This window comes from Ambystoma mexicanum, chromosome 6q, assembly GCF_040938575.1.
Source record: "Ambystoma mexicanum isolate Mex_15411 chromosome 6q, UKY_AmexF1_1, whole genome shotgun sequence".
In the NCBI taxonomy this organism is placed as follows: domain Eukaryota; kingdom Metazoa; phylum Chordata; class Amphibia; order Caudata; family Ambystomatidae; genus Ambystoma; species Ambystoma mexicanum.
In genome coordinates, this window is record NC_090937.1 from 1,219,328,530 (window position 1) to 1,219,616,887 (window position 288,358).

A 288,358-nucleotide genomic window follows, 5' to 3' on the forward strand; every position below is an offset into this window, starting at 1 on the left:
TGAGCATTTTACTGCATGGAAGTCTTTTTGTCATTGATTTGGGGTGAAAACTGGCATACGCAAGTACATTATTTACATCTGTAGGTTTATGATATGAGGTTATAGTTACCTTGTTTCCTGTAATTGTTAACTCAACATCGAAAAAATTTAATATGGGTTCTCCATTTTCCAAAGTGAATTTGATGTGAGAGTGCACTGAGTTTAAATGATAAAAAAAATTATCTTAGGTCTTGTCTATTCCCCCTCCAAATGCCAAAAATGTCACTAATGTAACACTTCCAAATGATGAGTTTGTCTGACCACTGAGAATTATCTAGAACAAACCTCCTTTCAAACCAATACATGAAAATGTTAGCACATGCTGGTGTCAACGCTGACCCCATAGATGTACCTGATGCCTCGGCAAAAAAAGTTTCTTGATATCGAAAATAATTATTGAACAAAATGATGGTAATAAGTTCAACGATGAATAATTTATAAACTCGAATATTGTCTGAATTTAGGAGCATCCATTCTATAGCTTTAATACCTTAATTGTGAGGAATCAATGTATATAGGCTGCTGACATCCAGTGAGAACAGGATGTAATCCTAATAAAGATTGTCAATGGTACCAATATTCTTGAGAAAATCTGTTGTGTCCCGTAGATAAATTGGTATTTTTTGTACTAAAGGTTGTAAAGATTCTGTCCACGTAAATTGCCAGTGAATCAAAGACCCTGTCAGTGCCTGCCACTACCGGTTATAAAGGTGGGGCTGTTCTATGTTTGGGTATTTTCGGAAGGCCATAAAAGACTGCAGTGACTGGAAATCCATTGATTAGAAATCTATGTGTCTGTTCGCTGATCCAGTCATTCTCCAAGGCTTTACCTAAAAAAGTTTGTATCAATCCCTTGATTTCTAGGATCGGATCATGATCTAGTCTGATGTATGTTGATTCATCCCTTAACAGTTGTGAGCAGCATTCATGATAGTATGCAGAATCCATTACAACAATGGCTCCCCCTTTGTCAGCTGGTTTCATTGTGAGCTGTTTGTCCCTGGCCAGTCTCTCAATATGTGATAGTTGGGTGTTTTGATGTTACAAGGTGTTTTCTTCTAATGGTTGATATTTTAAAATGTCATCATCACCCTCTTTCGTCGAAACAGATGGTCACGTGGCAACCTTAAGATGCGTGTAGTGCTTCGATGAGTGCTATAAGCTCTGCTGCTTGAATGTGTCTTTTCACATTCAAGTAGTGGGTAGTCTTTTCATTACTAATGTCTCATATTCACCTCCCTCGAGCCACAGTACTGCCGAGGCCCGTATGTCTTTGTCCTGTCTCTTGATCAAGTGTCGCTGACTGGACAACAAAAAGTTCCTCCCCCTCCTCCAATGGGCTATCCTTTGCTTTGGGGGTGTCATCCTCCTCCCCTTCATATGTGGCACAGTCGTGTATTTGCAAGTCTTTGTTTGTGCACACTTCTGTTAGGAACGTTACAGGGTTCTCTGTTTTGTCAACCCACAGTACTAGGCCCAGTGGGAATATACAGTAGTTTGATAGCAATCGATACAACAAAGAGAATCCTTTTGGATTGATAGACTGGAATCATTGTCACCTCGAGGAATGAACGATGAGTTCGATCTTAACTGTTTTCTATAATTGTATCTGTTTTTACAACACATTGAACTTACCTGTGTTTTAGACATGTCACTCTTGAGAATGTAAACACCTGGGAACACAGTATCCACCCATTATTATAAACCACACACAAAAACATAATTTGACCCCTGACTACCTCATGTAACGCACCGCACTATATTTTATTTACTTCACCAATCAGAATAGAGGGCATCGCGGTTCTATTAGGATCATTTGTGCAATCCAGCGTGTTTATGCAATCGAGTTACCATACACCAGCATTAACACTGCCTTTAATTGCCCACTCTAGTATGGCCACTTCATGCACCCGCCATCCGCCATTTTGAGATTTACATCACCATGACAACATTACATATATACACGCAGACGCAAGCAGAGCCTTCTTGCTACCCGCAGTCGGAGGTTACTTCGCTCGAGCGAGCTACACACTCACAAGGTAAGCGCTCTGCTTTCACATAGACAGGCACGTATTAGAAGCTACCACGATTGATCGTGACTAAATGCAGCATACTATTTCATTTCACAGCGTTCTGAGAAGGAACGTTTGAACGGCATGTACTGAAGCCACCCGTTTCAGGTCAGTGATAACATGAAAATGTCCTGCCTTATCCCCCAGAATACTTGACCAGAAGACAATTAGTAATAGATCTAATGTAAACCTTGACAGAAGTGCAATTTGAATGTCGGATGATAATAGTCTTTTAAAGAACGCATTAATGCAATGTAATGTTTACAAATCACTGAAAATGTTCTCTTCTCTTCTCTCTGTCTACATGTACGTGTTTGTCAATTGTGGGTACCCTGTTCTCCTGAATGCATATACATTTGATGTTTTTCAAAATATTCTAACAGAAAGATTTTTTTGTATGCTCGTGTACATTTAACCTGGCTCTGAGGAAGGAATGTTACCATTCCGAAATGCATTAGCCCTAGGTTATTTTTATTTTTCTTTGCCATTGTATCAGCATAAAACGAATTGGTGAAGTTTAACCATTCGTTAACTAAATGAGAAATCGAATTGAATTGCAATTTGCAGAATAAAAGCACTTCGAAGCAACTTTATCAAAGATGGATTTACTGTCATTTATATTCTAAAAATAAATGTTCTAACCCTATTGGGGGAATTTAGGTGTGCAGCCCACACCGAAGGCTAATTAGCCTAGGTCCTTTCTCTTTCAGCACGTAACGAGTGTCCCACACGGTGGCACGGTATAATGGGCTGCACACTTTGAAGTAAAATCTAAAGGCATACTCAACAGATACTAATCTATTCAAAATCAAAAGAAACAAGCTGTGCACCCTCTTCCATTCTTCAATTCGATTTTTTTAAATGTCACCATCACCCTCTTTCGTCCAAACAGATGGTCACGTGGCAACCTTAAGATGCGTGTAGTGCTTCGATGAGTGCTATAAGCTCTGCTGCTTGAATGTGTCTTTTCACATTCAAGTAGTGGGTAGTCTTTTCATTACTAATGTCTCATATTCACCTCCCTCGAACCACAGTACTGCCGTGCCCGTATGTCTTTGTCCTGTCTCTTGATCAAGTGTCGCTGACTGGACAACAAAAAGTTCCTCCCCCTCCTCCAATGGGCTATCCTTTGCTTTGGGGGTGTCATCCTCCTCCCTTTCATATGTGGCACAGTCGTGTATTTGCAAGTCTTTGTTTGTGCACACTTCTGTTAGGAAAGTTACAGGGTTCTCTGTTTTGTCAACCCACAGTACTAGGCCCAGAGGGAATATACAGTAGTTTGATAGCAATCGATATTGCCCCAACCTGTAACTCTTGCAAAACAAGATGACTACAGGAACCACAATTCATAGGGCACAACAGCCTAACCAGCTCATGCAGCAGTTCAACCCAGCACTATGCAATGTGTCACTGCCAGACACTGATGGCAGGTACATTGCAAACCATGTGGATCAATTGTGGAAGCAATGAACACACCACAAACATTCCCAAGAACAACCAGTAGCCCAGCAGGGCACTACTTGACAGCACACCACAGGCCCAATACATACAGTATTCACGTTTGATGTCCTATCACAGGACATGTCTTGTACAACTTATTTCTCTAATGACAATGCACATATACCGACTTAGTATTTCACACATCATTGAATTACTGGCAATGAATACCATGTTGCACAAATGCAACATAACTGCATCAAGAGAGCATCCTAAAACAAGACATGCAGCAAGATACACATCATCAATGCATTGTGACTGACCACCACACCACCACGCTTACTCTTTCCTTTACATCACCACTCAACTAGAACACAGAGATACTATGGCACCATTCGGTATATCTGTTCTCATACCAACATCCGCCGCTTACTCCACATCATTCTATGTAAACACTGCTGGTTTCACATCCCCAGCCAGGCATTCTCCTCAGGCCTAACGCAGCCACATCCATTCTGGATAAATCCTGCCAGAACGAACACATTCTCCAGATCTTTCAACCACCACACCTACCGCTAAGAAGCAGCTATTACACGAATACTGCACAAGCTGCACACATACCCGGTGCTCAAACGCACCTTTTGACTCTCCCTACTCTCTCTACTGATCTGAACTTCGGTTCCCAAGGGCGTTCAACCTACCAGCACCTTCAGACCATATCAATGGTATATAAGGTGCTATATAAGTGCAAAATAACATAACATAACATAACATATGTGTCCTATGCTCTTGCATGAGTGCAAGGAATTGCCATCTGGCAAGGGTGCACAGCCCTGGTACTATTTATTTTTATTAGTGCATATAATATTGCGGGGGATTTCTTCTCCAAAGGGCTCCCCTTTGTTGCAACTCCATGTCTAAAGCATATTCACTTGTGCCCTGCTGCATCAGTAACCTGATCTACAGCACCTGCTCTGATTGTGGTGCAGAGCAGGTTCAAATGCCACAGGATGCCCACTCGACTGCCTCAGCGACCGCAAAGTCACTGCAGCTCAGGGGCGACATATAAGATAAGGGCCTTGTACCCGAACTACGATGTTCATGAGTACACCATGATGGTAGCATCCTATGCCTGAGTTTAGGCATAGTGCATGGCAATACTGATAATCTTGGCTGCTACATCCCAATTGATATTACACATGTGTCATGTGAGTCAGCTCTGCTGTTGAAGGGAATGTGTATTCAGGGCCAATACTGCCACACAGCAGAACAGAAACCCAGAGAACCCAGCAACTTGTTGACTCTCTTTCTGAGGGCTGGTAACCCCCTCCCCCAGAGACAGCCACACAGCAGACAACTCTCCTGGGCACAGGTATCACCGACGGAGCACAGCCATGCAGGAGTAGTAGCCTCACACCAGTGAGCTGCATTTTGAAAGGTCTTTGTTGTCAGCAGGAGGGAAGGGGGTGAGAGTAGAACAGGCAAGAGTGCTCTGGACACTAGAAGACGCCTTCCACCATCTTGTTTCTCACTGTCTCTCTTTACCTTTCCTGTCTCCTATATGTAGACCAATCATCTGAGACTTGTTCATTTAAAAGGAGTAGTGCATCCCTTTGCCAGAATTCCCTCAGTTTCTCAAGGATCCTTTAAGGCCAAACAGAAGTTCTGAACATTCTCAACTGGACTTACTTTGGGGCAGTTGCACTGTCCAAAGCCCTCTGCTAGAAGGTGAAGAATTAGCCATACAAGATAGAAGGAAGATCTGTCCCCTATCCACACCCAGGGAACATCAGGAGTGACCAGTGTTGTGGATCAGCACAAACATTCTGAAATGGATCTTCAGTGCCAGAAGAGTACACACTGAACTGTAGCAGCCTGTTCTCAAGTATTTTGTGAATGCCTCACAGCGATCGGAGGGCCAGACCAGACAAAGTTCCCTGTTCTCTTGCGCATAACTGGTCATTCTGTTTTCCCCGCATTTTAAACAATAGGCAAGGCACCAGTGTTTGCGTTCTTCCCACCAGCAAAACTATTGCACTGCATCTAAACCAGCTTATCATTGCATTATGTCCTAGTGAAACACGCCACTTGCTAGGCCCAAAGAGGCTGCTCAGTGCCAGAACCTGAACTGAATATCTGGAGGGTCACTTGCCAACTTTAACCTGGGGTTATAACCATGGCTCGGCCCTGCAAGCCCGAGGATCAACACTTCAACGACCTTCGCCTGCTAGACCCACTTTGTTTGCTCAATGCCAGAACCCAAACTGAATCTCTGGAAAGTCATTTGCAAACTCTAACTAGGGGTTACAAACACAGCTCACCCCTGCTAGCATGAGGATGACCACTTCAACGACCTTTGCTCCCCAAATCCAACCTATGCAGAGTCACTCGCTGACCTCTCCCAGCGGCTAACGCCCTACTTGACATGGCCAACTGCAAAGTGTTCTTGTGACCGCCCCGACTTGCATTATGCAACCACTGCCGTTCTACTGCAACGAGGTCCCGTACTCAACTCTACTCAATGCCTGCTTGTTGCCAGAGCCTTCTCAATCCTACATTGCCAACTGAGCCTGATCAGCTCACATCAATGTTTAAAACCAGGTCAGGTGCGTCAGCCCACCAGGGACGTCATTTAGGGGTTGCCAGGGGTCACAACTGCAACCCTTGGGGTCACCCTTGCTACCCCTGTGGTCTCCCCTGCAACTCCTAAAAAAAAAAGCTAAATGTATTTTTTTGTTACATTTTTAAAAAAAAATATTGTGGCTCATGGACTGTGGCCAGCGGCATGTGGCTCTTTGTTTCTGGAGTGGCTGGTTTTTTGATAGCTATAGTCGCTAAGATAGCTCAGTGGGTTGAGCACTGGCTCCTGCAATGTGTTTGTGTGATCTGCAGGTTTGACTCCCAGCAAAGATCAACTCAGCCTTTCATCCTGCTGAGGTTGATAAATGACTACCAACACAGGTTGGATAATATTGTATGTATATTTGTTCTATGTGAAGCACTTAAACGTAAGTGTTATATAATAACACATCATTATTGTTTGGCCTTGGATGTCTGCTTGCATTCACAGTGATTTGTTAATATACACACTGATATTAACGATACATATGGTGATCCATTCTTATATGAAATGTATATCACTTTACATTGATAACATAACCATATTTTTCGTAGCGTACTCAGAAACAATGCTATGTGATTCTACTTCCTGTTTTGTGGAGGGGTGAAAAGTCGTGTTCCATCGCATCCCGTGATGTCACTTCAGGGTGGGGTTAAATGGCATCACTTCTGAGGGTCATGTGATGTCATTTCTGCTACCCCAGGCATTTTGGTGAAATGACGTCCCTGCAGCCCACCAAGGACTGAATCCTGGTACTGTGACACTGGACTGCCCCACGGTTCACTTGAGCCCTAGAGAATGATTTGGTCAAGATTGCTCCTGTTTTTAACCCCATATCCTTTTTATGGTAGTAACTTACCTACTACCCTGAAGTGCTCCTTTCTCCAGTTCTTCCCATCTTCTCTGTTCTTTTGTTTGGGGTGGGCTTACTATAGTAATCTCTTCGGTCTGCTTGCAGATGGTGTGTTTTATTAAAGTGTTTATATATTTATAGAACCTTGATTGGACATTACCTTTATGTTGGACTGTGATGGACTGTGATACTATGTTGTTTGGGTCACTATTGGTTCACCTTTACACCTCTCTTAACAGTGTAGCCTGCCCGTGGCATGCGTTACTACAAAAGGCGAAGAAGCTATATCTCTTTTTTTGCTTGTATGATGGTGTCATGTTTTGGTTTAAGTAGGCCCCATCTCCCACGGCTGATGACACCACTGCATAATCCACATACATGACAGGAGTTGGCCTTTAATGATGCACACATCGGATGTACATTTCAAAGAAGGTAGCAGGCGCTCCTCTCCAGAAAGAACATGACATGATAACCTGTTCTGAGATGAGAGTTTGCAGCACACACTTTTTGCTCACTGTATCTTTCACAGATGGGAAATATCCATTTGCATATCAGTCTTTGTCCCGCCCACATGGGCAGTCCAGCACCGAAATGCTATGACAATTCCTATCTGAACAAGAGTACCAAAAGCAACCCCATACACGTGTTTCAGCCTTGTTGGGCCTCATCAGTGAGGTGAAGCTTTGTCTCACTGAGCACAGTGAGCAGGGAGTCCATGTCTGGTTGCCCCCAGTTAACTCAGGGTCACCAACCCCAAGTTCCTTGCAAACATTTCAAAGAAGGTAGCAGGCGCTCCTCTTCAGAAAGAACATGGCATGACAACCTGTTCTGAGATGAGAGTTTGCAGCACACGCTTTTTGCTCACTGTACCTTTCACAGATGGGAAATATCCATTCGCATATCAGTCATTGTCCCGCCCACATGGGCAGTCCAGCACCGAAATGCTATGGCAATTCCTCTCTGAACAAGAGTACCAAAAGCAACCCCATACACATGTTTCAGCCTTGTTGGGCCTCATCAGTGAGGTGAAGCTTTGTCTCTCCGAGCACAGTGAGCAGGGAGTCCAAGTCTGGTTGCCCCCAGGTAACTCAGGGTGACCAACCCAAAGTTCCTTGCAAACATTTCAAAGAAGGTAGCAGCCGCTCCTCTCCAGAAAGAACATGGCAGGATAACCTGGAGAGTTTGCAGCACATGCTTTTTGCTCACTGTACCTTTCACAGATGGGAAATATCCATTTGCATATCTGTCATTGTCCCGCCCACATGGGCAGTCCAGCACCAAAATGCTATGGCAATTCCTCTCTGAACAAGAGTACCAAAAGATGTACTGGCCAGGGGAGTTGGCACAGATATTGGTTGCTTTTGCCATGCTGCTCAACATCTGACTCAAAGCAAATATTCTCCTGCCCCCTGATCTTTGCATGCCACCCCCAGCAGAAAATGTTGCAGTGTTGCTGCACATTGAACATGAGGAATCCAGAAATTGACGTCTTTTGTGGCATGGACTAATAGAAAATTTGTCCTACACACAATACTTTTAATATACAGCACATTTTAGTAGATCCACACATTTTGACCAAATCACATTAACGCGAAAAGTATTGTCCTCACAATTCTTCTAGTGAACATATTTTGTAATTATTAACTGTGGAAAGCACCCGTCCCCAAGAGCCCTTGTCACTGACCTCCACAATCCCCAACAGCACTTGCCACCCACCTCCCTTGTACCCAGAGAACCAGTGTCATGTTTTTTCATGTCACGTTTGTGGCCTCTTGCCCTTGCCATCCTACATGGGAACTGTATGGGCTAGTTTGCACAATGAGTGCTGCCTTGGGATCCCAGGCAATGACTCATCTGTGGGGATGATGGAGGTGGAAATCTTAGGTTCCTGGCCCTTGCATCCATGGATTCTGCAAACACCAACATGCTCTCTGTTTGCTCCTTCATCCTCTACCCCACTGATGTGATGGCTGCAGTCATCATGGAAAGCTGATGGCAATGGTGGTCCAAAGACCTGGCAATCCTCCTTGATAAACCCTGGACACTGGCCCTGATGGCCTGTTGGTGCTGCAATTGCAGCTTCACAATGTTCTCAATAGTGACTTGGTACTGCTCCATGGCATCCAGCCTCGCCCAGATTGCAGCCAGTGAGTGCTGTGGCACACACTGTGGACTTTGTAGCGGGCCAGGGCTGAATCAGGGCAAACTCAAGCTTGTGTCATTCTCCTCTTCTTCTGGAGTGTCATCAGTCCCCAGTGTCTGGCTCAGGCAGGTGCTAGTAAGGGATGTCTGCCAGAGGTGTCTAGGGGGTGTCAGAGGGCAGAAGGGTGGGTGCAAGTGTCTCCTTTGGGGATCTTCACAGGGGTCAGCTGTGGTGTGGCAGTCACAGCTGCCGAAGGCGCTGCACCTGCAGCAGCATGGTCAGTACCTCCTGGGCCATCTGCAGAACTGGTGGAGGGGCCACTGGGCACACATTGTACAGCTGACTTGGGGCTGGAGTCATGGTGCCTGTCTCCTTCTCTTCCTCCTGCTTCTCCGAGGGTGGTCTGTGTAGGGATGGAGATAGATGTGCTGACAGCGATGGACATCTCCTGGGCAGTGGAGTCCCTTCTCTTCTGCCTGAGTTGACTGTGGACCTGTTGGGTAGAAATGACATGCTGGCAATCATCATAAATACTAGTATGTGGGCTAGCGAGACACTCATACAACATGTAGTATGGCCATCCAACACACATTATGTGTGATGGGCAGGGTTGATCAGGCCAATGAGTACAGCTAATGTAAGATGGGAGTAGTATCTGATAAAGGTGTACACAGAACATGCATTGGCAAATTGCATGTTGGCCTGCCAATAAGGCTTGTTTTTGTGGTGGTACAGGGGGTTCACTTTGCAACATGGACTTTCACAGCATACATGGGTGCTTCCATGGTTTCACATGCACATGCCCCCTATGGTATATGTGCAATAAAACAGTATACCACCTTCCCTGGCACATGCATGGTATGATATGATGTGTCATTAATAACACGCCTGTACATAAGTGTTTCGAGGCCCGCCAAGTGTTTCTAGGAGTACCTTTGTACAGATTGCCATGTCGTTGCCCATTCCCCTGACCATTGTGCTCATCTATGCTGAAGGTTGCCTGCTTTTGGCCAGTGCATTCACATGAAAGTGGGAACAATAGGACTCTCTGGCATACCCTTGGCTGCTTGCTACGACCTCAGCACTGCCGATCCACTCTGTGCCTTCCCTGTAGAGGAGTGAGCTGGCCTTTTCCTCTCATGGAGGCAGGGTGAGGGGTTTCATGATGCCACCTCCTGTAGCAGATGTCTCTTGCCTGTGCCTGGTGATGATGGCTTTCAGGTCGTTCTACCTCTTGCGGCAGTCTTCACTGTCCCATAGGGCAATGGCCACTGCCACGACCTTGTCACGTATGGTCACCCAAATGGCAACCTTCCTCTGGCCAGAAGTTCTCTGTTTTCTGCTTTCATACAGCTCATCTGCATGTGTGATAACCTCACCAAACAGCACCGGCAGTTCACTCTCACTAAATGTGTGCTTCTGCAGTCTCATCTCAGGCACCTTCACTTTATCCTTTTTCATGGACCATGTTCCTACCAGCTACCAGCTCTTGTGTCTGGTTATGACCAGGGAATGGAAGATTAGGGTAGATTGAATTATTAAAGATGGCCACCGGAAGGCTTCCCGTTGTGGCAATGTTATTTCTGCAGGTGGTAATTCCCCAGGCGGTAATTCCACTGGCAGAATTAGAGTTGAATGTGGTAGCAGTAATGATAATTCTGCCATTCTGCCAACTAATTTCCGCCAGTTATTCCTCTGGACGGAATTACCGTTACCACCAACGGTAATACAGTGGTCATTCTGTCAGACACTATGGCGGTAACAGTAATTCTGGATTTACCAACAAACTACCACCAAACTCGTAATGAGAGCCAAAGTCCTTGGAAACGCTATATGATTCCTTTAATGATTAAGCATTCACTTGCAAAGCCGTATTGCAAATGTAGGTTATTTTGCAAATGTTCTGTTATGTACAGTGGGAGACACATTTTATTTTGTTTGATATTAAATATTATATTTTCTTTCATTTGTATTTTGATTGTCCTTCTATCAATTGTTGGATGTTATGTAAGCTGCATTCTTTTGTACCACACTGCACATTGATGCCTTTGCTAAGTGTGAGTTTTAAAATATTCAGTATAATCAACTCAATCAACGCAAATACCATTGTGCGATTTTCAATTCCTCTGGAACATGGGATGCATTGTTTGGCACAATGCTGCTGGCAGGTGTTAGCCATTGTGAAGAGGCATATGGTAGTGCAGATTAGTGCCAGCCTAACGCTGTCTCCTGCAAGAGCGATAGCACATAATATGTTTGTAAGACTGTCCAGCGAAACTCATCATTGCTTCACTAAGTCTTTGGCAAGAGTCCAGAATCCCGCAGGAGGACGCCATGTCACCCAAACAGATGGAAGTGAATATTGGCAGGCAAGAGGCAATAGCTATCTGTCAAGTTTTGATGTCAAGAACATCATTTGCAAACTACACTGCTCGGGCCCCCCCACTTTTTCCAGTTGAGCATCTACATTGATGAAATAATAACCACCTGATGAGTAAAATACAGTTCTTGCATTAAGAATAATGTTCACTTGTTGAAACGTGTAAGACAAATGATGGAGATTGTTTTCATATATGGTAGACGAATTGTGATGTGTTAAGACCCTAAAAATATATTATTGACTGGCAGTGCATTGTCAGACAGTGGATTGCCTAGAAATAAATGCACTTTTCAAAAAGTAAAGTGTTCATGTTGTAACAAGATTGCTGTTATTATTGTGCAGTCATTTTTAGAGATATCTATCTCATTTTCGAACACAAAATTAAAACAATAATGCAAATATTTCCTTTTACAGCGCACTATGGTGTAGATGTACTGATGAAAGTAGAGGTTATACAGTGATAAAATAACATAATAGATGTTTTTAATGTGCAAAAAAAAAAGGTAAATTAATGTCTTCCACTACAGCATACACATGGATTTGATCTGGCGCGATGAATGTGCACATGAACGCGTTTGAGAATAACATGTGCAATTGTATGTACACATTTTTTATTGAGACACATTTGTAAACATTATCCCTAGCATATCTTTCATCATGTGTGTCATTAGTTCGGAAACATAGAGCATCTTGCAATATGGGACGCTCGTGTATGAGATTTTGAAAGGAGATTGTTTATATTTATCGTTAGGTTACACACTTCAATTTCACACTTAGTTCTTACAACTTAATTGTATTCTTGCGCGCAAGAAACGTTAAGGATAGTGGTCAATGGGAAACAATGTTAGGGGTATATCTTCAAGGGTATGTAAAATGAATTACAAATAATAAACAAAAAGGGAACTGTGTACTTCTTCTGGATGATCTCTTCGTTCACAAACATTCCTCTCTGCCAAACAGTCAGACCCCAGGAGATGAAGGTAACTGTGAAAGTATTGAAATCAATGCAAAATAAAATGTCAGTGTATGTATTCTCTCAGAAATTAAGCATAACAGAAATGTTTTAATGAGGTGACAGCCAATGTCCTTTGGATTGATAGATGTGAAGTTTTTGCTCTCAGAGGATACATAGCAGATTTCAAAATAGGTACTACCGACTAGTAATTAGCCTTTATAAAGATGCATACTGTGGAGAACATTGTTTAGCATAAGTAAGGACCCTTGTAAAAATACATTTGACTACACACAATTGCCTATGCTTCTCTGCACAATTAAAAGGGAAAGACTTGGCAAAGTGCACTGCACCCCTGTAAGACCAAAAGTATCTAAACCGCTACTGTGCTCCCTATGTTTCGCCCTTTTTCGTTGTCCTTAATTTTCCCGTACAATCTCTAATCCTGGACCTTGATCAGAATAAAATCCCAATAACCAGTGTTATACCATGCGAGTAACTCACTACACTAAGCATGATACCCCGTCCCTTCTTAGTAGAAGCATGTGTGATGTTTGTATATGTGTGTGTGTGGCATAAACAATGATACATCTGCCCTAGATTAGTCCAGGCCTCCAATACCGTGTCCGGGTCTGCTCTGGTTGGATGGGGACTTACCGGGTCATTCTGACCCTGAAGGAACCGGTAAGTCCCCATTCAACCAGACATTCCCCATTCCCATTTGAGCCCCCGTAGGGCTCAATGGGAATGTGGAAGGCGGTAATTCTGGGCCTGCTAATAGCAGGCCCATAATTAGCGCCCTGGTCCCTTAGCGGGACCCGTAAAGAACGTGTGGTCCGACCACACGTCCTTTGTGGTTCCCGCTAAGGGACCTCGGAATTGGGCGGTAAGGGATTACCAGCACCGGTCTCCTTACCGGTGCCCGGTATCCCTTACCGCCCAACTCATAATGACCCCCCATGAGGGTGAAGGGTAATCATGGAACTCACTCCTCAGCCTCAATCCGACTCGCAGGTTCACCAAGCTGGTGCTGCAGGACGATGCTGTGGCCACAATAGCCTCACAAGCCCTCTCCCTCCAGTGCCTGACCACCATTAATGTACTAGGACAAGAACTGCCCTAGTAACAAAAACATATTTTCAATGCGTTTTTTGCACGAGGGCAAAGTTTTTCCTAATGATAATGGTAATATTGATAATGATGTGCTATTTATTTTTGCCAACGCGCTTTACGTAGAAAATGTTTACGTGCAATATCACTCACCTAAGTTCGACCTGGGCTGATTTGACCCTGCCAGGATTTAAACCTGCGACCTGCAAATCACACAGATATCACAGCAGCCAGCACCCAACTATCTTACCTACGGGCTATAATGCATAATAAAGAATCCATTCTGTATCATCAATAGGGCAAACCTTTCCAAGGGTATGTCATTGTTTGTTGCATGTATATCTTGGTGGCATAGGGCCTGTAGATATGTTCCTATTTTCAAAGCTGCATCCTTCCTTCACTGTATCTGGCATGCCCACCTCACACCCCTGGCCACCTAACGTACTAATGTGCATCTCATGCCTCCTGCCACTGAACCAATTTGATCCCTCCCTCACTGCCTCCAAGCTCCAAAACATTCTCTTTCCAGTTCTCCTCAATCTCCTTCTGACAGCTATGTCCCTCTATCTAGTCAGTGGCACCAGATCAACAATGTATCATTGTCCGTTGGTGGCCTTCACCCCCTTATCATTCCTACCCATCCCTATCATCCACTCCATTTCCAAACACTGCTTAGTCGACTTATCTCTTTCCAAATCCATCAATGCTAATTTAATCTATCATCATTGCGGTAAGCACAACAAAATGGGCTACATTAAACAGGAATGATTGTCATTGATGACGCTTCATATAAATTGCCTGGCGCTCATTGACTTCCTGAAAAGGACAATATTAGACAGACATAATGATACTTCACTTGAGAAGGGAGACGAGAGTGGACTACCACCTCCAATCATGCCCCACATGGAGCTTACGCCCATACACACCAGGAACTGCACTGGTTACCTGGCCACCCTCTGTTCTCGGACCCAGAGCCCCTTCCCCGCCAGTTGCACACTTGCACTGCCTTCCTGGCAGCCCCCGCACTTGGGGACTATTTCTGTATCCCTACAGTCCCACTACCAGCACTGGACACCTGATGTCTGCACTTAGTCTTGTACTCGCCACCTGCTTGCCATACTTTTACTTATTGTTATTTATTCTATTATCCCATGTACTGCACTGTCCCCTCCCCCTTACCCCTGCACTTACCCACTTCCCCCTTCCAATGCACTTGCACGATCTGAATGACACCTGGCCTAGTAGGATCGTTGTCTGTCTTCCCTCTGTTCCCCCTCCCTTGCCTTGTCACGCCTTGAAACACTTGTGTATGGGCGCTCTATAAGTGCCATGTCATATCATATCATATCATTGAAAGGGACTCCTCTGTACAGGTTGAAACAGCTGGGAGTACTACACCAGCATCTAGAAAAGATACCCCAGACAACAGCAGGTCTTCAGTGTTAGATAAAACAGCTCAGCATGACAATACTGCCCTTCAGATCCAGGGAGAGGCAATTACAAACTCACTCAAAATTGCCCTTTTTAATACATGATCTTTGCTAAAAGACATTCACGACTACATTGACCATAGCAGAACTGACATCTTATGCGTGACTGAGACTTGGCTCCAATAGACCAGTGGGCCCTGCATTTCCATGGCCTTACCCCAAGGCTATACATGTTATGGTGCAGATCATAAAGAGGGGCAGGGTGGAGGAGTGGCTATAGCTAGATCCAAAAAAGGTATTTTTCCAGCAATCTGTTCTTCCACTGACTGCAAGATTTTGCATCTCAAAATGATCCACCCAATCACCATTGTGTGTACATAGTATTGTTTATCCCCCTCCCGCAACAAGCCATATTTCAATTATCAAATATTAGGACTAATTAACAACTTTAGTGCTTCAAATTCATCCATTCTCCTCCTGGGTGATTACAATCGATGGAGGGGAGACATTGGTGATATGGAGGCAATACTACTAGAGTTAGCTCTGGCAGACGGTGGCCAGGAAATGATAAATAATGACTCCACAATAGGGGATTCACACATTCTTGACTGGGTAATTACCAGAAACCTTAAAACTAAAGATCTTGACACCATACCATGCATTTGGTCAGATAATTCTATGGCCAATTTCTCTCTCCAACTCCTGAATCCAATCACTAGACCTATAAATGCAATGAAAATCGTCTGAAAAATGCAAAACTATTCACCCCATTCTTGACACAGTTTGTTAACACCTCCTTCAGAGACCAACAGGTTCCAACAGATATCAAGAAAGTCTCCAGTATGCCTTTTCCTAAGAAAATGTACTTGGATCATACTGACCCCAGCATCCTCAGGCATTTAACTAATAGACAATTTCTATTAAAAGCTCTAGATATGGCTGCCACCTTACAACTACAAGCCTTTATAGAGAACAATAACAATCCACACAGCAGGCAATTGGGTTTACGTCCTACTTATAGCACGGAGACAGCATTAGTTGACGTTCAAACCCATATGTTTGATATTGTTGACAGTGCAAAAACGAGGATGCTGATCCTGTTGGATCTGTCGGTGGCATTCGATCTTATTGATCAAGAATGCCTCCTAGAACAGCTACAGAAGCAGGGAAACTGCTTGGATAAGGTATTCAATTGGGTTAAGCCCTTTCTATCTAATAGTGAATCTAACAAACAATGGGAATTAGCCACAACATCGGCTTCTTCTATCAAATTTGGTCTCCCTCAAGGAGCGTCTATATTGCCACTTCTTTTTAATTTTTATATGCGCTCGCTTTGCACCCTAGTGGAAAAACTAGGGGTCTTCTTTACCAACTACGCCAATGATACGCAGCTGGTCATCGAGTTTAGCAGAGCTTATCAACAAGACTCTTTAACATTAAATAACATATACAATGCCATTGAAAGTTGAATGTAATTAAAATAGCTCTGCTTAAATGGTAATAAAACTGAGCTTATGATATTTGGCTCACCCCAAGCATGCGCTAAATTGGACCCTGAATATGGCCATTTCATGTTGCAAGGCAACAAGATTCCGATCCAACCAAAATTAAAGACCTTAGGGGTAGTACTAGAGGCCTCCCTGAATTCAGATGCACAGGTACAATATAAATATATGAAATTAAATAAATAAATATAAGTACAAATATATATGAAAAACTTGCAATTATCATCTGAGGCTCTTCAGGATCATACAAGCTTTTATCAATGAAAAGAATTCTGAGACCATTGCCCGAGCGACGATTATGTCGAAAGTTAGACTACTGTAATATATTGCTGTGCGGAGTATATATGTCTAATCTCAGGACATGTCCGACCATCCAAAATGACACCATCCGCATCGCCATGTCCATCCCCAGGAGAGCTCATATCACCGACGCAAGGAGAGAGGTGCATTGGTTACCTGTGAAGCAACGCATTGAGTTCAAAATAGGTTTAACAATTCACCACTATCTGGATTACCTTAAAGAAATGATCATGCCCTATAAGCCAGCCAGAGAATTTAGATCTTCCAATCTATCATTATTACAGGGTATACGAATTAACCAAACAAGAGGTTTAGGTAGATAATTATGGGCACTGGCCCCATCCTTTTGGAATTCCTTGCCAACAGCCATCAGAGAGACTTCCAGTCTGAGCCTCTTCTGGAAAGCACTTAAAACACACGTTTTTAGTTACCTGAGCAGGATGCTTTAGGATGCACCCACTCCCAGCTTGGGTATATTAGTATTGCCCTTTTATGGGCCTCATTAGGAGTGTGCCGGTCCAGTAACAATGGTGCCAGTAAGCCTACCGGCACCGTTGTTACCGACCGGCACACTCCGAGTCTGTGGGCGGCTGCCGTCGTGCCCATCAGGTCTGACCTGGCAGGCAGAATGGCAGTTGCACGCAGCCTTTCACTGAAGCACTGGCATCATTATTAACGGTGCTGGTGCTTCCGCCATCCCAATTCCCTTTGAGTCATATGGGACTCAAGTGGGAATGGGGATTAACGATTTTCTGGCGCCTAACTTCCAGGAACACCAGGTTCATAATCCTGCAGTGTTTCCGTGAGGCCAGTCGGTGGAAAAATTCACAGGTCCAGCGGCAGCCTGACAGTTTTTCCGGAACGGCTACCGCCGCACTTGTTATCAGGCCATTTGTCTTGTTTATATGTCTGTTTTTCCTTGTGCTTGTGTAAGCGCCCCCATGCGTGTGGGCTGTAGGTGTTGTAGAATTAAATAAATACACAAATAAATACAAATACAAATCTCAGCCTTTTCCCCTCACATTTACATCATTCTTGGTCTGTGAAATGCCAAATAACCTCCATTCTCACAGATTACCTTGCCCTTCACCACCCAAAAATCTAATTGATGGCTATCGCTGTGACTTGGATCTGCCATTATGACAATGCCACTACTGGCAGCCCTTCACAAAGATGTTGCACCTTTCTCCCACTAGCCACATCTCTCCACAAAAGGTGATGGTGTTGATCTCATGATCAGGAAATATACACCATCTCCACCCCTTGTCTCCCAAATGCCTGTCCCTCCTCTGTTGAACATAACTCTTTTGAACTCCTGCCTCCTATCTTCTCATTATCTTCCTCAACAACTTCCCACCAGGTGCCATCAATCACGTCCTCTGATATGGATGTCTAACTTAAAAAAAAGAAACTCACAGCCAATGTCCCATCCATTGTAATGGGTGACCTCAACCTCTACAAAATTACTAAAGCTCACCAGAAACACCTTGACTCTATTCAGCCTGACTACTCTCTAGTTACCCTACACAACCATTCCACTCATATGCAAAGGCAACACTCTTGACTTCATTTGACTTTCTTCCACCCTGGTCTGCTTTGCTCTCACACCCTACTTAAAATGCTCAGAGCCAATGTCCCATCAATCATAATGGGTATACTGAGCATCCACAAGATGACTAACGAACACCATATTCCACCTGAATACCCTCACTCTGACCACTCTATAGTCAACGTATGCAACCATCACATTTCACCAAGTGTAATTCCCGTGACCTCCTTTTCTAACATTTAGCCTGGTCTCCCTTGCTCTCAAAATTGACCCCTCACCTTGCATCACCAACATCACCATCTCTATTTCCTCCATATTCTCTCATTCCCTCCCACACTTATCACCAAGCATATATTTAAGCATGACTCCATTATCGCCTACCCCAAGTTAGTCAAACTCAATTTATCTCTCTAACACTTGCTCAATCTATTGCTCTTCCTTCAATCTCTATCCACTATTATCACCAATACATGGATTATTTCTTCATCCCTTCTTTGCCACTTCCCAATATTTGCTCTTTCAGCTATCTACTTAATGAAAAATAACATTCAGTATTTCATATGGCACTGGGGCATAGATCATTCCCCCACTATCCTCAATGCCTACACGCATTCCCTTGTAACCTTGACGTTGTCATAGCCGCCGAACACTTTCCTCTGCTCACCCCCTCTCAAACTGTCCTTAATCTTCCAATGCAAGAACTGCTTTATTTCCTGTGGATTTTGCATTGATGCTGTTCCCTATTGCTTTGCATTATAAATGAATAACATACGGGGCACCCTGACCACTATTTTTCCCACACGCTCCTTATTTTCTCCTCTCATCTTACTCACAAACTCAGTCCAAATTCTCCAGAGCTCTTCCCGTGAACTTCTCTGCATCCTTCTCCCTACCATTCTGTTCTGTTTAGAAATAGACCCCATTTGTAACACTAACTCTTAAAGATCTCACCCCCTTTACCTCTGCCCATCTATCCATCCTATCACCTTTATCTCTCATTATGTCTCTCACTTGTAGTCTTTCCTCATTACAGCCACAGTCAAACAATTTCTCAATGTACCTACTGCTGACACAAAAAAATTATACAGAACTGTCTCTATCCTTTCACACAATTCAAACATTATTGTAAAGGTTGTCTTTGACCAACACGTTTATTATATCAGGCTCAACTAACTTGCTCACCTCTCCAATCTAGATTCTAGACCAAACACTTTACACTGCCTTCACCCACATTGCAAATAAAATCCTCTCACTACTACCCACCACTGTCACCTCTACCTTATCCTCATTCTCAATGACCTTTCCACTGCCTTTCACACTGTAGATCAACCATTCATCATATAAATCCTCTCTGTGAGAGTGTGATGCAAGTGTTTCAGCTTGCAACTTTGTTACTGTGCAGTGTACCACAGAATATGCTCAGAACCAGTCTGTTTACCCTTTCTTTTGCAGAAGGAGGAACCTTGCTTTTAAACATCTCCCCCTAAAGCGGAGTGTAGCCGGATTGTGACGTGAGTGTTTCAGCTTGCAACTTTGTTACTGTGGCAGCATATGTCAGCAAATGCTCCGAACCAGTCTTTTTATCATGAGAAACATTGCCATTAAACATCTCCCCCTAAAGCGTAGCAGCAGTGAGATGCACATGTTTCAATGTTCCAATGGTACCATGGAACCGAGGTACCTTGTGCAGTAGAACACTCACTCCGGTATTGTATTAATCTCCAGTGGGTAATATTGTGTGAAGTATCATAAGCCTGCTCTTTCTGTGGATACTTTCGCCAATGAATGGTCGTATGCTGCGGTCCAATAAATAGACTTTTTGTTCATTTTGTATTCCACCGGAGTTGCAGTTGAACTTAACACTGCGGTCGGCGTAGTTTGTGTGATCTGCGCGGATGGAGTTTGGTCGGATCATCTTATTTCATGCTGGCTTACATATACTAACAACACTATTGCCCTCAAAGTTCTGAACAACTCCCAATTGGTGGTGAGTGTCTTTTTTTTCCACAGAGCTCTGAGCTCTGTTGTATTGCTATCTTTGGATATGCTTTCTACAGCATCATTATTGTGACTGCCTGGCTTGACTGGTTGGACTTTGTCTTTGGACTTTGGTCTCTGGCCAACTTAACTCTCTCTTTCGCGCAACTCCTGATTCCACAATCGACATTAATGATTATTTTATATTCATATATTTTGGAATTAGACTTTATTTAAACTGAGCGACTGTGGGCATGGTTTGCCTTTGAGCTCTGTTTTAATCTATGTTATTTGCAGACATAATTTCTCGTAATTAATGTATTGCTATTTAAATTGCTAACTTTGACGGATTCATTGCAGACAGAACTCCTATTTTTAACCGCCATTGCTAGTTTCATTGTTTTAGTCTTATGCTGACTGTGTGTTTGCTTGACATTGAAAAATGTACTATTGTTAGATGTAGTTATTTGAAGCTTGTGACTTTTATATTAATATGACTTTACATAACAAACAAAAAGATACGGGCTAAAGGAGTGATACCATGAGACTGGGTAAAAGGATAAATTGAAAAATGTCTCAAGAATTACAAAGGTCAAACAGGTTGATAGGAGGATAAAGAAGATTACTAATTTAGTTCGTCCTATTATGGGTGTGTTTAGCCCTAAAACCCCTCTAATAAGTACAACTACTGAACACATTAAAATTAATGTGCCTAGCCTTACTCCCAGTAAAGTAACCCTTTGTGATACTATACACTCATTCACCATTGACAATAATGGATCACTCAACCTGTGTAATAATCTTAAAAGGAATTCATTGGGCCAATTTCACACTGATATGGAGTTTATTAAGCCCTCTTATGTATCTGTATCCCCAAATTTAATTGGTTTAATTACTGACACAGAAGACATGGATTGTGAAACAGGACATATCTGTAAAGAACGATTTGGGTAAAATGGCCAATCTTCATTCTATGTTACACACTATGGGATCGATTCATGGAAATAATGTGCACCGAAAATTCCGGCGCAGAGGTGCCAAAACATGCGAATCGCAGTAAAAGTGCGAACATCGCAGTGCAAGTGCGAAAATCGCAGGGAAACCAGCGCACATCGATTCATGGAAGTCCGTGCATGAGAAAAACATTGGATGTGCGCTAAAAATGTGTGCTGCGCACGCCGGCGCACAGGTCATACAACAGCATGCGCCACGGCCACTGCAACATCGCACATAGCGCGGCGCACATCACAAAAGTAGGCGGAACACGGGGCGTAACACTCGGAATGGGGAACAACGCGTGAAAATATGGGCGTCACGGGGGAAGTACAGGAGGCAAGTGCGCGGAACGCCCACATGCTCGCCTACAACCCGTATTCATGGAATCGAATAGGGCAAACCAGTGCACGGTCAAAGAGGCGCACAGGGCCAAACAAGTACGCCACAAGAAAGCAGGCGGTAGCGCCCCTGCGACTGAAAAAAATGTGCACCAAAATGTGCGCTAACAATAAGCAGCCATATACAGTCATGGTGAATGGGCCATACAGTGGCCCTCTAGGACAAATGAGGTGCAAAGGGGTACCGACAAACACGGACACCCGCTGTGTGAAAAATAGTGTGTGCGTGTGTTCCTGGGTGTGCGGGAAGTTCCACACGCGATTGTCCTGGGTACGTGTACTTCGGGGTGCGTGGGAAGTTCCACACGCGATTAGCCTGGGTACGTGTTCTACGGGGTGCGCGGGAAGTTCCACATGCGATTCGCCTGGGTACGTGTACTTCGGGGTGCCCGGGAAGTTCCACACACGATTGGCCTGGGTATGTGTATTCAGAGGTGCGCGGGAAGATTCACACGCGATTTCAGCAGGGTACGTGTATTTCGGTGGTGCCGGGGAATGCTACACGTGATTTGGCCATGTGGGTCCTCCCAGGTGTTCCCTCTACACCCTCCACGGCCCCTGCAGGCAGCACACACCACAGGGACTACCCTGCACCCCTGCTCATGTCCCACAGGAAACCCATCCACCATGGCCATGCCCACCAGCCAACCCACATGTCACCTTGCACTACTGATCACCAACACATGTCTCCCAGCATCCCCACCCCCCAGCAGTGCAGGGGCACCCTCCACCAGGCCCCCAAACATGTCCAACTCATGTCCGCCTGCACCCCCACCCCCCAGCCACCAGTGGCAGCCTCCACTAGGCCCTCACCGATGTCTACCACCACACCCCAGCAGTGTAGGGGCAGCCTCCACCAGGCCCCCACTCATGTCTCCCACCACCCCCACCCCCCAGCAGTGCAGGGGCACCCTCCACCAGGCCCCCACTCATGTCCCCCTGCACCCCCACCCCCCAGCAGTGCAGGGGCAGCCTCCACCAGGCCCCCACCCATGTCTCCCATCACCCCCACCCCCCAGCCACCATGGGCACCCTCCACCAGGCCCCCACTCATGTCTCCCAACACCCCCACCCCCAGCCACCAGGGTCAGCCTCCACCAGGCCCCCACTCATGTCTCCCACCACCCCCACCCCCCAGCCACCAGGGGCACCCTCCACCAGGCCCCCACACACGTCCCCCTGCACCCCCCCCTGCCACCAGGGGCAGCCTCCACCAGGCCCCCACTCATGTCCAACTCATGTCTCCCTGCACCCCCACCCCCCAGCCACCAGGGTCAGCCTCCACCAGGCCCCTACTCATGTCTCCCACCACCTCCACCCCCCAGCCACCATGGGCACCCTCCACCAGGCCCCCACTCATGTCCAACTCATGTCTCCCTGCACCCCCACCCCCAGCCACCAGGGTCAGCCTCCACCGGGCCCCCACTCATGTCTCCCACCACCCCCACCCCCCGGCCACCAGGGGCCGCCTCCACCAGGCCCCCACTCATGTCCCCTATCACCCCCACCCCCCAGCAGTGCAGGGGCAGCCTCCACCAGGCCCCCACACATGTCTACCACCACCCCCACCCCCAGTCACCAGGGGCACCCTCCACCAGGCCCCCACTCATGTCCCCCTGCACCCCCACCTCCCAGCCACCAGGGGCAGCCTCCACCAGGCCCCCACTCATGTCTCCCTGCACCCCCACCCCCCAGCCACCAGGGGCAGCCTCCACCAGGCCCCCACCCATGTCTCCCATCACCCCCACGCCCCAGCCACCATGGGCACCCTCCACCAGGCCCCCACTCATGTCTCCCACCACCCCCACCCCCCAGCCACCAGGGACAGCCTCCACCAGGCCCCCACTCATGTCTCCCACCAGCCCCACCCCCCAGCCGCCAGGGGCACCCTCCACCAGGCCCCCACTCATGTCCCCCTGCACCCCCACCCCCCAGCAGTGCAGGGGCAGCCTCCACCAGGCCCCCACACATGTCCCTCTGCACCCCCACCCCCCAGCCACCAGGGGCAGCCTCCACCAGGCCCCCACTCATGTCCAACTCATGTCTCACTGCACCCCCACTCCCCAGCCACCAGGGTCAGCCTCCACCAGGCCCCCACTCATGTCTCCCACCACCCTCAACCCCCAGCTACCAGGGTCAGCCTCCACCAGGCCCCCACTCATGTCTCCCACCACCCCCACCCCCAAGCCACCATGGGCACCCTCCACCAGGCCCCCACTCATGTCCAACTCATGTCTCCCTGCACCCCCACCCCCCAGCCACCAGGGTCAGCCTCCACCAGGCCCCCACTCATGTCTCCCACCACCCCCAGCCCCCACCACCAGGGCCACCCTCCACCAGGCCCCCACTCATGTCCCCCTGCACCCCCACCCGCCAGTGGTGCAGGTGCAGCCTCCACCAGGCCCCCACACATGTCCCCCTGCACCCCCATCCCCCAGCAGTGCAGGGGCAGCCTCCACCAGGCCCCCACTCATGTCCAACTCATGTCTCCCTGCACCCCCACCCCCAGCCACCAGGGGCAGCCTCCACCAGGCCCCCACTCATGTCCAACTCATGTCTCCCTGCACCCCCATCCCCCAGCCACCAGGGGCAGCCTCCACCAGGCCCCCACTAGTGTCTCCCACCACCCCCACCCCCCAGCCACCAGGGGCACCCTCCACCAGGCCCCCACTCATGTCCCCCTGCACCCACACCCCCCAGCAGTGCAGGGGTAGCCTCCACCAGGCCCCCACTCATGTCTCCCACCACCCCACCCCCCAGCCACCAGGGGCAGCCTCCACCAGACCCCCCACTCATGTCTCCCATCACCCCCACCCCCCAGCCACCAGGGGCAGCCTCCACCAGGCCCCCACCCATGTCTCCCTGCACCCCCACCCCCCAGCCACCAGGGGCAGCCTCCACCAGGCCCCCACTCATGTCTCCCTGCACCCCCACCCCCCAGCCACCAGGGGCAGCCTCCACCAGGCCCCCACTCATGTCTCCCACCACCCCACCCCCCAGCCACCAGGGGCAGCCTCCACCAGACCCCCCACTCATGTCTCCCATCACCCCCACCCCCCAGCCACCAGGGGCAGCCTCCACCAGGCCCCCACCCATGTCTCCCTGCACCCCCACCCCCCAGCCACCAGGGGCAGCCTCCACCAGGCCCCCACTCATGTCTCCCTGCACCCCCACCCCCAGCCACCAGGGGCAGCCTCCACCAGGCCCCCACACATGTCCCCCTGCACCCCCACCCCCCAGCCGTGCGATTTGCCTGGGTACGTGTACTTCGGGGTTCCCGGGAAGTACCACACGCGATTAGCCTGGGTACGTGTACTATGGGGTGCGCGGGAAGTTCCACACGCGATTAGCCTGGGTTCGTGTACTACGGGGTGCGTGGGAAGTTCCACACGCGATTGGCTTGGGTACGTGTACTTCGGGGTGCGTGGGAAGTTCCACACGCGATTGGCCTGGGTACGTGTACTACGGGGTGCACGGGAAGTTCCACACGCAACTGGGCCTGTGAGAGTGGGGTATATGTATTCCAGGGGTGGGCGGGAATATTTACTCACGACCGGGCCTGGGAGAGCATGCTACGTGTATTCCTGAGGTGGGCGGGAAGATTCACACGTTCGCCTACGACGTGCTGAAAAATAAATGGTCCAATCCTGAAACACGTACACCAGCATGAAGCAGGCGTACGTCGACCCACGCAGCATAAAAGTGCGCGCAAACAACAAACAAGCTCAGACGTCAGGATGAATATACCGTTCCTAGCAGCAGTGGCCGTGGGAGGAGGAGGAGGATAGTGAAGGCCCGAATTTTCACTCCCAGAACCAGCCTTTTTGGGATGCCTGATGACCAGGTGTATGGGAGGTACAGGTTTCCACCACACATAATACTGGACCTGGTCAGTGAGTGGGAGGATGACCACACATCACCCACCCTGTGCTCCCAAGCACTCAGCCCCCTGGAGAAGGTCCTCAATGTACTGCACTTCTTGGCCACAGGATCATTTCAGCGGACAAGTGCCATAGTGGGTGGGGTGTCACAGGCCACGCAGTCATGCTGCCTACACCAGGTCTTGAGCATCATCACTGCACGCCCATCAGTCTGTAGGCACATATACCTGCCCAGGACACCTGCAGAAAAGCAGGCTGCCACCCACGATTTCTACGGTGTGGCACAATTCCCAAAAGTGCTAGGTGCCATTGACTGCACCCATGTGGCACTACGTCCCCCCAGGGCATCTGAGCACATCTATAGGAACCACAAGCACTGGCATTCCATCAACGTGCAGGTAGTATGCAATGCCAAGGGAATCATCACCTCAGTATATGCCAACTATCCAGGGTCCACCCACGACAGCTTCATTTACCGAATGTCTACCCTAAGCCGGGACCTAGAAGCAGGGCGGCATGGTGATACATGGCTGCTTGGTGAGTATGAATGCTACTGCACATGCATGCATGTCCGATGCAGAGTTATGTCATTACCCCACTAATGATACCCATCACCTCCTCACCAGGGGACAGTGCCTACCCTCTGAGCACCCACATGATGACGCCAATTCGAAATCCCATGACGCCTCCAGAGGTAAGATACAACACAGCCCATATTGCAACCCGGGGCATAGTGGAGCGCACATTCGGAGTGCTCAAGTCACGCTTTCGCTCCCTTGACCGTTCTGGCGGGCAGCTGTTATATGCGCCCCCGTAGTGTGCAGGATCATAGTGGCAGAGTGTGTCCTGCACAATGTTGCGACACGCCGGGCGGCTGTGGACATGGAGGTGCCCCCAACCACATGCACGCCCGCTGCGCATGGGGGGGAGAGGGCACGGGGTGAGGAAGCCCGTACGCAGCTGGTGGCTAATTACTTCACATAGAAATGACACCCCAGTGGAGTGCACACAGCCCTGGCACATACCATCTGATAAGCAATGATGACTCGACCTGATAATTAAGACGAACAAAGGGACAGTCAACTGACAGAACCATAGCAGCCTGAGATTGTTCATGTGGAATGGTCACAATGTGTGCATCCCTACCTACACAAACACCACCAATGCAGTGTCATCAAAAGACACTTCCATGCTGCAGAAATGAATACCCGCTCGCAAAATACTACATGAAAACAGTGCCATGTCACCCAACCCCTCCCCGGAATGGCCACACAACACACCATGGCATGTCATGCAATGTGAGAGCAAACAAAATAATCCCCACAACATGCCCCAAGTGTCACCAGCTGCAGTGTCCCTAATGGAAACATGGCCACACATGAAATGCTCACAGTAATGCAGGACCTACAACACACATTACCAAATACTTACCAAGAATACCAATCACCTACACAACCTCCAACCTACCTTAAACATGACATTACAGACTTAAAAATTTGCTAGCCTCACTACCTGATGATGCCAGCCCTCCGAACACTTCCAAGTATACAGTGTTAGCGCTACGCAAGAGTGTAGGTGCACTGCTTACAACATGGACTCCAGTTCCAAGGTGGACCGCATTGTGAAGACATGAGGAATGGACCTGCAAATTAGGAGGATGAGATGGATGCAGAGGCACATATCAATACATCATGCAGTGTACAATAAAACCACAATGTACACTATGAATGTATACACAGTATTGACTACAGACTGCCCACACATCGAATGGGAGTCCAATGTCACCATGTACGTCAATGTCACTTGGGCACACCCTTTGCAAGCCCATGGAAACGGGAAGCAGGAGGGGTGTGTGTCACAAAAACGAAAGCATCTGAACCAAATTCATGACAAGCCTGCATGTGCCCAGCCACAATGCAGCGTATTCCCACGGGAGCCACACAAGGCAACACACTGTCCTCCCAAAAAATAAATAAATAAATAAATACATAACCAAAAATGGCCATTAATGGGCCCAGGGGAGTGGGGGAGGCCACCCAGGAGGTCTGAGGACAGGATGCACACCAAAACTCACCTGTGTGGATCTTGCGAAAAAAAACACCTCCATGGGCATCTGGCCTACACGGCTACCCTATTGTGGGAGTATCACTGCTGTCGCTCTCCTCACCCTCTGCAGCTGCATCAGGAGGTGGTGGCACTATGGGAGGCAACCCACGCAAAGCCCTAGTCTGTTCCTCCATGGCTGCAAGCATGCGGGTGTGGTAGGTCTCGTTCTGGAGGATAAGTGTGAGGAGGTCCCCATGCAACAACTCACGATATGCCCGGACCTCCGCCCTAGTTGCCTGCATCTCAGCTGAGTGCGTACATGTGAGACGCTCGAGCTGCTGTTCTGTCCTTCTGTTTGTTGAAGCCTCAAGCTCAACAAGAGTCGTCCTGAGGTGAAGGAGTTCCACCCTCAGGGCTTCCCTGTGGCCCTGGGACTCTATGGAAATGGCTTCCTGCAGAGTCGCCAGTGCCGCCCGCCTGTCCCTGTCGGACGCCAACATGTCCTCCCTGTGTGACTGGCAGATGGAGTCGGTTGCCTGCTGTAGTCGCTCAATCAGCCTTTCGGGGGGGACAATGGAAGTGGCCACCCTATCCATGGCCTGAGCCTTCATCTCTGATGATGCTGCCTGTTGGGTTGCCATACCGTATATGGATTGCTCCCATGCGGTATTGCCAGGTGGCTGACGGCCACCACGTCGGCGGGCACCACACCAGTCTGGGGCAAGGCGAACTGCGCCTTGCTGTGCCGGCACTGCCTGAGGCTGCAGGACTGCATTCCCCCTCTGATCTGCTGGCCCAGGAACAGGATCAGATGTCGTAGAGTGTGACCCTGCATCCGTAACCACCAAAGGCGTACCTGCCAACACTGACATCCCCATTGAGGGTTCTAACCCTGGTGCAGGTGGGTCGGACAGAACAGAATCCCTCCCAGGAACACTCACCTGCGACGGCACATAGGTCTCATCATCCGAATCGACACCTGAATACAGCTCGGGGGAGGTGCAGCCAGAGACACCCCTTGAGAGCACGACCTGCAGCAGTTGTGGGTTCTCACCCAACACCACACCACGTCCCTCACTGGTGGTCGGTCGGCCCTCAGACCCCTCCTGGGTGTGCACCATCTCCACAACTCCAGCAGTATAAAGTGCGTCATCCCCTGCAAAGACATAAAAGAAAACAAATGGAAACAGGCATTAGCACTATGGCACACAATTAGGGCTGAGAGGCATCATAAACAGTACTTGATTGACACATGTCCCACATGATTAAAACCCTCCCATGCATGCACCGTCACTGCGTGTGAAGGGGAGGCAGATGGCACACATTGATGACACCAAGATGGAAGATGAACACATTTGCTGCATGCTGCTTAGAAGTGGCATCACACATTTGCCAGTGATTGGCAGGTCAAATACACATGCCATCACACAGGTGGCATGTACCCTAGCCATGAAGTGAAGAGGGTGAGGAGGTCACCAATTGTTCATTCAGTCCAGTTTGCTAATGAAATTGATTTTTTCATTGAAATGGGTCAAATGTTTAACCTGCAGCTGCCAGTCCAAAATGTTCCTATAGCACAAGGACATGTCTAAACAAATCATGTCCAGGAAACTAAGCCAGTCCACTGTACCATAGCCATGTCAGACATGTGACAATAGGACTGAGAAATCCAGAGTAACAGTGGTGGTATGCAAACAATCTGCCTGAATAAACAGAGGTAAATAAGCAACAATGTTGTGGCAAGATGACACTCCAAGGGCAACTGGCGTGGTGTTGGGCTGGATGTCTAATGTTGGCAGAAGGGATGCTGCTATACCCAAATTCTGGTGCGCAGAATGTATAGGAAGAGGCACATGGGTGACCCAAACCACTCAGGCACACACACCCTCACCTGGCACCCAAACAGAAGCCCTCCCACACACACCATGCACATGGATGACACACACAATCATGTGCACTCACCGGACCATGCCTCGTAATCTGCCAGTTCTCCCACGCCTTGGAACTGTTCCTCCGTGACGTAGATCCCAGCAACCTGCTCATGTGGAGTGAGTTCTATGTCGTCTGCTGGAGACCCACCTCCAGTCACTAGAGTTGCGGCATGACTTGAGGCCAGCTTATTCTTTGCCCTGCGCTTCAGGTCATTCCAGCGCATGTAGCATTCAGTAGCTGTGCGCCTCACGATTCCAAGGGCACTTATGATGTCCGCAATGGTCTGCCAGTGTGCCTGACGTTGTGCAGGTGTGGTCTTGGATCCTGCAAAAATCACCATTTCGCGGTCATGTGCCCACAATACTCTACAAGTGCATTCAGTTCGGCCTCATTGAAGCTGGGCTTCCTTGACGGGCCGGACTGTGTAGCCGTGTCTGGGGCATCAGCCTCTAATGGACGAGCACTCTTCCTCTTCCGCTTGGAAGCGGAGTGTCCTACGCCGCTCTGGACACTAGGGGCAGGAGCCCCGGTGGACTCTGTACTAGGAGTATGGGATTGCACACTCAGCATGGGAGTTGGTGCAGGCATTAGCTCAAGTGTGATGGTGTCAGGGGGAATGTCAGCATGATGGACTTGGACCGACACTGTCCTGGCTGGGTGTGTGAGAGGTGGGGTGGATGGAGCCGCAGCTGCCCCTGCAGCCTCCCCAGCCTGCTTACGCGGGGCAGCAGATGACCTAGCTGCCTCTGATCCACGTGGCCTGATGACACCAACGTTCACCGGTGCCTAGACCTGCTGACCTGGAAGTCAGCCATGGAGTCACCCTGTGCCAGGTCTGGTTCCACAGTGGGCTGGTCCAACAAGTGCTGAGCATGGATGGTGTCAGCCACGTTAACCTCAACCGGGGGGGGCATGGGTGTCCCTGACTGCTCCTCCACACATGGGGGGCTAGGGGCACCCTGCAAGTCACGGCCACGTCCCCTACCGGATCCACCACGGCCACCACTTGGGGCTCGGCCACCTTTGCCACCCTTACGGCTTGTTCGCCTCCCAGCCATGTCACTGATGTTATTGTGCAAATGGGAGTCGATGTGAACTATTGTCCAGGGCAATTGGGGGTCAAAGGGGTTGGGTACCAGATGGTAATCGTCCCCTAGTGCTCTAGCAAGGCTGTATGTCACCCCTGGGGAAAGATGACGGGAAGTAAGGTGCACGCAACCCCTCCTAGACCACGTGCGTGGGAAAATAAACCTGCACTACGCTGTGGCACCCAGAAACACAAGAATGAACGTATGCGTGTCACACGCAGCCTAGAATGACCTCTGAAGGGGTACGCGACACACGGGGCAAGCACAGATGTTAAATACGTGCGCGACTCAACGTCTGCCAGGAACAACAAAAGCGTGAAAAATATGCACGTGTGCGCGTTGGCAACACCCACACCAAAAGAAGAATTGTACGCTGTCTGAGGAGACAGGACAACACTAGAAGGGAACGCTGTTTGAGGAAACAGGCCCAGGAAAAAGAGGAAAAGAGAAAAAGCTGTCAGAGGTAACAGGGAGTACGAACTGGAAACACCGTGAAGTAAATCGCGTGTGAACCGACAAGAAGTACAGATTTCACCCACTCGCTCTCCACGAAAAGCACGTACAAGGAAATGGCGTTCTACACGTACTTTTATACACACATCACAGACGTGCATACGCGATGAGGCTATTTCCACCAATTACGCACTTTGACTCTCGGACGTGTATCTCTTTTTTTTTACACACGCCATTCTCTACGGCCATGCGCGTGATGTCACAGCTGCGCATGGTGGCCTTTGGGCCAATGAAATCGCATATGCGAGCACACGTGGAGAAAATGCACGTCTGAGTGTCATCGCGTGTAATCGGAGGGAAGTGAGCGTACACGCGATTGTCCTGGGTACGTGTATTTCTGGGGTGCGCAGGAAGTTTCACACACGATTGGTGGAAATCCACATGTGCTCTGTCATCACGTGTAATGAGGGAAACACCCGCGCGCGTCACAGACGCGCTTACGCGCTAAGGGCCTTTGGTCCAATGAAATCGCATATGCGTGCTGACGTGTATAAGCGATAAGGGCCTTTCCTCGATTTACACGCAGACGTGCAGGATTTTCACGTGCAAAATCACTCCGTATCAAGCTGGCCACGCGTAAGCACACGGAAGACCACGCTCCTGCCCACAAGGCCGAATTACTGCCCCCCAGAACCCCAAGCACGCTCCCACCTGCCATCTGCTGCTGCCTGACTGCCTGCTGCCCACGTGCCCTGCCATTTGCTGCCTGCACATCAGCCAGGGGTGCTGTTGCTGTGACCACCCCTGCTGGAACCGAAGACTCCCGACTGGGATTCCATCGCTCCACAGCCCAGCCCCAGGACCCAGTTGCCCACCCACTCCTGCCTCTGGGGTTGTCATGTCCGCATTGCAACATCTGGCACCACTGACAACCCGCGGCCAGAGAGGCAGAGGGGCACCAGCTTCAGTGCCAGGGAAGTTGGTGTCCTGGTGGAGCAAGTCCTGGGCAGTATGATGCCCTCTACGGAAGTGTGCGGGCTGACAAGGAAGGACGGACTCGGATCTGGACGGACATTGTGACTGCCATCAACGCGGAGGGGGTGGCAGTCTGCGACTTCCAACATGTCAAGAAGTGCTGGGAGGACATTAGGTCCAGGACCCTGAACAAGGCCCAGCGCCTCTTGAAGGCAGCGGATGCTAAGGGGCGCCGGGGCCACTTGTCGGAAGATCAGATGAGGGTCCTGGAACGCATATCCCCAGCGCTACACATCCAGGTCCTTGAGAGGCACACCCGTCTGGAGTCGAGCGGTAAGTGTACATGCATCATGATTGTAAGCTGTGCGTGTGGTGATGTGCCAGTAGTGTGTCGGTTGCACACATGTTTGTATGGGGCCGAGTATGGGTGGGGGTGTACAGGGCCGTGCAGCTAACACATGCGAGGCTGTCATGTGTGAGACATGGATGGTGCTTGTGTGTGTAGGCTTGCATGCGAAATGCAGTTGCGTGGGCACACATGTTTGGATGAATGTGTATGTAAGTGGGCATGGTCGTGATGTCACGCATGTATATTGTTTTCAGCTGCATGTATCAGCACTGTGTACATGTGCATGTGTGTGTATTTGACAAGGGTGCAACAGTGATGCAACATGGATGCATGTGACAGCGGGATGTGGAAGCCTGATTGGCAGATGTGACATGGATGCCCATCGGAACACTGGAACAGTTGGTTGAGGTGTACACATGCATGCAAGTGTGGTGGTGTGCGTGCATGTGTAGTACACTCCCTGTGTTGCATGTGATGTCTGGCTCACCTTTGCCTGCTCATGCTGTTGTATGTGTATGGATGGTGCTGGCAGTTGCGATGTGGCTTTGGTATGGCTCATGTGTGCAAGTTGAAATGACATGTGTGTTGCCGATTGTGATGCCATGTCTGAGGTTTGCCAATGCCCTCATGTGCAACTGTCATGTGTGTATGTGTCCATTGTACAGTGCCATGATGTCTGTGTTTCATTTCTCCCTGTCTGCAGCGTCAACTGATGAAGAGGGCGGAGAAGGTGCTGTGGAGCACAGCGGCGGGGATCGCACTGCCAACCGGAGACGCAAGGCCCGGCTCCCCTCCCAGGTTGTGATCTCGTCGGGGAGTGAGGAGTCCGGTGCCGCGTCCCAGGCCGCAGCTGCCGGGGGGTGGTCCAAGAGGCGGAGGTCGGAGTTGGACTCCTCGGCAGCAGAAGGGGCAGCTGGGACCCCACAGGGCCCAACGGGGGAAGATGGCACGGAGTCGTCCAGGTTGGTGGGGGGTTTGGTGGAGGAGGAGGCCATGCAAGCACCAGAGACGGGGTCTGGAGGTGGGGATTCCACTGGTGCTAGTGGTGCAGTGCAGGACCAGGGACAGGAGGCAGCACAGGTCGCTACGGAGGTGCCTGTGTGCAATCCTGTTACTGATCCTGTCACTGCATCATCTTGCACCAGCAGGGATGCCTATGTCCAGACCCGTTTTCAGGCAGGGGATGAGCTCACGACAACTGGCCTTCCTCTGCCTGCGGACGTGGCTATCCGGGTCCGGGTTGAGCCTGTCCTGACTGGTGTGGCGTTGCGTCAACAGGCCATGCGAGGTGACCTGCAGTCTTTTCATGAGGAGACTGCACGTCATCTCGAATGGCTCGTTGACCGCGTCGGCCTACTGGGACAGGTCACCCAGGCCGGATTCCTCCGTTTGATGGGGCTTGCTCAGACCCCCTCCTCAACTGATCCCCTATGCGCCAGTCGTCCTCCGTGCCATCTTCCCACCCATCAGTCACCTGGGTGCCCTGTGGAGCTGCCTCTGACGGTGCGGCCAAGCTGGTGGAGGAGGCATCCCTGCCACAGTCGGGAGTCGGACGTCCAGCAGGGGTGGCCACATCAACGACTGCACCCCAGCCAGCGGACGATGTGCAGGCAGCAGGGGGCAGTGCACGGGCAGAGGCGCAGCAGCAGCAGCAACGTGGTGGGAGCCATGATAGCTTGGGACCTTCGACATCGGAGGGGCAGGCATCGGCCGGAGGGCAGGAGGACCCAGGACGGGAAGTGTCTTCCATGTGGCAGCGGTTGGGCCACGCCATAGATGCGGAGCGGCAGCTGGCAGAAGAGGCACGGCTCACGATCGTCAGTGCGGAGAACTCCATGCGGAGGGCCCTGAGGCGTGCCGAGTGCCTCGAGGCAATCCGCAGGGAGTTTGGGGGGAACATGTGGACGGCCCTGCGGACCCTCGGGCCATGGAGGAGGAGCGCCTCCGGGACATTGAGCAGGAGTTCGATGATGCCCTGGCCTGGAACATCCCGAAGTGAGCCGTCGGACTAGCCTGCTGCCCTTGTAAATAGTTCTTTAGTTAGTGTTAGGTTTCCTTTGGTTTAGCATTTTTTTGGGACCTTTTGGACAATGACCCACATTTTTGTATATAGTTTATTTTTTTAGGTAGTGTTATTAGGTAAGTTTAATTTCTTCGGTTGGGATCATGGACCCTGGATTGTTTATCTGTATATAGTTGACTTTTGGATTTTCATTTTTTTTTATGATTTCCCCATGGAGCAATGGCTTTCGATTTTAATTTTCCATTGGATTAACTTTTGTGGACTGTGACTTTGGACACCTTTCGTGTGCATTATGATTTGTGGTTTTGCATTATTTCACGTACCTGCTGGTTTATTTTTTAAAAAATGTCAATTATTGTTTCTTAATTTTTGATTCAATTTATGTTGCGCTTAATACATATTTTTTCTTCAAACTTCAATGTGTAGTATCATCTCATTGGTTTCATGATATAGGTTTTGACATTCACTGACACCCATTGGGTGTATGTGAGGGACATGTGTTCATTTGCAAACTTGCAATTGTGGTTCTAGCATGTTTTTGCCATTTCTAAGTGGGTGGATGCAATACTCGGGTGGGTGTTTGGCATTTGGAGGCTGACCATAAGGGCCAGTGATCTAGATTGTGGTGACATGTTGGCTGGGGGACATGAGTGGGGGCCTGGTGGAGGCTGCCCCTGCACTGCTGGGGGGTGGGGGTGATAGGGGACATGAGTGGGGGACTGGTGGAGGCTGACCCTGGTGGCTCGGGGGTGGGGGTGGTGGAAGACATGAGTGGGGGCCTGGTGGAGGCTGCCCCTGCACTGCTGGGGGGTGGGGGTGATGGGAGACATGAGTGGGGCCCTGTTGGAGGCTGCCCCTGCACTGCTGGGGGGTGGGGGCGATAGGGGACATGAGTGGGGCCTGGTGGAGGCTGCCCCTGCACTGCTGGGGGGTGGGGTGGTGGGAGACATGAGTGGGGGCCTGGTGGAGGCTGCCCCTGCACTGCTGGGGGGTGGGGGTGATGGGAGACATGAGTGGGGGCCTGGTAGAGGCTGCCCCTGCACTGCTGGGGGGTGGGGGTGATAGGGGACATGAGTGGGGGCCTGGTGGAGGCTGCCCCTGCACTGCTGGGGGGTGGGGTGATGGGAGACATGAGTGGGGGCCTGGTGGAGGCTCCCCCTGGTGGCTGGGGGGAGGGTGTGGTGGGAGACATGAGTGGGGGCCTGGTGGACGCTGCCCCTGGTGGCTTGGGGGTGGGGGTGCAGGGGGACATGTGTGGGGGCCTGGTGGAGGGTGCCCCTGCACTGCTGGGGGGTGGAGTGGTGGTAGACATGTGTGGGGGCCTGGTGGAGGCTGCCCCTGGTGGCTGGGGGGTGGGGGTGGTGGTAGACATGTGTGGGGGACTGGTGGAGGATGCCCCTGGTGGCTGGGGGGTGGGGGTGATGGGAGACATGAGTGGGGGCCTGGTGGAGGCTGCCCCTGGTGGCTGGGGGGTGGGGGTGGTGGGAGACATGAGTGGGGGCCTGGTGGAGGCTGCCCCTGCACTGGTGGGGGGTGGGGGTGATGGGAGACATGAGTGGGGGCCTGGTGGAGGCTGCCCCTGGTGGCTGGGGGGTGGGGGTGCAGGGAGACATGAGTGTGGGCCTGGTGGAGGCTGCCCCTGCACTGCCGGTGGGTGGGGGTGATAGGGGACATGAGTGGGGGCCTGGTGGAGGCTGCCCCTGGTGGCTGGGGGATGGGGGTGGTGGGAGACATGAGTGGGGGCCTGGTGGAGGCTGCCCCTGCACTGCTGGGGGGTGGGGGATGATGGGAGACATGAGTGGGGGCCTGGTAGAGGCTGCCCCTGCACTGCTGGGGGGTGGGGGTGATAGGAGACATGAGTGGGGGCCTGGTGGAGGCTGCCCCTGCACTGCTGGGGGGTGGGGGTGGTGGGAGACATGAGTGGTGGGCTGGTGGAGGCGGCCCCTGCACTGCTGGGGGGTGGGGGTAATGGGAGACATGAGTGGGGGCCTGGTGGAGGCTTCCCCTGGTGGCTGGGGGTTGGGGGTGGTGGGAGACATGAGTGGGGGCCTGGTGGAGGCTGCCCCTGGTGGCTGGGGGGTGGTGGTGCAGGGGGACATGTGTGGGGGCCTGGTGGAGGGTGCCCCTGCACTGCTGGGGGGTGGTGTGGTGGTAGACATGTGTGGGGGCCTGGTGAAGGCTGCCCCTGGTGGCTGGGGGGTGTGGGTGGTGGTAGACATGTGTGGGGGCCTGGTGGAGGCTGCCCCTGGTGGCTGGGGGGTGGGGGTGATGGGAGACATGAGTGGGGGCCTGGTGGAGGCTTCCCCTGGTGGCTGGGGGTTGGGGGTGGTGGGAGACATGAGTGGGGGCCTGGTGGAGGCTGCCCCTGCACTTCTGGGGGGTGGGGGTGATGGGAGACATGAGTGGGGGCCTGGTGGAGGCTGCCCTTGCACTGCTGGGGGTGGGGGTGATAGGGGACATGAGTGGGGGCCTGGTGGAGGCTGCCCCTACACTGCTGGGGCGTGGGGGTGGTGGGAGACATGAGTGTGGGCCTGGTGGAGGCTGCCCCTGCACTGCCGGGGGGTGGGGGTGATAGGGGACATGAGCGGGGGCCTGGTGGAGGCTGCCCCTGGTGGCTGGGGGGTGGGGGTTGTGGGAGACATGAGTGGGGGCCTGGTGGAGGCTGTCTCTGCACTGCTGGGGGGTGGGGGCGATGGGAGACATGAGTGGGGGCCTGGTGGAGGCTGCCCCTGGTGGCTGGGGGGTGGGGGTGCAGGGAGACATGAGTTGGACATGAGTGGGGGCCTGGTGGAGGCTGCCCCTGGTGGCTGGGGGGTGGGGGTGGTGGGAGACATGAGTGGGGGCCTGGTGGAGGCTGCCCCTGGTGGCTGGGGGGTGGGGGTGGTGGGAGACATGGATGGGGGCCTGGTGGAGGCTGCCCCTGGTGGCTGAGGGGTGGGGGTGAAGGGAGACATGAGTGGGGGCCTGGTGGAGGCTGCCCCTGCACTGCTGGAGGGTGGGGTGGTGGGAGACATGAGTGGGGGCCTGGTGAAGGCTGCCCCTGGTGGCTGGGGGGTGGGAGTGCAGGGGGACATGTGTGGGGGCCTGGTGGAGGGTGCCCCTGCACTGCTGGGGGATGGGGGTGGTGGTAGACATGTGTGGGGGCCTGGTGGAGGCTGCCCCTGGTGGCTGGGGGTGGGGGTGATGGGAGACATCAGTGGGGGCCTGGTGGAGGCTGCCCCTGGTGGCTGGGGGGTGGGGGTGGTGGGAGACATGAGTGGGGGCCTGGTGGAGGCTGTCCCTGCACTGCTTGGGGGTGGGGGTTATGGGAGACATGAGTGGGGGCCTGGTGGAGGCTGCCCCTGCACTGCTGGGGGGTGGGGGTGATAGGGTACATGAGTGGGGGCCTGGTGGAGGCTGCCCCTGCACTGCTGGGGGGTGGGGGTGGTGGGAGACATGAGTGGGGGCCTGGTGGAGGTTGCCCCTGGTGGCTGGGGGGTGGGGGTGCAGCGAGACATGAGTGGGGGCCTGGTGGAGGCTGCCCCTGGTGGCTGGGGGGTGGGGGTGCAGGGAGACATGAATGGGGGCCTGGTGGAGGCTGCCCCTGGTGGCTGGGGGGTGGGGGTGCAGGGAGACATGAGTGGGGGCCTGGTGGAGGCTGCCCTTGGTGGCTGCGGGGTGGAGGTGGTGGGAGACATGAGTGGGGGCCTGGTGCAGGCTGCCCCTGCACTGCTGGGGCTGGGGGTGATGGGAGACATGAGTGGGGGCCTGGTGGAGGCTGCCCCTGCACTGCTGGGGGCTGGGGGTGATGGGAGACATGGGTGGGGGCCTGGTGGAGGCTGCCCCTGGTGGCTGGGGGTGCAGGGGGACATGCGTTGGTGGGCAGTAGTGCAAGGTGACATGTGGGTTGGCTGGGGGGCATGGCCATGGTGAATGGGTGCCTGCAGGACATGTGCAGGGTAGGCCCCTGTGGTGTGGGCCACCTGCAGGGGCCGTGAAGGGTGTAGAGGGAACACCTGTGAGGACCCACACGTGCAATTCACGTGTGGCGCTCCCCGCGCACCCCTGTAATACACGTACCCTGATGGAATCGCATGTGATACTTCCTGCGCACCCCTGAAATACACGTACCCTGCTGCTTTTGCGTGTGATGCTTCCCGCGCACCCCTGGAATACACGTACCCTGATCGAATCGCGTGTGATACTTCCCGCGCACCCCTGAAATACACGTACCCTGCTGCTTTTGCGTGTGATACTTCCTGCGCACCCCTGAAATACATGTACCCTGCTGCTTTTGCGTGTGATACTTCCCATGCACCCCTGGAATACACGTACCCTGCTGCTTTTGCGTGTGATAATTCCCCCACACCCCTGGAATACACGTACCCTGATGGAATTGCGTGTGATACTTCCCGTGCTCCCCTGAGATACACGTACCCTGCTGCTTTTGCGTGTGATACTTCCTGCGCACCCCTGAAATACACGTACCTTGCTGCTTGTTAGGCGGAAACCTGTGCAGTTCCCTCTGGGACCACTGCAAAAGATTTAGGACTACAGGTGTTTGGCAGTAAACCCACTTGGTAGCTGTCTGTACCACACAGATTCAATTGGTAGCTGTGGCTGAGCAGTCAGACTTCCCTCAATAAGAGTTAGGCAGTATGTGGAGTATACAACATAGGGCAATTCTTCACAGTAAGACAAGCAAACACGCAACAAGGCTTCAGTGTAAATATATAAAGGTATTTATTTATAACGACACATCTATAGAAAACACTGTCACTATTACGGCAAACACTTCAATTACAATTACTCTACGAAGAAAAAGATCAATCCCCCTAACAATAGTTCGACAAGTCTAGGTTTACCAGCATTACTTATTTGCAGACAGAGGTGTATGCTTCAATCTAGATGGCACTCTAGTATTCGTTAGGACGGGAGAGAAAAATAAGCAGGTTACGAAATCAACATGGTTCCAATACTTAACGGACAAATGCAAGGCAAGAAGATAAGAACCACGGTAGATCATAAAGTTCAGAGGCCAGGCCTACTCGGAGAGAGGCAAGGCGATATGTCCCAAAAAGTATATTAGTGGAAATGCGTTCGAGTCTTTGCATCAAATTGTTATCGGCAGATTGGACCAGTTCAGAACAACAAGCTAGAGAAAGCTTGGAGGCGACCCTAAGGAGAGGCGAGGATTAAGACACCTCACTCTATCCGGCAACAAGGGAAGCCAGGCGGACACAGTACCTTGATTGTGGAGAGACAGCTCCGGCGGGGGCAGTTGTTCCTGGTGGTGGGTGCACGTCCGGTCTTTGCCAAGAGAAGAGATGATCTCGTTGTCGAAGGAAAGTTGAAGATCGTTGCACCACCAGGGAAGAGACCAGCCGCGGAGTGCTCCGTCACAAGGTACCACCTTTTGGTCGCGGTACAGGGGTAGTGGCTATCCGGTTGCCGAGGTGCTCTGCACGGGCAATTCGATCACTGCGTCCTGAGGCGAAGAAAAAGCAAAAGGGGACTGGTTGTTCCCACCAGTCAGGGGAAGATACTCTCTGGCAGGGAGATCTCCTCTGTCGTCGGGAAGTGGTGAGTCGGTTCAGCAGGGCTCCACCGGAGGTGTCGTCATTGCAGGTTGGCTCAGCTTTACCCTCGTCGCATTCTTAGGTCCTGTGGCGACTTCTGAAGATCCAGTCCCAAAAGCCCTGCTTTTATGCAGAAAACCCCCATTCATTCAGCATAGCTGTCAATCATCACACGCTAGGTGGTGAGCGGGGAGGCTCACCACTTGGGCCAATCACACCAAAGTGCGACTGGAGTTGGCAAGGCAACTCGGTCCAGGGTGCCTAAACCCGCTCCCACACCCATGTGGTAACCCAGACAGAATGGCACCACTTTGGAGGGTCTCTGTACAGAAGCCCGCCAAAAGTGGAACAAAGGGCTCGACCTTTGGTTTAGGAGTCACAGAGACGAACACAGACGCCATTTTAAAAAGCCGAGTTCTGGCAGAAAATACCATCCGATAGACCTATTTAAGATAAGTAGACCGGAGGTATGTTAGAGATTAACGAGAAACAGTATCAATATCCAACAATGGGAAGAATCCCATAGGGTTATATTCGGGGTCGAATATAACAAGTAGTTTCCACTGCCACCAGCCAAAACTCGACGAGGGGGGACGAGACAGTGCCCCCTCGAATAACAGACCTAGGAGTAATCGAATTACCCCTACTAGTACGTCCACAATATAATGGTTTGTACTAGTTCTGTTAGTAAATTTAGGTCTAGTAAAGCCAATGGTGACTTTACATGCCCGGGGAGACAGTAGTCAGTCCCTGAGTATGGAGTCCATGATGGAGGTCCGCTAGGACGCCCCAGTGTTACGGCACGGAGGGTGCGGTGTAACACACATAGGCCCTCATTACGACCCTGGCGGATTTTTTCCGCCATCGGCAGACTTTTCCGCCATGGCGCAAAGTCCCTTTACGCCATGGCGGATGGCGGACTTACCGCCCCATTCCGAGGTCGGCGGGGCGGTAAGTCCCCATTGACCCATTTACCCTTCCCCATTCCCATTTCGGCCCCATAGGGTATAATGGGAGTGGGGAAGGAGTTAATTACGCCACCGTAAATTACGGTGGCGTAATTAACACCAAGGTCCCAGAGCGCCATGGATTTTTCCGCCCGCAAAAAGCGGGCGGAAAAATGACCATGGCGCTCCGGGAACTCGTAGTTGGCGGTAAGGGGTCGGCGCAGCTAACGCTGGCGCAGACCCCTTAGCGCCAGGGTCGTAATGAGGGCCATAGAAAAACATATGAGAACCTATGGAGTAAAAGACTCCATAGCCCATAGAACACATGGACATTCAAAGGAATTACACACATTCATGTCCAAGAGTGGGAGAAAAAGAGTCTCACTCTTGGCAGGATGAAATAAACAAACTTCAGAAATCCAGCAAAGCTGCTGGGGGACTCACTAGGTTAGGAAATTCAGCCTAAACAGAGAATTTTCCCTAACACTGCTTTTGCGTGTGTTACTTCCCACGTACCCCTGATGCACACGTACACAGGACAATCGCGTGTGGAACTTCCCGCGAACCACTGAAATACACGTTCCCCGCTTGGTGTTTGATGTTTGCCAGCCCTGTGAACTGGTCCAGAGTTAGCGCAGCCCTTTGCGATTATTTGGGGATTTTGAAGGCTTTTCCTTGCGCGAGGGCGTTCTTGGGGGCGTAACTGGCGCTGCTGCAGGGTCGCTGGGCCACGCTGTGCCACGGCTGGTTTTGGATGCGAAAATCCATGAATACGCTGTGCGCGGAAATCGATTTTAGCACACGCGGCTGGCGCAGACATTCGCACGGGCACGCTGTGCGCCAGCCGCGTGTGACACTTTTGTGCGAAATTCCATGAATTACCCTGTGAGTCGGCCAAAATTGGTGCTCTGTCTGAATTATGTACTAGCCTGGTTGAAAATTAAAAAGATCTTAAATTATTAGTCACCAGATTGATTGATGGCAGAGGTGCCATTGGTTTTTACGTACCTCTAACCCTGCTCAGTGTAGCCCTCTTGATAACCATAACAAAGATCACAAATCCATGTAGCATTGTTTCCACAGACTAATGGACCGAAGGTCCAGATGGATAACAACCAGTCTGATACCTTGAATAGAAGGGTAGGGGACACAATGGAACATGTGGTTGTTTATGCTACAAATGAACCTGATGCCAAATACATTTTGTGTCAAGAAATTGAGATGATAGAAAACACTACGGTCCAAAAACCCAAGATTAATAAAGGCAACAAACTTAACCAAAGTGGACTGCAATCACATCGATCCTTCTTAGCCCCTTTACAAAGAATGCTATTTAGCATGAAAGAACAATCAATAGTCGAGGATGAAGATATAGCTGACACCCATTTTACTCAAGTCCTCAAATACTATAATTTCACATATTCTGTGTCCGGTAGATCGGCACAACCACTGCAGGAAACAATGAATGATTCCTTTATGATGAAAGTGGCCAGGGTAGATCTTCAACTACCCTTGAAGCCTGTAGAGACTTTGTCACTGACTATCTTGAATCCTACAGAATATAGTATTGATAATTCATCCTTTCCCATCATAAAAAATGATTATGATGTATGGAATAAATTGAACTCCTTTGTAAAATTGGAAGAAATTAATCCCAGTAAAGACAGTCCATTCTTAAATAGAACTATACTTTTAGCGCTATGGAACTTGATTCCCTGTCTTTCCATGCTACAAAATTAGGATGTGCACAGATTGGAATTACCCAAATGGGGGAGTCCAACTAACTGTGTACTACTATAATTTTCCTCTCCAGCAGTTACAGCTTTATTGTATTCATGCTCTTAAAAAAGCCCTTGCTGGATCCTTTGGTCCCAGCTGACTACTTTCGGCCTATATCCCTACTAACTGCCCTTATGAAGCTTTTGGAAGTGTTAGTTACACCTCTCCTGTCCTCTTTTCTTGAGTCATCTAACTGCCTTGACCCAGCTCAGTCTGGCTTTCAGCCTGGTAGAGGCACAGACAGTGTCTGTCTCTATACAGGATGACTTGACCAGGCTCGCTGATTCGGGTGGTGTCGGAGCCCTGATACTATTAGACCTGTCAGCGGCCTTCAACGCGGTCGATCGCTGATTTCCTGCCTGGCGCAAGTAGGTATATCTGGCAAAGTTATTGAGTGGTTCTTTTCTTTTTTAAAGAACAGATCCCAATCCCTTCTCCTGGCCCCCCTATCTCTTTAAATCCTCAGATCTTACCTGTGGTGTCCCTCAGAGCTCTGCTCTGCCACCCATTCTATTTAATATATACATCTGGGCCTTAGTCTGTCTCATCTGCTCCCTCGGCGTCAGGTGTTACTCATATGCCGACGACACTCACATCCTGATCTGGCTCGATCTGGACCGGACAGAGGTGGCGACATGCCTTCAAAGATGCCTGTTGGCGGTGGGGGAATGGATGGGCTTTAACTGGCTAAAGTTGGACGGGGACAAAACAGAGGTGCTGGTGGTGGCATCTGCCCCGGAATCCTCTCTTTAAATCTCATCCTTCTGGCCTTCCTCTCTGGGCTCCCTTCCTGTTCCTGCAGTGAAGGTAAAAAATCTTGGAGTCACTATGACAGCCACTCTCTAATTGGAATCCCAGATATCTTCAGTCTGAAAAACTGGGTTTTTCCATCTGAAAATTCTTCTACAAATTCTACATTTTATACCTCCAGCATTGAGGCCACCGGTTGTGTCCGCAATGGTTGCTAGTCGATTGGATTATTGCAACTCTCTATATCTTGCACAGCCTAAGGGGCCGATCCTTCGATTACACCCCCTCTAGAATTTTGCTGCCCGGTTGGCGACAGGAGCACCTTTTGGTGTGTACATCTCTCCAGTCCTACGCCGCCTGCATTGGTTGCCAGTGTTACAATGCATTTAATTTAAATCATTCTGTATTGTACACCGGGCTCTCCATGGTATTGGAGCTGAATATCTGTGTTCCAAATTCTCTCACTACCTACTTAGATGTCCTCTGAGATCTGAGTCAGCCAATCTACCCTTTCATTGGTCCCTCCTTGGCGTCAGGCCTTTTCTGGGGCTGCAGCACAGTTATGGAAGAAGATCCATACTAAAATGAAAGAGATCCATGACCATTTGGCCTTCAGGAAGGCCCTGAAAACTCTGCTCCTCTACTAAACAGGATGGCCTACTATTGGTTATTCCTAGGGTTGTGCCCTTCTTTCTCTAGCGCCATGATGCCTTCGGGCGACCGTGCGCTTTACAAGTTATCTTAACATAACATAACATAACATGCTGAGATGTATTGCTAAAGTTAGGATATAATCTAATTACAATATATGATGATATATCTATTGGCCATAGTGCTCAATCGATAAATATGAAATTTAGTATTGGAAAATTGAAAGAAAAGAATGATATGAATAACAAAAATCTACTTAATGAAAATGGGCTTTCCTCTGGTACGAATTGACCCTGTATCAATTCCACCTCAATTAAAAGGTTATGTTGGAATACAAGAGGATACAACTCTTTTCTCAATAATCCAGAAGGTCGCTAGTAATGTTTTTATATTACAAGAGACTTGGGCAGTGAAGGATTTTATAATGGATGCTTTTGAAATTAATAATCGCCATGCAATTAAAGGGCCAAGAGGAAGACAAATGGGTGGACTAGCTATTGGAGCACAATCATTCCTATCAATTAGGCCTTACTGTTTGAAATATAATTCACAATATGTATTCAGCCTCATTCCGAGTAGGGCGGTAAGGGTTACTGGGCACCGGTAAGGAGACCGGTGCCGGTATCCCTTACCGCCCTACTACAAGGTCCCTTAGCGGGTCTCTCCAGTAACACCTGGTCTTACCATGCGTTATGGACAGGACCCGCAAAGGGACCAGGGTTCAAATAACGTGCTTGACATGCGCGAGCCCGTTATTTGCACCCTCCCCATTCCCATTGAGCTCTATGGGGGCTCAAATGGGAATGGGGAATGGTTTGGTGAATGGGGATTTACCGGTCCCAGCAAGGTCAGACTAGACCGGTAAGTCCCCATTGCACCAATCCAGACATGGTACCGTTATTGGCGGCAGTCATGGCACAAATAGCGACATGACTACCACCAAACTCGGAATGAGGGCCATTGTCTGTTGTTTTGATTTTTCCCCACTTGTAAAAGATGTAGGGCCTCATTACGCGTTAGGCGGTAGCCATGGCGCTATTGGCACCATGGCTACCCCCTTACTGCATTCCGGGTCCATGTTCCCAGAATAGGGACTTACCGGGTCATTCCGACCTTGGAGAACCCGGTAAATCCCCATTCCGGGAACCATTCCCCATTCCCATTTTTGCCCACATAGGGCTCAATGGGAATGGGGAAGTAGCTAATAATGGTACCGCAATTTGCGGTACCGTTATTAGCTCTGAAGTCCCTTACCGGGTCCTGTCCTTAACACCAGGTCAGACCTGGCGTTAAGGAAGGGACCCGCTAAGGGACCTCGTAGTAGGGCAGTAAGGGATTACCGGCACTGATGCCCTTACCGGTGCCGGTAATCCCTCGTGTAATGAGGCCCATAGTGATTATCAATGTACATTCACCACCCGGTGACAAAAATATTAATGAAATAGTATCAGCAATTGATATAAGAATACATACATGCCATTCAGATTTTCCAGATCACAACATTCTAATTGACTTAAATGTCCTCATTTTGTATAAATGTAATCTTGCCCAGAATGAAGTTTGTGACCCTTTGTTACACTTTGATTCGATATGGGCCATGAAAGACTGTGGGAGGAAACACAACATTTTTATATATGGGACATCCTATTTCTCAATCTCAAGGGAGGCATCTCTAATACAAGTGGTACTACTTGGACTAGTGAAACTAATGCCTCAACCTCGGATTATGTACATGTGGATCACGATGTATGCAGTCGATGTCAACCAATAATGATTTAATTTAGTACACTCAGTGACCATGCAGTATTGACGTGGTCACTCCCCACACTTTTGAGATTGCCCATTCCAATGAACCAGTCCATGTAAATTCTACAGGGAATAAGATTACATTGAGTAACAAAAACCTGGAGAAATGTAATCAGTTTATACTGGTTAAGGGCTCTCGGTTATTTTAATGGCTTCAGAATAATCATTGGAATTTTAATATGCTAAAGATGACATTAAAAACTCATCTCGGATTAAATCTGGTACAAGGAGCTGGTACAAATATACATCAGGGATGCTTTGATTGAGAAATTATGTTAACTAAGCAGCATTATCGAAGGCAATGCAGAGCTATTGATGAAGATATTTCACTTAATTATGACGCAAAGCAACAACTTAAAACCCTGGCATCAACTTGATATTAGAACTGGTTGAAAATGCATACATCATCTACTACAAATGCTAATTGGAGATACATTTTCAGACTATTGGATAAAAGGGATGAAAGAAGATTATAGTCTATGATTAGAGCCATTAGTCATTCCCTGACTAATATGAAAACTAATTCAATTAGTATGGAAGAGAGCTTTATTTCAGTGCTCTTGCTCCTTTAATGAAAATTGACCCTTGTAGATCTACTAGTTAGTTTCTTGAAGGCTTTGACATTGAAGATATTCTGATAGTGTTCACATTTTCTAGCCCCAAGACTGCCACCCAACTTCTCAGATATCTGGCCCATGATGCGAGTGTCAGTCGAGGCTTTCGCTGCCACCTTCACCCCCCCTCCTCCACCCTGGGCTGACTCACATCCTGACACAGGCCTGTCCCTGCTCTACTCCTTTATTTCTGCTACTCTCGATGCTCTTGCCCCTGTCATGAGGATCCGTTTGAAATCCAAAGCTATGTGCAATTCTTTGTATTAATCTGACCTTGCTACACTTAAACGTAAGTGTAGGGTGGTTGAGAGGAAATGGAGGGCTGCTTGTTCATCCTCCGACAAACTGGCCTGCAGCCTGCTCCAAAGGCAATACTGTTAGGGAGAATTCTCTGTTAAGGCTAATTTCCCAAACCTAGTGAGTCCCCCAGCAGCTTTGCTGGATTTTTGGCGTTTCTTTTTTTTCTCCTGCTAAGAGTGAGACTTTTTTTCTCCCACTCTTAGAATGATTTGAGATATCCTTTGACTTTGTGATGTGTTTTATGGGCTATGGGTTCTTTTACACCATAGGGTTTCATGTGGTTTTTGGTAAGTGTGTTACACAGCACCCTCAGTGCAGTAACACAGGGGTGTCATAGTGACCCGCAAGCGGTAAGGGTTAACGGTCACCGTTAATGGTACCGGTGACTGTTAACCCTTACCGCCTTACTACGAGGTCCCTTTGCGGGTTGGAGAATTTAACACCTGCTTTTTTCAGGCGTTAAAAACCAACCCGCAAAGGGACCAGGGAGCTAATTATGGTACCGCAATTTTCGGTGCCGTAATTAGCACCTTCCCCATTCCCATTATGCCCTACGGGGCAAAAATGGAAATGGGGAAGGGCAATGGGGGAAGGGGGAATTACCGCCCCACCAACCTTGGAATAGGGCGGAAATTCCCCTTTCCACCAAGGCGGTGCCAGTATTTTACCGGCATGGACCAAGGTGCTAACATCACCTTGGGGCCATAGACTCCATACCCTGGGACTGACTACTGTCTCCCAGGGCATGTAAAGTCACCATTGACTTTACTAGTCTTAAATTGGGAACAGAACCAGTACAAACCATCATATTGTGGAAGTACTGGTAGGGGAAATTAGATTGCCCCTGGGTCTGTTTTTCAAGGGGGCACTGTGCAGTCCCCCCTCGTCGAGTTTCTGGCTGGTGGCAGTGGTTAAGAATGTTTACTATGGGATTTTCCCATTCATTATAAACGCACCACTTTTTGGTGCAACGTTAAAGATACTGCTGGGTTATTAATTTAATATTTATTCCCCGGTTGGGTCTTTTCGCGAGGACTCGGTTTTAAAATCGCGTTTGTGTTCGCCCCTGTAACTCCAACCCAAGTGGAGCCCTTTGTTCCACTTTTTGGCAGGCTTCTACACAGAAGCCTCCAAAAGTGGTGCCACTCTGTGTGGGTATACAGGATGTGTGGGAGGGGTGTTTAGACACCCTGGACTGAGTTGCCTCAGCAACTCAAGTCGCAATCTTGTGTGATTGGCCCAGTAGTGAGCTGCCCGGCTCACCACTTAGCATGTTGGAGTGACAGCTAGGACTGATGAATGGGGGTTTTCTGCATAAAAATGGGCCTTTGGGGACTGGGACTTCAGACGTCGCCACAGGACCAAAGAATCCAAAGAGGGAGAAGCTGAGCCGACCTGCAATGATGACACCACCAGTGGAGTCCTGTTGAACCGACTCACCACTTCTTCCAACGACAGAGGAGATCTTCATCCCGAAGAGTCTTCTTCCTTTGACTGGTGGGGATAACCAGTTTGCCCGCCTTTTTGCCTTCCTGGATCATCTCATGGCCGCCTTGTCTGTGCCAAGCACCCCGGCAACCGTAATACCACGTTTTTCCACTACCGCAAATAAAAGGGTAGTACCTTTTAACCGGAGAACTCCGCGGCTGGTTTCTTCCCTTGGCAATGCAACAACCTTCAGCTTTCCTCCAAGTCGAGATCTTCTCTTCCTCTGCACGACGCCGTGACATGCATCCACTGCCAGGAACAACTGCCCCCGCTGGAGGTTTCTCTCCACTTTCAAGGTACTGTGTCCGCCTGGCCTCCATTTGGGGTGCGCAGGAAGTTCCACACGCGATTGGCCCTGTGCGAGCGTGTACGTGTATTACTGGGGTGCGCGGGAAGTTTCACACGCAATTTCAGCTGGGTACGTGTATTACTGGGATGCGCGGGAAGTTTCACACGCGATTTCAGCTGCGTAAGTGTATTACTGGGTTGCGCGGGAAGTTCTACATGCGATTGCCCCTGTGCGAGCGGGGTACGTGTATTACTGGGGTGCGCTGAAGTTTCACACGCAATTTCAGCTGGGTACGTGTATTACTGGGGTGTGCTGGAAGTTTCTCACATTTGATTTCAGCTGGGTTCGTGTATTACTGGGGTGCGCGGGAAGTTTCACACGCAATTTCAGCTGGGTACGTGTATTACTGGGGTGCGTGGGAAGTTCCACATGCGATTGGCCCTGTGCGAGCGGGGTACGTGTATTACTGGGGTGCGCGGGAAGTTTCACACACGATTTCAGCTGGGTACATGTATTACTGGGGTGCACGGGAAGTTTCACACGCGATTTCAGCTGGGTACGTGTATTACTGGGGTGCGTGGGAAGTTCCACACGCGATTGGCCCTGTGCGAGCGGGGTACATGTATTACTGGGGTGCGCGGGAAGTTTCACACGCGATTTCAGCAGGGTACGTGCATTACTGGGGTGCACAGGAAGTTTCACACGCGATTTCAGCTTGGTGTGTGTATTACTGGGGTGTACGGGAAGTTCCACACACGATTGGCCCTGTGTGAGTGGGATACGTGTATTACTGGGGTGTGCAGGAAGTTTCACACGCGATTGGCCCTGTGCGAGCGGGGTACGTGTATTACTGGGGTGCGCGGGAAGTTTCACATGCAATTTCAGCTGGGTACGTGTATTACTGGGGTGCGCAGGAAGTTCCACACGTGATTGGCCCTGTGCGAGTGGGGTATGTGTATTACTGTGGTGCGCAGGAAGTTTCACACGCAATTTCAGCTGGGTACATGTATTACTGGGGTGCGCGGGAAGTTTCACATGCGATTTCAGCTGGGTACGTGTATTACTGGGGTGCGCGGGAAGTTCCACACGTCATTGGCCCTGTGCGAGCGGGGTACGTGTATTACTGGGGTGCGCGGAAGTTTCACACGCGATTTCAGCTGGGTACGTGTATTACTGGGGTGCGCGTGAAGTTTCACACGTGATTTCAGCTGGGTACGTGTGTTACTGGGGTGCGCAGGAAGTTTCACACGCGATTTCAGCTGGGTACGTGTATTACTGGGGTGCGTGGGAAGTTCCACACGCGATTGGCCCTGCGCGAGCTGGATACGTGTATTACTGGGGTGTGCGGGAAGTTTCACACGCGATTTCAGCTGGGCACGTGTATTACTGGGGTGCGCGGGAAGTTTCACATGCGATTTCAGCTGGGTACGTGTATTACTGGGGTGCGCGGGAAGTTTCACATGCAATTTCAGCTGGGTACGTGTATTACTGGGGTGCGCAGGAAGTTTCACACGCGATTTCAGCTGGATACGTGTATTACTGGAGTGCGTGGGAAGTTCCACACGCGATTGGCCCTGTGCGAGCGGGGTATGTGTATTACTGGGGTGCGCGGGAAGTTTCACACACGATTTCAGCTGGATATGTGTATTACTGGGGTGTGCGGGAAGTTTCACACGCGATTTCAGCTGGGTACGTGTATTACTGGGGTGCGCAGGAAGTTTCACATGCGATTTCAGCTGGGTACGTGTATTACTGGGGTGCGTGGGAAGTTCCATACGCGATTGGCCCTGTGCGAGCGGGGTATGTGTATTACTGGGGTGCGCGGGAAGTTTCACACACGATTTCAGCTGGATATGTGTATTACTGGGGTGTGCGGGAAGTTTCACACGCGATTTCAGCTGGGTACGTGTATTACTGGGGTGCGCGGGAAGTTCCACACACGATTGGCCCTGTGCGAGCGGGGTACATGTATTACTGGGGTGCGCGGGAAGTTTCACACAGGATTTCAGCAGGGTACGTGTATTACTGGGGTGCGCGGGAAGTTTCACACGCAATTTCAGCTGGGTACGTGTATTACTGGGATGCGCGGGAAGTTTCACACGCGATTTCAGCTGGGTACGTGTATTACTGGGTTGCGCGGGAAGTTCCACATGCGATTGCCCCTGTGCGAGCGGGGTACGTGTATTACTGGGGTGCGCTGAAGTTTCACGCGCGATTTCAGCTGGGTACGTGTATTACTGGGGTGTGCGGGAAGTTTCACATGTGATTTCAGCTGGGTACGTGTATTACTGGGGTGCGCGGGAAGTTTCACACGCAATTTCAGCTGGGTACGTGTATTACTGGGGTGCGTGGGAAGTTCCACATGCGATTGGCCCTGTGCGAGCGGGGTACGTGTATTACTGGGGTGCGCAGAAAGTTTCACACGCAATTTCAGCTGGGCACGTGTATTACTGGGGTGCGCGGGAAGTTTCACACGCAATTTCAGCTGGGTACGTGTATTACTGGGGTGCGCGGGAAGTTCCACACGCGATTGGCCCTGTGCGAGCGGGGTACATGTATTACTGGGGTGCGCGGGAAGTTTCACACACGATTTCAGCAGGGTACGTGTATTACTTGGGGTGCACAGGAAGTTTCACACGCGATTTCAGCTGGGTATATGTATTACTGGGGTGCACGGGAAGTTCCACACACGATTGGCCCTGTGCAAGCGGGGTACGTGTATTACTGGGGTGCGCGGGAAGTTTCACATGCAATTTCAGCTGGGTACGTGTATTACTGGGGTGTGCAGGAAGTTTCACATGCGATTGGCCCTGTGCGAGCGGGGTACGTGTATTACTGGGGTGCGCGGGAAGTTTCACATGCAATTTCAGTGGGTACGTGTATTACTGGGGTGCGCAGGAAGTTCCACACGTGATTGGCCCTGTGCGAGCGGGGTACGTGTATTACTGGGGTGCGCGGGAAGTTTCACACGCAATTTCAGCTGGGTACGTGTATTACTGGGGTGCGCGGGAAGTTTCACATGCGATTTCAGCTGGGTACGTGTATTACTGGGGTGCGCGGGAAGTTCCACACGTGATTGGCCCTGTGCGAGCGGGGTACTTGTATTACTGGGGTGCGCGGAAGTTTCACACGTGATTTCAGCTGGGTACGTGTATTACTGGGGTGCGCGTGAAGTTTCACACGCTATTTCAGCTGGGTACGTGTATTACTGGGGTGCGCAGGAAGTTTCACACGCGATTTCAGCTGGATACGTGTATTACTGGAGTGCGTGGGAAGTTCCACACGCGATTGGCCCTGTGCGAGCGGGGTATGTGTATTACTGGGGTGCGCGGGAAGTTTCACACACGATTTCAGCTGGATACGTGTATTACTGGGGTGTGCGGGAAGTTTCACACGCGATTTCAGCTGGGTACGTGTATTACTGGGGTGCACGGGAAGTTCTACACGCGATTGGCCCTGTGCGAGCGGGGTACGTGTATTACTGGGGTGCACGGGAAGTTTCACACGCGATTTCAGCTGGGTACGTGTATTACTGGGGTGCGCAGGAAGTTTCACACGCGATTTCAGCTGGATACGTGTATTATTGGGGTGCGTGGGAAGTTCCACACGCGATTGGCCCTGTGCGAGCGGGTTATGTGTATTACTGGGGTGCGCGGGAAGTTTCACACACGATTTCAGCTGGATACGTGTATTACTGGGGTGTGCGGGAAGTTTCACACGCGATTTCAGCTGGGTACGTGTATTACTGGGGTGCACGGGAAGTTCCACACGCGATTGGCCCTGTGCGAGCGGGGTACGTGTATTACTGGGGTGCACGGGAAGTTTCACACGCAATTTCAGCTGGGTACGTGTATTACTGGGGTGTGCAGGAAGTTTCACACGCGATTGGCCCTGTGCGAGCGGGGTACGTGTATTACTGGGGTGCACGGGAAGTTTCACACGCGATTTCAGCTGGGTATGTGTATTACTGGGGTGCGCAGGAAGTTCCACACGCGATTGGCCCTGTGCGAGCGGGGTACGTGTATTACTGGGGTGCGCGGGAAGTTTCACACGCAATTTCAGCTGGGTATGTGTATTACTGGGGTGCAGGGGAGTCCCACACGTGATTAGACAGTGTGGGTCCTCCCAAGTGTTCCCTGTACACCCTCCACAGCCCCTGCAGGCAGTCCACACCACAGGGGACTACCCTGCATCCCTGGTCATGTCCCACAGGCAGCCCACCCAACATGGCCATGCCCCCCAGCAAAGTCTCCTTGCACTACTGAACACCAACTCATGTCCCCTTGTACCCCCACCCCCCAGCATTGCGAGGCACCTGCCAGCAGGCCCCCACTCATGTCCCACTCATGTCCCCCTGCACCCCCACCCTCCAGCATTGCGAGGCACCTGCCAGCAGGCCCCCACTCATGTCCCACTCATGTGCCCCTGCACCCCCACCCCCCAGCATTGCGAGGCACCTGCCAGCAGGCCCCCACTCATGTCCCACTCATGTCCCCCTGCATCCCCACCCCCCAGCATTATGAGGCACCTGCCAGCAGGCCCGCACTCATGTCCCACTCATGTCCCCCTGCACTCCCACCCCCCCAGCATTGCGAGGCACCTGCCAGCAGGCCCCCACTCATGTCCCACTCATGACCCCTGCACCCCCATCCCCCAGCATTGCGAGGCACCTGCCAGCAGGCCCCCACTCATGTCCCACTCATGTCCCCCTGCACCCCCACCCCCCAGCATTTTGGGGCACCAGCTAGCAGGCCCGAACACATGTCCCCCAGGAAACACGTCATCACAATCTAGATCCCTGGCCCTTATGGGCAGCCTCTACATGCCAAACACCCACCCAAGTATTGCATCCACCCACTCAGAATTCGCAATTACATGATACAACCCCAATGGCAAGTATGTAAATGAACACATGTCCCTCACATACACACAATGGGTGTAAGTGAATGTCAAAACCCATATCATGATATGCATGAAACCAGGATATGATACTACACATTGAAGTTTGATCAAAAAAATGTATTAAAAGCAACATAAATGGGAATTAAAAACAAAAAGCAGCATGTCCGTAAAATAATGAAAAACCACTAATCATAATCCAAAGGAAAGGTGTCCAAAGTCACAGTTCAAAAAAGTACATCCAAGGGAAAAACAAAATCAAAAACCATTGCTCCATGGGTAAATCAAAAAAAAAAACATAATCCAACTGTCAACTATATACAGATAAATAATCCAGGGTGCATGATCCCAACTGAAGAAATGAAACCTATCTAAAAATACTACCTAATAAAAAAACTATGTACAAAAATGTGGTCCATTGTCCAAAAGGTCCACAATCAAGAAAAAAGCAAAGGAAACCTAACACTACCTACATCATTATTTACAAGGGCAGCGGGCTAGTGCAATGGCTCACTGGATGCTGTCATGGGCCAGGGCATCATCAAACTCCTGATCAATGGCTTGGAGGCGGGCATGTTCCCTGGCCCGATGTCTCGCAGGGATAATGCAGTGTCCAGCTCCAACTCCTTGCGAAGACCCTTGAGGCACTCAGCCCGCCTCAGCGCCCTCTGCATGGAGTTCTCCGCCCTGACCATTGTGAGCCGTTCCTCCTCTGCCCGCTGCCACTCTGCACCTATCTGCTGGCCCAACCGCTCCCACAAGGAAGCCATTCCCATTCCAGGGTTCTCCTGCCCTCCGGCCGATGCCTGCACCCCTTATGTTGATGGCCCCGAGCCATGATGCCTCCCACGTCGAGCCTGACGCTGCCTCCGACGCAACTGCCTGTGCCAGCACGACGGCATCCAGGCTGATGGAATCCACCAACACCGTAGTGCACGTGCCCTGCCCGATGATGCCGTCACATCCTCCATCTGCTGGGGACCAGTTGCTGGTGTGTCCACCCCTGCAGGACCTCCGACTCTCGACTGTGGCGGGGATGGGATCCCCACCGAGTTGGCTGCATTGGTTGGGGCAGGTCCACAGGGGGCCCTGGTGGCATCTGGCTGGAAGACGGCATGGAGAACGACTGGCGCATAGACTCCACAGAGGAGGAGAGGGTCGCCAAAGTGCCCGACACATGTACGAGACCCCCGACCACGACCGCTCCCAACTTGGCCACGTTGGTACAGTGCTCTTCGTGATGACGTGCGTGCTCCCCCCGTGAAGCATGCACCTCATCACGAATGACACCTGTGCGCAACGCAACACCAATCAGGACCTTCTCCATACGGCCAGGGGTCCCCTCGTCCGCAGGTGGAGGGGAGTCAGATGACATGGACATCCCCCCTACCTGCGGACGGGCCTGGGATGGGGCATCCCTGCTGGTGCATGGTGGTGCAGTCACAGTGTCAGGGACAGTGACATGCACATGCACCTCCATGGCGACCTGTGCTGCCTCCTGCCCCTGGACAGCACCACTTGCACCAGCAGGGATGCCCCCACAAGGCCCCATGTGCGGCTCAGTAGCAGCCTCCTCCTCCTCTGTGGAAACCACCAACCTGGATGGCTTCATACCGACTTCCACCGTTGCAAGCCCCTGTGGGGGTTCACCCACCCCTTCCGCTGCAGCCGTGGGGGCATCCCCGCCGCTTTACTCCACAGCGCCGTCTCCGCCCTCTTCTTCACTTTGCGCTGTGTAGAGGGAGACATAGAACACAAGCATCAGGGTACTGTACAATGGTCCCCTAGACAGGAATCAATGGCAGATGAGTGGCACTGTCAAAGATCACTTCCATCATGTCCCCCCACAACACATGGGTCAGTGCATGCAAAACACATGCAGTAACAGGCATGGCACATGCTATGGACATAAGCAAACATTTCCAAGGGACTCTTGAAACATACAATGTTGTTTTTGAACTCACATGCATCATGGGTCATGCCTATCACATTCACACACTTCACCATACTTTCATCCATCTGGACTCGTACGCCCCAGACACAGTGGATGCAAGGATAGCTAGGCTGCATCAGTGGATCTGAACATTGACACAGACACGTGTCATGCATCCATGGCATTCACAAGTCACAGACACACAGGTCACAGGTCACAGGTCAGACACACAGACATGGACACCATACATGTACATGGCATCATCACCCATCCCTCACCCCCACCCATGTCCAGGAACAGAGACGCCGGGCCTTGTTGAGGGTCCTGGACCTGTAGTCCTCCCAGCGCTTCTTGACATGATGTAATAGTCAGACTGCCACCCCCTCCGCGTTGATGGCAGTCAAGATGTGCGTCCAGATCCTGTCCCGTCCATCCGTGTCGGCGCGTGATGATCCAAAGAGGGCATCATAATGCCCCAGGACATGCTCCACCAGGACACCAACTTTCTTCTGACTGAAGCTGGTGGCCCTCAGCCCCTCTGGCTGGGGGTCGCCAGTGGTCTCGGATGGTGTTTGCCCCGACATGGCGACCCCCGAGGCAGGCGTGGGTGGGCAACTGGGTCCTGGGGCTGGGCTGTGGAGCGATGGTATCCCAGTCAGGAGTCTTCTGTTCCAGCAGGGGTGGACACAGCAACTGGACCCCTGCAGATGGCTGATGTGCAGGCACCAAATGGCAGGGCACGGTGGCAGCAGGCAGGCAGGCAGGCAGGCAGGCAGGCAGGCAAGCAGCAGCAGATGGCTCATGGGAGGCTGCTCGGGGCTCTGGGGGGCAGTAATTCGGCCTTTTGGGCAGGAGCGTGGTCTTCTGTGTGCTTACGTGTGGCCAGCTTGATACAGAATGATTTGGCACGTGAAAATTCTGCACGTCAGCGTGTAATTCGAGGAAAGGCCCTTAGCGCGTAAGCGCGTCTGCACGCAAACGCGATTTCATTGGACCGAAGGACCTTCAAGCTCAAGCGCCTCTGTGACGTGACGCGCGCAGGCGTGCACGGGCATTTCAGCGCGCGTGAAAAACTGCACGTCCGCGTGGGAATGCGTGTAATCCGATGAAAGGGCCCATGCGCGTAAGTGACGTGACGCGCGCGGGCGTTTCCCTCAGCACGGGTTAAAGGTGAGCGAGGGCAGCAGTTCGCTGTATGTGCCTTTCGTGGAGACCGACGTGTGTTGCTGCTTCCTGTTGTTTCGCGCGCCATCACAACTTCACAGCTATCAAGGACGTATCTCTTCTTTTGGCGGGGGTATTGGCTACGCATGTTTTTCTGCATCGCGTTAGTCAGACGGTGAGTCGCACATGCTATTTTTCCCACTGTGGGTGCCCCTGTGTATCGCAGTCATTTTCAAGGTCATAGTAGGCTGTGTGTCCGACGAGTACGCGTTATTCGTGTTACTGGGTGCCACTGCGTACTGTGGGAGGTTGATTCCACGCACGTAGGCTGCAGGGTTGCGTGCACGGTTTTACTGCAGTTTTGGGGTGCCTGAGCGTTGCGTGACCCGTCACTACATCACCGGGGTCACATACAGACTTGCAGGTGCAGGGGGCTGTTAACATCTTGTCTCCCACCCCCTTAACCCCAATTGCCCAGTTCAATTGTGGTGTACACCTCCCATTGGCACTACTCCATCTGTGCCGGCACTACTACATCTGTGCCATGGTTGGGAGGACACCAAAGGTGAGGGGCGCCTCAGTTGGGCGTACTCCTCATGGTGGGCGTGGTCGGGGACGTGGCCGTGGTGACCAGGGAGTAGGGGGATTCCAGGGAATCCAGGGCGGACACAGAGGGGGAAGAGGCAGGGGTGCGCCACTTGAGCACAATGTTGTGCCATGTGTCGGTGCAGTCATGCCACCACCCCTTGTGGTTCCGGGGGATGCAGCTTCTGCATCTGGCACTGGCACCCGTGTGACCCGGCAGTCCGTTCCATCGACTGCCATGGGCCCAAGGGTAGTGGTAGCTGCAGGTGCACCTGTGGACACCACCACCCAGGCCCAGGGTCTGCCAGCGCAGGCTGCGTTGGCACTTGAGGAGCCCTTGGTAGATTTCCAACAGGCCAGCAGGGAAACCATAGGGGCAGGCAGGGCTGCTCAGACCAAGACACGTGTCCCTGGGGCAGTTATGTCATCTGCTGCCCCGAACAGCCGGGTGTTGGCAAGTGCAGGGGCAGATGCACCCAACAGCACCCCGGTTGTGAGTCTGCCAACCAAGACCGTTGCAGTCAATGACCCTGCCACAGAGGATGTTGCTGCGCAGGGTCCATTAGAGGGCACCCAGATGCCACTGACACAAGTCAGGCGGTCGTCCCTCCACCTGCCACTCCCTTGGCTCAATCCACCGAACCCACTGGCCATACTGGTCAGGGCGCCATTAGCCAGCCAGGGCCTGCGCCACAGTCCAAGAGGAGGAAGGTTGCACCTGCAGCACAGGCTGGGACCCCACACACAGCCACGACCTCCTGCATGGCGAGGAAGAAGCCTTTCTGCAAGCAGGAACTGGACTTCCTCGTGGACTACGTGCGGGGCCACAGCCGTGACATGCTAGTGGGTGCCAATGGTCAGGCTACGGCTGCCCACCGTGACACCCACTGGAAGCATGTTGCGAACATGTCAGTTCATTCGGCCATGAGATGCGCACAGCACAAGAGTGCAAAAAGCATTGGAATAACCTCAAACGCAGCACTAAGGCCAAGCGTGCCTCTAATTACAACTTGACTCTGGTGACTGGCAGTGGGCCTGCACCAGAGGAGGAAGAGCTCACTCTGCATGAGGCACTCGTTGCGGAGTTCATACCACCTGAATTGGTCGAAGGAGTGGGAGAGATGCTTGACTTTGATGCCCAGTCCAGTGCGTGTTGATGCGTGTTTGTTGAGGACGTGTGTGTTTCACTTGTGGGATGTGTTGTGCATGATTGCCAATACATGTGATGTGTACATGGTTCTGATGTGTAAGTAATGCAATGCTTCCATGATGCATGTCTGCTCTGCTGGATGGTGGACATGTGGAGCAGATGGGGACTGTCCGCATCACCACTATTGCACCCTACTGACATGCTGGTTACAAGTATGCCCCTCCGGTCCATGATCCAGCTCACTGGCCCTTCTGCATGTGGCGTGGGGTGACCTTCCTCTCAGCCCAGGCACAATGTCATTGCATGACTGACGTGCATGTCTCCTCTGCCTGCATGCGGGGACTCCATGTAGGCATGCCCCCTTGCCCCTCCTCCGCCACTCTGCACCCCAGTTCCACCTTTGCACTGGTCTGCTTCAATCTTGCCAATGTGTACTTTCCTGTTCATGCGTCCTGTGTAGATGCTAACTTCCAGCGTACAATCTGCCAGACATATGCCGTGTGGTACAGCCTTAGTACTTGATGCAGGGTATCTCACTTGTACTGTGCATAGGTCAGATGTCCCGCAGGGACATGAGTGCCCATCCATGCTCCAGGTGCATTGCACGCATGCCCCTATGTGTCCTTGACTGGATGATCACTGTAATACAAGTCCTGGGTGACATACATTGCATGGCATCTCATCAGCCTTCCCATGTCAACTGTGGGTCAGTACTGCGTTGCACACATGTTTAGGGTCTGACATCTGTGTGGCTCACAGGCCTCAGCCTGTTTAATGGCCAATGACTCTGTCCAACTGTTGTAGTGTCTTCTTCACACGTGGGCGGCCTCCAGAGTTTTCATCATGTGTCCTGCTTACTGTCCCATCATCATTTGCAGTGTTGTCACTTTAATCACATTAAGCTGTTGATGCCAGTCAACACTGCCTGTCAATACACAGGTCTATGGTCAGCCTTTTGATACCATGCTAGGCATCCCTGCTTTTGTACTTGGGTGGAGGGGTGCTTGGCTTGTAGATATGCTACACATTGAATGCACAGTGCACGTGATGCCTGAATTTGACCTTGCACTGCCTTCACATTTCCTGACACACACCATGGAGTCCTTGTAAATGTAGGTAGTGAGTGGCGTACACATTTTCTGCATAGACCCACTTCCATGGAAACTGCCACCTTTCAACAGATCTGATCACAGAAGCAATTAAAAGTTAACCCAGCATGCATGCCAGGTTATATGTTGTATGTCACATGTCTGCCTGATGTGTTTGTTGATGGTGTGTGTATGTGTTGTGTGCTTCTGACATGTGTAGTGACCTCTTTTCTCTCTATTTTTCAGGTGATGATGCAATGGAGGCTGAGGATGATGTTGTCATGCCAGACACAGGGTTGTTACCACTACATCAACCCGGCACAAGTGGGGGGTCGTGGGGTGGTATGCCACAAAAACCCCCAAGTGCTACAGTCCATCTTGTCTCTGGCTGCCTATGAGTCCAGCCTTGATGACGACTCTGACGTCCATGTCGAGTTGGATGACCATCACGTCCATGTGTCAGGGGTTAGTGATTCTGATGTGGACACTCCTCTGTCCGCAACACCTGCACTGAGGGATCAGACAGTCTTGGTTCCTCCGCCCGTGGTGGATCGGGACGCAGGGTCACCCTCCACACCAGTCACTGATGTGTCTGGGACATCACGTCGACGGGGGCATGTAGTCGTGCAGCCGCGGGCGGTGTCAACACAGCGAGAACACCCGGTCCTTGGGTCCCGCAGGGGTCAAGGCCATCAACGCAGACGCCGCGCGCAACCGCAGTATACTGAGTGGGAGCAAGACATGACTGCCAATTCAGAACGGCAGGGGGCAGCAATGGAGAACATCGCTGAGAGCATGGAGTGTGTGGCCCGATCTGTGCTCCCCCCTGCTAGGCAGCAGGTTGGCATGGTGGCCTCAGACAGGGCACGCCAGGCTGAAATGTCATCTCTGCGTCAAGCAATTGCTGCTCACGCAGAGGCGCACATGGATGCACTGAGGGAGGAGTATGCTTCCCTCAAATCCACTCTGGGTGTCCTTATGATGTCCCAGAGGCAGCGGGCAGAGGAGAGGTTTGCACAGCTTGAGCGTACCATCTCGGCTGAGCTACAGGCTTGCCGGGAGGTGCAGCGGTTGTCCAGCCAGGCCTTGCAGGAGGAACTCCGTGTTACACGTGCTACCTTGCAAGAGGAAGCACGTGTATCACGTGATGTTCTGAATGCAGACCTACGTCACATCGCCACACAGAACCAGGCTCACCCGTCCAGCAGACTTGCTGCCGATGAGGGGCAAGCTGCGGCTAGGCATGGCGAGGCTACTGTGCCACGTCCTCCTTTCCAGGATGAGCCAGACTCGGACGACCATCTATCTCCCACATAGGTCGGGCTGTGCAGGCATTGCACCCATGGAGGTTTTTTTTTTGGCTCAGCATCATCACATGTGGGTGTTGAGCAGCACCCTGTACCTCTCCCCTCCTGGGTGCCTCCCCACCCGGGTCGTGTGTGGCCATTTTTGATTTTTCTTTTAGTTTAGTTAGTTAAATTTCTGTTTGATAGTTAGTTTAATTAGGTAATGTAGGTTTTTCATAGTTAGTGTAATTAGTTAATATAGTTTAAAAATGCTTGTCTAGTGTGCTTTCATGTGACGGTGCAGTGCTTTCTGGCTTTTGAAGGCATCCACTGTCTGTTCCAGCTGGGCCCGTCAGGCTTATCTTTTGTATGTGTTTGCTGCTTGGGGTCCTTGACTCACATATGCCACTCCTGCCTCCCTTATCCATGGGCTCGCAAGGATGGTTCGGTGTGACAGCCTATTACACAAGGGCTTTGGACTGTCATATCTGTGGCATGTCTGGTGCTGTGTAACTTGTGTTGACACCCCTAGTGGGGATGATTGCAGTGTTATGGACCACTGTTCAGCTTTTGCTAGATGTGGTGTTTCATGATTAATGTGTACATTCATTGCTACGCATTGTGTAGTATGTTTCTTATCTTTATTGTACACATGCTTGTTGCAATTCATGCCGTAGATAGTGTGTTCCACACTTTGGATGTGAAAGACGGACTGATGGTGTGATTTCTGATGTAAGTCTCTGACATGGTCCAGTAATGAGATGCCTGAAGAGACACACACAGATGACTTTAAAGCATTAATCATGTGTTTCATGCCCTTTCTGCAGGGGGATGAGCCTCCAGACCACCTTTGCCAGCAGACATGGCCCATTGGACGTCTAAATTCTGGACACGTTTGTTGGTGCCCACATGCACATGTGTGCACAAGCAGAGGCACAGGGATTGCAGACCTACATCCTAGAACTGCTGACGTGTTCCAAGGAACTCCAGGCAAGGTGAGCAGCACAGTGGGGCCACAACACAGCAAAGCTTGCACCAGGCCAGTTGCACATGCAGGCTTAGTAACAGCACTGAGGGTGAGCTTGGACGAATATTGGTGTTGAAGCATACAATACAGCTTAGATGTGTTGGTGGACTGATGGCTGTTGATTGTAAGGTTGTCTGGGGCACCTGCAGGGGCAGTGGCACATACCCTCCAGTATAACAAGGTCCATTGAGGCACTTGTATCAACCATGCAGCCTTCCGAGACATGGAAAGGGGCAGCTCACAGGGACATACAGCAAGGGACATACTCGGGTGCAGTGCATTTCATTTCCATGTACATTTTGAAACATGCACTGCCTACTTTGTTTTGGTCATGGTGGAAAACAACTTGTTCTGAAGTCATGCCTTGCTATATGGGTCTGTCTGCTTAGCCAGGGAACATTGCATGTTGTGTGAATTGTGACACATTGGTGTTCCATTTGCCACGCACCCACCGGCGGGTGACTTACTGCGTTGACTGTGTATGACCCTTCACAGGGGTAATGTTACATATGGGTACGAAGCATCTACACCAGATCGTCTGTTTGTAGAGTAGTTTGTTGCTATGGGGCATATTTGGTGGTGTGTTTTTGTGTTATGGGCACGGACAGATTATTAACTGTGGCTCTCTTTGCAGCATTGAAGTGCTCCTGTAACCGGACCTGAGAGTGCGCAGGCAGGAGGCCAGCACTCAAAACCAGAGCTAAGTGTCTTGTTGTTTTTCTTTCAAACTGCTCTGCAGAGGCTTTCTGGGGGGTGCACTAATGCATGGATGAATGTGTAATTCAATTTGTTATGTTTTTTTTATCCTAATCACCCAAAGTCCTGTCCAATTTTAAACCCTGTACCCTCTACCCGGTGTTCCTGCTTCCCGTACCTATCCAACCAATGTTCCCTAACCCTCTTTACCCGCTGGGGTTGCGGATGCCTGTGTAAGCCCCAAACTTGCAGGCGCCAAAACCCTAGAGGGGGTGGTTGGTTTGTGCCACACCTAAGCCTGGACTACAGAAGGCCATGACAATGATGTCCAAGTGTGTTCGGATTGTGTATGTGTTCATGCAGGTAGTACATTTTCGTGCATTCCCTACTTTCATGTGTCATTCCTCCTCCCCTCTCCTGCCACTCATTCCAGTTATCCAGTGTGCCAACACCTGTCCCGACTGCATATCCCTGACCCTCCTTCCCCACCAGGGTCTCAGAGGCCTGTGTGAGTTTGACCTTGCAGGCACCCGGGCCACGGTGGGGGTGGTTGGTTCCTGCCACTCCTGCGCCTGTACACGGGACCTGTGACAGTACACATCCGTTCATGGTGCATCATTCTATGTTATGTACCACTCATGGTTCACATCCTGTAGTGACATTGTTTTACTGTACTACCTTGGTTGTTACATCATTAGGTAGTACTTGGCCTTTGTGAGGTACTGCTATGTCAAGTCATCTACTGGAGGTTGTTCTGGTTCATTTTTCTGGCTTGGATTTTGTGATTTTTCAAATGAGGGTGGACTCTGAGGGTGCAGGCACCTTTTTACACACAAGGTGGGAGATGGTGACGAAGGGGAAGGGTGATCCTGTGGCCAGGTGAAATTGAGGGTTGAAGGCTCCATGACCCAGGTGCAGTTGTTCAGTGGGTCATGCTCATTTGTGAGGGAGGGGGATATTGCCTGTTCATAATGCCTGTTCATGTGTTGTGTTTACCTTTCAGGTGTGAGGGGATAGTTGTGGTTTGACATGCTGGGGTGTACACATGGTGAATGTTCACATGTGATGTGTATAGGGCACTGATGGTCACTTCATTGCACATGTATATGTTGAGTGCATGTCCTTACTGACCCACACACTTGCACTATGATGCACTACATGTACAACCACCCTTGGATATCCACGTGTACAATCTGTTTGCCTTCTGTTGCCCACTGTGTCCCTGCAGCACATGTTCTGTGACCAATTATGGATCATGTACATGCCTAATTTGCTTTTTGATGTGGTTTGTCGCTTAGATGTGATGCTCAGGGTGTGCATCACACCAATAGCTGTTCACTGTGCTGTGCGCTGAGCAGTGTGTTGCAGGAGTTGGACACAGCACACAGAAGCTGCAGTGTTGATTTTGCAATGCACAATGTGCACGTAGACAGGCATTCATTGTTATGTTACGTCTACAACTTTTGTAATGCATTTGGGAATTACTTATATTGGGTGGGAGATTGTTGGTCAGTCATTTCATCTGATTCCATGTCAGGCATCATTGTCTGATGCCACTGTACATTTTTGACATGGCAATGTGTACCTTATTGGTACTGTGTTGGTGTATGGCTATTGCTTGCCATGTCATGTTGTGGTTTGGGAAGGTTTGAGTGACATAACAATGATGGCCATGGCCTGTTTTGCAGGTGTGTGTGATTCACACCATGCATGTCAGGGTCAGCCGCTTCTTGAAGCAACTAGCTGGGGGTAGTTCTCTCTCTGCGGCAGGGGCCTCCCTCTGGAACAGCCTTCCTGCCTCCCTGGAACTTGAGGAGAACCATCTCCGGTTCCGGAAGCACCTCAAGACCTTCCTCTTTGCTTCTGCTTTCTCTCTCCCTCTCCCTTGCTAGATTCTTCACTGAAACTGCACTGGATCTGCAACTGGGCCACTCTCACCGACCTCGGTCCCTGGCCCAGCCACTCTCCACTTGCACTGCCTCCCTGGCAACCCCTGCACTGCGGGACTGTCTCTCTATCCCTACAGCCCCCCCTTCCCAGCACTTGTCTGCACTTACCTTTGCAGTTGCCACCAGCTGGCCTATTTATTTGTTTTTTATTCTACTTACCCTGTACTGCACCCACCCTCCCCTTCTCCTTGCACTTTTCCCTTCCCCCTACCCCTGCACTTGCGCAATCTAAATGACACCTGGCCTAGTAGTATCGTTGTCTGTCTTCCCTTGCTCCCCCCTCCCTGCCTCGTCGCACCTTGAAACACTTGTGTATAGGCACGTTACAAATGCCATATCATGTCATATCATATGTCATATGTGTGCCTTTTGGTCACACAGGATAGCTTGTGTTTAAGTAGCTAGGGATGCAGACAATGTGGCACTTCCATGGCAACTATCTCAGGGTGGTAAGGTTGTGACAGTTGACTGTCTCTTTGTCATCATCGATTGTCACCTGGTATGTGCCAGGCCTGTGTGCACTCCACAGAGGTGGGAGTTTAGGTGAAAAATGTGGCCACAAGCTGGGTCCGGGTTTCCTCACCACGTGCCCTGTCCCCTCCCATGGGCAGTGCCTGTGCCTGTGGTTGGGGATGTGGGGGCACCACCATGTCCACCGGTACGCCCTGCCGTGTTGCAACATTGTGCAGGACACATGCTGCCACAATGATCCTGCACACTACTGGGGGTGCATAGAGTAGCTGCCCGCCAGAGCGGTCAAGGGAGTGAAAACGTGACTTGAGCACTCCGAATGTGCGCTCCCCTATGGCCCTGGTTGCAATATGGGCAGCGTTGTATCTTACCTGGGGTGGTGTGGTGGGGTTCCGGATTGGCGTCATCATGTAGTTGCTCAGAGGGTAGGCACTGTCCCCTGGGGAGGTGTAAATGGTTGTGATTATTGGGGTTTGTGTATTTGTGTGTGTGTGTGACATGCATGCATGTGCAAGGGCATTTGTACTCACCTAGGAGCCAGGTGTCGCCATGCTGCCCAGCTTCCAGGGCCCAGCTCAGGGCGGACATTGTGTATATGAAACTGTCATGGGTGGAGCCAGGGTAGTTTGCATAGACAGAGCTGATGATTCCCTTTGCATCGCATACCACCTGTACATTGATGGAATGCCAGTGCTTGCGGTTTCGGTAGATGTGCTCAGTGGCCCTAGGTGGACGTAGGGCCACATGGGTGCAATCTATGGCACCGAGCACTTTGGGGAAGTGTGCCACCTTGTAAAAATCCAAGACAACGGCCTGCCTTTCTGCGGGTGTTCTGGGCATGTTTATGTGCCTGCGGACTGAGGGGCGTGCTGTCATGATTGCCAGTACCTGGTGTAGGCAGCGACTGCGTGGCCTGTGAGACCCACCCCCACTATGGCAGTAGTCCGCTGAAATGACCCAGTGGCCAAAAAATGCAGGACATTGAGCCCCTTCTCCAAGGGGCTCAATGTTTGGGAGCAAAGGGTGGGGGATGTATGGTCATCTTCCCACTCCCTGACAAGGTCTAGGATGATATGGGGTGGAAACCTATACCTGCCGTAGACCTGGTCGTCAGGCATCCCAAAAAGGCTTGTCTGTGGTGCGAAAATGCATGCCCTGGCTATTCTCCTCCTCCTGCGGTGTCCCACGATCAGTGCTGCGACAAATGGGGCATTCATCGTAGCTGTATATACGTGTTTGTTGTTTGCGCGCACTTTTATACGGTGCGCGGGGACGCTTCCACCTTCCTTCGTGTGGCGGACGCATTGACGCCTGTGTGCGTCTTTTGCAGTGCGTGGGTTTCCCGTATTCGAATCCATGAATACGGGTTGATCGCGTGCGTGTGGGCGTTCCGTGTAGTTCCCTGCAGTACTTCCCCAGTTACGGCTTCTTTTTCACGCGTTATTCCCCATTCCGCGTGTTCCGCCCACTGTTCCGCCCACTTTGGTTGTGTGCGCCACGCTATGTGCGCTTTTGCAGTGCGCGAAGCGCACGCTGTGTGTGCCCGTGTGTGGCAGGATTTGGCACACGGACAGCGGGAAACACGCGCAGCATCTTCCTTGAATCGCACGCGTGCACGTGCGCTGGGTGTCTCACGCTTGCACCACCTTGCGCCTGCTTGCGCTGGGATTTTCGGCACACATTTGCTCCGTGAATCGACCCCCAAGTGGCCTAGGATGTTCATAAATAAACAAAATGGGGGTGTCCTGAGGATGCTATGCCTGTCCGTATTGTCCGTAGGCAAGTTGAAACTGTTCTAAGAACACAGGTGGTGTCCTGAAATGTTCATAAATAAACAAAATGGTGGTGTCCTGAGGACACTATACCTGTCCGTACTGTTCATAGGCAAGTTGAAAGTGTTCTAAGAACACATCAAGTGTCCTGGGATGTTCAAAAATAAACAAATTGAGGGTGTCGTGAGGACTCTATGCCTATCCGTATTGTTTGTAGGCAAGTTGAAATTGTTCTAAGAACACATCAAGTGTCCTGGGATGTTCGTAAATAAACAAAATGGGGCTGCCCTGAGGACACTATGCCTGTCCGTATTGTTCGTTGGCAAGTTGAAACTGTTCAAAGAAAACACGCGGTGTCCTGAAATGTTCATTAATAAACAAAATGGGAATGACCTAAGGATACTATACCTGTTCGTACTGTTCGTAGGTAAGTTGAACACTCATATTGTTTGCGGACATAAAAAGTGCCCATATGGCATAGTTAAAATGTTTGATTCTATGGGTGTGATCTATGGGTGTGATATGCTGCGGTGGTGGTGGCCAGGGCCTAGAGTGTTGGGTGCATGGCCGTAGGCCGTAGGCCATGCACCCAAGACTCTAGGCCCTGGCCACAACCACTGCAGCATATCACACCCATAGTGGCTTATAACTTTGGCACCCAAGACCAAATTTATAAGCAACAAAGTTATAAGCTAGTATGGGTGTGTTATGCTGTGGTGGTTGTGGGCAGGGCCTATAGTCTAGTGTCCATGGCCAAAGGCCATGCAACCAAGACCAAATTTATAAGCACCAAATGCATAAGCCACTATGGGAGTGATATGCTGTAGTGGTTGTGGCCAGGGCCTGGCGTTTGGGTGCATGGCCAAGACCAAATTTTTAATCACCAAAGTTATAAGCCACTATGGGAGTGATATGCTTTAGTGGTTGTGGCCAGGGCCTAGACTCTTGGGTGCATGGACAAGACCACATTTATAAGCACCAAAGTTATAAGCTACTATGGATGTGATATGCTGCAGTGGTTGTACTTATTACAATATACGTACTGTTTGGTTTAGTAACTGGAGTACATATATTCTTCGTCAATTTCTGTGATAAAAGAAAAGATCATGTTAGTATTGGTAGTTTGTATTGACTTATAACATTGAATAATAGACATGTTTTATTTATTTTGACCCTCATATTTAGTAGATTACAAAACAGTGTACTGTGCAATGTGCTCAAATTCTGTGTTTGCTGCTAAAATCATTGGGTCTGTGGGAAAAAATAAATCCATGTTGGATTAAAAAAAACTTTTTTTGTTATGTTACAGTCTATTTGTTTCTTTGTTTTTAGTGTTCACTTGTTGTTTCTGGCTAATGTTCTATCTATTGGTTTGTTGCGGATTTTTGAAGCAGTTAGATACCTGTTGGCATTTTCTATCTGTCTATTTTTTTGTTATAATGTAGTGGTATTGATTTATCTGTTTGGTTATTGCAAAATCTTGGGGCAGTTAGATACCAGTTGGCATATTCTGACTGTTTATTTTTTTATATAATTTAGTGGTATTCATTTATCTGTTTAGTTATTGCAAAATCTTAGGGCAGTAAGATACCAGTGATGTATTCTAACTGTCTATTTTCTGTTATAATGTAGTGGTATTGATTTATCTGTTTGGTTATTGCAAAATCTTGGGGCAGTTAGATACCATTTGACGTATTCTGTTTATTTTTTTATATAATTTAGTGGTATTCAATTATCTGTTTAGTTGCTGTAGAATCTTGGGGCAGTTAAATACTTGTTGGCATATTATAACAGTTTATAGTTTTTTAATTGAAGTTTTGTTAATGTTTAAGCACAGATTAGTTAATACATTTTGGTTTTAAGAAAATTAAATAAATGTTTGTAAGATTTGCTGGTAATCTCTGCTTTAGAATAATGGTACTATCATTACATTCAAACCATCCACATTTTTTATATATATGCAGTGTAGTGACCTGCATTGGTTGTGGCTCCTGTGTGGTAGATTATACCTATTGTTGTGAAGGTTTTCTTACCAAGTGATACTTGACCATGTGTGAATCCAGTCAGCTCGCAGCTATTTTTGGTACCATCTGCATTGTAACATAGAAGCATTAGTATTACGTATTTACTATGTGTTTGTATTAGTAAGGTAGAGCGATTATCCGAATTGCAGGTAGTACATAATCTACCATGGTTTGCATTTTGTACAAGTTGCTGAAATGGAACAGATTCACAATTAGGTATGGATGCATACATGAAGCGCTCATTGGGGGTTTGTGCCTGTGTCACATTGTTACAGAGAGTGCATGTATCTGGAAGATTTCATTTATAGGTATGTTTTTGTTTTCCAGTACTTGTAGTAAGTACATTAGAAATTCTTGGGGATCTTCCTGTCAGTTTATACTGAATTTCACCATTCCAGCACAGTAGTCCAATTCTTGTCTTATTCCATGAACACTATACGTGTTGTCAGGATTGTTTGTTGCGTTTCTATGAAGTACTAACATTTGCAAACACAATTGGTCTGTACTGTGTATGTAAATGTTGTCAACAATTTGTGGCAATTGAAATAGAATATTCATTGCTACATTTGCGTAGCAACTTACACCTGTTATATTTGAAAATGTAAATGGACCAGATAAGTCTGTGTCCAAGTCATGTTTTCGGAATGTGTTGTTTCTTTGAAGAAGTACCAGAGTTCCTTTGAGTAATAGGTTCTTCTTTGGTTGTGGTAATTGATGAAGTATTAGCTACTTTTACTCTCTTTGGAGGATTTGCAGTGACATCCTGTTGCTTTTCTGTTTGAATTAGTTTTCTTTTACAATGTTTTACTTTTTGTGGAACAGGATATGTTTTTAGATGGGGGAGTATAGTGAACAAAGTCTATTGTATTCTAAAATGCAAGGAATATCAGTGTTGACTTTACTTGCATCAAAGTTGATTAGAAATAGACCATCAAGTGTACGTAAGCGTGATAGTGCTACGTAGCTCATGCCTTCTTTGAAGACTATGTTACCAATATCTATCAATGCTTTGTCTAAGGTAAGACCTTGGCCCTCATTAGGACCCTGGCGCTAAGGGGTTTGCGCCAGCGTTAGCTGCGCCGACCCCTTACTGCCAACTACGAGTTCCCATAGCGCCATGGTCATTTTTCCGCCCGCTTTTTGCGGGCGTAAAAATCCATGGCGCTATGGGACCTCGGTGTTAATTACGCCACCGTAGTGTACGGTGGCGTAATTAACACCTTCCCCACTCCCATTGAGCCCTATGGGGCCGAAATGGGAATGGGGAAGGGTAAATGGGTCAATGGGGACTTACTGCCCCGCCGACCTCGGAATGGGGCGGTAAGTCCGCCATCCGCCATGGCGTAAAGGGACTTTGCGCCATGGCGGAAAAGTCCGCCGATGGCGGAAAAAATCCGCCAGGGTCGTAATGAGGGCCCTTGTGATTTATGAATGGTGACTGCATATGCAAGAGTTAGAGAAAATTGTTTTCTACGTACATACATATCTTGGAATAGAAAGAATCAAGCTGTTGAGCATCCTATCTTTTTTACTTCTGAAAGTTTGTCAAAGAGAATATTGACAAACTGAATGTTGTTGTCACGTGGGTATGTTTGAAAGCCAACAATTATACCCAGTGCTCCATGAACTAGTCCTTGATCCATGTCAAGGTTACGTTTAAGCATTACTCTACAATTTAAGGATAATTTTAATGTTTTTTTCCAACCCAGCTGTGTTGGAGATTGCATTTTCTAAACTATTTAGTCTTGTTGTGGCTTGCTCACACATGGGTAGTGTCATACCATGTACGTATAGTTTGTCGGTGGCGCTAATTTCAATTATTGGTTGCATTTCTTTATTTAACATTGTTTCATTGAATTTGAAACAGCTTGCAAGAGTTGGCATTAAGGCCATACAATTGACTTTTGTACATTAATTGTTCCATAACATCAGTAGCACATGCATTATCACCATAAAGCGCATGAATGTGCCGGGTTTTCAATATTGCTTGTGCTTCTTGAGATAGTATACCAACTCTAATACTCTTAAGATGTTGGCATAAGTGAGATCTGCAGATTGCTGCATGTTTTCTGTTAATTCTCTGTATTGGAAATGTTGCCACAGGTTTACATTTCCTATGCTGCCAACAGTTTTACGCCAGAGTTTGTGTCCTAACGTTTTAAAAATAGGTTCACCTTTCACTGGTGTCAATTGAAGAAGATCTCCGAAAACAAAAATGTGTTTTCCTCCAAAGGGCTCTTCATAGTTTGTTTTGAGTACTTCTTGTAATTTGAGGTGAATCAAAGCCATCATTAGGTTGGGGACCATGCATCTATTAGTAGCATTTTCATTTGTTTTAACACTCTGCGTAGTTCCATTGCAGCTTCTGTAGAAAGTTTGTAATAGTCTAATTTGTTTTGGTGTTCTACTGGCAGGAATAGTAATCGGGTTAAAGTGACACTGCCTATGTTGTAGGCAGCTAAACCTGTGGGGGCAGTGACAACAGCAGACAGTTTGTTGTTTGTCAATTGTTGAAGGAACTGGCTGATGATTTTGATTAAGAATGTTTTGCCTGAACCAGCTTCACCACTGACGTACAGTAGTATAGGTTTGTAATTTTGGCAGGTACATTCTTTATTTTCATGTTGTACACCATGTCCAATTTCTTTGGTTACTTCTTGAAAAATGCTACGCTGCTCATTGTTTAGTTTTGATTGTAGTATAGTTAAGTCTTCTTTATCTTCATACTGACACATGGTGTTTTCTACTTCTGTCATACCTAATTCTGCCTCATTTGCTATTAGTGGCTGTCCCAGTGGTTCTTGGCTTCCTGTTGCAGAAGGTTGACTACTGTCAGGAGTGTCGTTATCTAGTTGGGCCTGGAGTTCTTCTTTGTGTTGCTGTTCATTGTGCAACAATGTTTTGTAGTGTGTAAAGTTTACTTCGGTTATAGTGCTTTCATTTGCTTTGAAAGGATCTTCGTAGGAGTCATAGTTATCTAGTAATTCTTCTTCTTTTCTCCATGGTTTAAAGAGTTGTAGCAGGGACATGTAATATAGTTCTTTATGCTGAGGAGTCTTTAATGACAGATTGATATGATTAATTAAACTTGGTTTGGTTAGTTTTGCTAAACTGCCTTCACAATTTGTCACTCTGTATCTACATTTTTTTTCATTGGGTTTTATATTATTTTTGTATGTGAAGTTCTGGGCTATGTGGTATAGACACATGGTTTCCAAAGTGGTACTCCTGTTTGGGTAGTATGTGTCCAATAAATTGTTTTTTAAAATGTCCTGGCTGTTGGGATCATGTTTGGCTATTGTTTCTATATCTTTGTATGATTTTACAACTCTATTTCTAGATTTAGCTGGACCAAGACTTAGCCATACTATATTTTCAGATTTACCATACAGTGCAGTACCAGTTAAACAATCAGCTGCTTCATAGGATCCACATTCTCTATGGGACAGCATCTTTATGCCCAAGGTGTATAATTTTTGAGACACTGTTTTATCTGATGACAGGTCGTTCTAGAGGTGTTGCAGCTCTGTCTTTTCTGTTTTGGTTAAGTATGCTGTGACATATCGTACAACTGCAGTAGAATTGTCTGCAATGTACTGCACATCTATGTTTGCATTCCATAAGTGGGCAATGATTGCATTGTAATCATTGATATATTTTTCTTCTTCTTTTCTTTTTATGTAATATGTATTTTTAGGTGACTTACCTTTAACACTTTATCTAACTGAAGACATTAGATTGTTCACTTGACCTGTATGTGTAAATGGTCTAGGGAAACCAAATCAGCATTTGGTGTAGTATTTCCCTTTGTTTTTTTTATTTGCAACTTCAACATTTGCCACATTTGTGTCTTTGAAATTGTAAATTTTGTGCATGAAGATCACTATTTTTGGATTCCGATGGAATTTCACAAGTGACATATTTTTCGATAAATTGTAACGCAGTGGCGTCATTGTCTTGACAAAATTTAGGAGCATCTTTAATCCATAAAAGCATGTGGATATGTGGTGCTCTTCTGGCTTGGTATTATTTTCTCCAAAAGAAGTGTTGCACTTCTCCGAGGGGAGGAACAGTTTTATTACAAATAAACTGTAGCATAGCAATGAAGCGATGGTGAAAATATCTTGAAACATTAACAGGATCTAGAGAACTAAGTTCTCCAGGTGTTAGTATTTCTATGTTTGTTTTGTTTTTGTTTGATATGCGTAGGAAATCATGTAAATCTTCCCATGCATATTCAGCACAACTTAATGTAACAAACCAAGTGGGTGGGCCAAGGTTTCTTATCATACAACGTACATCTCCATGAAGTCGGAACCAGTACTCTTTAGTACCACGTATGTTTGCTAATAGATTTGTAATACTTGATTGTAAAACCTCATAATTTTCCTTGCACTTTTTGTAATAATAGTATAGCTGACATATTTTGGAAGTGGGTTCCTGATTTTAATGTGTGTGCAACTACGTAACATAGGGTTGCTAGTTCACTTTCAAAGAGTAGGTGAAATATGTATTCCACATTTTGTCTAGATCTGGGATCTTCAGAATATGTAACGAGCGGTATTCTGATGCTGTTATTTGAATAGGTCTATCATCGTACCTTCCTCCTTTGCCAGTAGGAAAGAGTAGAGGAAAAGCATGTGCTTCTATACTTTTTTCCCATATGCTGATTGGTGATCCTTTTCGTTTGTCGCATTTGTTATGTTTCTAGTGCATCATCTATGGTGTCATTAGACTGTAGTGGATGAATTGTATAGTGGTTTCCTTCAAGTTTCTGCAATATTCATTTCTTTTTAGTATTCATTATTGTCTTTTAGATATTGCAAGACAAGCATTGTATGTAAGTCTACCAGTTGTTGCCAAATTATTTTGTCTTTTGTAGGTACACCATTTACTAAGACAATTAAAGATTGCTCTATTGGACATGGCTATCCTAGAGTGTGTACATTTTCTTTCAGATCTAATGGTACATAAACTACTTTGCCACAAATGCCTTTCACCAATTCAGAGGCAGGTGATTTGCTGTTTTTGGTTGAAGGCATATTATTGCTTGAAAGGGGTGCACTGTTTGAATTATGATGCTCTCATATGAATTAAGTTGTTGTAGGGGTTTTGGTAGTGGAAATAATTCAAAATTATTTGCGATAGCATGTGAAGGAGTTTGGTTGTTGTCAAGTTTTATAGTGCAGTAACTGCAAAGTATTAAGGGGTCAGTTATTTCATATTTGTTTTCTGCTATAAGGTAGAGAGCTAATTCAAACCATTTAGAATCGTCATTGTCTTCTATTTTGTATGTTAGGTCTACAGTTTTTGTGTTATTTATATAAAAAGTTCTACAGCAACACACACACACACACATGGTTTGGTCCTATAGAAGATGTACTTTTAAATTTTAGTATTTCTTTTTTGTATGTGTGTAGTAGTAGTTTGCCATGCGTAGAATTGTTTCTAGTCTGTTGCAAAGCTATTGCATTTTGTAAGTGGATTTCACTTCCAAAATATTTTTTCTGGATATAGTCGATTTCTTCAAGTAGGTCTTTGGCTGTACCATGTAGAAGAATGTTATTTAAATTGGCTAGTGCTAAAGCAGGACTTTTAGCATAGTACAGTTTATAGACTAGATTTCTTATAGTTGAATGATGTGTTGATATCATTTTGATATGATGGAAGTTGGTTTTGCAAATATGTCTAGAAATGCAGGCTAATGTCCTTTTAGTCCTGTGTACTTTCACACTGGACAGGTATCCATATTTTGCAGTAGTTTCATTTTGATGTTGTCTTTGCCTTTCACATACTGATTGAGGAATTGGCGTAAAGACTTGAAAGATTTTTTTGGAATGTTACACATTGACGTGCATGGCCATTTGTATACCAGACATTCTGGTTCAGTCGAATGGAGAGGTAATTCTGAGTTTCCTGGGGATATTTTTGTAAGCAGTATTTCTTGTTCCATTATAGTATTATTAACTTTTTCATAACCTCGTCCACTGCTATGTATGGCAATTGTATTTGTTTGCTTTTGTTTGTGTGCTTCTTCATTAAAATATGGTTCTGTGCTTGTGGTGTGACTCCACTCACTTCCACCGATATTTAAGAAGTTATTTTTGTTGACATTTCGTTGATTAAAAAGTCTTTTTTGTAATTTAGTCATTAATTTTTTTAGTGGTTTCATTTTGTTTAATACTACAAAAAATAACTTTATTTTGAGAAGGATTGCACTGTCTATCAAAGCTTCTAAGTTTAATTTTCTACGGTAGGTTTTAAGGGTTGTGCATGATTTCTCTCCTGTTTTTATAAGATTTTGAAGGACTCTGTGGTGGAACATTTTTGCTAAATTCCTTTTTTTGGTTTGCTTACTTGGCACTATATCAAGATTTATAGGAGCAGTTCTAGCAGTAGTGGTAGGTGAATTCTTGTTAATCGTTTTCTGTTTCGTTTTACATTTTGATAGAGGAGGCAAAATGTCTGTACTTGAAGCTTGTTTTGTTTCGCTAAATGACTGTATTAGCTGTTTTGTTTGAACTTCTTGCACAAATTCTGCTAGAGATGGATGCTTATTTTGGACACTTCTATTTTCATTTGCTCTACTTTTGCGTTGCTTTCTACGGACTTGCTTTTTGGTAGGCATTCTTTGGGGACTGTTGAAGAAAAAAAAGAAGGTATGGGTTGGGCTGTTCTGCAATGTATGTTTTCTGTGTGCATGATTGTCTGAGTATGATGGTAAAGATGTATGTGATGGTGTGTGATTGTGCATTGGGCAACTACTACTAGTTGGAATGGGTATTCTTGAATTTGTGTGTTGCTATGCTGGGCTTCAGATGACAGTAGAAAGTAAGCTAGTGGTGAGGAGAAACACAAATAGTAAATCTAATGGTATAATGGTAAACAGTTCTTTGTTCTACAATACTAACATTCTAGGGGCTGAGTTATGTAATTTGTGCGCCGAAAAACAGGGATTTGTGTGCCATTCTGCCTGCAAATCCCTGTTTAACAAATGGTGATTTGTGGAAAGAATGGCGTACAATCTCTGTTTTTAAGCGCATAAATACCATGAATGAACCCCACAGTGTGCTTGAGTAACAGTAAAAATATTATGGTAGTATTTAACTTACTTTTTTGTGTGGAATTAGCAGGTTTCTTCTGAGTTGTTGTTTGTACTTCAGATTCTGCTGCTGCTTTTCAGGAGAGTGGTCTTCACTGCAATTGTAAAGGAAAGAAGTTACTAATTTTGTGTGTTCATAGCACTGATGTTAATTTAGACATTGATTGTTATGTTTTTGCTTGATATCTGAAAATAGTGTGTGCATGCAATTTCATTTGACTATGCACAGTCTTTATATTTTACTTTAAATAGGTTAGTTCAACATGCTTTGAAAATGTGTGTGTAAAAAGAAATTAAACAGCAGATAGGTTTGGAAGTGATAGTTGATTATAGCAGATGGGAAACTTGACAGTAACTTCATTTTATAGGTTATACAGGTTAAAAGACAGTTAATCTGTTTATATGCATTTATAAGAATTGTACATATACTATACAGAAAATATGAATACCTGTATTTTGTGTTCATGCATATGGATATTCATGTAGCTGCAAGTAGACATCTTGGAGACTTACAGTAGTTCTTGTAGTAGGTGCTTTCCAATGATATGACACTTGTACTCAGAGTGATTAACAGTACATTTGAAGTGCTGATCTATGATGATGGAGTTAGATGTAGAGGTATTGGATCTGATTGGTGGACGGTTGTGTGACTGTTTAGCTGTATCCAATCAGGGAATGGCACAGAGAGTGAAGTGGAAATGGTTACGATATGTCCGTGGACATGGCGGTACATACGGGGATGTTGGGGTGGGGAGGCATGCAAATGAGAATGAGCAGAGCAATGGATTGGTCAGTAAAGTTTAGTGGGTGTGTTTTGTCAGGAGAGAGTTTGCCAGAAAGTATTTTTCCTGAGAGAAGAACAGATAGCTATGGCTATGTGTTTCAGAAAACAGATTGTCTGGATTTTGGGAGACTCGTGAATACATTGGTTGAAGGTGCATGCAGAAATCTGTGGAGTAGCTGTAGATCTTGGATTCCCACATGTGGATGTGCTCTGGCATGGGGTGCGTGGAATGAAGTGGCTAGACTTGCTACCTCTCTGTGCTACTTTGGAGCATCATCCAGACATAATGATAATTAATTGTGGAGGGAATAGTTTAGGACATGTGTCTGGAATTTCTTTGCAATTTGCAATGAAAGAAGGACTTGGGAAGGTCATGGACATGTTTCCAAATTCTCAAGTAATTTTTTCTCGGATTGCGAAGAGACAAATGTGGCTGCGTTCTTCTTCATTTGGTCCACAAATGGAGAAAGCGGGGCGCAATATCAATAAGGCTGTTTGTGCCTTTCTAAGAGATGTTGGCATGTCCTCTTTTCACAATGAAAATATTATGTTTCGTAGCACATACATCTTTTGCAGAGATGGAGTCCATCTTATGCTGGCAATCAGATTTTTCTGAGAAATGTACAAAATGCATTGCAACCTTTTTTGGAATTACAGCCATCCTTTTTGCAGTAGGTGATGGCCATTTCAAGTTTTCAAACACAAACAAACAATACCAAAAGGATCTTTTCAGAGCCACCACTTCCAGAGAAAAGTGCAATGGTTATGATAGGGCAGCACCCCAAAATTTTAGATGTCCGTGAACTGTCCACGGACTTGTAAAAAATACACAGGGCCCTGTTCCATTTATTTGCCACTTCTGTTTTTAAACTGTGAAAGGCTGCTCTGAAAATAGCCTTTTTTTTGTTGTTTCATATTTTTTTTGTTTTTTTATACACGACACACTAGGAGAGGAGGGAAAGGAGGGAAAGGAGGGCAAGGGGGGACACCAACCACGGGGATAAGAAAGGGCGGGTGGAGAGAGGAAGATGTAGAGTGGGCCTTACTTAGGTAGTAGGCAGGTCTTCTCGTGCTCTGAGACCATAGTCTCGAAAGCACTACAAGCTCTCTCCCACCTGCAGAGTACTGTGTCACAGTACATACACACAACTGTGACCCTCAAAAGGTAAGGGTCATGAGCATTGCAAATGGCCTGTGAGGCAGCTGGAGGAATACGCTGTCCCACAGGAGTGTTCCTTGTGGTGACAGGATCGGAAACAGAGGATGTAGTAGAGGAGGTCGACCTAGTACGCTCCTCGCAAGGTACAAACTTGCGAATGGCCCCACTGTGGAATGAGCTTAGGTGTCGCTTCATAGTTGTCATACCAAAGCTGTACAAACCAAGCCTCCCATGACTGAGCATCATTTTGCACTCTTTGCAGGTGCTTTTGTCCGCATGCGCCTTGGGTACGTTACCAAGGTGCGTGCTAAATATATAGAATGCTAATTATATCAATGCATTGCTTAATGCACTAATTAGCTCATGATATTTATTCAAATGATCCTTCACACTTTTTGGTCAACATTATAAGAATCCCTCCTACAGACTTTTCATGAAAAGTAAATGCACATGTGATGGATGTCATCAGTGATGTCATCAATGACATGTGTGATGTCATCTTTGATGTCCTGGGTATTAGTGTTAGCAGTGCACGGTGGCGCAAGTTTTGGTTGCTTATTTTACCATAACTGCCGTATTTCAGGGGTTTTTCGTTTTTACTTTGAACCATAACGTCCCTTTAACACAGTTTTTTTACTGAATTTGATCTGTTTTTAGTAGCGCAACTTAACCATAACATCCCTTTTAACAACGTTTTTTCACTGAGTTTCATAGGTTTTTAGTAGCGCAACTTAACCATAACGTCCCTTTTAACAACGTTATTTCACTGAATTTCATAGGTTTTTAGTAGCGCAACTTAACCATAACATCCCTTTAAAAAAGTTTTTTTCCTGAATTTCAGGGGTTTTTAGTAGCGCAACTTAACCATAACGTCCCTTTAACAAAGTTTTTTTACGGAATTGTATAGTTTTTTAGTAGCACAACTTAACAATAATAACTTTGACTTTATGTACATGTAATAGGGAACATACTGAACCTTTTCTACTGAATTTGACGGTCCGCGGACATGTTCGGACAACAGTACCAGCACTTAAATCTCTGGGGGGGGGGTATGTGTAATTGTTATATCATAACATAGGAACATTTAACAAATTCACAAGCAGCACACATACAAAGTATATGTAGTAATACTTAAGAAATGTAACCCATATATGTAACACACTAACCATTCATTAAATACAGTTCTAAAATGGAATATACCAAAAGAAGATAAAGTGGCTTCCAACATAATTACCTCACAGACACTCCACAACTAACAGCAAGATTAGACGTATAGACTACTGATTACATATCTTACCAGAAATAGTAAGTGGACTTCATGTTACTCATATATTTATAAACGTTCTATATTAAACATATTACTTTTTTGTTTTCTCACAGAAATGTGTAGTACTCTGGACTGGCTCGAGGACCATTTCCCACGAGACGAAATATTAGAAGATAGTCCACCTAATGGTACACACTTTACTATATAAACCAATTAATAAATATTATTTTGTATACATTCAACAAATACATTTTTTTTTACAGACCCTACAAAAATTGCAACTTCCAAAGAAAAAGAAGCAGTGGATAACACTCTTGAACACATTACCCACAAAATGGACCAACTGATGGCAAATTTTACGGATTTAAAGAACTTTGTGGAAGATCACCTAAAACCACCAACAACATACCATTGTCCCACCTGTACTTGTCCCCCTTCACCATATCCCATTAATTTAACCCCAAACTCTCTCCATGGACCACAACGTTTTGATGAGATTTCCATCCCTTCTTCACCTGATCCCACTTATATTGAAAACCCTAATTCTCCTGTTTTTGTTTCCGTTTCTGCCCCACCTTCTCAGTCATAAATTGTTTATATATGTTAAATAAAGTTACTTTTTATATTGTGTTGTAATTACTTTCAGTTCTTTGTGGTAAAACCAATTTAGGTGTCCACGGACAGCGCAGTTGTTTGGAAATGTTCGTAAATAAACGTAAATGTAAGTGTCCTGAGGACACTATTTCTGTCCGTAATGTTCTCATGAAAGTTGAAAATGTTCTAAGAACACTCGTAGTGTCCTGAAATTTTCTTAAATAAACGAAAATGGAGGTGTCCTGAACAACACTATGCCTGTTTTTAGTGTTCGCTAGCAAGTTGAAACTGTTCTAAGAACACTTGTGGTGTCCTGAATTGTTCGTAAATAAACAAAAATGGAGGTCTGCTTGAGACGCTATGTCTGTCCGTATTGTGCACAAGTAAATAAAACTGTGCTAAGAGCAAACGGCTGTCCGTAACTGTTCGTTTTACGTGTGACGCACTTTTAATTAGTTCAGGACCTGAACACTGTCCGGAAAACATCAACACGCATGCGGAAAACAATGTCCGTACATTGGGTGTCCTGCGGACGGCTGCTACCTTAGCGAACATGCTCATGAAACAATCATGTGACCGCGCCCACGATGATCGCGTGTTCTGAATGCAGACACTGTTCGTGTCCCCGAACACTTTAAAAGTACATTTCCAAGTAATCCACAATATTTCTCATTACAAACTCAACATACCACAAATCCCACATACTAATCCTAAATTTTCACATAGTTTTTGTGACTTTTTGAACCTTTTTTGGTGTTCGATCTGTCTTGCGGACGGCGCGCATGGCCGCGAACCGCGAACCGCGTGCAAGCACCCCTATAAAAGACCACGCCCTAGAGCTCATTCTCATTGTGTTTCTGGCTATTCTACAGAGCACAGAGATTTTTGCTGCAACCTGCAGATTTCCATCTTCAACCTGATGGCTTCTGTGGCTCCACTGCTGCCACCTGGTGCTGTATCTGCCTCAGCACCACCCCACCCCCTCCACCAACTCCACCTTCCCAAGGGCCTGAAGAGGGGAACATGAGTGAGGATACAGAGGAGGAAGAAGAGGATGACGAGAATGAGGTAGAGGAAAACCCTACTACCCGCACTCGGCGTGATTCTTGGGTGTGGCGGTTGTTTACCGATCATGGGAATGGTCCTAAGGCTCATGCAAACCGTGTCATCTGCAATGAGTGCAAAATGGTACTCAGTCACGGGAGGCATGTTTCGTATAGCTTTGGGACTATGACCATGAAGCTACACCTGAACTCATTCCACACTCGGGCCATTCGCAAGGTTGTACCTTGCGAAGAGCGTAGTAGGTTGATTGCCTCTACTTCATCCCCCGTTTCTGATCCTGTCACCACAAGGAACACCTCTCTGGGACAGCGTCTTCCTCAAGCTGCCTCACAGGCCATACAGAATTCTGATGACCCTTACCTTTCGAGGGTCACAGTTGTATGCAACTGCAGGGGGGAGCGACTTCGCAGTGCTTTTGAGACTATCGTCTCAGAGCACAAGAAGACCTGCTCACTACCCAAATAAAACCCACTGTACATATTCCTCTCTCAGCTCACCCTTTCTTATCCCTGTGGTTGGTGTCCCCCCCTTTACCCTACTTTCCTCTCCTTTCCTAGTGTGTTGTGTGTTAAAACCCAAAAAAAATACAAAATAACAAAAATCAAAAAAGAAATAAGGCTCTTTTCAGAGCCGCCTTTCACAGTTAAAAAACAGAAGTAAAGATAAATAACACAGGGCCCTTTCTATTTCTTGAAAGTCCGCAGACAGTTCACGAACATAAAAAAAAATGGGATGCTACTCTATTGTAACCATTGCATTTTTCTCTGGGAGGAAGTGGTGGCTCTGAAAAAAGCCTTTGGGAGGTGTTTGTATGTCAAAAATCATAAATACTTAACACCTACTTCGAAATGCATGCTGCATTTCTAAAAAAGGTTGCAATGCATTTTGTACATTTCTCAGAAAAATCTGATTGCCAGCGTAGGTAAGATGGACACCACCTCTGCGAAAAATGTATGTACTACGAAACATAATATTTTCATTGTGAAAAGAGGACATGCCAAAATCTCTTAGGAAGGCACAAACAGCCTTATTGACATTACGCCTTGCTTTCTCCATTTGTGGACCACATGAGAAAGAACGAAGCAACATTTGTCTCTGCGCAATCCGTGAAAAAATTACTTTGGAGTTTGGAAACATGTCCATGATCTTCTGAAGTCCTTCTTTCATTGCAAATTGCAAACAAATTCCAGACACATGTCCTAAACTGTTCCCTCCACAATGAATTACAATTATGTCTGGATGTTCCTCTATCTTCAAAGTTGCACAGAGAGGTAGCAAGTCCAGCCACTTCATTCCACGGACTCCATGCCAGTGCACTTCCACATGTGCGAATCCAAGATCTATAGATACTCCACAGCTTTCTGCATGCACCTTCAACCAATGTATCCACGAGTCTCCCAAAATCCACACAATCTGTTTTTTAAAACACTCAGCCATAGGTATCTGTTCTTCTCTCAGCAAAAAGAATATCTGAGAAAACCTCTCCTAGCACAACACACTCACTAAACTTTACTGACCAATCCCTTGCTACATTCAATCTCATTTGCATGCCTCCCCACCCCAAATTCCCCAGATGTAATATGTGGTGTCCTAGAACTACCGCCATGTCCGCGAACATATCGTAACATAGACAGCCCTTCTACCATTTTCACTTCACCCTCTGTGCCATTCACTCATTGGATGTAGCTAAGAAATCGCATGACCATCCACCAATCAAATCCAAAACCTCTACATGTAACTGCATCATCAAAGATCAGCACTAAAAAAGTACAGTGAATCTCTCGGACTACAAGTCTCATACCATTGGCAAGCACGATCTACGAGAAATACCAGACAAGTCTCCAAGATTTCTACTTGCAGCTTCGTCCACATCCATATGCATGAACACAAACTACAGGTATGCATATTTTCTATACAGTACATGAAAACATTTTCTAACCGACTTTTACCTTGTATAATCTGTAAAATGAATCTACAATCATTTTTTCATTCTCCTAAATTGGACTGTGACTTACAAACCTTTATACCGTTTAATTTCTTCGTACACACACACACACACGCAAATAATGTTAAACTAACATTTTTTAAATAAAATATATAGACTACATATGATCAAACAAAATTACATGCACACTCTATCATCACATCTCAAAGAATAATATTTGTACAAACACATACTTGGTTTTAATTTTTTTAGTTTATATAATTACTTACATTTATATAGGACAAGCAGGATATGACATTGACTCCCTCTTACGTGGAAAAGCAGGCTATCACATGGACTCACTATTACGTGGAAAAGCTTAGTTGCAGGAATAGTGGTATACAGTGTTACATGATGATTTTCACAAGCCATAGTAAAGATATTTTCTTTCCTACAGTTAGTCATGGTTTTGAGGAAGGTGCTGACCATTTCAATTTAAAAAATCTATGTCTAAATTAAAAACGGTGCTATATACAAACCAAATTACTAATTTCTTTCTTTTACAATTGCAGTGAAGACCATTCCCCAGAAAAGAAACAGCCGAATTTGAAGTACAAAGAACAACTAAGAAGTAAACTGCTAATTTTAGAAAAAAAGTAAGTAGAATGTTACCATAATATTTTAATGATTACTCAAACACACTGTAAGGTTGATTCATGCTATTTCTGTGCCTAAAAATAGAGATTCTGCACCATTCTGTCCAAAAATCCCCCCGTCTTAAACAGTGAGTTACTCGCAGAATGGCCCACAACTTCCTATTTTTTGACACACAAATTACCCAACTCAGCCACTAGAATTTAGATGTTGTAGAACAAACAACTGTTTTAATTGTATAGCTTTAGATATACTATTTATACTTCTCCAAACCACTGGCTTACTTTTTTCTGTCATCTGAACCCCAGTTTAGTAACACATTAATTCAAGAATACCCATCCCTAGTAGTTGTACTTCCCAAAGCACAATCACACACCATTACATACATCTTTATCATCTTACTCAAACACTCATGCACACAACACACATGCATTCCAGAACACCCCAACCCATACCTTCTGTATTTTTTTCAACAGACCCTAAAGAATGCCTACCAAAAAGCAACTCTGTAGAAAGGAACGCAGAAGTAGAGAAAATGAAAAGAAAACTCTCCAACATAAACCTCCATCTATAGCAGAATTTGTAAAAAAAAGTTGAAACACAACAGCTAATACAGTCATGTAGTGAAACAGAAGAAGTTTTTAGTACAAAAACTTTGCATCCTCTATCATAAAGTAAAACAAACCAAAAAACAATTAACAGAAAATGAACTATCACTACAAATAACACTTCTTCTATAAATCTTGATGTAGTCCAAAGTAAGCATACCAAGAAAAGTATTTTAGCCAAAATGTTCCGTCACAAAGTCCTTCAAAATCTTATGAAAACAGGAGAGAAACCAGGTTCAACACTTCAAATCTATCGTAGAAAAGTAATCTTAGAAGCATTTATAGACAGTGCAATTCTTCTCAAAAGAAAGTTATTTATTTTCATGTTAAACAGAATAAAACGACTAACAAAACTAATAACTAAATTACAAAAAAGACTTCTCAATAAACGAAATGTCAACAGAAATAACTTCTTAAATATCTGTGGAGGTGAATGTAGTCACACTACAAGCACAGAACCATACTTTAATGAAGAAGCGTACAAACAAAAGCAAACAAATACAATTGCCATACATAGCAGTGGTCGAGCTTATGAAAAAGTTAATAATACCATAATGGAACAAGAAGTACTCCTTACAAAAATATGCCCTGAAAACGTAATTTACCCGTCCATTCAACTGAATCAGAACATCTAGTGTACAAATGGCCATGCACGTCAATGTGTAACATTCCCAAAAAAATGTTCAAGTCTTTACGCCAATTCCTCAATCAATATGTGAAAAGCAAAGACAAAATCAAAATTAAACTACTGCAAAATATGAATGCTTGACCAGTATGCAAGTACACAGGACTACAAGGACATTCATTGGCCTGCATTACAGGACCTACTTGCAAAACAACCTTCCATGATATCAAAAGGATATCAACACATCATGCAAGTATAAGAAATCTAGTTTATAAACTGTACTATGCTAAAAGTCCTGCTTTAGCACTAGCCAATTTAAATAAGATTCTTCTACATGGTACAGCAAAAGACCTACTAAAAGTAATCAACTATATCCAGACAAAATATTTTGGAAGTGAAACCCACTTACAAGATGAATTAGCTGTAAACCAACTTCGTAACAATTCTGCACATGGCAACCTTTCACTACACACATACAAAAAAGAAATACTACAATTTGAAAATACTTCAGCTTAAGTACCAAACCACGTGTGTGTATGTTGCCGCAGAACTTTTGATAAAAGTAACACAAAAACTATAGACATATCATACAAAATAGAAGACAATGAAGAATCTAAATGGTTTGAATTAGCTCTCTACCTTATAGCAGAAAACCAATACGAAATAAATGACCCCAGAATACTTTGCAGTTACTGCACTACAAAACTTGACAACAACCAAAGTCCTTCACGTGCTATCACAAATAAATTGGAATTATATCCACTACCAAAACCCCTTCAACAACTTACAGGGTAATTCATAGAATTTCGCAGAAAAGTGTCGCAAGCGGCTGGCGCAGAGTGTCCTCGTGCGATTGTCTGCGCCAGGCGCGTGCGCCAAAACCGATTTCCGCGCACAGTGTATTCATGGATTTTAGGCTGCCAAACCAGTCATGGCGCAGAGAACCGCAGCGACCCTGCAGCAGCGCCAGTAACGCCCCCAAGAATGCCCTCGCGCAAGGAAAAGCCATTAAAATCGCTAAATCATCGCAAAGGGCTTCGCTAACACTGGACCAGTTGATAGGGCTGCCAAACAAGGAACGCAAAGCGGGTAACGTGCATATCAGTGGTACGCGGGAAGTTTTACATGCGATTAGCCAGGGTACGTGTATGACAGGGGTACGCGTGAAGTTCTACACGCGATTAGCCAGGGTACGTGTATTACAGAGGTGCACAGGAATAATCACACGCGATTTGGCTGGGTACATGTATTACAGGGGTGCGCGGGAATTATCACACGCGATTTGGCTGGGTACGTGTATTACAGGGGTGCGCGGGAATAATCACACACAATTAGGCTGGGTGGTGCTCACAGGTGTACCCTGTACACCCTCCATGGCCCCTGCAGGCAGCCCACAAAACAGGGGACTACCCTGCACACCTGCTCATGTCTCCCACCACCCCCACCCCCCCAGCAGTGTGGGGCACCCTACACCAGGCCCCCACTCATGTCCAACTCATGTCTCCCACCACCCCCGCCCCCATCAGCCACCATGGGCAACCCCCACCAAGCCCCCACTCATGTCGCCCACCACACACACCCCCCAGCCACCATGGGCATCCCCCACCAGGCCCCCACTCATGTCCAACTCATGTCAGAAGACCACCCCCACCCTCCCAGCCACCATGGGCAGCCTCCACCAGGACCCACTCATGTCTCCCACCACCCCCACCCCCCCAGCAGTGTGGGGCACCCTCCACCAGGCCCCCACTCATGTCTCCCACCACCCCCACCCCCCAGCCACCATGGGCATCCCCCACCAGGCCCCCACTCATGTCTCCCACCACCCCCACCCCAGCAGTGCAGGGGCAGCACCACCAGGCCCCCACTCATGTCCAACTCATTTCTCCGACCACCCCCACCCACCCAGCCACCATGGGCAGCCTCCACCAGGCCCCCACTCATGTCTCCCACCACCCCCACATCCCCAGCAGTGTGGGGCACCCTCCACCAGGCCCCCACTCATGTCTCCCACCACCCCCACCCCCCAGCCACCATGGGCATCCCCCAACAGGCCCCCACTCATGTCTCCCACCACCCCCACCCCCCAGCAGTGCAGGGGCAGCACCACCAGGCCCCCACTCATGTCCAACTCATGTCTCCCACTACCCCCACCCCCCCAGCCACCATGGGCATCCCCCATCAGGCCCCAACTCATGTCTCCCAACACCCCCACCCCCCAGCCACCATGGGCATCCCCCACCAGGCCCCCACTCATGTCTCCCACCACCCCCACCCCCCAGCAGTGCAGGGGCAGCCTCCACCAGGCCCCCACCCATGTCTCCCACCACCCCCAAATACCCAGCCACCATGGGCAGCCCCCACCAGGCCCCCACTCATGTCTCCCACCACCCCCACCCCCAGCAGTGCAGGGGCAGGACCACCAGGCCCCCACTCATGTCCAACTCATGTCTCCCAACACCCCCACCCCCCCAGCCACCATGGGCTTCCCCCACCAGGCTCCCACTCATGTCTCCCACCACCCCCACCCCCAAGCCACCATGGGCATCCCCCACCAGGCCCCCGCTCATGTCTCCCACCACCTCCACCCCCCAGCAGTGCAGGGCCAGCACCACCAGGCCCCCACTCATGTCCAACTCATGTCTCCCACCACCCCCACCCCCCCAGCCACCATGGGCATCTGCCACCAGGCCCCCACTCATGTCTCCCACCACCCCCACCCCCCAGCCACCATGGACATCCCCCACCAGGCCCCCACTCATGTCTCCCACCACCCCAACCCCCCAGCCACCATGGGCAGCCTCCACCAGGCCCCCACTCATGTCTCCCACCACCCCCACCCCCCAGCAGTGCAGGGGCAGCACCACCAGGCCCCCACTAATGTCCAACCCATGTCAACCACCACCCCCACCCCCCAGCCACCATGGACATCCCCCACCAGGCCCCCACTCATGTCTCCCACCACCCCAACCCCCCAGCCACCATGGGCAGCCTCCACCAGGCCCCCACTCATGTCTCCCACCACCCCCACCCCCCAGCAGTGCAGGGGCAGCCTCCACCAGGCCCCCACCCATGTCTCCCACCACCCCAACCCCCCAGCCACCATGGGCAGCCTCCACCAGGCCCCCACTCATGTCTCCCACCACCCCCACCCCCCAGCAGTGCAGGGGCAGCACCACCAGGCCCCCACTAATGTCCAACCCATGTCGCCCACCACCCCCACCCCCCCAGCCACCATGGACATCCCCCACCAGGCCCCCACTCATGTCTCCCACTACCCCCACCCCCCAGACACCATGGGCATCCCCCACCAGGCCCCCACTCATGTCTCCCACCACCCCCACCCCCCAGCAGTGCAGGGCCAGCACCACCAGGCCCCCACTCATGTCCAACTCATGTCTCCCACCACCCCCACCCCCCCAGCCACCATGGGTATCCCCCACCAGGCCCCCACTCTGTCTCCCACCACCCCCACCCCCCAGCCACCATGGGCATGCCCCACCAGAACCCCACTCATGTCTCCCACCACCCCCACCCCCCAGCAATGCAGGGGCAGCCTCCACCAGGCCCCCACCCATGTCTCCCACCACCCCCATCCCCCAGCAGTGCAGGGGCAGCACCACCAGGCCCCCACTCATGTCTCCCACCACCCCCACCCCCCCAGCCACCATGGGCACCCTCCACCAGGCCCCCACTCATGTCTCCCACCACCCCCACCCCCAGCAGTGCAGGGCCAACACCACCAGGCCCCCACCCATGTCCAACTCATGTTTCCCACCACCCCCACCCCCCTACCACCATGGGCATCCCCCACCAGGCACCACTTATGTCTCCCACCACCCCCACCCCCCAGCAGTGCAGGGCCAGCACCACCAGCCCCCCACTCATGTCCAACTCATGTCTCCCACCACCCCCACCCCCCAGCCACCATGAGCAGCCACCACCAGGCCCCCACTCATGTCTCCCACCAACCCCACCCCCCCAGCAGTGTGGGGCACCCTCCACCAGGCCCCCACTCATGTCTCCCACCCCCCCACCCCCCCAGCAGTGTGGGGCACCCTCCACCAGGCCCCCACTCATGTCTCCCACCACCCCCACCCCCCAGCCACCATGGGCATCCCCCACCAGGCCCCCACTCATGTCTCCCACCACCCCCACCCCCCAACAATGCAGGGGCAGCACCACCAGGCCCCCACTCATGTCCAACTCATGTCTCCCACCACCCCCACACCACCAGCCACCATGGGCATCCCCCACCAGGCCCCCACTCATGTCTCCCACCACCTCCACCCACCGGCTACCATGGGCAGCCTGCACCAGGCCCCCACTCATGTCTCCCACCACCCCCACCCCCCAGCAGTGCAGGGCCAGCACCACCAGGCCCCCACTCATGTCCAACTCATGTCTCCCACCACCCCTACCCCCCAGCCACCATGGGCATCCCCCACCAGGCCCCCACTCATGTCTCCCACCACCCCCACCCCCCAGCCACCATGGGCATCCCCCATCAGGCCCCCACTCATGTCTCCCACCACCCCCACCCCCCAGCAGTGCAGGGGCAGCCTCCACCAGGCCCCCACCCATGTCTCCCACCACCCCCACCCCCCAGCAGTGCAGGGGCAGCACCACCAGGCCCCCACTCATGTCCAACTCATGTCTCCCACCACCCCCACCCCCCAGCCACCATGGGCACCCTCCACCAGGCCCCCACTCATGTCTCCCACCACCCCCACCCCCCAGCCACCATGGGCATCCCCCACCAGGCCCCCACTCATGTCTCCCACCACACCCACCCCCCCAGCAGTGCAGGGCCAGCACCACCAGGCCCCCACGCATGTCCAACTCATGTCTCACACCACCCCCACCCCCCAGCCACCATGGGTATCCCCCACCAGGTCCCCACTCATGTCTCCCACCACCCTCACCCCCCAGCAATGCAGGGGCAGCACCACCAGGCCCCCACTCATGTCCAACTCATGTCTCCCACCACCCCCACCCACCCAGACACCATGGGCATCCCCCACCAGGCCCCCACTCATGTCTCCCACCACCCCCACCCACCAGCCACCATGGGCAGCCTCCACCAGGCCCCCACTCATGTCTCCCACCACCCCACCCCCCAGCAGTGCAGGGCCAGCACCACCAGGCCCCCACTCATGTCCAACTCATGTCTCCCACCACCCCTACCCCCCAGCCACCATGGGCATCCCCCACCAGGCCCTCACTCATGTCTCCCACCACCCCCACCCCCCAGCCACCATGGGCATCCCCCACCAGGCCCCCACTCATGTCTCCCGCCACCCCCACCCCCAGGCAGTGCAGGGGCAGCCTCCACCAGGCCCCCACCCATGTCTCCCACCACCCCCACCCCCCAGTAGTGCAGGGGCAGCACCACCAGGCCCCCACTTATGTCCAACTCATGTCTCCCACCACCCCCACCCCCCCAGCCACCATGGGCACCCTCCACCAGGCCCCCACTCATGTCTCCCACCACCCCCACCCCCCAGCCACCATGGGCATCCCCCACCAGGCCCCCACTCATGTCTCCCACCACCCCACCCCCCAGCAGTGCAGGGCCAGCACCACCAGGCCCCCACTCATGTCCAACTCATGTCTCCCACCACTCCCACCCCCCCAGCCACCATGGGCAGCCACCACCAGGCCCCCACTCATGTCTCCCACCCCCCCACCCCCCAGCAGTGCAGGGGCAGCACCACCAGGCCCCCACTCATGTCTCCCACCATCCCCACCCCCCAGCCACCATGGGCAGCCCCCACCAGGCTCCCACCCATGTTCGTCTGCCCACAGGCCCTGATAATCCTCAATCATGGGCCTCATGGCCAGCCACCACAGCTCAAAGACACAACCAAGTATTACATGCACCCGTGATACTAATCCAATTGAAACAATGTAAATCAACACATGTGTCTCACACACACACAATGGTTGCAAGTGAACTTGAAAACCCATATCATGACATGCATGAAAACAATGAGATGAAACCACACATTGAAGAATGAAAAAATCCAAATAATGTATTAATAACAACAGTAATAGCAATCAAAATGAAACAAAATACACAAGTAAAAAAAATAACAAAATCAAGCTGGTTGTCCTTTTTCAAATTAAAATCAATAAATGATAATCCTAAAAAATTTCTTCCAAAGTTCAAGTCCATAAAAAGGAAATGAAGGGAAAAAAGAAAATGAAAACCATTGCTCCATGGAAAAAAATATCCATAGTATATCCAAATCCAAAGTCCAACTATGTACTGTAAGGATATTTGGCGTGTTACAGCACAGAGTACAGCACTACTGCACAGGTAGCAATTTTTTTATGCAGCACCACCACATGGGTGCGGTGCATTGCTATATGTGTTACCAGATTAACATGGACATATAAGTAAAGACAGGCTATTCAGTCAAAAACGATTTTAACATATAAGATGCAAATCTATTTTTACAGTTAAAAGCACACGTGCACATTCAAAAATGCACACTATTTTTCACCTGAAATGCCTATGGTGCAAGAGACACATTTGAAAATTAATAACTAACATTATTAATAACTAACCTGACTAATAAAACTGCATTTAACATAACCCACTAATAAAAAATGTGTCTCCACTGCAGAAATAGGCCTACTCTGAAAGTGAACTTTTAAACGCACATTCATTTTTTTTTTCTTTTTCTCTGCTGCTCTGTCCACATAACTACAGGTAGCCAAGGGCTCGAAGGAACAGGAAATCAGTTGGTTACAAATGGTTACTGTAAAAATGAGCCATGTGTAGTGAGGGAGGAGATGGCATGATTGATTTCTGATTGGAGCAGCGTCATAGCAAGTATCATGCTAGAGGCAGTGATGAGAGTTTTGCTGGGGGGTGTTTGAAGAGAGGGGGAGAACAGTCGGGATTTGGCAGAGCTGGGAGAAGGACCTGTTTTCCTGGCTGAAGCATTCCTGCTGCAAAAGCTGAGAATTCCAGGCAATAACCCCGGTTTGAGAATGAAAGACGCTTGTTTTCACCGGGGTTAATCTTCAAGGGAGCCAAATTCAGAAAGAGAACAGCTGAAGAAAACTCATGCTGAACAGATAAGGTAATTACAGAAGTGTGGGGGCTGAGTGTGTACGAGAATATTCAGTCAGTGTAGGAAAGGAGATTCCTGTGCTTTAATCACATGTTAATGTTGCAAATTGAGTTCTTGTCTCCGCCACTCTCTTTTCAGTGTATCACAGACAATGCTGTTACTGTGCTATTTTATTTATTTCTGTAAAGAGTGAGATCGTGTTTAAATGCAACTTTTATAATACACAAAAATATTTGAAAGCAGACGGGTGGTGTGTTTTATATTTACCAAAACAGTGCTGATGATGTGGGGAGATGTTTAGACAGTGCAATTGTCATTTTCAAGGTAGCTAAACATCAAATTTGGTTGCAGCCGTGTGCACAATGTAATTCAGTATGAGCAGGTATAACTAACTGTGTGTGTTGTAGTTTTTCGGAGGTCTATGAGTCGGCAAAAAGGGAGGCCCGGGACATAGTTCACTACCGTATATAAGATAGTGAAAATACCACATGATAGCTCGCTGCCGTAGATAAGACAGAGAGAAATTGCCCATGGTGGCACAATAAAAATGAAAATGTGGTGTTCCTGAAATGCAAGCCTGAGGTCTCTCTAGTGATTACACGAAAAATCTAAGCAAAAATAAGGGGTTCTGGATATTGGGGCCACAAATAAAACAAGGGAATTATGCTCACCAAAATACCACCAACCACGCATACCAAATACGCATGTCTGGGTGCTGAAATAATGCATGTCCACTGTATTATTGTTGTACATGGCCCAATCTGAATACAAGGAGTGATTGTTGCTAAGTTATTTTTCGGCGGTAAGAAAATACCGTCAGGCCCCAAATCTCCACAAAATACCCTACATATTTATGGTGCGTGGCAGGCCGGGAAAGTGATCATAGAGTACCTACTGGGCGTGGCAAGCGTGTCTCACACTGCCATTTGCACATTAAAGGGAACCCATTTTATAATAGCAGTGTGCCACTAAAAACGAATTTCAGAATGTCACAAAGGGAAACCACATTCTCAGATCTAGTGCAATATTTGGAGGCAAAGTTGTTTGCACATGGGAATTGGTCGTCGAATAGCACGTTAGAATGGCGTGAACGCATTCAGGGTGAGGTGCAAAAAGAAAAACTAGACAATATTTTTGCAGAGGGCAGCATAATTCATGTCTGCCTTACAAGATTATTGAATGCAGCCGATAAAAGTGCAGAGAAAGACTGTTTAATACGGCTATGCGGCAAAATATGGTTTATTTTGAATAAGTCCCTGCGAATGCAGGAGAATGATACTCAGCTAATTAACAGGTTAAAGACTGAATTAGAAGGGGCAAGTAAAAATCAGGAAATGTTGAGAGCAGAATTGGATGTATGTCAAAAAGACATGCAATTAAAATGCAGAGACTTTGATACTCAGTTATCCAAAAGCAAGAAACAATTTGAGGATAGTGAGCAAGAATTGGTACACTTAAAAGCCTTAGTGGACCACATTAGACAGGATAAAGATGAGGTTGTTTCAGAAATGCAGATTTTACAAAAAGAACATTGTGAAAAAGAATGTGATCTCCAGAGTGCAGAACAAGAAATGATTAAAATGATTCAAGAAAGAGACAAGAGAAATAAAGAGTTCAATGAATGCCAAATGCAAATGTGCGACATGCAGGAGGTGATTAATAAGATGAGTGATGAAAACAACTATTTGCAAAATGAAGCCAACAGACTCCTTAAAAAGTGTAAGGACTTAGAACAGCAAATGTGCATTCCCAGGTCCCAGGAGAGGCGGCAGGGTACCACATTCAATGGAGTGGAGGTGAATTCTAGCTCTGCCCAAAGAGCTAGTGCTCCAGTGACTGGGCCGGTGACTGAAATTGGTTGCAGCGCCCTTGGGGGATTTGATACTCCCATTGGGGGCAGCCACCAATCTCATACACCTGAAAACAGGATTGAATCACAAAATAGTGCAATTCCATGCATTGCAACAAGTAGCCCCATAAAAATAATGAAATCCATTAAAGCCCTGATCAAACCATTTAAAAAGGGAGGTGAATGCTGCATTGAGGATCACTTAGAAGCGGTGCATGACATTTTTAAAGCACTCCAGATACCTAAGGAACAGTACAGACAATATTTTCATTTAACTTTAGATGCCCCGACGGCCAGCATCATAAGGGGATTAAATGAACAGCAGAATATGACCTGGTTGGAGTTTGAAAAAGAAATTAGGCGTCATTTTTCTCCTTTTCAGTCATTGCAGGAGGCAAAGAAAGTCGCTTACACAATTACTGCTGGCCCTAATACATCCCCTCGCCAATTTTTCCAAGACTTAAAAAGAGTATTTTTTCGCTTTGATGTATCTTTTGACTCAAATTCCAATGAGTTTAAAACTGCATACTTCTATGGGCTACAGAAAGGCATCATATCCCAATTGGTCCGTGAATTTGACCGTGACAAGTCCCTCGAATGGATTGTACATCAAAGCACAAAACTATATGAGGTACTCTATTGTCAGGGTAGAGAAAGTGATAAAATGAAAGATACTAGACCTAAATCTAAAGAACCCTCAGCCACAGTAATGGAAATCAGGTCAGCCAAAATGTCCCTTGAGTCTGCTCAAAGCCAAGGTAAAAATAATGTGACACCTGAACAAAGGGGTAATCAACAAAGATCGCCATTTCCTGTACTAATGTTCCAATCACAGGATCCTAGTAATAGAGAGAGCTACATCAGCCCTAGGTATTTAGGGGACAGACCCCGGGTAGGATATCGGCCTGATATAGCAGGTATGAACAATAACCAGAGACAAAATCAAGATCAAAGAAATGATGGTCCCTACCAGTCATTGGGGACACAGAGCAGATTTGATCCCAACACCATGATATATGGTAATCAGGATAGGCCCCGATATGTGGATCGATTTACTGATAATGGAAATCAACCTAGGGGCCAGTACCCACAATCTGAGAGACAGGACATGAGGCAAAACGTGAACTACAATCCACGCCAGTACAATGATTCCCCACCAGGAGACTATAACCAAAGGATGGGTGCAACCCGCTCCCCTCCACAAATGAATCAAGAGTTCAGAAACCATCCCAACCGACATCAATCACCTGAGAGGTATCAGAATAGATCCAATCAGGGGGAAAACAACCAATATCGACCTAGGCCACAGAAAGAGGATCCTAGAGAGATGGAAAGGTTGCAGTGCCTTGAGGCCCAAGTGAAAATGTTAGCTGAGCAAATAGGAAAGCTCTGTACAGCGCAAAAACAACCTTCCAAAGAGGGGGCTGATGGCCATAGCAATGACCGGGGGGCTTCCGAAAAGTGACTAAGTACTCATGATAACTGCAGTGCCAAAATGACAGATTGCTCTGATATAATTTTGCATGACGACTCTGAGATGCCTAATGGATTAAATGTGAAAGTGCCAGTAAATGAACTTGTGACAGAAAGTGCAAATACTTCTAAAAAAGAGGTACGGTTTAACCTAGAGCTAAATAAAACAGTAAAGATTTGTACAAATGGAAAAGAAACATTAGGAATTCCAAAAGAACAAAGGGACAGACTTAAGAAAAATGATTCATGCATGGGGAATACCAGTGGACAGGGAGTAAGTGGGGATGCTATAGCTCCTTCCCTGGGCAAGCAAAACAATGACCAAACACAGACAGAAAAAGGAAATACTCACAAGGAGGGTACAAGTCAATCACCTGAAGAATTCTTTGAGCCACATATCTTTGAAGAGGCTGAAAGGGCTGGTATCACACTAAATGATCACAAATGCACAGAATTAAAAAAGGACAAATTGCTTAATGATGTTGTTACACATGTTCAGTTGGAATGTTGTAATGTGGTCTCTGATGTTACCCAGATGGATGGGCGAACAGTGGCCACACTCCAAAAAACCTCTGATCATGGAGAAATGAATAAAGTCTCTCGCGCAGAAATGGGTAAAAAGGAGGGAAAAATGTCTTTCCATTTACCAATGTGTTTAGCCAAAAGTGAAAAAGACCTGAGAAAGGTGAGCCCTGAAATCAGTAAGAATTCACATTTATTATGTGTATTAGAGGAAGTTGAGGACAGATATTATGCACCCATCACTGTAGAAGAAAAATGCCACACCTTTGCTATGATTGACAATGGAGCACAGGCCACAATTATGTCCAAGGAGCTGGTAAAGAGTATCAATGAAGGGAGACCCCCACGGAGTCAGATCACAGTGAAGGAAAATCAAGGCCCAGTGCATAACTTTAATGGGGAGGAGGTGCCCATCATAGGTGTAACTGAGGTTGACATAAAAATAGGAAAGCACAGAATGAAACAAGAGGTATTGATCACATCTATTTGTGAAATTCCATTTCTGATGGGGACAGATTGTCTTAAAAGATTGTCTCCTCTAATAGATGGGGTGAATGGAGTGCTGTGGTCCTTAACCAAAAAACCATTGATGCCTAAGAAACTAAAATCACAAAACAGCAATATAAATGAATGTCACACCGTTGCCAAAACAAATGATGCTGTGGAGGTATATCTCCAGAATAGCTGGATACCTAGTGTCACTGTTTTATTAATGTGTCAAGACAAAATGCAGAGCGACAATGAAAAACTACCTGTACAAATATACTTGGACCAAGGAAAAATTGGCAGACTGCCATAGATGAGCACACATTACGTTTTTATTTAAAAGAGAAAACATGCAAACAGAATATTGCTCCTAAAACAGAATCAGAAAAACACATTACCACTCTGGCAGAAATACACATGGAAGAAGAGCAACCATGGGTTCATGTTGGTATAAATTACTATTTTAAAACAATAAAAGCCACTTTAGCGCTTGAACATGAAAGGAGTTTCATTAATGAGAAATTGTTGCAAAAAATAATGGAGAGGGAAGAAATCCCGAGATTTAGGATTAAAAACCAATATGTTTCTGGGTTGGACAGTCCAGACTTTGAAAACCGAATTGCAGGCAGATGCATGCTTAAAATTAGCATTGGGCAGAAAACAATTTACCATAATGTATGGATAGTGAGTGGAGCACAAAATGAATTTTACATGGGCAATGACATCATGCACAGAATGTGTATGGTGTTAGATTTCCTTAATCAAAAAATATGGTCACGCCTAGGTGGTCCGGCACCTGAATTTGAAGACAAAAGAATGGCTTATCATTGTGCACAACTGGTTCCTTATGCAATCGAATTACAAATGAGGAAAGATACTATTATTCCTGCATTTACAAAACAGTTTGCAATAACACTGAAATGCAAAAATGGACAGCAGATGAAAGACTCTGATGCATTTGTATGCCTGAATGAATACATAAAACAGCAAGGCCTGGATTATGAATACATTCCATTGGTAGATATTGGTGAAGGATCTGTAAAAATTATGGTAAATAATAATGGTCGTCAGGATATTCATTTAGAGGAAAGCTCCCCATTAGGAATGGCCATACAAAAATCACATTATACGGCAGATTTAAATAACATGGTGATTGGAAATATTCCTGAAAAGTATGTAGATGCCAAGGGTGAGTTGCCAGAACACCTGGACTCTCAGCCCAAAGGAATATTTAAAATTCATTCTGTGTATCCTTATGATTCAAATGAGACAGTGTGCTGCCATCAAGAGGATTGCATAATATTTAATTTAAATGAAAATGAAACAGAAAATCAGCCCATTGAAGTGGAAGCTGATATGCCAAAATATTTAAAAGTGGCAGCTTTACAAAAAGACACAGCCACACAGTTAGAGGAAAGCACCGAGATTCCCTTACCAGAAGATTTTCCAGAATTTTCCAAAATGGTAGAAGAGCAGATCTCCTTAGTGAATGCGTGTGAAAGCAATGAAGATAAGGACAATCTGAGGGAGATATTTATGGAGTTTAAGGATGTATTTGCAAAAGATGCTTATGATTGTGGTTTAACTGATTTACACGTGGCCACACTACCAGAAGGGTGTAGCAGAAATCCAGTGTTTGTACGCCAGTATAGACTACCGCTGGCATGTTTAGAATCATTGGCAGAGATTATTAAAAATTTGGAATCGCGGGGAATCATCAGGCCCATTCATAGCACATCCAATACACCTATTTTAGGTGTGTTAAAGCCAAATGGTCAATGGCGGCTGTCTGCAGACTTGAGAGAGTTAAAAAAATAGTACCAGTATCTAGATGGCCACTGCCATTCATTGATCAGGGCCTAGCTCAGGTACATGGTTCAAATATATTTACCACATTAGATCTCACCTCTGGATATTGGTGCGTGCCATTGGCAGAGGAGATACAACATTTATTTTCCTTTACATTTGACAGGAATCATTATGCCTGGCTTAGAGCTCCGTTCGGGTACATCAATAGTGGGAGTGAATTTTGCATATTTTTGAGAAAGGCCATGCCGGATGCAGCGGAAAGATGAACAATAGTTTATGTGGACGATGTCCTGATAAAAAATAAAAGCCTGAAAAGCCATTTTGATGAAATAAGACATGTACTTGGCCAATTGCAGAAAGCAGGCGCCAAAGTATCTTTGCAAAAAGCACAATGGTGCAAGAAAAAAGTGAACTTTCTAGGGCATGAAGTGACTGAACATGGGCTAAATCCACAAAAGAAGAAAATAGAGGCCATACAAAGATTAAAAGATCCTAAAAATGTGAAAGGAGTAAAAAGTTTATTATGGATGACAGGCTATAACAGAAAGTTCATTGAAAATTATGCAGAAATCACTCAACCATTGACTAAACTGCTTAAACTGAATACTCCCTGGAAATGGGAAAAAGAGCAGTCTGATGCAGTGGCTAAATTAAAGGAATGTCTTGTAAAGGCACCATGTTTAGCATACCCCATAAAGGACAGGGGTTTCTTTATAGAAATAGGTTTTTCTGAACATTGTATGTCAGCAGTGTTATCACAAAAACATGATTTGAATCACAAAACCATTGCATATGCAAGTAAGGCATTTTCCCAAGTTGAATTAGATCAGGTAATCTAGCGCAATCCAGAATCACTTCATGGACGCTGGCATTACAAGGTTTTCCCGTAGAAGTGAGAAATGGACAAAATAAAAAGAACCCAATTGCTCAAGGGTTAGCTGTCTTACATGACTGTGCAGCTGAACAAATACCAAATGAAATGGAAGTGGAAACTAGTTTGCAGGAATTTGAACAATCACCACACAAAGCTTTTGATGAAAAAACATGCAAGGATTTGCCAACTGTATATGTGGATGGTTGTGCTTTTCACATTGAAAATGACAGTAATAAACAGTTAGTGGCAGGAATAGGAAATGTCTGGTTGAAATGTGAAGGTGTCCCCAGTATAGGGATGAGGATTGTTGATAGGAGCAGTCAGGTGGCGGAATTGGCAGCCATTTATAAAGCAATTGCTACTGCAGTTCATAAAAAGTTCAGTGAAATTGTCCTGGTGACTGATTCTGACTATGCACGGAATAGCTTTGTGGAGTATTTGCCTGGTTGGAAAGCAAGAGGCATGGTTACATACAACAAAAAGCCACTTAAGCATGGAAAAATGATACAAGCCATAGACAATTTGGTGTCAGAGAATAAGTTAACAATATACTGGAGAAATATTCGTGGGCATTTAAAAACACCAGGAGAGGATAAGGAGGGAAATGATAAGGCAGACCACCTGGCTAAGATTGGGGCCGTGATGGGAGAATTGCTACCTATTGATTATTTAATGGGTGAAATACAAATTGATGCAGTCACACGTTCTAAAGCACCAAAGGAGGTAGATCAACCGGTGGTGCAGTGGAGTCATGACACGCCAGACCAAGATTTGATTGAGGCACAAAAGAATGATCGAATTTTTGGAATCTATTATAATCATTTGATAGATCCCGAACAAAATCCTTTAACAGAAAATGATTGTATGGGAAAAGAAGAGTTGAGGGTGCTATTAAAGAACAAAACACGAATTAGATTACAGGATGGACTCATGATTAGAGAGTCCATAACAGGACAAATACAGTGGGTAGTACCCCTTTCATTCAGAGGACTAATGCTACACCATGCACATGATGCCATAACTGCAGGCCATAGAGGTTCACAAAAAACATTAGAAATACTAAAAGATTATGCTTACTGGCCACATATGTCCCAAGATGTGGAATTATATACTAGAGGATGTCTAGTATGCGCCCAATTTAAACCTGCTTCACCAATGCATAGAGCACCATTGATGAAAAGAGGCCTAACTCTCCCATGGTCAGATTTGCAAATAGACTATGTAGGTCCTTTAAAAAGGTCAAGCAGGGGACACCGTTATATTTTGAGTGTGGTATGTTTGATGTCGAAGTGGATTGAATGCATTCCTGCACCAGATTGTAGTGCGCAAACAGCAGCCATATTGCTGGTGAACCATGTGTTCTCAAGGTTTGGGTTGCCACAAAGAATTGAGTCAGACAGAGGAAGTCATTTCACAAGTACTCTAATGAGTAAAGTATGGCAAATACTAGGTGTGAAAAGGAAACTACATATCGCATATCAGGCGGCGTCTTCAGGTACAGTTGAAAGAAGCAATAGGTCTGTTGTGGATATTTTAAAGAAATATGTGGCAGAAGCAGGTTCCAGCTGGGATTTACGTTTACCGTTGGTTTTGATGGCAATCAGATCAACTCCTGCCAAAGCAACAGGTGTTAGCCCCCATGAGGTCTTGACAGGTAGGAAAATGGTGTTACCACAACACCTACTATACAGAACACATGAGCAGACACTTGTGAGTGCATCCACAGTTCATGAATATATTGATGAACTGAGGAGGCATTTGCAACATGCATTTGCTTTTGTGCAGAGAAATCTGGAAAGAGCTGCTGACAGTGCAAAGTCTTATTATGACAAAAAGACATCAGTAAAGGAATACAGTGTAGGGGATCAGGTGTACAAGTTTCATTTTGGAAAAACTAAACAGAAAAATTCAAAATTTCTAGCAGCCTGGCAGGGGCCATTTCGAATTATAGATAAGGTCTCTCCTGTAGTTTATAACATTTTGAAAAATGAAGGTGAAACGGCAATAGAGCAGTTTGTCCATGTAAATCAAATCAAACCATGCCATCCCAGACATGAGATCAGGCAGCTTGAGCATGTAGAAACAGATAAAGTCCCTTGAACACAAAAAGAGAAAATAAATGGGTACAATCAGGAGGCAGTGACAAAGAAGTTAAAAAGTTGATTGTTATAATAGCACATAAACACTGTAATATATGTAAAAATATATAATATAAAATAAATAAATAAATAAATAAATAAATAAATAAATAAATAAATAAATAAATAAATAAATATGTATAATGGAAGCTCATGGTTGGTGTGCAGAGAGAAAATGTATTAAATATTGAATGCTGTTTTATATGTGCTTGTTTTCTTTTAACTTGTGTTTAATTTCAGAAAAAAAAAAAAAAACGAAATATTTTTACCAAGCATGTTTTATTTTTGGCAAAAGGGTGAAGTTAGTATTGTGCTATGTACTTAATTTGTTTATTTTCTTTTTGATTTAGAAAATTAACATTATTTTGTCGGGGGTTCCGGGATCAGAGCCCACGGGAGACGATGGAGTCCTGGAGCCCACGTGGACGGATTCCGGGAAAGCCCCAAAGAGGGGTGAAGACCAAGGCTGCAAAGCGATCAGCATTGAAGATGATACCGATGATATGGTTAATGATGATGATATTTGGAGGGATCTTCAAGAATTCAGAAGCACAGGTTGTCATTGCACCTGGACCAGCATCTGGTATCGCGGTGGAAGAGGCACCAGGATTCACCATGAGTGATAGAAGGATGATTTTCCAAAATATATACATACCATTGGATCCTGAGATTTTGATTAAAAAACACTTGAACAATACCGGAATTATGATTGAACAGACTAAAGAGTGGCTGGAAATAAGAAAAGAGGACACTAAGCAGTCAATAAGAGATATATTAATGCAATTGGAAAAAACATTTGTGAATTCAGCAGACATTAAGAAGAAGAGAGGAAAGAGAGGTGCGGTGATGCTCGGGATATCATTGGTAATGTCTGTAGTTGGAGCCATAATAGGTACCACAATATCAACAGCCAATTCTATTTCGGTAGGAACACTGAGTACTAAAGCGCAACAACTGAGTATTGACCTAGAAATAATACAAAAAACATTAGATGGAATTAGAGGGGGACTAGGTGAACAAGTAAGATTCATAAATGAAACTGCAATCATTCTAAATGAACAAGCGGATGTAATGCAACGGGCGACTAAAATAATACTTAAGCATGACAGAACTTTAAATGAAATATTGAACATAATGAGTCCTGTTGATAGACTATTAACGAATTATATGAGAGAAGTTCAAACTGCAGTTTCACAATTGATTCAAGGACATATCCCCTTGTATTTTGTTTCGCAGGATATTATTCGTCAAATGATAGAAAGATTGACCAGGAGGGAAATTGATATAATACAGGTAAAAATTGCATTCGAAATGGGTAATGCAATGCCGTTATATGTGGACTTCGGAAAGACTAGAGATCGGATTTTTGCTATGCATCCCATATGTAGCCCCTGAACTTATTTATCAAACGAAGTGGGTACACAACGTGGGATTTTGGCAAGAGGACAAATTTATTAAGAATAAGACTCCAGAAGTGGTGGCATTTCAGTCATGGGAACCTGAAGTTTATTTAATACCAAACCTGGAAACATGTGTAAAATTTAAAGAACAAAATGATATGTGTCCAGGTAAACCGTTTGTTCTTGATGCCACAGATGCTATTTGTGGTTTGAAATCTGACCCAAGTATATCAGAGGGATGTGAAGTGATTATTAGCAATATGGGGAGTGAAGAAATGGCACAGTTTAAGATGGTCAGAGGTAAATGGTTGATCAGCACCTGTTTAAAGAACATGACAGTAGTACATTTAAACCATGGAACATACATGGTTAAACAGGTGAAATATAATGTTTTTTATTTACAGGTTCCAAAGGATACAATTGTGTCAATTGGGGGATTAACATTGTTTCATGTAACAAATGATGTTTGGGAAAGCCAAGTGGAAAATATCGATTTTTTTCAAAGGGATACTTTTCCAATAGATCCGGATGTGGAATATTTATTGAATCACAAAGAAAGACATGTTATAAAAATGAATTTGAGAAAAAATAATATTACAATTAGTAATCTGGGGATAATAGAAGTGGAAGGATTTAATTGGGGAACCTGGGGGGAACGCTCAATAGTGGGTTTGGCTATCCTGGTGCTGATCATGGGTGGATGGTTGGTTGTGCTATCAGTAAAAATGAAAATGTTACTGATTTTATTAGCTACGTCAGGAAGAGAAAGATATCCCAATACACCTGCATTTTAAAAGAAAAAAAAAAGAACAAGTTGTTTTTAGGAATTGGCTTGGATTGTAGCCAAGTTCTAAAAACAAAAGGAGGGTATGTAAGGATATTTGGCGTGTTACAGCACAGAGTACAGCACTACTGCACAGGTAGCAATTTATTTTATGCAGCACCACCACATGGGTGCGGTGCATTGCTATATGTGTTACCAGATTAACATGGACATATAAGTAAAGACAGGCTATTCAGTCAAAAACGATTTTAACATATAAGATGCAAATCTATTTTTACAGTTAAAAGCACACGTGCACATTCAAAAATGCACACTATTTTTCACCTGAAATGCCTATGGTGCAAGAGACACATTTGAAAATTAATAACTAACATTATTAATAACTAACCTGACTAATAAAACTGCATTTAACATAACCCACTAATAAAAATGTGTCTCCACTGCAGAAATAGGCCTACTCTGAAAGTGAACTTTTAAACGCACATTCATTTTTTTTTTCTTTTTCTCTGCTGCTCTGTCCACATAACTACAGGTAGCCAAGGACTCGAAGGAACAGGAAATCAGTTGGTTACAAATGGTTACTGTAAAAATGAGCCATTGTGTAGTGAGGGAGGAGATGGCATGATTGATTTCTGATTGGAGCAGCGTCATATCAAGTATCATGATAGAGGCAGTGATGAGAGTTTTGCTGGGGGGAGTTTGAAGAGAGGGGGAGAACAGTCTGGATTTGGCAGAGCTGGGAGAAGGACCTGTTTTCCTGGCTGAAGCATTCCTGCTGCAAAAGCTGAGAATTCCAGGCAATAACCCCGGTTTGACAACGAAAACGCTTTTTTTCACCGGGGTTAATCTCCAAGGGAGCCAAATTCAGAAAGAGAACAGCTGAAGAAAACTCATGCTGAACAGATAAGGTAATTACAGAAGTGTGGGGGCTGAGTGTGTACGAGAATATTCAGTCAGTGTAGGGAAGGAGATTCCTGTGCTTTAATCACATGTTAATGTTTCAAATTGAGTTCTTGTCTCTGCCACTCTCTTTTCAGTGTATCACAGACAATGCTGTTACTGTGCTATTTTATTTATTTCTGTAAAGAGTGAGATCGTGTTTAAATGCAACTTTTATAATACACAAAAATATTTGAAAGCAGACGGGTGGTGTGTTTTATATTTACCAAAACAGTGCTGATGATGTGGGGAGATGTTTAGACAGTGCAATTGTCATTTTCAAGGTAGCTAAACATCAAATTTGGTTGCAGCTGTGTGCACAATGTAATTCAGTATGAGCAGTTATAACTAACTGTGTCTGTTGTAGTTTGTCGGAGGTCTATGAGTCGGCAAAAAGGGAGGCCCGGGACATAGTTCACTACCGTATAATATAGTGAAAATACCACATGATAGCTCGCTGCCATAGATAAGACAGAGAGAAATTGCCCATGGTGGCACACTAAAAATGAAAATGTGGTGTTCCTGAAATGCAAGCCTGAGGTCTCTCTACTGATTACACGAAAAATCTAAGCAAAAATAAGGGGTTCTGGATATTGGGGCCACAAATAAAACAAGGGAATTATGCTCACCAAAATACCACCAACCACGCATACCAAATACGCATGTCTGGGTCTGAAATAATGCATGTCCACTGTATTATTGTTGTACATGGCCCAATCTGAATACCAGGAGTGATTGTTGCTAAGTTATTTTTCGGCGGTAAGAAAATACCGTCAGGCCCCAAATCTCAACAAAATACCCTACATTACAAAGTATTCAGGGTCCATCATCCCAACAGAAGAAATGAAACCTACCAAAAACCTATCTAAAATGGAAATATATACAAAAGGTGGAGCAGTGTCCGTCGACTCCAAATAAAAATAAACTATAAATGAAACCTATCACTAAATAACTATATACAATGGCGGCGGGCCAGTCCAGCGGCTCACTTAGTGGTGTTCTGGGCCAGGGCATCATCGAACTCCTTGTCTATGTCCCGGAGGCGGTCCTGTTCCATGGCCCCGAGGGTCCGCAGGGAGGCCGACATGTTCACCTCCAACTCCCTGCGTATTGCCTCGAGGCACTCGGCTTGCCTCAGGGCCCTCCGCATGGAGTTCTCCGCCCTGACCATCGTGAGCCGTGCCTCTTCTGCCCGCTGCCGCTCTGCATCTATGGCATGGCCCAACCGCTGCCACACGGAAGACACTTCCCGTCCAGGGTCCTCCTGCCCTTCGGCCGAAGCTTGCCCCTCCGATGTTGAAGGCCCCGAGCTATCGTGGCTCCCACCTACAGCCTCCTGCTGCTGCAGCTGCTGCTGTCCATGTGCCCTGTCCGATGGTGCCTGCACATCCTCCTCCAGTTGGGGTGCAGTCGTTGATGTGGCCACCCCTGCTGGACGTCCGACTCCCAACTGTGGCAGGGATCTGTTGTCCACCAGCCTGGCCGCACGGTCGGAGGCAGCTCCACAGGGCACCCAGGTGACACATGGGTGGGAAGATGGCATGGAGGACGACTGGGGCATAGGGGGTTCCGAGGAGGAAGGGGTCGGAACAAGGTCCAGGAAACTGAGGAATCCAGCCCTGGTGAGCTGTCCCAGTGGGTCAACGGAGTCAACAAGCCATGCAAGAAGACGTGCAGACTCATCATGAAAAGACTGCAGGTCAGCTCGCATGGCCCGTTGACGCAACGCCACCCCACCCTGGACAGGCTCAACCTGGTGCAGGATAGCCACATCCGCAGGGAGAGGAAGGCCAGGTGTTGTAAGCCAATCCCCTCCCTGAGAAAGGGTCTGGAGGTAGGCATCCCCGCTGGTGCAAGATGTTGCAGTGACAGGAGCAGGGACAGGATTGCACACAGGCACCTTTGCGGCGGCCTGTGCTGCCTCCTGTCCCAGATCCTGCACTGCACCACTAGCACCAGTGTAATCCCCACCTCCAGACCCCGCCTCTGTCGCTTGCACGGCCTCCTCCACCTCCAAACCCCCCACCAACCTGGATGACTCCGTGCCATCTTCCTCCGTTGGGCCCTGTGGGGTCCCAGCTGCCCCTTCTGCTGCCGAGGAGTCCAACTCCAACCTCCATCTCTTGGACCTCCCCTCGGCAGCTGCGGTCTGGGACACGGCACCGGACTCCTCACTCCCCGACAAGATCAGAACCTGGGAGGGGATCCGGGCCTTGCGTCTCCGGCTGGTGGTGCGACCCCTGCCGCTGTGCTCCACAGCACCTTCTCCGCCCTCTTCATCAGTTGACGCTGCAGACAGGGAGAAAGAAAACACAGGCATCATGGCACTGTCCAATGGACTCATACACACATGACAGTCATACATGAGTGGCATTGGTAAACCTCAGACATGACATCACAATCCCCAACACACATGTCATTTCAACTTGCACACATGAGCCATACCACAGGCATATTGCAACAGCCAGCACCATCCATTCACATACAACAGTATGAGCAGCCAAAGGTCATCCACACATCACATGCATCATAGGGAGTACACTACACATGCACACACACCACCAAACTTGCATGCATGTGTACACCTCCGCCAACTGTCGCAGTGTTCCGATCGACATCCATGTCACACCTGACAATCATTCCTCCACATCCTGTGCCATGCAAGCCCACACACACAAGCACCATCCATGTGTCACACATGAGACCCCTCGCATGTGTCACCCTCACGGCCCTGTACACCCCCCCTACTTGCCCACAAAAAAATACATGTTCAACCTGCACACTCCTGGAACACCACATGGACAGCTTACAATCAGTATGCATGTACACTTACCGCTCAACTCCAGACGGGTTTGCCTCTCAAGGACCTGGACGTGGAGCGCTGGGGATATGCGTTCCAGGACCCTCATCTGATCTTCCGACAAGTGGCCCTGGTGCCCCTTAGCATCCACTGCCCACAGGAGGCGCGGGGCCTTGTTGAGGGTCCTGGACCTGAAGTCCTCCCAGCGCTTCCTGACACGTTCGTAGTCGCGGACTGCCACCTCCTCCGCGTTGATGGCATTCATGATGTCCATCCAGATCCGAGTCCATCCTTCCTTGTCAGCGCGCAACCTTCCGAAGAGGGCTTCATAGTGCCCCAGGACATGCTCCACCAGGACACCAACTTCGGTGGCAGTGAAGCTGGTGCCCCTCTGCCTCCTTGGCCGGGGGTTGCCACTGGTGCCAGATGTTGCAGTGCCCGACATGGCAACCCCAGAGGCAAGAGTGGGTGGGCAACTGGGTCCTGGGGCTTGGCTGTGGGGCGATGGAAAAGCAGTCGGGAGTCTTCGGTTCCAGCAGGGGTGGTCACAGCAAAAGCACCCCTGGCTGATGTGCAGGCAGCAAATGGCAGGGCACGTGGGCAGCAGGCAGTCAGGCAGCAGCAGATGGCAGGTGGGAGCGTGCTCAGGTCTCTGGGGGCAGTAATTCAGCCTTCTGGGCAGGAGCGTGGTCTCCCGTGTGTGAACGCGTGGCCAGCTTGATACGGAGTGATTTTGCACGTGAAAATCCTGCACGTCTACGTGTAATTCGAGGAAAGGCCCTTAGCGCGTAAGCGCGTCAGCACACGTCTGTACATTCAATGGCCCAAAGGCCACCAGCGTATGCGCGTCTATGAAGTCACGTGCACGTTGAATATGCACACGTTTGAAATGTTGCGTGTTAAAAAAATGAAAGACACGTCCCAGTGTCAAAGCGTGTAATTGGTGGAAATAGCGCATACACGTGGAAGTGACAAAGCGTGTAAATGGTGGAAAAAGCGCATGCACGCGGAAGTGACAAAGCGTGTAATTGGTGGAAACAGCGCGTACCCGCGGAAGTGACAAAGCGTGTAATTGGTGGAAATAGCGCGTACCCACGGAAGTGACAAAGCGTGTAATTGGTGGATACAGCGGGTACACGCGGAAGTGACAAAGCTGTAATTGGTGGAAATGGCCCTAGCGCATACACGCGGAAGTGACGCTGGACGTGTGGGCCTGCATAAAAGGTACGTGTAGAACACCATTTCCTTGTACGTGCTTTTCGTGGAGAGCGAGTGGGTGAATTCTGTACTTCTTGTCGTTTCACACGTGATTTACTTCACGGCGTTTCAAGTTCGTACTCCCTGTTACCTCTGACAGCTTTTTCTCTTTTTTCTCTTTTTCTGGTTTTCCTGGGCCTGTTCCCTCAAACAGTGTTCCCTTCTACTGTTGTCCTGTCTCCTCAGACAGCGTACAAATCTTCTTTTGGCGGGGGTGTTGCCAACCAAACACGCTTCTTTTTCACGCTCTTTTTCCTGGCAGACGGTGAGTCACGCACGTATCTAACATCTGTGCTTGCCCCGTGTGTAGCCTACCCCTTCAGAGGTCATTCTAGGCTGCGTGTGACACACATACGTTCATTCTTGTGTTACTGGGTGCCACAGCGTAGTGCAGGTTTTTTTTCCGCACACGTGGTCTAGGAGGGGTTGCGTGCATGTCATCTCCATTTTTTGGGCTTCCTGTGCGTTGTGTGACCCGTCATCTTTCCCCAGGGGTCACATTCAGCCTTGCTAGAGCACTAGGGTACAATTACCATCTGGTACCCGACCCCTTTGACCCCCAATTGCCCAGGACAATAGTTTACAGCCGCTCCCATACACACATTAACATCAGTTCCATGGTTGGGAAGCGAGGATTCCATAAGGGTGGCAAAGGTGGACGAGCCACAAGTGGTGGCCGTGGTGGATCCGGTAGAGGACGTGGTTGTTACTTGCAGGGTGACCCTATCCCCCCATGTGTGGAGGACCAGTCAAGGGCACCCATAAACCCCCCCCCTGGTTGAGGCTGATATGGCTGACACCATCCATGCTCAGCCCTTGTTGGACCAGCCCATTGTGGCACCAGACCTGACTGTCTCCATGGCTGACTTCCAGGTCAGCAGGCCTATGACACGTGCGCTGGTGCACGTTGATGTCATCAGGCCACGTGGATCAGGGGCAGCAAGGTCATCTGCTGCCCCAAGTAGGCAGGGTGGAGAGGCTGCAGGGGCAGCTGTGGCTCCATCCACCCCAGCTCTCACACACCCAGCCAGGACAGTGTCGGTCCTAGTCCATCCTGCTGACATTCCCCCTGACACCATTACGGTTGAGCCAATGCCTGCACCAACTCCCATGCTGAGTGTGCAATCCCACACTCCTGATACAGAGTCCACCAGGGCTCCTGCCCCTAGTGTCCAGAGTGGCGCAGGACACTCAGGATCACCACCACCTTCCAAGCGGAAGAGGAAGAGTGCTCGTCTGGCACAGGCTGATGCCCCAGACACGGCTACACAGTCAGGCCCGTCGAGGAAGCCCAGCTTCACGGATGCCAAACTGAATGCACTTGTCGAGTATGTGTCCGCACATGATAACGAGATGGTCATTGTTGCAGGATCCAAGACCACACCTGCACAACACCAGGCACACTGGCAGACCGTTGCGGACATCATAAGTGCCCTTGGAATCGTGAGGCGCACAGCCAATGATTGCTATAAGCGCTGGAATGACCTAAAGCGCAGGGCAAATAATAAGCTGGCCTCAAGTCATGCCGCAACTCTAGTGACTGGAGGTGGGTCTCCAGTAGAAGACATGGAACTCACTCCACATGAGTCAGTCGCTGGGACCTACGTCACGGAGGAACAGATCCAAGGCTTGGGAGATCTGCCTGATTAGGAGGCATTGTCCGGTGAGTGCACATGCATGTGTGTGTCATCCATGTGCATGGTGTGTGTGTGTGGGCTTCTGTTTGTGTGCCAGGTGAGGGTGTGTGTGTCTGAGTCGTTTGGGTCACCCATGTGCTTCATGCAATACATTCTGCGCAGCAGCATTTGGCCATAGCAGTATCCCTTCTGCCAACAGTAGACATCTAGCCCAACAGCACCCCAGTTGCCCTTGAAGTGTCACCTTGCCACAACATTGTTGCTTATTTTTCTCCGTTCATTCAGGCAGATTGTTTGCATTCCACCACTTAACTAAGCATTTCTCAGTCCTCTAGTCACATGTCTGACATGGCTATGGTAAAGTGGAGTGACTTTATTACCTGGATATCATTTGTTCACACATGTCCCTGTGCAATCGGACCATTTTGGACTGGCAGCTCCAGGTGAAAAATCAGACCTGTTTGAATTAGAAAAGCTATTACATGAGGGAACTGGACTGAATGAAAAAGTGCTGCCCTCCTCTCCATCTTCACTCAATAGCAATGGTACATGCCATCTGTGTGATGGCATGTGTATTTCACCTGGCAATCACAGGCCAATGTGTTATGGCACTGCCAGGCAGCATGCAGAACATGTGTTCATCTGCCATCTTGGTGTCATCAGTGTGTGCCATTTGCCTGCCCTTCATACGCAGTGAGGGTGCATGCATGGGAGGGTTTTAGTCATGTGGGACATGTGTCAATCAAGTACTGGTTCTGTTGCTTCTCAGCCCTCATTGTGTGCCATGGTGTTAATGCCTGTTTCCATTTGTTTGCTTTTATGTCTTTGCAGGGGAAGACAAACCTGATACTGCTGGGGTTGTGGAGATGGTGCATACCCAGGAGGGGTCCGAGGGCCGACCGACCACCAGTGAGGGACGTGGTGTGGTGGTGGGTGAGAACTCACAAGTGCTGCAGGTCGTGCTCTCAAGGGGTGTCTTTGGCTGCACCTCCCCCGAGCTGTACTCAGGTGTTGATTTGGATGATGAGACCTACGTGCCGTCGCAGGTGAGTGTTCCTGGGAGGGATTCTGTTCTGTCCCACCCACCTGCACCAGGGTCAGAACCCTCAATGGTGATGTCAGTGTTGGCAGCTATGCCTTTGGTGGTTACGGATGCAGGGTCACACTCCGCAACATCTGATCCTGTTCCTGGGCCAGCAGATCAGAGGGGGAATGCAGTCCTGCAGCCTCAGGCAGTGCCGGCACAGCAAGGCGCAGTTCGCCTTGCCCCAGACAGGTGTGGTGCCCGCTGACGTGGTGGCCGTACGCCACCTGGCAATACCGCATGGGAGCAATCCATTTACGGTATGGCAACCCAACAGGCAGCATCATCAGAGATGATGGCTCAGGACATGGATAGGGTGGCCACTTCCATTGTCCCCCCCGAAAGGCTGATGGAGCGACTACAGCAGGCAACCGACTCCATCTGCCAGTCACACAGGGAGGACATGTTGGCGTCCAACAGGGACAGGCGGGCGGCACTGGCGACTCTGCAGGAAGCCATCTCCATAGAGTCCCAGGGACACAGGGAAGCCCTGAGGCTGGAGCTCCTTCACCTCAGGACGACTCTTGTTGAGCTTGAGGCTTCAACAAACCGAAGGACAGAACAGCAGCTGGAGCGTCTCACCCGTACGCTCTCAGCTGAGATGCAGGCAACTAGGGCGGAGGTCCGGGCATCCCGTGAGTTGTTGCATGGGGACCTCCGCACACTCATCCTCCAGAACGAGGCCTACCACACCCGCATGCTTGCAGCCATGGAGGAACAGATTAGGGCCTTGCGTGGGCTGCCTCCCATACTGCAACCACCTCCGGATGCAGCTGCACAGGGTGATAATAGCGACAGCAGTGATACTCCCACAATAGGGTAGCCGTGTGGGCCATGAGCCCATGGAGGTTTTTTGTTTTTGCAAGATCCACACAGGTGGGTTTTGGTGTGCACCCTGTCCTCGGACCTCCTGGGTGGCCTCCCCAGGGACAATGTGTTGCCTTCTGTGGCTCCTGTGGGCATACGCTGCATTGTGGCTGGGCACATGCAGGCTTGTCATGTATTTGGTTCAGATGCTTGGGTTTTTGTCACACACACCCCTCCTGCTTCCCGTTTCCATGGGCTTGCAAAGGGTGTGCCCAAGTGACATTGACGTACATGGTGACATTGGACTCCCACTACATGTGTGGGTAGTCTAGTCAATACTGTGTATACATTCCTAGTGCATATTGCTGTTGTGTTGTACACTGCATGTTGCATTGATGTGTAACTCATCATCCGTGTCTACCTCCTAATTTACAGATCCTTTCCTCATGTCTACACAAGGCCCTGTACTTTGGAGATGGGGTCCATGTTGGCAGCAGTGCACCTACAACTCTACATGGCGGCAACACTGTACAGTTGGAAGTGGTGGGAGTGCAGGCATTTCGAGGTGGTGAGACTACTAATTCCTTACATTCGTAATGTCATGTTAATGGTAGTTTAGAGGGTCAGTGGCTGATAAGTGTTATTGCTAAATACCTGCTCAAGTGTGTTTTTGGTCCTGCATTACTGTGAGCATTTCAGGTGTCGCGAGTTTCAATTAGGGACACTGTACATTGTGACACTTGTGTCATGTTGTGGGGATTACTTTGTATAACTGCACATACCATGACATGGCACGGTGTGTCGTGTGGCGGTGCTGGGGATGGGTTGGGTGACATGGCACTGTCCTCATGTTGCATTTTGCAAGTGGGTATTCAGTTTAGCTGCATGAATGTGTTTTTTCACGAAACTGCATTGGTGGTGTCTGTGTAGGTAGGGATGCACACATTGTAACACTCCCAGGTGAACAATCTCAGGCTGATAAGGTTTGGGTGGTTGATTCTCCAGACATTCAGGATCAGTGTCAGGTTGAGTCATCATTGATTGTCAGATGGTATGTGCCAGGGCAGTGCGCACTCCACAGGGGTGTGATTTCTATGTGAAGTGATTAGCCACTAGCTGTGTACGGGCTGCCTCTCCCGTGCCCTTTCCCCTCCAATGCGCAGCGGCCGTGCATGTGGTTGGGGATGTGGGGCCACCACCATGTCCACGGCCAGGCCCCGGCGTGTTGCAACGTTGTGCAGGACACATGCTGCCACTATGATCCTGCACACTACTGGGGGAGCGTATAACAGCTGCCCGCCAGAACGGTCAAGGGAGCGAAAGCGTGCCTTAAGCACTCCGAATGTGCGCTCCACTATGCCCCGGGTTGCAATGTGGGCTGTGTTATATCTTACCTCGGGTGGCGTGGTGGGGTTCCGAATTGGCGTCATCATGTGGGGGCTGAGAGGGTAGGCACTGTCCCCTGTGGAGGTGGTGATTGGTATTATTGGTGGGGTTGTGACCTTGCTCAGTATCTGACATGCATGCATGTGCAGTGGCATTCATACTCACCAAGCAGCCATGTATCGCCATGCCGCCCAGCTTCTAGGTCCCGGCTTAGGGTGGACATTCGGTAAATGAAGTTGTCGTGGGTGGACCCGGGATAGTTGGCATATACTGAGGTGATGATTCCCTTGGCATTACATACTACCTGCACGTTGATGGAATGCCAGTGCTTGCGGTACCTATAGATGGGCTCAGATGCCCTGGAGGGACGTAGAGCCACATGGGTGCAGTCGATGGCACCTAGCACTTTGGGGAATCATGCCACACTGTAAAATTCCAGGGCGGCAGCATGCCTTTCTGCAGGTGTTCTGGGCAGGTATATGTGCCTGCGGACTGATGGGCGTGCAGTGATGATGTTCAAGACCTGGTGTAGGCAGCTTGACTGCGTGGCCTGTGACACCCCACCCACTATGGCACTTGTCCGCTGAAATGATCCAGTGGCTAATAAGTGCAGTACATTGAGGACCTTCTCCAGGGGGCTGAGTGCTTTGGAGCACAGGGTGGGTGATGACCTCACCAGGTCCAGTATTATGTGTGGTGGAAACCTGTACCTCCCATACACCTGGTCATCAGGCATCCCGAAAAGGCTGGTTCTGGGTGTGAAAATTCTGGCCCTGACTATCCTCCTCCTCCTCCTTTGGTAGCCCCACGCCACTGCTGCTAGGAACGGTATATTCATCCTGGCGTCTGAGCTTGTTATTTTATTTGCGCGCAAATTTATGCGTCGCGGGTCGACGTGTGCCTGCTTCCTACTGGCGTACGTGTTTCTTTGCACGTGTTGTAGGCGAGCGTGTGAAACTTCCCGCGCACCCCTGAAATCCAGTACCCAGACCAATAGCGTGTGGAAATTCCCGCGCGCCCCGGTATACACGTGCGCTGATGTACTCGCGTGTGTAAGTGCCTGCACACCCCTGAAATACACGTACATAGGCCAATCGCGTGTACGCGCACTTTTGTCCAATTACACGCGATGACACTCTGACGTGCAGTCTTTCCACGTGTGCTCCGTCATCACGTGCTATGAGGGAAACACCCGTGCGGGTCACGTCACAGACGCGCTTACGCGCTAAGGGCCTTTGGTCCAATAGAATCGCGTATGTGTGCTGACGCGCTTACGTGCTAAGGGCCTTTCCTCGAATTTCATGCTGACGTGCAGGATTTTCACGTGCCAAATCACTCCGTATCAAGCTGGCCACGTGAAAACACAGGGAAGACCACGCTCCTGCCCAGAAGGCCGAATTACTGCCCCCCAGTGCCCCGAGCAGCCTCCCACGTGCCATCTGCTGCTGTTGCCTACCTGCCTGCCTGCCTGCTGCCACCGTGCCCTGCCATTTGGTGCCTGCACATCAGCCATCTGCAGGGGTCCAGTTGCTGTGTCCACCCCTGCTGGAACAGAAGACTCCCGACTGGGATTACATCGCTCCACAGCCCAGCCCCAGGACCCAGTTGCCCACCCACTCCTGCCTCTGGTGTTGCCATGTCGGGCACTTCCATATCTGGCACCAGTGGCAACCCCAGGCCAGAGGGGCAGAGGGGCACCAGCTTCACTGCCACCGAAGTTGGTGTCCTGGTGGAGCATGTCCTGGGGCAGTATTATGCCCTCTTTGGATCGTCCCGCGCCAGCAAGGAAGGACGGGAGAGGATCTGGGCCGACTGTGTGGTTGCCATCAACGCGGAGGGGGTGGCAACCCGCAACGTCCAGAAGATCAAGAAGCGCTGGGAGTACTTGAGGTCCATGACCCTCGTGAAGGCCCGGAGCCTCGCGGAGGGGGGCCGGGGCCGCATGAGTTCCATCCACATGAGGGTCCTGGAACGCGTACGCCCAGCGCTCCACGCCCAGATCCTTGAGAGGGAGACCCGTCTGGAGTTGAGCGGTAAGTGTCCAAGCATTGCTGTGTGAGACAGGGCATGTTGCGGTGTGCTGGTTGTCTGATACTTGCCTGTATGTGTGACATAGGCCATGTACGCATGTATGTGTGCAGGGACATCATGGTAATGCATGTGCCAACAGTGATGTGTGAACCACATGGTTGTTGCATGTGTTTAAATGCGAAATGGGGAGCCCTATGCAGATTTTACACATGAGAGCATGCCAGTCTCTGTTCCTGGACATGGGTGGGGGTGAGGGATGAGTGCTGATGCCGGGTACATATATGGTAGCCATGTCTGGGGCACATTTATTACAGGCGCTGAGACGCTACCGCCTGCTTTCTTGTGGTGGTCGTGTTTGTACCTGTGCGCTGGTTTGACCGTGCGCTTTTTTGCCCTATTCGATTCCATGAATACGTGTTGTAGGCGAGCATGTGGGTGTTCCGCGCACTTGCACCCTGTACTTCCCCCGTGACGCCCACATTTTGGCAAGTTGTTCCCCATTCCGAGTGTTACGCCCCGTGTTCCGCCTACTTTTGTTGTGTGCGCCTCGCTATGTGCGATTTTCGCTGTGGCCTGTGCGATTTTCACTGTGACCTGGCGCACGCCATTAGATGGCCTGTGCGACAACGTGCGCCGTGCACTTTTTTAGCACACATCCGATGGTTTTTTCGCGCACGGCCTTCCATGAATCGATGTGCGCTGCTTTTCGTGCGATTTTCGTACTTGCACTGCGATTTTCGCTATTCCACTGCGAATCGCACGTTTTTGGCCATTTGCGCCACGCTAATTATTCCATGAATCGGCCAGTTACTTTATATGAGAGCATCATAATTCAAACAGTGCACCCATTTCAAGCAATAATACGCCATCAACCAAAAACTGCAAAATTACCTCCCTAGACAATTATACATTTCATCCATTGCACACTAATGACACCATAGAAGATGCACTGGAAACGTACCAAATGCATCAAACAAAAGGATCACCAATCAGCATATGGGAAAAAAGTATAGAAGCACATGCTGTTCCTCTACTCTTTCCGACTTGCAAAGGAGGAAGATACGATGATAGACCTATTCAAATATCAGCATCAGAATATCGCTCATTACGAATGTATTCTGAAGATCCCAGATTTCGACAACATGTGGAATACATATTCCACCTACTCTTTGAAAGTGAACTAGCAACGTTATGTTACGGAGTTGCACACATATTAAAATCAGGATCACACTTTCAAAAAATGACAGCTACACAATTATTACAAAAAGTTCAACAAAAAGATGAGGTTTTACAAGCAAATCTTACAAATCTATTAGCAAATATGCGTGGTACTAAAGAGTACTGGTTTCAACGTCATGGAGATGTACCTTGTATGATCAGAAACCTTGGCCCACCCACTTGGTTTGTTACACTAAGTTGTGCAGAATAGGCATGGGAAGATTTACATGCTTTCCTACGCATATCAAACGAAAACAAAACAAACACAGATATACTAACACCTGGAAAACTTTGTTATCAGGATTCTGTTAATGTTTCAAGATATTTTCACCATCGGTTCATTGCTATGCTACATTTTATTTGTAATAAAACTGTTCCTCCCCTTGGAGAAGTGCAACAATTCTTTTGGAGAAAAGAATACCAAGCCAGAGGAGCACCACATGTCCACATGCTTTTACGGATTAAAGATGCTCCCAAATTTTGTCAAGACAGTGATATTACTGTTTTACAGTTTATTGAAAAATATGTCACTTGTGAAATTCCATCAGAATCCACAAATAATGATCTTAATGCAAAAATGTTACATTTCCAAAGACACAAATATGGCAAATATTGTCGTCGCAAATACAAAAACAAAGGGAAATACTACACCAAATGCCGATTTGGTTTCCCTAGACCAGTTACAAATACAGGTCAAGTGAACAACCTCATGTCTTCAGTTAGACATAGTGTTAAAGGTAAGTCACCTAAAAATACATATAGCACCCCTATATGTATTTTTATATCTTCATACTGACACATAGTGTTTTCTACTTCTATCATAGCTAATTCTGCCTCATTTGTTATTAGTGGCTCTCCCAGTGATTCTTGGCTTCCTGTTACAGAAGGTTGACTACTGTCAGGAGTGTCCTTATCTAGTTGGGCCTGGAGTTCTTCTTCGTGTTGCTGTTCATTGTGCAACATTGTTTTGTACTGTGTAAAGTTTTCATCAGTTAAAGTGCTTTCATTTGCTTTTGAAGCGTCTTCATATGAGTCATAGTTATCTAGTATTTCTTCTTCTTTTCTCCATGGTTTAAAGAGTTGTAGCAGGGACATGTAATATACATCTTTATGTTGAGGAGTATGTAATGACAATTTGATATGATTAATTAAATTTTGTTTGGTGAGTTCTAAAAAGCTGCCTTCACAGTTTGTCACTTTGTATTTACCGTTTTTTTCATCAGGTTTTATATTATTTTTGTATGTGTAGTTTTGGGCTATGTGGTATAGACACATGGTTTCCAAAGTGGTACTCCTGTTTGGGTAGTATGTGTCTAATAAATTGTTTTTTAAAATGTCTTGGCTGTTGGGATCATGTTTGGCTATTGTTTCTATATCTTCGTATGATTTTACAACTCTTTTTCTAGATTTAGCTGGACCAAGACTTAGCCATACTATATTTTCAGATTTACCATACAGTGCAGTACCAGTTAAATGATCAGCTGCTTCATAGGATCCACATTCTCTATGGGACAGAATCTTTATGCCCAAGCTGTATAATTTTTGAGACACTGTTTTATCTGATGACAGGTCGTTCCAGAGGTGTTGCAGCTCTGTCTTTTCTGTTTTGGTTAAGTATGCGTGACATATCGTAAAACTGCAGTAGAATTGTCTGGAATGTACTGCACATCTATGTTTGCATTCCATAAGTGGTGGTCAATGATTGCATTGTAATCATTGATATATTTTTCTTCTTTTTTTTCTTTTTATGTAATATGTATTTTTAGGTGACTTACCCTTAACACTATATCTAACTGAAGACATGAGATTGTTCACTTGACCTGTATTTGTAAATGGTCTAGGGAAACCAAATCAGCATTTGGTGTAGTATTTCCCTTTGTTTTTGTATTTGCAACGACAATATTTGCCACATTTGTGTCTTTGAAATTGTAAAATTTGTGCATGAAGATCACTATTTTTGGATTCCGATGGAATTTCACAAGTGACATATTTTTCAATAAACTGTAAAACAGTGGCATCACTCTCTTGACCAAATTTAGGAGCATCTTTAATCCACAAAAGCATGTGGATATGTGGTGCTCCTCTGGCTTGGTATTCTTTTCTCCAAAAGAAGTGTTGCACTTCTCCAAGGGGAGGAACAGTTTTATTACAAATAAAATATAGCATAGCAATGAAGCGATGGTGAAAATATTTTGAAACATTAACAGGATCCGGAGAACAAAGTTCTCCAGGTGTTAGTATATCTATGTTTGTTTTTTTAATGTTTGATATGCATAGGAAATCATGTAAATCTTCCCATGCATATCCTGCACAACTTAATGTAAGAAACCAAGTGGGTGGGCCAAGGTTTCTGATCATACAACGTACATCTCCGTGACGTCGAAACCAGTACTCTTTAGTACCACGCATATTTGCTAATAGATTTGTAATACTTGATTGTAAAACCTCATCTTTTTTTTGCACTTTTTTTAATAATTGTGTAGCCGTCATATTTTGAAAGTGTGATCCTGATTTTAATATGTGTGCAACTCCGTAACATAAAGTTGCTAGTTCACTTTCAAAGAGTAGGTGGAATATGTATTCCACATTTTGTCGAAATCTGGGATCTTCAGAATACATCCGTAATGAGCGGTATTCTGATGCTGATATTTGAATAGGTCTATCATCGTACCTTCCTCCTTTGCCAGTAGGAAAGAGTAGAGGAAAAGCATGTGCTTCTATACTTTTTTCCCATATGCTGATGGGTGATCCTTTTGTTTGACGCATTTGGTACGTTTCCAGTGCATCTTCTATGGTGTCATTAGAGTTCAATGGATGAATTGTATAATGGTCTAAAATGTTTGATATTGTAGCAGGATCTAGGAGCTCAAATTGACCAGCTTCTTGTGTCTCTTGAATTATTTCAGTTGTATCCTTCAGGTTTTCTTCAATATTAATTTCTTTGTAATATTCATTATTCTCTTTAAGATATTGCAAGGCTTCTCTAACTTTATTTAAATCTACCAGCTGTTGGCACATTATTTTGTTTTTATAAGTACTCCATTTACCAAGATAATTAAAGATTGTTGCATTGGACGTTGCACTCCTAGAGTGTGCACATTTTCTTTTAGATATAATGGTAAATACACTACTTTTCCATGAATACCTTTCACTAATTCAGAGGGAGGTAATTTTGCAGTTGTTGGTTGAAGGCGAATTATTGCTTCAAATGGGTGCACTGTTTGAATTATGATGCTCTCATATAAATTAAGGTGTTGAAGGGGTGTTGGTAGTGGATATAATTCCAAATTATTTGTGATAGCACGTGAAGGAGTTTGGTTGTTGTCAGGTTTTGTAGTGCAGTACCTACAAAGTATTACGGGGTCAGTTATTTCGTATTTGTTTTCTGCTAAATGGTAGAGAACTAATTCAGACGTACAACATAAGGGAACGCAGGCAACCACAAATATCCAGAGGTGGAGAGAGATGCCAGCTGTGTGAGACAACTTGATACAGCCCGAGACAGACGGGGCAAAAGCTGAAACCGTGGAACCTGGAAAGTGCGGAAAATAAAAAAGAAAAGACACAGGTATGAACATCAAACCGGCGCAGCTAGCGAGGGATGAGAGAGGCTTCCAATAAGTAGGTAAACTATAAAGAGTAAAACTCAGTGCGCTTTGTGTTTGTCTATTGTAGAAATGGAGTACATGGCATAAAGGAAGGATTGGACAACTTCGCTCAAGCCTAACAGTAGAGAGTAAGACCGCAGAAGTTGCTAGCACACTCTACCATTAGGAACCGGATCTACAATAAGTTCAGGTCAGTATGAGCACATTTAAGATGACATGGTGCAAGAAGGGAACAGAAAATGAAAGATACATGGCCAAACAATAGAAAAATGGTAAAGATAAATAAGTACTATTTACTTTAAATAGGGGAAGAACACGGAGATTGTTCCAAGAAAGTATCCGGTAGCCAGCTACCCAGGTCGCCATAACAGAGCAACTTGTCTAAAGGTGACAGACCAAGAAGACAATAAAAGAAGAAGTGAATAAGATTGAGGTAATTAGATGAGAATTTATCCTAGATAATTAATAATTGACATCAGCTAATTATTGGGTGAGACCAAACCAAGAATAATTTAATTAAATATTGGAAAACCTACCCTGCTGTGGAATTCTGGTTAAGTAGCCTGTGTATGTCAGATGGAGGTACGGAGTGTTTTAATGGATGTGTAGAAGGAGCTAGTTAAATAATGTACTCCTGAGTGCCGCTAGTAAAGACAGTAGGTGATACATAATAGAAATGTAAACCGGGATGTGATTCGAACACTAACATTTGAGTATCCCATCCTTGCTTCTCATAGTTATCTGTTTGATGGTTGGACCTCATGGAATGGACCTCATTGATAGTGGATCCTTAGAAAAAATTCTAAAATAAGACATACATAATTGTACATCGAAATGAAATGTGGTATAAAAAAGTGTTTACCCCTGAAGAATTTCCTAGTGAGTTGTATGAAAGTGTGTAAGGAATGAAACATGTCAGGTATGGTTTGAATGCCGTATGAAAGTAAGCATGGGTGATATGAATACAGAGTGAAATGTTTTATGGACTGGGATGCACTTCTCTATGAGAGAGGGGAGCAAACAACAGATCCCTATGAAATTTGTATCTCAAAAAAATTGTTAAAGAATGAATTACTATAGGTTATTAGATGTGCTTAGTGAAATTGTAAATTATTGAGATATATGTGTGTGTGTTTAACAATTGTATAGAGAAGTCCTACAATTATAGAAAAGAAAATTGTAAAAAAGTGTTTTATTAACAATGTGTTTAAAAAACAATAAATGAATATTTTTGATACAAGCTGGTGTGGTATATGACAATATAACGACTATAAATCATATGTAAGAGGTACAAAATCAAAAAAGGATAGTGGGGAAGAAAGTGACCCTATTAACATAGTGTATTGTTTAATCAAGAGAGCTAATTCAAACCATTTAGAATCTTCATTGTCTTCTATTTGGTATGATAGGTCTACAGTTTTTGTGTTACTTTTATAAAAAGTTTTGCTGCAACATACACACGCATGGTTTGGTACTTCAGCTGATGTACTTTAAAATTTTAATATTTCTTTGTTGTATGTGTGTAGTAAAATGTTGCCATGTGTAGAATGGTTAATAATTTGGTTTACAGCTATTTCATTCTGTAAGTGGGTTTCACTTCCAAAATATTTTTTCTGGGGCTAGTCGATTTCTTCTTGTAGGTGTTTTGCTGTACCATGTAGAAGAATGTTATTTAAATTGGCTAGTGCTAAAGCAGGACTTTTAGCATAGTACAGTTTATAAAGTAGATTTCTTAAAGTTGAATGATGTATTGATATCCTTTTGATATCATGGTAGGTGGTGTTGCAAGTAGGTCCTGTAATGCAGGCCAATGAATGCCCTTGTAGTCCTGTGTACTTGCGTACTGGACAGGTATCCATATTTTGCAGTAAAAATAGTTTGGGAATGTTACACATTGACGTGCATGGCCATTTGTACACTAGACGTTCTGATTCAGTTGAATGGAGGGGTAATTCTAGGTTTTCAGGACATATTTTTGTAAGGAGTACTTCTTGTTCCATTATGGTATCATTAACTTGTTCATAATCTCGACCACTGCTATGTATGGCAATTGTATTTGTTTGCTTTTGTTTGTACGCTTCTTCATTAAAGTATGGTTCTGTGCTCGTAGTGGGACTCCATTCACCTCCGGAGATACTTAAGAAGTTCTTTCTGTTGACATTTCATTTATTGAGAAGTATTTTTTGTAATTTAGTTATTAGTTTTGTTAGTGTTTTCATTTTGTTCAACACTAAAATAAATAACTTTCTTTTGAGGAGAATTGCACTGTCTATCAACGCTTCTAAGATTAATTCCCACGATAGGTTTTAAGCGTTGAACCTGGTTTCTCTCCTGTTTTCATAAGGTTTTGAAGGACTTTGTGACAGAACATTTTGGCTAAAATATTTTTCTTGGTATGCTTACTCTGAACTATATCAAGATTTAAAGAAGCAGTTTTATCTGTAGTGATAGCTGATTTTCTGCTAATTGTTTTTTGGTTTGGTTTACATTTTGATAGAGGAGGCAAAGATTTTGTACTTGAAACCTCTTTTATTTCACTAAATGACTGTATTAGCTGTTTTGTTTCAACTTTTTTTTACAAATTGTGCTAGAGATGGATGCTTATGTTGGACACTTTTATTATCATTTGCTCTTATTCTGCGTTGCTTTCTACAGACTTGATTTTTGGTAGGCATTCTTTAGGGTCTATTGAAAAAAATAAAGAAGGTATGGGTTGTGGTGTTCTGCAATGTATGTGTGCTGTGTGCATGAGTGTTTGAGTAAGATGATACAGATGTAGGTAATGGTGTGTGATTGTGCATTGGGAACTACAACTAGTAGGGATGGGTATTCTTGAATTAATGTGTTACTAAAATGGGGTTCAGATGACAGAAAAAAGTAAGCTAGTGGTGTGGAGAAGTATAAATAGTATATCTAATGCTATAATTTCTAGAGGTTGACTTGGGTAATTTGTGTGTCGAAAAATAGGAATTTGTGGGACCTTCTGGCTGTAAATCGCTGTTTACGACATGGGGATTTTTGGACAGAATGGTGCAGAATCTCTATTTTTAGGCACAGAAATAGCATGAATTAACCTTATAGTGTGTTTGAAAAATAATACAAATATTTTGGTGATAATCTACTTACTTTTTTTCTAAAATGAGCAGGTTACTTCTTAGTTGTTCTTTGTACTTCAAATTTGGTTGCTTCTTTTCAGGAGAATGGTCTTCAATGCAATTGTAAAAGAAACAAATTAGTAATGTTGTTTGTATATAGCACTGTTTTCAATTTAGACATTGATTTTTTTAATTGAAATCCTCAGCGCCTTCCTCAAAACCATTAAAACGATCTTATTTACATAAGATACATCACACCAGTTGAATACATATGATATGTTCTTAATAAACAAATTGTATTGCAATGACTAACTGTAGCAAACAAAATATCTTTACTATGTCTTGGGAAATTCATAATGTAGCACTGAATACCATTATTCCTGTAACTAAGCTCTTCCAAGTAATAGCGCCTCAATGTCATGGGCTGCTTGTCCTATATAAATTTAAGTAAACAAATAAATAAAGAAATTTAAAAAAAAATTATGTAATTGTACAAGTATTATTGTTTGAGGTTTGAACATAGAGTGTGCATGCAATTTTGTTTGACTATATGTAGTATATATATTTCATTTAAAAAATGATAGTTTAACATGATTTGAGTGTGTGTGTATAAAGAAATTAAATAGTATAAAGATTTGTAAGTGACAGTTGATTTTAGGAGATTGTAAAAAGACAGTACATTCATTTTACAGATTATACAAGCTAAAAGACAGTTAGAAAATGTGTTCATGTACTGTATAGAAAATATGCATACCTGTCATTTGTGTTCATGCATATGGATATGCATGGAGCTGCAAGTAGAAATCTTGGAGACTTGTACAGTATTTCTTGTAGATGGTGCTTGCCAATGATATGACACTTGTACTCAGAGAGATTCACAGTACATTTGCAGTGCTGATCTGTGATGATGCAGTTAGATGTAGAGGTCTTGAATGTGATTGGTGGATGGTTATGTGACTTCTTAGCTACATCCAATGAGGGAATGGCACAGAGTGTGAACTGGAAATGGTAGAAGGGCTGTTCATGTTTCGATATGTCCGCGGACATGGCAGTAGTTCGCGGATATCGGGTATTACATCCGGGGATTTTTGGGTTCAGAAGTCATGCAAATGAGAATGAGCACTGAAAGGGATTGGTCAGGAAAGTTTAGTGCGTGTGTTGTGCCAGGAGAGAGTTTCTCAGATACTCATTTTGCTGAGAGAAGAACAGATAGCTATGGCTGTGTGTTTCAGAAAACAGATTGTTTGGATTTTGGGAGACTCGTGGATACATTGGTTGAAGCTACATGCAGAAAGCTGTGGAGTAGCTGTAGATCTTGGATTCCCACATGTGGAAGTAAACTGGCATGGAGTACGTGGAATGAAGTGGTTGGACTTGTTACCTCTGTGTGCTACTTTGCAGACAGAGCAACATCCAGATATAATTATAATTCATTGTGGAGGGAACAGTTCAGGACATGTGTCTGGAATTTCTTTGCAATTTGCAATGAAAGAAGGACTTGGGAAGGTTTCCAAATTCTCAAGTAATTTTTTCACGGATTACGCAGAGACAAATGTTTCTTTGTTCTTCTTCATTTGGTCCACAAATGGAGAAAGCAAGGCACAATTTCAATAAGGCTGTTTGTTCCTTTCTAAGTGATTTTGGCATGTCCTCTTTTCACAATGAAAATATTATGTTTCGTAGCACATTCATTTTTCGCAGAGATGGAGTACATCTAACTTATGCCTGCAATCATACTTTTCTAAGAAACATACAAAATGCATTGCGACCTTTTTTAGAATTACAGCATCCATTTTGAAGTAGTTGTTGAGTATTTAGAATTTTTGAAACACAAACCCCTACCAAAGGCTCTTTTCAGAGCCACCACTTCCTCCCAGAGAAAATTGCAATGGTTTTGATAGCCTAGCACCCCAAAATTTTAGATGTCTGCGGACTGTCCATGGACTTCTAAAAAATTCAAAGGGCCCTGCTTCATTTATTTTCACTTCTATTTTTTAACTGTGAAAGGCGGCTCTGAAAAGAGCCTAATTTTTTCGATTTTTGTTATATTATATTTTTTTTCTGGATTTTATACACAACACACTAGGAGAGGAGGGAAAAGGAGGCTAAAGGGGGGACACCAACCACAGGGATAAGAAAGGGCGAGCTGAGAGAGGAAGATATAGAGTGGGTTTTATTTGGGTAGTGAGCAGGTCTTCTCGTGCTCTGAGACGATAGTCTCAAAAGCACTACAAAGTCGCTCCTCCCTGCAGAGTATTGTGTCGCAGTGCATACACACAACTGTGACCCTCAAAAGGTAAGGGTCATCAGAATTCTGTATGGCCTATGAGGCAGCTTGAGGAAGACACTGTTCCACAGAGGTGTTCCTTGTGGTGACAGGATCAGAAACGGAGAATGAAGTAGAGGAAATCAACCTACTACTCTCCTCGCAAAGTACAACCTTGTGAATGGCCCCAGAGTGAAATGACCTTAGGTGTCACTTCATGATAATGGTCCCAAAGCTGTACGAACCATGCCTCCCGCGACTGAGTACCATTTTGCACTCATTGCAGATGACTCGGTTCGCACGAGCCTTAGACCATCCCCATGAATGGTAACTAACCGCCACACCCAAGACTCACGCCTAGTGCGGGTAGTAGGGATTTCCACTACCTCATTCTCATCATCCTCTTCTTCCTCCTCTGCATCCTCACTCCTGTTCCCCTCTTCAGGCCCTTGGGGAGGTGGTGGTGGTGGAGCGGAGGGGGGTGGTGCTGAAGCAGGTGCAGCACCAGGTGGCAGTAGTGCAGCCATGGATGCCATCTCGATGATAGTGTAATCTGCAAGTTGCAGGAAAAATAGCTGTGCTCTGAAAAATAGCCAGAAACACAATGAGAATAAGATCTAGGGTGTGGTCTTTTATAGGGGTGCTTTTTACGTGGTTTGCGGACATGCGCGCTGTCCAAGGACAGATCGAACACAAAAAAAGGTTCAAAAACGTTCGAAAAGTATGTAGAAACTCAGGATTAGTATGTGGGACTTGTGCTATGGTGAGGTTTTATTGACAAATATTGTGGATTACTTGAAAATATACTTTTAAATTGTTCGGGGACATGAAAAGTGTCCGCATTCAGAACACGCGATCAGCATGGGCACGGTCACATGTTCGCGAAGGAAGCGGCTGTCCGCAGGACACCAAATGCACGGACATTGGTTTGCACATGCGCATTGATGTTCTACGGACACTGTTCGGGTCCTGAAGTAATTAAAAGTGCATCACACGTCAAACAAACAGTTACAAACAAACTTTGTTCTTAGAACAGTTTAACTTCCTTGCGAACAATACAGACAGACATAGCGTCCTCAGGACACCTCCATTTTCGTTTATTTACAAACATTTCAGAACACCGCGTGTGTTCTTAGAACAGTTTCAACTTGCTAGCGAACAGTATGGACAGGTATACTGTTCTTCAGGCCACCTCCATTTTCGTTTATTTACGAACATTTCAGGACACAGCTTGTGTTCTTAGAACAGTTTCAACTTGGTAGCGAAAATTATGGACAGGTATAGTGTTCTTCAGGACACCTCCATTTTCGTTTATTTATGAACATTTCAGGACACCACTTGTGTTCTTAGAACAGTTTCAACTTGTTAGCGAACAATACAGACAGGTATAGTGTTCTTCAGGACACCTCCATTTTCGTTTATTTACAAACATTTCAGGACACCGCGTGTGTTCTAGAACAGTTTCAACTTGTTAGCGAACAGTACGGACAGGTATAGTGTTCTTCAGGACACCTCCATTTTCATTTATTTATGGACATTTCAGAACAACCGCGCTGTCCGCGGACACCTACATTGTTTTTTTTTTTAAACTGAAACTAATTACAACACAATATAAAAAAGTAACTTTATTTAACATATATTAGCAATTCATGACAGAGAAGGTGAGGCAGAAACGGAAACAAAAACAGGAGAATTAGGGGTTTCATAATGATTGGTATAAGGTGAAGAAGGGTTGGAAGTCTCATCAAAACATTTTGGGTTATGGAGAGGGTTTGGGGATAATTGACTGGGATATGCTGAGGGGGACAAGTACATGTGGGACAATGGTATGAGGTTTTTGTTTTAAAATGCTCCTCAAAAAAAGTTTTCAAATTATTAAAATTGGTCAACAATATATCCATTTTTCCTTTTATGCTGTCAAGTGTGTTATCCGTAACAGTTTCTTCAGAGGTATTTTCTATTTTGGTATGCTCTGTACAAAAAAAATATATATGTTAAATGTATATAAAATAATAATAATTAAATGGTTTATATTGTAAAGTATGTACCATTAGTTTCACTATCTTCTGACATTTCCTCATGTGGGAAATGCTCCTCTAGCCATTCCAGAGTACTAGACATTTGTGATGTCATCTTTGATGTCCTGGGTGTTAGTCTTAGCAGTGCACGGTGGCGCGAGTTATGGTTGCTTAGTTTACCATAAGTGGCGAATTTCAAGGGTTTTTCGGTTTGACTTTGAACCATAATGTCCCTTTAACAAAGTTTTTTTACTGAATATAAATATGAACAATATCTAAATATCACACTATTATGAATATGAACAATATCTGAATATCACACTTATGAATATTTATGCAATGATCAGCAATGGGTAATATTACAATATCGACAATCTCTTTAATCAATTAGGAGTAGGAATAGGAAGAATAATGTAGCAGAGAATAACTTTGTATGGTTCAAGGAAATTCAATGATAGGAAAGAATGCAAGACAGAAATAAACTGGATCTGACTTCAATCAAAGACAATGTGATCACTCTTTCCCCCTGTTATTACTCACTCCCCCCAACATGCAATATGAAGAGATGGAATGAGGGCACACAGGTCTCAGGAATAACAATCAACAATTGCAGTCTCAATCCCGATTCCCCTCAGAAAACTTAGAGAGAACAGTAATGCTTTTAAAACCGGTCAATTGGTTTTAAATGTGGTTGACTTGAATGGGAAAAATGCTAAAACAGATTTTAATTTGCTAAATGGGATTCAGAACTAGTGCAAGTGGTTTGGATTGGTTCAGGTCAACACTAGCAATGATTGTAGAATGATTAGCAGATGGAAAACGAAATTCAGAAGTCAAAATCGTTTGTACATGAAGTGAAATTGAGCTAAATGCAAATTCGCTGCAACTTTTCTGCGCGCGAGAAATACGATTACTGAAAACTATAAGGAGTTGACATTTAAATTTCGTTCCTAACACGTATGGTTCAGAAGTTACAGAGGTTTTAGTGAAGCTCGATTTTCTCAAAAAGTGTCAAGATTTCAAAATGAAAGACGCGCTGTTGAAGATTTGGAACAAAGATTTCTTAACACTAGAGAGTCTATGAAGCCACAAACTACACGGACAGCACAGCCACCAATCCAGCCGCACCTCCGGATGCTTTCTATCTGCCTGAGACAATTGCCTTTCTCCAGAAAATATATATTAGCGCCAAGATGATTATCACTACAATTATCACAGGATTATGGGGCTAAGAGAAAGATTCAAGATAGACAAAAGAGATTCAATAATGCAGTTATGGATGTGTTGGAATTGTTTGGATCGGATTACTTAAGCTAAGAGATTACTATGGACAGTTCTATGCTAAATACTCAATACTAAGGCTTTGAAATGGAATGGGCCCGTCAAAGATCTGGTCAAAGGTTTGGCTGGAATTTGCTTGCCACCGGACAGGATTCCGGACACCTGGTCTGCTCTCAGCAAGGTACTCTGGTCTGCATGGCCTCTTGGACTGGATCTGATGGGTTCTGGGTTACAGCTCTGCTGGACTGATCTGGATCTTGGGTTCTAGCAAGAGTTATTGGCCGGAGGTAGCCAACACAGCACCGCCAGGCTGTTGAATTGATTAGGCCCAGTGGAAGTTTAGGGGTTAAAATCAGGTTGCTAGATCTTTAAAGGCCTGCTGAAAAGGGTTCAGCTTTTTGGGTTAGGCCTCTGCTTCAGGGTTCTGGAGTCTGGTTCTGGAGATGGGTTCTTCCTGCATAGCACTTCACCGGTAGATCAATGATGAGTGAATGTGTGTGTCTGGGTCCTCCACAGTCCCTATTTATCCATTTTCCAAAGGGGTGGGGAGGCTGATTATACTGTGCCCAACCCTCTAAGGTTCTGATTGGTCAAAGAATTCCCCCTCTCCTGATTTGAGAAGGGAACAGTGTTGTCGGAATTTAAATAATATTATGCCTCCTATCGCAGCAATTGTATATGTATTGGCCTACGCCAAGTTGTCTAAAACATCATGCAAATAAACTCTGCGGTAAGGTCTTGACCTTAGAGAAAGTAATGTAAGTCGCCATCTTGGATTAAGCCGCCATTTTAGGTTCTCTTGTAATGTGGAAGTCACCCTGAACATCAAAATGGAGGCCGAATGACATTCTGAGTAAGATTCTGGCCGTTGTGACCTCCGTACACACGAATAATTAAAATGCCTGCAGGCCACTTGTCGGGGTCGCGAACTGAGACCTTGTCCTATTGCTGACCTATGCATAAATGTACAACTATATCAGTGAAACTAATCAAAATGCATAAATTATAGGATTGACCTGGCAAGGAACCCTTAGGCCCGATCCCAAGAATGGTTAACCCGCGAGAGGGTTGGCCAAGGGCTGGACAAATCATATAAAAGTCCCAAGTATTCCAATGTACGCTCTCTCTTACTAATGCATCGAACCTTTGTTGAAGTTCGTTACGTTACTCTGAGAGCTGAATAGCTATCCGTTTGTCAATTGACTTTGGTAACAGTTGTAGCTTTTAAATAAAGCAATTGTATGTTCTTTGTAACCTGTGTTGGTGTGTTTCTTTTGGGCTTCCCGGCCTCATATTATTTTGTATGTTTTCACAGTGTGTCATGATGTGTCATGATGTGTCAGAGTGACACAGTGTTTAGGGTCCAGAAAAAATCCCTCCCCTTTGCTTTACCCAGAAAATCTATTTTTCCCAAAAAACATATTTCCAAGATGCACAACTTGTTAATAGTGCATAATTACATGACAGATTGTCTAAGGTACGTTTCTGTCCAAAACTTATCTTCCTACGAGATTTGGTTTACAAATGCCAATTTTTTGCGCTTTTGAGTGGTTACTCAGTGTCAGTGATGTACCAATTTTTACACATGCATACACATACCATCTGGGCATATTCCTGGAAATGTTCATGTTCCTGACATAATCACAATTGCTAGAATATGAACTTTTTCGTGGTTCAGTCTCTGAATGTCGCACAGATTCCAGATTAGTTTTAAACTGTGAGCAAATTTTTCATTTTAATAACCTATATATCCCATATTTTTACCAGTTCAGTACAATTTGCTATACATCTTTTCCACAAACCTACAGTTACTTCAGTTTCAAATCCACATTTTCAGTCTGGCCCGCCTCCAAGGCTTGGCTGAGCCAGAGAGTCACATGGGCTTGTCTTCCTGGGCAGTTGGTGTCAGTCACACCCGCATTAGAATTTTCTTTCAGTTCAAGGAACCCATTGTCTCTTTCCCAGAGCAGCAGGGGAAGTCTCCTCCCCTTCTCATTAGCAACCCCCTGAGATATTCTCTCCTTTTGGCGGGAATGAACAGGTTGGTGTGTTCTCAGTGGGGGAAAACCTCTTTGAAGTTTTAGCTGAATCAGGTTACCATATAGTCAATTGTGAGATTGTTCTTTGTGAAAGATTACAGTTACACATTTAAAATAAGCAAACATATCTTCAATTCCAGTCTTTTTCAACATGAAAATCAATGTGTGGCACCCTATATTGCATTTGATGGAAGTCCCTTCTTTAGCATATTTTTACTTTGAGACACAAGTTTCACTTGACAGATTTAGAGATCACCAGCATCTGACAGAGGCGAGTAACGGTATTGAACCCATTTTTGACATATTTCTTTCCAGCAAGTATCTTTAAAAGTGGATTTTGTTCTGATAAAATATATTTCTGCTGATTTCTGCTGACATTATATTTATTTGGATTCTTGAAGTAGAATGATGTTCAACACCCAACACGGAGGTTGGATCTTTTGGGTGGTTTGTGAACCATGATTTTTGCAAATTTGACAACCAAGAAAAATGGAGTCATTTTGATTTGTGGGCAGCCAAATGATGGGTTTTGGCAGTGGTCTCCTGTGTTACCAATGACATAGGCAAAAGTGGATGGCAGCCTACTTTTCAGAATTTTCCTGCGCGCTTCTGGGTGATATTTAGCATGCATAATGCTTTCCGGCGGTCATTCTGATGTTCCTGATGCAAGCAGTCACAGGAATGTTGCAGTGCCTGGACTAGTGGGGGAAAACATCCCACAAAAGTGAAGCTTGATTTATTGTCAGTAGGCGTTGGTGATCCATGGTTGGCATGCTTGTTGTTGGACAGTTGTTGGTGTTTGTCCACCATTTTAGTTTGGAGTCCTATGATTTTATTGTTGAGGGTGTTTTGGATGCTAGAGCACCAGGGTTTGTCTTTCAGACATGTGTCTGTAGGTGGATTGGGATTTTCTAATTCTTTTAGAATTTTAAATCATCCTTTGGTAGAGGATCCTGCCTGATCGATTCTGAAGTTGTATGCTTCTTTTTTGGTGCAAATTATTTTGTTTTTATATATGGTGGTTATATTTTGTTTAATGTTTAGTTTGTTTTCCACAGAGGGATTGATTTTCCATGTGAGTTCAGCTTTGGCTTTCTTTTTTCTGAGTAACTTGAGTTCGGGGGTGTACCATGTGTTCAGGTGCGCCCTTGGTTTATCTTTGCGCAGTTTCAAAGGGGCAATGGTGTCCATTGCCTTGGCCATGGAGACATTGAAGGTGTCAATTAGTAGGTTTAAATCTGCGTTGGCTGGGAGTGCATTGAGGGTGGGTAAGACCAGGCGTAGTACGGCCTCAGCAGTGATGTTACATTTGTTTCTGGTAGGGCAGGCTGGAGCTATAGGGCATTTTTCGGGTGCTGCATGGGTGATGTTAATCTCAAGTGGTATGAGGTTGTGATCTGTCCAGTTAAGAGGTTGGGTGTCCTTGCACATTGTGTCGCATTTAAATGTCGCTACCCAGTCAATAGTTTGACCTTTCTGGTGGGCGGGGAGGGCAATGAGTTGTACAAAGCCATGTTCTGTTAGGGCATTGGCTAACGATGTAGCAGGTGCATCATTGGGGTCACTGTAGCCAGGGTTCAGGTCACCTAGGATAATGATTTGTGCTGATGGCTCGGAGTTTTCAGCAATGAGAGATGTGATGTCTTCTTCAAAGACCCCTGGGGGGCCTGGAGGTCTATGTATGAGGTGAAAGGTGATAATGCTTGTGGGAGAGGTTTGAAGCTTGGTTGTGAGCAGCTCGCAAGATAGGAGTGACACAGGGGAGGCTGATCTGAAGCCTAAGGAAGATTTAGAGATGATCGCTACACCTCCTCCCCTGGCGTTAGGTCTGTCAGCTCTGAGTATAGAGTAGTTGTCAGGGATGGCTAGCGATAAGTGGGGTCCAGACGCCTCATGGAGCCAGGTTTCTGTTAGGGACAGGAAATCAAGATCATTGGTTAGAATGATGTCGGCGATTTCAGTCGGGTGGGCAGCAAGGGATCTGACATTAAGTAAGGCTCCTTTTAGTGGGAGTGGTGTAGGTTTATTGGGTGCCTTAAGCTTCTTGTTAATTTTGTTTTAGATTTGGTGGTGGGCCTGCTGTGTGTGGAGCCTAGTGCCTAGTCTGTAGTTGCAGGCTGTGAAGTTAGGAGTGAAGGAGGGAGTCGGTCTAGGGGTCTTGGATGGGGCAATAGACTTATTGTTCAGTGTGGTGTGGTTGGGCTTCATGGTAGGTGAGGTGGAGCCTGGAGAGCTAGGTCTAGGGTAGCTGAAGGTTGAGGTAGTGTTGGCTGGGAGGTCAGTGATTGTGGGGGATATGGAAGGCAGGTGGTGGGTCGGTAAGAAGGGTGGCAGGGGTGGTAGGAACGGTGTGGGGCATGGGATGGGATGATGTCTTGGGCATCCAAGTTTGGCATGGCCATCTTTGTAGGCTATGTAACTATTGCCGCTGCAAGGTACGTTATCCAACGTGATGCAGAAGGGGAGCATGATAGGAACAAGCCAGGTGATCATGGCTGGGGTAGCACCTGGGTTCGAGATAACACAATTGGCCTAAAATGCAATGGGGCAGCACCTAGATACAAATGACACAGTTGGGCTAGAATGCAATGGGGCAGCACCTAGGTTCGAAATAACACAATTGGGCTAAAATGCAATGGGGCAGCACCTAGATTCAAATGACACAGTTGGGCTAGAATGTAATGGGGCAGCACCTAGGTTCGAAATAACACAATTGGGCTAAAATGCAGTGGGCAGCACCTAGATTCAAATGACACAGTTGGGCTAGAATGCAATGGGGCCGCACCTAGGATTGAAATAACACAGTTGGGCTAAGGTGCAAAGGGGCAGCACCTGGATACAATAGGACACATTAGGCAGAATGCATAACATAATTGTGCTAAAATGCAATGGGCATAGCTGGAAACAATGAAACACATTAGGCAGAATGCATAACATAATTGGGCTAAAATGCAGTGGGGCAGCACCTGGATTCTGGTGACCCAGTTAGGCTAAGGTGCAGTGGCCAGAATCAGGATTCAATATGACACCGTAGGCTAGGATGCAAAGGGGCAAGACCTAGATTTGGGGTAAGGCATTTAGGCTAAGATAAGAAAGGCTGTTAGATTCAAAGTAGCTCACATAAGCTGGGTTACAATTGTTCAATGCTAGGATTCAGAGTAACACGTTTGACTAGGAGTGTAGTGCATCTAAGATCAGAGTAATGCATTAGTTTAGAGTGCCGTGGGGCAACACAATGCAAACATATTGACATTTCTATTTTGTAGAGTGAGATGATGCACATACCGATCACAGGTTATACAAAGTGTAGAATCGCAATGGCAGGTGTCAATTTCAGCAAAAAGGTTGAGGCGTGCTTGTAGATGTGTCAGCTGTTGCTGTGGGATCAGTGGCGCGTAGTAGCAGCGAGGCGCATAAAAGTTACCTGAGCGAGCGTGCATGAGGACCAGGGGGTCTTGCAGACGTCAGACTGGGCCTTGTTGTGAGTGGGCCGGCTCTGCCTGCCGGCAACCAATCCAGTTGAAGAAGGGCAAGGCAGGCAATTGGGAGTGGGTAGAGGCTGTTGGGGGCCTGGCTAGGCTGTAGAGGTTTCCAAATTCGAGCGGGTGGCCATTTTGGAGTGGTTAGGTACCCCGTGTACCTTAATGGCGGACGCAGTGATCAGTAACAGCAAATGTAGCTGTGGTGGGCATCGGCTGGGATTTCCATCCCTCAGCATCAGGCATTAAATGTGGATGCTAAGTGGTGCTTCAGGGCGCAATTCGGGGGACGAGCGCAACGCTTACCGCCCTTGTCCTTATTCCGGCATGGATCAGATGGGCTTCGTGCCGGGCCCCTACTGCTCCTGCAGTGGCGGATCCAAGTCGGAGGTGCTCCTGCTCCTTGGCTGAGTGCTGTGGAAGGACCACAGGGAGAGAACAGGCGATGGCCTTATTCACGTGGACCTTGTTGTGAGTGGGGCGGCTATGCCTGCTGGCAACCAATCTGGTTGAAGAAGAGCAAGGCAGCCAATTGGGAGTGGGTAGAGGCTGTTGGGAGCCTGTATCTGTACCCATACAGTTCCCCCACCTACTTTTCTTCTGCACTTACCGGATACTCTTTATCTGACTAACCTAGCATTGGCTACTTGCTGGCTGCAATTCCCCTGTTTATCGCCTCTATTTATTTTACTCATTATTATATATTCTTTTCTCTCCTCTGTTTTTCAGCACTTTCTAATTCTCCTCCTTCCATGCACTTTCCCTCTCATTCCCTATCCCATGCACTTGCGCGTTCTTAATGTCACTTGGCCTAGTAAGATCATTGTTTTTTTTTTGGTTCTCCCCTGTTCCCCTCCCTTTGCCTGGTTGCGCTCTGAATTACTTTTGTATGAGTACAATATAAGTAAAATATCTTTTCATTTCATTTCATTCCATTTGCTTAATAGTTAATGAGCTCTGGAGCCCAAATATGATCCCCAATGAAATATTGAAGGATAATCCTACTTTCTGGGCTCCGGTTCTAGAAAAGCTATTTGAGAACATACTAAGGAATGGTATTATTCCAATGAGCTGGCAGAAATCTATTATGGTCCCAATCTTTAAAGGTGGAGACAAATCTAAACCCGCCAATTATAGATTGTTGGCTATGGTTGATGCTATGCCAACATGTTTCTGCTGCTTTGCTTCTAAGAATATTAAACAAGTGGATCTTTGATGTTGAGAATATACAGCTGTTTCAAACTGGTTTTTACCATGGTATGAATACGTTGACTAATATTAGCGTACTGAATTATTTTATAGCAGCCACTAAACAGAAAAAGCAGCATTGTTTATGTGTTTGATTGATTTTAGCAAAGCCTTTGACACAGTATCTATGCTGTATTTATGGGAAAACTTAGAAAATGGGGGATTAATCCTATTCTACTACATTTTATTATCTCTTTATATTCTGATACTACCGTCAGAATTAAGGTGCACTTACCCCCGACATTGTTACTAATACTGATATTAAGCAGGCATGTGTTTTAGCCCCAACACTGTACAATTTGTATGTAGCAGACATTTATCAATCAATTAAAAATGTCTGTAATTTCTCACCTTTTATTGGGACTACGCCAGTACCATGGATCAGCTATGCTGATGACATTATTATTATGGATTGTACCCCTACTGGGTTGAAATGCTCACTTAATGCACTGGCTGAATATACCCATAGTAATCAACTGCAAGTTAATGGTTTACAAACCAAAATATTAGTGTTTGGAGGGAAAGAAAAGGAATACTTAAATCTGCTTGGTACATTAATCGTTTTAAATTGGAGGTAGTTGATATATATACGTATTTAGGAGTCCCTATTAAAAATGGTCCTTGCAAGTATTTTTATTGCACCAATGCACGTTTAAAGGTGTTGAAAAAAGGGCTCCTACTGAGGAGCATTAGGCATAAAAAGGCGGCAATAATATTGAGGGCCTTATAAAGGTTTATACGAGTAATATCATATTTAGCATTACTTATTGGCTAGCAACCTTACCGGAAAGAAGTCTAGACGGGATTGTGAATTTTAAATGTCCCACATACTGTCCCGTGACTGTGTTTCATATGGAACTTGGTATAAAATCCATTAGAACCATACATTTGATTCAAAAATGTGCTTTATATTTTAGCTTCATTCTGACTCCAATAGATGCATGTGAGCACCGGGTATGTGTGCAGCTCGTGCGGTATTTGTGTAATAGCTGTTTCTTAGCGGTAGGTGTGGTGGTTGATAGATCAGGAGAATGTGTTTGTTCTGGCGGGTTTTATCCAGAACGGCTGTGGCTGCGTTAGGCCTGAGGAGAACGCCTGGCTGGGGGGGGTGAAACCAGCAGTGTTTACTTAGAATGATGTACAGTGAGCGGCGGATGTTGGTATGAGAACAGTTATACCGAATGGTGTCATAGTATCTCTGTGTTCTAGTTGAGTGGTGATGTAAAGAGGAGAGTAAGAGTGGTGGTGTGATATGATGGGTTATATGCTCTTTAAACGCTCTCTGCATTCTAAGCCATACTATATACGTCATACAATTCTATGCACTCCAGTCCGTCCAATACTCCTGTCTGCCACGCGCGCTCTAGTCTGTCCCGCACATGCCCTCTCGTCCACCCCACGCATGCCCTCTTGTCCGCCCCACCCATGTACTCTTGTGCATACCCATCCGCTCCATACACTCATCCGCTCCATACACTCCATACACTCCATACACGCCATACGCCCCATACGCTCCATATGGAGGAGCAAAACAATAAAAACTGTAACAATCCCTTCTTGGTTGATTTGAAAGAAGAGGTTGTGGATTATTTAAAGCTTCTCTTAATTTAGATGTGTTAATCCCAATCAAATGAATCTCATTAAGAAGAAAGCCAAAGACTATGATGGCTGTTTGAACATCGATTATTTATCTAAGCGTACAATGTATAACAAATATAGTACACAGTCTTTTAAATTAGGTGTTCCTTGTGCGCATATTACTAACATGTGTGATAAAGAAATTAGAAGATTCATAATTTACGCTTTGATATATTACCTACTCTAGAACATACAGGGCATTGGGCACGTATCCCAAGAGACGAAAGGCTCTGTCACATATGTAGCTTAAAAATGGAAAATTCTAGACACATACTCACTCAATGAGTATGCTCAAGGTTGTAACAAACTTATATCTACTATTATACATATTGAAGAGAATCCGTTGTTGCTGTAATTTTTTCGGCTACATCAGTTGTTATGTCTGGTGCTGCTTATCATGTTTGGAAGAAGGCTAACACCTAAATAATTTCCCAGGAACTGAATTAATCGAATTATCTGATAATAATGATTTTCATCCATATATATTTATAATATGTCATTTTATTTGTGTTTATTTTAATAAGGACCATGTATTTGGTTGAGCTGTTCTATTCGCCTATTTCCTTAATCTTCTGATGATTTTATTGCGGACCTATTGTGATTTTATTGACGATATTTACATCTTGTTTAGCAATATTATCTTAATGTGAATCATTTATCTAAATCATTTGAAATGCTCCTGATTTTATATTATGAGAAATGTAATTGAATGTTTTAAGTTCAATGCTTGCAATGCAATAATATTGATTATATCTGCAAACAATGTTCTTATAAAATTGTGTAAAGGTATATATAAACCATAAGCACAAATAAATAAAAAATTACAAAAATAAATAAAGCCTCTCTTTCCTTGGTACCTGCACACAATACTATGCTTGGCGTCCTTGTACCTCACTGGTTGCTCCAGCTCCATCTCCTAGAACTTCAACACCTTTTTGTCGTACATCCCTTCTTATGGGGGGTCCTCCAAGGATCTGTGGTCCACTTGCTCTTCTTTTCCCTATACAATTCCCCTCTCGTTAAACCTATTTCTTCCTTTGGCTTTAGCTATCACCTCTTCACTGATGATATTCAGAATATCTTCTCTTGTTCCTGCTTCACACTTACAATCTCTGAACATATTACTCACTAACTTTCTGCCATCTGCCACTGGATCACGCTTCACTGCGTCATAGTCAACTCTCATAAGACAGGGCATCTGTCTCCATTCCATCTCCTTCCTTTCTGATCTGCTTAACACATCACTAGTTGCTCACAATCTAGGGGTCCTCTTTGATACCAAACTCAAACTCTCCCAGTGTATCACAGCAACAGGGAACACAGCCAAACTTAGTCTCCTCAACATTAGAAAAACATACATAGTATTCTGGTAAAATTACTGCCTTACCTCTATTCTCTGCATGTTTCACTACTATAATTGTGTACTTTTGACCGTATCCCTTTAATACTTTGATTCACTCTCACACCTCCTCTCTTGATCACCATGCTGTATGATTATACATACAAAATCGGTCCATCTTTAGATTCCTCCTAATTGTCTACTCATGCACATTCTTGATGCTCAATGCATCACTGTCTCTCTGTCAACTTAGTTTCCCACTCAATCTCTCTAGTACTCTTTTCTCCACAACCTCTCTGTCGCCTACACCCCTTTGGTTCATCAAACAAAGGCTCCTTTTCCCTTCTATCCTCGCCCCAACATCACACACTCCCTGCATCTAAAGCCATCTCTTTAGGTGAATTCTTCAATGCAAGGCTCAAACTCCATTGCCAAGGGCTTGAAGGAGTCCCATTGATACCCACACCCCCTTTTAGAAACAAATCACTGTTACTGATGTCTCTTGCATTTGGCCTTCAGGAGTACACTGTGCAAATGTATAAACTGTAACTATGTACACAAATCAACACATGAAATCAAATGCATAGTATTGTCCTTTTATTTCTACCCCATCACCACCTGGCTTACTACATGTGATGCCTACATGTAATGGAACCTTACTCCAGAATGTCTCCACTGTCTGTTTCATCTGATTCTGTAAGCCAGTTGTGTTATAAAATGCATTATTTTCTTCCTTCAAAACATAAAGTAAATAAACATACACAAATACAGTATCAGGTGATTGATCTCTAGCAATGAATATGGGGGGTATTATTCTATTTTTTAATTGTATTGATAATTGTGGTTTGGGATGAATCTTTGCTATTATTTTGTTGACGGTTTAGCCTCATTGCAAGTTTGAGGAAGCTCATGTTTGTGTATAGACTTTCATCTAGGGGTGCGTGTACTTCGGGAAGTGCATGGGTACTATTGAAATATTGTCAGCCCAACTGTATAGCTGGAAGTTATTTTTTTTATATTTTGCTCCATGATTCTTTATGTTTGCAAGATCAAAGTGATGGTTTTCAGTACTGCTGCATCACTTCCATGTCTTTTTAGTTTTCCTCCACAGTTGAATGCCTTATTCTTGGACAAACACTAATCCTTATAAATAATCATGTGGACAACTCCTGATATGTCTCCCACATTCTAAGTCTTAGGGCATGGTTTAACGTGATCAGGTCTCTACATGAAGGGCCAGCACTATGTGGTTGCAGATTACATGAATTGCATTGATTACGTCATGGCTTAACTCTTGGTGTGAGCATAGGAACAATGTGAGGCTCTGCCCCTGCGCAGTGTTCTTAGTGTGTTTGCCTGTGACTGTGCAAGTGTGTATTTGTGTGTGTTCTTGTGGAGAAGAATGTGGACAAACTTGATCATGGCTTGACTGCTGGAGCTACCCAGACGCCTGATAAGATATGTTTAGGTCTACGAAGTTTGAATGCAAATTCTGACTCCACTTACAGAAGAAGACATTAAAAGATCATTATGGAGACCCCCATATAATAGGTGGCAGCTACATGTATGAATGGAGGGAACGCTGTGTTTGGGGTTCAGAAGGTTCGCACTTTACCAAGAAATGTCTGAGAAATTGGGAGGGTCTCATCCAATTGCTTAATGGTGCAATACAAACACCATCTCATGAACCTGCAAGATCTTCCAAAGTCTTATAAGAGAGAATCTCGGTGTCTAACTTTGGGAACCAGACATCGTGTCTTTCAAGGCAAGGTCAGGAACAATGCCTATATCTCTTCCATTGTCAAGAGCAGAATGCCTGCAGTGCATCCCAACAATATTGAACTTTATTCTGTTTTCTCATATGTGCTCAGATGCCTGTCATAATGTTTTGCTGAAATTAGAATATTTCCACTGTTGGCAATGCCAGAATTAGTGGAACAGTAGAAATCCATGCAGCAATACCATGAGAATCCATGTTCCTGACATGGGTGCAAAATAAAGTCTTTGACAGGTGGGGCCTGAAAACATCCAAAGAGTGCTGACTTCGAGGATCCAACCACATTGATCTGATGCACTCAACAAAATCTATGCACAGATTGAAAGTTTGCTACACATTTTTCACATTGAAAATATAACAAATTCAATTGGGCAAAAGCAGGTATTCAAGAAAAAGACAATAATTCAAATGTTCTATTACCACATACTTAATGGTATTAGAGGTATGATGGAATTTTAAGGTAGCTCAAACTTAGATCCACCCATATAGAAGGCTCAGCATTTAGCCCCAGCCTGGATTAAGCTCCGAACCCTAATGCAGCATAGGATTGTGGTATGACCAGAGCTATTTATTGAAGTTGGGAAACAATCCCTGAAACATTTCAGCGATTTGAGTTGTATGAAGCCAGTAGAGCTGCAGTTGACTAGCAGTTGAACAGTGAATCCTGACCGAAGTACCTCTATTTTCTCCCTAATCAACACGACCATTATTTGTACACTCCTTTGCCTTGTGAATTATAAGGAGATCAGCTATTAAAACCATATTTCAAATATCATGGTGGTAATGTATTGCCATGCATTTCACATTACCCAACTCAATTCTGGCCTATATTGCTACACCTCCACTACCACTGGTGGACGTGCAATCATAGCAGTGACCTCTTTCTACCCTACTGACTGCGTACTTTAGCGATAATCATTGAAGATATATAACAGTTTACCCCAAAGAAAGAATTCCACATTTACTTTGCTCAAATTCTTGAATCAATGAAATAATGTGAGCAAACTGAATAATGGTTCCAAAATGTGAGAGTCTCAATCTATACACTGGGAGAGGAGATACATTATTTTCTTGCAATGCTTTCATTTTTTAATTTAAGAGCAAGTGTGTATAGATTCTTCCTATTCCTCTCCTTAAAATCATGCATGCCTGTTAACATGTCAGTGCCTACAATTAGTAAGCAGCATACGTTGTAAATTCCAATGCTATTTATACACCACACCTTGATATACATTAGTTGTAATCAACATTTGGAATATTTGTTTGAAACATGATGCAACCTTTTGTGTGATACATGGAATTCAGCAAGCGACCTGCAACGTATATATTTCTAGTTTCCCCTTTGCCAATAAGCCAAAAGACAATCTAACTGCATGTTTCCACCCTCTATACTGTGTTGCATGGTATGCAAAGGGTACTGCTCATGTGCATGGTGTTGGATATACCCAACACTAGTACCCACTGCCCTACCAGAGCAGCACTGAATGCCAACCACAAGATGCATTGTGTCTTCTACAAACAGTAGCATGTCTTTGGGTTACTTCTATTAAAACAGGCTGCTTGATTGAAATGTGCACTGCTGTTTGTGCAGGACATCGTGTGGATCATGAACTTTAAATCCATCCCCATTCAGCAAAATGTTGAAAAATGTAAATGTGTACATTTTCATTACATCTGTCTATGTCATGTTTTCATTTCTACCTTGTGATTTATTTATGACTGAATGCCACATAACACATTGGGTAGACAAATACAAGTCCAAGCTACTGGTTTCTTTGTGTGATGAGATTTGCAGTAGCTAGAATCACCCACATTGCTCAAGGACACGATTTTGGATATACACAGAATGTCACATTATCGATTGTCCCAGATACCAATGAGATCTGTCTTTGCATTTAAGAGCTTCAGGTTAACCTTGATATGATCAAAATAATCTTCCCCTCCGATAGTTCAGAACCCTTAATTGTCAAAATATTACGTTTTTCGTCGCTTTTGATTTTTCTTTTACAAACAATAGAGCCCATAGGTGAATGGAAAACAAAACGGGTTGTGGTTTTGATAATGAAGTATGTGATATTGTAAAAGAATGAAAAGTGATGTGTAAGAAGGGGTTGGATATAGGCGGTTGCAAACAAGAGGGAAATGATAATGATTTGTGATGTATATCTCCCTCTGAAACAGCCTCCCTGAAACTTGAGGAGAATCATCTTCGGTTCCGTAAGCACCTGAAAACCTTTCTGTTCTCGTTCGCTTTTTCTCCCTTGCTGATTTCCTGGCTAACAGTGAAACTGCACTGTTTACCTGGCCACCCTCTGATCTCGGGTCCAGGTCCACTCCCCCGCAAGTCGCACTCCTGCACTCCCTTTCGGGAAACCCATGCACTTGGTGACTGTTTTCTGTATCCCTACGGTCCCTCTTCCAGCACTTGACACCGGACGTCTGCACTTACCCTTTCACTTACCACTTGCTGGCCGTACTTTTACTTATTGTTTATTTATTGTCTTATCCCATGTACTGCACTGTCCTTTCCCCCTTCCCCCCTCACTTCTCCTCCTTCCCTTTCCTATGCACTTGTGCGATCCGAAAGACACCTGGCCTAGTAGGGTCGTTGTCTGTCTTCCTCCTGTTCCCACTCCCTTGCCTCGTCGCACCTTGAAACACTTGTGTATAGGTGCCTTATAAATGCCATAACATATGTCATATATAGCGTGTGCGCCTAAGCGATGGACATAGAACATATTTCCATACATTTGCCATCCCACCAAAGTTTGTACTCATTTATTGACCTCAGAAGGATGAAATGCTAAATTGGCCTTGTAGGGATTTCAACCTGTGACCTGAAGATCACAAATTACTATATTATTATTATTATTATTATTATTATTATTATTATTATTATTATTATTATTATTATTATAAATATATATTTTATTATTATATTTATTGAGCACAGACCTAGCTTCAAGAAACAATGGATCGCTTTATAGATGTATAAACCCATATAGATACATACTAGTGTGCTTTACAGAGGTGTACAACATTAGAGATGCATAACGGAAACACTTTACAGTGGTAACCACTGAACAGATATACAGAGGGGTTTAGGAGACGGAGGGAGACAGAGAAGGGGTACAACTGTACTGGCTGGCTGGGAGGAGAGGGGAGGGTGGCGTCTAGCAAGTCAGGTGGCGTGAGGGGTGATGTGATGGACTAGCTGTTGAGGAGGAGAAACTCTTTGAAGTGGTGGGTTTTGAGTTTTCTGAATTGTAGGAGCGTAGCGGCGAGTCTGATGCCAACAGGGAAGAGGTTTCATAGTCTTGGGGGTGTAAGCAGAGTAGTCTTGTTTTCTGTTCCTTTCCTTTTTTGAAGTGGTGGATTTCAAAATGTGCACGTGTCATGGCTTCTGGTGGTGTGCTATCTGCGGGAGTTGCTGAGTTTCTCTGTGAATAGCTGGGTGACTTAAGGGCAACTGCCTTATACTTATTACTGTGTCAGGAGGATGCTCAGCTACAACGTGCTCACCTTGGAAGCAAGACGACACAGAGCAACAGTGGTTCGATCCCCGTGTCCGTGCTTAGAAACCTCTGGGTATTAAGCGTGTTATAAATAACCTATCATATAATACCATAGATGATGCAGCAAGACTTGAAGGTGATTTGTGCATGCAGTGGGAGCCATTGAAGGTCAATGAGGGCTGGGATGAGGGCTGGGATGATGTGCTTGTATCTGCGTAGACCCGTGATGTGGTATGTAGCCGCGTGTATGACATTTTTGAGGGGCACAACGGAGGATAATGGGAGGCCTTTGAGGAGTGTATTGCCCGGATCGAGGTGGGATAGGACCAGTGCTTGATCAGTGTATCTAATGCTGTCCAGAGGGATGGAGGGCTTGACATTTTGCAGGCGGGAGAGCTGATACCAAGCAGTCTGAGTTTGCTTAGCTATGTGTGTCTTGAAAGAGAGGTGTTTGTCGATGTGGAACCCAAGGGACTAGGCACAGGAGGTAAGTTTGGGTGTGAAGCCATCCGAGTTCACGGTTGATACCAGTTCTGTATGTTTGGGTGTTCAGTGTTGTTGCTGAGGAGTAGTGCTTCGGTCTTGGAGTGGTTGAGCTTTAAGTATGAACTCGACATCCAAAACTGGATCAGCGAGAGTCGGCTTTTGAGCCTATGGATGTCCTTGATCTTGAGTTATAACTGTGTGTCATCAGCGTATTGGTGGATGCGGTTGCTGTGTATGACTAGCAGGGGTTCCAGCGGCTCCATGTTTGGATTGAATAGTGCAGGGGAGAGGATTGAAACCCATGGGACACATCAGGTGACGGGTAGCCTTGGCGATCCATAGGAGGAGTCTATATGAAAAAAACTGCTTGCGGTTTGCGAGGTAGGAGTTCAACCAGCATAGGACAAGGTTGCTGATCCCCATGCGCCAATGTAGGGTGTCCGTCAGTGCCTGGTGGTCTACTGTGTTGAAAGCGTTGGGGAGGTCGACTGAAACCAGTAGGCAGATGCAGTCACTGAAAATTATGTTGAGGGTGTTGTTGACCACCTGTATGGCTGCTGTCTCTGTGCTGCATCTGGGTCTGAATCTCGATTGGTAGGTTTGGAGGAGAGTGTTGGTGTCCATGAACTTACATAGGAAGGGAAGATGGGTGACGGGGCGATAGTTACCTAGGTTGTCAGGATCCTGAGTGGGTTTCTTTAGTAGAGGGAGGATTTGTCCTGTTTTTAGGGATGATGGAAAGGTGCCTTGAGTTAGGGAGCTGTTGATGATCTCCAAGTAGGCAAGGCAAGGTTCTGTGGGGAGGTTCTTGAGGATGGATGCTGGCAGGATGCCATCTGTATACAATGTGGCTTTGAGGGTTGCTAAGGATTCTACCAGGTCCTCTATCGAGGCACATAGATTGCAGCAGCAAGCACTCAACATGCTGAGCTATTTTACCACTTACAGTTTACTATGTCCTATTATTAATCACATTGCCTATGCTGTACCCTTTCCATAACCACATGCTTATATTTCATAAGGCTAGATGATGATAGGTCAGTTTCTTTCTTGCATTGAGAATCAGTTTTAATGTTGTAAGGTCTTTCTTGCTTGCTACTGTAACACTGGATGGGGCACCTTTCTGTCATGGATGCAAGTATTACATTCCTGAATTGAAGTCTGGTGCCCCCTGGAAAGTTACATTTTGAAAAGTGTTGTTTTGCACATTTTCAGGGTTAGATATCTGTCTTCCCAAAAAACCCTTAACATTAAGGAGCCAAAGTTGAGCTGTTTTTGTATTTCAACTTGTGTGAACAATACAACCATCAAACGAATCTGATTGAGTGTGAAGTCTTTCATATAGGCTAAAGCAATGGAGTTGAGAAGATTTTTTAGGAAACATTCAGAGAAGAATGACAGATTATCTAACAAACTTTCCAAGAAAAGAAAGAAAAAAACCTTACTGGAAGAGAGTTGTTAAAGCCATTTTGGATAGTCTGATTTCAGGCTGGTACAGGAGCAGAGGGAATCCAGAACAGATGATTTCTTGAGTCCTTGTCTATGCAGGAAGTGAGGAAGCATTTGCCAAGAGAGATCTAGTAGACTGACCAGCTTTTGTACATTTTAGACTTTAGTGCGTGGAAGCACAGCGAGTAAAACCATCTTTATCTGTGCCTCTAATTTGTATTTGCCTGCCGTCCTGTGCCCTTAAATTTGAATCTTACTTGTCCCACTGGTCCTTGATTCCCCTGTTGGAGCCCTCGCTCCCTCCCCTCACACGCTTCATGATTTTTCCGCCTCCCGCCAGCCGACCCGCACACCTTGCCCTGATTGGTTCATGGACTGTGCTTGTTGGGTCTATCGACCCGTAGCTCCCACTGGCTTCACTTTAGTGTGTGGAAGCACGGTGAGTAAAACCATCTTTGTCTGTGCCTCTAATTTGTATCTGCCTGCCGTCCTGTGCCCTTAAATTTGAATCTTACTTGCCCCCCAGGACCTTTTTTCCCCTGTTGCAGCCCTCGCTCCCTCCCCTCAACCGCTTCCTGATTCTGCCGCCTCTCGCCTCTCGACCCACCAACCCTGTCCTGATTGGTTCCCAGACTGTGCTTGTTGGGTTTATCGACCCGTAGCCCACACAGGCTCCACTTTAGTGCGCGGTAGCACGGTGAGTAAAACCATCTTTGTCTGTGCCCCTAATTTGTATTTGCCTGCCGTCCTGTGCCATTTAATTCAAATCTTACTTGGACCCAGGCCCTTGATTCTCCTGTTGCAGTCCTCAATCCCTCCCCTCACCCACTTCCTGATTCCGCCGCCTCCTGCCTCCCAATCTGCCCACCCTACCCTGATTGGTCAGACTTCTGGTCCTAACAGACCCTCCTAGAGGAACCGCCTGCCCGTGCTGCCCTGTGACTAAGGGCCTGAGACAAAGGGCGAATCCTATAGTGGCGGCTCCAGTTCGTATCTGCAGGTATCTGCAGGAGAAGCAAGAAGCCAGCACCAACCAAGAAAAGTAAGTGTTGGACAGGTGGGGACTGAAACAATGACTTCATTCCAGAAAGCCCTACCACTCTTACTTAAAGGTTTTACTGGGTTAAATTGTGCAGCTACATATTAAGGTCAAGCGATTTAAGTGTACCCTATTAGTTTCACTGTGTTGAAGTTTGAATTTAGAAAGTGTGCCCAGCAACATTGGGTGTGCCCTAATAGCTTCACTGTGTTGAATCTTGCACCTAGATTGTGTGCCCAACAAAATTGAGTGTGCCATAAGAGTTTCAGCGTGTCGTCCCTTAAACATTTTTACTGTGTTGAGGTTTGAATTTAGAAATTGTGCCCAATAACATTGAGTGTGCCCTAAGAGCTTCACTGTGTTGAATCTTGCATCTAGATAGTGTGCCCAACAACATTGAGTGTGCCCTAATAGCTTCACTGTGTTGAAGTTTGAATTTAGATAGTGTGCCCAACAACTTTGAGTGTGCCCTAATAGTTTCACTGTGTCATCTCCAAAACATTTTTACTGTGTTGAAATTTGAATTTAGAAAGTGTGCCCAACAACATTGAGTGTGCCCTAATAGCTTCACTGTGTTGAATCTTGCATCTAGATTGTGTGCCCAACAAAACTGAGTGTGCCCTAATAGTTTCACTGTGTCGTCCCTTAAACATTTTTACTGTGTTGAAGATTGGATTTAGAAAGTGTGCCCAACAACATTGAGGGGCCAATTCATGGAACAAACGTGTGCTGAAAAAAGTGGCGCAAGCTGGAGCAAGCAGGCGCAAGCGTGCAAAAGTAAGTGCATGCGCAAGCTTGCGATTCATGGAAGTCCCTGCGCGTGTCTTTCTCGGGATGTGCGCCAAACCCGTGCGTGGCACACATGGGTGCACACGTCATTGCAACATCCGGAACGCCGTGAGTGATGCGCACAGGGAAAGTGCACAATGTCCGCACACACACCAAAAAGGGGACGGGACACGGGGTGTAACACGCGGAATGGGGAACAACGCGTGAAAAAGAAGACATAACTGGGGAAGTACTGCAGGGAAATACACGGAACGCCCACACGCACGCGACCAACCCATATTAATGGATTTGAATGTGGGAAACTCGCGCACGGCAAAAGACGCGCATAGGCGTCAACGCGTCCGCCACAAGAAGGCAGGCGGATAAAAGTGCGTGCAAACAACAAACACGTATATACAGCTACGATGAATGCCCCATTTGTCGCAGCACTGATCGTGGGACACCGCAGGAGGAGGAGAGGAGCCAGTGCCTGTATTATTTTACCCTGGACCAGCCTTTTTGGGATGCCTGATGACCAGGTCTATGGGAGGTGTAGGTTTCCACCTCGTATCATCCTAGACCTCGTCAGGGAGTGGGAAGATTACCTTACATCCCCCACCCTGTGCTCCCAAGCATTGAGCCCCTTGGAGAAGGTTCTCAATGTCCTGCATTTTTTGGCCACTGGGTCATTTCAGCGGACTACTGCCATAGTGGGTGTGGTCTCACAGGCCACGCAGTCATGCTGCCTACACCAGGTGTTGGCAATCATCACTGCACGCCCCTCAGTCCACAGGCACATACATACCCAGAACACCTGCAGAAAGGCAGGCCGTGGTCCAGGACTTTTTCAGGGTGGCACACTTCCCCAAAGTGCTTGGTGCCATAGATTGCACCCATGTGGCCCTACGTCCACCTAGGGCCACTGATCACATCTATTGAAACATCAAGCACTGGCATTCCATCAACGTGCAGGTTGTATGCCATACTAAAGGAATCATCACCTTTGTCTATGCAAACTACCCTGGCTCCACCCATGACAGTTTCATATACAGAATGTCCGCCCTGAGCCGGGCCCTGGAAGCTGGACAGCATGGCGACACATGGCTCCTAGGTGACTACAAATGCCTGTCACAAACAGACAAATACCCAAACCCTAATAATCTCAACTATTATCACCTCCCCAGGGGACAGTGCCTACCCTCTGAGCAACCACATGATGACGCCAATCCGGAACCCCACCACACCACCCCAGGTAAAATACAACGATGCCCATATTGCAACCAGGGGCTTAGTGGAGCGCACATTCAGAGTGCTGAAGTCACGCTTCCGCTCCCCTGACCGCTCTGGTGGGCAGCTACTATATGCACCCCCAGTAGTGTGCAGGATCATTGTGGCAGCATGTCTCCTGCACAATGTTGCAACACGGCGGGAGGTACCGGTGGACATAGTGGTGCCCCCACATCACCAACCACAGGCACAGGCGCTGCCCATGGGAGGGGACAGGACACGTGGTGGGGCAGCCCGGACCAAGCTTGTGGCCACATTTGTCACCTAAACTCCCACCCCTGCAGAGTGCATACAGTCCTGGCACATACCAGGTGACAATCGATGATGACAAAGAGACAGTCAACTGTCACAACCTTACCACCCTGAGAATGTTGCCACGGAAGTGCTACATTGTGTGCATCCCTAGCTACTTAAACATAACCAATCCTGTGTGACCAAAAGGAACACATGCAAGGTGTGTATCACACACCCCTGCAAAACAGTCCATCACAATCCCTGGTATGTCACCCAAACCCTTCCAAACCACATCACCCTTGTCTGCTACACAATCACATGGCATGCAATAGCAAAAGGCCAACACGTGACCAATAATATACAAAGTGACATGTCATAAATGAAAACTGGCATGTAACAATGAGGTCTAACATGGAATCAGATGAAATGACTAACCAACAACCTCCCACACATACAATGTCAGACACAAATTCTTTCCAACAGTCGTAGCATGAACACAACACTGAATGCCCGTTCACATGCACATTGGGCATGGCAAAATCCTGACTCCCCAACCTGTATGCTGTGTGTGTCTCCTGCGACACACTGCTCAGCACACAGCACTTTGAGCAGCCATAGTGTTGCAGATACACCTTGTGCATCACATGAAAAAGACTAATGAAATCTAGAACCAAATGACGCATGTACAGGGTACCCAAATGGTAATAGATCATGTGCTGCATGGACACTGCGGGCAGGAGAATGCAATCTGGGTGCACCTGTGGCCATGTAAGTGTGGATGTACGTGTGGTGGATCATTGTGCAACTGTGTGTGTGTCATTAGGGACATGCACTCAATATATGCATGTGAAATCAAGTGACCCTCAGTGTCCTGTACACATCACATGTGAACATTGGACATGTGAACACCCCAGCATGTCAAACCACACCAATCTCCTGACACCTGAAAAGTAAAGACAACACAGGAACAGGCATTGAGCAGCACAACACATCATGTACATAGTACCCCACAATTACAATGTCAGAGTGCCCAAAACACTGTAGGCCAAGCCAACTGTCCAACAACAAAATGCCCTCCCTTACACATCACCTTGACCTTCTGAACAACTAACTCTGGGGTATGTAGCCTTCTTCCTCCAAGTCTACCTGGCTACAGGATCACCCTACCCCTTGGTCTCCATGTTCCAGCTTGCATTTAAATAGGGTCCAGCCCCCTCAGAGTCCACCTTGACTGCTAAAAATACCAAATCGCATAGAACTCCAAGTAGGCAAACCCACAAACCAGGGAAAAAGGCTGTAAGCACCAAAAAACCCTGGAAGAGTCTCCAGTAGATGACTTGAAGTAGCAGGAAATGTCAAAGCACATGTACAAGCACAATGATGGAACAACCAAGGTAGCACAGTTGAACAATGGTCCAACAGGATGGGTACCATTTACAGTACATAACATACAATGTTTATGCAACAACTGATGGGTACTGTCACAGCTCTGGTGTCCAGGCGCAGGAGTAGCAGGAACCAACCACCCCCTCTGTGGTCTGGGAACCTGCAAGGTCAAACTAACACAGGCCTCTGAGACCCCGACGGGGAAGGAGGGCCAGGGATATGTTGCATGGACAGGCATTGTTATTCAGGATAACCAGAAAGAGGGGCAGGAGAGTGGATGTGGATTTGCAAGGGAAAGTAGGCAAAATACAACTAATCACAAAAACACATACTCAATTAGAGAAAACATGTTCATCATGCACATTGTATCAAATTAGTCAAATGTAAGCCAAAGAGACACTTATCTTTGGGGTGAGTGCTGGCCTCCTGCCTGTGCACTCTCAGGTCTGGTAACAGGAGCACTTCAATGCTGCAAAGAGAGGGTGAGTTACTGATCTGAATGCGTGTTTACAACACACACACACAACCCCATCCATGCCCCAAATAAAGTGATTCTCCACAAACAAACACCCCTGTCTGCTGCCATGTACCCATACATTAGCTTGACCCACCGATGGTACATAAACTGTCAATGCAGTAAGGCCGGCGCATGTGGCTGGTCCCTGGGTGAGCTGCAATATGCATATAGCAAGGTGTAACTTCAGTACAAGTTGTGTTTTGGCCGCCGCAGATTTAAATAGGCAGTGGACGTGGCAATTTGCACATGCAAATGACATGCACTCACCATGAGTCTGAGCCTCGCTGGTTGTACCTGTGCGCTGTATCAGTTTCTGGCTAGGAACGCTACTACCCTAATTACTCAGCTTCAATGGAGTAAGGGGTACTGGAGGATATGTTTGATGGCCCCTGCGTGTGCCCCTGACAACTTGTAAAGGCAATTGGCAAAGCATGTCAGCTGTACTGTGTGCTTCCCCAACAATGCCTGGCAAACATCCCCAGCACTGGTGCTACTTAGCATCCATGTGCAAGTGGCCTGGTGGAAGGTAGTCTGCGGTGTGGGCCCTTGTTTCTCACCTTGGCAGGAGCTCCTGGATACACGTCTGCTTTTGTCGGACGTCTGAGCAGAAGCCCTGTGCATCTGCTTGCGCACACATCCACACGTCTGCACCACCGAAAGTGGCTAGTTTCCTGGATTAGTCGTCCCTGTGTCTGCTGGCAAAGGTAGTCTGGAGGCTCATCTTCTGGCAGAAAGGGCATTAAACAAAGCAATAAGGCTGGAAAGTTCCCTGTGTATGTGTCTATATGCTGGTTGTCACTGGGCCAGGTTACAGAGCTACATCCAAATTCCTCCCAACATCAGTGTCACTTTGACAGGCCAAGGGTGCAGGCTACTGTCTATAGCATGAAGTGCATCAAGCACATATACAGGCAAGAAAATAACATACATCACAATCCACATCAATTAATGGAGAAATCAATCACATACTCACCCAAATTCATCACAGACATGGGGTGGATGAAACACAACCAATCCCCACTAGGGGTGTTAACACAAGTAGTACAGCAGCAGACAGGCCACAGTTATGAGGCAAGTTCAAAGCCCTTGTGTAATATTTTGTTACACCGAACCATCCCTGCGAACCCATGGATAAGGGAAGCAGGAGTGTTTTATGTGAGTCAGGACCCCAAGCTGCAAACACATACATAAGACAAGCTTGAAGGGCCCAGCTGGAACAGACAGTGGATGCTTGCAAAAGTCACAAAGCACCACACCGTCACATGAAAGCACAATAGACAAACAATATTAAACTATATTAACTAATTAAACTAACAATGAACAACCTACATTACCCAATTAAAATAACTATCAAATAGTTAATATTAACTAAATAAACTAAAAGTAAAAATCAAAAATGGTCATATACGACCCGGGGGGGGGCCCAGGAGGCGGGAGGTACAGGATGCACCTCAACACCCACATGCGATGATGTTGAGACAAAAAAAAAACCTCCATGGGCTCAATGCCTGCACAGTGTGACCTGTGTGGGAGATATCTCGTCGTCCGAGTCTGCCTCATCCTGAATCGGAGGACGTGGGCCAGGAGCCTGACCACGCCTAGGCGCAGCTTGCCCCTTATCGGCAGCAAGTCTGCTGGACGGGTGAGCCTGGTTCTGTGCGGCAATGACACACAGGTCTGCATGCAGAACCTCCTGTGATACACGTGCTTCCTCTTGCAAGGTAACACATGTAACACGAAGTTGTTCCTGCGTGGTCTAGCTGGACAACTGATGCACCTCCCGGCAAGCACGTAGCTCAGCTGAGATGGTACGCTCAAGCTGCTCAAAACTCTCCTCTGACTGCACCCTATGGGACGTCAAGGGGACACCCAGAGTGGATCTGAGGGACTGATACTCAGCCCTCAGGGCATCCATCTGTGCCTCTGAGTGAGCAGTAATTGCTTGATGCAGAGACAACATTTCAGCCTGGCGTGCCCTGTCAGAGGCCGCCATGCCCAGCCTGAGCAAGCGGGCCGTGGACTGCGCTGCCTGCCGCTGGAGAAGCACCTGCCTAGCAGGGGGGAGCATGGATTGGGCCACAAGTTCCATGCTCACAGTGATGTTATCAAGTGCTGCCCCCTTACGTTCTGTTTTGGCAGTCATGTCTTGCTCCCACTCATTATACCTCGGTGGCGCGGGGCCACCGCGTTGCTGGGCTTGACACCTGCGGGACCCAAGGACCGGACGTCCTCATTGGGTTGGCACCACCCGCAGCTGCACGACTACATGCCCCCGTCTACGTGATGCCCCAGGCACATCAGCGACTGGTGGGGAGGGTGACCCTGCATCCCGATCCACCACAGGCGGTGTCCCACCACTGTCTGGCCCATCTGTGCAGGTGTCGCGGTAAGATGATTGTCCACATCAGAATCACTCACCCCTGACGTATGGACCTGATGCATATACAACTCGACATAGTCGTCAGAGTGGTCATCTGGGCTGGACTCATTGCCAGCCAAAGACAAGATGGACTGTGCCAGGTTGCGGTTGTGATAACAACCCTGTGCCTGGCATGACAACACCATCCTCTGCCTCCATTGCGTCATCATCTGAAAAGTGGAGAGAAAGAAACATTAGTACACATGTTAGAAGCACTTAACACAGTCACACATGGACATCACACAGACAGCCAACACATGAAGCAGACATGTCACACACAAAAGAGAACCTGCCATGCATGCCTGGTCAATTTGACATTGCATCAGTGAGTATGCATGTAGAACGGTGTTACATGGCTCCGAAGTGGGTTGATGCAGTGCAGAACATGTGTACGTTACTCACTATCTACATGAACAAGTACTTCATGATGTGCATCAAAACACATGAAGGCAGTGCATGGCCAAGTTCAGGCATCATGTGCAATGTGCATGCAATCAGTTGCATGGCTGCAAGCAAACCCCCCAGCCCCCTGAGTGAAAATGCAGGGATGCCTTGCATGGTGGCAAAAGGGTGACCAGAGACCTGTGTATAGGCAGCCAGTGTTGACTAGCATCATCTGAGTCAACTGACAACACAGCAGATGATGATGGGACAGTAAGCAGGATACATGACGAACCCTCAGTAGTACACCCATGTGTGCAAAACCCACTACACCAGTTGGACACAGTCAGTGGGCCTGAAGCTGGGGGAGGACTGTGCCCCACACAGACTGTGACACCCTAAACATGTGTGTGATGCAGGACTGGGCCAGAGTGGTCATGGGATGGATGGTGGAATGGCATGAAATGTCGGTTACCCTGAACATGTACTACAATGAGCATCCCCTCAAGGACACATAGGGGGATGCGTGGAATGCACATGGATCATGGATCATGAATGGGTCCCTGCGGAGCATCTGCCATCTGCACAGTCCAAGTGAGACACCCTGCATGAAGGATGCAGAAGGGCCAGTGAGCTGGAACATGGACCAGAGGGGCATCCGGGTGACTAGCATGTGATTATGGTGCAAGTGTGGTGATGAGGACAGTCCCTGTCTGCTCAACATGTCCACCATGCATAAACAACTTTTATTTTTTTTACTACCCCATTAACCATATATATTCTGTATGAGAAATTCGACCCTTTTGTCTTAGGTCCAATTACCTCGACCCTTTCATCATTCAATCCTTTTGGTGCTGAATCTTTGACAGGACACCCATGAGAACCATGTACAAATGACATGTAGTGGCAGTCTGGCCCAACACATGACACAAGTAAAACAACCATGGCCTCGACAAACACGCAGCAACACTCATTGGACTGGGCATCAAAGTCCTGCATCCCTCCCACTCCTTCGACCAATTCTGGTGATATGAACTCCGCAACGAGTGACCTGTGCGGAGTGAGGTCTACCTCCTCAGGTGCCGGCCCACTGCCAGTCACCAGAGTCATGTTGTAATTTGAGGCACGCTTCGCCTTAGCGCTGCGTTTGAGGTCATTCCAATGCTTTTTTCACTCTTGGGCTTTGCGTGCCTCATGGCCGAATGCACTCACATCTTCTGTAACTTGCTTTCAGTGGGTATCACGATGGGCAGCCGTAGTTTGACAATTCGGCCCCACTAGCATGTCACGGTTGGGGTCCCACACATAGTCCATGAGGTAGTCCAGTTCCTGCTTGCAGAAAGGCATTGATCGGGACTGTCCTGGTTGGTAGACTCACAACCGGGGTCGTGTTGGCTGCATCTGCCCCAGCAGTTGCCAACACCCGGCTGGTTGGGGCAGCAGATGGGATTACTGCCCCTGGGACACGTGCCTCGGTCTGGGCAGCCCTGCGTGCACCTACGGTGTGCCTTCTGACCACCTGTAAATCTTCATTGGACTCTTCAAGTGCCAACGCAAACTGTGCTGGCAGACCCTGAGCCTGGGTGGTGGTGTCCACAGCTGCACCTGCAGCTACCACTACCCTTGGGCCTGTGGCAGTCGATTAAAGGGACTGCCAGGTCACACGGGTGCCAGTGCCAGATGCAAGAATTGCATCTCCTGGAGCCACATGGGGTGGTGGCATGACTGCACCAACATGTGGCACAACATAGTCCGGACCTGACGCACCCCTGCCTCTTCCCCGTCTGCAGCCAGCCTGGACACCCTAGATTCCCCCTACTCCCTGGTCACCCCGGCCATGTCCCTGACCACACCCCCATGAGGAGTATGCCCAGCTGAGGCGCCCCTCACCTTTGGTGGCCTCCCAACCATGGCACAGATAGTACAGTGCTGGCACAGATGGAGAAGTGCCAATGGGAGGTGTACACAACAATTGTCCTGGTCAATTGGGGTGAAGGGGGTGGGATACGAGATGTTATAAGCTCCCCTGCACCTGCAAGGCTGTATGTGACCCCGGTGATGAAGTGACGGGTCACGCAACGCTCAGGCACTCCAAAACTGCAGTAAAACTATGCACGCACCCTGGTAGCCTGCGTGTGTGGAATTAACCTCCCGCAGTATGCGGTGGCACCCAGGGACATGAAAAACCCATACGCGTGGGACACGCAGGCTACTATGACCTCGAAAACGGGTATGTGATACATGGGGCACCCGCAGTGGGAAAAATAGCATGCGCGACTCACCGTCAGACTAGCGTGACAATGAAAAACATGTGTAGCCAATTCCCCCGCCAAAAGAAGAGATATGTCCTTGATGCACTGTGAAGTAGTGATGGTGCGCAAAACAACACGAAGTAGCAATGCACATGTCGGTCTCCACGAAAGGCACGTACAGCGAACTGCCGGGAGCCGCTCACCTTTAACCCGTGCTGAGGGAAACGACAGTGCGCCTCACGTCACTTGCGCGTGTAGGCCCTTTCCTCAGATTACACGCATTAACACGCAGACATGCAGTTTTTTCACATGCTGATTCACTAAACACCCGTCACGAGGGGAACGCATGCACGTGTATCGTCACAGACGCGCTTACGCGCTAAGGTCCTTTCCTCGATTTACACGCTGACGTGCACTTTTTTTACATGCCAAATCACTCCGTATCAAGCTGGCCACGCGACAACACACAGAAGACCACGCTCCTGCCCAACAGGCCATTGTCCTGCCGCCCCAGAGCCCCGAGCATGCTCCCACCTGCCATCTACTGCTGCCTGCCTGCCTGCTGCCCACGTGCACTGCTATTTGGTGCCTGCACGTCAGCCATCTGCAGGGTTGCAGTTGCTGTGACCACCACTGCTGGAAAAGAAGACTCTGGACTGGGATACCATCACTGCACAGCCCAGCCCCAGGACCCAGTTGCCCACCCACACCTGTCTCTGGGGTTGCCATGTCAGACACAACACCATCTGGCACCACTGGCAACCCCCAGCCAGAGAGGCACAGGGCTACTAGCTTCAGTGCCAGTGAAGTTGGTATCCTGGTAGAGAAAGTCCTGGGGCAGTATGATGCCCTCTTTGGAAGTTCGCGCACAGACAATGAAGGACGGAAGAGGATCTGGATGGACATTGTGACTGCCATCAACGAGGAGCGGGTGGCAGTCTGTGACATTCACCAGGTCTGGAAGCGCTGGGAGGACTTCAGGTCCAGGACCCTCAACAAGGCCCGGCGCCTCTTGAAGGCAGCGGATGCCAAGGGGTGCTGGGTCTGCCTAAACAACAACCAAATGAGGCCCCTGGAACATATACGCCCAGCGCTCCACATCCAGGTCCTTGAGAGGCAGACCCGTCTGGAGTCGAGCCGTAAGTGTACATGGGTACTGATTGGATGCTGTGCGTGGTGTGGTGTGCCAGGATTGTGCAGGTTGCACATATGTCTTTGTAGGGCCATATATGGATGCAGTGATGTGAACCAGCCACATGTGATTCCTCTCATGTGTGAGACACATCGATGGTGTATGTGTTGGCAAGCATGATGGGCAAATGCATGTGTGGGTGCACACATGTAGAAATTATGTGTATGCACTGTGGCATGGTTGTCGTGTCACACATAGATGCTGGTTCCTGCTGCATGTATCTGCACTATGTACATGTGCATGTGTGTGTATTTGCCAAGTGTGCAACTGTGATGCAACATGGATGCATGCGACACTGACATGTAGGAGGCTGAATGCCAGATGTGACATGGATGGCAATGTTATTACTGCGACAGGTCGTGGAGATGTACAGATGCATGTCTATCTGGTGGCGTGTGTGCATGTGTTCTGCACTCCCCGTGTTGCATGTGACGTCAGGCTCCCCTTCGGCTGCTCGAGCTGTTGTTTGTGTATGGATGGTGCTGCCTGGTGCAACATTCCTGTTGATTTGCTCATGTGTGTGAGTTGAAATGACATGTGTGTTGGGGAGTGTGATGCCATGTCTGAAGTTTGACACTGCCACTCATGTACAACTGTCATGTGTCTATCAGTCCATTGTACAGTGCCCTGAAACCTGTGTTCTATCTCTCCCTGTCTGCAGCGTCAACTGATGAAGAGGGCGGAGAGGGTGCTGTGGAGCAAAGCGGCAGGGATCGCACCGCCAGGCGGAGACACAAGTCCCAGCTCCCCTCCCATGTTGTCATCTCGTCGGGGAGTGAGGAGTCTGGTGCCGCATCCCAGGCCGCAGCTGCCGAGGGTAGGTTCAAGAGGCAGAGGTCAGAGGTGGACTCCTCGGCACCAGAAGGAGCAGCTGAGACCCCACACGGTCCGACGGAGGAAGATGGCACAGACTCATCCAGTTTGGTGGGGGGTTTGGTGGAGGAGGAGGCCATGGAAGGGACACACACACACACAGGGTCTGGAGGTTCTGGAGGTGGGGATTCCACTGGTGCTAGTGGTGCAGTACAGGGACAGAGACAGGAGGCAGCACAGGCCGCCGCAGAGGTGCCTGCGTGTAATCCTGTCCCCGATCCTGTGACTGCATCATCCCGCACCAGCAGGGATGCCTACGTCCAGACCTGTTTTCAGGGAGGGGATGAGTGCACAACAACTGGCCTTCCTCTCCCTGCGGACGTGGCAATCTGGGACCGGGTTGAGCTTGTCCTGGCTGGGAAAGCGTTGTGTCAACGGGGCATGCGAGGTGACCTGCAGTGTTTTCGTGAAGACACTGCACGTCATCTCGGATGCCTCTTTGACCGTGTTAACCTACTGGGATTGGTCACCAGTGCTGGATTCCTCCATGTGCTGGATCTTCTGCAGACACCCTCCTCACCTGAACCCCCTATGTGCCAATCATCCTGCATGCCATCTTCCCACCCATGTATCACCTGGGTACCCTGTGGAGCTGCCTCTGACCCAGCGGCCAGGGTGGTGGAGGACACATCCCTGCCACAGTCGGGAGTCGGACGTCCAGCAGGGGTGGCCACCACAACAACTGCACCCCAGCCGGAGGAGGATGTGCAAGCAGCAACAGCCAGGGCACAGGCACAGCAGCAGCAGGCACAAGGTGGGAGCAATGATGGCTTGGGGCCATCAACATCAGAGGGGCAGGCATCAGCCAGAGGGCAGGAGGACCCAGGATTGGGGGTGTCTTCCGTGTGGCAGTGGTTGGGCCAGGCCATAGCTGCAAAGCGGCGGTGGGCAGAAGAGGCATAGCTCACAATGGTCAGGGTGGAGAACTCCATGCGGAGGGCGCTGAGGCGGGCCAAGTGCCTCGAGGCAATTCATAGGGAGTTATAGTTGAACATGGCATCGTCCCTGCGAACCCTCGGGGCCATGGAAGAGGACAGCCTCTAGGACATAGAGCAGAAGTTCGATGATGCCCTGGCCTAGGAAATCGGAAAGTGAGCCGTTGGACTAGCTCTCCGCCATTGTATATAGTTTTTAGTGTTAGGTTTCATTTTCATTTTACTTCATTTTGGGGTGATTGGACTATGCCCCACACTTTTGTATATAGTTATTCTTAGGTAGTTTCTTTGATAGGTTTCATTTCTTTCGTTGGGCTCATGGACCCTTTGAAAGTTCGTTGTACATAGTTGAACATTGGATTTATGAGAACTTATTTTTTGAAATTCACCATGGATCAATGGATTTTACATTTTACGTTTCCTTTGGATTTTGTTTGGTGGACAGAGAGTTTGGACGATTATTTTTTTGGAATTCTTTGGATTGGTTCTACATTTCATTTTATTACGTTTTGGACATGCATTTTATATCATGTTTGACATATTTGTATGCTTTCATTTCATTACATTCTTTTTGTTCATAATACATTTTGATATTTTACTTCCATGTGTGGGATTCGCTCATTGGGTTAATGCATGTCAAAATGTGGGTTTACACAATCACTGGCACCCAGTGTGTGTGTGTGTGTGTGTGTGACGGACATGTGTTGATGTACATAGTTGACTATTGGTTTGTGTCATGGGATAGGCATGTCAGTGTGGGGTGGATTGGAAAATTCATTGCATCTCAAGACTGGGGTGTCGTGCTGTGGGATTTTGGTGGACATGAGGCCCATGATTGTGCATCGTTCTGACGTGTTGGGGGGGACATGAGTCGGGGCCTGACCTTCACTGCTGGGTGTTGGGGGTGCAGGGGGACATGAGTCGGGGCCTGCTGGCAGGTGCCTGTCACTGCTGCGTGGGTGGGGGTGCAGGAGGACATGAGTTGGGGCCTGCTGGCAGGTGCCCGTCACTGCTGGGGGGGTGCAGGGGGACATGTGTTGGTGCTCACTTGTGCATGGTGACATGTGGGCTGGCTGGGGGGCATGGCCAGGGTAGATGGGCTGCCTGTGGGGCATGGCCAGGGGTGTAGGGTAGTCCCATGGGGTGTGGCCTCCCTGCAGGCCCTGGGGAGGGTGGTGGGGGCTCACCTGGGAGAACACACACTGCCAATTCACGTTAGGGCACATCCAGGAATACACGTCCCCTGCTCGCCCAAGGCCTATTGCGTGTGAAACTTCCTGCACACCCCAGAAATACATGTACCCTGCTCGCCCAAGGCCTGTCGCGTGTGGAACTTCCCGTGCACTCCAGAAATACACGTACCCCGCTTGCCCAAGGCCTATCGCATGTGTAACTTCCCGCGCACCCCAGGAATACACGTTCCCCGCTCGACCAAGGTCTATCGCGTGTGACACTTCCCGCTCACCCCGGAAATACACGTACCCTGCTCCCCCAAGGAATATCATGTGTGAAACTTCCCACGCACCCCAGGAATACACGTACCCCGCTTGTCTAGGGCCTATCGCGTGTGTAACTTCCCGTGCACCCCAGGAATACACGTACCCCTGCTCGCCCAAGGCCTATTGTGTGTGAAACTTCCCACGCACCCCAGAAATACACGTACCCTGCTCGCCCAAGGCCTGTCGCGTGTGGAACTTCCCGTGCACTCCAGAAATACACGTACCCCGCTCGCCCAAGGCCTATCGCATGTGTAACTTCCCGCACACCCCAGGAATACACGTACCCTGCTCCCCCCGGGACTATCGCGTGTGTAACTTCCCGCACACCCCAGGAATACACGTTCCCCGCTCAACCAAGGTCTATCGCGTGTGACACTTCCTGCTCACCCCAGAAATACACGTACCCTGCTCGCCCAAGGACTATCACGTGTGTAACTACCCGCACACCCCAGGAATACACGTACCCCGCTCGCCCAAGGCCTATCGCGTGTGAAACTTCCCACGCACTCCAGGAATACACGTACCCTGCTCGCCCAGGGCCTATCGCGTGTGTAACTTCCCGCACACCCCAGGAATACACGTACCCCGCTCGACCAAGGTCTATCGCGTGTGACACTTCCCACTCACCCCAGAAATACACGTACACTGCTCGCCCAAGGACTATCAAGTGTGAAACTTCCCGCGCACACCAGAAATACATGTACCCCGCTCGCCCAAGGCCTATCGCGTGTGAAACTTCCCACATACCCCAGGAATACACGTACCCCGCTCGCCCAGGGCCTATCGCGTGTGTAACTACCCGAACACCCCAGGAATACACATACCCCGCTCGCCCAAGGCCTATCGCGTGTGTAACTTCCCACGAACCCCAGGAATACACGTACCCCGCTTGTCTAGGGCCTACCGCGTGTGCAACTTCCCGCGCACCCCAGGAATACACGTATTACAGTCTACCAAGGCCTATCGCGTGTGACACTTCCCGCGCACCCCAGAAATACATGTACCCCGCTCGCCCAAGGCCTATCGCGTGTGAAACTTCCCACGCACCCCAGGAATACACGTACCCCGCTCGCCCAGGGCCTATCGCGTGTGTAACTACCCGCACACCCCAGGAATACACGTACCCCGCTCGCCCAAGGCCTATCGCGTGTGCAACTTCCCGAGCACCCCAGGAATACACGTACCCTGCTCGACCAAGGCCTATCGCGTGTGAAACTTCCCATGCACCCCAGAAATACATGTACCTGGCTCGCCCAAGGCCTATCACGTGTGAAACTTCCTGCGCACCGCAGAAATACACGTACCCCGCTCGCCCAAGGCCTATCGCGTGTGAAACTTCCTGTGCACTCCAGGAATACATGTACCCCGTTTGCCCAGGGCCTATCGCATGTGTAACTTCCTGCGTACCCCAGGAATATACGTAACCCGCTCGACCAAGGCCTATCGCGTGTGACACTTCCCGCGCACCCCCGAAATACACGTTCCCTGCTCGACCAAGGCCTATCGCGTGTGAAACTTCCCACGCACCCCAGAAATACACATACCCCGCTCGCCCAAGGCCTATCGTGTGTGAAACTTCCCGCGCACCCCAGACATACACGGACCCTGCTCGAACAAGGCATGTGTGTGAAACTTCCCACGCACCCCAGGATTACATGATCCCTGCTCACGCGATTGCAGTGTAGTGGCCCTGTTAGCGGGTGCATGGTTAGCGCAGCCCTTTGCGCTGCATTGGGGATTTCAATGGTTTTTCCTCGGGCAAGGGGCGTTCTTGGGGGCGTAACTGGCGCTGCAGGATGTTCTCTGCACCAGCGCTCAAAATGGCTTGGTAATTCCATGTATACGTGGTGCGCCAGAATGTTGTTTGGCGCACACGGCTGTCGCACGCTAGCGCACGCTTCCTCTCTGAGCTGAAATCTATGAATTACCCCCTGAGTGTGCCCTAATAGCTTTACTGGGTTGAATCTTGCTTCTAGATAGTGTGCCCAACAACATTGAGTGTGCAGTAATAGCTTCGATGTGTTGAATCCTGCATCTAGATAGTGTGCCCAACAACATTGAGTGTGCCCTAATAGCCTCACTGTGTTGAATCTTGCATCTAGATTGAGTGCCCAACAACATTGATTGAGCCCTAATAGTTTCACTGGCTTCTACCCAAAGGTTTCACTGTGTTGAATTTAAATCTACATGGTGTGACCAAACAACACTGAGTGTCCACAAAAAGTTTTACTGTATTGATGTTTTAATCTAGAAAGTGTGCCCACACATCACTGAACATCCACTAAAGTTTTAAAGTACTGAATTGTACAACCAGATATTAAGGTCAAGCAATACTAAGTGTACCCTAATAGCTTCACTGTGCTGAATCTCGCACCTAGATAGTGTGCACACCAACATTGAGTGTGCCTTAATAGTTTCACTATGTCGTCTCCTAAACATTTTTACTGTGTTGAAATTAGAATTTAGAAAGTGTGCCCAACAACATTGAGTGTGCCTTAATAGCCTCACTGTGTTGAATCTTGTATCGAGATAGTGTGCCCAACAACATTGAGTGTGCCATAATAGTTGCACTGTGTCGTCTCCTAAATATTTTTACTATGTTGAATCATGCATCTAGATTGTGTGCCCAACAACATTGAGTGTTCTCGTAATAGCCTCACTGTGTTGAATCTTGTATCTAGATAGTATGTCCAACAATATTGAGCATGCCATAATAGTTACACTTTGTCGTCTCCTAAATATTTCTACTGTGTTGATGTTTGAACTTAGATGGTGTGCCCACCAACATTGAGTGTGCCCTAATAGTTTCACTGTGTCATTTCCAAAACATGTTTACTGTGTTGAAGTTTGAATTTAGAAAGTGTGCCCAACAACATTGAGTGTGCCCTAATAGCCTCATGGTGTTGACTCTTGCATCTAGATAGTGTACCCAACAACATTGAGTGTGTCCTAATAGTTTCACTGTGTCGTCTCCCAAGCATTTTTACTGTATTGAAGTTTGAATTTAGATAGTGTGCCCAACATCATTGAGTGTACCCTAATAGCATCACTGTGCTGAATCTTGCATCTAGATTGTGTGCCCAACAACATTGAGTGTTCCTGTAATAGCCTCACTGTGTTGAATCTTGTATCTAGATACTGTGCCCAACAACATTGAGCATGCCATAATAGTTACACTGTGTCGTCTCCAAAATATTTCTACTGTGTTGAAGTTTGAATTTAGATAGTGTGCCCAACAACATTGAATGTGCCCTAATAGTTTCACTGTGTCGTTTCCAAAACATGTTTACTGTGTTGAAGCTTGAATTTAGAAAGTGTGCCCAACAACATTGAGTGTGCCCTAATAGCCTCATGGTGTTGAATTTTGCATCTAGATAGTGTGCCCAACAACATTGAGTGTGCCCTAATAGTTTCACTGTGTCGTCTCCTAAACATTTTTACTGTGTTGAAGTTTGAATTTAGATAGTGTGCCCAACATCATTGAGTGATCCCTAATAGCCTCATGGTGTTGAATCTTGCATCTAAATAGTGTGCCCAACAACATTGAGTGTGCCCTAATAGCTTCACTGTATTGAATCTTGCATCTAGATAGTGTGCCCAACAACATTGAGTGTGCCCTAATAATTGTACTGTGTCATCTCCCAAAAATGTTTACTGCGTTGAAGTTTGAATTTAGATAGTGTGCCCACCAACATTGAGTGTGCCCTAATAGTTTCACTGTGTCGTCTCCTAAACATTTTTATTGTGTTGAAGTTTGAATTTAGATAATGTGCCCAACAACATTGAGTGTGCCCTAATAGCCTCACTGTGTTGAATCTTGTATCTAGATAGTGTGCCCAACAACATTGAGTGTGCCTTAATAGCTTCACTGTATTGAATCTTGCATCTAGATAGTGTGCCCAACAACATTGAGTGTGCCCTAATAATTGTACTGTGTCATCTCCCAAAAATGTTTACTGCGTTGAAGTTTGAATTTAGATAGTGTGCCCACGAACATTGAGTGTGCCCTAATAGTTTCAGTGTGTCGTCTCCTAAACATGTTTACTGTGTTGAAGTTTGAATTTAGATAATGTGCCCAACAACATTGAGTGTGCCCTAATAGCCTCACTGGGCCTCATTACGACCCTGGCGGAGTGGGTTTACGCCAGCGTTATTCGCAGCGGACCCGTCCGCCCTACTACAAGTTCCCGTAGCGCCATGGAGCGTTTTCCGCCTGGTTTTTCCGGGCGGAGAAATCCATGGCGCTACGGGACCTTGTTGTTAATTACGCCACCGTATTTTACGGTGGCGCAATTAACGCCTTCCCCACTCCCATTATACCCTATGGGGCAAAAATGGGAATGGGGAAGGGTAAAATGGGGAATGGGGATTTACCGCCCCGCCAAGGTCGGCATGGGGCGGAAAATCCGCCAACCCCCATGGCGCTATCGGCAGCTTTCCGCCGTGCTCCGCGGTGCATTTAGCACCGCGATTTCCGCCAGGGTCGTAATGAGGCCCACTGTGTTGAATGTTGTATCTAGATAGTGTGCCCAACAACATTGAGTGTGCCATAATAGTTACACTGTGTTGTCTCCTAAATATTTTTACTGTGTTGAATCTTCCATCTAGATTGTGTGCCCAACAACATTGAGTGTTCCCTTAATAGCCTCACTGTATTGAATCTTGTATCTAGATAGTGTGCCCAACAACATTGAGCATGCCATAATAGTTACACTGAGTCGTCTCCTAAATATTTCTACTGTGTTGAAGTTTGAATTTAGATAGTGTGCCCAACCACATTGAGTGTGCCCTAATAGTTTCACTGTGTTGTTTCCAAAATATGTTTACTGTGTTGAAGCTTGAATTTAGAAAGTGTGCCCAACAACATCGAGTGTTCCCTAATAGTTTCACTGTGTCGTCCCCTAAACATTTTTACTGCGTTGAAGTTTGAATTTAGAGAATGTGCCCAACATCGTTGAGTGTTCCCTAATAGCCTCACTCTGTTGAATCTTGCATATAAATAGTGTGCCCAACAACATTGAATGTGCCCTAATAGCTTCACTGTATTGAATCTTGCATCTAAATAGTGTGCCCAACAACATTGAGTGTGCCCTAATAATTTCACTGTGTCGTCTCCCAAGCATTTTTACTGTATTGAAGTTTGAATTTAGATATTGTGCCCAACATCATTGAGTGTACCCTAATAGCATCACTGTGCTGAATTTTTCATCTAGATTGTGTGCCCAACAACATTAAGTGTTCCCATCATAGCCTCACTGTGTTGAATCTTGTATCTAGATAGTGTCCCCAACAACATTGAGCATGCCATAATAGTTAGACTGTGTCGTCTCCTAAATATTACTACTGTGTTGAAGTTTGAATTTAGATAGTGTGCCCAACAACATTGAGTGTGCCCTAATAGTTTCACTGTGTTGTTTCCAAAACATGTTTACTGTGTTGAAGTTTGAATTTAGATAATGTGCCCAACAACATTGAGTGTGCCCTAATAGCCTCACTGTGTTGAATCTTGTATCTAGATAGTGTGCCCAACAACATTGAGTGTGCCCTAATAGCTTCACTGTATTGAATCTTGCATCTAGATAGTGTGCCCAACAACATTGAGTGTGCCCTAATAATTTTACTGTGTCATCTCCCAAAAATGTTTACTGCGTTGAAGTTTGAATTTAGATAGTGTGCCCACCAACATTGAGTGTGCCCTAATAGTTTCACTGTGTCGTCTCCTAAACATTTTTTACTGTGTTGAAATTAGAATTTAGAAAGTGTGCCCAACAACATTGAGTGTGCCTTAATAGCCTCACTGTGTTGAATCTTGTATCTAGATTGTGTACCCAACAACATTGAGTGTGCCATAATAGTTGCACTGTGTCGTCTCCTAAATATTTTTACTGTGTTGAATCATGCATCTAGATTGTGTGCCCAACAACATTGAGTGTTCTCGTAATAGCCTCACTGTGTTGAATCTTGCATCTAGATAGTATGTCCAACAACATTGAGCATGCCATAATAGTTACACTGTGTCGTCTCCTAAATATTTCTACTGTGTTGATGTTTGAACTTAGATGGTGTGCCCACCAACATTGAGTGTGCCCTAATAGTTTCACTGTGTCATTTCCAAAACATGTTTACTGTGTTGAAGTTTGAATTTAGAAAGTGTGCCCAACAACATCGAGTGTGCCCTAATAGCCTCATGGTGTTGAATCTTGCATCTAGATAGTGTGCCCAACAACATTGAGTATGCCCTAATAGTTTCACTGTGTCATCTCCTAAACATTTTTACTGTGTTGAAGTTTGAATTTAGATTGTGTGCCCAACAACATTGAGTGTTCCTGTAACAGCCTCACTGTGTTGAATCTTGTATCTAGATAGTGTGCCCAACAACATTGAGCATGCCATAATAGTTACACTGTGTCGTCTCCTAAATATTTCTACTCTGGTGAAGTTTGAATTTTGATAGTGTGCCCAACAACATTGAATGTGCCCTAATAATTTCACTGTGTCGTTTCGAAAACATGTTTACTGTGTTGAAGCTTGAATTTAGAAAGTGTGCCCAACAACATTGAGTGTGCCCTAATAACCTCAAGGTGTTGAATCTTGCATCTAGATAGTGTGCCCACCAACATTGAGTGTGCCCTAATAGCTTCACTGTGTTGTCTCCTAAACATTTTTACTGTGTTGAAGTTTGAATATAGATAATGTGCCCAACAACATTGAGTGTGCCCTAATAGCCTCACTGTGTTGAATCTTGTATCTAGATAGTGTGCCCAACAACATTGAGTGTGCCCTAATAGCTTCACTGTATTGAATCTTGTATCTAGATAGTGTGCCCAACAACATTGAGTGTGCCCTAATAATTGTACTGTGTCATCTCCCAAAAATGTTTACTGCGTTGAAGTTTGAATTTAGATAGTGTGCCCACCAACATTGAGTGTGCCCTAATAGTTTCACTGTGTCGTCTCCTAAACATGTTTACTGTGTTGAAGCTTGAATTTAGAAAGTGTGCCCAACAACATTGAGTGTTCCTGTAATAGCCTCACTGTGTTGAATCTTGTATCTAGATAGTGTGCCCAACAACATTGAGCATGCCATAATAGTTACACTGTGCCATCTCCTAAATATTTCTACTGTGTTGAAGTTTGAATTTAGATAGTGTGCCCAACAACATTGAATGTGCCCTAATAGTTTCACTGTGTCGTTTCCAAAACATGTTTACTGTGTTGAAGCTTGAATTTAGAAAGTATGCCCAACAACATTGAGTGTGCCCTAATAGCCTCATGGTGTTGAATCTTGCATCTAGATAGTGTGCCCAACAACATTGAGTGTGCCCTAATAGTTTCACTGTGTTGTCTCCTAAACATTTTTACTGTGTTGAAGTCTGAATTTAGATAGTGTGCCCAACATCATTGAGTGATCCCTAATAGCCTCATGGTGTTGAATCTTGCATCTAAATAGTGTGCCCAACAACATTGAGTGTGCCCTAATAGCTTCACTGTATTGAATCTTGCATCTAGATAGTGTGCCCAACAACATTGAGTGTGCCCTAATAATTGTACTGTGTCATCTCCCAAAAATGTTTACTGCGTTGAAGTTTGAATTTAGATAGTGTGCCCACCAACATTGAGTGTGCCCTAATAGCTTCACTGTATTGAATCTTGCATCTAGATAGTGTGCCCAACAACATTGAGTGTGCCCTAATAATTGTACTGTGTCATCTCCCAAAAATGTTTACTGCGTTGAATCTTGCATCTAGATTGTGTGCCCAACAACATTGAGTGTGCCGTAATAGCTTCACTGTGTTGAATCTTGCATCTAGATTGTGTACCCAACAACATTGAGTGTGCCGTAATAGCTTCACTGTGTTGAAACTTGCATCAAGATATTTTGCCCAACAACACTGAGTGTGCCGTAATAGCTTCACAGTATTGAAAATGGCATCTAGATAGTGTGCCCAACAACATTGAGTCTGCTCTAATAGTTTCACGGTGTTGAATCTTGCATCTAGATAGTGTGCCCAACAACATTGAGTATGCCCTAATAACTTCACTGTGTTGAATCCTGCATCTAGATACTGTGCCCAACAACATTGAGTGTGCCCTAATAGTTTCACTGTGTCATCTCCAAAACATGTTTACTGTGTTGAAGGCTGAATTTAGAAAGTGTGCCCAACAACATCAAGTGTGCCCTAATAGCCTCACAGTGTTGAATCTTGCATCGAGATAGTGTTCCCAACAACAATGAGTGTGCCCTAATAGTTTCACTGTGTGGTCTCCTGAACATTTTTACTGTGTTGAAGTTTGAATTTAGATAGTGTGACCAACAGCATTGAGTGTGCCCTAATAGCTTCCCTGTGTTGAATCTTGCATCTAAATTGTGTGCCCAACAACACTGGGTGTGCCGTAATAGCTTCACTGTGTTGAAACTTGCATGTAGATTGTGTGCCCAACAACATTGAGTGTCCCCTAATAGCTTCACAGTGTTGAAAATGGCATCTAGATAGTGTGCCCAACAACATTGAGTGTGCCCTAATAGCTTCACTGTGTTGAATTTTGCATCCAGATTGTGTGCCCAAAAACACTGAGTGTTCCCGTAATAGCTTCACTGTGTTGAATCTCGCATCTAGATTGTGTGCCCAACAACATTGAGTGTGTCCTAATAGCTTCACGGTGTTGAATCGTGCATCTAGATAGTGTGCCCAACAACATTGAGTGTGCCCTAATAATTTTACTGTGTCATCTCCCAAAAATGTTTACTGTGTTGAAGTTTGAATTTAGATAGTGTGCCCACCAACATTGAGTGTGCCCTAATAGCCTCACTGTGTTTAATCTTGTATCTAGATAGTGTGCCCAACAATATTGAGTGTGCCATAATAGTTACACTGTGTCGTCTCCTAAATATTTTTACTGTGTTGAATCTTGCATCGAGATTGTGTGCCCAACAACATTGAGTGTTCCTGTAACAGCCTCACTGTGTTGAATCTTGTATCTAGATAGTGTGCCCAACAACATTGAGCATGCCATAATAGTTACACTGTGTCGTCTCCTAAATATTTCTACTCTGGTGAAGTTTGAATTTTGATAGTGTGCCCAACAACATTGAATGTGCCCTAATAATTTCACTGTGTCGTTTCGAAAACATGTTTACTGTGTTGAAGCTTGAATTTAGATAGTGTGACCAACAACATTGAGTGTGCCCTAATAGCTTCCCTGTGTTGAATCTTGCATCTAAATTGTGTGCCCAACAACACTGGGTGTGCCGTAATAGCTTCACTGTGTTGAAACTTGCATCTAGATTGTGTGCCCAACACCATTGAGTGTCCCCTAATAGCTTCACAGTGTTGAAAATGGCATCTAGATAGTGTGCCCAACAACATTGAGTGTGCCCTAATAGCTTCACTGTGTTGAATTTTGCATCCAGATTGTGTGCCCAAAAACACTGAGTGTTCCTGTAATAGCTTCACTGTGTTGAATCTCGCATCTAGATTGTGTGCCCAACAACATTGAGTGTGCCCTAATAATTTTACTGTGTCATCTCCCAAAAATGTTTACTGCGTTGAAGTTTGAATTTAGATAGTGTGCCCACCAACATTGAGTGTGCCCTAATAGTTTCACTGTGTCGTCTCCTAAACATTTTTTACTGTGTTGAAATTAGAATTTAGAAAGTGTGCCCAACAACATTGAGTGTGCCTTAATAGCCTCACTGTGTTGAATCTTGTATCTAGATTGTGTACCCAACAACATTGAGTGTGCCATAATAGTTGCACTGTGTCGTCTCCTAAATATTTTTACTGTGTTGAATCATGCATCTAGATTGTGTGCCCAACAACATTGAGTGTTCTCGTAATAGCCTCACTGTGTTGAATCTTGTATCTAGATAGTATGTCCAACAACATTGAGCATGCCATAATAGTTACACTGTGTCGTCTCCTAAATATTTCTACTGTGTTGAAGTTTGAACTTAGATGGTATGCCCAACAACATTGAGTGTGCCCTAATAGTTTCACTGTGTCATTTCCAAAACATGTTTACTGTGTTGAAGTTTGAATTTAGAAAGTGTGCCCAACAACATCGAGTGTGCCCTAATAGCCTCATGGTGTTGAATCTTGCATCTAGATAGTGTGCCCAACAACATTGAGTATGCCCTAATAGTTTCACTGTGTCATCTCCTAAACATTTTTACTGTGTTGAAGTTTGAATTTAGATTGTGTGCCCAACAACATTGAGTGTTCCTGTAACAGCCTCACTGTGTTGAATCTTGTATCTAGATAGTGTGCCCAACAACATTGAGCATGCCATAATAGTTACACTGTGTCGTCTCCTAAATATTTCTACTCTGGTGAAGTTTGAATTTTGATAGTGTGCCCAACAACATTGAATGTGCCCTAATAATTTCACTGTGTCGTTTCGAAAACATGTTTACTGTGTTGAAGCTTGAATTTAGAAAGTGTGCCCAACAACATTGAGTGTGCCCTAATAACCTCAAGGTGTTGAATCTTGCATCTAGATAGTGTGCCCACCAACATTGAGTGTGCCCTAATAGCTTCACTGTGTTGTCTCCTAAACATTTTTACTGTGTTGAAGTTTGAATATAGATAATGTGCCCAACAACATTGAGTGTGCCCTAATAGCCTCACTGTGTTGAATCTTGTATCTAGATAGTGTGCCCAACAACATTGAGTGTGCCCTAATAGCTTCACTGTATTGAATCTTGTATCTAGATAGTGTGCCCAACAACATTGAGTGTGCCCTAATAATTGTACTGTGTCATCTCCCAAAAATGTTTACTGCGTTGAAGTTTGAATTTAGATAGTGTGCCCACCAACATTGAGTGTGCCCTAATAGTTTCACTGTGTCGTCTCCTAAACATGTTTACTGTGTTGAAGCTTGAATTTAGAAAGTGTGCCCAACAACATTGAGTGTTCCTGTAATAGCCTCACTGTGTTGAATCTTGTATCTAGATAGTGTGCCCAACAACATTGAGCATGCCATAATAGTTACACTGTGCCGTCTCCTAAATATTTCTACTGTGTTGAAGTTTGAATTTAGATAGTGTGCCCAACAACATTGAATGTGCCCTAATAGTTTCACTGTGTCGTTTCCAAAACATGTTTACTGTGTTGAAGCTTGAATTTAGAAAGTATGCCCAACAACATTGAGTGTGCCCTAATAGCCTCATGGTGTTGAATCTTGCATCTAGATAGTGTGCCCAACAACATTGAGTGTGCCCTAATAGTTTCACTGTGTTGTCTCCTAAACATTTTTACTGTGTTGAAGTCTGAATTTAGATAGTGTGCCCAACATCATTGAGTGATCCCTAATAGCCTCATGGTGTTGAATCTTGCATCTAAATAGTGTGCCCAACAACATTGAGTGTGCCCTAATAGCTTCACTGTATTGAATCTTGCATCTAGATAGTGTGCCCAACAACATTGAGTGTGCCCTAATAATTGTACTGTGTCATCTCCCAAAAATGTTTACTGCGTTGAAGTTTGAATTTAGATAGTGTGCCCACCAACATTGAGTGTGCCCTAATAGCTTCACTGTATTGAATCTTGCATCTAGATAGTGTGCCCAACAACATTGAGTGTGCCCTAATAATTGTACTGTGTCATCTCCCAAAAATGTTTACTGCGTTGAATCTTGCATCTAGATTGTGTGCCCAACAACATTGAGTGTGCCGTAATAGCTTCACTGTGTTGAATCTTGCATCTAGATTGTGTACCCAACAACATTGAGTGTGCCGTAATAGCTTCACTGTGTTGAAACTTGCATCAAGATATTTTGCCCAACAACACTGAGTGTGCCGTAATAGCTTCACAGTATTGAAAATGGCATCTAGATAGTGTGCCCAACAACATTGAGTCTGCTCTAATAGTTTCACGGTGTTGAATCTTGCATCTAGATAGTGTGCCCAACAACATTGAGTATGCCCTAATAACTTCACTGTGTTGAATCCTGCATCTAGATACTGTGCCCAACAACATTGAGTGTGCCCTAATAGTTTCACTGTGTCATCTCCAAAACATGTTTACTGTGTTGAAGGCTGAATTTAGAAAGTGTGCCCAACAACATCAAGTGTGCCCTAATAGCCTCACAGTGTTGAATCTTGCATCGAGATAGTGTTCCCAACAACAATGAGTGTGCCCTAATAGTTTCACTGTGTGGTCTCCTGAACATTTTTACTGTGTTGAAGTTTGAATTTAGATAGTGTGACCAACAGCATTGAGTGTGCCCTAATAGCTTCCCTGTGTTGAATCTTGCATCTAAATTGTGTGCCCAACAACACTGGGTGTGCCGTAATAGCTTCACTGTGTTGAAACTTGCATGTAGATTGTGTGCCCAACAACATTGAGTGTCCCCTAATAGCTTCACAGTGTTGAAAATGGCATCTAGATAGTGTGCCCAACAACATTGAGTGTGCCCTAATAGCTTCACTGTGTTGAATTTTGCATCCAGATTGTGTGCCCAAAAACACTGAGTGTTCCCGTAATAGCTTCACTGTGTTGAATCTCGCATCTAGATTGTGTGCCCAACAACATTGAGTGTGTCCTAATAGCTTCACGGTGTTGAATCGTGCATCTAGATAGTGTGCCCAACAACATTGAGTGTGCCCTAATAATTTTACTGTGTCATCTCCCAAAAATGTTTACTGTGTTGAAGTTTGAATTTAGATAGTGTGCCCACCAACATTGAGTGTGCCCTAATAGCCTCACTGTGTTTAATCTTGTATCTAGATAGTGTGCCCAACAATATTGAGTGTGCCATAATAGTTACACTGTGTCGTCTCCTAAATATTTTTACTGTGTTGAATCTTGCATCGAGATTGTGTGCCCAACAACATTGAGTGTTCCTGTAACAGCCTCACTGTGTTGAATCTTGTATCTAGATAGTGTGCCCAACAACATTGAGCATGCCATAATAGTTACACTGTGTCGTCTCCTAAATATTTCTACTCTGGTGAAGTTTGAATTTTGATAGTGTGCCCAACAACATTGAATGTGCCCTAATAATTTCACTGTGTCGTTTCGAAAACATGTTTACTGTGTTGAAGCTTGAATTTAGATAGTGTGACCAACAACATTGAGTGTGCCCTAATAGCTTCCCTGTGTTGAATCTTGCATCTAAATTGTGTGCCCAACAACACTGGGTGTGCCGTAATAGCTTCACTGTGTTGAAACTTGCATCTAGATTGTGTGCCCAACACCATTGAGTGTCCCCTAATAGCTTCACAGTGTTGAAAATGGCATCTAGATAGTGTGCCCAACAACATTGAGTGTGCCCTAATAGCTTCACTGTGTTGAATTTTGCATCCAGATTGTGTGCCCAAAAACACTGAGTGTTCCTGTAATAGCTTCACTGTGTTGAATCTCGCATCTAGATTGTGTGCCCAACAACATTGAGTGTGTCCTAATAGCTTCACGGTGTTGAATCTTGCATCTAGATAGTGTGCCCAACAACATTGAGTGTGCCCTAATAATTTTACTGTGTCATCTCCCAAAAATGTTTACTGTGTTGAAGTTTGAATTTAGATAGTGTGCCCACCAACATTGAGTGTGCCCTAATAGCCTCACTGTGTTTAATCTTGTATCTAGATAGTGTGCCCAACAATATTGAGTGTGCCATAATAGTTTCACTGTGTTGTCTCCTAAACATTTTTACTGTGTTGAATCTTGCATCGAGATTGTGTGCCCAACAACATTGAGTGTTCCTGTAACAGCCTCACTGTGTTCAATCTTGTATCTAGATAGTGTGCCCAACAACATTGAGCATGCCATAATAGTTACACTGTGTCGTCTCCTAAATATTTCTACTCTGGTGAAGTTTGAATTTTGATAGTGTGCCCAACAACATTGAATGTGCCCTAATAATTTCACTGTGTTGTCTCCTAAACATTTTTACTGTGTTGAAGGCTGAATTTAGAAAGTGTGCCCAACAACATTGAGTGTGCCCTAATAACCTCAAGGTGTTGAATCTTGCATCTAGATAGTGTGCCCACCAACATTGAGTGTGCCCTAATAGCTTCACTGTGTTGTCTCCTAAACATTTTTACTGTGTTGAAGTTTGAATATAGATAATGTGCCCAACAACATTGAGTGTGCCCTAATAGCCTCACTGTGTTGAATCTTGTATCTAGATAGTGTGCCCAACAACATTGAGTGTGCCCTAATAGCTTCACTGTATTGAATCTTGTATCTAGATAGTGTGCCCAACAACATTGAGTGTGCCCTAATAATTGTACTGTGTCATCTCCCAAAAATGTTTACTGCGTTGAAGTTTGAATTTAGATAGTGTGCCCACCAACATTGAGTGTGCCCTAATAGTTTCACTGTGTCGTCTCCTAAACATGTTTACTGTGTTGAAGCTTGAATTTAGAAAGTGTGCCCAACAACATTGAGTGTTCCTGTAATAGCCTCACTGTGTTGAATCTTGTATCTAGATAGTGTGCCCAACAACATTGAGCATGCCATAATAGTTACACTGTGTCGTCTCCTAAATATTTCTACTGTGTTGAAGTTTGAATTTAGATAGTGTGCCCAACAACATTGAATGTGCCCTAATAGTTTCACTGTGTCGTTTCCAAAACATGTTTACTGTGTTGAAGCTTGAATTTAGAAAGTATGCCCAACAACATTGAGTGTGCCCTAATAGCCTCATGGTGTTGAATCTTGCATCTAGATAGTGTGCCCAACAACATTGAGTGTGCCCTAATAGTTTCACTGTGTTGTCTCCTAAACATTTTTACTGTGTTGAAGTTTGAATTTAGATAGTGTGCCCAACATCATTGAGTGATCCCTAATAGCCTCATGGTGTTGAATCTTGCATCTAAATAGTGTGCCCAACAACATTGAGTGTGCCCTAATAGCTTCACTGTATTGAATCTTGCATCTAGATAGTGTGCCCAACAACATTGAGTGTGCCCTAATAATTGTACTGTGTCATCTCCCAAAAATGTTTACTGCGTTGAAGTTTGAATTTAGATAGTGTGCCCACCAACATTGAGTGTGCCCTAATAGTTTCACTGTGTCGTCTCCTAAACATTTGTATTGTGTTGAAGTTTGAATTTAGATAATGTGCCCAACAACATTGAGTGTGCCCTAATAGCCTCACTGTGTTGAATCTTGTATCTAGATAGTGTGCCCAACAACATTGAGTGTGCCCTAATAGCTTCACTGTATTGAATCTTGCATCTAGATAGTGTGCCCAACAACATTGAGTGTGCCCTAATAATTGTACTGTGTCATCTCCCAAAAATGTTTACTGCGTTGAAGTTTGAATTTAGATAGTGTGCCCACCAACATTGAGTGTGCCCTAATAGTTTCACTGTGTCGTCTCCTAAACATTTTTACTGTGTTGAAGTTTGAATTTAGATAATGTGCCCAACAACATTGAGTGTGCCCTAATAGCCTCACTGTGTTGAATGTTGTATCTAGATAGTGTGCCCAACAACATTGAGTGTGCCATAATAGTTACACTGTGTTGTCTCCTAAATATTTTTACTGTGTTGAATCTTCCATCTAGATTGTGTGCCCAACAACATTGAGTGTTCCCGTAATAGCCTCACTGTATTGAATCTTGTATCTAGATAGTGTGCCCAACAACATTGAGCATGCCATAATAGTTACACTGAGTCGTCTCCTAAATATTTCTACTGTGTTGAAGCTTGAATTTAGATAGTGTGCCCAACAACATTGAGTGTGCCCTAATAGTTTCACTGTGTTGTTTCCAAAACATGTTTACTGTGTTGAAGCTTGAATTTAGAAAGTGTGCCCAACAACATCGAGTGTTCCCTAATAGTTTCACTGTGTCGTCTCCTAAACATTTTTAGTGCGTTGAAGTTTGAATTTAGAGAGTGTGCCCAACATCGTTGAGTGTTCCCTAATAGCCTCACTCTGTTGAATCTTGCATCTAAATAGTGTGCCCAACAACATTGAATGTGCCCTAATAGCTTCACTGTATTGAATCTTGCATCTAAATAGTGTGCCCAACAACATTGAGTGTGCCCTAATAATTTCACTGTGTCGTCTCCCAAGCATTTTTACTGTATTGAAGTTTGAATTTAGATAGTGTGCCCAACATCATTGAGTGTACCCTAATAGCATCACTGTGCTGAATCTTTCATCTAGATTGTGTGCCCAACAACATTGAGTGTTCCCATCATAGCCTCACTGTGTTGAATCTTGTATCTAGATAGTGTCCCCAACAACATTGAGCATGCCATAATAGTTACACTGTGTCGTCTCCTAAATATTACCACTGTGTTGAAGTTTGAATTTAGATAGTGTGCCCAACAACATTGAGTGTGCCCTAATAGTTTCACTGTGTTGTTTCCAAAACATGTTTACTGTGTTGAAGTTTGAATTTAGATAATGTGCCCAACAACATTGAGTGTGCCCTATTAGCCTCACTGTGTTGAATCTTGTATCTAGATAGTGTGCCCAACAACATTGAGTGTGCCCTAATAGCTTCACTGTATTGAATCTTGCATCTAGATAGTGTGCCCAACAACATTGAGTGTGCCCTAATAATTTTACTGTGTCATCTCCCAAAAATGTTTACTGCGTTGAAGTTTGAATTTAGATAGTGTGCCCACCAACATTGAGTGTGCCCTAATAGTTTCACTGTGTCGTCTCCTAAACATTTTTACTGTGTTGAAGTTTGAATTTAGATAATGTGCCCAACAACATTGAGTGTGCCCTAATAGTTTCACTGTGTTGTTTCCAAAACATGTTTACTGTGTTGAATTTTGAATTTAGATAATTTGCCCAACAACATTGAGTATGCCCTAATAGCCTCACTGTGTTGAATCTTGTATCTAGATAGTGTGCCCAACAACATTGAGTGTGCCCTAATAATTTTACTGTGTCATCTCCCAAAAATGTTTACTGCGTTGAAGTTTGAATTTAGATAATGTGCCCAACAACATTGAGTGTGCCCTAATAGCCTCACTGTGTTGAATCCTGTATCTAGATAGTGTGCCCAACAACATTGAGCATGCCATAATAGTTACACTGTGTTGTCTCCTAAATATTTCTACGGTGTTGAAGTTTGAATTTAGATAGTGTGCCCAACAACATTGAGTGTGCCCTAATAGTTTCACTGTGTTGTTTCCAAAACATGTTTACTGTGTTGAATTTTGAATTTAGATAATTTGCCCAACAACATTGAGTATGCCCTAATAGCCTCACTGTGTTGAATCTTGTATCTAGATAGTGTGCCCAACAACATTGAGTGTGCCCTAATAGCTTCACTGTATTGAATCTTGCATCTAGGTAGTGTGCCCAACAACATTGAGTGTGCCCTAATAATTTTACTGTGTAATCTCCCAAAAATGTTTACTGCGTTGAAGTTTGAATTTAGATAGTGTGCCCAACAACATTGAGTGTGCCCTAATAGTTTCACTGTGTTGTCTCCTAAACATTTTTACTGTGTTGAAGTTTGAATTTAGATAATGTGCCCAACAACATTGAGTGTGCCCTAATAGCCTCACTGTGTTGAATCCTGTATCTAGATAGTGTGCCCAACAACATTGAGTATGCCATAATAGTTACACTGTGTTGTCTCCTAAATATTTTTACCGTGTTGAATCTTCCATCTAGATTGTGTGCCCAACAACATTGAGTGTTCCCGTAATAGCCTCACTGTGTTGAATCTTGTATCTAGATAGTGTGCCCAACAACATTGAGCATGCCATAATAGTTACACTGTGTTGTCTCCTAAATATTTCTACTGTGTTGAAGTGTGAATTTAGATAGTGTGCCCAACAACATTGAGTGTGCCCTAATAGTTTCACTGTGTTGTTTCCAAAACATGTTTACTGTGTTGAAGCTTGAATTTAGAAAGTGTGCCCAACAACATCGAGTGTTTCCTAATAGTTTCACTGTGTCGTCTCATAAACATTTTTACTGTGTTGAAGTTTGAATTTAGAGAGTGTGCCCAACATCGTTGAGTGTTCCCTAATAGCCTCACTCTGTTGAATCTTGCATCTAAATAGTGTGCCCAACAACATTGAGTGTGCCCTAATAGTATCACAGGCTTGTACCCAAAAGTTTCACTGTGTTGAATTTAAATCCAGATAGTTTGCCCAAACAACATTGAGCGTCCACTTAAGTCCCTGTGCACCTCGCCATGACTCCATCCCTCAAAGCTAAATCCAAAATGAGAGCTTCAGTCTGGTGCGCCTCTCACCTCTTTCCCCTTAACTCCTCCCCCTCCCATCCCAAACTATGCCAGTGACCACCATAATCTCACCCCACCCCCTATTCAACTTCCAAGCCAGAGGAGCCTGTGGGTGCGCCAACCATTCGAAGACCTCTATTTCTCCCGTCCCTTCCACCCACCCACCTCCAACCATACTCACCCCCCATTGCCCCATTTACCTCAGAGTCTGCTCCCCATCCCACCACTCAACCGACCACCCACCCAAGCAGACCCTCCTCCACCCCCTGCCCTTTCCTCCCATTGATTCCCACTAACATCCCCCGGCCACCATACCCTTTCCCCTCCCTAAAAACTGAACGTCTCGCCCTGGCAAGAACAGTGGCCGCATCTCATTCACCCTCCGACCCCCCACCCTCTCTCACACACCAACTGCACTGAAACCCCTGGAAAAGATAAAATTATCCTGGACCACTTCGATCTCCCACTACTCCTCACCCCTCGTCCCATCCACTCAATCTCTCACCCCCCACCATCACCTCCCTCCCCCCACCTTACCCCACTTCCAACCCCTCTCCCTCGACTTCTCGCCCAGCACACCTAGCATCCATGGCCCCATGCAATTCACCCTTGAATCCCCAGTCCCAAATCCCTCTGCTGAGCTGCCCACCAATACACACACCCCTCCAACTCTGTCCTCCCCCCGCCACCCCCTCTTCCGCCCGTCTACTCTTCCCAACCGCCATTGATCAGTGTGCATCATTCACCAGCCAGATTCTGCTGCCACCTTACCCCCTCCCTCTCCCTCCTGCCCCTGACCAACCCCCACCACTCCCCCAATTACCCCACCAACACCCCTACAACCTCCAGGACAACCACCAATTCCAAAGTAAGATGAATCCTTTTTAATGCCCGCTCTCGAGTCAAAAACATACCCAACATCTTTGACCTCCTCGCCTCTGACAATCCAGACCTAGTTTTTATCATGGAAACCTGGTTCTCCGATGACTTTGCCCCTGTTGCTCATGAAGCCTTCCCCCTGATTACTCCCTCATCCCACTCAACAGACCCTCTAGAGGAGGTGGAGTAGCAGTCACACTTCGCCGTCTCACTCACTGCAAAATTCAACACAGTGAAGCTATTAGGGCACACTCAATGTTGTTGGGCACACTATCTAGATGCCATTTTCAACACTGTGAAGCTATTAGGGGACACTCAATGTTGTTGGGCAAACAATCTAGATGCAAGTTTCAACAGACCAGTCACCGGCCTCTGATCGCGACCTTGTTGTGCACATTCCTTTTGGGTGAAAGACACATCTTTGCAACACTTTCAAGAACAATGAATAAGCAGTATGGTGGGTGGGGGTACAAACTGTCCTTATGGGAATTCGGCATGACTGGAGATTTCTGTAACCTTGTGGATTCGGGCCTAGTGCATGTAAAGCCGCCTTTACTGTGCAAGCCTTTTCTTCTACCTAAGATTATTAATATCTACACAATAATATTGATGCCGCCCGCGTTGGTCCACATCACATGAATACACTATAACTAATTATCTTAGCATAGGGTCCTGCTGGACTGGAAGGCATCCCTTTCACTGTCCCACCTACCCCTTGGCTCATCACAGTGCCTCAAATGCATCTCGTCTTACTTTAAAGCTCCAGGGAGGGACGAGCAGTCCCCTCCCCAATATCAGTTTGCCATTAAAAATGTTCCCAACCAGAATGTTTTGAATCATTATGGTCAGATATCATAAAGCATTTGATATGTTTAATTGGGTACTTTACAAAATGAGATTGTGATTTAGTGTTTTGTTGACTATTTGGAGACCAACTTCCCTCATCAATGTGAAAGTGGGCACTCAAACACTCATGCTTGCTAACACATCTACCCTATCTGTCATGACCACCACAGGAAGTCCTCTTACATGTTCTTTCTAGGTATTTTTCTCAGACCGTTTGTTTTTTGGGGTTATTATTGCCTTTCTTTGAAGAGCTGGACATATTTCATTCCTTTTTATTGAATTTCAAAGTGCACATTTTGTCACTTTCATGGATATTCTGAGGGTCATTTATGGTCTCCCATGTAGGAAGTGATTAGAAAATAGTCAACAACTTGACAAACTACTTACTTATTGGTTGTTCATGTATAGAAACACAATTCAAATGCGGTGCTACCTTTATGTTCAATTATGTGGAAAAAGGCAATAAAGGGATGATTATTTATTTCCCAAAGTTATGAAGGAGTAAATATAACCTACCTCCCTTTTAACCTCTCCCTTTAGTCCTTTTAAGAATGGAACACATTGTGTTTCATAATGAAAATTCATTTAACTCAGACTTTCAAGAAGTGCCAGGGCCTTTAAATAAGAATTGTCATAGGTGAGATCAGCTGATCAGTCTGAAATCACAAATTTAGTGGGATACAATAATTGCTGGAATTGCAGGAACATTAATTAAAAAATATACACATTGACAAAGATTACCATCCCATTCTTTATATTTTTAATTCAATATGGATGTCGTCTGTGGATATATTTTAAGGACCGCAGTTCATTTATTTTTACGGTTTAAGTGTTCTTGTTTTTACACATGTCAGTGACAATGTATGTTATGCTATGTTATGTTACTTGGCATTTATATAGCACCTTGGATATCATTGGTATGACCTCAAAGCGCTGGTAGGTTGAACGCCCTCGGGAACTGTAGTTCAAGTCAGTAGAGAGAGAGAGTGTCATATGGTGCGTGGGTGCACCGGATATGTGTCCAGCAGGTGTAGATATTGGACGATAGTTGCTTCCTAGCGATAGGTGAGGTGGTGAGGAAATCAGTTGGATGTGTTCAGTCTGCTGGGTGGACACCCAGACTAGGTTCTGGCTGTGTTAGGCCAGAGGAACGCCTATGCAAACAGCTAGCCACAATGTGCTCAGCTAGCTGCGTTTTATTAGGGTGATGTAGTGATCATGGAGTTGTGTTCGTATGTGAACAGCTAGGCCCAATTAACAGGGGTATAACTGTGTTCTAGTTGAATGATGCTGTATAGTAGAGAGTAAGAGTAGTGGTGTGATATGGTGGTTATCAGTAAAAGCGCCTGAGACCAGGAACATCCACACCATCTGCAACATCCACACCACCCGTAACATCCACACCATCCATAACATCCACACCGTCCGTACATCCACACCGTCCGTAACATCCACACCATCTGTAACGTCCACACCATCCATAACGTCCACACCATCCGTAACATCCAGACCATTCGCAATATCCAGAACATCCGCAACATCCACACCATCCGTACAATCCACACCATCCGTAACATCCACACCATCCTTAACCTCCACACCATCCGTAACATCCATGTTAGGGAGAATTCTCAAGAATGTTATAATTTCCCTTAACTTTTGAGACCCCCAGCAATTTTGCTGGATTTCTAGGATTTTAATTGAGTCTTCCCTTGAGTTTGGTGGGAACAACCAACTCGCAAGTCACCTGGACACCACCTCTATATTAGTTGAATTTTCTACAGAGTGCTGTTGAAAACCAGATAGCCAATGAGAAGAATACCAGTTTGTGGTCTTTAAGCCACTCACACCTTAAACCAATGTTTGCCAAGCATGTGGCCTCTTCCCTGAGCAGTGCAGGAACCTCTTGACGTCCTCCTTCTTGCCCCCACGACTGAAACTCAGGAACAGCAAGATCTGCAGGAACTGAAAGGAACAACTGCCTCAGCTACAGCTCTTCTTCATTTAAAAGATACTGTGCAAGTGCGGCCAAGAAATCCTTTCTGTTGCTGTGAAAGTTTGTGAAACTTTCCCAACTATGAAAGCTTGTCCTTTCCTCAACTAACATATAACTTTTCGTCTGACCAACTACTTCTAAAAACCGTGGCAAAGACTTAACCGTTTACTCTCAAAACTGTGCTATCCTACCCAAGACTCTGAACCATTGACTTTGGCCCAGGCCTATTGAATTGAATTGCTGGTTGTAGTGAACTGAAACTAGTTGCCCTACCTATGAACGTATTTGTGTTTTAATTTGTTTAACCTTGTCTTTTTACCCATTTTTTAAAGTAACTGAAGTGCCATTGTGCTCCCACTTCATCAGAAAACTTATTGGTTGTGTATTGTATTATATTAGATTTTGATTTTGCGCTGCTCTTAATAGTGGAATGTTTTCCAACTGACTGTATAAATGAATGTATATTCTTTTACCAAGAAACCTTGAGTAGGTGTTTGTTTGAACCACTGTGATTGCTAGCCCTTCGCTAGCCCCTTGTACTGCTCACTTTACTCTTGAGATAAGTCTGCCTGTTCAGCCACTGCTATCACATTACTGTGTAATACAGGCTTGTACCAAAGGGGAAATTGTACTTACACTTGTAGTCTTAATGGTGTGTAGTGTTCCCAAAGAGTACTGCATGTGATTCTGCCGAACAATCCACACCATCCGTAACCTCCCCACCATCAATAACATCCACACCATCCGTACCATCCATCCATCCACTCCATCCATTCCCTCCATCCCATCTGTTCCATCCATTCTATCTGTTCAATCCAGTCCATCCACTCCATCCGTTTCCTCCGCTCCATCCGTTCCATCCACTCCATCCATTCCATCCATTCCATACCTTCATCTGTTCCATCCACTCCATCCTTTCCATCCATTCCATCCATTCCATCTGTTCCATCCGTTCCATCCACTCCATCTCGTCTATCCGTTCAATCCATTCCATCCGTTCCTACTGCTCCCTTCGTTCCATCCGTTTCCATCCGTTCCATCCATTCCATCCGTTCCATCCTTTCCAACCATTCCATCTGTTTCATCCACTTCATCCATTCTATCTGCTCCATCCGCTCCATCCGTTCCATCCGTTTCATCCATTCCATCCACTCCATCCGTTCGATCGGTTCTATTCACTCTATCCGTTCCAGTTACTCTATCTGTTCCATCCACTCCATTTACTCCTTTTTTTTCTCTACACAATCAAATCTGACATTCTGTTTACTGTGTCCAACCACCCTGTTCACTCTATCCATCAACTCCATTGACTCCAATATTTCCCTGTCATCCATCCATTCTATCCTATCATGTGGGCGAGTTCCAGGTAGGACAGCTTCATTGTGTGTTTCGTCGTTCGGTTGCTGGGGGGTTTGGACACATCTTTGTGTGGTGATCAGTGTTATGGGAAGAGCCATGTTTTTAGTAGTTTGCGGAATGACAAGTAGTCTTCATTGTGTCGGATGTGGAGTGGAAGCGAGTGCCATAGAGTAGGGGCAAAAGCTGAGAACGAGGATCCTCCTATCCTGACCAAGTTGGTGGTTGGTATCACTAAAAGGAGGGTGGAGCTTGATCTTAGAGTGTATGGTGGGTGGTAGGGTTTTAGCTTGCCTTGCAGGTATAGAGGGCCGGTCTTGTGCACTGCTTGGTGGGTGATGCGGAATGACAAGTAGTCTTCATTGTGTCGGATGTGGAGTGGAAGCGAGTGCCATAGAGTAGGGGCAAAAGCTGAGAACGAGGATCCTCCTATCCTGACCAAGTTGGTGGTTGGTATCACTAAAAGGAGGGTGGAGCTTGATCTTAGAGTGTATGGTGGGTGGTAGGGTTTTAGCTTGCCTTGCAGGTATAGAGGGCCGGTCTTGTGCACTGCTTGGTGGGTGATGCACAGGTACTTAAAAGTGGCCCTTCATCCAACTGGGTGTGGTCTCTTGGGCCCAGTGCTAGTAGAATTTTGGTGACAGAGTTTTGTGCTCTTTGTAATTTAATGAGGTGGTATGCCCATACTCTGAGACAAAGGGAGTTAGCGTAGTCCAGTCTTTACATTACAATAGACTTAACAGCGGTAAGTCTATTAGGAAAGGAGAGGTAAGGAAAAATGTGTCTAAGAATTTCGAGGTGGTAATGACAAGGCTTAGATACATTGTTGATTTGGGGAGAGAGGGTTAGGTCAGAGTCCAGAGTGCATCCAAGGTTTTTTACTGTGGCAGAGGTGGTGGATGGTTTGCCCATGGATGAGGGCCAAGCTAAAGGATGGGGGATAAGCTTGGTGTTGCTGCACACCATGATTTTGGTTTTAGTGGGGTTTAGGAGTAGGTGGTTTGTAGTCATCCAACAATCAATGTCAAGGAGGCAGGCTGCAAGGTCGGGCTGAGAGCTGGAGTCTCAGTTGAGGAGTTTTAGGATTATTTGAGTGTCATCGGCGTAGTTGTAGCACAAGATATTGTGCGGGTGGATTATTCCAAGGAGGGTGGACATACAGAGGTTGAAGAGGAGGGCTGATAGGCATGCTCCTTGTGGTACTCCAGTATTGACTGGTCAAGAGGCCGAGGCTAAGGTGCAGAGGAGGGTTATTTGTCTCCTGTTATTGAGGAAGGAGGGTATCTATTTGAGAGCATTTCCACAGATTCCTAAGGCATGTAGGCGGTCAAGTAGGATTGAGTGGTTAATTGTGTCGAGGGCAGCAGAGAAGTCTAGGAGGATTAGTGCTGCGCATCCTGCTGAGTCCGCGGTGATCTTAAGATTGTCCCAGATTGAGGCCAGCGTGATTTCGATACCGGGTCGTGGTCTGAAGCCTGATTGTGCAGGGGTCAAGGAGGTTGTTGGATTCGACAAACACGTTTAGTTTGGTATGCGGTTTGACCAATGAGTTTTGCAAGGATCCTGGTGTTTGAGATGGGCCAGTAGTTTTTGGGGTCGAGGGAGTCGAGGGTTGTTTTTTTTTAGAAGAGGGTTTACATGTGCAATTTTGAAGATGTCAGGGAAGATTCCCGAGGTGAGGGAGTCATTTAGGATGGTTCTTGCATACTCTCCTGCGCAGAATATTCTAAATATTCGTATAAGAATATTTCTTTGAGGACTGAGGCTGGGCAGGGGTTAAGTGGGAAGCCAGATGGTTTCCGAGCAGAGAGAAGGTCAAGAAATGTGTTTGTCGAGATTGGTGTGAAGGAGTCGAAGGTGGGTGGAGTTGTTGTTGCCATGGCGGGGGGGTGATTGATAGGGTGGATGGATTCTGTGGCAGTGAGAGGAGGGCCAGTTTGTTGTTAAGAGAAGTTGTTCTATCGAGAGCAGTGGTGCAGAAGTGGAGAGAGAGCGAGTCGCAGAGTGATTGAAATGGGGTGGATTGGTCTGAGGTACAGGCTAGTTTGACAAATTCAGAAATGATTTGGTGGAGTTCCTTGCTGCAGTTTCCAAAGTTGAGAATTCGGGTGATGTAGTGGTCTTTTTTAGATTTTTGGATTTCAGCTTTGTAGTGGAGATAGTGCAGGGCAAAGGTGGATCTACTCAGATTGGTTTTACTTTTCTGCCATTTGCAATCAAGGGATGTATTCAGTTGTTTTAGAATCTTCATTTCTGGGGTAAACCATCTGGGATATGGACCGCAGTGAGAGGAGGATTGACAAGTGGGGGTGAGCGGGATTAGTGAGTGACTTCTCATTGGCTATTTGGTTTTCAACAGCACCCTGTAGAAAATTCGACTAATATAGAGGCGGTGTCCAGGTGACTTGCGAGTTGGTTGTTCCCACCAAACTCAAGGGAAGACTCAATTAAAATCCTAGAAATCCAGCAAAGTTTCTGGGGGTCTCAAAAGGTAAGGGAAATTATAACATTCTTGAGAATTCTCCCTAACATGGATGTTACGGATGGTGTGGAGGTTAAGGATGATGTGGATGTTACGGATGGTGTGGATTGTACGGATGGTGTGGATGTTGCGGATGGTCTGGATATTGCGGATGGTCTGGATGTTACGGATGGTGTGGACGTTATGGATGGTGTGGACGTTACAGATGGTGTGGATGTTACGGACGGTGTGGATGTACGGACGGTGTGGATGTTATGGATGGTGTGGATGTTACGGGTGGTGTGGATGTTGCAGATGGTGTGGATGTTCCTGGTCTCAGGCGCTTTTACTGATAACCACCATATCATACCACTACGCTTACTCTCTACTATGATCCATGATCACTACATTACCCTAATAAAACGCAGCTAGCTGAGCACATTGCGGCTAGCTGTTTGCATAGGCTTTCCTCTGGCCTAACACAGCCAGAACCTAGTCTGGGTGTCCACCCAGCAGAATGAACACTTCCAACTGATTTCCTCACCATCACACCTATCGCTAGGAAGCAGCTGTCGTCCAATATCTACACCAGCTGCACACATATCCGGTGCACCCACGCACCATATGACACTCTCTCTCTCTACTGACTTGAACTACAGTTCCTGGGGCATTCAACCTACCAGCGCTTTGAGGTGATACCAATGATATCCAAGGTGCTATATAAATGCCAAGTAACATAACATAGCATAACATACATCGTCACTGACATGTGTAAAAACAAGAACACTTAAACCGTAAAAATAAATGAACTGCGGTCCTTAAAATATATCCACAAACGACATCCATATTGAATTAAAAATATAAAGAATGGGATGGTAATCTCTGTCAATGTGTATATTTTTTAATTAATGTTCCCGCAATTCCAGCAATTATTGTATCCCACTAAATTTGTGATTTCCGACTGATCAGCTGATCTCACCTATGACAATTCTTATTTAAAGGCCCTGGCACTTCTTGAAAGTCTGAGTTAAATGAATTTTCATTATGAAACGCAATGTGTTCCATTCTTAAAAGGACTAAAAGGAGAGGTTAAAAGGGAGCTAGGTTATATTTACTCCTTCATTACTTTGGGAAATAAATAATCATCCCTTTGTTGCCTTTTTCCACATAATTGAACATAAAGGTAGCACCGCATTTGAATTGTGTTTCTATACATGAACAACCAATAAGAAAGTAGTTTGTCGAGTTGTTGACTATTTTCTAATCACTTCCTACATGGGAGACCAGAAATGACCCTCAGAATATCCATGAAAGTGACAAAATGTGCACTTTGAAATTCAACAAAAAGGAATGAAATATGTCCAGCTCTTCAAAGAAAGGCAATAATAAACCCAAAAAACAAACGGTCTGAGAAAAATACCTAGAAAGAACATGCAAGAAGACTTCCTGTGGTGGTTATGACAGATAGGGTAGATGTGTTAGCACGCATGAGTGTTTGCGTGCCCACTTTCACATTGATGAGGGAAGTTGGTCTCCAAATAGTCAACAAAACACTAAATCACAATCTCATTTTGTAAAGTACCCAATTAAACATATCAAATGCTTTATGATATCTGACCATAATGATTCAAAACATTCTGGTTGGGAACATTTTGAATGGCAAACTGATGTTGGGGAAGGGACTGCTCGTCCCCCCTTGGAGCTTTAAAGTAAGACGAGTTGCTTTTGAGGCACTGTGATGAACCAAGGGGTAGGTGGGACAGTGAAAGGGATGCCTTCCCGTCCAGCAGGACCCTATGCTAAGATAATTAGTTATAGTGTATTCATGTGATGTGGACCAACGCGGGCGGCATCGATATTATTGCGTAGATATTAATAATCTTAGGTAGAAGAAAAGGCTTGCACAGTAAAGGCGGCATTACATGCACTAGACCCAAATCCACAAGTTACAGAAATCTCCAGTCATGCCGAATTCCCACAAGAACAGTTTGTACCCCCACCCACCATACTGCTTATTCATTGTTCTTGAAAGTGTTGCAAATATTTGTCTTTCACCCAAAAGGAATGTGCACAACAGGTTGCGATCAGAGGCCGGTGACTGGTGTGCATGTTGTCTCACTTTGGCCAAAACATGACCTGGCCCATTCCTGAGTAACAATGAGTTATAGCCGATATAACTGAGTGAACCCTAAGATTCCCGAATTCCACGACACCAGGTGCCCTTTGACCAAAAACCCTAAAGTAACAAGTTTAGAAATGTTCAAAGAGGATGGACAGGGTGTGTGTGTGAAATAACAATCATGTGATTTGTATTGTGAGGTTCTTCAAGGGTTGAATTATAGTTCAAATGAGGGTGCAGAACCAGGAGCCAGATGGCATGGAGGGAGTGAGTGAGATGTGTGTGAGAAATTTAGAGTGCCCTGGAACCTCCTGTGTGTCCGTTTTGAAGACTGCCAAGTGCACCGTATGAGTTATAAACAAGCAGTATAGTTGGAGCCTAATTAATTTGTTTTCTGACCTTCAATATGAGAAGAAGATGAGCCCTGCAGCACCCACGAGACTGAAGAAGGAGGGACTGGGCTGGGACCAATAAACTGCCATCCCATATGTATGAAGGCAGCAGCTGTATTGGGTCCATCCAATCAGCTGTGCAGGTTTTTACGTATGTATTGAGTCACCTATGACAATGTTTTGCTTTATACGTTTCTGCTGTACCTCTCTTTGGCAGAACTTTCTTGAACACTATCTAACCACTATATAACCAAAGCGCACAAGCAAACCCAGCACAACCCCACACTAAAACCAACACAAAACACTACCACAGACCCGGGGCACTGAATCTTACCCAGACGGTTACAATGCACAAGGCCCTCCCCCAGAGAACACCAATATAACCATTTCTTTGTTGTATTCTTATGATTTCCTATGCCTCCCTCCCTGTGTTTTGTTTAGAGTAAGTCATCCTCCATGCCTGGAAAGGAGACAGGGAAGGGTTGACGGACCGCAACCAAGAATGTGGGATGGGACCATTGAGTAGCAACCAAAGACCTACTTCTGAGTCAATGCCAAACTAACCGATGTACTAACTAATTCGCCCATTTCTGCTCTGCTAATATAACCTACAACACTATACACAACTAGGGACTAGGCACTCTACACATAGACTTACCAAGAACTAATCTAATCCTTGCACTCAACCAACACTCTCTCTTATAGGAACATACTATTTCACATAGTCCATAAGTCCACTGACACTACACAAACTCACACCAATGCAATAGAACAAAGCACCAAGCAGTCATCCGCAACTCTGGATCCCCTTACATATACAACTAACCAGTGTGCACACTACAACCCCACTCTAACCTCGTATGGCCCACATGTCCATCACAAACACTAGCAGACATCTGAGGCACTGAGTCCTACCCATACGATTAAAAAAAGCAGGGCCTCTCGAAATCGAATCGAACCAACTCCCACATGCACGAATACGCAGACAGATGCCAGTTCCTCCTGGTTTTGAACCAATCCTATCATTATATCCTCACTAACATACCCCACCCTCTTCTCTTGCAGAGCAACGTGAGCACCTGGAGACTGCCCTTGGGTGGTAGCAGCACGCAGCATAAATCATCATAACACAACATAGCATATGCAATCATAGATGTGTGCCTTCATATAGCTATGCACTCTTTTAAAAATATTGAATTCTTGAACTACAACTTGGTCGACACTGAAGGCTACATTTCACAAGAAACATTTGAAGTAATTTACCTTGATCACATGATTATGTAGCCCTGTCTCAGTGCACTGATGCTTTACGATTTCTGAGATGGGTTTGTATGGGACTATGTAAATATGGGCACATTTATTCAACATACCAAACCTACACGAAAATACAACCTGTGGAAACCCCTCTAAAATAGACACAGAAGAGAAGAGAAAAAGAAATAAACAAGCCCATACAATGACAGGCCCAACAAGAAATCACAGCTACATATTCATTTAGCTCTAACAAGTCTTTTATAGTCAAGCATATATGTGTTTTTAACCCAGCATGTCTGCAGTTTGCATGAGCTTAAGAAATATTGAAAAGAGTGTTTAGAGTTAAGAAATCAAGGAGTGCTGCCAGTTTCTATTAGCTAAACAAATTACATGAGAGCTCCAAATTTAGTCAGCAGGTTCTTATGGAAACTAACACAGACACACATATGTTATATATTACAAATAAAATATAATGCTTTCTAGCTAAAATAACATTGTATTCTTTTAGTTTGAAAAGTCTATAGGAAAAACATTCATTATTTCACCTTAGCTAAAGGCAACACAAACAGGCCAGAAATGAGTCAGGTTCTCTCCAAGCACAAGATCTTTCTCTGAGAGCAACATATCAGACAGAAATTGGCAGTTCAACAATGAAGAATGTACACAGCATTTTACCACAAAAGTTTAGCTACCAACAGTAAATGATAAATGCAACTTTAAAAATAAAGTTGCCCCGAAGGCGAAGACAGGGCATGGTACACTTATTGGCCAAGATGGTATACGCTTATCAGGTTCACGCAGCCATAGTTCAGATGAACTACAACAATTTGTGTTATTAGGCTGGACAAAATGAAGGCAATGCTTTGGCAGGAAGTGAAAAGCCAGACATGGTCATAGAGACAGAATGAGTACAGTACCACACTGCCACGTGTGGACTAAATAAGCATGTGCAAAGTTCTCTTTTGAAAGCAAATTGTTATGCTGCAGAAATTGTCACAGCTCAGCCCGTTTTAAGGAGAAGTGAAAACAAAGATAATTCCACATGGATTAAGCCTAAGGTCAATACAGTAATTCACATATAATTCATGCTATATGAATGTAATCGGAAAATAAAGCCCATTATAAGATTATTTGCACTACATGAACACATTCACATGTGTATGAATGAGCTAAGTTTTGCTGGCAGCTAAGCCCTGAAAAGAAGGTTGGAGACAGGGCAAGATGACTCATGGGAATAGGAACAGGCATGTGAGTAAAAAGGTTACACTGGCGGGAGTTACACTTTACTGATCAAAGAGATCTTAAAGAACAGTGTTTTGGTGCCAAGCCGCAAAGCAGTCTATATGGAACTAAAAGGATATATTTTATGTATCACATAGTTACCTCTCACAACAATAATTGGTTCTAACAATTGTACTCATTTCACTCCACTGTTACGCCTACTGAAGCAACTAATGGTAAATGTAATTCAGCTAGCTGCATGTGTCTAATGTTTTTTATCAATCATAATGTTTGCGTGCAAAAAAATGAATTAATTAGAGATGAGTTCAACATATATCTGTCGTTGTACCACATATTTAGAATAGGCCAATGAAAATGCATGCTGATTGGAATCATTTATATTGTTACTTAGACTAGACAATCAAGAAGAAGAAGTTGCTAAAATGTGTTGCTTTTTTGCTTACTGTAAATCTCAATATAAGCATGTACTCACACCATTACACATTGAATGTCTGTGGTGATTTCCCTGCCTAGGCAGTTTACAAATGTTTTTTTAGTTTTTTGCTGTACCCTGTGCATTGCATGTTGTGGCTCCCGCAGTACCCATATTGGCAGGGTAAGGGACCTTCCATACATTTTGGTTGGCCTGTATGGGGATCCAGCTCCTAATGGAAAATCTGCTTGCTCCTTTGCCGTACTTTGGGGGCAAATGAAGCTGCCCCGTGGAGAGGACAGAACATTGCGCTGTACTTGAGAGGGAGTTGCAGGTGCCTGTTTCAGCAAAAGGCCTGCCTGGCCATTCCAGGCCCACAGCTTTCCCCCCATAGTGCGAGCCTTCTTGAGGGAGAGTGGTCCGAAAGACTTCGGAGGACCCTCAGTGTGCTAGTGCATCTGATGCAAGAAATACAGAGAGAGAGTGAGTATGCATGTGGAGTGGATGCTGGTATGAGTCACAAGCTTTGTTTTTGCCGATGTTTTATTTTTTCTTATTTAATAGCAAATAAAAGAGGGCTCTTATAGCTGGGAGCCTTGGCACTACGATAAATAATTGGTGAGTGAAGAGTACACATCCCTTAGGAAAGGAGGGAGTGGGGCAACGTTGCTTTAGAAAATAGTGTGAGGTCCTGCAGTTGAGGGTGAGCACCTTACCCTCCACTTAGTGTTAAAAAGTGTTGAGGCAGACCATAGTGGAGGTCCTGCTGTAGCGAACAAGGATAATATCCTCCACCTGTGGTAAAAAGTGTGAGGTAGGTAGCAGTAGAACTTTTGTAGAACTGTGATTTTGTATTCTTTCATTTTGCACTGTATATTTTGTACATGGTGTGAAATGCAGATTGACTAATTGGTGTTGAGAATTTTGAATTTGGGATAATATTGGGGTGGAGACTGAACTGCAGGAGATAGGGGTATCTTGATGACGTTACGATTCTCGCACAAGAGCACACTGTGCCTCTGACCTTTTGGTGGTGATTTTGCCTTAGAGTTTAGTATTTGGAGATTCCCACATCAAAAGGGAGTGCAAAAAGGGGGCAGCACTTGGGCAATTGTTGAAAGTAATACTGTGTCTCATGAGTTCCAGTGCTCCTAAAATTGCAAAGACTTATTATTTCTGCACTGTGGTACATAAGAGACAATTATTGAGGGAAATTGTTTATTGTAGTAAGGAACCAAAGATGAGTACTCCTTTAGAACATTTATATGGAGAATTACCCACAATAAGTAAGTACTGCGAGGAATGGACAATAAGAAAAGAAGGGAAGATGTTCACAGCAAAACCACCTGAGGGCACTCATGACAAGAATATAATTGCCCACATGTATACCCATTTAATCGCCACATATAAAGGGACAAAAGAGACAGAGTATATTGGAGCTTTGTGAGGAAGATACAAAAAACCTCTGTCAGACAGCACAAAACCGACAAAGGCTCCAATGCCTGTACAGTAGGTGCCTCAGATAAATATAGAGCAAGGGCAGAAGGGGCCAGTCTTTTCACTTTCATCCATGTTACTGCACTTTCAGTTTCACTCCTAGAGTGAGGCAACCTCTCTGCACTTAACCAAGGACCTTGTTGGAAAGGATGCGTTTGTTCTGTCCCACTCCCCTCTTCCTCACACCTCGGCCTGTACGCATACATGACCTAAATGTACTAGGACTAGTAATCTTCACCTGCCCTGCCTCCCACCCACTTTTCCTTTCGTCTGTCCCCAATCCCAAGCTTGGTCACAACTGTAACACTTCATACACTTGCACTAGGAGAAATACCATCAGGCCTGGTATGCTAGTTGTTTGTTCGGATAATTTGGAAAATTCAAAACCTAAGAATGATTACTGTATACCCTTGTTCTGTAACCAGCTTGAAGCACTTTGAAGCACTTCACCTGTGTATAAGCGCTATCTAATAAACAATTACAATTACAAGGCACTCCACCGGCACTGGCTCCAGCGCCTGCTCAGCCGACTGTCCCATATCTAGCATGCAGCTTCCATTTAAAGCCAGCTGCAGGATATACCAATCCCAAATCCCAAATATAAGCCCCCTGCATATTCATAAACAAGCCCCATGAAAGGGGTGGGCATACCTAGTGACAGATGAAATTCACTAATAGTTAAATTGAAAACAAAACCCCTAAATATTTAGAAGCGGCAGTGCATAAAGTAGAGGAAGAATTGTGCAAGGCAGCCTGAATTAAGGAGTGGCTATGTCCAACAGGAGTGGCTGGAACATGGGCTGTAGGAGAAATACTAATGACAATGCTTAAGACAACAATTAAAGATGTGCACGTAGAAACTGAAGAACCAAAACCACAGGGTATAGATTATGGGACAGATGGAAGAGGAAGTGAGTCAGAACCTGAGGGAGGTGAGGAAAATTGGGAACGGGAAGAAGACCAGGAAGATATAATTCCACGGTGAAGGTGATTGAGACCATGTCCTAGAACAGTGGCTGTGGTTAGAGGGAAAAAGAAGGGAGGATCACAGCATAGTCAAAAGGAGGGAAGACAGTTCCCATTGATACAGAAGGGAGTAGGCCGATCACAATATGCACCATGGCCACACATGGATAAAAATAATTTCATCAAGCTATCACTGCCTCTTATTGGAGGTGTTGGCACGTTTATTATTGTAATGGAAAAGCATACCTCAGGGGTTACCATAGCAGTTGAGAGTATGAAAAGCATACTAGTTAGTATCATAGGAAATTGGATAAGCACAATTTGGGAGCAAACAGGTTACCCAGCTGTTCAATTAGAGAGTGATGCACATGACAGTGCTCTATTCAATAATTGCTGAGCCTGTGTATGGGATACATTGAGATGTGTATACCCAGATAGACATGCTGTAGAAGCTATAATGGCATGCACATTGAAACATGACAAAGGCCCTGCATTGTATATTCAGTCCATTCACAAAATATGGCGAGAGGAGACAGGGGAAACATAGGAATAGAACACACCACTCTTTGGCCATGTATTAAGTTAGGGACTACTCACTGAAGTACAAAAAGAGCTAGACATAATTGTGGGCATGGAAGTTAAGGCGTAGGGAGAAATACAAGTCCATATAGTGCATTCTTTACGTGCAAGCATTAAAGTGAAATAGCAAGTTGAAGAAAAGCTCAGCAAATGGAAGTTAAACTGTCACAAAAGAAAGTAGCAAGAGTCTTCATGGATGGAGCAAAAGTAACAACCCCACAGATACACAACATCAGTCAGGACCAATACAAGACTGGGGAAATTCACATGACAACTGATGAGATAGGGGAAGGGTCCAGGAAACAACTCACAGAATGGGCAAGGGGAAATATTTAAGGGATTACGATCACACTTTGGGAGAACATGTTGAACATGCAGAAAAATGGGACTCCTGTCTAGAGATTGGCATGTGCATTGTCATCCTGAAGCACCCCCAGATCCTTTTTACACACAAGGGACATCACAGGGATGTCATGTCCTACAACAGACTGCTTCCCTGTGCCAATGTATGCCCCCGGGTTTGCCTAACCCCAGAATGTAGAATATATACAAAGGATCGCTCCCAGACAGGGACAACCCATACAGTACCCCAACTTTTAATGCAATTCAGGACATTGCACAGAAAGCTCCAGCCCAGGCAATTTCAGTACCATAGTAAAAGAATGCCCTGCCACAAGGGACACTTGTACATTACTCTAGAGCCAGGATTACAAGCAGCATTACTTTCCCTCTTTCAAGAAACAACAACTACACACAATAGAATAGCTCATGTCAGGCATTGATGTGCTCAGTTCTGGGGAAATTGCAAGGGTTCCTTTTACAGAAGTTGTATCCCACAGTATAGGAAATAAGGAATTAGTTGTACCATTATTGTACAGTAATGATACACCAGTCAATATATTAGCGAGATATTTCCTTAAATGGCTCAATGGGTTTATTTCAATCGCTGACAAAGGAATTGTGCTTTTAACATCAGGCATGCATTACAACAGAGTAGCCACAGTACTACAGGCACTTTGCAGCACTACCATTATATGAGGACATATTTGTATATGCAGTTACCATTTTGATTGATGTAATACTTTGCTTGCCAGTAGAATTGCTGTTTAGACCAACAGTACAGCATGAGGAAGCCGCAGGAACAATTGTCCACTTTATACACTGATGTAGTTAATCATGGGAAAAAACATAATCATTGTAAAAAGCACGGATGAGGAAGAGACGGAGTGGAGAAGTGTATCATGCTTAGACCTTACACTACCACTGAAAGAAAGTAATGATGAACAGCTATTTGATGATGAACAGCTACTTGCAAATATGGACACAGATGGGGACATTGTTGTCGAAATTGGAATATCTTCCCATTTGGTAATGCAACACAGGAAAGTCCCCAAACAGTAATGACATCAACCACTCCATAAACACAATCACATGTGGACTTGGCACAGGTGCCTAGTAGACTGAGACCAAGAAATCCACATGACGTAGGGCTACTGACCAGCATTGGGGCAGTGAAAATGAAAACCCTAAAAACAGATACCAGACCCCTTAGAGTAAAAGCAACACCCATTATACAAAGATGCAGGTGAAGGAAATTATGACACAATCAAAACACTACTTTACCAAGGAATCACTGTCCCTTTAGACTCACACAGTTATATATCCATTGAAGCGTCAAAGGGGGAGCATGAAGATGCATTCAGAATCTCCAACATCTAAACGGCATAGTGGAAGCAAAATACACATTAGACCCAAACACAACAGCAACGCTATGCAAACAAACCTGCACATGTAGTAGACCTCAATAATGCATTCTTCACCATACCATTAAATCCAGGAGTACTGTGAGTCCCGCAGTATCCTCAACAGGGTCTTTCAGATGGACTTAAGGAATTGCAACACGAAGAGTACACCACTACAATATGTATATGACTAATTAGTGTACAGCACCACAGAAGGGAAGTGCAGAAAGGACACAATACAACTCCTGACAATGGTAGCAGACAAATGATAAAAGGTGGGCAGAGACAGGTTACAATATTGCCAGAAACAAATGGTATACATAGGTCATATGATATATGCAGCAGGACGATAGATCAGTACACATTGAAACAGTACGAAAGCACACCACAGTGCAACACAATGAGAGTTACAGCAATTCATAGGAGTATGCAATGATTGCTTCACATGGGGGTAGAATTATTTGACATATACTAAATCTCTATTGCAGGCACTTACAGAAACCTAAAAGATTAAGGCTACAATTGTATGGACAGAGGAAATAGTAACAGAATTGAATGTTTCAAAATAGCAATAAGCAGTGCACCTGTGATAGCAACACCATATCTCTTACTTTTACATACAAATGGCCATCATGACAGCAGTACTGATGCAAGTTATAGTCATCAATTACATTGAGTGTCATCAATTACATTTGTGATGTCATCTTTGATGTGATGGGTGTTAGGCTTAGCAGTGCATGGTGGTTGTGTGAGCTATGGTTTCTTAGCTTACCATAACTGGTGAATTTCTGGGGTTTTTCGATTTTACTTGTAACCATAATATCCTTTTAACACACTTTTTCCGCTGGTTATGGTAGGTTTTTATTGGTGCAATGTAACCATAATATCCGTATAAGAAAGTGTTTTCACTTTATTTGATAGGTTTGTATTAGCACAACTTAACCATAACGTTCCTTTAACAATGTTTATTCACTGAATTGCACAGGTTTTACCAGGGTACCCTTAATTTGTATACATGTACCATACAACATACTGACCCTCTTGGACAAACATGATAACCACGGAGTCTGCGGACTATGCGACTGTCCACGGACCTCAGGCAGCATTCACACTGTCCAAAAGCTCAGTGGTTGTCTGACATTGTTTTAGCATGCAGTAAAGAGAGTGAATATGTTTAAAGGGCAATACATATGCATATTACAAGGAACAATGAACTAGATCTACAAAGTCTGTACTTATGGAAGCAGCAGGACAATTACATAGGGCATGCAACATAATGGAATTATCCAAGCAGGAAAATAACCTTTGCACCCAACAGTATTACCTGAGTGATGCTTTGCATACACACCGAGAAGAAACTGCCAATGGGAGAAGTGCAACATAGCAGCAGCAGAACTATAATAGAAAGTGGTAAGTACACTATATTTCTTCCTGTAACTGTGCAGTTTGTTCTGTGCACATGCCTAGTGAAAATATTTGTTTTTGGTTTTTGTTTACACAGAAATGGCAAGCACCCGGGAGCGGCTTGCGGAGAATTTCCCTCTTGATGAAATGAGTAACAATAGTAACAGTAATGGTCCACAGTGCAATTTAAAAAGTAGGAAAATTAATGCACATTGTTTCCCATGTAACTGAAACATGTTTTATTTTTTTACACAGTACAACATATGAATGAAAGGAATGGCCCGGATGCACCAGCTGCACCCCAAGTGGATGGGCACATACAAACCCAAACTGCCAATGTGGGAAATGAAATAGTGAGCCTGGGGGCAAAAATGGACCAATTGAACAACAGTGTTGCCGACTTAAAAGTGTTTGTAGAGAGGCATATAATGGGAAATGTAAAGTACCACTGCCCCACTTGCACCTGTATCCCTTGCCCCTGTCTCAGCCAACCATCCCCACAAATGTCCTGCACTCAGAGACGCCAGGATGAGATCTTATTCCCTTCCTCCCCTGATAATCAGCCTGTGGAAACCCCCACTTGCCCTGTGTATATGTTCCATTCTGCTACCCCTTCACATTCTTAATTGATGGTTTTTAATGTGTCTTAATGTATTGCATGTGTTTACTGTTGCTGTGTGTGTGTGTGTTTAAAAAAAAAAAATCCCTGTTAAGAGTATGCAGAGTGTGCAAGTGTCCAGACTGTCCATAATCAAAATGGAGGTGTCCTACAGACAGCGCGCCTGTCCAGATATGTCCTCAAAATCATGACGCACCTTTATCTAGTTCGAGGGCCCAGTCCCTGTCCTACGGACACCTGAGTGCATGCACATCCGATCACCTGTGCCCTCCGAACACTGTGCTTGTCTGCAAAGTCTGTAAAGTGGTGTCACACTTTTAATTAGTTTCGGGATCCCACCCCTGTCCTACGAACACCCGAGTGCATGTGCTTCTGCTCCCTTGTGCCCTACGAACACCATGCCTGTCCAAGTCTGTCTGCTGCACGTGGTGCACTTTTAATTACTTCAGGGATCCCGGCTCAGTCCTATGGACACCTAGGCGCATGTGCACACCACAACCCACGTAATAGGTGTCCTACGGACAGCCGTCCCATTCGCAAAGGTTTGCAACATCATCATGTGACAGTACCCATGATGAGCATCGGCACCTTATTCATGAACACTGTTCAGGTCCCATAATCCCAAAACAGTGCTATTTTGAGCAATCCAAGGTGTTTTGAGATAAAACGTCACCCTTCAAGAGGTACTAGACTATGCCCTGGTCCATCTAGTAACTTTTTGTAACTTTTTGAGTCCAGCTTGGGGTTTGAAGTTTTCACGGAGCGTGCAACTGTTTGAAGAGCACTCCCCAGCACCCCTATAAATGGCCACACCTCAGTGCTGCTCCTCATTCTGTTTTTGGTTACCCATGACGGAGCATTGAGCCAGATTGCTGCTTCCTGCTTCCTGGTTCCTGTTTTGCTGCATTGCAAATATTCTTCAAGAATGGCATCCATTGCAGCTTCTTCTGCTGCTGGCTCATCCACACCACCACCATCAACACCTACTGGAGGGCCTGGGGAAGGGATCAGGCATGGTGATGCAGAGGGTGAACAAGAAGAGGAAGAGGATGAGCTAGTGGAAGTCCACACTACCATCTTCCAACGTGAGTTTTGGGTGTTGAGGCTCTTTACCACCATTGGGGGGGTAGCCAACGCTCTTGAGGCCAAGGTTCGCTGCAATGAGTGCCACATGGTACTCAGTCACAGCAAACCTGAGCTGTCCAGCTACGGCACCACCTCAGTGCGGCGACACCTGAGGTCAAACCACAAGTCAGCAGTTCGGAGGATCATCCCCTTTGAACAGGGTAGTAGGTTGAGTTCTTCTGCAGCATCCTCAGCATCTGCTCCTGTCACCACAAGGGACACTCCCATGGGGCATCAGATCCCTGAGCCAGCCTTGTAGGCAATACGCACCACAGCAGACCCTTACCTTTCAAAGGTCAATGTATTGTTCATGCACTGCGATGCAGCACTCTGCAGGGGTGAGCAATTCCGTGGATGATGTCCAGGAGCGCAAAGGAAAGTGCCCCCTACCTCCACGAGGCCCACCAAACATCTTCCTCTCTCCACCAGCCCCTTTGTACCTGTGGTTGGTGCCCCTTCCCTATACCCCCTTCCCTTCCCTTCCTTGTGTGTCATGTAAAGAAATACAAAAAAATACAAAACAACAGAAAAACCAAAAAAACAGCGCTTTTCAGAGCCACCTTTCACAGTTAAAAAATAGAAATGTCAAATACAGCGCAGTAGTCCGCAGACTTCCAAAACATGCAGGTGGTGGCAGCATGTAAACCATTGCATTCTTTTCTGGGAGAAAGTGTTGGCTCTGAAAAGAGCCTTTTTTTAAGGTTTGAAGGTTTGAAGTGGCCAACACCTACTGCACAAATGTTTGTTAAACTTGCAAAAAGGGCTGCAAAGAATTTTGGCTATTTCACAAAAAAAGGTGATTGCCAGCATCAGTAAAATGGACGCCATCTCTGCAAAAATGGGAAGAATGTTGGTGCTACAAAATGTAATGTTTTCATTGTGGAAGGACGACATGCCAAGATCTCTCAAAAAAGGGCAAACAGCCTTGTTGACATTGCGTCTGGCTTTCTCCATTTGGAGACCGAATGAAGAAGAGCGCTCCCACATATCTCTCTGGGCAATGAATGAAAGAATTACTCGGGAGTTTGGAAACATGTCCATGACTTTCCCAAATGCCTCCTTCATTGCAAACTGTAGAGAGATTCCAGTAACCTGGCCTAAACTGTTCCCTCGACAATGAACAACAATAATGGCTAGATGATGCTGTGTCACCAAAATGGCACAAAGGGCAACCAAATCCAGCCACTTCATGTCATGCACTCCATACCAGTGCATATCCACATGAGGGAATCCAAGATGTGCAGCCACTCCACAGTGCTCTGCATAGACCTGCAACCAATATATCCAAGAGTCCCCCAAAATCCAGACACTCTGCCTCCTAAAACACAAGGCCATAGCCATAGTCATCTGCGCTCCTCTCAAAAAAACAGAGCCTCTGCCACACTCTCTCCTTGCACACCACACCTACGGAACATTATAGAGAACTAATCTCTCTAGGGGTAAACGCTACTTTCACCTCTGCATTTACTTAGTAATACTTGTGACGTGACTGCCACTTTTTGCTACCTGAGTGAGTTTACTTATAAACCACATAAGCTAGCATTTACTGAGGCCACTTAGTGTAACTTACCCTGTAACTGAAATCCTCTTTTGCAATGAGTAAGCACTCGTACTGTAATTTGATTGGGTGCGCTCTGCTAAACGGGAACTACAGATCCCAAGAGCACTTGCAGGCTATTTCCTGAAACGTCAGGTGCTTCAGCGCCGGTGCTTCAGAGGCAAGCCGGTCAGCGCCGGTCCCACCGATCCCTCTACATTAACCCTTCAGTTTGCTGCTGGCTACTGTATGAGGTTAGTTTTTTGTTAGCAATTTAGGATTCCACATTGTTCCTGGGAAGAACGAGTTAGTGGAACTACATAATTTGTAACTGTCAGTGGTAGACTGTTTGTTTAACTGAACTACTCTGTCTAGGGATAAACACTACTTTCACCTCTGCATTTACTTAGTAATACTTGTGACGTGACTGACGCGTTTTGCTACCTGAGTGAGTTTACTAATAAACCACATCAGCTAGCATTTACAGGGGCCACTTAGTGTAACTTACTCTGTAATTGAAATCCTCTTTTGCAACGAGTAAGCACTCGTACTGTAATTTGACTGTGTGCGCTCTGCTAAACGGGAACTACTGTTCCCAAGAGCACTTGCAGGCTGTTTCCTGAAACATCAGGCGCTGTCCTCGGCTAGAAATCCTGCCCCTCCAACACTCTACAGATCCAAGTTATTAAACTTTGGTAAGAATGGGAATAGAAAAAATCAATGTTCTTTTTTCAAAGCTACAAGAGCTACAAAAGACAGAAACCATACACACACGAGCGCTGGAGACTCTTGACAAAGTACACAGCGTTTCGGCATGCCTAAACCATGAATCTGTCTCTGGCAATATCCCAACACCATTACCTACGTTGAAAACAGCAGACAAGGCACAAACACAAACTCCTATTAAAGACACCATCAGGAGGGAAACCAAACACAAACATATTGAAGAAACTCCCACTCATCCAACTACAAAAAAACTAAAAAAATGCCTATTGAACACACGCTCTCTTAACCAACATGCCTTATGTGTACACAACCTGATTTTGTCAGACAGCATTGACATTATGTGCATTACAGAAACATGGTTACAGGACCCTATAGGTCCTACATGTACTCTGGCAGTTCCTACCGGTTATACGATCCACTACACCAACAGAGGTAGTGGGAAGGGGGGCGGGGTAGCCATAATAACTCGAGACTCACTGCCCGTCTTTCCTACGACATCACCATGCTCTGGCTGCGAAACATTACATCTAAAACATTGTCCCGCAGACAATAATTGTATTAATATCTTATTTTTATTATATCTTATTATATCATTTACAGACCTCACTGGAATCTGAGTTCAACGATGAACTCCTTCACCTTGCTAGCTCACTAATTGGCCAAAATAAATCCACGATCATCCTTGGAGACTTAAACCGGTGGTGTGGTGACCTAAAAGACAAAGAAGCAATCCTCCTTGAAAAAACACTGCAAAAAATGCAGTTTAACGTAATGAATCACAATCCCACTATGACCAATGGTCATCAACTGGACTGGGTCATCACTAATAGTTTGGAGACAAACAACTATGTAACCACTCCTTGTATATGGACGGACCATTATAAAGTAGTTTTCAGCCTACACTTACCCCAAACAGCTAAAAAACCCACAAATGAATCAAGGAAAGTCCTTTCTAGAAACTTCAAAAACATTGAAAGCTCAGATTTACAACTCTGTGTAAACAGCATTCTCGCTGACGTTAATTAAAAGGATTCCTGTGACACCATTATCAAAAAATATGATCAGCAAATAAGCAAATACTCATATTTATAAACAAGAAAGCTCTAAACTCTGTGAAAAAACTGTTAGGCCTAATCTTAACCATCAAAAATGGTTCACACCAGAACTAACCACTCTTAAGAAGGAAAAAAAACGTAGTGAAGCAGAATGGCTTAAGAACCCTACTGATGAAAACAAGACCAGCTGGAAATTACTAGAAAAATCCTACAAAAACAACATCAATGAGGCCAAAAAGAACTATGTCAACAGTAAAATCGAAGCATCCTCTAACACAGCTAGCAAACTCTTTGACATTCTTAAATCTATAGCTAAGCCCCAGGCTCTGGCCCCTGCCTTTATTCCTTCACAATCAGAATGTGAAAACACTCAGGTAGCCTTCGCCAACAAAATCATAAAAGCTAGAGAATGCATTGCATCAGCTCAAGCAATAAACTCCAACCTAGCTACCCTGTAGAACTGACGACCACTGAGAGAAAGGAGAAGTTTCAATTTCAACCAATCTCTATTGATGTTATGATGAAAACTCTGGCATCTGTGAAACCATCCTCTTGCGCCGAAAATAAACTCCCTCCCAAGATCATTCTCGAACATCCTGACATCTTTGCTCCACTATTTACTAAAATTGTAAACACTTCCTTCCGTGACCAAACAGTACCGAATAACATAAAAAAGTCACTATCACACCTCTAGTAAAAAAAAATAATTTAGACCCACGTGACCCCAACAATCTTAGAACCATCACAAATTGTAACTTTACTCTTAAAGTTATAGATAAAATTGCAACTGCACAACTTCAAGAATACGTAGGCTTTAGTGCTGTACATAGCACCGAGACAGCAATGCTGGACCTACAAACCAAAATGCTGGAAATTATGGACAAGGGAAAAGCTGGCCTGCTAGTCCTTTTGGATCTCAGTGCCACATTTGACCTGTTAGACCACCAGCTACTACAACAAGCACTTCAGAAAGTTGCAAACTGCTCCAGGAAGCAATAAGCTGGCTATCTTACTTCCTCGAGAACAGAATATCCCGAGTACAGTGGGGAGACAAATTCTCATCTGAATTCAACATCTTCTGTGGGGTACCACAGGGAGCTACTCTGTCCGCACTGCTCTTCAATGTGGACATTTGTTTCCTATGTGAGCTACTACAACATCTCCAGGTGTTCTTTACCAACTACAGTGACGACACTCAGCTGGTCCTGGAACTGAGTGGAAACTATGCGAAGGACAGTACGACATTAAACACTCTCTATAAAAATATTGGAGAGTGGATGGATAACAACTGGATGTGCCTAAATAGCAATAAGACAAAGCAAATGTTCTTTGGATCCCCCCAGGCATGAGCCAAACTCGCCCCTGACTATCAAGCTTTTCAAATCAAAGAATCCTGTATCGTAGTGGCGGGTAAGGTCAAAACACTTGGCATGACTCTGGAAGCATCCCTTAATGCAAATGCTTAGGCCATGTATGTTAGCAAAATTTGTCACTATCACATCAGACTCCTTAAAGCAATCAGACCCCTACTTAGTGAACAAAATTGTGCTACAATAGCCATAGCTACCATCTTGTCGCGTCTGGACTATGGAAATGCACTTCTTGCAGGAACAAGTAAGCAAAGTATGCACACATTTTAGCTGGTCCAAAATAAAGCGATCAGAATGATTAAGCAAAAAGCAAGAAGTGAACACATCAGTGAAGCCAGACGGGACCTCCATTGGCTGAAAATGGAGGACCGAGTGCAATTTAAGTCCATATGCCTAAAACACAAGTGCCTTTACGGGAAAGCACCAGCCTATCTGAAGTCTAAAATCACTTTCTACAACCCTCCCAGGGCTCTAAGATCAGAACCCAAGGGACTTATAACAATCCTAAAACACAAAAAAGAGCTCGGTATGGGTAGAGCTTTCCCTAACCAAGCAGCAGTTAACTGGAACAAACTGCTGAACTGTCTTGGGTTGGAAACCAATCACTCCAGCTTTCGCAAAAAGCTTACCACTTTGCTTTTCAAGTAAACCTCGTTGTAAGATCCTCTACCTTGAAAAGTTCCCCACCAACTGTACTGTGAATTGTCCTGTTTCACTCTGTGCCACTATTTGTCCGTCTTTGTCTCCGTGTATGCGCCCCAATGCCTGCGGGCAGTCGGTGCAATGCAAATAAACAAATAAATAAATCTCCTGGCCTCCAGAGTACCATTTCCATACCTGCCATCCTTAAACGTCCCAGATGTGGCATGTGTGACCTGTGAACTACCACAGTGTTTGTGGATAAATCGGCCAAATCAAGGGGGTAGGCAGTGAAATTTTAACCAGGTTAGGAGACTTCCTCTATTGTGGTGGCTCTTAAAAGAGCCTTTTTGTTTTGATGATAGTAAACAAACACCTTTGGTTTTTCGATTTTTGGGGGGGTTTCACTTCATTTCCTCCTTACTGCCTTACATCAACTTCAGCAAAGTATCCCTTAGATTGTGAAAAAAATGAGCATTTCCAAGAATGGACAATGAAACGCTGTCTGGGGTGAATTAGTGCACACTAAGGGAGTCAATGTTGTCATTAGAGAAGACAGGCATCTCAGCATGTCGCAAAACGACACCCATGCCTCTATTAACAAGGAGCCTTCCAGCATTTGTCTGGGAATAAGGGTATTGGGATTGTTCTATTGTGCTGTAGGTGGTATTTTGGAGAAAAAAACACCTTTGCAGTAGGGAAAAGCATCATCAGTTCTTCCACCAACAATTTCAGTACAGAAATCAAACTTGGAGCACTGATGGAGCCCAAATGCTCTCCTCCACACTGCACAACCAAAATATCAGGACTACCAAAAGTACCCATTTCTCTGGAAAGAGCAAGCAGTGGCTGCAAATTGCGGCCAGGTACACTTTACTACAAAGCCTGCAGGCCTGGAAACCCAAGATCACCAGAAACACCTCTTGCCTCGGCATACCTCTCCAGATCATACAAGTCGCTGCCTTTCTCCAATGCCAAACATCTTCACTACACAACCAACACAGCAATGCCAAAAAGTATTACCTGTCCCTTCCTGTAAAGCACAATCTGAACACCTGATTGGCTAACCCCCACAGTCCCATTTCCATGCCAAGCATGCTGAGCAGCCCCGGATGTGGCATGCCCTGTCCACGGACTACCATGGTGTTCGCAGAGCCTGTAACATGGGGGAATCCCTTCTTCCCTTTCCACTTCACTCTTTGCAGCACTCCCTCATTGGCTAATGTTAAGCAGTCACACAACCATCAACCAATCACAGGCAAGAACTCTACATCTAAATCTGTCATCACAGTTTAGCATTTTAGATGAACTGTTGAACAGTCAGAGTACAGATCCCCTGTTATTCAAAAGCACCTCCATCAAAAAGTACTGTAAAACTGTCCAAGATTTCTGCTTCCAGATTCATCCACTTCTGCCTCCATCAACAAAAACTACAAGTATACCTATATGTTGTACAGTACATTTGCAGAAATGCATATGGACTGGCTGCCTGCCACTTACCCTCCATAACCTACTTAATAATTGTACTCTCATTTCTCCCATCTCCTGACATCAAATGGCAGTTACTTACAATGCTGTGTGCTTTCAAAGTTTTCTTTTCATGCCCACTTGCATAACAGCTGCAAACCACATATTTCAATTTGATCAGCACTCTCTCTTTTAGTTCTATAAAACAAAACAAAAAATACATTCAGAAAATTTGCCCACAAATTCAAGTGGCAGATCCTATGTTAAATGCCCAGAATGCACACAGAAAAGGGAAATCGTGCGCATGTTAGCAAATCATGGCAAGTGCATACATTGCCAAATTACCAATTGAAAGGAAAGCAAATAAATGCGTGTGTACATTGGCAACAGTGCTATCTGTAAATTTGCATAAATAAATGCAAGAACAGGAAAGGATTTCTGCACTCATGTAGCAAGCATCTATGTGTGGGAAAGTTAATGACATTCCACACACAGTAACATTCTCCTTTCTAATCTGTTCTTCTTTCTAGCCCTTTTTTATCACACTTCTAGGACCTGTACTAATCAATTTCCAAAGCAAGTAGTGGAACAGCATCTCACACACTTGCAAAAGTGCAGCCCAATGGGGCGCACTTATCACTACACCACTGGCCCCATAGCAATGATGCCTATGCTCCCAAGTTCCCACTCCTATGCTGTGCTGTGCAATTTGACACACACACACTAACTCTTCCTGCCAACAAATCATCCTACAATGTAATGTGTTATTCTAGTGCAATTACTGTGCAATTAACACACATAACCACTAACTTTCTTCTTTCACAATTACAGTGAAGAGCAGCCTCCTGAAAGCCAGTGACATCTCTACTGGAAGATACAACCCAGAAGAAACCTACACTTCACATCCGACAAAGTAAGTGCAGTAGTGTAGTAGTGTTCTGCCTGTTACTCAGACAGTGCAGTGTTGTACTGTAGCCAAGAAAATGATATCCAAACCAACAGCACTTGCTTCACTCTTACTCATTGCACCTTAGTAGGTCCATTCTATGTATTGCCATCAGAACACCAGTATCATAACACCCACTAGTTTTGTGAAAACACTGTAATGTCCTTACATATTCAGGCACAGTACGTTGTCATACACACCAAAGCAAACATTTCACACAGCAACACACAGACATACCAGTACAACCATCTCAACCAAAAGTAACAGCCCTTTACAAAATCACACATATGTATGCCTACCCTTGCATACAGGCACTCATGCACAGTGTACACAAATACATTGCACAACTTCCAAACCCACACTTTCCTTTTTTCTCCAACAGAGAATGACTACCAAAAAATGACTCCATAGAAAACAACGCAGAAATAGAGCAGATAAAACTAAAAGCATGCAAAATAGCCATCCGCCTCTAGCAGAGTTTGTACAAAAAGTTCAAACAAAAGAGCTAATACAGTCACTGAGCAAAACCAGGTAGCAGGAAAAAAAGTTTGACCCCCCTTCCAAAATGTAAAACTAAAAAGAAATGTATAAAGGAGAATGCAACGACCAGTAGTGCTAACACTGCATCTACCAATGTTAAAGTAGCCACAGCTAAGTATTCGAAAAAATTAATTTTACAAATAAAATTCCATCATAGAGTCCTTCAGAACCTTATAAAAGCAGGGGAGAAATCACACTCAACCCTTAAAACGTACTGCAGAAAACTGATCCTGGAAGCTCGCATAGACAATGCAATGCTCCTCAAAAGGAAATTGTTTATATTAATTTTAAACAGAATGAAACCACTAACAAAATTAATATGTAAACTACAAAAAGTACTTTGCAATGTGCGCAATATCAACATAGATACCTTTGCAAACTACTGTGCAGGTGAGTGGATTCACACAACCAGCACGGAGACATATTTCAATGAAGAGGCAAACAAACAAGAGCAGAGAAACCCCATTGCAATACATAGCAGCAGCCGAGGGTATGAAATGGTAGACAACACCATTATGGCAGAGGAAACGGTCAAAGAAAGAATATCCCCAACAAACTTACAATCAACTCTCCACTGCACCAAACCAATCTGTCCCATCAACAAATGGCCGTGCACCTCAATGTGTAACGTACGAAAACAATCCTTCAAATCTTTATGGCAATTCCTCACTCAGTATGTGAAAGCCAAAGAGAAAATGAGAATGAAAATATTTCAAACCATGGACTCCTCTCCAGTGCGCAAATACACAGGACTGCAAGGACATTCATTAGCCTGCATTTCCAGGCCTGCTTGCAAAAGCACCTTCCACCACATCAAAATGTTAGCAACACACCATTCCACTGTACAGCATGTCATCCAGAGACTGTACAATGCAAAAAATCGTGCTTTAGAACTGGAGCATTTAAATCACATTCTCATACATGGCAGAACCAAAGAATTCCTGGATGAAATAGACCACATCCAAAGCAAATATTTTGGAAGTGAAGAGCACTCACAAAGTCCAGTAACTTTAGAAAAGAGTAGCAACAACCTCACAGATGGCAGACCTTGTAATATGCACATACAAACAAGAAATAGCAAAGTTTAAAAGCACATCGACTGAAGTACCAAACCAGGTATGTGTGCGTTGTTGCAGACATTTTTATACAAAGAACACCAAAACTGTAGATATAGCATACAAAATAGAAGAAAATGAGGAATCCCAATGGTTCCAATTAGCTCTCTACCTTATAGCAAAAAACAAATATGAAATTACTAACCCCTCAATACTTTGCACATACTAAACCGAAAAGCTTGATAATAACCAAATGCCTTCATGGGCTATTAGTAATAAGTTGGAAATATTTCCACTTCCAAAACCACTCCAACAGCTACATTTGTATGGGAGCATTATAATCCAAACAGTACATCAATGTCAAGCTATAATACACCTTCAACCTAAAACAGCCAAGTTACCTCCTTCTGAATTACTAAAAGGCATTTTTGGCAAAGTATTTTATTTGCCATTGGTTCTTAAAAAAAATTGGACACTCTGGGACTGCAACGGCCAATAGATCAATCTTTGATTATCCTAGTGAATGGTGTACCTAAGACAAATTAAATTGGGAGCAACTAGTAGACTTAAACAAAGTTAGATGAACCCTACAATATCTTAAAGAGAACAATGAGAACGACAAAGAAATAAACATTGAAGAAAACCTGAGAGAAACCACCAAAATAATAAATTATTCTTCATCAACTGGCCAATTCGAACTTGTAGATCCTAGTACAGCATCCAATATTTTAGACCAGTATACAATTCACCAACTACACTCCAAAGACAGCATAGGCAATGCACTACAAAACATATTCAATGTTACAAGCCAAAGGATCTCCAATCAGCATATGAGAAAAAAGTGTAGAAGCAGAAGCCTTTCCTCTCCTCTTTCCTACGGGAAAAGGGGGAAGGTATGATGAAAGATGCACACATATAAAAGCATCAAAATAGCGCTCTTTACAAATATATTCTGAAGATCCCAGATTCAGACAAAACGTTGAATACATGTTTCAATACCTGCTTGAAAGTGAACTGGCAATTCTATGTTAAGGAGTTGCACACACATTGAAAACAGGTTCCAATTTTTTAAACAGGTCTGCTACGCAACTACTTCAAATGGTGCATAAAGTTTTGCATTCAAATATCACAAATCTCTAGGCAAACATGCGAGGTACAAAAAAATACTGGTTCTGATGGCACACGGATATACGCTGTATGCCACACAATCTTGACCCACCCACCTGGTTTGTCACTTTAAGTTGTGCAGAGTATGCATGGGAAGACTTGCACAACTTCCTGGGCATAGCAAATGAAAACAAAGCAGGGATAGACATGAAACCACCAGGAGAACTTTGCTCTCTTGACCATGTAAATGTGTCAAGGTACTTCCATCACCGCTTTATTGCCATGCTCCACTTCATTTGTAATAATACAATTCCTCCCCTCAGAGAAGTGCAACACTTCTTTTGGAGAAATGAATATCAATCCAGAGGAGCACCACATATCCACATGGTTTTGTGGATAAAAGATGCTCCTAAAATTGGTCAGGACAGTGATGACACTGTTTTGCAGGTCATTTACAAATATTTCACTTGCAAAATCCATTCTGAAAGCGCGCATAGTGATCGACATGTACAACTTTTGCGGTTTCAAAGACATAAATGTGGCAAGTATTGGTGATGCCGATATAAAAACAAAGGAAAATACTACACCAAATGCTGCTTTGGCTTCCCTACATCAGTTTCAGCAAAAGGACAAATAAATAGCTTCATGTCTTCTGTTAGACATAGTGTGAAAGGCAAATTGCCTAAGAACACATACTGCATTAAAAGAAGTGAAGCTTCAAAATCCATCAATTATTACAATGCAATCATTGCCCTCTTGTGGAATGCAAACAAAGATATGCAGTGCATAGCAGACAATCCCACTGCTATTGCACGATATGTCATGGCCTACTAAACCAAAGGTGAGAAAACAGAGCTCAAAGACCTCTGGGATGACTACCATCTGACCAAAAACTGTCACAAAAATTATACAGCTTTGGCATAACAATGCTCTCCCACATAGAATGGGGTTGCAACGAAACTGCAGACCATTTAACAGGCACAGCCTTATATGGCAAATCTGAAAACATAGTCTGACTAAGCCTTGGTCCGACTACACCAAGAAAAAGAGAGCTCAAATCATACCAAGACTTATAAACGATATCCAAAAATCATCCCAACTGCCAGTCATTTTGAAAAACAAATGTATTGGACACATACTACCCAAACAGTAGTACTGCTTTGGAAAACAATGTGTCTGTACCACATAGCCCAACATTTCTCATACAAGAATAATATTAAACCAGATGAAAAAAGGGTAAATACATAGTTAAAGGTTGTGAAGGCAGCCTAGTTAAACTTACCAAGCCCAGCCTCATTAATCAAATGAAGCTATCATTTAAAAATCCTCAACATAGAGAACTGCACTACATGTCTATTCTCCAACCTTTTAAACCATGGAGAAAAGAAGAAGATTTATCTGACACCCATGAATCCTATGAAGATGCTTTCAATGCAAGTGAAAGCCGTATAACAGATATGAATTTCAAACAGTACAAAACTATGTTGGACAATGAACGCCAACAAGAGGAAGAGGTTTAAGCACACCTAAATGCAGACACTCCTGAGGGCTGGCAACCTTCTCTTACAGGAAGCAAAGAAACAGTTGGAGAGTGACTTATACTAAATGAAGCAGAATTAGCCATGACTGAAGTAGAAAACACCATGTGTCAGTATGAAGAATCTAAAGAAAACGTTGTTTACTGAAATCACAACTCGATGATGAGCAACATAGCATTTTCCTGGAAGTAACTAAAGAAAATGAACATGGGTAGAGCAAGAAACTAAAACTTGTAGCTGTCAAAATTATGGACCTGTACTCCTGTGTGTAATTGGTGAAGCTGGTTTAGGAAAAACATTCTTAATAAAAATCATCAGCAAGTTCCTCTAAAAATTAACAAACAACAAACTTGCAGCTGTTGTAACAGTCCCCACAGGTTTAGCTGCCTACAACATAGGTGGTTTTACTTTACACCGATTGCTGCTCCTGCCAGTAGAACAGCAAAACAAATTAGAATACTACAAACCTTCAGCAGAAGCTGCTATGCAGCTATGCAGAATTCTGAAACAAATGTTCCTAATAGATGAGGTGAGCATGGTCTTCAACCTAATGTTGGCGTTGATTCACCTCATATTGCAAGAGGTCCTTAAAACGAACTACGAAGAACGTTTTGGAGAAAAAAAAGTTGCATTTAACACCAGTGAAAGTTGAACCTGTTTTTAAAACCTTAGGACAGAAACTTTTCCGTAACACACTTGGCAACTTAGGAAATGTAAATCTCTGGCAACATTTCCAATCCAGAGAACTAACTGAAAATATGCATCAGTCTGCAGACTTCACCTATGCAAACATTTTGAAAAACATTTGCATTGGTGTCCTTTCTAAAGATGCACAGTCTATCTTACATAGTAGAATCATCCATGAGCTATATGGCATAACACATCTGATACTGACGTCAAGGAACCACTAGCACACAAAAATTTGAAATGTATGTCTTTAATGCCAACCATAGCAAGCTCTGCACAATTCAATGAAACAATGTCAAAGAAAGAAATGCAACCATTAGTGCAAATTAACTTCACTGACAAACTAAAAGTGCATGCTTTGACCACGCCCGATACCGCGCCCGGTACTGCGCCCAGTGATAATGCAAGCCCTGACATGTGCCAAGTTGCGAAAGGGCTGGGAACGATAGCCTGCAAAAACAACTGAATAAGATGATGACTGCCACCACACATTACATATGGATGGAGTAGCCTTGACTAGTCAATGCCACACACCTATTTAATTGGGAATACTCTCTGGGCAGGATTTGAAGGGAGGCACATAGGCCTGTCGGCCCCACAGGTAAACAGGTGACACGTAGGTGGCTGAGGCTGAACTTGGGTAAGATTATGAATGGGAGTGTAAGCCACGTGTGAAAAGAGCTGTGAGTATCGGATAGGCCCAGATCAGGACAGAGATGCAGAAATGCTTCCACACCCCCACCTGGAGAAAATATAGAAATGAAGGACAGCAATACCAATGAACCAATCCACTAACAATCTCCCCCCTCTGCATACACCTCTCAAACGCTAACCAAACACACCAAGCCTAAAGCACAACAAACTGCACAAACTTCACTACACTGCAACAACAAAACAAAACACACATAGGGCCTCATTACACGGTAGGCGGTAGGGTTTTAACGTTACCGGTAATGAAATACCGGTAACGTTGAATCCCAATGCAAATCACGACCCGATACACCGCTATTAGCGGCACCGCTAAGTACGGTGCCACTAATAGCGGGCAGTCCGCGTGCGCGCGACCCACCATCCCGTAAATTACGCCATGCCGCTATTATCACAGCATCATAAGTTGAGCGGACACGCCAATAGCGGCATGGTAAAGCCCCCCAAACCCCTTACCGCGCAAATACCGGCATCGCGATCCACACGTTAAGAGAACTGAGCAGTGTACCCACCTGCCACAGGTGGACACAATCAGCACAGGTGGAGGCAATGGAGACTGTGGCAGCTCAAAAGGAGCACACCACACCCCTTCACACACCCCTTCCAACACCAAGATGGTTCCAATACTAGCAGCATTACATGGGCTGGAGGACATGATTGCAGTGCAGCTGCAAAAACAAGAGGCAGCACAAAGAAGACGCAGGGGGAATAGGAGGAGGGCAAGACAGGCACAGCAAGCACCACCACGGCACCTAATCATACCACAGAGGCACCCACCAATCCCGAGGATCAGAGCCAGTCCATTTAACCTAACCCCTGACCAGATACACACCCTGTACCGTCTGGACCGGGATACCATCACCAGCATCATGGACATGATACAGAACTACATTGTGAGCCTCATAGACATCAGAACTGCCATCCCCCCTCTACTCAAGGTGGTGACTGTGCTCCACTTCCTGGCCACAAGCACCTACCAGCATACAGTGGCCCAGATGCATGGCATCTCCCAACCAGTATTCTCACGCATGCTGAATCAGGTACTTGATGCCCTCCTGAAGCATGCACCTGAACACATATCCATGCCACGGACTGCCCAGGAGATTGCAAACACCAAAGTTGGATTCTATTCACTGGCAGGCATCCCAAGTTGCATCGGGGTCATCGACTGTACACATGTGGAATTGGTGGTCCCACATCGCAATGAAGTGGTCTACCGAAACAGGAAGCAATTCCACTCCATCAATGTCCAAATGGTATGTGATGCCAACAAGATAATCACACATTGCTGTGCCCGATTTCCCGAATCAACCCATGACTCCATGGTCCTGCGGAACTCAACTATCCCACGCTACATGGAGCGACAAACCGCACAACGTTCGTGGCTACTTGGTGTGTAGCAGGGCAAGCACATGGCAGTGTGATTGGGGGGGAGAGAAACATATTCCAACTGGGTGTGATTGGGGGGAGAGAAACATACTCCAACTGGGTGTGATTGGGGGGGAGAGAAACATACTGCAACTGGGTGTAGCTTGTCATCTGTCTGGGAAATGCACATAAAGATGTACACCAATGTCCATCTGTGAAGGCCGCAACGTACTAGAGATGAACCGTCATGTAAGTATGAGCTACACTACACACCAGAAATTCCAGGTCTAGTAGCATCAAACATCCGTTCGCATACATATTGCATAACATTGTACGCCACAAAATGGCTAGATTCCATACGTGCCATGAAGATGGTCATCCGGAATCAGTCCAGCACAACATCAATAATGCAATGTGCCGTATGATGCATGCAAAAGGATCAGCCCTAGCCATACACATTGCATTTCACCACGCACCTTTACCACCACTGAAGTGATGCCTCACTGCATGGCAACATCTATGTTGGAATGGCAGTACAACAACAGTGAGGAACACAATCTGCCTGGGCCCAGGGACACCTAAGACCTCGCCTCACCCAGGACATGTCAATTACTGTTGTAGACAGTAATGGGGCATGTCTACTTGCAGGGTCGAGCTCACCCTTGCACATTGCTATCACACGGACCATCTGCATTTATGCCATTGACTGTGTACTGGAATCACTATGCAATGTCAATTTGTGTGATATGAACAGGCTGCTCTGCAGGTGAACAGTAACAGGACCCCATTCGTTCCCCCATACAGGTGATGCGGGCTATCCCCTGAAGAGCTGGCTCCTCACACCTGTACGGAACCCACAGAACAGGCACGAAGAGGAGTACAATCGTGCACATACCCGTACCCGCATCATGATCGAACAGACTTTTGGCCTTTTGAAATCACAGTTTAGGTGCATTAGCAGGTCTGGTGGCGCGCTCCTGTGTGGCCATGAGAAAGTGGCCAAGATCACTATGGCATGTGTCATGCTGCACAATATGTGTATCAGACGGAATGTGCCACAGCCCCCTGACGTTGAAATAGAAGCACCTGATGAGGATGATGAAGCTGATGAGGACGGAGGCGAAGGGGATGCAGGACATGCAAGAGGGGATGGCCAGGAGGGACGTGCTGTGAGACAGCATCTGATCAACCAAATATTCTGAGGGACATGTTTTGGTACTGTCACATGGACATGGGTAGTGATGCACTTGTGTATGTTTAGAAGTACGCAATGAACACTGTCTCCAATAAAGTACACAAACACAATAAAGATGTCCAAGCCTGTGTTTTGATTAGACACCAGTGTATTAAGTAACGGAAAGATAAAAAAGTGCATGTCCCCAAACATCCCACCACCCTTCCCCCCACCCCCCACAACAGACCCATAACACCCTTCCCCCCACCAAAGAAAACAGCTTCCGGCCACCAACTTTAGAAAAACCTGAACAAAGGAGCACTCAAGAACTTAAAAAAAATTATACATCAACTGGAACTCAGACATCAAATCAAACAATACCAACAAGCTACTAGGATGAAATAGAATGCATGGGAAATCTGAAAATCCTCCCAGTCCTAAGGAGTACAAGTGCCATTAACATCAGGCCCCATTCACAAACAATGGAAAGTGGAGATGAACCTAAAACTTTGGAACAAGATGTTCGAAAGTCAACAAAAGGAGCAAAAAAAACTCAAAAAGGCAGTGAGCAACAGGAGGAGAACTATAACTTACTCTCAGCTGACAAAAGTCAAATGACAGAGAGGTCATATCAGCCTCAAGTTCTCCTGCAAACGCAAACAAAAATCACTACCAACAATAGCAGTAGTGACAACACAAATATAGACTTTGCTATTTTTGCACAACAACATATTACTCAATGGGAAGAGATAAGTACAACTTCATTCAAGATTCAGACTCAAGACACACTTGTGCTAAGTGGACATAAAGAGAAAGGAACAGATAAGAACAAAAAATCCAAAACCAGCTCAGCGGAAAACACTGATAGGAAGTAAAACCACAGAGAAAGCAGAGGAAGAGATGAATAAAGGCAAGAAGGAAGATCATCTGAATAATCTGCAGAAGTCACCAATAACGAGTGAGGACTTCGAAGCAAATGACGACCTAATGAATCTGAGCCAACATCCCACCGAAAATCAGGAAGACGCCCCTCTAGAACTTCCAAAGGCTAAGAAAAGAACGAGAAACATTCAGAGTTCATGATCCGGGGCTGAGACCCAAATAACTCAACAAACAACGAAACAGAATCACCAGAATTTTTAACTTTGGCTAAGAGACGTCTAAGAGCAAGCAAAGTAATAACAATAGCAGAACCGAAAAAAAGAAGATAAAGAATCAAATCAAGTGACAACAAAAACAATAACCCTGGAAAGACCAAGAGGAACTCAAAGCACCTGGACCAACAGCACTCTGGAACAAGAGGAACACAAAAGGTGAGCAAACCAACTTTACTCAAATAAGGAAAACCAAAGATGTAAGGCAACGAGCTGATGATGACGACTTCAAACATTCTCGAAAGTAAATCAGTTCTATCTGGGAAATTACTTTTCAAGTAAAGGTCAACCAACAGAGAAGTGAGAAGGAGACAAGAAATTGCACATTCAAGTTAGAACAAATCTCAGAAAGTAAAGCAAAAGTGACACTGAACAGGAACACATTTATGAGTCTTTTCCACTGCATACCAAACTTGCGCACATTATGATCAGACAATCGTAGAACCTGGACAAGATGGTCGAAAAGCAAGCTCATACCTACACATCAACTCACCAGTGGTGAAGAACATGCTAATGGATGCAGCTGAAAGCATATTAATGTTGGGTTACGATCTAACTGTATTAAAACAAATCGAGAGATCGAGAGATCTAACCAGATACCCTGGAAGAACATCCAATTTCAAAAGGAACACCCGGGAGGGAGAAAAACATATAGAGAGAGGAAGAAAATGATATTTGGAGGAATATCAAGGCAATGCACAAAAAGAGACAAAAAAAGTAAATGTCCACGCTTCAACTTCAACTTCAACTAGCAACAAGGAAACAAGAAAAAAAAAAACTACACTTCAAAGGGGATAACAAAAATGAAAACACACCCTTTGACAATCTGCTGAACGTAGGTCAGGCCCCACAAGGACATTTTGCAAGATTGAAAATGACTTTTGAGCAAGATTTAACATCAGAATCGACTGAGATGGAGGAACACACACCGAGAGACAGAGAACAACAATCCTGGGCTTGTATACCAAAGGCTCTGCAAACTCAACATCGGAAATAGCCATTCAAGTGCCATGGCACTCCAACATTTTAGGAGAAAACACCGGACAACCAAGGGGTCGGAACCAAGTGTGCTAAGATTGGGCTCCTGGAACAAGAGGTTCCCATCATTTAACAACGTCAACCAATATAAACCTCTGCAATAATATAAACCTCTAATATAAAACTACGATATATTATGTTTTCAGGATACCTGGCTGGTTGAAAAACCATTTTTGTATGGCTGTTAGATTTTCATCTCACCCGATAAAAAAGGCGAAAAGGGAAGACCGACATCGGTGCTACTGATTGCACTCCACTCTGGAATTGGCATACCATGTCTGAAAATCCTTACTTCAAGTTTGTTTTTTCAAGTGCTGGTCGTGCATTGGAACAACTCGTCTCTCACAGGAGAAGAGGAAGCATGTGAGCCAATGATAATAATAAACACTTATTGGAATCTACTGGCAATAACCAATGACCACTACTTACAAACAATGGAAAAAATGGTTGACGAGGCACACATAGACAACCAAGTCAAATATCCATTAATCTATGGTGACCTGAATGCAATATGTCTGAAAGAAGGAAGAGATTGTGAGGGGATATGAGAGACACCACCAGTGGAGGAGAGGGGAACCTATGGATAGATTTAATGGCCTCCAGAGACCTATATAATCTCCACTTGACATTAAATCAAGATAAAGAACTAATACCAATGTGGGAACAGGACGGAGTGCAAGCATCCATAGACCACATCTTCATTTCCAGAGACTTCCTCGTGTTAGCAACTGTCTTCGAAGAAATAAGAACCATCAACAGACACCACAATTTGTTAGCAGTCTCATGGGAAACACCAACGGTTCAAAAACCAATAATGACGAACCCAATTGAAGACACCAGCCATGGTGGTCATCTGGGACTAACCGCAGGGAATATAAAAAGACTAACAAAAAGATATCAGTCACTGGAAATACGTAAAGACACAGACACAGGAGGTATGCCGGTTGATTACCGTCCCTTGCTAACCGCATGGAAAGCGAAAAAAGGAAACTTAAAAAGCCTCATAAGATCACACATCAACACATATGACAACCCATTGGTGGACAAGAGACGGGTGGTACAGAAGGCAAAAAGAGAAGCCAAACAAACCAGAAGAATAGCAGACATAGAAAAAGCAGAACAGCTACTGAAGCAATACAAGTGCTGGCTCAAGGTACATTGGCTACAATTATACCATCAAGACTCAGAACAGATGCTCAAGACGATTTGTAGTCGTAAGTCAAGAGAATTTTGGATGCTCGTAAGAAGTACAACAAATCTAACAAATAATAAACTTCAAAACAATGTTGGGTAGAATAATTGGGTGAAGTAATTCAAGAAACGCTTCAAATAACCAGCAATGGCTTACAACATCAGAAAAAGAAGCTCAATATCATCCTGGGACGTTTCACATGACACTGAGACCTTTGCAGAGTTAATAAGGAAACTGAAAACATTGCAAGCACCAGGTCCGGACGGGATAACAAATATAGACTTCAAAGAGCATCGAGAAGAATGGGTGGACTTTATAACCTGGTATTTGAGAGATGTGTTAAAACAAGAACAGTCTCCCATTCCTGGAGACCTCCACGGTACTTCCGATTTTCAAAAAAGGAAGTAAAGAAAATCCTAAGAACTACCGACCGATAGTCTTACTGGATACTATTGGCAAGATTTTCAGCTCAACACTACTGACCCATTTTCATGTGTGGGAGCAGCAAGCACCCTGCGCTGTCGCCTTCCAAGCAGGATTAGTTAAAAACATGAGGAACACAGCAGATATAATGCTATTAATTAGCCTAAAAGGCAAAATCATCGACCTGGTCCAGGCATTCGACCAGGTCAATCGTGAAACCCTATGGAAGAAGTTGACCACATGGAAATATCCTAAGTCTATCCTAGATCCAGTACAAGCACTTTATTTGGAAACAACAATGAGAGTCCGATTGAACCAACGTGGAACCCTATCATCTGAGATCATAACTGAAAGAGGAGTAAAAAAGGGTTGCCTGTTGGCTCTGACCCTGTTCATCGCATATTTGGATGATTTCCAGTATGAAGAGAAGAAGGTAAAATCGTTCCCCCAACATTAGGCAATATGAAAAAAGTGTGGGAGTAAGGAGCCAGTAGGCCCCCCTGTCCCTCCTTTCCTTAGTACAAACTTGGACCATGTGCCTCCAATGGTGGGGGGGTACCCCCGTTGCCCTTATGCAATGTCAGCATTGGTTGACACTTGTGTAGATGGGACCATCGCTCATTACACAAGGCATCCATCTTTGTGCCCCCTTGACGCCATCTTGGTAACTAGGCCTCACTGGGATAATACGAAAAGGCTTCTCTCCCTCTTTCAGTGCCGCGCACACAGCACACATAGCCTCCACCTTTTCTCTCACTATGCCTGGAAAACTCTGCGGCCCCATTCTCACGCTGAAGCTGGAGGTAATTGCAACAAAGAACAAGTGTAACAACCCACTCTTCCTCTGAGATCACTGCCCTACGTGTGAACCAGCTTGAGCCAAGCATCCATCTCCACAAATATGTCCATGCCCCCTCACCCTCGCCATTGGAAAATTACTGCCAGTGTAACCCTTTGTCCTTGCAAGTTATTCACTTGATGTACCAAAATGTGACCCCACCATGATGCCTGCTAAGCAGACCCCGGACTAACATTAGACCCCGTCACAATATATCGCCTCCTAATACTAACAAATGCCAACGTGCCTTCGAGTCTTTACGAGTCCAGACCCTAGCTTCAATCAATGCTATCATGATGGTCAAAGCTCTTTAACCTGATGTTCGATATAAACTTTTGTTATTGACAATGTAAATACATATGACATTTATAGGTTTACAGTGATTTGTTCAAACACATTGCAAAGTAATGATCTAGTGCATGCTCCACAAAGATGTATTATGTTAGCTTAGTTGAGTGATCACACCACCTCACAGCAACCTGACCTTCACCCCTCCTGAACACTGGCGGCGGATCACATGACGTCCATCCTCCCAGCAAAGGAGCAACCAATCCAGATGGAACTGTATCGTCATCGCCATATGTGCCTATACTGACTAACCAATCCTGTACTGCTTCGACACACTACACTAATTGCATCATGTATGATGAAATGAACCTTTTTAATGTGATGTAACTGTGATATTTGTTAGAGCGCTCTCGGGCAGCAGAGTTCTTTGGATGCAAAATATATAAACTATTTCCTGGAAAACTACCTACAGAAATAACACACTTATTATATGCAGACAACCTGATTCTCCTTGCCAGACAGCAGTGGGTCTTCAACTCAAACTAGACTGTACACATACATAAAAGAAAATGACTTGGAAATAAATAAAGAAAAGACCAAGATAATGGTCCTGGAAAAATCAAACAATAGGAAAGAAAATCTTAAATGGTTTCTAGACAGGAAACCACTGGAGCAAGTGAAAGAGTTTAAATACCTAGGAGTAACTCTGAGCAGCAACCATTCGGAAGTGGCGATGCAAAGAACTCTTTATGAAAAAACTAAATCTTTAGCAGCTCGAACCAGAGCAGTGAACAGGAAATTTGGACGGTTCTCCTTAATACCAACAATAAACTTTTACAGGACACAAGTTATTCCATCTTTGTTTTACAGAACAGAAGCAATGCCCAATATTCCTCAAAGTATATGCAGAAATTAGAGAGCCTTTACTGGTGGAAAGCCTTAGACTTACCAGAATCGACTCCTATGGCTTTAATAAGGAGATGTCACTGCAAGCTACCGTAGAACAAAATGGTTTGATGCTATACAGAAAGTTACTCCTTTCAGCCCGACCAAGAATACTGGATATCATCAGTATAGAACTCACTGGGGCGTAACCAACTACTAAAAAAGTTGCAAAAAAGAAATCAAGCCCTTTTGAAAAGAAATCTCCAGTAAAGAAGACAAATTAATGAATTACCCAAACAAGGTTAAAAAGAAAATGGAAGAATGCGACTGGATTAAAACACAAGAGAAGGCTCTCAGTAACAAACTGACAGCTAACATTCCCATAAACAGGAAAAAGATATACAACCTTCCCGAATACATGAAAAAGTGTCCGAATAGAGTGTTAAGAAACATCTTTTAGAGACCTTGTCTAAATCTCCTGGCAACAAATTAAATTCTGGCCATAAGAGGTTTATCAGCCTCAAATAAGTGTTCCACTGTGACGAAGGAGAAGAGATTGAAATAGTAAGACATCTGCTGCTCTCCTGTCCAGGAATAAAAACAATAGGACCAACCTATTTGAGACATCATTTTCTAAAGATGAACATGTTTGATGAAGAGGACTGGTGGGGCAGCCTAATGAGTGGGGAGAAGACCTCATGGGTGATCACAGCGGCACTAATACTCCATAAGACAATGGCCTGTGGGAGAGAGACAGAAAGAATATATTAAAAAGCAAAACAATCCAATTGTAACAAGGGTGGACATAAATGAAAAAGTGAGACTTGAAGGACTAAATCTGTCTGAAGTGGAAACAAAGGACACTACTATCATCCAAATAATGAGATACCATTTTTGTAAAAATTGTTATTTTTCAATTAAATCAAATAAAAAAATAAAAATATAATTATTAGGTTCCCATGACTCATTTGAAGCTGTATTCAAGGCATATGAAATCTGTATAACAAAAGTCAATTTTAAAAAATACAAACACATGTTGGACAATGAATGCCAACAAGAGGAAGCCATTGAAGCTCTATTAGATAAAGTCACTCTTGAAGGCAATCAACCTTCTCTTACAGGAAGCGAAGAACCACTTGAAAAACCACTCATTCTAAATTAAGCAGAGATAGCCATGCCTCAGGTAGAAAATACTATGTGTCAATTTAAACAATCTGAAGAAGGCACAAATCACAGCTAAATGATGAACAACTCGCCATTTATTTAGAAATCACTGAAGAAATTGAATATGGTTTAAAACATGAAACTAAAACTTGTAGCTGTACAAATTATGAACCTATGCTCCTGTATGTAAGTGGTGAAACTGGTTTTAGCAAGACTTTCTTAACTAAAATAATCAGCACATTTCTACAAATCTTAGCAAACAACAACGTATCAGCTATTGTAACAGCCCCACAGGTCTAGACGCCTACAACATAGGAGGTGTACCTTTGCACTACCTACTGCTCCAAACCAGTAACGCCAAAACAATTAGAATACAAAAAATTATCAGCAGAAGCTGCTACTGAATTATTCAGAATTCTGAAACAAATGAAAGTGCTGCTGATAGCTGATCTAAGGATGGTTTCCATCCTTATGTTCGCTTTAATTGATCCCATAGTACAAGAAGTCCTACAACTACGAAGAACTGTTTGGAGGAAAACATGTTATTGATTTTGAAGACCTCCTACAGTTAATGCCAGCAAAATGTCAACTTATTTTCTAAACATTAGGACACAAACAATGCCATAACAAATTTGGTAGCATTAGAAATGGAAATATCTGGCAACATTTTCGGTACATAGAATTAACTCAAAGCAGGAGTCAGTCTGCAGATCTTACCTATGCTAACATTTTAAAAAGCATTAGAACTGGTCTGCTTACTAAAGATGCAAAATCCATCTTAACGAAAATATTAATCCATGAGCTGTATGGGGAAAACACATCTGACCCTGTCATGGAACAATGAACTCATAATGAAAATATAAAATGCATGTTCGTAAGGCCAACCCTTGCCAGCTGTAGTCAATACAAAGATACAATACAAAGATACACTTTTGAAAAAAGAAACTGCAAAGTAATTCTAAAACTTAACCTTGCCATAGAACAAGGTTTAGTCAATGGAGCAATTGGTATAGTTGTTGGCTTCTAAACATATCCACATGACAACAACATTCAGTTTGTCAACATCCACTTTGACAAACTTGCCGAAGGTAATATAGGCTACACAAGAGATAGGATATGATAGCACATTTCCTTCTATTCAAAGACATGTACGTACGCAGAGAACAATTCTCTCACTGTACACAGATCTGTAGCAGATCTCCCCACAATACCACTAAAAAAACAAAGAACAATTGCTGCTCCATCAAATAATACAAACACCAAGCCCGAGCGAGTCAAGGGCGAGCATCAGCCTACAAGGACTGTTTCACTGTGCTGCGTGCGGCTTATTGGAAGTTTGCAGTATATTTACAGTATATCTATTGATCCATGCCCTGAAACCACATGCTCGCACTGAGGAGGTTGTGTGCGCAGAGTGCAGAGTCGCGTTCTTGAGGGCAAGCACTGTGCCTTTAATCATCTGGATCTCTGAGGCCCCGCCCACAGGAAGCGAGGAAACAAGGCACAAAAGGGGAAGGTCGTCGCCCTCGCGGCATTAAGCCCGAGTGAGTCAAGGGCGTGCATCAGTCTACAAGGACTGTTTCACTGTTTGCTGCATTGTTGGGTACTGGGCGTATAACTAGGGAAAAAGCATTCCAGAATACACAGCAGCAGCGCGAAAAGCAGAGCATCTTTGTGTGCCACAAGGCTTAAAGAGTCAAAACTCGGAAATATTAAGGGGTCGTACTGCTATCCACCGTTGGTCCACTGGAACACATGGACAAAGCAGTTTTACATCTAACAGGAAAGCACCACGTCAGGTAAAGAAGAGATGGTAAACACAAACATCTTGATAACCACGCTTGCCACTTAACAGGAGAAGGGGAATAACATACCACAGAAAACGTTGTATGTTGTTATGTATGTTGTTATTGCTAAAACTACAGCCAGTAATCAGTGTGAGCGGGAGACTGCAGGAGTTAACTCCTTTGATCCCGTTTGCTCTATAGGATAAAGCAGAGCATAACACAAACAGCTCAGCTCTTCACCTGATACACAGCTCTCTTGTACAGAGATTTGGCGCGTTCATAGTATAGAGGACCTATAAACACATGAGTGTGGGATAGTACGGGGTATAGTGGCAGTTTGCCTTCAACCACAAAAACTAGTCCAGCGCACCTAAGTGGTACTCTATAAGTGGCCAATCTAAAATAATTCTTATAACTGCAATCAGAGTGTGGACTCAGAATTCTGCAATGAAACTACACAGTAGCAGTACAAAAGATATGGAGAGAGAAGGGGATGGGTCATACTTAAGTGGAAGCCACGAAACAGGCATTTCTGCTAATCCACAATTCCAAGAAAATCTGCATCACAACACTCCTCAGCAAATCCAGGTTCAAATACACACAGAAGAAATACCTGGCCATTTGCTAGACTGTCATAAAGAGAAGAACCTAAGTACTGCAATAATAAACAAATGGAAACGGGGACTAGAATACACAACAACAACGAAAAGAATCCAACAAAAAATAGAAAACCACTTTGGGAAAAAAACAACACAAAAGCCATAGTGATGTCGAAGGAGAATCACTCATTTTATGGGAAAATCTGAGGCTACCCCAAACCCCATCCTCCAGTACCGAAATCTCCTCTTCACCAGCAAATCTGGGGAATGTAATCGACACATCAACGGAGGGGGGAAGTGTGATAATATCAGTCCATCAAGACATACAGTTACCTATAAATACAGGACAAACTACAGAAGAACAAAGAGATTCAGACTTTCATGAAGATTATAAGACAAAACCAGACTCAAACCCAGAAACATTGAAAGCTCTAAACTTTGTTCTAAACTCATTGGTTTCAGTTTTCGAAATGCTAAAAATGGAGGTACAATAACAAAACGGGACACTCTTGGAGATGCCAAAAGAAATAGCATTGTGTGACTCGACCTTAGTCGGTTTGGTGGCTGCAACTAACACCAACATGACCCTGCCGCTCCGGGATTTAAACCTGTAATTGGTAAAACAAGGATTGGATATCTCCTCCATACAGCAATGTCTGAAAGAAAAAAATCATATGGAGAAACAGAACAACAAATTATTGGGAGAGGTTCTTTCCTTATTAAAAGGAAATCGGAAAACAAATCCAGCAGAGGGAAATATAGAAAATATTTGAGAATACTCATTAGATGTTACACCGCTCTCGGATTCGGTGTTGGAAGAATTCCGAAGACTTGCTAACGTAGTAGAAGGAGAAATGGAGATTGTAGAAGGAGCGCAAAAAACACAGCCAGAAAAGGCGAATGGGAAGCAAACAGAGACAGTCCATGACTGGCAGTATCCTTGTGACCAGTCCTAAAGAGGTAGGAGAAAAACGAGGAAACGTCTCGCACAAAGAGGGAGGTCAAAGACAGCATACCCTAAAACAAAGAAAAGCCAAAAGGAAAAGAAGAAAGACAACAGGGACAATGTGAAGCTAAGAAAGAATGAACCTGCAGGCAAATCCTAAAACCTCTGGCAATAACGATGAACAGGACAAACCAACATGCAATGTCGTAGGTTCAGAAATGCCCCTGGAAAAAAGCAGGACTAGTCAAGAGAAGAGAAATCAGAAGCAAACTAAAAGGAACTCTGAAAAGACCAAAATAGGAAATCGTAACAATGAGAGTATCCTGAAAGATCAACTAAAATCAGAAAAACCACAAGCAAGGAAGGAACTAAATGGAGCTCCCCCAAAAAATGTTGTCACAACAACTACAAAATGGGCCCCAATTTTTCTTAAAAAAGAACTTCAATCAGGAAAAAAAAATAATTGCCCGGTACAGTGCGATCAAAATATAAAAATTGCTCCCATCTTTGACATGAAGAACCAGAAGACCAGCAAGGAACGGAGTGCATCTCCGGTAAATCTGACTACTGCCACAACCTTGAACAAAATTAAAACAATTATTATCAATGAAGACAAAATTCTAAATGGTGAAGGAAAATCGGTTAAATTAAACATCCCAGAAAACCAAGATAACACCTGTTTGATAACGCAGATAATATCAAAAACTAGTGAATACTCAAATCAAAACAACTTAAAAAACTATACCATCCAAAGAGTTTGGTTGAGACTGCGTTCCAATATAGGGCGTCATAAATCATTGAGTCGGGCAGTAATACTGGGCATAATGAAGAAAGTGAAAAATCTACATTGTTTTTAGTCAGAGGATATGGAAAGTGCTAAATTTCCAATGTCGCAAGATCCCTTCTTGGTCGAACTGGTACTTACCTCAGAGAAAGCAAAAACTGTCATTTTGCAAGAGTCCGTGGAGTTAGAATTCTATGGGCTGGAAGTGTCATGCAATTACTCGGAAAGAAATATTACTATCAACCATCAGCACATTCCGATACCAAAAAAAAAAGGGAAGGGAAACCTCAAATGAACAGAAACTGATGAAAGGGGAAGTAGAGAGATGGAATCAAACACCAAAGAAAACACCCTTACACTTCATCCTGAAATTCTTTCGCAAGTACTGGAGAAGCTAGGATTGGGTACGCAGCAACTTTAGAAAAGATGATTTAAATGTGTTCAGTTGGAACTCGCGGGGTTCCAGTTCCATAAGAGCAAAAGAAACGAGGGCACATCTATTCAACCTGGGTGATGCCGTTTTATTACAAGAAACCTGGTTGGTGAATCCATTAAATATTGAAGGATATACAGTTTTTTGCCTACCAGCATTACAAAAACCATTAGGGCGACCATCAGGGGGATTGCTAATAACACTTAAGAACCAAACTTATAAATATAGTAGAAATCTGGAAAAATGCATTAGGTATTCACGCATGCAGAGCAAAAACATACCTACAAGGGAAACCCTCAACTTGGGTCATGATACACATATACTGGAACCCCACCAGCTCAAAACTGGACATTTTCCTGGAAAGTTTGGGCCTATTACTGGAAGCAGTCAAGCCTCCAGCAACATCATCTTGGCAGGAGATTTCAACATAAATTGTCTATTCCCACAAAAAGGGGAGGCAAAATAACTGAATACTGGGAAAATAAGCAGGGGTAGAATGTGGCAGGAATTTATGGAATGATGGGACCTTAGAATGGTCAGAGGTTTTAGGAATGGAGAGATGCAAACTCTACGATTTGAGTCAAGGATAAGTCTTGCAGCCCTATTCTGGATTAGTTGAAGAGGGCAAAAGGAGGATAAGGGATGATTGAGGAAGAGGCTGGTGCAGTACTCCAGCCTAGAGAGGACCAGAGCTCTGGAGACATTGAGTTTCTGGGGGAAAGTGAGGGAAGGGAGAATGCCTCTTAGGCGGTAACATTGATAGTGGGCCTTCTTGGCAAGGTCTATGATGTGAGGAGAGAAGGAGGGAGCGGAGTCAAAGATGACACCAAGGTTTTTTTTGCCTCACAAGAGGGCAAGGGGAGAGGACCCATACAGGGCTGCCAGAGGATAGGCAGGAAGGAGGGATGTGGGGTCTCAGTGAGAAGTATCTCAATCTTACTGGTATTAAGGCAGAGATCATTGGCAGCACACCATGCCTGAGTAGCAGACAGTCAGGGATGGGACTAGAGAGGAGGAAGAGGAGGCAGTAGAGTGAAGCTTGAAGGAGTGTGTTGCCTGCATAATATTGGAAGAATGGAGAGAAGGAGGAGATCAGGTGGGCCAGAGAGGCAAGGTAGATGTTGAAGATAAACTGCAAGAGGATAGAGCCTTGAGGCATGCCACAGGTAGAGAGTGTGATAGGGGAGAGAAAAGGCCCCAGTTGAATCTGCGAAGGTCAGTCGGAGAGGAACAAAGTCAACCAGTCCAGTGCCAGGCCTGTGATGCCAAGGGAGTCACAGAGCTGATTTGTCAGGGTGGCATGATTGAAAGTGTCCTGGGCAGAGGAAGGATCCAGAAGGATAAGAATGGATGGAGCTTTGGAATTGAAATTTGAGAGCAAGTCTTCAATGGTGTTCAGCAGAGCAGTTTTCATGCCTCTGGCTGCTCTGAAGCCAGACTGGTGGTCATGAAGACAACCAAAAGATTCAGTGTGTTGGAGCAGTTGGGAGATGACCAGCTTCTCGAGGAGTTTGCCCAGGGAGGGAATAATGGACATAGTGGGCCTCATTACGACCCAGGCGGTAAGTTACCGCCTGGGCCGTGACTTTACCACCATGGCGTAAACTACGTTTACGCCATGGTGGTTGGCGGACTTACCGCCCCATTCCGACCTAGGCGGGGCGGTAAGTCCCCAATCCCCATTTACCCTTCCCCATTCCCATTTTTGCCCCATAGGGCATAATGGGAGTGGGGAAGGCGTTAATTACGCCACCGTAAATTACGGTGGCGTAATTAACTCCATGGTCCCTTAGCGCCATGGATTTTAACACCTGCTAAAAGCAGGTGTTAAAAGCACCATGGCGCTAGGGGACCTCGTAATTGGCGGTAAGGGGTCGGCGCAGCTAACGCTGGCGTTAACCCCTTACCGCCAGGGTCGTAATGAGGCCCAGTGTGATAGTTAGCCAGGCAGGAGGGGTCAGCAGAAGGGGGGCTCTTATTGGAAACCCACCCTCTATTTTCAAATGCATTGCTCTCAGCACCCTGCTGGTTTGCCTCTGTGTGTTAAAAGCAATACCACCAGTGCTGAAAATGGTTGCAAAGGCACACGGCCCAGGCAGCTCCAACTCTCTGCAGCTCTACATTCACTCAGGGCTATAACCACCCCTCTCCTGCACATCAGGGGAAGGGCTCTGAGTACAGGTGAATATGGTGAGGTACGGTTTATAATCTGAACCCTTTTGAATCTGAACCCATGGTTAGGTGGGAAGGCACCATATATAATCTCTTGGACGCTAAAAAAGTTAAGAACCTGTCCCTGATGCCTGTACAGGTGGTCCAGTTATGTGAAAGTGCATGAGGGTCATGAAAACAATTAATTTCAGGACAGAATTGAAGATTCAAAGTGATCCAGTAAAAAATATAAGTTAAAGTGAGGCCCATTCTGTCCTGTCTATTGCCTGTTCTGCTTCCTTTATGGTACATAGGTTCCCATTCAGTGGTCACCTTCTCACATTACTATCCTTGCCTTGTAATATTTCCACATTTCATATGCTGTTCACTCTGGCTGGCTTCCACTAACTAGCATCAAGTCTACCCGGTCAACTCTTTGCTGGCAAACAGCATCCTAAAAAAGCTAATGGATTTGGGAGGATCAGGGCTTGACAACCATCTTTGAAGTGGTGTATGAAATCCATTTATAGAGACGGACATCTTCTTTTGGGCTGCCGTCATTATATTAGTAGAAGGATGGGCTGTTTTACCATGTGCAGAAAGTTACATTATTAATGTGGCTGGCGTTGGTAATCAATTCCAGGTAAACTGGGGCAACCTCTGGTGGGATGTGTTTGCTTCCTGTAGATATAAAACATGAAGGTACTTGGGTATTTGTTTGGTTACCTGTATATCGCATCGTAGGTTAATTGTTGTGCTGCTGCTGGAGGAAACCATTCTCTTTGTCAAGCAATGGCATTGTAGATGCTTCCCCCAGACATCATGACTCAAATTAAAGATGGAACTAAGTAGGAGAAATGCTTCTTTTGTATGTTGTTCTTAATGGGACAAAGCGTGTATGTCAACATGCGTGATGATAAAATAAATATACTGTGTATGCATGCTTCTTCCACTTTATGGTCAGATGTTCTATGCTATAGGGTACAGAATAATGTCATATTACATATGTTTTCTGTGAATTTAGAACATTCTAACTTTACTTGCTTCAATAAGTAGCACTGATGATGGAGAATGTAGCCAATGCACAGTATATGTAAAATGTTTACAATGCCATACCTAATATTGATTATTTGATTAATATTTGATGCTAGTGTACACCAAGATTGGAACCGTTATTGGACAGATTACTATCATTATAATACGTGGCAGTCTGCAATATCACAAAAAAGATAGATGTTCTTATTACAGGCTTGCTGTGACATCACAACAGGCCTTTCATAGGAAATTACTTCACAACCGCTCTGCAGTCATGCACAGAGCAGAATTCCAGCTGTCACTACACCAGTTAATTAAAGCTATGAACTTTTCAAAGTGATTGCTTGAAAAATAGTTTTCTGTGGCACTTTACAGACATTAATTAGCAGGGAACTGTTTATGGAAGAATATGCCTATTATTACTTATTTGGAAGCACACAATAAATATATACATTTTTTTTCGATGCATTTTACTAAACTGCTTAAATTAGTTTTCAGCAACACATTGGAAGCTGCATACAAGCTTTTTTTTAAATCCAAGCAGATACTACATTGATTGTGTGCATTAGAGAATGGAACATATCTTACATTAGATTAGGCAAGTGTATAGATATTAATTAAAGTGATGACAGTGTTTAGCCATCTATTATAAGGAATAAAATCACCTTTACCATGCAAATAAAGAAAAGTGTGAGTCAGCTCAAAGTTCCATGACGTTATAAAAAGAAATTGGCTTTCGGCCTATACGAACTATTTGGTCACTGAACTCCTCTGTGACTTGATATATCCTTAAAACACTTGATAGAGGTTACATTATCTCATATATAGATTCCCAAAAATATGTCATTACTTGATAATTGTAAATGCTTTATTAACACGTTCATAACCAAATGAAATGCAATATAAAGTAAACAATGAAATGCAATACATACACTTTCCGGAATGCATTTCACATCGTCCTCCTCCAGTAGGAATTGATATGAAACAAAAAGAAAATCTTGCTGAAAATAAAAATGCAATAAGTGCATTTGTGCTGTGCTTGTACATATGAACGATTCTAACTTTAGCTCCTGCTCCCCGCGTTAGTAACAAAATAATTTAGAAAGCAATAAGGGAAACGGAAGAAACTTAATTTGAAACCGCTACCAGGTCGTGTATTTGTATTCTGGTAAAGTGTGCAGACGGTCGGGAAGCACAAGGTTGCAGATGAGAGAAACCAGGATCGTGGCAGTCAGAGATGGCATCTTGGGAAACTGCCGTGCTAAAATGGAATTTCCTTTTGATGGGCAAACCAGCCTTTCTTGGATGTGTTAAACATTTCATAAATAAATCACATTTATTGGAATTCCAACACTAGTTATTTCACTTCTTGTCGGAAATGCGTGCAGAAATGTAGCATATGGTTTTAACTTAGTTGTTGAATGGGGACATTGATATCATTTGCGTTAATTTCTCGAATAGCATTATGTATTATAAGTCTCACTTCTTTGTGCTGTGACGGCAGGTGATATCATTACTCGATTTAATGGTACTGCATTTATTGACTTTGGAACGATGAACTACTGAGAGGGCCCCCCTCTGGATTTGAACTAACCAAGTGCAGGCTTGTCCCATGCGATGGTCCAGCCCTTAACTTGTGGGCTCTACCCTCGATAGTATGTTGCTATTATTAACACAAAAATACACTATTAAGCTTTATAGTCAGACTTTTTTGATTAGGGCATTTTTAATGTAATTTAGTAATTCATAGGACATATTTTTAAAAAAACTGTAATTTTCCATTTTTAGAGGAACACATTCCCATAAGAGTATATAGAAGTTAATGTATATTCATTCAAAAAAATACTTTGTGTTAAGCCTCTATTGACAAAACACGCACTATGTCACTGATGCCAGCATATTCAAACTCGATAGTGTCATGATGAATTACATCACTGATGATAACACGTCATGGTGTTTGTTATGCTTTGGCAAGGATGTTTCACTGGTATGAGCACTAGCAATGTCCTATCATTCCAGGAAATACATCTGCATCTGCAACTTGCTGTCTTTATCCTGTCTTTAAAATGTACAATGTGGTGTGTTATATTGGGTTTACTGTCATGTCACGTCATCATTTGAATGGTTCTGGAATGAGGCGCACAAGCACAGGAGCAGCTGTGGTATGCATCATACAAAAGGGACGCCATTACGTGAGCCGGGAAGTTAGAGAAAGGGACCTTTCTACATGCCAAAGTGTGGCGGCCATTTTAGGACTATGTTGATGGTTACCATGGCAATCACTGTACAGAGCTCTCAGCAATAGAGCCGTACGAAGGAGTTACCTGTCGCAATAAAGAGATATATTTGCATTAAAAATAAAAAAGAGGACAATGCTGCAACAAAAAGTTAAAACTGTCAATCGCCATTCATTGTAAGATATTGGTCACACAACATTCAAGTAACTGTCAGACACATCCTTTTGGATAGAGAGGATATTTGACTGTGTGTCATGGGTACGAGCCTAAGTAGTACTACCAAGCAATCTTTATATTGAATTCATGATGGCAAAGGGGGAAAACAGGCAGAAGCAATGTGGGTGAGAGCATGGCGAACAAGGATAGGGTTAACACCCATTTCACCAATAGGTACTCCCTTCGGCCATAGAATAACATGAGACTTCCTGTTTCCACTAAAATGGATCCTTTAGTGCCAATCCGGAACTAGGTTGAACACTCTGGCCCTCGGCGTGGCTGTCTATAAAAGCCATGCCCAATGAACAAACCATGCTTCGTGTGCATTCTGTAGCTTCGAGCACACGCTTACCTGACTCCTGACTCCAGTGGCTTCTGAAGCATTTCGCAGCGTGCACGGCCGGCAAATCCATCCTCAGCCCTGCAGACTCTTGCGCCTGAAAAGAGAAGCATAGAGACGTTAGCTCACTCACAAAGGCCTGCTGTTTCCCCACATACCTTTCCAGCAGGCGCTTCAGGAACTCGATCCCCCAGAGTGTTCCGCGGCTCTCTCTTCAACTTGCAGACCGGCAAGTCATTCCCGCTTCGCCTTCTCAGCAGCCGCTTCAGGGTTTTCGACTCCGAGCAACATTTTGACAACCTGCAAAAGAGAAAAGCAGAGGAAAACAGGTTAGAACTTGAAGAGCCTGTTAGTAGCAATCTCCATAGACAGAAATAATAGGAACCTGAACTTTTCACATGCCCTAACCCAGTGGAGTAACTGGGAATCCACAGGGACATCGCACTTACCTGATCCGATTCTAGCGATCCAATTGTGCACATCTGCCAATCAGGCAGCTCGAAGGGTCCAGTGAGGTAAATGGCCCCGGGACACTTCAGGAGAATCACAGACCTCCGCTAACCAGAACAGCAGCGTTTAACACTGCAGTGCAAGTGCATCAGACAGCAAAACAAGTACCAGGCCAGAGCATCCGTCAACTGGTACCGCACCATAGTGCTCCTGTAGATGAAGGACAGAGAGCCTACTATCCTAAACTAAGAGGTGAGCCCCCAAAACACTGTATTCAAGCACACAGGGAACTGGGGAAGAGGGTTCCCTAGGCTTAGGTAACACCACTCACTAACCCGTCACTTTCCTTAAAGGCAGAATTCCCAATACCTCGGGTGAGTGGAAAGCAGGGCAGAGGTCGGCGGACTCCATCCCTCCGCTAGAGATTCAGGTGAGCGTGACACTGTGGTTATAAAAGGCACAAGAATATCATGGCAATGCAACTCGTGATTGTTCCAGTGCAATTTCCTCCTCAACCAGGGAACCCCATGTGCCCGTGGGAGCAGTGGATTGATGGCTTCCAAGTATACTTGAGAGCCATTGGAGGAGCGAATTACAATGACGACCTTAAGGAGGCCACTCTTTTAAATTGTATAGGTGCAGAGGCACTAAGGATTTTTAGGGCTGTACCTGATCTGGATGACATGGAAAGTGGTTTGGGCGATAACAATAGGAAGTTCTAACATGCCTTGGGGAAGCTAGCTAAACACTTTGGTAATAAAGTGAAGGTTGTATTGGAAAGATATTGGTTTTTCTCACGACGGCAAATGAAGGGAGAATCAATAGACACATATATAGCAGCATTAAGAAGCCTTATGTCCATGTGTAAATTTACGGGCATTGCTGATGAGTATTTGAGAGACCAACTAGTACTTAATGTAGCTGATGCTCAAATTCAGCAGCGATTATGCCAAGCCAAAGACCCATCATTGGAACAGGGACTTGAGATTGCCAGGACAATGGAGATGGGAGAACGCTGTATGAAGGAGAGACTAGTAAGTGATGACATGAAGGAAATCAAATTAATTCATGAACAAGAAAAGGAAGGGAATGATGAATCCTTAATAGCATTGATAAGGAAAATGACCAAGAGCTCCAGAACTAATCCAGAGAAAGGCAAAGAGACAAATTACAGAGGTCAGTCCCAGAATCGTTGTCCAAAATGTGGTTGGTACAAACATGTCAACACAGAAAAAGAATGCCCGCAGCAACAGTGGAATGCTACAAGTATGGACATATGGGACTTTTCGCCAAAGTGTGTAAAAATGTTTGTGGGCGAGGTAGATACAATCAACAGGTGATGAGTAGACTGGCACAGAATACTGTAAAGATGGTAGGAGAATGCAAAACCAAAGGTAGCATTTTGTCCATTAATAAGGAAGATACACAACTGGCACATATTCTTACAGTCAATGCCAAGCAGAGCAATAAAGAACTTGGGTATGTATGCAAATAAACAGAATCTAAACCTATCATGGTATATACTGGTTCACCGTACACTATGGTGGACATTGATACATTTATTAAGGATTTGGCAGGCAAACCTGAGGAGCTCCAGAGCACTGGTGTAAGAGCAACGGGATACAGTAAAAAACCCATAGATATTATTGACCACACATGGATAAAGTTGAGCGTTAAGGACAGAGAGATTTTCTGCAAGTTATACGTGGCAAAGAATGGGTCATCAGTAGTAGGATGGGACAAGCAGGCCACCCGACGGGTTAGAATTCATCCAGGTAAAGAGGTCCCGATCCAGAGTGTACTGAAGGACAAGGGTGATATCAAGGATGCCTTAGCCAGACAATTTCCCAAGGTGTTCAATGAATCCATTGGTCTTTTAAAAGGATTTCAACACAACATTATACTCAAGAAAGGGGTTAAACCAGTGACACATAAGGTAAGAAGTGTTCCCGTTGGAACAAAGGAGTCGTTACAAAAAGAACTGTCCATGCTCTGTGAACAAGGGATAATTGAGCCCATAGAGAGTACAGAATGGTTAGCTCTGACTGTATTAGTGAAAAAACATGATGGAGCCATAAGAATGTGTGTAGACCTCAGAGATCTGAACACATATATCTGGGTGGACAGGCATGCCAAACATTGGGGAATTATTGCCAACCATGGCTCCAGCGAGATATTTCACCACATTAGACCTGTCTTCAGCATATCATCAAATAGAACTGGCAGAAGAATCTTAACATCTAACATCATTTGTCACTCCACTTGGTGCTTTTTTGTTCAGGAGGATGCCTTTTGGCCTTGCCTCGGCTGTGGCAGTCTCCCAGAGACGTATGTTGCATCTGTTTGGCGGGTTAAAAGGAGTCTATTGCTTCCAAGATGATATCCTTGTTTCAGCTGAGACGGAGGATGAGTATGATGCAAAGTTGGCAGGAGTGTTACACGTGATTCAGGAAAGGGGGCTGACATTGAAATTGGAAAAATGTAAGATTAAGAAAGAGGAAGTGACATATCTTGGTCATTCTATTAGCGCCAATGGAATATATCCCAAAAAAGAGTTAGTGAATTCCATAATGGAACCTCGAGTTGGCATTACGACAATCAGAAGCTAGACTTATTTGCCATTTTCAAGCCCTGAAATTCGGATTGAACACTGATAGCGAAATGTACTGTTTCTTACAAGCACATTGAATGATACGTATGTTAATGTATCCCATCATGTAAACACTAAGGGGCCAATTCATAGAATTCGGCGCACAAGTGGCGCCAGCCGCGTGCGCCGAAACACATTCAGGCGCACAGCGTATTCATGGATTCCAACATCCACAACCAGCCGTGGCGCAGAGTGGCGCAGCGACCCTGCAGCAGCGTCAGTTACGCCCCCAAGAACGCCCCTTGCGCAGGAAAAAGCCATCAAAATCCCCAATCCAGCGCAAAGGGCAGCAGCAAACGCAGTGCGGGGAGCGTGTATTTCAGGGGTGTGCGGGAGTCCCCACACGCGATAGGCCTGGGTACGTGTATTACAGGGGTGCGCGAGAAAATCTACACGCGATTGGCCTGGGTACGTGGATTTCAGGGGTGCGCGAGAAAATCTACACGCGATTGGCCTGGGTACGTGTATTACAGGGGTGCGCGAGAAAATCTACACGCGATTGGCCTGGCTACGTGGATTTCAGGGGTGCGCGAGAAATTCTACACGCGATTGGCCTGGGTACGTGTATTACAGGGGTGCGCGAGAAATTCTACACGCGATTAGCCTGGGTACGTGTATTACAGGGGTGCGCGAGAAAATCTACACGCGATTGGCCTGGGTACGTGGATTTCAGGGGTGCGCGAGAAATTCTACACGCGATTGGCCTGGGTACGTGGATTTCAGGGGTGCGCGAGAAATTCTACACGCGATTGGCCTGGGTACGTGGATTTCAGGGGTGCGCGAGAAATTCTACATGCGATTAGCCTGGGTACGTGTATTACAGGGGTGCGCGAGAAAATCTACACGCGATTGGCCTGGGTACGTGGATTTCAGGGGTGCGCTAGAAATTCTACACGCGATTAGCCTGGGTACGTGTATTACAGGGGTGCGCGAGAAAAACTACACGCGATTGGCCTGGCTACGTGGATTTCAGGGGTGCGCGAGAAATTCTACACGCGATTGGCCTGGGTACGTGTATTACAGGGGTGCGCGAGAAATTCTACACGCGATTAGCCTGGGTACGTGTATTACAGGGGTGCGCGAGAAAATCTACACGCGATTGGCCTGGGTACGTGGATTTCAGGGGTGCGCGAGAAAATCTACACGCGATTGGCCTGGGTACGTGGATTTCAGGGGTGCGCGAGAAATTCTACACGCGATTGGCCTGGGTACGTGGATTTCAGGGGTGCGCGAGAAATTCTACACGCGATTGGCCTGGGTACGTGGATTTCAGGGGTGCGCGAGAAATTCTACACGCGATTAGCCTGGGTACGTGTATTACAGGGGTGCGCGAGAAAATCTACACGCGATTGGCCTGGGTACGTGGATTTCACGGGTGCGCGAGAAATTCTACACGCGATTGGGCTGGGTACGTGGATTTCAGGGGTGCGCGAGAAATTCTACACGCGATTGGCCTGGCTACGTGGATTTCAGGGGTGCGCGAGAAATTCTACACGCGATTGGCCTGGGTACGTGGATTTCAGGGGTGCGCGAGAAATTCTACACGCGATTAGCCTGGGTACGTGTATTACAGGGGTGCGCGAGAAAATCTACACGCGATTGGCCTGGGTACGTGGATTTCACGGGTGCGCGAGAAATTCTACACGCGATTGGGCTGGGTACGTGGATTTCAGGGGTGCGCGAGAAATTCTACACGCGATTGGCCTGGCTACGTGGATTTCAGGGGTGCGCGAGAAATTCTACACGCGATTGGCCTGGGTACGTGGATTTCAGGGGTGCGCGAGAAATTCTACACGCGATTGGGCCTGTGCGAGTGGGGCAGTGTATTACGTAGGTGTGCGGGAAGTTGAAGAGGTGAATTGCCAGTGTGGGTCCTCCCAGGTCTCCCCTCTACCCCCTCCACGACCTCTGCAGGCAGCCCACACCACAGGGGACTACCCTGCACCCCTGGTCATGTCCCGCAGGCAGCCCATCCACCATGGGCATGCCCCCCAGCCAAGCCACATGTCCCCTTGCACCCCCACCCCCCAGCAGGCCCCCACTCATGTCCCCCTGCACCCCCACCCCCCAGCAGTGCAGGGGCAGCCTCCACCAGGCCCCCACCCATGTCTCCCACCACCCCCAGTCACCAGCCACCAGGGGCAGCCTCCACCAGGCCCCCACCCATGTCTCCCAGCACACCCACCCCCCAGCCACCAGGGGCAGCCTCCACCAGGCCCCCACCCATGTCCGACTCATGTCTCCCAGCACCCCCACCCCCCCAGCCACCAGGGGCAGCCTCCACCAGGCCCCCACCCATGTCTCCCAGCACCCCCACCCCCCAGCCACCAGGGGCAGCCTCCACCAGGCCCCCACCCATGTCTCCCAGCACCACCACCCCCCAGCCACCAGGGGCATCCTCCACCAGGCCCCCACCCATGTCTCCCAGCACCCCCACCCCCCAGCCACCAGGGGCAGCCTCCACCAGGCCCCCACCCATGTCTCCCAGCACCACCCCCCCCCAGCCACCAGGGGCATCCTCCACCAGGCCCCCACCCATGTCTCCCAGCACCACCACCCCCCAGCCACCAGGGGCAGCCTCCACCAGGCCCCCACCCATGTCTCCCAGCACCCCCACCCCCCAGCCACCAGGGGCAGCCTCCACCAGGCCCCCACCCATGTCTCCCAGCACCACCACCCCCCAGCCACCAGGGGCATCCTCCACCAGGCCCCCACCCATGTCTCCCAGCACCCCCACCCCCCAGCCACCAGGGGCAGCCTCCACCAGGCCCCCACCCATGTCTCCCAGCACCCCCACCCCCCAGCAGGCCCCCACTCATGTCCCCCTGCACCCCCACCCCCCAGCAGTGCAGGGGCAGCCTCCACCAGGCCCCCACCCATGTCTCCCAGCACCCCCACCCCCCAGCAGGCCCCCACTCATGTCCCCCTGCACCCCCACCCCCCAGCAGTGCAGGGGCAGCCTCCACCAGGCCCCCACCCATGTCTCCCACCACCCCCAGTCACCAGCCACCAGGGGCAGCCTCCACCAGGCCCCCACCCATGTCTCCCAGCACACCCACCCCCCAGCCACCAGGGGCAGCCTCCACCAGGCCCCCACCCATGTCCGACTCATGTCTCCCAGCACCCCCACCCCCCCAGCCACCAGGGGCAGCCTCCACCAGGCCCCCACCCATGTCTCCCAGCACCCCCACCCCCCAGCCACCAGGGGCAGCCTCCACCAGGCCCCCACCCATGTCTCCCAGCACCACCACCCCCCAGCCACCAGGGGCATCCTCCACCAGGCCCCCACCCATGTCTCCCAGCACCCCCACCCCCCAGCCACCAGGGGCAGCCTCCACCAGGCCCCCACCCATGTCTCCCAGCACCACCCCCCCCCAGCCACCAGGGGCATCCTCCACCAGGCCCCCACCCATGTCTCCCAGCACCACCACCCCCCAGCCACCAGGGGCAGCCTCCACCAGGCCCCCACCCATGTCTCCCAGCACCCCCACCCCCCAGCCACCAGGGGCAGCCTCCACCAGGCCCCCACCCATGTCCAGGAACAGAGACTTCCATGCTGTCATGTGTGCAATCTGCACAGGGCTCCCCATGTCACATTCAAACACATGCAACAACCATGCGGTTCACACATTACAGGTCGCACATGCATTACCATGATGTCCCTGCACACATACATGCGTACATGGCCTATGTCACACATACAGGCAGGTATCAGACAACCAGCACACTGCAACATGCCCTGTCTCACACAGCAATGCTTGGCCACTTACCGCTCAACTCCAGACGGGTCTCCCTCTCAAGGACCTGGGCGTGGAGCGCTGGGTGTATGCGTTCCAGGACCCTCAACTGGATGGAACTCATGCGGCCCCGGCCCCCCTCCACAAGGCGCCGGGCCTTCATGAGGGTCCTTGACCTCAAGTCCTCCCAGCGCTTCTTGACCTTCTGGATGGTGCGGGTTGCCACCCCCTCCGCGTCCTCTCCCGTCCTTCCCTCTTGGCGCGGGACGATCCGAAGAGGGCATCATACTGCCCCAGGACTTGCTCCACCAGGACACCAACTTCGGTGGCAGTGAAGCTGGTGCCCCTCTGCCCCTCTGCCCCTCTGGCCGGGGGTTGCAACTGGTGTCAGATGTGGTTGTGCTCCACATGGCAACCCCAGGGGCAGGAGTGGGTGACCAACTGGGTCCTGGGGCTGGGCTGTGGAGCGATGTCATTTGAGTCGGGACTCTTCTGTACCAGCAGGGGTGGACACAGCAACTGGACCCCTGCAGATGGCTGATGTGCAGGCACCAAATGGCAGGGCACGGTGGCAGCAGGCAGGCAGGCAGGCAGCAGCAGATGGCATGTGGGAGGCTGCTCGGGGCACTGGGGGCCAGTGAAGTGTCCTTCTGGGCAGGAGCGTGGTCTTCCATGCGTTTTCGCGTGGCCAGCTTCATACGGAGTGAGTAGGCACGTGAAAAATCTGCACGCTGCGTGTAATGCGCGTAAGCGCGCGTGAAAAACTGCACGTCCGCGTGTAATAGGAGGAAAGGGCCCATGCATAAGCGTGCGCGCGTGAAAAACTGCACGTCCGCGTGTAATGCGCGTAATCAAACGTGAAAAAGTGCACGTCCGCATGTGACTTGACGCGCGCGTGCGTTTTCCCTCAGCACGGGTTAAAGGTGAGCGGGCCCAGCAGTTCGCTGTACGTGCCTATCGTGGAGACCGACGTGTGTTGCTGCTTCCAGTTGTTTCGCGCGCCATCTACTTCACAGCTCTCAAGGACGTATCTCTTCTTTTGGCGGGGGTATTGGCTACGCGTGTTTTTCTGCATCGCGCTAGTCAGACGGTGAGTCGCAAACGCTCCTTTTCCCACTGCGGGTGCCCCTGTGTATCGCACCCATTTTCGATGTCATCGTAGCCTGCGTGTCCCACGCGTACGCGTTATACGTGTTACTGGGTGCCACCGCATACTGCGGGAGGTTTAATCCACGCACGTAGGCTGCAGGGTTGCGTGCACGGTTTTACTGCAGTTTTGGGGTGCCTGAGCGTTGCGTGACCCGTCAACACATCACCGGGGTCACATACAGCCTTGCAGGTGCAGGGGGGCTGTTAACATCTTGCTTCCCACCCCCTTCACCCCAATTGCCCAGGTCAATTGTGCTGTACACCTCCCATTGGCACCACTCCATCTGTGCCAGCACTATAACATCTGTGCCATGGTAGGGAGGCTACCAAAGGTGAGGGGCGCCTCAGCTGGGCGTCCTCCTCGTGGCGGGCGTGGTCGGGGACGTGGCCGTGGTGACCAGGGAGTAGGGGGACTCCAGGGTGTCCAGGGCAGCCACAGAGGGGGAAGAGGCAGGGGTGCGCCACTTGAGCACAATGTTGTGCCATGTGTCGGTGCAGCCATGCCACCACCCCCTGTGGTTCAGGGGGATGCAGCTCCTGCATCTGGCACTGGCACCCGTATGACCCGGCAGTCCGTTACATCGACTGCCACGGGCCCAAGGGTAGCGGTAGCTGCAGGTGCAGTTGTGGACACCGCCACCCAGGCTCAGGGTCTGCCAGCGCAGGCTGCGTTGGCACTTGAAGAGCCCTTGGTAGATCTCCAACAGGCCAGGGGGGAAACCATTGGGGCAGGCCGGGCTGCTCAGACCAAGACACGTGTCCCTGGGGCAGTCATGTCATCTGCTGCCCCGAACAGCCGGGTGTTGGCAAGTGCAGGGGCAGATGCACCCAACAGCACCCCGGTTGTGAGTCTGCCAACCAGGACCGTTGCGGTCAATGACCCTGCCACAGCTGATGTTGCTGCGCAGGGTCCATTAGTGGGCACCCAGCTGCCACTGACACAAGTCAGGCCTTTGGTCATCCCTCCACCTGCCACTCCCTCGGCTCAATCCACCCAACCCACTGGCCATACTGGTCAGGGCGGCATTAGCCAGCCAGGGTCTGCGCCACAGTCCAAGAGGAGGAAGGTTGCATCTGCAGCACAGGCTGGGACCCCACACACAGCCACGACCTCCTGCACGTCGAGGAAGAAGCCTTTCTGTAAGCAGGAACTGGACTTCCTCGTGGACTACGTGCGGGGACACAGCCGTGACATGCTAGTGGGTGCCAATAGTCAGACTACGGCTGCCCAACGTGACACCCACTGGAAGCATGTGGCGGAACATGTCAGTTCATTCGGCCATGAGGTGCGCACGGCGCAGGAGTGCAAAAAGCGCTGGAATGACATCAAGCGCAGCACTAAGGCCAAGCGTGCCTCAAATTACAACTTGACTCTGGTGACTGGCGGTGGGCCTGCACCAGAGGAGGAAGAACTCACTCCGCATGAGGCTCTCGTTGCGGAGTTCATACCACCAGAATTGGTCGAAGGTGTGGGAGAGATGCTGGACTTTGATGCCCAGTCCAGTGAGTGTTGATGCGTAGTTGTTGAGGACGTGTGTGTTTCACATGTGGGATGTGTTGTGCATGATTGCTGCTACATGTGACCTGTACATGGTTCTGATGTGTAAGTAATGCAATGCCACCGTCATGCATGTCTCCTCTGCCTGCATGCGGGACTCCATGTGGCCATGCCCCCTTGCCCCTCCACCGCCACTCTGCACCCCAGTTCCACCTTTGCACTGGTCTGCTACATTCTTGCCAATGTGTAGTTTCATGTTCATGTGTCCTGTGTAGATGCTAACTTCCAGCTTAGAAACTGCCAGACATATGCCGTGTGGTACAGCCTTAGTACTCGATGCAGGGCATCCCACTTGTACTGTGCATGGCTCAGATGTCCCGCAGGGACATGAGTGCCCATTAATGCTCCATGTGCATTGCACACATGCCCCTATGTGTCCTTGACTGGATGATCACTGTAATATGAGTCCTTGGTTACATACATTGCCTGCCATATTATCGGCCTCCCCATGTCAACTGTGGCTCAGTCCTGCGTTGCACACATGTTTAGGCTCTGACAATCTGTGTGGCTCACAGGCCTCAGCCTGTTCAATGGCCAATGACTCTGTCCAACTCCTGTCGTGTCTTCTACACACGTGGCCGGCCTCCGGATCTTCCATCATGTGTCCTGCCCACTGTCCCAGCATCATTTGCAGTGTTGTAATTGAAATCACATTAAGCTGTTGATGCCAGTCAACACTGCTTGTCAATACACAGGTGTATGCTCAGCCTTTTGATACCATGCTAGGCATCCCTGCTTTGGTACTGGGGTGGAGGGGTGCTTGCCTTCTAGACATGGTACACATTGAATACACAATGCACGTGATGTCTGATTTTGACATTGCACTGCCTTCACATTTCCTGGCACACACCATGGAGTGCTTGTACATGTAGGTAGTGAGTGGCGTACACATTTTCTGCACTGCATAGACCCACTTCCATGCAAACTGCCACCTTTCAACAGGTCTGATCACAGAAGCTATTCTAAGTAGACCCAGCATGCATGCATGGTCATATGTTGTGTGTCACATGTCTGCCAGATGCCTTTGCTGTCGGTGTGTGTGTGTGTGTTGTGTGCTTCTGACATGTGTACTGACCCTTTCCTCTCTATTTTTCAGGTGATGACGCAATGGATGCAGAGGATGGTGTTGTCATGCCAGACACAGGGTTGGTAAGACCACATCAACCCGGCACTAGTGGGGGTCGTGGGGTGGTAGGCCACGAAAACCCCCAAGTGCTGCAGTCCATCCTGTCTCTGGCTGTCTATGAGTCCAGCCTTGATGACGACTCTGACGTCCATGTTGAGTTGGATGACCATCAAGTCCATGTGTCAGGGGTGAGTGATTCTGATGTGGACACTCCTCTGTCTGCGACCCCTGCACTGAGGGATCAGACAGTCTTGGTTCCTCCGCCCGTGGTGGATCGGGACGCAGGGTCACCCTCCACACCAGTCACTGATGTGCCTGGGACATCATGTCGACGGGGGCATGTAGTCGTGCAGCCGCAGGCGGTGCCAACACAGCGAGGACCCCCGGTCCTTGGGTCCCGCAGGGGTCAAGCCCGGCAACGCGGTCGCCGCGCGCAACCGCTGTATACTGAGTGGGAGCAAGACATGACTGCCAATTCAGAACGTCAGGGGGCAGCAATGGAGAACATCGCTGACAGCATGGAGCGTGTGGCCCGATCTGTGCTCCCCCCTGCTCGGCAGGTGCTACTCCAGCAGCAGGCGGCACGGTCCACGGCCCGCTCACTCAGGCTGGGCATGGCGGCCTCAGACAGGGCACGCCAGGCTGAAATGTCGTCTCTGCGTCAAGCAATTGCTGCTCACGCAGAGGCGCACATGGATGCCCTGAGGGAGGAGTATGCCTCCCTCAGATCCACTCTGGGTGTCCTTATGATGTCCCAGAGGCAGCGGGCAGAGGAGAGGTTTGCACAGCTTGAGCGCACCATCTCGGCTGAGCTACAGGCTTGCCGGGAGGTGCAGCGGTTGTCCAGCCAGGCCTTGCAGGAGGAACTCCGTGTTACACGTGCTACCTTGCAAGAGGAAGCACGTGTATCACGTGAGGTCCTGCATGCAGACCTATGTAACATCGCCACACAGAACCAGGCTCACCTGTCCGGCAGACTTGCTGCCGACGAGGGGCAAGCTGCGGCTAGGCGTGGCCAGGCTACTGTGCCATGTCCTCCTTTCCAGGATGAGCCAGACTCGGACGACCATCTATCTCCCACATAGGTCGTGCTGTGAAGGCGTTGAGCCCATGGAGGTATTTTTTTTTGGCTCAGCATCATCGCATGTGGATGTTGAGCAGCACCCTGTACCTCCCCCCTCCTGGGTGCCTCCCCTCCCCCCCGGGTCGTATGTGGCCATTTTTGATTTTTCATTTAGTTTAGTTAGTTAAGTTTCTGTTTGATAGTTAGTTTAAATAGGTAATGTAGGTTTTCCTTAGTTAGTGTAATTAGTTAATAGTTGAGTTAGTTTAAAATTTGTAGTCTATTGTGCTTACATGTGACAGTGCGGTGCCTTGTGGTTTTTGAAGGCATCCACTGTCTGTTCCAGCTGGGCCCTTCATGGTTGTCTTGTGTATGTGTTTGCTGCTTGGGTTCCTTGACTCACATATGCCACTCCTGCCTCCCTTATCCATGGGCTCGCAAGGATGGTTCGGTGTAACAGATTTTTACACAAGGGCTTTGGACTGTCATATCAGTGGCATGTCTGGTGCTTTTTGACTTGTGTTGACACCCCTAGTGGGGATGATTTAGGTGTAATTGTCCACTGTTCAGCTTTTGCTAGATGGGGCGTGTCATGATTAATGTGGACATTGATTGCTATGCATTGTGTATTATGTTTCATATCTTTCCTGTACACGTGCTTGTTGCAAATCATGCTGTAGTTAGTGTTCCACACTTTGGAGGTGAAAGACGGACTGATGGTGTGATTTGTGATGTGACTCTCTGACATGGTCAAGTAATGAGATGCCTGATGAGACACACACAGATCACTTTGATGCATTAATCATGTGTTTCATGCACTTTCTGCAGGGGGATGAGGCATCAGAGCACCTTTGCCAGCAGACATGGCCCATTGGACGACCTAATTCCTGACCCGTTTGTTGGTGCCCACATGCACATGTGTGCACAAGCAGAGCCACAGTGATTGCAGACCCACATCCTAGAACTGCTGACATGTTCCAAGCAACTCCAGGCAAGGTGAGCATCACAGGGGGGCCACGAGACAGCAAAGCTTGCACCAGGCGAGTTGCACGTGCAGGCTTAGTCACAGCACTGAGGGTGAGCTTAGACAAATATTGGTGTTGAAGCACAGAATGCAGCTCAGATGTGTTTGTGGACTGATGGCTGTTGATAGTAGGGTTGTCTGGGACACATGCGGGGGCAGTGGCACATACCCTGCGGTACACCAGGGTTCATTGAGGCACTTGTATCAACCATGTAGCCTTCCAAGACATGGAAAGGGGCAGCTCACAGGGACATACAGCAAGGGACATACTCGGGTGCAGTGCATGTCTATTCCACGTACTTCATGATAAATGCACTGGCAACTTTCTTTTGGTCATGGTGGTACACAACTTGATCTGTAGTCATGGCTTGCCATATGGGTCTGTCTGCTTACCCAGGGAACATTGCATGTTGTGTGCATTGTGACACATTGGTGTTCCATTTGCCACGCACCCACCAGCGGCTGACTTACTGCATTGACTGTGAATGACCCGTCACAGGGTTGTTATTATATATGGGTACGAAGCATGGAGCACAGATTTTCTGTTTGTAGAGGTGTATGTTGTTATGGGGCATGTTTTGTGTTGTGTTTTTGTGCAATTGGCATGTACTGGTTGCTGACTGTGTCTCTCTTTGCAGCATTGCAGTGCTCCTGTAACTGGACCTGAGAGTGCGCAGGCAGGAGGCCAGCACTCAAAACCAGAGCTAAGTGTCTTGTTGTATTTTCTTACAAACTGCCCTGCATAGGCTTGCTGGGGAGTGTACTGATGCATGGATGTATGTGTGGTCCTATTTGGTATGTTTTTTACCCTAATCACCCTTGATCCTATGCAATTTCGAAACCTGTACCCTCTACCCGGTGTTCCTGCTTCCCATGCCTATCCAAGCAATGTTCCCTGACCCTCTTTCCCCACTGGGGTTGCGGATGCCTGTGTAAGCCCTGAACTTGCAGGCGCCAAAACCCTAGAGGGGGTGGTTGGTTCGTACCACTCCTGAGCCTGGACTACAGAAGGCCATGACAATGATGTCCAAGTTTGTTTGTATTGTGCATGTGTTCATGCAGGTTGTACATTTTCGTGCATTCCCTGGTTTCATGTGTCATTCCTGCTCCCCTCACCTGCCACGCATTCCAGTCATCCAGTGTGTCTACACCTGTCCAGACTGCATATCCCTGAACCTCTTTCCCCACCAGGATCTCAGGGGCCTGTGTGAGTTTGACCTTGCAGGCACCCGGGACATGGTGTGGGTGGTTGTTTCATGAGACTCCAGCGCCTGTACAGGGGATCTGTGACAGTACACATCCATTCATGGTGCATCATCCTATGTCATGTACCACACATGTCTCACATCCAGTCGTGACATTGTTTTGCTGTGCTACCTTGGTTGTTGCATCATTGTGGTAGTACTTGGCCTTTGAGACGTACTGCTATGTCAAGTCATCTACTGGAGGGTGTTTGGGTTCCTTTTCATGCCTTGGATTATGTGAATTTGGAAATGAGTGTGGATTCTGAGGGTTCAGGCATCTCTTTACACACAAGGTGGGAGATGGACACGAAGGGTAAAGGTGATCCTGTGGCCAGGTGGGAATGAGGGTTGGAGGCTCCATGACCCAGGTGCAGTTGTTCAGTGGGTCATGGTCATTTGCGAGGGGGGGGGGTTGTTGTTGATAGTTGCGTTGCCCTGCAGTGTGATGGGAACTCTGACATTGTAATGTTGTTGTCCTATGTACATGTTGTGTTCTGCTGATCAATGCCTGTTCATGTGTTGTGTTTTCCTTTCAGGTGCGAGGGGATAGTAGTGGTTTGACATGCTGGGGTGTACACATGGTGGATGTTCACATGTGATGTGTAGGGAACACTGATGGTCACTTGAGTGCACATGCATATGTGGAGTGCATGTCCTTGCAGAACCACACACTTGCACTCGGATGCACTCCATGTACTCCCACCCTTGCATATCCACGTGTACACTGTTTGCCTTCTGGTGGCCACTGTGTCCCGCCAGCACATGTTCTGTGACCGATTATGGTTCGAGTACATGCCTAATTTGATGTTTGATGTAGTCTGTCACTTAGATGTGATGCTCAGGGTGTGCATCACACACAATGGCTGTTCACTGTGCTGTGCGCTGAGCAGTGTGATGCAGGAGTAGGACATTGCACACATGAGCTGCGGTGTTCATTTTGCAATGCATCATGTGCATATAGCCAGGCATTCATTGTGATGTTACGTCTACGACTGTTGTAATGCATTTGGAATCGACTAATTTTTGGTGGGACATTTTGTTGGTCTGTCATTTCATCGGATTCTGGGTCAGGCATCATTGTCCGATGCCACTGTACATTTAGGACATGGAAATGTGTACCTTATCGTTACTGGGTGGGTGTATGGGTATTGCTTGCCATGTCATGTTGATGTTTGGGAGGGTTTGACTGTCATGACAGTGATGGCCATGGCCTGTTTTGCAGGTGTGTGTGATGCACACCTTGCATGTCCAGGTCATCCGCTTCTCAGAGCAACTAGCTGGGGGTAGGTTTCTCTCCGCAGCAGGGCCCTCCCCCTCAAACAGACTTCCTGACTTGAACTTGAGGGGAACCATCTCCAGTTCAGGAAGCACCTCAAGACCTTCCTCTTTGCTTCTGCTTACTCTCTGCCTCTCCCTTGCAGAATTATTCACTGGAACTGCACATGAGCTGCAACTGGGCCACTCTCACCAACCTCGGTCCCTGGGCCAGCCACTGTCCACTTGCACTGCCACCCTGGAAACCCCTGCACTGCAGTACTGTCTCTCTATCCCTACAGCCCTCCCTTCCCAGCACTCGTCTGCACTTACCTTAGCAGTTGCCACCAGGCGACCTATGTATAATTGTTTGGCCTACTTCCCCTGTACTGGACTCCCCCCCACCCTTGCACTTTTCCCTTCCCCCTACCCCTGCACTTGCACAATCACAATGACACCTGGCCTAGTAGTACCATTCTCTGTGTTCCCTTGTTCCCCCCCCCCCTGCCTCATTGTGCCTTGTAATACTTGTGTATGGCTCATGTCATGTCACATGTCATATGTGTGCATTTTGGTTGCACAGGATAGCTTGTGTTTAAGTAGCTAGGGATGCAGACGATGTGGCACTTCCATGGCAACTATCTCAGGGTGGTAGGGTTGTGACAGTTGACTGTCACTTTGTCATCATCGATTGTCACCTGGTATGTGCCAGGCCTGTGTGCACTCCGCAGGGGTGGGAGTTTAGGTGAAAAATGTGGCCACAAGCTGGGTCCGGGCTACCTCGCCACGTGCCCTGTCCCCTCCCATGGCCAGCGCCTGTGCCTGTGGTTGGGGATGTGGGGGCACCACCATGTCCACCGGGACGCCCTGCCGTGTTGCAACATTGTGCAGGACACATGCTGCCACAATGATCCTGCACACAACTGCTGGTGCATAGAGTAGTTGCCCACCAGAGCGGTCAAGGGAGCGGAAACGTGACTTGAGCACTCCGAATGTGCGCTCCACTATGCCCCTGGTTGCAATATGGGCAGCGTTGTATCTTACCTGGGGTGGTGTGGTGGGGTTCCGGATTGGCGTCATCATGTGGTTGCTCAGAGGGTAGGCACTGTCCCCTGGGGAGGTGATAATTGTTCAGATTATTGGGGTTGGTATATTTGGCTGTGTGTGACTTGCATGCATGTGCAAGGGCATTTGTACTCACCTAGGAGCCATGTGTCGCCATGCTGCCCAGCTTCCAGGGCCCGGCTCAGGGCGGACATTCTGTATATGAAACTGTCATGGGTGGAGCCAGGGTAGTTTGCATACACAGAGGTGATGATTCCCTTTGCATCGCATACCACCTGTACATTGATGGAATGCCAGTGCTTGCGGTTTCGGTATATGTGCTCAGTGGCCCTAGGTGGACGTAGGGCCACATGGGTGCAATCTATGGCACCGAGCACTTTGGGGAAGTGTGCCACCCTGAAAAAATCCAGGACAACGGCCTGCCTTTCTGCGGGTGTTCTGGGCATGTATATGTGCCTGCGGACTGAGGGGCGCGCTGTCATGATTGCCAGTACCTGGTGTAGGCAGCGTGACTGCGTGGCCTGTGAGACCCCCCCCACTATGGCAGTGGTCCGCTGAAACGACCCAGTGGCCAAGAAATGCAAGACATTGAGCAGCTTCTCCAAGGGGCTCAATGCTTGGGAGCAAAGGGTGGGGGATGTGAGGTCATCTTCCCACTCCCTGACCAGGTCTAGGATGATATGGGGTGGAAACCTATACCTGCCGTAGACCTGGTCGTCAGGCATCCCAAAAAGGCCTGTCCGTGGTGCAAAAATGCGTGGCCTGGCTATTCTCCTCCTCCTGCGGTGTCCCACAATCACTGCAGCAACAAATGGGGCATTCATCGTCGCTGTATTTACGCGTTTGTTGTTTGCGCGCACTTTTATGCTGTGCGCGGGACGCCTCCGTGTGGGCGGAATCGTTGGTTTCCCGTATTCTGGTGTCATCGCGTGTGATCGGAGGGGAGCGAGCGTACACGCGATTGGCCTGGGTACGTGTGTTTCGGGGTGCGCGGGTAGTTCCACACGCGATTGGCCTAGGTACGTGTGTTTCGGGGTGCGCGGGAAGTTCCACACGCGATTGGCCTGGGTACGTGTGTTTCGGGGTGCGCGGGTATTTCCACACGCGATTGGCCTGGGTACGTGTTTCGGGGTGCGCGGGAAGTTCCACACGCGATTGGCCGGGGTACGTGTTTCGGGGTGCGCGGGAAGTTCCACACGCGATTGGCCTGGGTACGTGTGTTTCGGGGTGCGCGGGTATTTCCACACGCGATTGGCCTGGGTACGTGTTTCGGGGTGCGCGGGAAGTTCCACACGCGATTGGCCGGGGTACGTGTTTCGGGGTGCGCGGGAAGTTCCACACGCGATTGGCCGGGGTACGTGTTTCGGGGTGCGCGGGAAGTTCCACACGCGATTGGCCGGGGTACATGTGTTTCGGGGTCCCGTGAACTTTCACACGCGATTGGTTGGGATCCACGTGTGTACTGTCATCACGTGCAATGAGGGATACTCCCTCGCACGTCACGTCACAGACGCGCTCACGCGCTGAGGGCCTTTGGTCCAATGAAAATGCGTATGCGTGCAGACGCGCTTACGCGCTAAGGGCCTTTCCTCGAATTACACGCTGACGTGCAGAATTTTCACGTGCCTAATCACTCCGTATCAAGCTGGCCACGCGTAAGCACACGGAAGACCACGCTCCTGCCCAGAAGGCCGAACTACTGCTCCCCAGAGCCCCGAGCACGCTCCCACCTGCCATCTGCTGCTGCCTGACTGCCTGCTGCCCACGTGCCCTGCCATTTGCTGCCTGCACATCAGCCAGGGGTGCTGTTGGTGTGACCACCCCTGCTGGAACCAAAGACTCCCGACTGGGATTCCATCGCTCCACAGCCCAGCCCCAGGACCCAGTTGCCCACCCACTCCTGCCTCTGGGGTTGTCATGTCGGGGCCAACTCCATCTGTGACCACTGACAACCCCCGGCCAGAGAGGCAGAGGGGCACCAGCTTCAGTGCCACCGAAGTTGGTGTCCTGGTGGAGCAAGTCCTGGGCCAGTATGATGCCCTCTTCGGAAGTTGCCGCGCCGACAAGGAAGGACGGACTCGGATCTGGACTGACATCGTGACTGCCATCAACGCGGAGGGGGTGGCAGTCCGCGACTTCCAACATGTCAAGAAGCGCTGGGAGGACTTCAGGTCCAGGACCCTGACCAAGGCCCGGCGCCTCTTGAAGGCAGCGGATGCCAAGGGGCGCCGGGGCCACTTGTCGGAAGAACAGATGAGGGTCCTGGAACACATATCCCCAGCGCTCCACGTCCAGGTCCTTGAGAGGCAGACCCGTCTGGAGTCGAGCGGTGAGTGTACATGCATCCTGATTGTGAGCAGTGCGTGTGGTGATTGTTCAGTAGTGTGCAGGTTGCACATCTGTTTGTATGGGGTCGAATATGGGTGCGGGTGTACAGGGCCGTGGGGCTGACACATGCGAGGGCTGTAATGTGTGAGACATGGATGGTGCCTGTGTGTGTGGGCTTGCATGCCAAATGCAGTTGTGTGGGCACACAAGTCTGTATGAATGTGTATGTGAGTAGACATGTCCGTGATGTCACGCATGTATGTTGTTTTCAGCTGATTGTATCAGCGCTGTGTACATGTGCATGTGTGTGTATTTGACAAGGGTGCAACAGTGATGCAACATGGATGCATGTGACAGCGGTATGTGGAAGCCTGATTGGCAGATGTGACATGGATGCCCGTCTGAACACTGCGACACTTAGCAGAGGTGTACACATGCATGCAAGTGTGGTGGTGTGTGTACATGTGTGGTGCACTTCCTGTGTTGCATGTGATGTCTGGCTCACCTTTGCCTGCTGATGCTGTTGTATGTGTATGGATGGTGTTGGCAGTTGCAACATGGCTGTGGTATGGCTCGTGTGTGCAAGTTGTAATGACATGTGTGTTGGGGATTGTGATGACATGTCAGAGGTTTGCCAATGCCACTCATGTACAACTGTCATGTGTGTATGTGTACATTGTACAGTGCCCTGATGCCTGTGTTTTGTTTCTCCCTGTCTGCAGCGTCAACTGATGAAGAGGGCGGAGAAGGTGCTGTGGAGCACAGCGGCGGGGATCCGACCGCCAGCCGGAGACGCAAGGCCCGGCTCCCCTCCCAGGTTGTCATCTCGTCGGGGAGTGAGGAGTCCGGTGCCGCGTCCCAGGCCGCAGCTGCCGGGGGGAGGTCCAAGAGGCGGAGGTTGCAGTTGGACTCCTCGGCAGCAGAAGGGGCAGCTGGGACCCCACAGGGCCCAACGGGGGAAGATGGCACAGAGTCATCCAGGTTGGTGGGGGGTTTGGTGGAGGAGGAGGCCGTGCAAGCACCGGAGACGGGGTCTGGGGGTGGGGATCCCACTGGTGCTAGTGGTGCAGTGCAGGACCAGGGACAGGAGGCAGCACAGGCCGCCGCGGAGGTGCCTGTGTGCAATCCTGTCTCTGATCCTGTCCCTGCATCATCTTGCACCAGCAGGGATGCCCATGTCCAGACCAGTTTTCAGGCAGGGGATGAGCTGACGTCAACTGGCCTTCCCCTGCCTGCGGACGTGGCTATCCAGGCCCGGGTTGAGCCTGTCCTGGCTGGAGTGGCGTTGCGTCAACGGGCCATGCGAGGCGACCTGCAGTCTTTTCATGAAGAGACTGCAGGTCATCTCGAATGGCTCGTTGACCACGTCAGCCTGCTGGGACAGGTCACCCAGGCCGGATTCCTCCGTCTGATGGGGCTTGCCACGACCCCCTCCTCAGCTGGACCCCCTACGCGCCAGTCGTCCTCTGTGCCATCTTCCCACCCATCAGTCACCTGGGTGCCCTGTGGAGCTGCCTCTGACGGTGCGGCCAGGCTGGTGGAGGAGGCATCCCTGCCACAGTCGGGAGTCGGACGTCCAGCAGGGGTGGCCACGTCAACGACTGCACCCCAGCCGGCGGAGGATGTGCAGGCAGCAGGAGGCAGTGCAGGGGCAGAGGCACAGCAGCAGCAGCTCCATGGTGGGAGCCATGAAGGCTCGGGGCCTTCGACATCGGAGGGGCAGGCATCGGCCGGAGGGCAGGAGGACCCAGGACAAAAAGTGTCTTCCGTGTGGCAGCGGTTGGGCCACGCCATAGATGCGGAGCGGCAGCGGGCGGAAGAGGCACGGCTCTCAATGGTCAGGGCGGAGAACTCCATGCAGAGGGCCCTGAGGCGGGTCGAGTGCCTCGAGGCAATCCGCAGGGCTTTGGAGGTGGACACGTCGACGGCCCTGCGGACATTCGGGGCCATGGAGGTGGACCGCCTCCGGGACATAGAGGAGGAGTTCGATGATGCCCTGGCCCGGCACATCCAGAAGTGAGCCGTGGAACTAGCCCGCTGCCCTTGTACATAGTTATGTAGGTAGTGTTAAGTTTCATTTTTGTTTTTATTTCATTTGGACCTTTTGGACATTGGCCACATTTTTGTATATAGTTTTTTTTATTAGTTAGTGTAGTTAGTTAGGTTTCCTTTATTTTGTTGGGATGATGGACCCTGGCTTCTTGCTTTGTACATAGTTGTGGACTTGTACATATTTTTTTTTTTTTAATTATCCATGGATCAATGGCTTATGTTTTTTTTTCACATTGGATTTTGTTTGGTGGACATTGACTTTGTAGTACATTACTTTGGATTTCTATATTCTTTGATTTTTTCTTTTTTTTGGACGGACATGCTTCTTTTCATTTTTTTCCATTCACATTTCAGTTTCTTCATTTTTGTTTCTATTCATCTTTCCTTTAATACATTATTTATTTGTTGCACTTCAATGTGTGGTGTCTCATTGTTTTCATGCATTTCATGTTATGTGTTTTGAGATTCACTGACACCCATTGGGTGTATGTGAGGGACATGTGTTTGTTTTGGAACTTGCAATTGGTGTTCTGTGATGTAATTGCAGAATATGAGTGGGTGGATGCAATACTCGGGTGGGTGTTTTGCATTTGGGGGCTGACCATAGAGACCAGGGATCTGGACTGTGATGACATGTTGGGTGGGGAACATGAGTTGGACATGGGTGGGGGCCTGCTGGCAGGTGCCCCACAGTGCTGGGGGGTGGGAGACATGAGTGGGGGCCTGGTGGAGGGTGCCCCTGGATGCTGGGGGGTGGGTGTGCTGGGAGACATGTGTGGGGGCCTGGTGGAGGGTGCCCCTGGATGCTGGGGGGGTGGGGGTGGTGGGAGACATGAGTGGGGGCCTGTTTGAGGCTGCCCCTGCACTGCTGGGGGGTGGGGGTGGGGGGAGACATGAGTGGGGGCCTGGTGGAGGGTGCCCCTGGATGCTGGGGGGGTGGGGGTGGTGGGAGACATGAGTGGGGGCCTGTTTGAGGCTGCCCCTGCACTGCTGGGGGGTGGGGGTGGGGGGAGACATGAGTGGGGGCCTGGTGGAGGGTGCCCCTGGATGCTGGGGGGGTGGGGGTGGTGGGAGACATGAGTGGGGGCCTGGTGGAGGGTGCCCTGCACTGCTGGGGAGTGGGGGTGATGGGAGACATGAGTGGGTGCCAGGTGGAGGGTGCCCCTGGATGCTGGGGGGGGGGGGTGTGCTGGGAGACATGTGTGGGGGCCTGGTGGAGGGTGCCCCTGGATGCTGGGGGGGTGGGGGTGGTGGGAGACATGAGTGGGGGCCTGTTTGAGGCTGCCCCTGCACTGCTGGGGGGTGGGGGTGGGGGGAGACATGAGTGGGGGCCTGGTGGAGGGTGCCCCTGGTGGCTGGGGGGTGGGGGTGGTGGGAGACATGAGTGGGGGCCTGGTGGAGGGTGCCCCTGGATGCTGGGGGGGTGGGGGTGGTGGGAGACATGAGTGGGGGCCTGTTTGAGGCTGCCCCTGCACTGCTGGGGGGTGGGGGTGGGGGGAGACATGAGTGGGGGCCTGGTGGAGGGTGCCCCTGGATGCTGGGGGGGTGGGGGGGGTGGGAGACATGAGTGGGGGCCTGGTGGAGGGTGCCCTGCACTGCTGGGGAGTGGGGGTGATGGGAGACATGAGTGGGTGCCAGGTGGAGGGTGCCCCTGGATGCTGGGGGGGTGGGGGTGGTGGGAGACATGGGTGGGGGCCTGCTGGCAGGTGCCCCACAGTGCTGGGGGGTGTGAGACATGAGTGGGGGCCTGGTGGAGGGTGCCCCTGGATGCTGGGGGGTGGGTGTGCTGGGAGACATGTGTGGGGGCCTGGTGGAGGGTGCCCCTGGATGCTGGGGGGGTGGGTGTGCTGGGAGACATGTGTGGGGGCCTGGTGGAGGGTGCCCCTGGATGCTGGGGGGGTGGGTGTGCTGGGAGACATGAGTGGGGGCCTGTTTGAGGCTGCCCCTGCACTGCTGGGGGGTGGGGGTGGGGGGAGACATGAGTGGGGGCCTGGTGGAGGGTGCCCCTGGATGCTGGGGGGGTGGGGGTGGTGGGAGACATGAGTGGGGGCCTGGTGGAGGGTGCCCTGCACTGCTGGGGAGTGGGGGTGATGGGAGAAATGAGTGGGTGCCAGGTGGAGGGTGCCCCTGGATGCTGGGGGGGGGGGGTGTGCTGGGAGACATGTGTGGGGGCCTGGTGGAGGGTGCCCCTGGATGCTGGGGGGGTGGGGGTGGTGGGAGACATGAGTGGGGGCCTGTTTGAGGCTGCCCCTGCACTGCTGGGGGGTGGGGGTGGGGGGAGACATGAGTGGGGGCCTGGTGGAGGGTGCCCCTGGATGCTGGGGGGGTGGGGGTGGTGGGAGACATGAGTGGGGGCCTGGTGGAGGGTGCCCTGCACTGCTGGGGAGTGGGGGTGATGGGAGACATGAGTGGGTGCCAGGTGGAGGGTGCCCCTGGATGCTGGGGGGGTGGGGGTGGTGGGAGACATGGGTGGGGGCCTGCTGGCAGGTGCCCCACAGTGCTGGGGGGTGTGAGACATGAGTGGGGGCCTGGTGGAGGGTGCCCCTGGATGCTGGGGGGTGGGTGTGCTGGGAGACATGTGTGGGGGCCTGGTGGAGGGTGCCCCTGGATGCTGGGGGGGTGGGTGTGCTGGGAGACATGTGTGGGGCCTGGTGGAGGGTGCCCCTGGATGCTGGGGGGTGGGGGTGGTGGGAGACATGAGTGGGGGCCTGTTTGAGGCTGCCCCTGCACTGCTGGGGGGTGGGGGTGGGGGGAGACATGAGTGGGGGCCTGGTGGAGGGTGCCCCTGGTGGCTGGGGGGTGGGGGTGGTGGGAGACATGAGTGGGGGCCTGGTGGAGGGTGCCCCTGGATGCTAGGGGGTGGGGGTGGTGGGAGACATGAGTGGGGGCCTGGTGGAGGGTGCCCCTGGATGCTAGGGGGTGGGGGTGCTGGGAGACATGTGTGGGTGCCAGGTGGAGGGTGCCCCTGGATGCTGGGGGGGTGGGTGTGCTGGGAGACATGTGTGGGGGCCTGGTGGAGGGTGCCCCTGGATGCTGGGGGGGTGGGGGTGGTGGGAGACATGAGTGGGGGCCTGTTTGAGGCTGCCCCTGCACTGCTGGGGGGTGGGGGTGGGGGGAGACATGAGTGGGGGCCTGGTGGAGGGTGCCCCTGGATGCTGGGGGGGTGGGGGTGGTGGGAGACATGAGTGGGGGCCTGGTGGAGGGTGCCCTGCACTGCTGGGGAGTGGGGGTGATGGGAGACATGAGTGGGTGCCAGGTGGAGGGTGCCCCTGGATGCTGGGGGGGTGGGGGTGGTGGGAGACATGGGTGGGGGCCTGCTGGCAGGTGCCCCACAGTGCTGGGGGGTGGGAGACATGAGTGGGGGCCTGGTGGAGGGTGCCCCTGGATGCTAGGGGGTGGGGGTGCAGGGGGACATGAGTGGGGGCCTGTTTGAGGCTGCCCCTGCACTGCTGGGGGGTGGGGGTGGGGGGAGACATGAGTGGGGGCCTGTTTGAGGCTGCCCCTGCACTGCTGGGGGGTGGGGGGTGGGGGGAGACATGGGTGGGGGCCTGCTGGAGGCTGCCCCTGGTGGCTGGGGGTGCAGGGGGACATGCGTTGGTGGGCAGTAGTGCTAGTTGATATGTGGGTTGGCTGGTGGGCATGGCCATGGTGGATGGGGTGCCTGCAGGACATGTGCTGGGTAGGCCCCTGTGGTGTGAGCCACCTGCAGGGGCCGTGGAGGGTGTAGAGGGTACACTGTAGAGGGTGTGCTGCTCCCCGCGCACCCCCGAAATACACGTACCCCGCTCAATCGCGTGTGGAACTTCCCGCGCACCCCTGATATCCACGTACCCGGCCAAATCGCGTGTGTCACTTCCCGCGCACCCCCGAAATACACGTACCCCGCTCAATCGCGTGTGGAACTTCCCGCGCACCCCTGAAATCCACGTACCCGGCCAAATCGCGTGTGGAACTTCCTGCGCACCCCTGAAATCCACGTACCCGGCCAAATCGCGTGTGGAACTTCCCGCGCACCCCTGATATCCACGTACCAGGCCGAATCGCGTGTGGAACTTCCCGCGCACCCCCGAAATACACGTACCACGCTCAATCGCGTGTGGAACTTCCCGCGCACCCCTGAAATCCACGTACCCGGGCAAATCGCGTGTGTCACTTCCCGCGCACCCCCGAAATACACGTACCCCGCTCAATCGCGTGTGGAACTTCCCGCGCACCCCTGAAATCCACGTACCCGGCCAAATCGCGTGTGGAACTTCCCGCGCACCCCCGAAATACACGTACCCCGCTCAATCGCGTGTGGAACTTCCCGCGCACCCCTGATATCCACGTACCCGGCCAAATCGCGTGTGTCACTTCCCGCGCACCCCCGAAATACACGTACCCCGCTCAATCGCGTGTGGAACTTCCCGCGCACCCCTGAAATCCACGTACCCGGCCAAATCGCGTGTGGAACTTCCCGCGCACCCCTGATATCCACGTACCCGGCCAAATCGCGTGTGGAACTTCCCGCGCACCCCTGAAATCCACGTACCCGGCCAAATCGCGTGTGGAACTTCCCGCGCACCCCCGAAATACACGTACCCCGCTCAATCGCGTGTGGAACTTCCTGCGCACCCATGAAATCCACGTACCCGGCCAAATCGCGTGTGGAACTTCCCGCGCACCCCTGATATCCACGTACCCGGCCAAATCGCGTGTGGAACTTCCCGCGCACCCCCGAAATACACGTACCCGGCCAAATCGCGTGTGGAACTTCCCGCGCACCCCCGAAATCCACGTACCCGGCCAAATCGCGTGTGGAACTTCCCGCGCACCCCTGATATCCACGTACCCGGCCAAATCGCGTGTGGAACTTCCCGCACACCCCCGAAATACACGTACCCCGCTCAATCGCGTGTGTCACTTCCCGCGCACCCCCGGAATACACGTAGCCCGCTCATTCGCGTGTGTAACTTCCCGCGCACCCCCGGAATACACGTACCCCGCTCAATCGCGTATTTTACTTCCCGCGGCGCCACTTTTTTGATGCGCTGGGACTCTACCGCCTGCCTTCGTGTGGCGGACGTGTTTCAGCTTGTGCGCGGCTTTGGCTGTGCGTGGGTTTGCCCTATTCCATTCCATGAATACGTGTGGTTCGTGTGCGTGTGGGCGTTACCTCTGCTTCCGTGCAGTGCATCCCCAGTTACGCCCTTATTTTCGCGTGTTGTTCCCCATTCCGCGCGTTACGCCCCATGTCCCGCCCACTTTCTGCTGTGTGCGCTGAGGTTGTGCGCTTTCACTGTGCGCGTCGCGCACCGTCGCGCACGCCTTTCGCGATGTTGCAGTGACTTGTGCGCCATGCACGGGTTTGGCGCACATCGCGCGGTGAACACGCGCAGGGACTTCCATGAATCGCGCGCGTGCGCGTGCGCCTGTTTTTTTCCGCTTGCGCCTGCTTGCGCCTACTTGCGCGTAGATTTTCGGCGCACGTTTGTTCCATGAATCGGCCCCTAAATGGGCAATGGAGATACATTCCCCGATTAAGGACACAAGATCAATCATTACTTTAAAGCACATAACTGACATTGTATTAGGGTCGATTTATTTAACAATTTTCATCGTACTACGTGTAAACATGCAAATATGCCAGGTATCTCATAAGACCACAGAAATGAGGTACTCGTTAAAATGCACAATATGCAAAGTGCACTGCTTGCTGGTATCTCGATCATGTATAATATATTCCAGCTTTAAATTAGGTAATCCATTGAAAACTGGGTTTAAATCCTATCCATTAATACATATAGACACACGAACAATGCTGCAAGGCTAACATATGTAATGGAATGTTTAATTATGCAACTGGAATGTAAAATGGGTGTTAGAAGAACAAGGTTAATGAACATATAATTTCTGCATTCTATTAGCCAAGGAACCACAATATACACATCCACGAATTAAAGGGTCAGCACAGTATCTAAACACGTTCCACCATTAAGGTGAATACAAGGTAGCCCAAAAGATGGCAGACAGGTTCATGGCAACTAAGGAAGGACTACCCGGTCGCCATGACTCCTGCCGACAAACACAAATGCGGAGATTTTACTAAAGCAACAGTGCAAAATGGATGCAGGTTGATTCGAATGGCTAAGAAGCCCTAATTTGCACGTTAAGCTTGTTTTCCTTCTCTTATTGTTCAAATAAGTAATACTTAGCATACGAACGCTTGCTGTAATAGACGGTCCTTCAGCATTACACGCAAGCAACATGAAAAACGCGATCACGTGTTTAGACAATAACGCGATAAGTTAGCCTGAAACAATGCGAGTAAGAAATGCTCTTAAAGCATGCCCCAATGCAGAAAGAGCACCCGAGACCAAACAGTCACAGTAACTTAAATAAGGCAAATAGATGCATGGCAAAATAAACACTAAAAAACAAAAATGCCACGTAGCAACTAACATCGATGAGCAATTAAGGAGTTATATCAATGAGTAACTGAGTAACTAGAATTATATCTTGGTTTTAGGGATTTATCCTAATAAATCTATTGAGAACAGACAGCAATTTATCTGCACGTTGTATCAGGCTAACAGGTAACATTACCATAACAAAAAAGAGAATGGTGTTGGATGTTTTTCTGTTTATATTCAGTTTTGGTATATAGTTATTGGTACCCTGCGTCCTTGGAGACACGTACAAACAATACTGTAGAAATATACATATCAATACTTGAAATTCAGGTGGAATAACTGCAAAGTAAGCACATATGCAAATCAAGGTAGCAGTTTGTGAAATTTTGTAATCAGCCATTTCTAATATGAGTTTCAGAATATGGCAATAGCTTAGAAATATAAGTGCAAAATGTATTAACAACAACTATCAGTTACAATCATGATGTTCATTCATTATTATTTTTTATTTCCATTTGCCTTTCTTTCTGTGCATATTCTCTACCTTAAATATCCTCCCCTTTACCCACCCCTTGTCTTCTCTGTCTATTTACAGAATTTGTGACATGTACAATAATTTTGTTGGCAAACTGTGGAAATCATTGCTCAAAGTTGATTATTTATTTTTTGACTATGGTTTGTGCACTTGATAACGCATTCTGTTTAATTTGTCAACATATCCAACATCCCTGGTTTGAAAAAGGCACTTTGTTTGTGTTGCCGAAACATGTGTTACCATGAAGGGCATTTAAAAATAAATCTTAATTTTGGAGATACCATTGGACATAGTTTGGTGCATTTGTACGAAGGAGAGCTTCAAAAACACATTATTTCATCATAGAGGTTGGAGTGTGTACCTCTATTTCTCCTGCCAAATGCGACATTCATACTGATGTATTTATGTATGTGAATGTATCATCAGGTCGCAGAATGTGAAGGTCGGCGTGAAACCACTCCACTTCCTGTGTCCATAATGAGCATTCCACCACCTGGAAACAAAGATCAGTTAAGAGAATTTTTAGGAATGACTAAGTATTATTCAAAGTTTTTGGCAAATTATACAGAAAAGACCAAATGTATGAGAGAATCGATAAAAAAATGTGCAAAATTCATATGGTCAGATGAGGGTAAAGTTGAATTTGAACAGGTGAAAAAAGAGATTAATAATGTCCCCACATTGAGGATGTTTGACTGTAAAGCCAAGGCTGTAATATCTGTGGATGCTAGCAAAATTGGTTTGGTTGGTGTATTGGAAAAGTTCAAGAGGAAGGGCCAGTTCCTATCACTTTCGCTTCAAGGACATTGAAAGATGCAGAGTTGAATTATTCAACAATCGAGAGGGAAGCACTGGGAGTGAAGTGGAGTTTAGAACATTTTAGGAATCTGGTGTGGGAACTAACCATTTTATTAAAAACTGATCATAAACCTTTGGTACATTTATTACAGTCCAAGACACCCCATTTAATTTTGTTGCAAATAGGGCGATGGATTTTAGACTTCATGCAATATAATAGATGCATAAATTATACACTGGGAAAACTACACATGGTAGCTGATTGTTTATCAAGGTTGCCTTGGGACTGTGCAGACTGTGAGAGTAAGTGTGGTGAGGATTTTAAAATGAGCGATATAATAGCTATGGTGAATCCAGACATAACGAAGGAACAGTGGAGTAGTGCGGTTGAGGGTGATTTAGAACAGGCATGTCTCAGGCGAGAAGTTAACGGAATGATGTCGACCAAATTGTGGAAGGTTACTTGCAAAAAAAGATGAGATATCTATGGATGCATCATATGTATACAGGGGCGATCTTGTCATTCATCCTACTAGCTTAAGAGAAAAGATAATATTGTTAGCCCATGAAGGGCATGTAGGCAGAAGTTTGACTAAAAGAAGGGTGAGAAATAGTTATTGGTGGCCAGGCATGTGGGAGGCATTGGAATAAAGTGTCAAAAATTGTGTTACATGTGCTGCCAGTGACAAGGTGAAGACAGCAAGAAAGACCCCTTTACAACCTATCGATGTACCAAGTGAGGTTTGGTCCAAGTTGCTGATTGATGTAATGGGGCTCTATGAGAATTTGAGTACTGATAAGGTTTACATTGTGGTGCTGATGGATAACACATCCAAATGGGTCGAGTGGGGTGTAGTTGAAGGGAATATCACTTCTGTGAAAATTATTAGCTTCTTAAGTGATATATTTAACTGGGAAGGTGATCCCAAAGAAGTAGTATCTGACAATGGTTCTCAGTTCTTATCAATTGAATGCCAATCCTTTTTAAGGGAAAGAGTGATTGAACATATAACTACATCTCTTTATCATCCCATGGCTAATGGCCTCGTTGAAAGAATGAATAGTTTTATAAAAAATATCATTCAATTAGCTTTGGTGAATAGGCTTCCATGGAGGTAAACTTTGAAAGAGGCTTTGTGTGCGTACAGGACAACCACACATTCTATGACAGAGGTAGAGCCATTTACCATAATGAGGGGTAGATTAGCCTCTAATCGTTTGAGGCCGGCGTGGATGTTCACCAATAAATGTGGTAGTTACATTGACATGGAGGAGATTGTGAGAAGAGTGTGAGAGGAATAAAACAAGTGCAAAGAGTACTATGATGCAGGAATGGAGTGGTGTAAAGTAAGATCAAAGAAGGTGATGTGGTTTGTATAAAGGAGCCAAGAAAAGTGATGAAAGGAGAGTCCACGTTCAGGTCCCCCCAAAGAGTGGTAAAATGTACAGGAAAATCAGTATTATTCAAGGATGGAAAAGGGTGGTCCTGTGATGATGTGGTAAGAGTGGGAGAGAGTGTTAGTAACTCAAAAATGCAAGAGTTGACAAGTGATGGTGGAAGTAGGTCACTAGAAAATGTAGATGATACAAGGATTGATGATGTGTGGTCAACGATTATGTGTCTTAGAAACATGTCGTCAAGAAGAAATCGCAGAGTGATTCAGAAATTTGACATTTATTATTGCCATGTACAGTTTTCAGTATCCACATTGTCTAAATGTTTTACAAGCGTTTTGTGGTTGATGCATTAGTTAAATATTACTTATCCATCCATGTTTTCTTTCTTTTCTTTCTTTCTGTTTTGTTCTGCTCTCTTTGATGTTTTGGGGGGGGGTGTTATATTGGGTTTACTGTCATGTCACGTCATCATTTGAATGGTTCTGGAATGTTTACATTCTAGAACCATTCCGTTGATCGAGGTTTCCTTGCTGGCCGCCGACCTCGGGGGCTCATGAAATAAACTCCACTTATGTCTCACCTCTTATGTACAACATGGTGCTAAATAGCATGTTTAGTGGGGTCCATACTGGCATTGATTGCATTCCAGTCTTCTGTGAATATGTTAGGTTTAGTGGCACACACAACATTTAGGTAAATGCTCTATTCTAGTTGCATTGTGATTTGCTACTTCCCAAATAATCTCACAAAGTTTATGTATGACCTCATGTTGCCATATAGAGGGCGAGCTAGTTGTCTTTCTGAAAATAGCATTCAGAGATGCTGTGTATTCAAGCTGGCACATATGGTACAGTTGCAACAATTAGGAGTGATTGCTTGGAGGTTTTGAATTCATCAAAGCAGTACCATGGCTCTGAGCAACCTTCCCAATGGCTATTTTGCAGCCTGACATATCTTTACAGAAGGGAAAAGAGCATATGCAAGCCATACCTTTTCTCTACGCAAAGCAGATTTAAGACCCAATACTGGGCATACCCGTCCCTTTAGAGGAGGCTATGGCACAACTGGAGAGAGATGGCTAGAAGGTTTTGGATGCCATGGCAGGCTGAACAAAACCATTGCCCGCAGGCTTGTTCAGGGCTGTGTCTGTATTTTTTGATTAATTACAATCTTTCTTCTGTTTTGTGTTAGTAACCCTGTGTCAGACAGTTATGCTCTGATGTTATACCTTAGCTTGCTATGCAGAGAGCCTCAAGCCAAACCTCACTGATGAGGCCAAAGGAGCCTGAAATATGTGTGCGATTGCTTTTTCTCTCCTGTAGAAGGGATATGGCGTAGCATTTGGAAACGGCCTGTCTCTTTTGGTTTGGGACCATGCTTCATTTGCTCATGGTCTTTCTTCTTCTGTACTGGCATGGTAGTTGTAAAAACAATGCTCTGGAGGCTTGCCTAGAGTAATTCATTAAACATCTTCAAGCCATCACTATTCAGTGTTGTGTTAGTAACCCCCAGTCGGATCCGAATGCCCAGATCTTAGTTGTGAGCTTGCCATGCTAAGAGAGCCAAGCTATACCTCATTGATGAGGCTCAATGAGACTTGAAACATGTTTGGGGTTGCTTGTGGTATCACGCAGAGCGGATGTGACCTAGCATTTTGGGTTGTACTGCCCATTTTGAGGTGAATCCAAGCCCCTTTTGCTAATGGCCTTTCCCATTCTCTAATGCTATGGCAGGCTAAAAAATAATGCCTTTGAGTGTTTCTCAGTACTTTTCTAGTGTTTTTTCTCATTAAAAATCTTCCAACCATCAACATTCTGTGTCTGAGTGCTAAGAGTTCCAAACCACACATCATTAATGAGGACCAATGAAATGTACGGGTTTCTTTGTTGGATCGTGCAGAAGAGATGTGACATTGCAGTGTGGGCTGGATGTACCCTTTTGGGGAGGGACCGCGCCTGATTAGCAAATTGTATTTCCCTTTCTATAATTTCATGTCAGGCTGAAACCAATGATCTGGAGGACTGCCCAGAGTTTTGCCATCGTTTTTTAGTATTCCTTTTAAACATTCGAGCCATCACTTTTCTGTTCTATGAAAGCAACCAATGGCACAGGGACAGTTTTTCACCAAAATCAAAGGGACATCAGGAATAATTATTGACAGCTGTTGATACCACAGGAACTATGATCTCACAAACTGTGTTCCATAATTACAGGCCACTATACTTGTTCTGGCTGTGAAAGTCAACACAAAGGCATTTTCAGAAAAGGTGCTCAAGCGACTTGGGCGGAAAAGAAAAAAAACTGCTGGCAAATGTTTCATTCCTGAACTGGATAATGTGGAACTGAAAAGTGAGAATGAATTTTCTCAAAAAAATATCTATAACCACTTGCCCTAATTCCGAACAGAAGTATACAATACTAGCTATATCCTGCATAAACACTATTCCATAATGGATTCTGAATCGACTCATGAGGATAATACAACACACCAACAAGCAGATAGTTTCTACAATTGAGCAAGAACATGAGAAACACTTCTTGAGGCACTGCCTACCCTTGTATAACCATGTTTATGGTATTCATGTTTCTCAGAGAACTACAGGTATCACAATGGGGGTATCAGTTTCCTCACAATCACAGGCATTGTGTCAGGTCCTCAAATTAATCCTGTTATCTGGCTGCCAACACATGCACATGCCCCGTGATTTCCATGTAAGGTTAAGAGTTGACCTATGTAGACGTCCATGATAGGGTTGAGTGATGCCTTTCATATCACCCATGTCACCCTCAGACCTCCACTGTCCAACAGATTACTTTAACAATAGGAGTTGATGGCTGTCCATAATGTCCACAAAATGTTTCATGCCAGCAACATCATGCTGAATGTAAATGTCAACTGCCCAGGATCCACCTATGGCAGTAATATATATTGCCACAAAAGTGATTCTTGGATAATGTACAGTGGAAAGTATGTCAACACCTTGTTGAATGGTTAATACATAATGCACAGTACTACTGCCCTCACTGAATTTTGATACACAATTGTCGCCCAAGCTCTATATCCAACAGGTGACAGTGCATACCTATTATGGGACATATCAGCTCTCTCCGTTCTGGAGCTAACAGTGCAGAGGGCAGCTTTGGCATCATGCAGTGCCAACCCACTTCTAACTTCATTAAATAACTGTTTGGGATTCTCAAATAGTGGTTCGAATGCCTTGACCATTGAGGGGATGTGCTGCAGAATGATCGTGCGGCAGTTTACACACTCGTACTGGGCTGTACTGTGCTGCATGACATTGCTCTCAGGCATGGCCCGAAAATGGATATGTTTTGTCATCTGCACCAAGATCTGCTGTCTGTTGACAGATGATCTTGAAATAGTGCATCAGCAATGACTTAGTAGCACATTCTGTTGCTTAAAGTTCCAGTACAACTCAATACATCTACACAGACCCCAGGAATGATATTGGGTTTACAAGAGGACAGTCGGTTCAAAACCAAAAAAGTACAAGGAACAACCGAACAGCAAATTCCCGATGTTGATCTAACTGCTCCCAATATTTTGTTAGACCCACTACAACAAATGGCACAGCTTACGGCCAAAGGACTTGTTTCAGAGGAGAGTTCCAGCACAAACACAGAGATGGTACTTATTGCTGACGAATCTGTAGACCAAAGCGAAGAACCAACAAATCAACCATACCAGATATTTGTAAAAACAGTACCTCATTCTGTAAACTCACAATCCACTGAGGAAAAGGCAGGAGTTAGTAAAGAACCGGCAAGACTTGAAAATAAAAGCAATGGAACCACTCACTCTGAAAGCAACTTTTGTAATGTGCCTTCCAGGAAAGCAGAGGGAAATACAAGATCAACAAAGGGCAGATTCCCAACCTCTACAACTAAAGGATGAGCCTATCGAAGACGAGAGTTTAATGAATTTAACACAACACCTGGATAAGGTACACCTACAAGATCCATCGAACTGGTCACGATCCTCTCCAGAGTGAAAAGTGACATTCTTATCGCTCCAGGAAAGTCCATCACAGGGTTCCATCGAAGGAAAGTGGGCTCAAAGCCCTCCCTTCTTGACCCTTGAAGAACGACGGAACAAAATCCTACTATTAGAAAAAGAGGAGAAAAATAAAGGAAGAAAGGAGAAAACTTCAGGATCTCCACAACGGCCACTAGCGAAGGGGCCTCGTCAGCCTCCTAAGCAATCTAACTCAAGAGAGAGAGTGCCATCTGAACCGACCAATTACAGGTCTAAAATGAATAGAGAAAAGAATAACCACGACAATGTAACGAGAAGCTCGACAACGAAATTTCGCTCCCGAAAGGGGTCAACTGGAGAGTCCCGACAAGGATGGCAAACAGACCACTATCAAAAATCTACAAAAACTATACCTGAGTGGTGGGGGCGATTTAAGTTAGAACAAATTAAAGGAAATTTTGATGATGTGATCCTAAGTAGGAGCTCAGTGATAACCCTGCTTCGTTATGTTCCAAAACTGAGGGAAATAACTACTGAAGACCTAAAATTAGTTGAACCAAGTCATAAGAACGGCAGAGCGCAAACTTATTTTTACATCACCTCCAAGTCAGTTAAAGAAAAGTTAAGAGAAGAGGCTAACAAATTGCTAAGATTGGGATACGACCTAATGGAACCAAAAGAAAAAAGGCTAAACATCCGTCCAGAGAAACAAGTACCATTGGCCTCACCATCTCCGGGGTCCCTACAAGTACACAAGGCAACAGGCTCTCACAAGAGCCTTAGGAGTGACAGAAGAGAAACAGCGAAGAGGCCTTATGAAGCCGAAACAGACCGCGAAAAGTCTCCTTTGAGAGTGCGTCATCGAGAGTATAAAGAGGACAATGCCGAGACGACGCAAAAGAAAAACCTTAGACAAGACCATTCGTTTGATGTAAGCGCAAACAAAATCTCTTTTAAACGGCAGAGCAGAAATAATATAGATCGACTCGCTCTGAGTAAAGCCACCAGACAAGAGGGTATAACAACTTCACTTGTAGGAAAGTCCAACTTGAAAACGTCAGCAGCCTCACGTTTTTGGTCCTGGTTGCCCAAAGCCTTTGCAACCAAAAAGAACAGATAGCAATTCAAGCCTCAACCCAGCGAAAACAGCAAACCAGAAAACCAAACATCGTGCAACATACGGCTGGGAGTCTGGAACACTAGGGGCTTCCAACACCTAACTGTGACGGGAGACGTAAATTTGGGTGAATTTGAAATCCTATGTCTTCAAGAAACATGGTTGATGAAAACACCTATACTAGATGGATATGAAATTGTACTGGCACCGGCGAAAAAAAGCATAAAGGAGCAACCGTCTTCGGGCCTCTTAACGGCTATACGCATGGGATGTGGATTAAAGCAGGAAAAAATATCAGTGGCAAATCAGTTCCACTTGATGGTCCTTTTAACTTGGACCTATAAATTGGAACTCAACCCGAAATTGCAAGAAGTACCAGTGGCCTTGCTAAACACATACTGGAACCCGGCGAAGACTGAACCACAAACTTATCTATCAGAGATGGAAAAAGCAATTGACGAAGCTTTGTCGACCTACCAAGTCCGACACCTTTTAATATACAGAGATCTAAACGCTTCAATGGCCTCGAATAAATCTACTAAAAACTACACTCCAGCTGACAACAGAGGAGTGCAGTGGTCAAGGCTTATGTCCTCAAGAAAGCTACAAAACCTGGACGCAGTCTTCCCTAATTCAGACCGACTTCCGTCTTGGTCAAATGGGATGACTAAATCTACAATTGACCACATTTTCATTTCAAGTGCCTTTTTAGACGTAATTACATCTTTTGAGGAGATCCAAACAAAGAATAGTGATCACAATCTCCTAACTACAATGTGGAAGAGCTCGAATAACCTAGAAAAGATACAGGACTGCAAACTAGAACGGAACAACCAAGGCAATAGACTACGATTATCAGCCAAAGACATGCACGCTCTGACAAAAAATTATAGAAGGCTAAACACCGAAGATCATTCTAGTTTGGCCGACTACGGTCCTTTATTACAGTCTTTAAAAAACAGTCCCATAGCAAAACTTGTTCAACTGTTGAGTCTAAAACTCATACCTATGACATGAAACTAGTTGCCAAACGACAAGACTATCGGACAGTTCTGAGGAATGCAGCAAAACTAAACAGCGACCAAGCAGAAATAATCACCGACAAGCAAAAGTTAACTATCGAGCATGGGTGAGAGTGCACCGATTGACTCTGTACCAACAGGACTCTGAAGCAATTATTAAGTCTATTTGCACGAAGAATTCGATGGAATTATGGTCGCTATTAAATTCAACTGCAAATAATCAGATGAGTTGTATTCAAAACCCAATAGGCGAAAAGTCTTGGAGGTTGTATATCAAGGGAACTTTCAAGACACCGCCTGGAAATCACCCAGTGTCCTCATCAGACACCCATAACTGCTGGGAAAGACTAGACGACCAGAAAGAGATCTATGAGTTAATAACAACATTGAAAAACTCCAGAGCACCGGGCCCGGATGGTATTACAAATACCGATTTAAAAGCCCACCCCGTGGCCTGGTCTTTGTTCCTGAGCAAGGTCTTCGCTAGATGTGCATATTCCCAATCGATGCCTGCCTCTTGGACAACGGGTATAATAATTCCCATTTATAAAAAAGGAGCAATCAACAACCCTTCAAACTATCGTCCAGTCCCTTTGCTTGATCCAATTGGCAAGGTGTATGGTTCGCTACTATTGAAACGTTTCCAAACGTGGGCCAACGGGTGGCAGTGCAACGACCACTTTCAATCGGGGTTTAAGAAAAGTATGGGAACATTTACAGTTAACATTTTGACGTTGAGTGTGCTCAAAAGCAGAACATTGGAAGGAGGCCCAAGGCTATACATGGCCTTTATTGATTTCACCCAAGCTTTTGACAGAGTTGACAGGTCACTCCTATGGCAGAAACTTTAAGCTTGGTCATGCCCTACAGGAATCTTGGAACCTATTAAAGCCTTACATTCAAATACTACTGTCAAGGTCCGCTTAAACAACAGAGGTTCCCTGTCATCTGCGATATCTACTCATAGGGGGGTAAAACAAGGATGTCCATTGGCTCCTTCAATTTTTCTAGCTTACATAGGAGACTTCCAGCATTCGGAAACGTCAGTTAGATCTTTTCCCCCCAAGATGGGTCAGCAAAATATCATTAGACTCCTATACGCAGATGATTTAATCTTAATAGATCAGACGCCGATAGGACTACAACGACAGCTTGACAATCTTTTGTCCTATGTAACGAACAATAACCTAGAAGTGAACAAAGAAAAAACAAAAATTGTTACATTGGAGAGAACAGCTAACAAAACAGACAAAAACAGATGGTATTATGATTCAATCGAGATTGAAAAGGTCCAGAGCTTCAAATATTTGGGAATTACTGTGGATAGTTCAAAAAGAGACTTAGCCATGCAGGAATCCCTCCAAGCAAAAGAAGATTGCTGGCTAGCAAAGGCAAAGCTATCGACCAGAAATGTGGGCGGTTCTCCATGATTCCAGCTTTAAATTTTTATAAAATGAAAGCAGTTGCCTCATTGACATATGGAGCGGAAGCCATGTTACATTTACCATCAGAGATATGGCCGAAATTAGAAGCCTACTATTGGAGGACAGTCCTGGGACTCCCGTCATCAACACCTATAGCCTCGATTCGTAGAGAGTTGAGCCTCCTGTCTCTTCAAGGGACAATGATCTGCAACTCTTTGAGATTATATAGAAAATGTCTTCTACCTACGAGTCCCTTGCTATACAACCTCGTAAAGGTAGAGCTGTCACTGAGTACAAACAGATCGTTAAAAGTCTGGAGAGAAGGTATACTGGCACTTTTGAAATCAATTGAGTGTGATGAGGAGGAACTGCTGTCAAATCCAATGAAGATCTTGAGGAAAATAAAATAATTAGATTGGATACAGACCTTGTCAAAAGCCGCTGAAAATAAACTTACATCCCACCTGTTGGTGAATACTAAAGGCTTGAACGAACTGCAGAGCTACATAAAACAATTTCCAAGTAGGCAAGCAAGAAACTTTCTTCTAAGAGCGAGACTCAATCTGCTCCCTACGAACAAAATCAGAGCTATTAGAGGCCTGTCGGATACAAGTGACTGTAGACTTTGTCATAAGGTAAATGAAAAAGAAACAATTCGCCATCTTCTTGTTAGTTGTGCAGAAACAAAACAATTTAGGATGCAATATATGCAATACTTCGCAGCGGATCCCTCGTTAGAGTCGGAACTTTGCTGGTGGTCAAAGCTGATCAGTGGTGATAAACCAACGTGGCTAATGGCTTCTTCAAAAATCTTGCAGCAAGTGATGACACAACTCGAATCTGCCTAATTTGGTTCTTAAGTAGAGATCTGGTAAAAGACCATTGGCTAAGTCACCAGGACTGATAATTACATCACCCTGTTTAAAGGAAAGTGACTAACCAAGGTCTGGTCGAAAATTATAGTTATCTTCAACTTTTTTTTAAAACTTCAACAACTATTTTAAGCAAGTAACTAACCGAAACTTGGGAATTTTGTAAAAATCATTGATTTGATTAATACAAATAAAAACATAATAATAATTTTAAAAAAATGTCATATGTGCAGTGCCAAAATTGTCCCATTACACAGTGTGCATTACACATAAGAGCATCAAATGGCCAAAGGTCTTGTGATAAAACATGACTATTTTAGTGTTAGAAGCAGTGCCCAAAAATAATTCTAGCACAGGGACCCACATTCAAGCTCTGAGCAAAAGAACCTATTACACATGGACAATGACAATTGTTTTTCAAAATGTTAAATACCTTCATACATGAGTGAAGGAACACATGCAGTGTCTTTGACCAGAGACAGAGGACATGCATTGGTTGCTAGTGTGCTGCTTCTAGGCAGCATGTTTGACCAGGCACACTCATTGAGGGACCTTGTTGCCATACTGGGACATTGGCAGCTGCTGCTGTTTGAAGGGAGGCTCCACCTCAAGGTTTCATGGACCTGTCCACTGGTGAGGCCATCTGCTTGGTGTGAAGAGGCAGTAAGTAGGATCAATTGAATCAGCTGTGTACGCCTACATGGAAGAGCCATACCTTTGGCCGTGGTATATGCCAGAAAGGCATTCCAGTATAAGAAAGGCAGTGAATCCAGAACAAAACTGGTCCTGACTGGCTGGAGCACTAGCAGCGGCGAAAAATGATTCATAGCCAGAGACATTGAATAAGGACTAGAGAAATCCAAAGAGGAGTAGTACAATCACCTTGTCATCATGGAATACCAGGGGTTTTGTCCACTTATTTTGTCTAGGCAACCTGCATTTTGAGAATTTGGAAATAATATGTATGCAGGAGACCTGGTTGCATGAACATCCATTGTTGGAAGGTTATGAGGTATAAATAAATCTGGCCGTGAAGTGGCAGAAAGGACGTCCAACAGCTGGTCTTCTAATAGTGCTAAAAAATAACAGTAACACTGAAGTGGTAAAAAAAAACTGCCCGTCGCCCTTGATCCAAGACCTTTTAATTGAAATTGATTAATCTATATTGGAATCCATCAGCAACTTCTGATGAAGAATTCATAAAACTGGTGATAGAAATTATGGATGACTTGATGGAACAAAGGCCGCACCTGCAGTGCCTTATTTGTGGTGATTTAAACCTCCATTGGTTTGATGATTGGGCTAGAATCCTAACAAAACCATGTATACATGCCTCACCACAAGTTCTGAGAGGCCTCTTATGGAGAGAAGAAATGGGTGAAAGGAATATCATTACGGGTAATGGCTACATTCAGGGAGATTTTCCAGCTAAAGCTACTTGGAGATGAGGAAATGATCAACAAAAATTAGACTACGTATTTGCCTCAAAAAAATGTATGGATAATCTAAATAATCTAAAGATAATTGAGTCTGAGGCAAGTGATCATGACATTTTAACTGTCTCTATTCAGAACTGGCCTTACTGTGATTTAACAGAAAGCGCTGTAGATGTGTAGATGTGTAAAAGACCTACATTTTGAAATGTTTGTGGCAGAACCATCTGGTTCTAACAACGGAGGCTACAAGAGATCCTATGCCTATGATCCTGTCATACGGAGTAAAAAGAAAGCACTGACATCTGCTTTAGGTAAAGCGAGAAAGGAACCTAATAGTAAATAAAACATTAATACACTAAGACAACAGTTTAAAAACTAGTTGAAAGGCAGGAAATGGCAAATTTTTCTGCAGGACTCTGAAGAGATCTTAAAAATTATCTCGACCAAAAATTCCTCAGGAACATGGAGAATCCTGAATTCAATAAATGCGCCACAAAACTCCTTTACAACAGTATCAGCGGAAGTCTGGAGAAATCATTTTGGAAGACTCTTTAAATCAGACTCGGTAGCACTCAAGGAACTCACTCTATCTAAAGTAGTGTGGTCCTTCCCAACAGAAAGGCATGACATCAAGACCTTAATACTATCAGCAAGTAATTCCAGGGCCCCTGGCCCAGATGGCTTTTCGATGGTAGGCTAAAAGAGGATCCCGAGGGTTGGACTGACATATTGTTTTACCTCTTCAACGAAATTAAAACAACTAAGAAGATCCTACCAGCCTGGACTTCATCGGTTTTTGTACCAATCTTCAAGAAGTCCGATAGGTCGGAACCAGCTAATTATATACCTATCGCCCTTATTGACGTGATGGGAAAGATCTTTGGTGCCCTGATCCTCAAAGCTTTAAACATCTGGAGGAAGACCACTGGACACTAAGACAAATGGCAGGCTGGCTTCAAAAAAAGGCACTGGAACAGCTCTCAATCTTTTCATAATTAATCACATCATGGCTGTAGCTAAATCCAGGAAAGGGAGCAGGATAGACTTGGTGTCAATTGACCTGGCAAAAGCTTTTGATGTGATAGATAGACCTAAGTTATGGAAGAAACTGAAAACCTGGAACTGCCCTGAGGATTTGAGAGAGGTTCTAATGGTGTTACACACCAATACATGCATACAAATTAAACTGGACAAAAAAGGTCTCCTAACAGAGTCAATCAGAACCAATATAGGATTGGAAAAAGGATGCACATTAGCTCCCATTATCTTCAAGCAATTAATATCCTATATTCATAATCCCTTTGAAACTTTCCCCCCATGACTGGTGGGTGAAGCAGTAGGTCATCTGCTTTATGCAGATGATCTAATATTATTAGACCACAACGATAATTGGCCTACAAAGGCAGTTAGATGCAACCTCTAAGTAACTGGATGAAAATGGACTGGTTGCAAATGCATCCAAATAAAAAATACTTACCTTGGGGGGCATGGCCAACATGCGAGCAAGGAAGACATTTGTTTGTTCGTTTTATTATTTGTAACGCGCACCAAACCCAAGGTTATCAGGGCACAATAGCATTAAGAGGGTTGTTCAGCTTTGGTTACATTGCTGTATGAAATTAATATTTGATACATTAGTACGGGAAATTGAAGACAGGCAGTATATGCAACATGTAGGCATAAGACAGCTAGGTTGCGCACTGATCATAGGCATCGTAGACAGTAAATACAAAATGTACAAGCAGAACAGATATAACATTGTGGAGGAATAGAAGGGTCATGGGTCGATTTCCTTAATATAATGGATGAGGTTAGTCCTGAAGCGTGGGTAGGGAAGGTCTTGCCTCAAGGGTGGAGGGAGGGAGTTCCAGTATTGGGCAGATTTGACCGGGAAGCTGCTACCGCCAGTCTTTGTGAGTTTAAATCTGGGACCGTTAGAAGGTTGGCGTTAGCAGTTCTCGTGGGACGGTTGGAGGGTTGTCTCGTAAATCTCGCTATGAGATATTGAGGGCCAGCATTATTAAGACATTTGTGTGTCAGAGAGGCTGTTTTGAGGAGGATTTTGTCTTTCATGGAGAGCCTGTTGTTAGATCTTCTGAGGTCTGAAATGTGGGCTTTCTTTGGCAAGCTTAGGGCTGCTCTCAATGCATTGTTTTGTAAGATCTAGATCTTGTTGGTGATGTATTTGTTGCTCCCTATGTATAAAGCATTACAGTAATCCAGTTTGGATAAGACAAGGGCTCTAGCTAGGGTGATACCTAGCTAGAGCTCTAGATGTTAGAGGAAAGGAAGGGCTTAGCTGCTCTGATTAGCTTACGGGTGTAGGCAGTAGATGAGGCCATAGAGGTGACTTGTTTTTTAAAGGTTAGCGTGGAGTCTAAGTAGAATCCAAGTGTTTTGACCTTCTTAGCTACTATAATGTTGTTGCCGTCTTTTTTAAAAGTGGAATAATTGTGGCCTAGTTTATTTAGGTTTGCAGCGGTGCCGAGAATGAGAAGTTCCGTTTTGTCATCATTCAGGCATAGACCATGAGAAGCCATCCATGCCTGTATGATGAGGTACACTCTATTCTCAAAGGCCAAATCCTTGTTGTAATCGCCCGTCAACGGGATGAGGATCTGTGTATCATTGGCGTAGTTGGTGTAGGGAATACCAAGGCCGCCTAGATCGTCAAAATTGGGCTTTGTGAAGATGTTGTACAGAGTGGGGGACACGCAGGAGCCCTGTGGCACACTGCATGTTTTGGGTATGGGGTCAGCGGCTGTTAAAGGTGAAAAGACGTGCATTGTTCTGTTGTCAAGGAAGGATTGAATCCATCCAATCGCTTCTTGTGAGAAATGTGCGGTGGAGTCCAAGTGGTTGCTTTGGATCTTATTGTCCACTAAGTCTAACGCCGCTGAAAGATCGAGCAGCAGCAGGAGTGCTACCTTGCCATCGTCTCTCAGTGTATCTATTTGTGCCTTAAGGTCGATAAGCACAGTTTCAGTTCCGTGTTGTGGTCTAAAACCTGACTGACGTACTCCTAAGAGGTGGTTGCATTCCAGATATTGTTGGATTTGGATGTAAGCCACCTTGTCTAGAATTTTAAGCAGTAACGGGACTGTGGTGATATGGCGGTAGTTTGTAGATATTGATGGGTCAAGTGTTTGTTTTTTAAGTAGTGGGAGGACCGAAGACTGTTTTAAGTTGTTGGGTATGGAGCCAGTGGAGAAGGAGATGAAGGGAGAGAGGTTGAGTGCAGCATCTTTTATGATCTGGGCTGGCCAGGGGTCGCCGTGGCAGTTGGACGGTTTGAGGTTGAGGATGACTTTTTCAACTGCTAGTATGGATACTTTATTAAAGTTGAAGCAGGGTATATGAAGATTGGGAGGTCGCGGAGTGGGCTGGTGCTGAGGCGTGGACATCTTGTTGGGTTTGTTGGGTTTAGCAGGGAGGAGGAGGGTTTCTTTTTTATTGTTGATCTTAGCTTGGAGGGTCTTTAACTTGTTAGATAGGGCACTCTGAATGCTGGTGCACCATATTTTGTCCTTGAGACAGGTGTCCAGGGCTTGGATGGGCGTTTCTATCTTGAGGATGGTGAAAAGCTCTTTAGAGTTTGAGTTAGATTGAGAGATGTGCAGGTTGTATGAAACTTGTTTGACGAGGATCATTTATTTTTTGTAAAGGGTAGCTATTTACATTTTATATTGTTTTTATTAATGTCAGTGGGATCTTGTCTCCAGGTTTGTTCGCTCTTGCGTTTTTCTAGTCTAATTGCTTTCAAGTGGTGAGAGAACCAGGTATTCAAATGATTTTTAGGTGTACTCTTTCTAATTTTCAGTGGTGCTATGGCGTCTAGTGAGGATAGCATTATTTTGTTGTATTCCTTCACCATAGTGAAGGGGTCTATGTGGTCAGGCAGCAAATTAAGAGTGGGAACAATCAAGGGGATGAGTTTTTCAGCCATAATATTTCTTTTGTCTCTAGTGGGAATAGCAGGAGCTATGCTGTTGGGGGTGGAGGAGGTGAAGCTTCTAAGCTTCTAAGGTGAAGGAGATCAGTTAGTGATCAGACCAAGGTCGTGGTGTTATGGAGGTAATGGATGTTTGGCAGTTGTGCTCTGCTATCCAGTCAAGGGTCATACTTTAGTGTGGGTGGCACCTGTTGCTTTTTTTGTGAAGCCTAGTTCTTCAAGGGAGGCATTAAGATGCGTTGCATTCTTATCTGACTAGTTGTTGAAGCATAGATTGAAATCTCCTAGGAGAAGGCATTGAGAGGAAATTTTAAGGTTTTCAGATTAAATATTAGTTACGTCTTCTTCGAAGGACCCTAAGGGGCCAGGGGTCTGTATATGAGATGTATAGACAAGGTCTGGGTATCAGAGATGATCAGCTTGGCAGTGAGGGATTCACACGAGTCAACGTTTAGTGGCGTGGTAAGTCTCAGAGCTAGACTGGTTTTGGCAATTATGGCAAGGCCTCTGCCTCGGGAAGTCATACGATATATTCTAAGGAGGGTGTAGTGCTCGGGAATGGCTAGCATGATCGCTGGGCCTCCTGCTGGATCAAGCCAGGATTCAGTGATGCCAAGGAAGTCCATATTTTCTGCTTGGAGTAAGTCTGCTATTTCTGTGGCGTGTGCCACCATGGAACAGGCGTTTATAAGGGCACCTTTTATGCTAATCTGTGTGGGTTGGTAGTTGGTAGTATTAGTCGAATCCCGGGTATTATAGTGGAGCTTCGGGCGTGTGTTGGAATCTCGGGTGAGCTGGCTGTTAAGCTGGAGTGGGTGCTGGGTGGAATTTTTAGTATTGGGCTGTGTGCCATTTGAGGTGGTGGTCTTATTATTTGAGAGAAGGCGTGATGTTTTAGCTAAAGGTTTGTATATATTTTAGGGAGTCAGGCACAGAGTTTGCAGTATCTCTGGAGGAGACTGCATGGTCTAGTAGGTATCTTGTAATAAGTCGCAGGAACCGCTAAGGGCAGGGTGTGTGTCATGATAGGGTTAAGTGTGCTAATTAGGTTAAGGATGATCCTTAGTAGGATGGTGTAGATCATAGGCAGATATATGGTTTGGATCGATGGTGGCTAGATGATGGCGAGTATAATAGAGCGGACAGGAGTGGGTGTCGATACAAAGGTTCAGGGATAAGGTAACAGTAGGTATAGCATAGTGATGCTGATAGAATGCACCGTTCGGAGTATCGGAGAGGGCTGACTCAGGTGAGGTAGTATTGTAGACTCTGAGGCAAATAAGTAGGATCTACTGTGGTGTGTGTGTGTAAAGAGTGAGTTGTCTTGGGCGGAGTAGTGCTGCAAGAGCAAATGTAGGTGTGCTGGGTCAAAGCAGTAGAGGCAGCGGGCAGCCCCAGGGGAGATAGGACAACAGGAGGTGAACAAAGAGAACCTCCTGAGGCAACAAGACGTGGGCAGAGGCGATGCCTGGGGCAATAGGCAGTAAGCGTAGTGAGGTAGTTAGCAACAGGTAGTAGGCAGAATTTGCATCGGACAGTGAGTCAGTGGCAATGAGGCAATGGACATAAACAAGTAATTAATAGCAGGCAGTGTACAGAGACAGTACCTGGGGCAATAGGTGATGGGCACAATCAAGTAATTAAGAGCAGGCATTATGTAGAGACAACACCTGGGGCAATAGGTGATGGCCAAAATCAATTAATTAACAGCAGGCACTATGTAGAGACAATACCTGGATCAATAGGCGATGGGCACAATCAAGTAATTAACAGCAGGCAGTGTGCAGAGACAGTACCTGGGGCAGTAGGCAATGGGCACAGTCACGTAATTAACAGCAGGGAGTAAGAAGAGAGAGTACCTCGTCCTGAACATGGGGCAATAAAGCAGCAGTCCCGAAGTGCAGTTGTGTACAAGGTTAGGTTAAATCAAAGATTAGACCCAGTTACATAGGTGTTCAGTCATAGCTGTATGATGGTGTAAATGCCTTAGTTCGCAGAAAAACAGGAAGATTGCATATAAAGCATAATCACGTGTACCGGCGGTCCGACTCAAGTGACTCTAGATCAGGGGTAGCTGCATGTGTGCACCGATAAGAGGCAAGTGGACACTCTGGTAGGGCATGATACCATATGCAGCACGAGCGGCAGGAACACTTTGCAAGAATTAATATCAAGGAGCGACTGGTCGTGTTTCCTACTTCATATGTTGCAAATGCAGATAAAGAAGGATGCCAGCATTATGTTTCAGGTCGGAAAGAGCAAGTCAATTACAGCGGAAGGTAAATTAACACTAAAATCATGCCATGTTGTAGGTCAGGCACAGGAGGCTATTGTAGGCAGGTCAGTTCAGGGTAACTTTGCACGAGGACAGTGAGAGGCATAATGGCTGGCCCTGGATACTGTTTGCACTGGACAGGTTCAGGACAGGAGCCTTTTTCTGGATGCCTTCTTCCGAGGGCCAGCGCTCGCCTGCCGGCGAGACCCTATTGGCCAATGAGTGTGGGGCTAGCCAATCAGGACAAGACTGGGCCCAGCAGCTTACAAGGCAGGAAAGCTGATTGTGGCAAGAAGGAACATGTTGTCCATGTTTGAATGTAGGATCCTCGTGTTTGGCAATGGCAGCTGCTGCTAAATGTGCAGAGAGGCTCTGAAATATTTAGTAGTGATGTGGCACATATATAACTTGTGCTTCTTTAATATGTAAGTTGCAGATAATGCGATTTGCAGGGCCTGATGCAGCGCTTCAATGAAGGTGCTTTGGGTGGTTGCAATTGGGCCCAAAAACTTACCTTCGCATCTCGGAGTGGTTGGGGGTAGATGATGTTGCTCCTGCAGCATGGGGAGTGCAACCAGAGCTCCTGCTCTGCTGTGGGGCTTCTGATGCTGTAAGGCTTAAGGGCTCTGTTGGCCGTCATCAGATATCCTGAAATCAGCCTGTTTGGCAGCATAAAAGAACACACAAAAACGCTTGCGGAGAGAGGAATGTCTGTGGAACAAACAGTGAAATTCCAAGAACCAGGGAGTTAATTTCAGAGGAGATATCCCAAAACGAACGCCACTCCCGCCCGCTGGGGAAGACCTCAGCAAATGGCCGCGGAGGCCCGACTGGAATAGAGGGGAGTGTTAAATAAGGAAGAAGTAACAGCCGGGACAGGGTGACACCCACGACCGTGCTGCGTTGAATTCTGGGGGACTGACATATGCAAACCAATGCAGCTGCCGGCTGTGCCCCCCCCTCCCGCCTGCACCGAGGCGCGCTGATGGGGAGGGGTGCGTGACTTATGGCGCTGTGTGGGCCAGACCCCCCGTGGCCAGCCACCCACCAGCCACCCACCAGCTGAGTGATGAGACTGGGGGGCCGAGCCTGATGCTCCCTGGGACCCCAACAAACGTCAGGAGGCAACCGCCCGGAGACACAAAGAGAAGGGACTAATCTCATCCGAGGCCGCATGGAGCCACACAAGTGAGTGTATGCAGGGCAGAGGGAAGTTCCACTGAGAAGCGCCTTGTGGCCAGATGTGGTAACCCACAGGGGAGGATCCATAACAGAGACCCCTGCCAGCAAGCCCCCCCTCCCCAGAGACACTGTCTATGGATCCGGCTCACCTGGTACACACAGGGCCCAACTGATGGCGCACCCGGCGCAAAACCTGACCCTCCACCGTGCATGGACTACTCTCTCCTTCAGAAAAAGGCACCAAACAGTCCCCTCTCCCGCTCCCAACTAACGGATATTAGCACCTGCAACGCGAGCCGAGGTGGCCTGGGCTCCTAAGAGTGGCAAAATATCACATCAGCCAACGAGGGAACATCCAAGCCACACTGCAAGCAACAAGCACTCCCCCCATCCAAAGTAACAGCGAAGGTGTGCAGCCCCAAGCCTGTGCCTGGTCACGCAGGGCCCCACTGGCGGCGCCATACCAGCCCCCTATTGCGCTCGGATTACTGCCCTCATAGGCAAAAGAGGCACCAAACTGGAGTGTGAGCAATCTCTTCCCCCGAGCAGAGCCAACTAATGGACAAATCCGCACCTCTCTGTGGCAGAGGGGAGGAAGAAGCCATTGGCAACCACAACACAGGTGGGGGTGGGCTGAGCCCGTAGGGTCAGCAAGAAGCAACAGCGGGTGATAGGTGGAAAATCCTAGTAACAAGCAAGCCTCAATACATGCAACAAGTCCTCCCCAGTGACAGCGGAGGAGTGGGGTCGCAAAACCAACACCAGTGGGTGAGGCAGAACTGTCCGACATGGCTACGGGTGCCCCCTGCGCATGGACGTGAAGCCCCCACCTGGAGGCACTAGACTGTCCACCACTTGAACATAAGAACCCCGACTACTGCCAACAGACCTGAAGGTAGTCATCCTCACCACCTGGGAAAGGCGGTGGACGCGGCTGACCTGGTGTGGTCCCGACTAACTGGGCATATGACTGGATCTGCACCGGCCCTTCTCGACTGGTTGGAGGTCACAATAACAACCTCACACCTCTCTCCACTTACACTGGAACCCTGAAGCAGAACAATCGAGAGATATGCACAGACCAAAGTGCCTAACTCTACCTGAAACCTCCGCTGTGAGCCACAAATCCGAGGGCACCTCCAGAACCTTAAATCCTTAGGATAACGGCCACAGACACCAGTGGGGGAACAATCACGCGTTCATATGGGCACCACACACACGCCAACGGTGTGTGACCTGAGCAATAAAGTACTGGCCGGGGGAGCCAGCACCGCACCCACCCACCGCTTAAATGCCAGAAAGGCCACCAAGATACACAATCAACACAGGTGCTCGGACCCCAGACTGAACAAAGACACATTTTCTGAAACCCCACTGTACAATGGATCTGTGCTGAACAGCATCATGGGCAAAGATAAGGTGGAACTCGAGGTGACCTGCTCCCCAACAGACGAATCCCTGAAACTGAAAGATGTGATGGCCGCCATTGCCAACTCCCGTTCCTCGATGGAGAAGAAAATGGACGGCATCCCCGCTGAAGTATCGTTCCTGCACCACGATCTCCAGAAACTATCGTCCCGGACTGGGGAAGTGGAGCAACGAGTATTCGGGGTTGAGGATGACCTCGGAGGGGTGCACCAACAACTGTCACAGGCGCTGACCCAACTAAAGACCTTGGAAGCACGAGTTGACGAAGGAGAGGGCAGATCCCGTCTTAATAACATCTGTATTCTTGGACTGCTGGAACGGACTGAAGGGCCTAGCATGGAACTATTCCTGGAGCATTGGCTGGCTGATCTCTTTGCGCCAAAACCATTCTCTAACTTCTTCTCAGTGGAATGTACGCACCGAATACCAGCGGGACGCCCGACCCCAGGCGCATCCCCCAGATCGGTCATCGCTAGACTTGTTAACTACCACGACAGGGATGCCATTCGCAAATGGCCCGAACAAAGGGGACGGTAACATACAACAGAGCCAATCAATAAAATATGACATTAAAAAAAAAAAAAAACTTACCTTGGGTGGGAAAATTGCCCATAAAACATCATCCAAACAAACATGGTATTTAAAGGGGAAAAAATACCCGAATAACTATTCTGATATACCTAAGAATCTCAATCAACAATAGTATTGCAGAGACATCGCAAGTAACAAGAATTAAATTGAAAAACTGTGCCAACTATCACATATGGCTGTGTGAGTGCTTTTCTCATGTTCAAGAACCTATGGCCCAAACTGGAGGGTGTTTATTGGAAGCAGGTAATATTAATGCCAAATTCTACTCCTATAGAAGTAATACGGGAGGAGATGGGCCTAACATCAGGTTACGCTTCTGCCAAATAGAAAATGCTGTCCTTCTTCCGTAAATGCCTCCTTGGTGAGCCGGACGGAGGCTTTAAAGTGTTGAAGAAGGCCCTACAGGAACAAACCAATGAAGTCCTAATGTTTTGGAGCACATTGCGTAGATCTATTCTGGCTGAACTGGGTTTGACAGAAGAAACTTTAATTATTGAACCAGGAAAAATAAAAAATAAAGCTCCTGGACCAAGATTAGATCAACAAAAATAGAGAAGGTAAGAACGCTCAAAATATATGGCCAAAAAGATCCGGCATATGGCCCTAGAGGGAGCCTGAGACGTTATCTAAAATGTTTCCCATGCCCAAAGCACAGACTAGACTTTATGCAATTTCGTATGTCAACAAAAGAAAGGTTGGAAGCAAGGAAATCATTAAATTTAAGAGACTACACTTGCAGGCTCTGTGAAGGTCAGACAGAAACCCTACTTCACTTAACGTTGTATTGTTCTAAACTCCAACATGATCATAACAGATGGCTGGGTAAATTATTTACGAAATATACTACAATAACTTTAAAGGACTGGTGGTTGGTACTACTTCAAGGTGATCGGGTGTCCCTTACACTGGCTCTTCTGGATTTCCTGAAAGTCATATTTAAACAAATACAGGAGAAGGATTGAAAACTACTCTGTATCGCCTAGGGATCCTACTACGTTTGTTTTAAGATTGTCACTTGCTTCCATGGTTAGAATGTTCAGTTTAATTTTCTTTTTCTTTTTCAATAGGATTGTTTTGTTTATTTATTAACCTTTTCGATACAGAAGTCGGTGTTAGAGTATACAGTGATGGGGGTAACCTGCTATGCAAGAGAGGATTAGCAATGCGGTGTGCCTAGCTACATGACAAATGTGTTAAAGAACTGCAAATATCCAGTGTGTATTTGTTTGACGACTACACATGAGCCATGTGCCCGTAGTCTCATGTACCTGCTGTTTGGCAAGAGGTGTTGGGTCATGCATGAACTGGCTTGGACTAGAGAAGCTTTCTGTGAACTGCCCAACGCTGTGTGGTTTTCAGTGTTCAGCAGATAGTTTTATGGTTGTAGTCCAGGCTATTTGATAAAACACTGTCGTAGGCTGTATTCAAGCGTTCTAGTGAGACAATCTGTCCAACGGAACATTGTGGAACTGTAGGAGATGGCTGTGCTGTGTGTAGCACATCAATGTGTTGTTCCAGGGTTGGGGATGTGGCCAGGGAAGTGTCCATGTGTAAAGGTACAGTGGTGACAGGGAGTTAAAAGTGCATTGTGAAACACAGAAAAGTGTGATTTATGGATGAGGTGTAGAAAGGAAAACAGAAAACATAACAAAGGAAAGGTGAATGCATACAGCACATGTATTACTTTCTTTCATAGTAATGCTGATGTGATAATTGTAGTCTGGTTACGCTTCCAGCTGACATTGGTGGTTGCAGTGGGTACATCAAAAAGAGAAAGTAGGTATGCACCAATGCAGTACGGAGTCCTGGTGAAAGAACAATCATTAAACTAATGTCACCATCATCTTTCTGACGGTGGTAATAAGGCATGCACAAGAGAGTAGACTCTGTAACTGGAAGTATGTATGGTGACCCAAGAACTATTTTTGTGTGGTCCTATGAAGTATGAATATTCAATGGAAGCTGTTGACAGCCATCTTTAAGAGAGGACTGCACCTTTTATTGTCTATGAGGAGTGTTGAGCTTCTTATAGGCAATCATGTACTTTGAAACCAGCAGTGATTGACACCTGGGATAGTTGCGCCAGCTGCGTAGGATACAAAAGTATGTGTTAGGGCCTGAAATCATGAGGGACTCTGCTTTGCTAGAGATTTAGAGATGATGAGTGCCTATCTACATGTTGAAGGGCTGCAAGTATCCGGCTTGAATGAGTTTGACTGCTATGTTTGAGGCATGAGCCGGAAGTGTCATGAATATGTTGTTTTGGTAAGGGCTGTTGACAGGTGTAAGGTCTTCTTCCAGATCTGAATCAAACAAACAAGCTGGTGTCCTTCCCCCTGGTTAATCCTAACCAGTTCCGAGAATGGTATCCAGGTGGCTTACGAGTTGATTGGTCCCACCTACTCAAAGGAAGAAGTCATCCTTGAAGGGGCTTCTCTGTTGAGATGAACTTGGCAATACGGACCTGCAGCAGGGCTTCAACAGCAAACCAACGGGCCAGAAGTTGCTGCTGCTGTCCTCTTCCAGCTCATCTTCGGTTCTATAGTTCCAGTGGTTGACTTTGCTTTCCAGTCCAAGCCTTTTAAACAGTTTTGTCCCATTCTGTCCAGCCTAGCTGCCACTCACCCAGCAGGGTGGCTGTCCTTGCCGGACAGGCAGCCAGTCATTCACGCCAGAGTGCATTTGGCTCCTAGGAGACTAAGCACAGAGAGTTTCGGGCACCTCCTTCATGTCCTGGCACACAGTGACAAGCACTAGAAGGTCCTTTCCAAATATAAATGGCGAAAAAAGAAGACCAGGACCCGTTTAAACATAGGGGCTTAAGGCGAGTTTCGGGCACCTCCCTCACTTCCTGCCCACCCCAGTCACTCAGGCGACAGATGCAGTCTTCAGTCCTGAAGCCCGCAAAAGGCATAGAAACAAAGGGACCAAACCTGGTTTGGCGTGCAGAGACAAACACTAGAAGGACCTTTCCAAAAAGAAATGGCAAAAAAATAAGACCAGGACCCATTTAAACAAAGGGGCTTAAGGTGTCATCTTAAAAAACATGGCTCCCGTGATCACTGGCACCAACCATTTTGATAGAAAAGAGTAGCACTTGCCTGCTACATGACTTTCTAGACACAGGGGATACTAGGTAGCCCCTCCAGCACTCTATAGGAAGATAGTGTGTGTTGTGTCTAGGAATGTAAAAAGACTAGTAAAGTCAATTTAACCATATATTCCCTGGGAAACAGTAGTTTATCCCAGAGAAGGCATTTAAACCTTTGGGAAGTCTAAACTGCATTGAGCGTACTGTGTAACGCACATGAAAAGATGCCTATGGAGTTATTTTAAAACTTCATAATCAAAGAACACAAGAGTAAAACATACATCAAAAGTCCAGCAAAGTTTCTGGGGGTTTCTAAGGTGAAGGGAATTAGCACATTTTTTGAGAATTCTCCCTAACATGCTGTCAATAATTCCAACAGCATCACAGGCTTCCCTGTCGTATTTTGCCACCACATCAGGTCTGCGTAGGATGATAAACAGCCCCTCTTCATCCATAATTCCTGCTCTTCCTTTGACACATGTCCTTGTATCTCAATAATCTGTGTCAATGACACTGCACTTTATGGTTCTTCTATTTCCTTCTGGTGCACTTTCTCATTGGTAGTTAACAATTTTAGTTCTAGCATCTCTGCTTGTTTGACTGCCTGGTCTGCTGTATCAATGCCTCAAGCTATAAAATTGGTATCATTGGTTTGGGCAGAGCACTGCATGAATGCTACTGACGCAGGCAGTGAGAGCGTGTCAACTAATTTGCACAGCAGTGTGGTATGTTGCACTGGCATGCCATCTGATCACTCAAACCACCTTTGTTTCTAACAAGACAACCCTGAATGTCAAAAGATATCATGCACGCCGAATCAGAATATATGGTCAACTCTCTGTCAGCATACAAGTGTAATGCTGCTATTGACACCACTAGTTCCACTGCTTGTGCAGAATAGTGCAGAGGCAATCTTTTTCTCGCTATTAACTTTAGGTCTCCATCCACAATATGTAAAACTGATGCACCTGTGTAACTCAATCACATGCTCTGATCTGATGCATTAGTTAAGCCTAGAGAGGACCAGATCTCTGGATAAAGTGATCTTCTGGGGGAAAGTGAGTAAAGGAAGAATTCCTCTGAGGAGTTGCAGCCGTTAGTTTGACTTCTTATAGAAATCAGAGATGTGAGGAGAGAAGGAGAGGGGGGAGTCGAAGATTACCCGTATGGTCTTAACTTCACAGGTAATAGCAGGAAGAGGGTCCAGAGTGGGCGGCCAGAGAGAGAGAGAGTAACGGAGGCAGCTGGTGTTCCGATGAGGAGGATTTCCATCTTACTGCCATTCAGACAGAGATCATTGATGGCACATCGCTCCTGAATTGCAGGCAGACTGTCTGAATGAGAGAAGGAGTAGAGGTGGCCTATGGGAGCCTGAAAGAGAGCTGGGTGTCATCCGCATAACACTGAAAGTTGGAGCAGAGAGCATCGATCCATCAATGGATCTAACAGGAGTTTGTACCCTAGCAAACAAAAAATGTGTGAGGACAGCCATCATCACATACCTGTTTGAAAGGAAAAACAAGACAACTCCTCTGCATAATCTGGTAGCGCTAAAACTGCAGCATGTGCAATTGCATCTTTCGGTTAATTAAATGCTTCAATCATATCTTCTGTCCATCTAAGTGCTTCATGCTCTTTTCATGCCTCTTTTACCCCTTGCAACATGGTTCTGATATGTGATATGTTTGATAGTCAGTTATTGCACAATCCCAGAAACTGTTGGATTTCTATCACTGTGGCTTTGTGGGGCATTTTGTGTATTGCTTCAGCTCTTTCTGGTGTCAATACTGTACCTCTTCCTTGTCAACTTTGTATCCTTCTTTCACCAATAATGTTAGGAGTATCACTGAATTCTTCCTACGTACAGTCATCAACATATTGGATCACTGTGCACAGTGTCTATATGTTTGTCAAATCAATTAGTAGCACTCTGTTTGTTTGTTTGTTTATTATTTGATAATGCGCACAAAACCCAGGGATAGCCGGGCGCAGCAGGTACAAGGTTACTTAAGCTTAGGTTGCATATAGAGGATAAGAAGCATATCAATACAGAGCATACATGTCAATACAAGCAGTTGAAAATGAAAAACTAACATGTTACAGTATTGAAGGTGTATACAAAAAGGTAAAAGGGTAAAAGCAGAATAGTCTTAGACTAGGTTTCAGGAGTATCATGGCCGTTAGGTACCGCAAAAATTAGTTGGACCAGAGCCAGTTTTTTACCTTACATCTGACATCTGAAGTTGGAGTAGGGTAGGTCAGCTCTCAATGCAGTAGGCAATGCGTTCCAAGCCTGGGCAGCTCTGACAGGGAAGCTTGCTCCGCCCACTTTGGATCGTTTAAATCTAGGGGTTTCAAGCAGGAAGTGGTTGGTAGCCCTAGTGTGGTGGTTGGACGATTTTCTGGTCAGTCTGGCCGAGATGTAGGGGGGTGCTGTGTTGTTAAGCCCTTTGTGGGTGAGCGATAGCGTCTTGAGAAGGACTCTGTCGCTGATTTTAAGCCAATGGTGGTCTTTCCTGATGTTGGAAATATGTTCTCTACGGGGTATGTCGAGGGCTGCTCTAAGAGCGTTATTTTGAAGGATTTGCATTTTATTTATGATGGTTTTATTGGCTCCTGCATGGAGGACATTGCAATAGTCCAGCTTGGACATTACTAATGCGTTAGCTAGTGTGATGCAGTTAGTTTTGGAGAGATAATGTTTACAGGTCCTGATTAATTTACAGGTGTACGCTGTGGAGGATGCCAAGGTGTTAACTTGTTTTTTGAAAAGCATAGTTTTTACCTCAGTTGCCACCTTGATTATGTTACCATCTATGTTGAAATTGCGATAGTTGGGACTCAGTTTTTTTAGGTTGGAGTTGGAACCCAAGATCAGTATCTCTGTTTTGTCGTCATTTAGACAGAGGCCGTGGGAGGCCATCCATGACTGAATGAGGAGGTACATTTTGTTTACTAGAGCTGTGTCTTCGACAAAGTTGCCTGATAGTGGTATGAGAATCTGCGTATCGTCCGCATAATTAGTGTAGGTTACCCCTAATCTGTCAAGTTTGTCGAAGAGTGGCTTAGTAACGATATTATACATTGTCGGGGAGACACATGAGCCTTGTGGGACACCACAAGTGATATGGATTGGGTCCGCTGCCGCTACAGGGGAGAACACTCTCATCGTACGGTTAGCTAGGAAGGATTGTACCCATGCTATAGCTTCACTTGAGAAATGGGCGGCAGACGCTAAGTGGTTGCATAATACTGCATGATCCACCAGGTCAAAGGCTGCTGATAGGTCAAGGAGGAGGAGCATAGCTGTACTACCTTTATCCTTCAACTCGTCGATTTGTGTCTTGAGGTCGATAAGGGCCGTTTCAGTACCGTGAAGTGGTCTGAAGCCAGATTGCCGTGAACCTAATAGGTGGTGTGTCTCCAAATAGTTTTGGATTTGGAGGTAGGCTACTCTATTGATGATTTTAAGGAGAAATGCGACCGTAGTAATGGGCCTGTAATTAGTGGGGATTGCTGGGTCAAGTGTCTGTTTTTTGAGTAGGGG